Source organism: Phalacrocorax aristotelis, chromosome 1 (genome assembly GCF_949628215.1).
Source record: "Phalacrocorax aristotelis chromosome 1, bGulAri2.1, whole genome shotgun sequence".
NCBI classification, from domain to species: domain Eukaryota; kingdom Metazoa; phylum Chordata; class Aves; order Suliformes; family Phalacrocoracidae; genus Phalacrocorax; species Phalacrocorax aristotelis.
In genome coordinates, this window is record NC_134276.1 from 154,297,789 (window position 1) to 154,541,197 (window position 243,409).

Here is a 243,409-nt window from a genome sequence, read left to right on the forward strand (position 1 = left end):
TTATTTTTGTTTCAGTGGCACCTTGATGCTTAATTGAGGTTTCCATTGCAATCAGCACTGTACAAATACAGAAAGACATTCTTTGCCCCAAAGTGCCCACTGTGTTTGATGCCTTTGATATTAATGGAGTATAACACTTTAATTCCTTGACTGAACCTTTGCTGTTGAGATAGAACCATAGAAGGCCATGAGACAACTAATGAACACAGCAACCTTGGGAGGACCAATGTAACTTCTTTTGCCAAGCAAAAGTAATGAACTATATGTAATCACAGCCTTAAAGTGCCTATTGTGCTGGTTCCCAGTGGGAAAGAACAGGAGAGCATGGAGAAAAGGGACTGATAGGAAGATAAGCTATGACTATTTACTTGCTGTAGGGATATTTTCCTTACTAAAAAAAACTGTGAGGTTGGAGAGGCTTATTTCAAGAACCTCACTGCTATTTTGTCTCTCCTGACTTTGTTTTCCAGCCAATGCTTTATTTCCTACATGCTGTCTGGAACAACAGCCTAATCTATGTTTCTTGTGACATACAGACAAATCCATACTGAAAAAAATAGGTTTTGACTACTACTTTTCTAGTTTGGACACACAGCTAACCTAGAAAGGAGAATTTGCTTGCAGGTTGCTAGTAATACTTACCTTTAAAATCCTTGACGTTTGTTTAGAGCTGCTGGTTCCAGTCTGGTCAAAAAACAGAAGTGAGGAATGGACTGGCAGCAGCAGAACTCCAGTTTCTACTTTCATGTATCATCTTTGCTACGCAAACAAAAAATTGGCAACCTAATGAAAGAGAGAGAGGGGGCTGTTTCGGGTTTTTTTTTTTAAGGAAAAGTTAGGTTTAGGGCTATAGAAAGGTATAAAAGGACTTCTGATTGATGCCACATGCAAATGCTCTCACAAACAATCCAAAAGTATTAGATCCCAGTTAGGGTCCTAATTCAATCAGTAAATATTCAAGGCAATTTTGAGGAAAGAAACTCTCAGCATTAGACATGGTTTGTGCCAAAATTTAGAAAGCCACCCATAACAAATTTCTTCTCACTGAGTTTTTTTTTCCTCTGAAAAAAAGCACCAAATTTTCCCCTTGAAGCTGGGTTTTTCAGTACTTCTAGGTAGTCATTTCACAGACCACCTGATAGAGATAGTTACTTGGATTTCATCATCTTCTAACACAGGTTTGCACTTTTTTCCAAAGTTGCCCTTGGAAAATTCTGACTCTAAAACTCAGACTACAAAGTCAGAGGACAAGACTTCATGCAGTTTGCGCCCAGGAAGTGCTCCACTGGTTTTGGTCCCCCTGCTCAGTAGAACGAGGCTGTACTTTTCCAAAAGTAAACACCACCCCTTGTGCACCAGTTAAAAGGTCAGCTCAAACTGAGCTTGCCTTGTTTGTTTCAGATACACCAAAAATATCAATTTCTTTCTCTCACCCTCACTAGCCATCAGCAACAGGAGCTCCAGGAAGATGTAACATGATTCCAGGAAAGCAAAGAGAACTCGACAATAGTTTAAAGATTTTTTTCACCTTTTGCTCCATTGTTGCTCCCAAGCTATTGAGCTGCCCAACCCCGGCAACTGAGTGCCCCGCATCCCCACTCTTGTGCTAAGATCAGATTTCCATTAGTGATACTGAATTATTTAGTGACTGCATCGAAGATTGAAACCAACTACTTCTGAGCTGTGTACCTTCTCACTCTATCTTTCATTTCAAGTCCGCACAATGGCAGACGTATAGTCACAGAGACCATCAATCCTATAATTAGAGTAGAAAAATCCATGGAGTTAAAAAATAATATTTCATAGCTCACTCTCTTGTATTATAGTAATCCAGTATATTAAAAAAAAATCAGATTTCCCAGATGTATGCAGAAGAAGGCAGACAGAGAGCATGAACCCAGAAGAGTTATTCTTTCATGCCCATATGCTAAAAGCTTAAGATATTTGAAAACAAAGTCAGTGTCACAGAACTTGGTCTTAAGCTTCAGTCACCAAACTGTGGATACATGTTGTAACTTTACACATTTGACTGATTCTATTTTCTACAAGGTGATTAAAGTTCTTGTGCTCAAAATTATTCATGTGCATACATCTGCATGTTGCAGTTTGAAATCCACAAATATAATGCAACACAGCAGGCCTTTCCAGATCCCCAGCATTTAAAAGACTGCCATTCATATGTTGGCTTCTCTCACTATTTTCTTCTTTTGTGCTGGCTCTCCTGGGATTGGAAGACCTACATATCCAGGATTTGAAGTCTACTACATATCAAAAAAATCTAGCTATGGTATAAAATTGCTGCTTTGAGTATGCCATCACTTATTTTTCCTATTTAAATAAACATGTCCATTTCACTCTGGTTTTACAGTTTGGGGTGAAGTACAAACCAAAAAGGCATTTTATTTTGAAGGACTGAGTAAAAGCTACCATTTTTGTTCTTTTTCTCTGTTGTGGTTTTTTTTTTTTTTGTCATTATGTATTTCTGGGTAAAAATCAAAGCAAAATGCAGAAACAAGATCTTCTGCCATTGAAACAGAACTACAAAATTTACTTTTTTATTTGTTTTCGAATTTCTGGCAGAAAATTTCCGAAGAAACAGAATGCAAATTTCTTCAGTTTCTCTCAGGGAGATCTTGGATTGCTAATACCTATTTTTTTCTCAAGGCACGTATAGTGCCTAACTACTCTGTAAAAGGACTGGCTTTAAAAGTAGAGAAAGTAGTATTTATAATCCCACCTAATCAGTCCTTGACCTCTCGTTAATTCAGTCAGCTAGTACCAGTCATAGTGCTAAATAGCTTTCCTCTAGGCACTGAACTGAATTGGTCAATTTTATTCTCAGTGACAACTCAGCAATAACAAATTTGAGGCACTAACTACATAGCAGGCAAATGATTGAGAAATGAAAAGCATTCTGATCACTTGCCTATGAGCTGAATCATAACACACAAACATTTCCCAGTTAAAAGTAAAACTATGGTAACCACATTTTGAAATACATAATCAGTACCTTTCGTTCTAATGATGCTTATGTAATTAAAGAAATATTTCTTAATATATTCCCTTTGGAATGAATTACTACTGTTGTGGGGAGCGACCATTAGGACACTTTCTGCATCCACAGTATGACGCAGCCAGCACAGCTCTGAGCTGAATGTATGAACAAAGAAGAAATTCCACTTATCAAAATGTTCCCTTACCTTTTAAAATGTTTTATTTGTCAATTCGTAAAGGGTTCACCTGTGTAATTATAACGATGCTAAATTTCACGTTCAAAGACAAATATAAGTGGTTTTGACAAGTTTTCCTTATGTGCAATTAAATGATGAGATGTTTTCCTTCAGTGCAATTGCAGAACAGAGCTAAATCCTTGATTATGAATTTTAGTGAAATCACAGCAATAAAAGGAACACTGAGAATATAATATTGACAAGTAATTATCAAACATGTTCAGAAACACCATTACTGAGACTTCTTTATAGCTGGCTCTTCCAAGACTTCTGTGGCTTAGCCTCATCCCACAGTTGAGCTCGTCAGCTCACTATTTCAATGGTAGAGTACAAGCTTGCACATATAATGGAGGTTTCTTTCTTCACTTTAACTAGTAGCACTTGCTGTAGTAAAGTCAAACCTTGAAGTAACAGCAACTCATCCATAAAGTAGGCCATAATAAAAAACAGGCCCTAAAAATGTTCGCTTCTGAGGATGATAGGGTTGCAAAGTTCTTCAGATAACAACTTGCTAGCTAGATATTTCCACAAGAGAATAAAATAAAAACTGAATTTGTATTAAAGTTAAATAGTAACCTTTCCCTGCTATCATTTTTAGAAATAACTATGGCAAATGGGAAATTCAGGATATATATGTATGTAATGTATAGATATAGACACACACACACATAATGAGAAACCAACATAAAAGTCATGTTAGAAACATAGGACCTGGAAGATGAACAGCTATATAACGTGCACATGTGCAATGCCTCATTAGTTAATGTAATGGCCATGATTTTCTCCCCATAAGAACAAAATTAGGTACATCTGTTCTTAACTTACTGGCAATCTCTTGCTTGAGATTTGAGCCAGTTGCATGGCCCTCATAAAGCACAATACATCTTTGATGGAAACTCCTGTGGGATGCTGTTGGCTTCAATGTCAGCTTGATCTAGGTTTTCACGCTCAGGAGTTTAACAAAACATGGCATCATCATTCACAGACCTAGGCCTGGACTGGTTGTTATTAAGAAAAAAATGAACACATTAAAATCCTTTAACATTCACATTAAAGATTTCATACTGACGTCGAAGTACAGGGACTACTATGGGTAATGCTAGCACTTCTTGCTAAATGATGTGAGTTTTTCCCCAAAGACCTAGTTCCCAGCATTATGTGACTGCATTAGATGTGCAGTTTTTAACAGCAAAAAGTGAACAAGCAAACAATGGGGAGAAAGTCCTGATTCTTCCACTCCCACTTTTTTACAGGGAAAGTTCAGACTATAAATGTTAAAAGGCTGTTAAAAAATACAAAGTTAATAAAAACATTCAGAATTTTGGTAAAATCTATAACATAAACTTATATATTATATAATATATAAATGTTTAAAATTTGGAGCCTGTCTCATGAGGTCTTTTTTCCACATTTTAACTCTTGAAGCTGTTAATATAATGAGAAAGACTTCAGGAAATAGCCATACTTACATTACATGTTGCTCTCTTTTGTTTTCTCCTCCAGCACATTCTTCAGTTCAGTGGTTCTTTCTGCACATCAGGAATTTCAAGGGGCTAAAACACCAGGGAAGGTATCTTCCCATGCAGAATAAATTCTGACGTCACTCAAACAATCCTAACTTTAGGCTTCTTTTGACAAAACTAGTATAGCTATTGCTGCTAATCATTTTGCTGTTCTGTTGATTTTTAGAGTGAAATTATGGAGGTCTTAAAAGGAAGTCTGTCTGATGACTAGGTTCTACTTTGAGGAGCAGGAACAATCAGGGTAACTGAACAATCTACAACCCTTTCCCTCTTCGGGCTTCTTATTTCTACTGAGAAATGGGTAAGAAGCAGGATGTCATGCTCTGTTTTTTGAGATCCATCAGGAACTTTGTGCCTTTTGAAGAGCCCATGATCTTTCAGTGTTACATATGCAATGTTTAAGACAAAGGAACACAATCTTAGCTAAGGTCTGTAGTACCTTTCATCCTAATTTTAGTATTAATGCTAATTAGATTATGCCATTATTGATGAAATTATAGTAACCGGCTTGCACAACCTAAGAGGATAAATGAACTTGTACTTCAGTAGCAATATTCTTGTTTTTTCGATTTGCTTTTCAACACTACAAGAGATTACATATACTCCTACTTAAAGCTCTTCAGAACTGGTTTTTGCCTCCCCAGGCTATTCCTTTTCCAATTACTCAGGCTAAAACTAAGATATTGCAAAGTAGACCTTCCCAAACAGCTAGATTGAGCTCTGTCTCCCTGTCTGCATCTCCACTCTCTTCAGCATTCTTCCCACCCTCTTTAAATAACCTGCAACCTTTGTCTAAATGATCCTAATATAAGATCCTATTAGGACAGCGTAAATAATGCATATCTAGAAATTGCACCATCGTCAAGGAGTTGAAAGCAACAACAGCATAAGATTTGTGTTAGGAACCACTGTTAACTGCCTAAAGGCAGTATGATATTTAATGAAATGTTCACAATATTTAACAATATTTAACAAAATGTTCATAGTCCTGGTATAATTTGCCTATTTACATTTCCTCCATCTATTTTTTTTCAGGAGATAGAAAACACAAGACTTTAACAAGGAGTTTTTATGAGTCTATGACCCTGCATCACTGTTATTGTCTGAACTCTCTTTAGTGACATGTTTTAGATTTTGATTAAGTTTTTTTTTTTTGTGACATCTGTTTTGTTTCAGCTGTCTGGGATAGGAAATGAAGAGCACTTTCATAGTTGGATTGCCTGTCTTTACTCCAGCATCTAGGGGTACCATTCATTTTCCAGCTGAAATATTGCTTTGGAATGTTGTAAAATGATACTCCCTTTATGTCTCAAATTATTCCTCCAGTGTTGGTCAAAAAACTGAGAAACACCTAATTTTGAAGCATAGTCATAGGACCAGATCACAAGTGTAATTCAATGCTCTTTTATAATGTTTTTTTCCCCTGGTTCTGATGATGAAAGAAGTGCTGGGAATTTATGAACTTGTTTAGCAAGTGTGTTTTTTATGGGTTTTTTTATTCATGAAACTGAAAAGTGAAGATAGGAGAAGTCCCTGCAAACTGATACACTACCTGATTTGGGCAGGAAAAAGTAATTCTTCATGGAATCCTGGTTTATTAACAGGGATAACATTTTTATTCAATCCTATATGAACCTTCACAGCTGGGTTTTTCCCTGCAGCCTGTCTAATACTCAGATCCATTCTATAAGGAATGCCCAGGTCAGACTGTAGGCAGACTGTAGGCAGATGTGCATTCAAACTCGGATCACTGTGGTGCCTATTCTCACCTATGTTTTTCCCCAGTAACATAATAAGTGAGCTGCATGAGTGAGTCAGAAAAATTACCTAGCATATTTTTAGAATTGATCTAGGAAGGGGGTTTAAGGCAAGTTTTTCTGCGTTTACTGTTATTAGAGGAAAAAGACCACAACAGGTAAATCCATTGGAATTTACACCTTGTCAGGCTGCGATAACACTGTGTTCAGAAAACTTCAGGATCGCAGGTACTCGGATTCACTGAGCATCAAGCTATCACTCAAGACATCACAAAACCATTACTGATTCAAACTCTCCTCTGATGACAACTTTTCAAAATTCCAATCTCACTCTCTAAGATGATAGAACAGAATTTGAGAAAGGCCAACAATGCCATCTTAACATTCAGGTGCTTTGTTATTTGGGACAGTTGAGAAGAGGAAGACTATTGAATCTGGAATCACTTCAGAATACAGACCACTGTTAAGCTCAGGCTGTCTAAAAAATGAAGACAAATTAAAGAAAATGGAAAGTGATTTCCTGTTCCCTGTGTGCAGAATTATTCGACCAACATTGTGAAAACGCTAACATTCATAACTGTAAAAGTCATTAACCAAATGTTCTCCAGCTTGAAGAGATCTTGTTTCCTACATCTCATCGATACTTAAGGTACGGGACAAGACTGAACTGCTATTTTTGACCACCATGCTTATGCCAAATTTTGCACTATGACCTCTGAAAAACATTTGCTTAATTAATATATGAAACAGATTAAATTAGTCACTTTTGCTCAAGGTTTGTTTCTTTGTGGTGGAGAGCAGGCTGTTTTTCTGCTTTTTTGTTTCCTTTTTAAATTAATACTACAGTGTGACAGCTAAGAATGGGCATATTTATTTCAAGAAGATGAGTTGGAAAGGTTGAGGCAAATGAAAAAAAGGAGGCTTAGAACACTAGCTCAACCTCAAGTATAATTAGTTTCATTCAATTGTTATTAATACCTGCAGCACATTTCATCTGAGAGCCACAAGCTTCATAGATACTGTTGCCTGCTGAATACTGGTGGTAAATCTGGTGGTTAAGAAAAGTTAAATCCAGCATTTACTTTTTTTTCTAAAATCAATAAGTGAAATAAATGCTGATTCTAAGGTCAAGCCTTTGGTTGTTAGCTTGCCTGTGTGTGTATGTGTAGGACACAAACTGGACACTCTCTGCCACCACGGTTTCAGCCTGCTTTCAAAATTCAGCATTATGCCTGCTCCCGTCCCATGACTAACAGCAGTAGCACAGATTGCTCTTTTGTCTTGTGGCTGCACCAGACCTCATTAGACTCCTTTATTTCATGGTTATGGAAGAAAATGATGACAAGAAAGTGACTGAAAGACAGTGGTCACTGAGGCCTGAGTCAGACTGCCGAACTGTATCTACAGCGTGACACCTGCATAGGAACCTACACTTAATACCCTTGTGGCAGGAAGATGAGGAATTACTTACCTGCTTGTCGGGAAATTGCATTTGCTTCTTCCAGTCAAGCACACTGCTCCTCCATGGCCACATTTAGGGAAGCATGAACACAGCTGTACCCTGGAGCAGATCATTTTTTAACTGTTACGTCTGGTTCACACTGAGATAAAATCATTTTGTTATTGTTGTTGGCCAGTACGCTGGTATTAGAACTTGTAGGGTAAGCAACTCTGTCTTATTCTATGGACTAACAGAGGACATGAGCCCTAGACCAGGCTCTGTAGTGCTTTTCAACACTATGTTCACTTTAAAAGGAACAGAAGAAAAACAAAACAAAAGAGAAAACATTTCCATATCTATTGTTTTAGGGGCTCCTAAATCAGACTTTTGCCTGCTGTCATGTGTATCAATGGAAAGAATGTGTCAGGGCTGCAGGCTGTCCCCTCCTTCTCTTCCCAGTTTCCATTTAAAGGCCCAACACTTTTGAGAAGGACAAATCTGTTTCCTATTTTCTGCACAATAGGGATGCAACTTTTAGCTTCAGGGGACAAAAAAAACCCCAACAATTCAAAGCAAAGTGCATAAGTTCATGAAACAACCCTCAGCACAAGAGAGACTGCAGAAACTAGAAAATTCAATAGGAGACACATAGTGCAATAAACTTTGCCAGATGTGAAGTTTACGTAGTGGGAACCAAGGGACTCACAGGTCTATACTTTTCTCTAGCAGTTATTTCCTAGGTGCCTTTGAGTAAGTGGAAGAACCCTCTCTTAGCTGGCTATGGTGTGTTCAGTCCCCGACTCCACAAGTCAGAGCAATAACAGTCCATTTGGCTACTCATGCTCCCAGTTCCTTACAGCAAGTTCGTTCTCTTTCCTTCCTTCCTTCCTTCCTTCCTCCTTTCTTTCTTCCTCCTTTCTTTCTTTCCTCCTTTCTTTCTTTCCTTCTTTCTTTCCTTCTTTCCTTCCTCCCTCCCTCCCTTCCTCCCTTCCTCCTTTCCTCCCTTCCTTCCCTTCCTTTCTTTCCTTCCTTTCTTTCCCTTCCTTTCTTATATAAACCCAAGAAAGTCCTTGATAAGACCTAAACAATGCTCCTAAACACAAAGATCTGACCCTGAGCACCCTCACCTAACTTCGAAGTTGACCTTGGTTTGAGTGTGGTGTTGGACAAGATGTCCCCACCAACCTAAATTAGTCTATGTTTATATTTCACAGCAATAGAAATTCAGTGTGTGTTTTAATAAGCAGATAGGTTTGTCATGAAATTCTGCACATTGCCAAACTGCAGTTTTGGAATCCAGACAGCTTTCTACAGTTCCTAAAGCCTTCTTGTAGGAGGTTACTTATGGCGACTCCTGCATCCGTCTTGGATTCAGCAGGCTCATTGATCTGTGTACAGTTGGTGAGCCATAACCTATCTCTCACATTAAACAGGAGGTGCAGTTAAGCCTGTTTCTAATGTGAGATACCTAGGAACAACTAAGACCATTTGTGAAGGGAATCAGTTGCTCCGTGAGAGCTAGCCCCCTTCTTTCCCTTCTCAGATAATTGCAGGTAGAGTAACTAGACAATCTCTGACTTGGAAAGGCTTTGAGCAAGTCTCCCAGTGCTAGCAGGCTGGGAAACCTTAAGCAAAAAGCTTACCCGCTGTGACAACGGAGCTCTGCTGAGTTTAACAGAAAAGGATGTTTCATGCATTGCCTGTGAGCAGACACCAGAGAATATACTGAATTTGTAGCGTCCATCTCCCCTCCCTTAAAACAATCCATCAAATGTTGACTAAATGCTGTGGCTGCAGAACCTAAGTGAGCTTTCTTTCCACACAAGTAGAAAAAACATCTCTTGCTCTGTGTCCAAAGGAAGCCCGTAGTCACCTGCTTTTGTTTGCTTGTGTCATTTCTGCAATCTAGTGAGGATACGTGGCAAAGAGCTGCAAATACCTCTCATGTTGGTTAGGAAAGAAGTGAAGCAGCAACAGGAAGGTTCAATATATCTGGGTAAGACAAAAGATCTGAGACAATTACAACTAAGCACCCCAGTCTGGAAGCAAGACAGTTCATTTCTGACTTCAGAAAACTTCATCTCCCCAAGAGACACATAGCAAGAAAGAATCTAAAACAGAAAAACTACCTCTGGCCAACTGTAACGATGTTTCTGAATTATCCTCCATTCCCTAGTCCTTGGATCCAAGGTCTTCACATACATATAGTAATTTTTACGGATGTCTTTTTTTTGGATGACTGAGTTGAAACACTGAAAAAGGCTGTAATTTAGAAGGATCTGTGAATCTCTATTCTGGAAAGATTAATTAATATCAGTGTTGGCTAATTAGAAAAAAAAAAAGAAAAAAGAAAAAGAAAAGGATAATCCAGATTCTGTATTGCTGGCTTTTCAAAATCAGAATTCAGAATATTATAGAATCTTTTTAAAAAAATTAAACATGAGAAGGTTGGATGGTATTGGTATTCTAAATCAAACAGTGGCTCATAATCCTAATTAGCCTTTATTCTCTTCCCCCCACATATGCACACAGAAGCTTAACTTTTGGCTACAGATCTGACCTCCTTCATTATTAAAGGGGGAAAAAAATCCCATATGAGCTGCAGAGCACTGCAATACCCAATGAAGTCTCTTTTTAGAGCTAGGCACTAAAAGTACAATTCAGTTTGACTGGAAATCGAGTGTAAGAATGTCAGGGTGACTTGTGGAGTCATACACTCACGCAGCTACAGACATACTGCTCACATGGTTTTATATTAGGGGACATTTCAATCTACAAGCTTCAATCTACAAGCTGACCATTGGTTTACTGTAACATTAATTCTGGTCACATCTGTGAATATATGTCAGATTTCAGCCTCTCACTGAAACATTAGGTGGCACATAACTGAAAGTTAAAATGGAAAACTTAAGTGACTGAAAAGACTATGGAGAACTTTTAATAGCTGTGTTGCAGTGAGAAACCGGTAGTTATCCAGTCTTCCCTATTCTGCAACCATCTCAGACAAAATTATTTATATCTGTCCTTTCATCCTACCTTTGGTAAAAGGCACAAGGGAGAAACAAGGAAAAAGCATGAACAGCCAGAACAATGACCCCTTAATTTTATATGGTGCCTTGCAATCCCAATATTACCTACTGCAGGGATGATACTGAGACCCATTAGAAAAATGCAGATACTCCTGAAGCTAAATGTATATTTGTAAGTGGTGTGAGAAAGACCAGAGCTTGTTACAATATCATCAGTTCTGTCAGCAAAGAAATTTATGTGATACATACATGCATTAACAGAAGCAGGCAGGTAATCACACCCCAATTCTAGCAAACACAGTCCTCAGCCTGCTGGCTAATTATGTCAGCAACAACCCCCCAAATTCTAGACACCAAATGCTAGCCTGAATCACATAACAGCAGTTTTTGACTCATGGTGGTTCAGGCTGGATGAGGCTTCAGGATCCTACCTTTTTAATCTTACTATTTAAAATCTCTTCTTCATTCTCCCATCGTCCTTAAAAACCCAGCCAAAGAACAACAAACCCTCTAACTACAACATGTCCTCCACCTTTTGTCCAGCGTAACAGAACATCCATCTGAACTGATCTACACCCACCCTTTGATGAGAAGCCTCCTGCTTTCCTCTAACTTCTGCAGAATGCTGCATCCCAAAGCCGAAACAGCTCAAATGAGAGTGAATTACTCTGTGCAGTTTCTTGCCAAGTCATTAGGTGCTTTGGTGGCTAATGTGGAACGGACTGCAGCCAAAAGTTCTTCTGACAGTTAGTGCTACTGGTTTTTGTTAGTTCCCTGATTAGATAGCAAATTGAATATAGATATTAACCAGGCAGTGCTTCACCTGGCTTCCTATTGTGCTACAGATTGTCCAGCTGAGTTTGTCCCAGCAGGTACTTCCTGTTTGATATCCATGGGACACAAAATCTTTATTTTTCTGGGATTCACAGCTCACTTTCCTACCTGTGGGATTGTTTGCCTTACTGAGAGCAGCAGGATCCATGCAGTCGGCACACTCGCTTTAACTCCACGCTCCCCTAAAGACAGTTTCTGACAAACTCACACAGTGAGACACACACTCACACATCCCTAGTGCCACGTAAGATTATGGACAGATGAGGCAGAAGAAGAGAGGGTGCAGCTCTGAAGCTTTCCTTGTCAGGACAAGGAAACGGTGGTGGTATGCATGCTGTGAATTAATATGGCTGCAAATAGAATACTCATGTATCAGTACCAACACTTGCACGCGAAAATGAGACCCAACACCTTGAAATTGTGGGACTACTTCCAATATTTACCTATTTTTAAACTTAACAACTTTGGCAACATCTCTTATAAGCATCACTACCTAGTTTAAAAGATCCCTTGTGAGAGAGAACCACATATTAACTACAGGGAAATACTGAAGTCACTTGGCTGCAGTGAAATTGCAGAGGTTTAGGTTTGGGTTTTGTTGTGGTTTTTTTTTCCCCCAAAACAAATGATTCCTGTCAGGATTCTTTTATTTTTCTCTCAAGAATGGATTTTTTTTTTCATTGTAGTTACATTCCTACTATGAAAGTCTTGGCTTTTTAAAGAAACAGTCGAAAGTTTTTACATTTCATATTTAAAGAAAGGTTGCATGAAAAAAAGAATTCCCCACTTAAGAAAGTACATTAGCCTATGAGAATGGTGTTTATACATATGTGTGTATATATACATATATGAATTTCACCAGCTCTATGAAAGACTTTTGTAGGGTAAGTTGGCTAGAAAACAACCCTGATGCAGCTAACATAAATGAAATGCTGAGGAACAAGGGCAAATTACAATGGATGAGTGAAGCAACAGTTGGACTCTTTTCAGGACTATGTACATGTGCAAGGCCACACATATTCAAGAATTTGGGGTGCAAAACTGGTAGGACGTAAAGCTGTACTCTCATTTTTTATAAAGGCACCACCGAGCAGCTCTGCCTGCAGGTGGTGGAACACCTCCAGATGTTGCTGCGAGGGCAGCTCTGAGCACATCAGAAAGCCTCTCTTCTCCATGGACATTTCCAGAGAGCAGCTGGCAGCCATTTGGTGCAGCTTGTTACTGTGAAAGACCCCAGGGAAGTTAGTCCTTTGTACCACAGCGCTTATGAATGTCAAAGCTGTGCTTCGTAGTGCTTTCTCACTGTGCAGAAAGGCCCAGTGTAACTCACTACTGGACTGCATCCTCATCCAGCTCCAGCCAGTCCTGCACAGGCAGAATAGTTAGATTTTTTTAGCACTATTATTGTTAATAATGATATTCCTAGGCTGTCTGAGACAGCAGGAAAAGGGGGCTTAAGATATCATTTAAAAGAGACAAGCATGCAGCTGGCTGCTGGCAGCAGCGGTGAGCATCAAAGGGCTTGGAGTGGAGGGGGGAGCCATAACCATGTGTGAGGGAGGTGTTCTTGTGGCAGGCCCTGTCCCAGAGAGTCAGAGCAAAGGAAATGTCACAAAATGATTCAGAAATATTGAATGGAAGAGCAGAGGCAAGGGAACTGTTAGGAAATATCGACTTGCATGAGAAAGAGGCCATGAAAACTTGATGTCAGAAACAGCACAGAAGCTCTTGAGTGGGACAGGGAGGGCAGCTGCTGAAGACAAGAAAGGAAGCAATGGCCATGACAGAAATTTCTTCAGCCACGCACAGCTGGGAGGAAACAAACAGAGACATTATATGCTCATGGGATAGTCTAAAACAGTGTTAAACACAGAACCTAAGTGAAATTAGGGGGTGAATCACTCTGATCTTTTAGTGCACTGGAGAAATGCTCCTGAGGTGCATAGCTAAGACCCTGAGGTGACCTATATGCCTACGTTACAGTCCTGCTGATATCTGCTGGATCTCTCCTGCACACACTGAATACTGTGCTGACAATCTGAGTTTACTGACAAATAGAGATTTCCCTGAAAAAATTAAGGGTAACATTAACTTTTTTTGTTACCATGAGCTTGGCTTACCCAAAGGCCTAACACTCACTTCCCATCCACTCCTTGCCTCACCACACACCCACACACAGAACTTTGACCCTTGCATCCCTTTCCTCTACCCCCTCTAACTCTTCACAGCTTTTGAGTCACACCAGTCTTATCACTCTGCCAGAGATAGCAACCCAGCTCCACTGGCAAATAATACAAGAAAACAGCCCAGCCAAGGCATGCACTTCTTCACTTTTATTCTGTACATTTCCACACAAGCCACAATACAGAAAAAGTGTCCAAAAGGAACAGTAACCACCTCTTTCACCATATACAGATTTTCTCCTTCCCCCAGTTTAAAATCCCTTTAGCAACACAGTGATCAAGATACTTTGTATAAATAGGAAATGCAAGAAAATCAGGGAAGAAAATACTTTCTCACTTTGTTACAAAAAAATCCCTCCCCGTTCCCTTAACCCCCTTCACTGCTGATTACCTGGACCCTGATTCTCTGTTAAACATATAGCTTCGTTTCATGGGCGCTGCTGCATGCCTCGGGTTCCTTTTGCCAGCTGGCAGCCTCATGATGCACAGCTCCAGGACATTATGCACAGGGTCAGGCAGCATAAAAGAGCCCTTTGTGATGTTATTACAGCTTCTGGAACAGATGTGGGCTCAGATAATAGGATATGTGCAAATACTGGAACTCTGGATGCCCATGAAATGTTGGCTGAATATGAGTGTTTGTTATTTGACTTTACTGCTCTACTAAAGGAACTAAACACATTATGGAGTGGTCCAGATTCTGACCTGTGTCACACCTTCATTCACCTGGAGTGAATTCAGTGCAGAGGAGGTCGTGTTCTGTCCTTTACCCTTCCTCCATCATCTCCAGGAAGCAGCAAGTCAATATCCACTATATAGCCTGATGGAAGCTCAGCCTTTCCATCATGAACCTGTTTCTCGCCATCCTACGTGATGATGACGCCTTGTTCCTTTTTGCAGGAGACCCCTCCAATTCCCAACTCTTTGCTAACTGTTGTCGTTTTTCTTTACCAGCTTTCATCTCTCATTTGCCAAGTGACCAGAGGAGATGCTAACGTGAAGGCCAGAGGGTCTGCTTTCTCAGACTCTCCAAAAGTTCCCCAGAAATCTTTTGCATCAACAAACACAAGCAGTGATTTCTGGGCTGTTGGAAAAGACACTGTGATACCTCAATGATAGGATAGAGGTGACAAAGAGATATATCTGAGATGGGCTCTCCCAGATGAAACACACTGTGCTCAAAGTACTCAATATAATGGAACACAACTGCTCTAAAATTCAGCAAAATATTATTCTCTGAAGGGAGGGCAACCACCTGAATGCTTTCACTGACTGGAAATATCACCTGAGTTAAAATATTCAACACAAGGTAGCTCAAACATGGAAATCAAGCATGAGAAATGCAGACTAGCTCATTAGAAACTTGTTATCCTCCAGCACTCTTTACTGCCTCAGTTTAAGCCAGCTAAACTAAAAAGCAGGGGAGAGGGCTACTCCCACTATTCTTCAAAAAATTATTCCAAAATAAGCAAGATACTATATGGGAGCAACATTACAAGGCATGCCAAAAAAAAACCCTCAAAAATAATTAATATACATCAGTTTTTGGCCTCACAACACAAAGCACCTCACCTGTGTGTGTATGGGGAAGTGATATTATCCCCATTTTACAGATAAGGAAACTGAGGCCCATGAAGGTTAAATGACTTACCCAAAGAGACTCGGTGACAGTAGCAGGAATAAAACCTCAACCCCTTGATTTGCTGCCTTCTGCTCTATCCCTTTGACCACAGTACCTCCAGAGAGATGTGCTGATGAATTATAACGCACAGCATGTGCTTTCCCTATTCTGTGACTTGTAAACTATCAAAAGACAGAAGCATATCATTAAACAGTGATTTTTTTTTTTGCATAACCTTTATGTTTCACAGTAAAACAATAGGTCAGTTCTTGCTCAGAATAAATCCCCAATGAGCTAGCAGTGACAGTCTCATAAACCAGGTTCAGTCCTTCCATACATTGCATTTTCATTAGCACACTCTTGCAGCTTGATGAATATTTGAGCCCACAGGAAAATCACATTCCCCCACAATGCACCCTGGTTTTTCCCAGTGCAAGGCTGCAAAGCCATAGCTGTTCTAAAAGCTGAGCAAGAGCAAAGTAGCAATAACAGTGGCATAAATACAGGCCTGTAGTTTGTAGCAAAATGTTCTGTTCACTGACTCAGAGAGGACACTGGAACCTCCATGGACTGCCAGAAGGTTTGTGTGGGAGGCACAGAACACGAGTCCTCAGCTATATCATTGGCTAGACTTTCCAAAATCTTTCAGAAGCCTCCTGCTTCCCAAAAGCTGGCTGCATCCAAAATGACTGGCACAAGGTTTACAGCACAAAGTAATATGGGCAGAAGAAAAATAACCTTCATTTCACACTGTGAAAGTATGTTTCACCTTGTGGAGACTTCTACAGAGAAACACTGGCAGTCATATTCCATGTGTCCCTCCGCAATGCGCTGTGCCCTGACAGGCCAGTGGCCAAGGCTAGCAGCTCCCAAGTACACGTGGAAAGGGATTTTACCCTTGATTATTTAATTTTCCAATAGAAGTACAGGACACAGATCATATTCATCCCATGGTGTGAGGACAGCTAGATGGCACCCGTTACAAAGGGCAGTCCCACATCTGCTGCTACGAGAGGAAGCAGGCAGGAATGCCCACCCTGGGACTGCGCCCTGCCCCAGCATCAGAAAAAGAAACCAAAAGAGCTTGGAATAGCCCTTAAGAAAGGAAGGTATCTCCTACAGACTTACTGACGTCTGTGTATATTTTACACTCTGCCTGCCAGAGGGTCTGGAATAGGTAGGCTCCAATGGGATGTTACTTTTTGCCAGTAAGGCGATAGTTGGATCTTTCTGCACATAAGGCATTCCCCCGCTTTCCCTTTCCCTAGATCTGTGAGGTGCAGCAGTAAGCTAGAGAGAGGCAAAGCTCCCAAGAGCTGCTTAGTGCTTTGAAGGCTCAGCCACTTATTTTCTTCGCTCCCAAAGCTGTTGCGTGATCAAAGGAGGCGGATGGAGGAGAATCAATCTGGAGTAACATGTAAAAGGAACAAAAAAACTGATAAGTCTCTCCCATCTCCCTGTGATTTTTCTGAGATACATGCTGAACAGAAAACCGTACAGTAGCAGGGCCAGCCATTTTGCATGAGAGTCCAGCACACTTGCTCACCACTTGGAAGCAGCTGCCACATCTCACAAGCATGTCACAAAGCAACACAATTATATTTGCCCAGGCAAAGATTATTTAACAGGTAAATCACAAAGGGAAGGAACATGAGAGTAGACAAAAAAAATTTATTTTTCCTATGTCTGAAAAGGTCAAAATCAACCCTTTAGGTGTGAAATATCCAAGTCCATCATGCTGCCCATCTGCTTAATCCTGAGACATTATAGATACCCTCAGAGGTGCCTTTAGTGCTGCACATCCAACTCACTTCTAGTACAGCAGAATTTCAACATTCCCTCCCCATGGCTGAGCATGGTCAGAGGAGGTCTGATGCTAGTCAAGCAGAAGTGTCCCAGAGGCAAGCACATGAGCAGGATTTTAACTTTTCCAGTTCAAAAATGAAGGTAGCATGGGCTAGGGGAAAAAAAGAGGACACTGAAGAATAAAGACTTCAGTAAGGGAGGTCTGAAAAGGACAGAGCAAAAAAGGGGAAGTAAAAGCAAAAAGCATTAAAGATTATTTAAAATCAAATTTAAGTAAATTTATGTTCCATTTCCTTCCTGCCATTAGCTGCCAGCAAGCTCACTTTTTTCGTAGCTTTGACATGAATGTACTGCTCTAGCATGCCATGGAGATAAGGACATTTACAATAGTGGCAAGACCACAGGAGAAAACAACCCACAACTGCGCTCACCTCCTGTTAAAACAAGCACGCCAACCACAGTTTTCCCACTCTGATCAAGAAAAAAAAACGTGGTCCTGGGAAAAGGGCTGAAGTGGGGGACAGGAGAGGGAAGACAGCTATTCACTTTGTGGCCTATAGCAATCATTGCTTTCGATGTGGCATTGTTCCCATCCATTTGGAAGGAAAACCTCCAGTATGTCTAAGGAGGAAAAAGGAAAGGTGTCACTGCATGAGTTAGGGCTCATGTCTCACTTTGTGAAGCCTCAAGATTTGGCAATAGAAGGCTGTATCCCACCAGCCTGTGCAGTGATCCCTGCTGGGGCAGGAATAGGATGCCCCCTGCAGAGTGATGATATAAATATTGAGACCAGTAAGCGTGGAGAAGAAATGCACCCATCTTACTTTATTAAAAGTGGATATATCTAACTGCAGTACGCAAATACCCTTTACAGTGATATTCAGTAGCTAGCACTGCAACCCCCGACCGGAAAATAACAACGCTGGTGGAAACCATTCTGTAAGGTCCCCATTCCCAGTGGCCAGCTTAGATTTGCTTTTCTAATTTTGCTTTCTTTCATTTTTTGTGTGAATGTCACAGGAAAAAAAGCCCTAGAAAAGTGGAAGTATCTATTAGAGCCTAATTAGCCAAGTAGAAATCACTCATGTATGCTGCATCAAGCTCAAGAGCTTCTTGAGCTTCTTCTCCATACCTACAAACCTAACCAGTTCCTGCAGTTCCTAGACAGGACCTGGATTCCTCAATACATGTAGGAACAGGGGACTGCCTTCTCCTGCTTGGCCACAGGCTGAGGAAAAAGTGATAATTGAGGGTCATTAAGTCAGTTGGAACCAGAAGGCCATTTTTTTGCATTAAAATAAAGTGTAACACTAAGAAATTAATTGCTACTGTGGTTCATGCATTAGTAAGTTAGAAAATTGCTGCAGCACTTGTAATAACAGAGCACTGGATTGCCACCGCACACACTTCACTGAGTGGTAGGTTATACATCAAGCAGTCTCCTAGACAGCGACTAATTGAAGAGCCAGGTGTTACACTTTGCTAGCAAAAGGAGGCTGGCTCTAGATGAAGCAATTACATATGTAGTACTATATCGCTAAAAGTAGTAGTGCTTATTTCTTGCATGTCAAAATGCTACAGCTTCTACATACTTTGTATCTGAATGCTGGAGCTGTTAACATATTGGTGTACTCTGAAATAGCATTCCCAAATCAGGGTTCTGTTTTTAGTGGATAAGGGCAAAATAAGACAAACTTCTGAAGAAAGTATGTCTTTTGCTTTTTCAGATATTCACCTTCTTATATGTGTCTGTCAAGACAATCACAGCCTTTTTAGAGTAAAAAAAATCTCCTCCATGTAGGAGATCCAGGACCATAAGCTGACTGCTTTTGAAGGGCTAAGCATAAAATTATTTCCTGAATTATAGATGTGTTTATGTTGAAACAGTTACTTTAGTTGCAAGGCATCTCCCTGCTTAGACTCTAGAAGTAATCACGTGCTACATCAGAATGAGGAGTTTTTAGAACAAGCTGCCGGTCTTCTCTACTCTCTGGGTAACCAGATACCTGTGTACTGCATAGGATAAATTGTCTTTTTTTTTTTTTTTTTTCCTCTGAGAAACAAGAAACTGCAGCTGAGACTGGAATGTGGCACCTTATAAATAAGGCAGGAAACAAGATGTACTCCGATGGCTGAATACAGTAAAGTTATTCAGTTCTAAGCCTGCCTAATCACTGAAGTCAAATGTAATGAATTTACTGGTGTGATCAAGGCCTGAGGGAGGGAATTTTCCCCTTTTGCAGGAACAGCACCATATGTGGCCAGGAAATCCCTTGGCCAAGGCAGGGGCCATTGCTCCAGTGCACATATACGGGGGACGAGAGAATGTCACTTTCTGTGGGCATCATGGTGGGCAGCCGTGCTGGAAACATTCTGGGAAAGGAAAGGGAGGCCCCTGAGTTCTGGTACCTATTGAAGATCTCAGGTAGGCAATCCGGAGAAGTGTGGTGCCATGGCACATCTTGGAGTACACTTAGCCTCAGTCACTGCTTTGACTGCTGGGTAGTCCATATCTCCCAAGACAGCTTTTAAATAGAATTTGAAGTGAGAAACTGCACAAGTACTTGGCTTACTTTTGAGCAGCCCAAGCCAAGTGCTGAGCTGCAGCAGTCTGTCTGCACCAGTAACTCCTCAGCAAAGATTGATAGATCCTGACCCCTATATATATTCTATTTGTCCCAAGATCTGGGTGCAGGGGTGGGTTATAGCTCCTCTTGACACATTCCACAGTGCAGCCACAATCTGCAACCTGCACTTCCAAAGGAAATTTAAAGCACTGAAGCTTGAGACACAGACTCCACATAAAATTCTGGTCTTAATCAATATGCTAACAGGTCACTTTTAGCACATTACTGGGTTGCCTTTGCAATCAACAGATTTTGGCAGGCAGCTCATGGGATTTTAAAGGCGTAGCTATCCATTGCTAAGAAAAATAGTTGCCTACATTGTTGTTAAAAAAGCAAAATGAAGAGATGATTACCATAGTGAGCCCTGTAATACTGTGTCCTATAGCTTCACAGGTACCCAGAAAGGCACAGGTATATGATAAGCTGTTTCCAGGACTGCTGAAATGACTGAAGATACTCACATTTGACACTTTAGATTAGTTAGGAAGCTAATAGCCCAATGTCACTTTGGCTCAGATTCAGTGAGGAAAATAAAGAGGGGAAATAATGTCTGATGAATGAAAAATAGGTATAATGGAGATAGAAATGTTACTTTCAACAAGCTTAAACGCCATTCTTATAAAATACATCTCCACAGATGTTATTCTGGTGCAAAAGCAGCAAAAAGTGGGGGAAAGAAAATGACAGATCTCAAATGGATTAACATGAACTGCTTCTTTCTTGGAGTACATGGAGTGCAAGGACAGAATTGTCCATGGAGTGTTTTCAAGGCATCCAAATTCCCAGCATGTCCATACATTTCTCGAGTTCCATTAAACCCCTAGCAAGCTTAAGGCTAGCAATGTACCTTGCCATTTCATAACTTTTTGCACAAAGTCAGATCTTCTCAACATGTTTTTGATATACTGGAAGGTTCAACACATAAGCACACTCCACAGGAGGCATCTGGGATGGCTGAGAGGAAAATAGCCACCGTCTAGGTGTGGTTGTGTGTTAGTGACTTTCACTACCATGTGTGTCACTGTCACAGCAGAGACAAAGACAAAAATGAACAAATGAGGCCATTAAATACTACTGAAACAAACCTCCCATGGCCACACCACCAAAAAAACCCACGTGCCCCATCTATTCATCCACAACAACACCAGCTCTGCAAACGTAACTGGGACGATCAACGGCAACAACACGTCATAGAATATAATCATAGAATGGAGTCTGTGGTGCTTCTATATGACAGTCCTCATGTACCAGGGGACATCTCATGTAGTCCGAATCCAGGCCATGGCACTATGAGTTTAGACTGAGCAATTCTACTGCTGCTGGGGAAAAGCAAGGGTGACAGGGGGGTCAGTAAAAACATCTACAGACATCTGAATGTACTAAAACACAGACAAGCCATCACATGAAATGGTGAAAGAGCCACTGGAGTCTGAGACCCATTTTGTAATGGGCAAAATTGGCCTTGAACTCCTGTCTTTAATGAGTCACTCAACCTCACACCTCACAATATTGAGGGATGCTATAATTAATGAGAAATGTATGATATCGTCATGTCTTGGGTAACACATAAAGATACCTCTAGCATTGAAACATGAAATAATAAGAGTAACTGATGCTATTAAATAACAAAAGTAAGTTTATTTTATCAACATTATAAATATTTTCTTTCCCTCCATTTAACTCCAAAATGAGATAGTAAAACCAGTACAATGGAACAATTCAGGAGCTCCTCAGTTCTACTGAAAAGGTTCCCCTTTATTAACAAATTCATATGGAAAATGACATTTTGTCAGTCCAGCAACCCCAGTAGCTGAGCGTCCCTAGGTACTTTGCCATTCAAACGGCACAGTTCTAAAAGTGTGTGCGCATATGTGTGTGTGAGTCTATATATATGCATACTGTTACTTATAAATATACATATATATAGTAATATACACACATAAATAGACACAGCCACAGAACAGACACTTTTAGTAAATCAAAATGTTTTACATGCAATTTAAGTGGGTTCCCAGCTGCACACTAAAATTTGGGCCCTGCACAGTGCAGACACAATGATACTGTACTAAGCTAGACCCCAAGTGCTCAAGAGATTCAATACGTACGTGTCACCTTTAACTGCTGCAGAATCTGCCTGCTTCTGGTGGCTGTCCAAAATTGAGAATCCCATGGCACTTGAAAAGGGGTAAGAAATGATCCTGCAGCATCCTGGCCCCAAATCCCTTCCCTCAGTGAACCAACTGCTGATATTCCTGGCTCTGTGTGAGCCATTGCAGAAAACAATATAGGCGCTCTGTTATCTACAAATACAATACATCACCAGTATCTAATGCATTATGTGTGCAGTGCTTTGGGACACCTTGAATATTAAAGGCACTACATACAGCCAGCTCCTGCCCTATCTCCAGTGCTGGGGTTTATTTTCATCCTACAGTAACTGCCTCCTACTGAGCGCACAGTACGGGCAGCTTTCCAGAGGCACAACAGGCTCACTCTGATCATAGCATCATATTCCAGCTGCCAGGGGAAAAGGCAAGCCAGACTCTCTCATGTGCTCTAAGCTCCTTTGAGCAGTCCGAATGGCACAAGGAAGCTAAGGAAATCTGCCCGCCCTGCCAAGCTGCTTCAGTACCTTTACCCCTGCTGCAGCCACCCCCCAGGCACAAGGGATGTCTCACTGAGGGGAGGACCACTGGGGACAGAGAGGGACCAGACCCAGCTCCCTTATCTTGATTCACATGTGGCCTCTGGAAGCTACCTGCGATTAGAGCAAATCTTTACTGCTCCACCTGCTTCGTGGGACTAAAGGACCAGGGATCTGCAACAAGCTCACTGACCATCCTCTGCTCAGGCACCAGTCTGGCCTCAGCACAGGACAGAACCCAGCCCCTGCTGTCATTGAAGCTTCCTCCGTTTCTCACTTCAGGAAAAAGAAAAACAAAAAGATAAAACTGATATTAATATAATTCTTATTTTTCATCAAATATATAGAAATATTACAGCAATGTTTTTTCTCACAGCTGGGAAATGATGAAAAGACTACCATGAAACCACAGCGTGAGGATCTTCCTTGTGGAAATTTCACATAGACAAAATTTATACTCTGATTTTTTTATTTTAAAAGTTGCCAAATTCTGTTCTAACATATACATATACTGACCTTCACCACAAGCCCCTAGATGATTATCAAGGGAAGGAATTTGGCTTTCATATTTTATTTTTTAAACAGGAAATGTAAAGACAGAAAATAAGACAAAATACATTTCATGTCGCCATTGATCTATAGATTACAAATATATATAGTTTCCTTCCAGAGGAAGAAATACTAAAGAAATATTTTGCTCATATCAAATAAACTTTTGAAAACAGAAAAAAAAAAAATACAGATTTTTTCGTCTCCTCCTTCTGCCACAAAAATCACTCTTGTTTAAAAAAAAAAAAAAGAAAAAGAAAAAGAAAAAGACAAAGGATTCACATTCATTTCATTTCCACAACATATAGCAAGGAAGTAAAACTTATCTGAATAATGACCTGAGTTATTTTCATGGTTTTCAAACTTCATGTAATCCCAATGATCACCATCTACCAAAGACCTAGACCTAGACCACGCAAAGCGCATGAAAACACACACTGGTGATCTTTCAAAACAAACAACAAAGCAAAATTCAAAAATCTATTGCAAGAATTATGTCAAAAGTGGGCTGTGAGCATCTTCGTGGGAACCGGTCAGACAAAGTGGAAGTGGAAGCTCTGCTATTTCTGGCAGCTGAGTTGTCTGTAGTGATTGAAAACCTGAAGGTGAACACTTGGTGTATGCCTATGTGTATGTGTTTTTGCTTTCTCTTCTTTTGTGGTTATAATCTTTGAGGTAAGACAGAGAACAGACAAGTACAGAAGACATGGCTGGCTTTTAGAGTGGCTAAGCAATTTTACATTTTCAAGCCTATAGTGGGTAACGAGGCAAAGAGCTGCCACTTGTCCTTCTCCAGTGGGATAACCTCTCCGAAACTTTGTTCCCTTGGGGAATTGGAGAGTTTACAGGTTCAGCCAAAGAAGGCTTTCCTATTCCCAGGGCTACTGGGGCAGTGTTCGTTCATTTGTTAATGGCAGCAAGCCTAGGATGACCGCTGATGTTCTAGGTCTCCTTCCTAGATCTGGCTGTAAAGCAAAGGGGACTGGGTCCATAAGTCAGTCCATCAGAACTCCCTCCGTCTTGCACAGATCTCTCCCCACTGTAAAACCCATGTCTTCAAAAGTAAAAAAAAGCTATCAACTTTTAGGCAGGCCTGAAACCTGAGCAGAATTGGGTCAGTCATTATACATGCAATGGTGGTGTGAGAAAGCTTACTGGTAACTTTTTGCTCTGCCATACAACATGATGTATTCCATATAACTCCTTTCCATACAAATGACTGTCTCATGAGGATGCTGTAACCATATACCAGCTACAATGAGGAGGTCAAGGTTTGTTACTGCTGTAAATCTAATTGCCCCATACCCTGGGAAACAAGGCAATAAGCAGAGTCCTCTCCAAAAGCGAGAAGACTCCCTTGTGGTTGAGCACTGAGGACACAGCTTCCAAGAGGATGGCAAGGGAGGGGATGCAGCTGGTAAAAACATTGGGTTTTCCTAAGGGCATCCAGAGCTCCTCAAATTTTTTGCTACTGCCTGACCATTTGTGAAGACTTAACACAGAGATAACAGGTACTATTTAACTGATGAGAAGTGAGGGGAATGGGAGAATAAAGGAAATGCAGGAAACTGTAGGGATGGAGGAGGGCTGGGTTGGGTGTTTTAATGTCCCAGTCAGTTTTGTTCCCTCACACCCTCTTTCCTCTTCCTTTTCTTTTTTAAATAAATTGTACAGATGAACATGGGAGAAGTTCATGCTACTTGCTGGAAGCAATAAAGGTAAATTTCCGTGGCCCATGGATTCCACAGACCTTTGAGTGTCCCGCCTCATCCGTCACGGGCTAACTTATGGAACCTAACCGTTCCGTGGCAAGACTCAGTAGCCCTTAGAAACTGGTGGCATGTCCTCAGGTATTTTCCACAAGAGTGAGAGACACTTTGATTCCATCAGCTTCTTCCTCACACGATGCCTGAGTGCCTCAGGTGCAGCCTTGTGATTTCCAAGGATCCTCTTTGATGTTTTCAGGCATCAGACTGCTGTCTCCAGATCCTCATGGGAAACCATTTGGTAGTTTTGTCGACTCTCCAGGTAGGAGGCCAGATCTGGGTCACCAGCTTGCTGAGCCCTGTCACGAGGGGTCTTGCCCTGTAATAAAGAAACATGAAGAGGAAGTCTTGTGCTAACATATTTAAAAGAAGAGACGAAAGCATGACCCAGATAAATTACTACAAGAAGGGCAGAAGCAAATTTGAAGAATTTACTGATTTGTTGTGCAAGTTGGAGCTAAGTCAGAGTCATGAGATTCTGAAGATTTTGAAAGTCCTTGTGTGGTTTAGGACAAATCATGCAGTTCTGCAAAGACATGATATTTGATACATTACACAGAAGGGCTTACATGCTGGAAGAAACCAATTTTTTATTCTAGGGCTACAATCCCTATGGGAATGAATATGACACACAGTACTGTATCTAACACTTAAAAAGTGCACTTCACAGACGGCACACTTTGCTAAGGATGTGCAGAGAGAGACAGCCAACATTTGAGCTGAGTTCAATGTGTCTCATTCTATCTCAAGTACAAATCATTTTGCAGTGCATCAATTTGCTACTCCATTATCTGAGCTACTTTAAAAGTACCGTTAAACTGGACCACAAGTCTCAAACCTAAACTATGAAAAAATATTGGAAACACATTAATGTATCTCCACAAAAACACTCCTGCTCCTTGGATTTCTGGGCAGATGAAGACTAACAAGTCAGAAGCCACTTGTCTGGATTTCAGCTGCTGCAGAAATTAACTTTTCCAATGTACAGTACTCTCATCTGAAAAAGAGATGATCTCTTTCCCTCTTAATACAGCATTACATGGTAGGAATTGTTTTTAATTGCCTTGCTGCAGCAAAGGTGCTTCTGACTCTGGAACCCAGAGATCCAACCACCTCTCAGCTGCTGACCACAGGATGCTTATGTTCAGAAATGCCAGAGGGGCAGCTTCTGGACCATGTTCCCAAGTGATCAGATTGTTGTCTTGACAGAATATTCCTAGGGTTTAATTTTGCCCAGATGTCTTTCTCAGACAAGTACACAGACAGAGGGTTGTAGTTAGTGTCACATCAGTGAGCATAGGGGCAAGCAAGAAAATGGTTAGCTGTCCTCACAAAGCAAGTCAGCAACAATAATCAAGCCTCACAGACGCTATGCAATCACAAACCAAGGGCCCCCCAGGTGGTCCTTGCCCACAGGCCTCTCTTTTGACCACACAGGAGGAGGATGCTGCTGTGCCACGGAGATTCCTCATTCACACCCAACGCGCCAAATAGTTTGAGGCCAGGCTCTCACTATGGTGAAGATGACCCATGTTGGGGACTGAACTGAAGTCTCTTGTACTTGTTTAAATCAATACAGTTTTCTAAATAAAAATAGCTTGTTTAAAAAGAGCTGCTCTTGGCACACATGAGAAAGCCTCAATCATGCACGCAGCAGGGACGGATGCTGATCAGCCTTGCTTAGCTGCAGTATTTTAGAACTGGCTGACAGGGCTGGGTTACCTTGGAGTCTGTCTTTCTCAGAGAGGCTCCCGCATCCACCAGGAGCTGGCAGACGGCACGATGGCGCTGGCAGGCTGCCTTATGTAATGCTGTCTCACCCCTAGACCAAAGTACAGAAACCAGCAGTGAGACACATCACACCAATGTACATTTACGAAGTATGAGGTGCAGAGGACAGACAAAGAAGGATGCTGCATATCTGCGAGGTTCCCTCTTGCTGGCAGAGGTAGACTTGTGCACTCTCTCCCTTAGCATTTACATCCTTTGAATCAGTAGGAAAGCCTGCAATGCACAAATAGCAGATGAAGAACTTCTGAGGGATGGGAAAGAAACATGCACAGGTTTTATTCATTCAAAGGACTGAACATCACATTTCCATCCAACCACCAGTTCTGATAACTGCTGCAAAGGCAAACTAACCACCTTCTTATTTCACAGCAGGCAAAACAGCAACAGGATTTTTTTCTTCCTGCAATTTATTTCCTCAGCCTCATTCTCAGATGCATCCTAGAAAAATCCTGCCCATCAAAGCCATGACTGGTGCACTTGCTGCCCTGGTTCTGATACCCTGCTCTCTTGGATATACGAGAGCTCTGTTTTTGTTTTCCCCTGCTGGACTGGTGAGCTACTGGGGAAGCTTGAACACATTTTTCAAGAGAGAAAGCTGTGTAGTGGGACCAGATTTATTGCAAAGTTCCTTACTCAGAATGGGGTTACATGTAACAGGATTCTGAGACTGACTGTAGTACCGAAGTTAAAGAAATCTATCTATATTTGCCTAGGAAGAGGAGGAAAGTATGCTTTGAGTGGTTGAAAAGGTGTCCTTAATACTAGTGTCCAACAAGTAGGGCCATAACATAATCTCCAAAATAACAAATGACAAGAAATGTATGTACTCGGACAAATCTTGCACCTACCGACCCAGAGAGTGCATAAAGGAATTTCAGCCTCAGCCCATGACAGGACAAGTTGAAATATTAATAGGAAACCTTGTAATGAATCTACCTCTGTTGCATGAGAACTAGATTCAAAATGGGTTACTACCCGATTTCCCCCTGAACCTCCCATTTTCAAGAGTTAGTGGTAGAGGGATCTTTGTAAAAGGAAGCCCTCATAGTTGTGTTCACTTGCACTTTATTTCAGTGGCTGTGCTATGTTACTTCATGAAGAGAGGCAGGCAGTCCATCCATACTCCATCACCCCTGGACTACACTCACACACCTTGTGCAGAACTTTTCTGGTGTTCTCAGTTAGCAGAGGAGGGCACTGTGGGATGAGGAATGGTAGGTTTAACGCATATGAGAAAGGTTACTTTTGCTTCCCATGTATTCCATATACTTCCTGGGATTATTCGTGCTTTCTTTATACACTATTTGTGACATCTTGATTATACAAGATGTAAAGTAGTTGGGAATTGGAAACAAAAGTCTTTAATTTTTTTCATAACAACAGAGATTATCAAGGTTGTGACTACTCAAGATAAATATTTGACTGCACAGGTTGTGGCCACTTGGGACAGCTAAGGCAGAGCACTCTGGATGAATCAAGAAGGAATTGAAGAAAAGCTGTAGAGCAAGAAAGGTAATTTCCTGAATTCTGGAATTTACCCTTCAGGTTGCTTCCTCAGTAACTGGATTCTGAAACATCAAAGCACAATGCAGGGCTTGTATTTCTTGAGAAAAATTAAGAAGGCATAGGAAGCAATAGAGAGGAAGTAGTTTTTAGAGTTCAAGAAACATTTGTTTTGGGCCAGAAAACCACATATGAGGTGGTTGTTTGGGTTTGGGGGTACTTTTGTTTGCTTGTTTGTTTTTTAAGGGATGTGCCATTTTACAAGCTTTTTTTTTTATTTGAAACTTTGCACTTGAAAAACAAGAGAAGTCTGCTAGGTTAATGCACATAATGTGAAGGGCAAGGTAAGTTGTACTTACGTTTCACTATCTGTCATGTCCAGTAATTCAGATGGACCTGCAAAAGACAGTCAGGTATGTCATATAGCATTTGTCTGCATGACTAGAACAGGATGACTGCCAGGATAAGATTCCCTGTGCAAATATGTGAAAGAAGCCTACTGAAAGCTCAATTTGCACAAATATGCCAACCTCCAAGATAATATTTGCTTGTACAAGCCCTTGCACTAGAAAAATTCTGACCACAGAGTCACTGCTGAGGTCTCAGCACTAGGGAGTAAGGGAGTAGCAGCCTCTAAATTACACTGAAAATGAATATTCATGGAGTTTATTTTCTCACTCTTCACCTTGCTCAATTAAGTGGTTCACATAAGTACAGTGCATTGAAAATGCTGATGCACTGGAAACCCTGATATATTGCAAGTTAAAATCTATTGTTAGTACTAGAGGGAAAATGTCGTTAGGAAGTTGAAATTAGCCAAATTCTATCCTGAATGACATCCCTGTGCTACTCCATTTAATAACGTTATACAGAATGTAGATCAGGGTGGAATATTCCCAGTGGTCTTTATATTGATATGCAAATCTTGTACTCTGCTGGTTAGAAATGATCAGGAAAGCAAGACTAAGAAAAACAGAAAAGATTTTTGTTAAGTGGGACAAAATAATGCATTTATGCTAATGTTCTTTTGTCCTTGATATTCACTACAGGCAGATGTTTATAGCAGCAAATTCCATCACTGAATTACAGTGACATAGAACAGCTAGGATCTGGATAGCATTTGAAACAAGAAAAACTTTTCCTTTTGCAGTCTGGCTTATTATTCTTCTCTCCACTGCTCTGGAGCATAGTGCCAGATGGTATGGGGCAGTTAGCAAGGGGAACAGTGAAACTTTACAGGAATTTTCCTTCCTGTGAATGAATATTTCTCTTCAGCACACTTTGACTTTGAAATTCAAGAGTCCTCAAGAGCTTACAGCAAATCTCACCTGAAACTGAGGAATTTCACACTACTTGCTTACAAAGGCCTACACACAACCTCTCTACACTCCTTTCACTCTGAGTATGTGTCAAAATGGATAAGAGCAGCCTGTGTCTCCCTCACTCCTTTTACAACATACACATGCAGTAGCATTGGGGCAGCCAGCTGCCTCGGCTCCAGGAGCTGCAGGTAGCTCCTTCACTTCATCTCCTGTCATTATGAGAAAAGGGTGGTCAAAAAAGTATCATGCTTAGTCCCCAGTGCACAGGGCATTGCATACCTATCATGGCAGTTCTCCAAACTAATTAGCCACTCTCAATTTTTAAAGCATAGCACCCTGACTCTACCACCACTCACCCTCATCGCCTCACTTGGAAGTTATGTGTTCAATCCTCCTCATCAAAAAGAAGAATCACTCACAACCTCTGAGTTGCCATAAGCATGAAGAAGTTTACAGGAGACTAAAGAGGGCCATCATTGAGAGGAAAGAAAAATAATGCCTGAGAAACCAAAAAGAAAAAAAACCAACAGGTGAACAGGAGAAAACAAAATCGTGTTTTCTCCCAGGAGAAAACAAAATCGTGTTCCCTCAAAACCAGAGGCAATTCTCCATAGCTCACTGCAACACCATGTCCCAGTGATAGGTAACAAGAAATGGCCTGCAGTCTGTTAGAAAAGACACTGCCAAGCAAACTGTTCTGTTCATGCATGGGGCAAGGAAGGCTGTGATGCAAAGGTGGAACAGGGTGACTGGACTAGCTGCATTGGGCATAGAGGTACTTGCCCTGGTAAGTGGAGAAGAACAGAAAAAGGCATTAAAACATTAGGAAGAAGTATGGAGAGATTTAGAAAAATATGACCTGAGAGGGGGGAGAAGCTGGGGTAGAGTGGGTCTGGAGAAGCAGGAAGCCAAGGGTGAAGGAAAACTGGTTTGGAGCAGGAAGAAACAGCAAGTCTAGGACAGAGGAGCTGAGTGCTGAGGACTGAGCGGGCAGCCTGCGAGTACAGACCTGAGGAGGTGCCAAGTACCACATGCCTGTATGCAAAGGGTGTTCTCCTGGATACTGTCCCAAATGAAGCATTTGATGGGAGTGCCCCAACTCCATCCCAGTCATACATAAAGGCCAGATATTGGAGTTAATCAATTAGCAGCACAACGTGGCACCAGGATTCATTCATTTCATTCTTTCTGGCCTACCGCTGAAGCTTGAATGTCCCAACTCACACACAGCCTGAGATGTGCCCTTTACTACTTTATTTTATTTTCACTTGTGCTTCTCTTAAACCATCTCACGCCCTCCTTCTAATTCCCTTTCCCCTCTTTTTTGGACCTCATTTTTACATCAGTCTCCCTGGCGCTGCCAACCGACCATTCCAAATCCCCCTCTGCCCCAGGACAAAAGCTGCACAGATGTGGGAAGGGCTGGCACTGGGAAAGCTAACGGCACTGTCATCCTGACCCAGCAGGGAGGCGGCTGTTTTACTCTGGGACAAGAGGCAGAGAAAGAAAAGGGGACCAAGGCACAGAGAGAGAGAGGACAAAATAATCCAATAGAAATCCGGAAGGGAAATGCATGAGTGAGATTTCTATCAAAGAAAACAGCAGGGGAGGAAATAAAAACAAAAGATAGAAATGTGTGGAGAGGTGGAGGGAGGAAAAAAAGAGAGAGAGAAAGAGAGCGAGCAACTCAGGGGCTAAAGAATGGCAGGATGGGGAGGGGGAGAATTTCGCATGAAAGGAGCTGAAAAGCATGACGCACAGAGGGGAAGCCCAGCTGAGATCACTTTCTTTCCTTAACATCTCTGATAGACTGTCTGTGTAGAATTATTAACTTTTTTCCTTCTCTCCTTCTGCCCCCTTTCACTCCACCAAAGCCCTTCTCCAGTTTCTCAGGAGGCAAAGCAGCCTGAGCTGGAGACAGGAGAAGGGAAGGGAAGGAGATGCTCAAAAGCAGCTGGCCTTTAGCTGAGCTCACTACAACATAAAAGAGAGACTAAATGACCATATTTCAGAGGCATTTCCAAAATATACAGCACCATGCAGTCCAAAAGGCCTCCAGGCCTGCAGCACACCCTGCCCTCTCCAATGGATGTGGCTACAGCTACTCACAGGAGACACATAGCTATTAACCCCTGCCAGTCCCTTGTCCTCTCGGTCCTTCACAGAACTGGGGAAGAAGGGTATTGCTTTAAGCAGTAATGTCAGGCACTATCAGCACTTCTCGGTGTTTATCTGTCTAAACCTCTTTGTCTAATAACTTGACTGAGGTTGTTATCTGGGCGACAAAACTGGAGTTGGTTTCTTACCTTCAAAGATGAAATATTTTTATAATAATAGTAATCTGCAACATCAGAACTATTTCAAGACTTCCCCCAACTCCACATTTCTCATTTTTACCCAATGTGAAGATTAACAGTGTTTGGTTTTTACTGCTAGAGCCTTTTAGCTCAGAATTTCCACTGTAACATAGAGGGTAGTCAGGTTATGGGAGCGTGCCTTCCATTGTAACTGTCTCTCAGATATGTTGACCCAGAATTTGGTAAGCTTGCTAATTAAAATAGACTATTTTATACCTTGTACCTTCTAGGAAAACTGAACTGTTTTCTGCTTAGGCCCCTCACAACTGTCCACTACTCTAAAACATTCTGCAGATCTAGACACACTAGCATATGTCAGGCAGACTCAGTCTCCTTCAGTGTGGCTTTCTGATGGGTATTCAAAATTTGTCCCTGACATATGTCTCTATCATGGCAAAATTTTCTTTCCAAAAGCCTTATTTGGAACTCCTAAATCTGGTCAGGATGCAAATCCAAACTCACTGATGGCTCTTCACTGTTGACTTTGCAGTGCTAAGAGTAACGACAGCATTGTCTTTTTTTACCAGAGGATGCTATATAATGGAGCAAGGACATTGAGGTTTGAGGTCACAGAAATGTCAGGATGCGATGCTCTACTGACTGACTGTTCCATCAGAAGTTCCCACCACAAAATCCTAAGGCAACTCTAAACATCTTTTCTCTTTTCTGTTTAAAATTAAAATATCCTAGATGAACTACAGAATTCTTGTTTGTTTTTTGAGCCTCTAGAGAAGAGAAGACAAGTTGATGGCAGATTTTGGAATGTCTTGTATACTGGTTATAAATTATAAATAGTTCAGAACTGCCAGATAAAGACTCCAAGGCAAGTTTGATTCCAACTACAGATGATGATTTAGGAGGTCCTTTTTCTAACAGAGCTTCTTAAGTCTTCCCTAATTCTGTCTGTGTTAAGCAAGTAAACGGTTACTTCTTCTTTAATGTGTATGCATTAGGGTGCGAGACAGTTGCTGACTACAGCAATAAACAGATGTGGTTCTGATACCTACTGTGTTTGGCCCTCAGTTTCAAGCTAAGTGTTCTTTAGCCCGCCTACAGACAAATCTTAAAGGTGACCTTCCTGCTACTAGCTAAAGACCCCTGATTTAGGAAGACAGTCTTGAACAACACATAGGTTGGTGTATTTGCCCTTCCTGCACAGGGGATAGAGTGAAACCGTTTTGCAGGAACAGCAGCCAACACAACTGTTCCTGCAGTAGTAAGCAGCTGTCGTCCTGACACCTACTATATCGGTGTTTCAGCTGCTATTCCAGGCTCATACTAGTCCACTGCTAAGTATCTGGCAATACTGCATAGCAGTCTCCTTGCATGACTCTGTGCTGGTCTTAACTGGGATAAAGTTAATTTTTTCCATAGTAGCTTGCATGGGGCTATGTTTTGGATTTGTGCTGAAAACAGTGTTGATAATAAAGGGGAGATGTTTTCATTACTGTTGAGCAGTGCTTACACAGAGTCAAGGCCTTTTCTGCCTCTCACCCCACCCCACCAGTGAGCAGGCTGGGGATGCACAAGAAGCTGGGAGGGGACACCGCTGGGACAGCTGACCCCAACTGACCAAACGGGTATCACATACCATATGACGTCATGCTCAGCATCTAAAGCTGGGGGAAGATGAAGGAAGGGATACACATTCAGACTGATGGTATTTGTCTTCCCAAGTAACTGTTATGCATGACGGAGCCCAGCTTTCCTGGAGATGACTGAGCACCTGCCTGCTGATGGGAAATAGGGAATGAGATCCTCGTTTTGCTTTGCTTCTGTGTGTGGCTTTTGCTTCACTTATTAAACTGTCTTTGTCTCAACCCATGAGTTTTCTCAGTCTTCCGACTCTCTCCCCCATCCCACCAGGGCAGGGGAGTAAGTGAGCAGCTGTGTGGTACTCAGTTGCCGGCTAGTGTTAAACCATGACAGACTCATCTCTACTTTTTCTAATTTAAGAAGGATTATTTTCCTCCCCTTAAAATTTGAAATCATTGTGACCAAGATCACAGAATAACCTCTCACATTAATGTCCCCTGCATGTGTGCAGAAAGCATAAAGCCATCTCTACAAAGGACAGTCACAGCATCACTACACCATATTTTCTCCTTCATAATTGCAGTGCTATGGGTGTGGGGAGCTTCCCCACTCCTATATCACATTCGATTCAGCCCACTAGTTTCACACTAGGCAGTTAAAATTCCTGGTATAGTGGGTTTTGTCTTGCTGCTGTTGTTGTTTTTTAAAGGTATTCAGAAGATTTTCCCTGAGTGATTAATAATAGGTTTTCTGTGCTGTGTGCTGGAGGGTATTTTGCCGTGGAACTCTTATTAATATTAACTATCTCCAGCCATGTATGGGAAGCAGACAAACTGAAGAGGAAGTATGGCTGGGAAGAGGTAATTGCTAGAACAGGAGAGGAGTAAGACCCATTTTTATCAAGGGTGGATATCAGCAGAAATGAAAAGCTAGATACACGGAAAGCCTCAGATATTAGTAGCGTTGGTTTGGGTCTTATACACTAATTAATGTTGAGAAGTTGCCAGATGCCAGAGAACACAACAGAAAAACAAGGACATTATGATGATGATGATTCAGCAAAAGAGCTCATTTGTGACTGAGAAGTGCCCAGGGTAGAAATTAGTTTCCTTAATTGCTTGGTGGGAGAAGAGGGGAGGCCCCTATTAGAGCATTGTCCCATGCACTCCCTGGTCCCCAGAGAATGTTAAACAAACAATGCATTTGAAGAAGCCCAGAGGACATACGTCTGGAAAGCTGAGAAAGCTTCCTGTCATCCTTGGGGATACAGAGCAGGGAGAGGAACTGAGCTGACATTTGCTCAGCCTTCTGGTTTGTCTTTGTCTAACCATCTGTAATCCTTCACATTTCTCTATTCACTTCAAAAATTCCCATTGATTCCCTGCTCACACCTTACCAGCTTAAATGACCTTGTTTTAAACCTTCACCAAAGGAATGGTAACTTGGTCAGACTGTCAGTAAGTTAAGGTATGTGTGCCTTAACAATCCTGGAGAGGTGGCCGTGACAGTGAATTGGCAGAGGCAGTAAGAAAATTGAGTGAAATTATGTCTGTCTACAGAATTCAGAACCACATATATGCAATGTGACTGAGATAATCCAGAGACGTTAAATAGGAGGTAGAGTTAGAACTGGTAAGACTTGTTACAACTGGGGAGAAAACTAGCCAATATTTGGATACAAGGCCAACTACACTTAGCTACCCATCTATACATAAAAGAGAAAGTAGACATTCAGAACACCTCAGTCAGGTATCTGAGGCACCTTTCAGTTGCCCACACACAGATATTTTTTGCCATTCAATATGCCTACAGGTAAGGTCTTGGGATGTATTTGAAATGATGTTTGCCTGGGCTCCAGCTGCCAGTCCAGTATGGTTCTCCTACATGCCTTGTATGTTATCTTGTAGACCCATGCAGATGTCCTGGATATCCAAGGGCAAATCGCAATAGATAGTTACATTTAGCTAAATGAATGAAGCACACAGGTAACTATCAGCTGAATCACTTGCTGGGCTGCAATAACTACTTTGACTAAGGTCTCCCTTGAGATAGTCATGCTGGAAGCCTGTTGCTATTAAAGGTGCCCTACTGACTTCCGTCTGCCACTGAAACAGGACAGGTCTCCCCTAGTACTGCTCTCATACAGGAGGAAATGAATTGAGTCGTGGATCTCAGTTGACAGTACAAGAACTTAGAACTATAGATTACATGACACCTATACATAAACACCTAAACTTAAGAGTCAAGCTCCAGCTAAACCCTACCCAAATTAACAAAAACATTAACAGATGGATTACTGCCTCTTTCATATGAGTTGTGCCTCTTTCTTCTCTATATACAATTTCTGCAGTAACTGCATTAACTTTTGAGCATTAGCTAACACGTATTCCAATTGCCAGAGGCATTCTCTGTGTTTAGTGCTAACACAGTTGCTGAAATAATATAGCTGATTTTGATACCCAGAATTCAAAATAGCCATTGATAATGTGAAGAGGGTCAGAGATTCACAAAAATGTTTAAAGAACTAGAAAACATTTCCTACAGTGCAGGAGGCTGATCACTGGGCCTTTAGCTCTGCGTGCAGAGCAGTGACAATATTACTGTACCACCCTCCAGCAAACAGTGAAAAAGAGTATGTTAGTTTAACAGGCAGAAACTCCTAAATGTGACTGCCTCAAACGTATGTGTACACACGTATTGCTGCATAGCCTGTGTAAGCATGCCTGCAATCCAGTTACTGACAAAGAGTCGAAAGGAAAAAAGGGAAATGGCATGACCACTGCCTATAAATATAAAATGGACACCATAAAATTTTGTTATCATGTGGTCTTGAATCTAACAGAGACATCATATTGGAAAGTTGGAAGAGAAGTTAGGCAAGTGCGGTCTAGAAATGCACAGATTTGTAACCAGTTTGTTATTAAATACTGAAATAATACAAATGGTTGGATGGGTTATCCATCACTGTAAATGCTTTAATGGAAATTAGATGCTTTCTACAACATATGCTCTAATTGAAAAGTAAATTATTTCAGAGGATTCCTATGCCAGAGGTTTTAACTAGAGCATCACACTGCTTTTTCACAGCTCCCCCAACTGATGCAACTATAAAAACACCCATCCACCTCAAAAGCCATCTTTATTTTTGTTTCTACGCTTTGCCTTTACCTGGAGCCATCACTGTCATTGCTACCACATTCCTAGCCTCCTGCTCACACATGCTGTGGGTGGACATTTTGCTGAGGTTGACCACAGATGAGTGAGGGCAATTCCAGCCACACGGTGTGGTTTTACCTGACTGACATTTGCCTGAAGTACAGCGCTCTGCGGCTTTGCTCACTGTGACTCACCATGCTCCAGGATGTATTTCACAATCTCGCCCTGCCCAGTCTTGGCAGCATGGTGCAACAAGGAGCAGTGATCAGGTCCTTGGATTAACAAATTGGCTCCTTTTTTACAGCATTCTATGAACTGGAAAAAAAACCACACAGAAGAATACGATGGGAGGAGCAGAAAAACTAATATGTAGGCAAGTTATTCACTAATTTTCATAGAAGGTCAGTACAAAAATGGAATAAAATTAAATGAAGTGTTACTTTAAAGCTAGCTTTTAGGCCCCAATAAAAAAAATCTGAAACTAGAAGTATTGACAATTATATGGGCTAAGAGCAGCAATCTGTATTTCCTAAACAATGAGACATTGCTACTCTATTGGCTATGAATTATGGCTTGCTAGCAATGCTTACAAACCACTTCTGGTGAAGCTGTTGGGATATTTTAAAATATATGTATCTGATACAAAATTCTACCTGCCCTACTGAAAATTCCAGTTTTTCCTCAGCACAGTAGTCACTTTCTGACTAAACCAGAAAACTTCATCTCAACAATCAGCATGGGGGTGGGGTTCAGTTGCCCCAGATCTCCCTTCTCACTCTCTGTCCCCTAGCCAGGGCCAGCCCAGAGAGTGGTGGTGAATGGAGTCAAATCCAGTTGGCGGCCAGTCACGAGTGGTGTTCCCCAGGGCTCAGTGTTGGGGCCGGTCCTGTTCAATATCTTCCACTGATGATCTGGATAAGGGGATTGAGTGCACCCTCAGTAAGTTTGCAGATGACACCAAGCTGGGTGGAAGTGTCGATCTGGTGGAGGGCAGGAAGGCCCTACAGAGGGTCCTGGATAGGCTGGATCGTTGGGCCGGAACCAACGGTATGAGATTGAACAAGGCCAAATGCCGGGTCCTGCACTTGGGTCACAACAACCCCATGCAATGCTACAGACTTGGGGAAGAATGGCTGGAGAGCTGCCTGGAGGAAAAGGATCTGGGGGTGTTGGTTGACAGCTGGCTGAACATGAGCCAGCAGTGTGCCCAGGTGGCCAAGAAGGACAATGGCATCCTGGCTTGTATCAGGAATAGTGTGGCCAGCAGGAGCAGGGAGGTGATCGTGCCCCCGTACTCGGCACTGGTGAGGCCGCACCTCGAGTACTGTGTTCAGTTTTGGGCCCCTCAGTACAAGAAAGACATGAGTTGCTGGAGCGTGTCCAGAGAAAGGCAACGAAGCTGGTGAAGGCTCTAGAGAACAAGTCTTATGAGGAGCAGCTGAGGGAGCTGGGGTTGTTTAGTCTGGAGGACAGGAGGCTGAGGGGAGACCTTATTGCTCTCTACAACTACCTGAAAGGAGGTTGTAGTGAGGCGGGGGTCAGACTCTTCTCCCTAGTAACAAGCGATAGGACGAGAGGAAACGGCCTCAAGCTGCACCAGGGGAAGTTTAGGTTGGCTATTAGGAAAAACTTCTTCACTGAAAGGGTTGTTAAACATTGGAACAGGTTGCCCAGGGAGGTGGTTGAGCCTCCATCCCTGGAGGTATTTAAAAGAAGGGTAGACATGGTGCTTGAGGATATGGTTTAGTGGTGGACTTGGCAGTGATAGGTTAGCGGTTGGACTCGATGATCTTAGGGGTCTTTTCCAACTTTAATGATTCTATGATTCTATAAAGGACACAAAGTTTCCCTGTCAAAGAAAACTCAGGCAAAAACTTTTCAAGAAGCGGAAAGGGAACAATATTTTTATGAGTGCTGGTTGAAGGACTACTCCCAAGATGCTACAGCCACAAGCACAGGGGTGGAGGTATAAAAAGGGCACCTGCAGGCAAAGAGTTGCCCTAACAGTACTGTCATTTTTATAGATGGATCCAAGCTGGCTTCTTGTAGATAAAATTGCAATCATTAATCACAGTCCTCACCCAAATTTGAGGGCATGTTTTCAAACCCTGACTTGGCTACTGAAAAACACAGCCTGAATAACTGTCAGACATGGAACTTCAGACTTTGGGCACAAAACACTTTTGCATGGATGCCTTTTCCTCCCAATAACTAACAATACCAATATACTACACATTTTGAGACATCCATCAGACAATAAAACAACAAGATGACATTTGTTCTACCTGGTGTGGTGGTTGCCTTCGTAGACGTCAAGAAGTCTCTAGCAACTCTAGGGGCTCGGCCACCAACCTCACTGCTGTAAAATATACTTTACTGTGTAAGGCTGTGTCAGAACTACCCTGCTGTTCGGTGTTGCATTTGCCAGTATAGTAATTTCCCTGTTAGTAACTGGCACATTGCTCTGTGCAGTGGGCTATGAATGCTGGGCTGAAAGGTGCTGCCTAACACCAGATCCTATTCACTCGAATTTCACATCTCACCTGACTGATGTGTTCCCCTCATATTCAGGGTTTCCTGTAAAGGCTGTAAAATGGCACTTGCCAGCAGTCCCTACAGCAATCTTTTTATGTTTTGAGCAGAGGTGTGATAAAATTTACAGTATATCAGACATTCAAAAAACTGTGAAAAGTGGACACTCGGTGCTCTGTACTTACCTTCAGCAGATCACCGGCTATGACTGCCTGTAAAAGTGCTGCAAAAGACAAACAGAAAACTAATGTTAGGCAGAAAGCATTATGTATACAGCCTCACAGATGAGAATATAGCTTACAGTATGTGCAAGTTAAGACCAATGCCTCAATCCACTTGCATTCTCATATACTATCAAAACCAATGCGAGCTGGCAGGCAGAAGGAAGACTGCCCATGTTGCACAAAAGCTGTAGGGACATCAAGCCAGTGTTTCCAATGCTGCCCTGGAACTGCATGCTTCTACATGAATTTTTGCCTTTAGTCACTTCAGGGACCTTTCAGCAGTGTCAGCAGGGTGGGCCCAAGTCTGGCACCTGAGCTGTCACTGAAGAGGTCAATGTCAAACACAGAGAACCTGAAAACATCCTCAGACCTCTCAGACTTTATTCATACTGATGGTGGAATTGTCAGTCACTCTCAAATACATTAAGTGTCTCAAGTTGCAGATGATTAGGTGGCAAGATAGAAATTTCTTAATAATTGTTTGTATTACAAAAACATTTTGACATTCCAGTGGGCAGCAAGTACCCCAGCTTTGGCAGGCAGGGTCAAACACAGAGCAATCCCCACCTTTTTAGCCTTTCTAATTTAAACAGACACAGAAGGAAAGAGAGGCAAAGAGAGGCAAAGTGAACAAAGGCTCACAGCAAGGCAGGACAGAGCTGTGCACAGAGCCAGGAGTTGCTCATTACCCGCTACTCTGTCCTGCACCCATTAAATAGAAGACGGAAGGCAAAAGCCTGGGACTCTGCATTGCCCTATGTATGGGATGTATAAAGCTAAAAACACCATGGTGGCAAGTAACCACACACATGAGAAGTTGTTACAAATCTACTGCTATGTGGCTATTTCCTCCTTTTCCCCTCCTCCTCCCTGTCATGATATACATATAGTAAAAAACAATTATGAATAAACTGTCTGAGGAAGCACTTACTTGGCTGGCATCTTAGAAAGCATTAAACATCTGCCTCAGTTCATACTTTTTCAAGAGTACCTAAGCCCATTTCTATCTTTGAGTCTAGGCAGCGCAATCAAGTTAAGCATTCACTCAAGTGCCATCCTTGACAAAGATGCCAAAAGCTCACGTAGGGAGGAACAAGGGGGAAAGAAAACCATAGTATAGCCTTGCCTGTGAAAAGTAACACAGAGGAAACTGCACGGTGTGAATTCCACAAGGAGCTTGTTACAGCTTCAGAAATGACAACACATCCAAGCTAAACAGCACAGAAGAGGAAGGGCATGCAAAGACAACTCAACAAATATCCCTTTCTTTGAAAACACCTGGGGTTGTGTGTGGCTTTCTGCTCTCACCAGTGCTTATGCCCTGGCCATGTAGCAGCAGGAAAAGCAAAAACCCAGTCCAGATAAGCTCTGGCTTGGGAAAGCAGTAGCAGCAATTCTTGTAACACTGGATTTAGGGCACTTTTACAGTGACCATGAGTTAAACTAAGTCCGCAAATCTCCCTGGCATCTCTGGGAGCGAGGACACGCAGACTTGAGGAATGGAAAAAGACAAACACCAGCAGGTAAGAGCTAGAACTGAAAGAATACAGGTACATCTTTTCTTCAGATTTCATTCTCAGTGGTTTACATCCATTTTTTCCAATAGTTCTAATACTGGTTCATCCCAAATTAATAACAGAGCAGAATTTAATCCCTGTGTCATTCATTTTATCTTTTCCACCCTTTTTGCCCATCTAGTCTCACGGCCATATTTATTCTGTAGGCTACTGCGGTCTGTACTTGTATAAATATTTTGCTGTCCTCACACACGCAAAAATCAAATGAACTGGTGACACCAGCTTTTCATTGCCTTCTACATCCGGTATTTTAAGATATTACTTCACTGAAGTTAATTCCTAAGAGGCAGAGATACATTTTCTTATGCAAAGCATGCTTAAGATTATAATTCAGAAAAGCCAGGAGTGAGATCTAGAAAACCATGAAGTGAAAAGAAAAGCCTGACAAGCTGTGAGAAATCTTCTGCATTGAGTATCCATAATAAGAGGTTGGTCTGGTGATAAGGCTATTAGGATAAAGCAGCTCTAAAACACATTCAACATAATTAGACCAACCTTTTCCTCTCTTTCCTAAACTTCCAATCCAGCAAAGCATTTAGGCAGGTGTTTAGCTTTGAGCTAATCACATTCTTTTCACCACATCTACCTGCACACTTAAAATTAAGTGCTTTGCTAGAGTAGAGCCTATTGCATAAATGAATACATTACAGATCAACAAAACCAGCTGGCATAACAAGCAGATTAGACTACAGTAAAATAATTCAATGCTGTAAGCCAGGATGCTGGAAGACTTAGAAACTGTTGAACTAGAAATGGGGAAAGGTTCTTTAGAATAGGGAACACATTTACATAAACATATGAATATTGCTTAGCACACTAACCCCATAAACCCAAATGGGACTGCTGGGCATATTGAGGAGGAGTGTGAAGATGGCAAAAATCACCTGGTTGTTAAAGAGGTGGTAAAACAAGCAAACAGATGGCATTGACAAGAGAGAGCAGACTGAGAAGTTGGACAAAAATGCTGTTAACATGCAACTCCAGGCCAGCTTAAAATTAAAAACATTGAAGTAAGAATGGTTTTATTTCTTCTGAGCAACACTGTACCACCGGTGTAATATATAACATGAATGATGTAATTGTTTTGTCATATCATAAAATACCTGCAGATATTAAAGATGCCTCAAAAATTACTTGACTTAATTAATATTTAAATCAAGTAATTATTTTCCCAACTTCTTTTAAGCATTTTGCATTATTAATAAAAATATTATATTACCTTTTTTTTTAATTTAGCAAGCAGATTTATTGCTGATGAACGGTGACAGCTTGACAAGACTGGAGACTGAAATGCTCTGTCCATGTAACAAGGAAGGACTCAATCTGCTGTAGTGGTAGTTGCCCCAGGCTGCCTTCTCAGTGAAGCTCAACCCTCTCTACCAATACACCTCTGTGGACAGCCCCTGCTCCATCCCTGACCTCTCTGCCAAAACTGCCATCAAATGTGTCATTCACTGCCCAGGGTGATGGTTCTTGACAAAACTGCTAAGATATGGACAGCCAGAAATGCAGACAATGTATGTAACAGCTGCTAGAGACTAGTAACTTCTGTTTTCCACTGGATGAATTTTGAGATGAGGTTCTAACCACCCCTGCGGGCCAACTTACAAAAGAAACCTCATTAAAAAAAACAAACAAACAAAAAACAAACCCCAAAAACAAAGAAACCACAGGAAAAAAACCCACCACAAAAAGAATAAAAAACCCCACACACTTAACTTATAAAATAAATAATGAACAGCTACAAGTAGATAGTGCACTAACAGAAAAAAAAAGCCATGTTAAAAAGGCTACTAATTGAATTCTGGTAATGCTGCAAGCTAATGCAGCTTGAGGCAGAGGAAAAACACCTACTAGTACATCCACACATGCTGAAAACAATACTTCTCCTGTGGCATGTGTCACTCATCATTTCTATGTTAGTGCCTGCTCTTTCTGTTGGAAACAGCTATTTTTATTTCCTATTCTAAAAATATATGTTAATATCACTGAGTTACAATAAACATTTTTGTTTCCCAGCCATAAAATTAACCTACTAAATCACAATTGCTCTCAGGCTTTGCATGTGAAGTCAGCAGCATGAAAACAGTGCTGCAAAATCAATCATAAAATACTGGGAAATAGATAACAAAGGAGTGAGGTATTTGTACCCAGTAACTTCAGAAGCTGCAAGATGCCTAGGAGGTCTCACAGGGCTGGCTGGATGGTCAGAAGAGAAAATAACACTCCCTAGAAAGCAACCTGGCATCCCTGCAATAGTTCCTATTGAGTGTCTCCCTCCAAGGACTACAGAAGTTCTAGGGAAAATCACCTCCAACCTGCAGTACTTAAATTAAGAGCCAAACTAAGACAGAGAGGGGATCGTTCAGAATGGCATGATGCCAGGAGACATGTCTGATCACCTGCAAGTAGGACAGCCAAACAAGAACAAATTGGGGGCCCTCCTTTTAAGGGTTTCCAAGGTATGATACTCCTGGGACCAGGCAATGCTTATGGTCTAAGAAATTTTTAGGAGCTGTTTGTACAACATACAGGTGCAGTATACAAATACCTCATAAATGTAAGGGCTAACAAAGACAGACCCACAACTGCAACACATCAAAATAAAAGAGCAGGAGAGGGGCAGAAAACATTGACTTCATCTTGCTCACTTCAAAAGCAAGGAAAATTCTCAGAAGCATCACAAGTAAGGAAAACCTCAACCAACAACTGCCCCTTCCCATCTGGCTTGTAGGAGAATTCCCTCCTGATCCCAAAGCTGCTGATCAGCTTAACACCAAGGACATAAGGAGGACTCAGCATCAGGCTACCATCATGCCAGAATTTTGCTGCTAAAACACTTTCAGAAAGAACACAAAGAAGAAAAATCTTATAAACTCTTGCAGGTGATATCTCAGGATCACAAGGTTCTTTCTTTGAAGTAGGTTGACACGGAGGATATTTAGTAAGTTAGTTAAATAATTGTTAGTAAGCCAGTGAGAGGAGTTGGCTTTCACTGGAAAGAATCTTGAAGAACAGTACAGTTCTTCAGTCTGCCACTGTCAGTGGTACAGGAGTAACGTGTCTTTTTATGTGAGTGAAAGTTATTCATAAACATCTTCTAGATTTTATGGGTCCAATTGCACACTTGATCTGACCCTTTCCATGCCATATTTGCACCCACTATTGCTATACAAACTAAGCCACAGAGAATACTAATAAAAATGTTTCATTATTCTGAAGCTTTCGCCATCTCCAGGCAATTCGATAGTGAGGGTCTAAGAACTGTCACTGGAGGGAGCAGAACCATTGAAAACTATGTTTTAAAGTATAAGTACCACACAAAGGAGTTGTCACATCCATGGTTAAAATGCAGGCAGTTTGAGATCTATGAATTAAATGCAGCATGAGAGCAAAGTATTATTTGCAATGATATATCTTACCATGAGTTAAAAAATACCAGGCTAACAATGCATCTGATCATTGTCTGACAATGTTCAAGCACATGGGAAATTATGGCAGAATTCAACTACCATAACTCCAACAGAATTAGGGCTAATAAACTCTTTAGCCCTTTCAAAAGACACAAGAAGACAGCTGATGATCTGAAGTGATCAGGGTCTTGTAGAAAACTCAGTTTTCAGGCAGTGCCTGCAACTGTCCAGCCTTTTCTAAGAAACAGCTAATGCAATGATTCAGTCTGTTATTGGAATTTATATGCCACCTACATTTCAGTGCTGGATGTTTCTTACTACTTAGAGGCAGCTAATGAAAAATATGAGGTATTAAAGCTCTGGTGTGGGGCCCCCAGAATTTGAGCCCCAGTGTCCTCCTCCGTCTTCTGCTAGATTTGCTTAGGGGAAATCTTAAGGAACACCTCATTAAATATTATCTCACTCAAACCTTACTGAGCTGATAATGAAGAAGAAACTGCAGCAGAAAGTGACACCATGAATTTCTTGAGAGTTATTAAACTTAACTTGGCCTATCATTAGCTTCCAGATCATTTCCAGGCCTTTATTGCTGTTGTAGACACTGTGAAATTCATAGAGTCAGAAATTTAAAGTAATTACTGTTTTACACATTGGGAAGTTAAAAGCTGACCCTGACTAGAAGAGTGCTTTTACACAGCCGGAGTCTTCTGAGCTGTTAAGATCAGCATTACAGAAATGATAAGAAAACAAGCCCTCGTTCTTAATTTCCCACTAGTTTTATAGAAATCAATAATAACTTATATTTCAATCACTCAAAAACTATGCTCTCAAGTGAGTGTAAAGTCCATATAGATTATCATTCAGAAATACATTCTTTTTTGCGTAAACAACAATTTGCTTGTGATAGCATCGTACAACCTAGTAAAGATCAAACCTAATATGAAAAACTGACAGTAACATGACTTATCCAGAAATATAGAGAACTGACTTTTTTCTACTCTAGCCCTGATCTTCAACCTTGGCCTGCAGATGAAAGGGGTGGAGGGCACTACAGGGAATAGGTTTGTGGAGTACTTCCCCTCTGAGACAAATATGAAAAGCAAGCATCTAAGATACAGGGCAGAGCATACACTTGAAATTTCTGAAGGGTCTGCCAGTCCCACAAAAAAATTTTAGGGATCCATGATGAACAAATGTTGCAAATCCCTGCATTTGAGCTTTTACAAACCCTTTTCCTCTTTCTGATATTTAGCTTGCTTTTAAAGTTACAGAAGAAAACACCCTTTAAAATACATATGCCAAACTGTCTACATAACTGAGAAATTAAATTACAAAATTAATAACACTTTGTTGGAATGACTGTGAGCTCTCAGGTCTTTGATCTACGGACAATCTCAAGTCTCAGAAAAGCTGATAATGCTTAAACATTTCTCTTTGAAGCTAAGCTGAGTGGAAGGAGCAATTAAATGTTTCTTCATATATTTTATGCACCTGCAAGTACTGGAAGCAACTACTGAAGACCATGAAATAAAGTAAACAGAAGTTAAGCCTTGGGGGTTGAGGGGTCTCCTAGATGCTGGCAAAGAACCCAGAAATAAATGGTTAAAGCTTTTTGTGGGTATAAGAGAGGCAAAAGACTGGCAAAAATAAAAGAAGCAAAAGCAAAACATCCACTATGAAGACTTCTGCACAAGAAAATCACTTCTTCTGTATTCACTGAAAAAGGACTTTAGATGAAACAGCTGTCTGACTCTTACAACCAAGTTTTCCTCCCAATAAAATGTGGCAAAGGTACCTGAATATAGGCTAACTGGTTGGGCCAAAAAAGGGGCACCAAGCTCCATAGGGGACACGCACTCCCTTTGGAGCCTGCTAGTATAGCAATGCACAACTTATGCCAAGATAAGGACACAAACATTTGGTCCTATCATACCATCAGGACAGAATTTTTCCTAACAGCTGTGCACAGGAAAAAGCTGTGTTCAGGCAAAAGACATCCATTTTTATGACAATACCCTATAAAAACATAACATTTAGTAGTGCTGTTTGACAGTAAGACTTGGGTGTATTTGTATCAGGTATTAACCTCCATCTTGGTTCCTTTTAATTCTGATTTTTACTTCCACATTGAACTAAAGCTGACATACAGTAAAAGAAAAAAATATTCTTGAACTAAACAGAAAAATATTTTTGCACAGTTTTTAAACTTTGGTGCTGAGCAATCAAAATGGAACACCTTCAGCAAAAAGATGGCTAACAGACCAGGACAACCAGTCTCACATTTCAATGCACAAGAACGAGGTAGCATTAAAACTAAACAAGGGGCATTTTGATGGGGAACTTGATTGTCTGTAAGCCTGAAGAGACATCAACTTATAAACACCGATTATAGCTTAAAAAGGAAAAAAGTATCTCACTAGCCATTTTAGAAAGTTTAGCCCCTTATGTCAGTAACATCTCTTTCTAATCTAACATCAGCCATGAGAAAGAAGGTGCTGGCGGGCTACATCTGAAGGAGCTGTCTGGCGTGGGAATGAGGAAAGGTTCCTGGACTTGCTAGAAGAGTTCTGCCTTAGCCTGAAGACTGTATACAAACCATGATGGAAATGTGACAGCAAAAATACATGCAGTTTAGAGCCTTCCTGCCTAGAACATAACAACTCTTGTGCTGGCTAAAGCAGAGTCATTGATTTTTAAATTTTTTCCAAAATGTATTTGTTTGCTGCTACCACCCACTATCCTAAAGAAGCAGGTGGTAAACAAGATTTCCCCACAGGATTTCAGCTTTAGGAAAGGCTTAGGCTTCTTAGGGAATCTGAGAGCAATGGCACCAGTCTAGATAGCTCACGACAGCAGTGCTGTGGGACACTACTTCCATGAAAGAAAACCAGATAAAGAGCCTGAGATCTCAACATGCTCCCAAGAGACCAAGAAAACTGACAGTGCAGCAACCTGCTACAACCAAAAGCTCAAAAGCACATCAGGAGAACAGCAGCCAGACAGTCTGATGACTATTCAGCAAGGGGAATATTATGAAGGCCTTCATGCAGCATCTCAGGCTAATCCATCTGTACAGGAAAACATGTGGATAAGCACACATTCTCCTGTGGTTTGAGAGACACTTTTGAAGCATGCTGGCCCTCTGAATAAGTCATACCTCAACCACATCTATTTCTAGGATTGCACAAAGAGGTAGAAAACCCTTCTAAACATTTGTGGGTTGTCCTTTAGTTACAAAAGCACCACATACTGTGTGGATTCAAAGGAGAACCCACACAGTTTTGGCTGCATCTGTTCGCCTAACTTGGAAATAAGACAAAAATTTTAAAATGCAAAAAATCATCCATTACTCAGGTGGTCATAAATATGCATGACAAACATTTTCCTTTTAAGAATTTTAGATTCAAACAGCACAGAGCATCAATCCACTGTTTGGAAAGGTGAAAAAAAAAAAAGTAAAAATAACCACACAGGCTTGCTGGAGGGAAAGAAAGGCTAAATTCTCACTTATACAGAAGTCTCTTCATACAACTCTGGAAGGATAAAGAGGCTTTCAAGCAGATGTAAATTACACTCGAGCTGCCTTTAAGGTCCCATTTGCACTGTCAGACTAGTTTAAAGGTACTTTGATGCCAATTAGAGTCCACCCTGAATTGGTTATGTGGCACTGGTGCTGAGCTGAGACCACAGTTGATAGGAGTGGAAGTATTCAGACCCTAATGCCGAACTTTTCCTGCAAGACCATTTAACTCAGATTTACAAAAGGAAGGGATGACCGTAAAGAAGAAGGACTTCCTTTGTAAATGGTCCAAAAACCCAAAGAACAGTTGCAGATAAACTAAGTACCATCTGGCAAACATCATCACTTTTTTTCTTTCCTTATCCCTTCCACCATTTTTATTTCTGAGCCAAGATAGGAACAATTAATGTCATTTTCAGGAGTGATGTGGTGGAGGAAAATGTCTCTGATCAAGCAAGAACACAACGCAGGGAAGACTTTGGCTGAATAATGCAGCCACTTTATCAACAGAGTGGCATTACTTTGGCAGGAAGAGAATTCTGGGTAAAATAATTAAGCAATGATTTATTTTTTATTTTAAAATAAAAAGGATAGCAAGAAAAAGGAACATTGTGGGCCACACTGTTCCTCCCCCTTCCCTGACTTGGTGGACCATTAGTATCACAGGCACTTCTACCACACTCCCTTCAGTTTTTCGCCACTGCAAGGCTGGCTGCAGTGCCTTTGCCTGGCAATATCTAAGTAAGTCTTCCTCAATAAGCTAGGGCTTCACAGTAGGAGTAAATAATCTGAAAGTCAGTTCAAGCATTTATTTGCTGGCCAGAGTCTTCGGCAGGTGGAGAGAATTGTTTTCTTGATTTACTTTAACAAATTGTCACTCTTATCTGACCATGAGTGCCTCCATCAGAAACACAACGTAGGAGCAAAGTAAGTTGCAAGGTAACCCAGGGCTTCTGCTTGAAAATACATGCCCTGATTCAGACAACACATTCCTTACTCCTACTTCCTTTTTAGGGGAAAGGGATAATGGCAGTGGCCATCTGGAAAGAAACATTTCCCAGTTTTCCTCTATTACTCATCCAGATGCCCACATCTGCCAGACCTCTTCCTCCCAGCTGCCTACTGAACCCCCAGCCTGATTAGATGTGATATGAGGTGGGGTGTAGACACCTTTTAAAGGTTTTGGGCAGAGAGGACATCCCTCAGCCCTAGAAGTGCTTTGACAGAATGCTTTCTTTTACTACAGGTACCATGGTTCTGCATCGATACCAGCCTCTGCTGAGCCGAGAAGTAAATGAACAGACTCGGAGCAGATCACCAAGCAACTGTTGGCTCAGCTGGCCACAGACATACTTTCAAAACACTATCCAGGAGGGCTTTCTTCCCCAAGTGGCTAATTAATCAGAATAAATACCTGCAGTCAGGAGCCCCCCACTGTATCGTCTTTGATTTGTTCAAAGAAAGCATTCCAAGATACCTCAATTTGTTGCTAGGTAAATGGCTGCACATGACCCTGAAGAATATAGCTTCTCAGCTGGAGCTGCATGAAACCATCACTCTCTCTTTTGAAGGAACTTGGTGCACAAAACAGAGGTGCCTTTCTTTTTTTTTTTAATTCTACTAGCATTAAGACATTTGGGTTCATCTGTAGTCCCCTGCTTGTCCTATTATTCAGGATGGCAGGATGCTTAAAAAGCTCTTGAGAACACCCCTTTGCAGACTATGACTAGCAAGACTAGTGGGCAGTGGCTCCAGAAAGAAGAAAGGAGGTTGAGAGAATGAAGTCCATGTTCACACAGGAAATCCCACGTATTGGGGGTCCCAGGAAGAGTTCTCAGCTCTTGTGCTCTTTCCTGGGGCTCCTACAGTCATCTTCCTCTGTGCATGGGTTCAGACTTCCTCTCTAATGGAGCAGACAGCACTGGAGCAAATATCATATTGCACAGCACGAGCTGCCTTGGAGTATCTACTATTGCTATGCAGTATCTACTGCATAGCAAATCATTTTGCTGTATGGGATGGAGCTGCCACTGCCTTCCATGCACACACATGATCACTCCCTTCCTTATAACTCATACAGCAGCTGTCTCCATCCAGAGGGATACCTAGAGACAGAATTATACCTCCTACCCCCCCAAGCTTCCAGTTTGAACCTGGACCAAGCAATCCCTGTGGAAAACTCTTCTAATAGAGGCTAATTCGAAGGTCACCATTTAAATGCACTTTACTTCTAATGCACTCTTGGCTCTGCACAAATCCCTCCTAAGAGTAGAATATCGAGACTGGATGACTTTAAGTATCATCATGGAACCACCATCTGCCAGAACTGGAAAGATCTCTGAGTGTTGCCATTCATCTTTCCAAGCAGAAATATTGTCCTTCATCTTCACCCTTTGTATCATATTATGATGGTGTTGTAACTGTCTCCAAAATTTCTCTTTTGAATATATTTGCCTCCTGTCTTCATTTCTCAGTTGTCTCATGAATTTGGACTCTATTGCAGGGAAAAAAAAAGAAAACCAACAACAACTGAGTTTAATCACAGCAAAGCTTGCTAGAAATTATGCTGATGCAGCAAAAAGCAAGCAAGGCAAAAAGCCCAGTTACATGGGTTTATACAGAAACAAGAAGAGCAAGAGACCAGAGACATAAATATTTGGTATCTCCTGTCCCCAAATCAGAATGCAACTCAGATGCATAAGGACTAAGTTCTGGGGTCGACTGCTACTTGAGATGCATTAGTATAGCCACTTAAAACTTTGAGTAGTTCCATCACGGGCAAGGTTCCTCTGTTTGAAGTTAGACAAACAAGTATTGAGATCTGCATCGGCTCCAAGTTGCCATTAGATCAGTAACGTGCCAAAGTCCACATGCCACTCAAGAGTTTGTTGCTATTGTTTTTTCAGAAGACTGAAATGCAAACAGAACTCATTGTACTCTTACAAAGAGCATTTCCCTCAGTTGCTCAGGCGATGATGACTTAGTTACACAGGGTAACCAAAGAATGGTAAAGATACCCCAGATGAAGCTAGACCAAAATCAATGTAAAATAAAAGAACATTATTCAGTGCATTAGCATTGGTAAATTTGTAGACAGATTTCTGCTGCCTGGCTGTGAATAACAGTGAGCAGGGGATGATCTAGCATACATACAATGTACACTGCAGTTCTGAAAGGTGCTGGATGAAGGAAGGGTTTGGTAAAGCTCAACCATTCACCTAACAATAATCAGGGAATTACTGTTTGCTGGCCAGGCAATGCATTACAAATCTGCATTCCCATCACAGTAACATACCTGATATGGAAACAGTAGATATGCTTTCTTTCAATAACCTCCAACAGCTTCCGTCCTTCTGAACATAAGACCTGGATTTTTACAGATTGAAAATAGTGGTACCATTCACAAACAGGGGAGCTGCCTGTCCCCTTCCCTCATGACATCCACCAGGTCTTCTGTGGCCTTGTGCATTGCCCATTGTTGATTCTCAGCTAGTCCCAAAACCCAAAGACTGACCATTGTCCTCCCAGGCTGTAGGGCATGTAACTGCACCAGGGCCCACCTGACTGAACAGGTAGCCCTTCCATTTCATTCTTCACAGCCAGCACCCTAATCCCCTGTCTGAACTAGTATGCTTTGATATTTACTTAGCTTGTTCCATTTTGTCAGTCAGAGAATTTGGGGGTTAGGGGCTCTGTCTGCTCTTTTTGTGGTTTTTTTTTTCATTTTTTTTAAAAAAAGGAAGAAGAAGAAAAGGAAAGACGATGATGGATTTCACTGTTTAGTTATGTATTTCCTAACTACCTGTACCATGAACGAAGACACAGACCTAAAATATTTAAGAAGCTTGCATTTTTTCTTTTGAAGTGGGGGATTTTCTAGTAGTACTGTTTCCCTTTCTGTGCCAATTAAAATGGCTCTGTTTTGTAACTGATAAAGGTGCCTTTAACACGTGTCCACAACAAGGAGCATTGTGCACTGTTACAATTGTTCAGTAGATGCCCAGTCCCAGACAGATGGTGCTTTATCCTCACCCTCTCTTCAAGACAGCATAATGCATTGCTCTGTCAGGGATTAATGGAAGTGCCACTCACATCAGATGCTAATTCTGGTAGCAGCTCTGTTGCTGCAGTACAGATGCTGCAGCTACTGCTTGCAACTAATGCTTGAAGCTGGCAGTCCACACTGAGGAGAAGCACGACATTCCGAAAACAAAGTGAGGAGCACAATGCAAGAACCTATGTAGAATGCAACCTCATGGTCAAGGGGAAAGAGACTTAAATAGGGAGAAAAGGATGATGGAAAGAAAGAAACACAGAGAAACAGTAGAAGAAAAAGTGAGGACTGAAGATGAAACAAGAGAAAGCAAAGATCAGGAACTAAATGGGAAGTTAAAGATCCAAACACAATCCAACACAATGAGATCCAACATAAATGAGAAAAGCACCTTTTCTCAGTAATGGCCGACTCATCACATCATCAGAAACTCAGCACTAGAAAGGTGCCCCATAATAGGGAAGAGCTGCTGAAACACAGGACAGACTAATGCCAGTGAGGGTAGGTTATTCTACAGTTGGATCTTGCCCCATTGTGCACCCCAAAGCCTTATTGCCTTATAAAACTACATAAGAATGTTTAACATCTTGAATAGGCACACAGTTGAGTACTGATTATTAATGAAAATAAGAGTCTCAAAACTGACTCCTGCATATCTACTCCAAGAAAAATATACCAGGAGAGGTCTGCATAAACACCATAAAAGACAGGCGGTTCAGATGTAAATTTTGCTCTGTTCTGGACCCTCCCTTTTTTGTTTAGATAAGAGATTTCAGATCCAAGACTAATTTTAGATGCTTCTACACGTGCATAAAGCTGACTGAGAAGCACCTAGGCTCAAAACAGCTTGTGCTACAGCACTTTCATCATATTTTCCTTCTGGTTCTGTGGTCGTTTACCATGGTCTGTATGTGTTGTAGTGGGCAAGAGGAGATCCAAATATTGGACTTCTCTTTCTGAAAAGTCACGAGGCATGTGAAAGCTTATGTGTTTGAGAGAATCTCCTACATATTTACATGGCTGACAAATCTAGTTAGATACTCCACACAAAACTTCTAATAACAAGCACTATCACATCACTAAATGGTCAAGGGAACATAGGCCTTCCACTCTGCATTTCAGAAGAGGTTTATTATGGGAGAAAGGGAAGGAAAAGGGTATTTAGAGATGTTTATCAAAGCTGAAAAGCCAGACCCTGGCAGCAGATGGTAGATGGCAAACAGGAAGATTCTGTGAAAAACTAGAACAGTATAAAAACAGTGGAAGGAAGGAAAAAATTACAACAGCGGGAAATACTGAAGTTTAAAGACATACAAGGAAATACATTTACACTGTCTGTTGTTCCATTAATGGATAAAAATGGAGCAATGGAATAAATGCAAGGGAAATTAAAAAGCAAGAGTAGTCTATCACTAACAAGCTTATGCACTGACAAGCAGCTTGAGTCCAGGTCTTGAAACAGTATATCAGACCATAATGTTTTCAAATTTCTTCTAAGGGTTGGAGAAATGGGGTATACTGTTAACTTCTCACAGGTCTCCAGTACTTTATATTAAGACTCTGTGGCCATGGTAAAGAGCAGACAAACTATTTAACAAGAAAACTGCCTCTGGTTCACAAGGTCAATGAGCTGTAAATCACAGGAAGTTGACAGGGTACACCAGGAAATACAAACTGTATACTTCTGCCATTCTTGTGCCCTTATTTGTCAGGGGATCCACTGCTATCAGACACTAGGAATGGACTAGATGGGCTAGATATATCTTTGGTCTGACATGCTCGTCTATTTTTATGACCTTATTTATAACTTTTTTTACTAGGAAATGACACATCAAGGAGAAGGAAGAGAATCTATTAATGACTATACATTTGACAGCCACTATATTGGACTAAAAAGATCTTGGCGGGAGCCAAGAACAACACAGGTTGATACCTTACTTATCACTCCACACTGCAAGCACACATACTTCAGTGACATACTTCCAGGCTCAGACCACCTTACATCTCCATTTGCAATAGTCCTTACTATCCCCCATCTGGCCCTTTCTTGAGTAACACTTATTGTATTGTCCATAAATTTTGCTGAATGTGTAACTGCATACAAATTGAATGCCTGAAGAAAATAGACTTTTTTTTTTTCTTTTGTGGTCCAGAATAATATTCCAGAATCAGAGATACATAATGAACCTTCCCCCCTCAGTTACAATCTCACCCTTTTTTTTTATCATTCCTTGAGCAACTCTGCCAGTGCAATTACTACCTTGCAGCATGCTTCTGGATTTCAGTACCAACGCAACCATATTTTAATGTACTCTAGAAGAGTATTTATACCACCTAGCTCTAAGCACCTAAGTTAATCATAGTTATTAACCAGCTAGTTACTGCAAACTCCTTCAGTCCATAGGGAAAGATCAGATCCTTCACAGCAAGTATATTACCATAACCTGCATCTCTTGCTAATCAAGCCATGAGATTTTTATATGTAAAGCTCCTAGCAGCACAAAATTCCACACCATGCTACCAAACTGATTTTAGTGTTAACACAAGATAACTTGGGTTCAAGCCTTTAAACACAATCCACTCTCCTCTGCTACAAAAATGCTGTCCTTTAAGAGTCATCAGTTTATCTTCAAGAAAACTATATAACGTCCTTTAAGCCTACACATAATTTTTCATAGGTGAAGCCCCACACAGTTGTGTGAATAAATTGCAAACACTTACAATACTTCAGTTTGCTTGAGCAAGGTTCATTTGACAAATAACACAGGCTTAACTTCTGCCAGCCCCAACAAAATGAACAAGCGTTTGATATCTAGGGGTGAACAAAGTTTGAGCAACATCAAAATTTCATTTTTATAAGGTCGCTTTTCTCCACCACAACTGTGTTAAAACAGAGTTTACAGCTAGTCTTTAGTCTCATTTTCAATATGCTATCAGTATCCATAAAACACAGCTTACCTTGATCTTCTGAAGAGACCGGAGACCTGGAATAAAACAACAAAGTCCAGTCAATCTTTGGCATAGAAAGACCACAAATAAGGTTCATTGTCACTGTGGGGAACAAAGAATGGAGGAATTAGAAGGTTTTAATCTTGGGCTAACTTAGAAGGGAGGACTAGAAGGCATCTGACAAGAGCAGAAAAGGGCAGAGACAGAGGTTAGGTTCTGCAGACAAGAGTGGCTCTATGGAGTCATGTCCATAAGGCAGGTGGTAGCTGTACTGTTAAGCACTCATGCCAAGAGTTTCTGTAGGTACTTGACAAAGAACTTACCTACTACTGTTACTGTTGGAAATAGCTGACATTATTATTCTGAAAGTCCTGATCCTTCAGAGATTATTGAAGGGACCATAATTAAATGTGGGCCAGGAGGAAACCTCACAGCTAGGGGTGGTTGAGGAAATTACGGCTTCAGAGGAACATGTAGACGTTAAGGTGGCCATTTGTCTTCCCACGAGTCAATGTGGTAGAGAACATAAAAGACTAGTCATAATTAATACTAGTTCATGCCATCTTCACAAAATCAATGCAAACAGAAAAAAGAAAAAAAAAAGGTCTGGGCAGATGTAAGTACAGTAAAAAGCAATATAACAGCTGCAACACAAGAGTTACATGATACCCTAACCAGTGGCTTAAGCCTCTGACAATACTCAAAGACAGTGAGAGGTTATAAAACATGAGAGACTTCTCAGTGCTCTTGCTGATGAACAGAATGGCCCCACTGAATTCCAGAGATTTGTGTCACAGCTCCCATCACTCAGGATCACACTCCTCATCATTTTGGTCAGCACCCACAACAAAGGAACACAGAGAGGTGTAAAGTATTAGCCCTCCTTTTGTCCTTTGCTGCGGTAGCTTGGCTTAGCAAAACTGGGGCTAATTGTACAGCCAAATCAGGGATGTGCTGTGATTACTTAGACAAGACTGATAGCACAGAGTGGATTGGAACATTGCCTCAGCACTTTCCCAACAAAAATTTTCAACTGTATATATAGCCTTCCAACGCAGGTAACAGGAGTTTGTTCCTGCAGTGAATGGGACAACTCATGATTCCTTTCCAAGTTATATGTAATTTTGCACCAAGGTACAAAAAATAACAAATTACTAAAGATTTAAAAATGTTAGTGTTGCCAGCAAACAGATCAAAGCTGACATATGAGAAGCAGCCACAGAGGGGTGAAAGGAAAAGAAGGAACAAAGAGGAAAAGAACACATGTATATTTAACAAAATCAGCAGGGGCTGTGGGTTGAAGGGGAAGAATGGTTAGAAACCCTGGATTTAGAGGCATAAAGGAGCTGAGGAAGGACTCATGATCTCATTCCATAACAGGGGTCTGAAAATGAAGGTTGAGGGATTATAGGACATCAGAAGCAGATATGCAAATATGTAGATGCAAACAGGAAAGATGGAAAGAAAAGAAGGAAACTTTCCTAATGAGGTATGCAAATTTTTATTTTTAGAAAAGGGAGAGATTTGCAAAGAAAGAAAGAGTTACAGCACAGCTGGAGCAATGGTCACTGTGAAAGGAAGAAATGTGATTGCCTAATTAAGATTCTGACTGTGCAAGAAGCCAGTGTGTCTGTATAGATCAGAATTAATTAATCCTCTACTCCCATTAAATCCTCTGATTGCTGCTGAACATCCCAGGCATGTATCCTGCTCTGCTGCCAACCAGGCTAGCTCTGCCCTTGCACTTCAGCCACGTCTGTGCAAATACAGTAGGAATGCAGGTAACCCAGTAGATTAGCAGGCATCACTAGGATTCAGTCCCACTGCTCTGACCAGTTAGTTACAGGTCTTCCTCCACAACCCCCAGCAGAAACCCTTCTGAAGGTCAACACTCAACACACTGTTTCCTACAAAGTTAAACAGTGCAGAATGGGACATATAAAGAGGTGCAAATTTTTAGGTATTTAAAAATATTTTTACATGGCAGGAGTCATGCCAGGTTCCTTAGCTCACGTACCCTGACTCTCCACCCGTTGCTAATGCCATTTCCCACAGCATCAGTAGCATTCATTCCTTTGTTTTGTTTCTTAATTGCACCGTTTCATCACCTTTCAGATCTTTATGTGAAACAATAAAATAAACAGTACAGATTATCCTATATTTGGCTCTTCTTTATGCCTGGTAAAACAGATGCCGTTAGTTCCTTAAAGCATCAACAACAGGAGAGACACTATTAGACTATCACCACCTTCTCTATTAAAAGATTGAAGGGAGGGATGAAAAATATGTTTATGCATATTTAGTGTGACCAAAATCAGTATGTATTTTTCAAAATACTACTGCCATGTACCTTTGTTGCATGCCTTGAACACAGTGGTTGAACAGTAAGAAATCTAACAGGTACTACTGTTGCTACTAGCAGTGTCTTCATTTGCAAAGCTTCATGAAGCATCTTTTGGAACTGTGTAGCCTGGTATCCTGAAAAAATACAGTTTATATAGTCACAGGATCTTGATCTGTACATATGAACCTCTCTGCCTCACCCTAATAAAATTTGAGATTTTTGGCTCATTTCACCCGTCATTAACAGAAGTGTTAGAGAGCCAGTTCCTGCTTTCACAAGGAAATGCAATAGCATAAACTCAAACTTTCTGACACAGCTGCAAAGCCACAAAGAGAGGTTTTGAATATTTCAGCCATAGGAAAACCTCAACAAGACCTTCCACCATTGGAGATACCAAACGTTCAACCACAATAAACTATGCTTCCGTTGTACCACTAATGACAAAGTATATTGGCAAAGAGCGGAGAGGACTTTCAACATTCTTCTACCATTTCAGGCCATATGTTTTAGCTGGGAGGAGGTTTTCCGAACTGTTCAAGTACTGGCCTAACTACACTAAGGGGAGTTTTGCTTGTAACTATAATGTAAGGAAGTGAGGCTGCTGGAAAGTCCACACTAATAGTGTTGGACATTTTATGCATTGTCTGGTCTAGCCCATGCTTATCATAGGCTCTAAGGGAGGAAAGAAAGACAGTCTAATGACCTTCTCTAAACCACATACACTCACTCCACGGCCACAGGGGGCTTTCCTGACAGCAAAAAAATCCAGTGGATGCTCGTATTTACGGTCACACATTTTTCTCTCAGGTCTGTCAGAAGTGTGAGGGATATACTGTGGCAGCACTGGTCACCAGACAGGTGTCCTGAGAAGGGAGGATTCTCAGCTGCTAACATCCACACAATAACCATCTATCTAGCAACCGTCAGCTGCCCTCAGAGTATGATTCTAGCTGGGAGTTTGACTGTCATAAAGAAGCAAGTTATCATTCCACAACCTCTATGCCTTAAGATAAAATATAGAGACAAGGCAGAGATACTTCAGAAGAACTATTATGCTGTTAAGATCTGTGGTCCCACCTGGGTCAAAACACTTTGCCAAGTGAAATCTTGAAGAGGTTTTAAATTGGTTAAACAAAACAAATCAAACCCCAAAAACCTTCAGAAAAAAGTTCAGGCACTGCAATATCCTGTTCTTGGCCATTTCAGAATGGAATTGCTTATTTTTCGTATTAACTGTTACTTGTTTCTGTTTTTACCTTGGTGTAAAATTGTAGAAAGAAAGGGTCATCACCCATCCACTCCCCACCCCAGAGAGTTAATACAGGCCAGATTGTCTATGATTAGCTACATTTCCAGAATCATGAGATTAACTGAGCTCTTCCACCAACAATGCTCTTTTCTGATGCATAAGTGTGAAAGGCAAGCCCAGTTTAAAGTATTTTTCGCCAAAGGCATCAATCTGACTTTTTCCCTGCCCTGATTTGAGAGATGTTTTATGAAGAGCTATTGCTATAGTGACTAGTTAAAGGGAAGACCAATATTACTATGACAGTAGAGAAGAGGATCAGAAGGGAAGAGGAGGAAAAGTATGTTATCACCTCCATTTGCTTTCCATGCTGTTCACACCCTTCCCTTCTGCTGTAGGCCCTGCAGTAGTGTTCTACTCCTGTTGCAGAGTGGCAAGCTCTACTCAGAAGAGATAACAGCACTTGCAAGCCTCAGTCTGCAAGGGGAAGCTGCACATTGCCTGTTCCACCATTCCTTTTGCAAGCAAAGCAGTACCTTTTGTGCTTAACACAAAATGCACAAGGATCTCCCAAGAAATGAGGTACACTTATTTAGAAATGCATAAACAGCCTGAATAATAATGTAAAAAGCCACTAGATGCTTCCAGCATATTGGAAGACTTATAATACTGAAGGCATGAGGCATGCCCACCTAAAACAGCACTGTGCCTCAGAGTTAATGGTCTGATCCAAAGCTCACCGGAACATTTTCCACTCACAGACTTTGGATCAATTGCTGGCAAAAATCTAATCCTCAGTGTAGCCAAGACAGCCTTCAGTATCATACAAGCCTTCCCCAAACAGCCAAACACTCACAGCTGTTTCCAAGTGCACTCTCCAATGTGCAAGCACTAGATTTATTCAGCACTGGAAGGGTGGAAGAGGGAATATTAGTTTCTAAGGAGGGAAGGGCAGGGACTGTCACAATTTCGAGCCTAGTCAACTGAGGCTTAGGAACCTAGAGAAATACAGCCAACCTCTAGCAGATGAATTCTAACAAAATTTCAGCAAATGGGTACATTATTCATGAAGACAAAAGCCTCTGGAGAAACAAACCCTGAGTTGATGTAAAGCAGCTATTTTAATCAATAAACCTGTAGCAGAAACCATCTGCACCAGGCCTATTTAAAAACAGCCATTTACAATTTAAAGGCCAAAACCAATCTGTGTGCAGCCATTCTGCTGGGTTTTATGACCATTCCCCCTTTTCCCTGCTTAAGCAATATATTGCTGTAAACTTTCTAATTCAGTCTGACAATAGCTGCCTGTGACTAGGGGAGGGAAAGAGCTCTCAGATTAAATCCATTCCACCTTATTTTGTGTGTACATCTCTTCAGAACCAAAAGTGGCATCTCTATTGGGATTTGTTCATATATTCTGTGATTGTAATAAAAGAAAATTTTTAGCACATAAAGTATTTTTAAAATAAAGGTGAGGAAACCTTCTCATTCAGCACTCTGTATCAATGCCTCTGGGACTGGCAGATTCCCTGCAGTCATCCCATGCATCATCCCGTGCATGATATCTTACTGCAGCCCATGCATGATATCTTACTGACAGAAAGGCAGAACTGCTTTTTTTCCTGATCCCTCAGCATCTCACACTTGGAGGTGTCCAATAAGGGTTAAAGATAATGCTCAGTCTGAGCATCACCATTTTCTGCCATGGAACTTGTTGAAAAATAAAAGCCTAAGAATTACTGAGAGCTTGCCCCCACTTCCACTTTGACCCTATACATGCTCAATTCAGAGTGACCTTGACAGGCTGGAGAAGTGGGCTAGCAGCAACCTAGCAAATTCAACAGAGACATATGCAAAGTCCCATACCTCAGGAGGAATAGACCCATGCAACAAGACAGACTGGGGGCTTACCAGCTGGAAAACAGCTTTGCAGAAAAGAATGCAGGATGTTAGAGGAGCACAAGCCGAACATCAGTTAGCAGAGTTCCCTGCAACAGCGAAAGCCAATGGCATACTGGGCTGTATTTGCAAGAGCACAGATATAAGGTAGATGGAAGTGATTTTTACCCTCTACTCCGTTCTTGTGAGACCTGAGAACAAGACAGATGACAAACCGGACTGAGTTCCACCAAAAGCCACAGAGATGGTGATGGTATATGAGGAGAGACATATGACGAGAGGCTGAGGGAGCTGGGTTCATTCAGTAAGACGACAATGCTCAGGGAAAATGTTATTGCTGCCTTTAGCTACCTAATGAGAAGCTATAAAGAAGACAGAACCAGAGTCTGCTGGAAGAAAGAGGAGGGGGAGAAGAAACAGTTGCAAGTTGGAATGTGAGAAATTCAGATTGGATATTAGGAAAACCTCTTGACCATGTGGATGACCAAACAGGGGAACAGGTTGTACAGGGAGATTGTTGAATCTCCAGCTTTGTGTATATTCAGAACTCATCTGGACAAGTCTCTGAACAACTTCATCTACCTGGACCTACTTTGAACAGGGGTTTGTAGTAGATGACCTTCAGAGGTCCTTCCTGACCTAAAGTTTTCTGCAATTCTGATAGTCTCTCTACAAAGCTTTCTGGTTTTACTGTCTCAGCTTTTCTGTCATTCTTTCCTCTCAATTATTTCTCATAGACAATGGCCATACAGTCTCACATACATGGGAAAATGCTGACCAGCTATGCTTTCCGAATCTAAAAAATTCATTCAAGTTATTTATTATTTTGCAGAAATCCATTCAGACATGTCCTGTTAATCTGTCATAACAATCTGGAAAGCCTATTTTTTTCTAATTCTGCTAGACACAAAGATCAGTACTTTTTCTAGCACCTCTGTAACTTCCTCTGCAGCCTCAGTCTCTACCTGCACATAAACCATTGCCTCAGGCTGTTTACAAGCAGTCCAACATACAGGAATGTAGCTTGGGGCGTCTTAGGAAAACAAGGGCAGCTCAGATGTATTCCTTGCTGTGTCTCAGGCATGTCTGTGTCCCTTATATTGTTCCATGTCATTTCTCATTACTGTCTAACTTTTTATCTCTTACCATTTCTCTGTCCACTGTAGAATGCTTTGAATGAAGGCTTGGAACACCACAATGCAGCTATGCCTGAAGCTGTACTGACACCCAGAGGAGTTGCCTGGGAATTGTTGCTTAACAAGGGAATAAAAGATTTAATTGCAAAAATCAGATGTAACCCCAAACATGCTTAACTTTAATTTAAAAAAGAAGAAGAGAGACGTTCTAAGACTTTCATCTTGAAAAAGGTAGTTCTACATCAGAATCAAGATCAAAACATGACCTCAGAAACCTGGCTTGTTATTTCTTTGAAAAAGAAGGTATTTCCAAATGAGCAGCAGGATCACTGTAGGGTGATTGTGGGTTGTTTGTTGGGTTTGGTTTTTTTAACACCTGGCCTATTTTTCTCTGATCACCACGTGACACCAAAGTACCTTAGGGGAACATAAGGCATCCATTTTGAAGAGGGTTTGATCCAAGCTTCTTTGAAATGCTAGTCTTCCATTTCCAGATATAAATTAAATTTTCAAAATCCTCACTGACCTACCTGTCAATTGCTTGACGAATTTAGAGGGCAAAAGCCAAAGGAAAAGCAGTACCTGATGTGGCTCTAACCTTAAAAGAAATAAAGCAAGATCTAGCTACACCATGTAAAACTTTGGTGAACAACAGACTAAATGTCAAAGGACTGGATGCTGATTGAAACATCTTTATTAAAAAGACCTGGGACAGGCACTAAAGGGGCGGTGTGTACATACTGCCTTAACGTCCTACAGGAAAAGCAAAAAAAGATGTTAGGCAGAATAAGGTAACATATCATCTGACCTGTTTCTTCAACAATGTATTTGTGTACTTTGACTTTTTCCAGAAAAATGTTAAACAAAGCATCATTTTGCTATGACTTTAATTTTTTCATTTAACGCAGACAAAGGAATTATTTTGGTAACCGCAAAGCCATGACAGCCACACTGCAAACACATCAGGTATACTCTGATTCAGAAGTCACATCCCCACTTGGCCCTCAGGTTAGATGGTGATGAAGCACATTAGCTGCTTGGTATCTCAGGACACCACCCAAATAATCTTAGGCCAGTTTGGGTTTCTAAACAATCTCGAAGCTACCCTAAGTGGCATGTTTGTTACCACAAACCAAACCAGTGACTCCTGATAAATAGCCTTTAGCGGTTTGGGGAGAAGAGAGACTGAACACAGGAATCCCATGAAGATTCTTGCAATTGTCTTCATAAATATGTGGCCTGATTTTCACAAGTGCTAACACTAAGTAACCCTCACTTGCCATCTTATAAAAAAAAAAACAAACCACCTCGGTTAACATGCATAACACAGAGGTCCTAGGCAAAGCAGAATTGCTGAGCCCTTACGCTTCTGCTATAGAGTAATTAGTGGAGAATAAAATTTGTAACAGGAGTTTCAGATATGGTTTTGTGCTGCATTTTTAGACACCTGGCACAGAAACAAGAATCTAGGAGTCGGGGTTACACTGGCTCCAAGCCATCTCTCTGGCTCTCTGATTTCAGCTCTTGGCATAATCCAGCCAGGTCCATCTGTCCCTGCTTGCCCATGGGTATCAACACTGCCAGAAACCTCAGCAAGGCTATGCGTTATGGTCGTGCTCCTCATGTATTTCCCTCCCATGCACACACCTTTGTGCCAGAACTGCTAAACGCTCGCTCAGTCTCAGCGAGTCACCGAGACAAAGCTGCGGGTCTTAGTGCTCCTTCCCCAGGCAGAGGAGCAGTAGGCAAGCAGGGACAACTTTTCTCCCTCCCCATTTGAATGCTTTTAAGCTTTCAGAAGTTTATCCTCTCACTGGAGACATCCTTTGGCAGGCATTTTAAGAACAGACAGCACATTCTACACCCTGACATACAAATCTGCAGCAAGGGGATTTGGACAGGTACCCTAGACATGGAAGGGCAAGGGCAGCTCCCTGCAGAGTAGCCATGCTGAGACGCACAGCCTGGGCATCGTGCTCCCTGTCCCTCAGCAGTTGCCAGGTGAACTGCAAAATCTCTCCCCAACCCAAGCACACTAAACCCAGCTTACGTCCACTGGTACTGTCTGTTTCAAGCAATGTTTTCTAGAAGAAATAAACCTCTCATGCACACCTCCACCAAGCAGAAACAGCTCACCAGTAGGTTTTTCAAGCAGCCCTAGTGAAAAAACTCACTTTTCGATCAAAGAGTCAAGAGAAGGCTCATGCCAAAATATTGCTCCCAGCCTTATCCAAACACTCTGAACTTTGTGGGTCTAAAATACTAAATTGCAAACCTCAAAACAAGACCTATTTTCACATGACTATTATTTGTCTCTAGCTTTTACTTGCATGGTATTTTGACACTTTCCAGTTTCCAGCCAAAGCTGAAATCTGAACATGCAGATATCTAAGAATTAGAGAAAATTAGCAAAGGTTTGAATTTTATGGAGTTTAACACTGTCAACTCAGGCAAAATAGTACTTCTGTGTGATAGTCTAGAGCACTTATTTTACCAAACTACATTTCTTTTGTCTTTGCAAACCTGTTAAACCAGAACTTAGGAATATGAAGAAGGTATCAATAAATACAGTCTGAATGCATATTATGAGATGTCCTAGAGTGAAAGCTTGGACACACTATGTATTCCAATGTGTGTATTACATATGTAGAGGGATACTTTTCGTACCCGTGCTCTGAAGCTTATTAGTTTTGGCTTTAATAAGAGCTTGGTACTGAGTGAGAGCACATTAAGAACCAGTATCCTCTCCAAGCAGATGGCAGCTGCTTATGGCAGGGACAGAGCACATGGACACAGGCTTGCTATTCCTGTGCAACGCTCAGAAAATTAGGACCAGGATAAGGGTTTTTTTGTCTTACTTCAAATCTTACATATAAGTAACAAGTACATGCAAATACAGGCATACACATTACCTAAAACTACTTCACTTCTTTTCTAACTTTTTTTGGACTGGAAGCCTGCCATCCTGGAGGATATTCTCCCTATATTTACAACAGTGCTTAAAGCAAGCCCAGAAGAATACAGGCTATCAATCATCCTATATCACACTAATAAGCCCAGCTAGGCCCTCTTCCAGTGCCTTTAATGTCACTGGGGGCCATGGGTCTGCTATTTCCACACCATAAATCTGAAGAGGGGAATATTCACATTCTACAGTGCCATCATTGGCTCTACTCTCTCCTCTATCCTTCTCTTGCCAGGTGCAGTTACCACATGCCTGATGCTTGCAGGAAAGCAGTAGGCCCTAAAGATCAAATTATCAAATGTCATTTTCTTTCACCCAGCCAAATGGAAGACAAAGGTACAAGAAGTGACTGCCTTGATATATTCCCCTGCTTTCTTTGCTGCAGAGCTGCGTTACTCCTTGGCACAAATTCTGCTTCTTGGTCCAGGGGCTAAAGTGAGCAAGCAAGGATGAAGCAAAGGCAAAAAAAAGGAAGAAGAAAGAGTTGTAACAAGAAAAGAGAAAAAAGAAAGAACTATATTACTTCTGCCTTGGCTATCAGCCAGAAAGTGGAAAGCAGATTTATAGCTGCTATGGTAAACAACTTAAAGAAAACCAAGGCACCCACCTATCTGTACTCTGTCAACATCAATTTCATCCTTTAAACACATTCCAAGAAAAAAAACCAACCACCTTACATTCCACTTGGAAAACTCTTTTTCATCCCCTTATCTACAGCAACTATTTTCAAGCTAGGTGGTAGTTGATTTTTTCAACATCGGTATAGGTAGGTCTCAGTCAGGCACATGCGTATTCTGTAGGCTTGAAATCACCCCAAGGAGAAGAGGAGAGCTGCACTGCTCGCATTCCCTTTTTAGAAAGCGGGATGCCAGTCAAGAAGCAAGAACTCTCTGAAGAAGCCAATTTGTAGTCTCATGGTGAGTGGGAGTGTTTTACATGTCACTGCCAAACTAATTTGTCAGTAGGATAAATTTCCTCAGCTGTGCATCAGGTGTTGAGATGCTACAAAGATCATTAAGAGCCCTCATTTTGAGGGCTCAGGGGCAGGTGGGTGGGAAAAGAGGAAGCCAAAATCCCACCCAGTTGACTCCAGGGAGCTACATTCTGAATAATAAAATTATTTGGTAATAAGAACTGATGAGGAAAAAACATCCTACAGGATGCAGTACACGATGTCCTCTATTTCTGCCACATATTGAAGGGGCAGAAACACAAACCTACCTCATCAGATGTGCCTACTGTTGTTAAAACCCCTTAGCAACTCACAGCACCTCAACAGCAAAGGCTGGAGGCTTAATTCTGGAAGAAAACAAACATTATTTGCAATGAACTCACATAAACAAATAAGGTAGTACACACACAAATCTAAACCCCATTCTGATTTCTTCCTTTTCCAATTATGGTTAATAAGAGTAGAAGCACAAGACAATGTCTTAAAGCTCAGTATTAATAGGAAAGGGGTTGCCAGAAGGATATGTAAGTACCAAATATTAATGACTTGCAGAAATTTTAATAAGTAAAAACCATGATTTTTTGATACCCCGGTTCTCCGTAGATAAGGACAGAGTTTGGCAGTAGTAACACAAAAATGCTACTAATTAACAGGGGAAGAGGTGACTAAATAAGGTTTTCCATGTATTCAATTACTTAAAGGCAACAATCGGAAGTTGCTGAATGTTCATGTTAAAGTTTCCAGAACCATCTGATTCTTGCTGTTTGCAAAGATCCCTCAGGTCTCGTGAGTGCAGTCACCATAGAGCCACAGCTCATCCCCTGGCATAGCAGGGACTGTATGTGGTAACACTTTCCCTAGTCATGGTTCCATATCTTCAGACATCACAGCAACATGAAAGGATCTTCCCATGGCCAGAACCATTCCTGAGATAGTACCAACATGGCTGAAGTAACAAAGTCTTTTGAAACATGAGTTGAGAACATATTTATCTCACCTACACCATCATCTCATGCGGGTCAGTCTTTGAGAAAATATTTTGGTGCCAACATTCCTCACCATCCCCTGTGATTTTAGCATTGTTTCCCTCTCTAAACTGTGTTTCTTTTTTCTGCAGTTGAGTCAAGGTTTGTTGACTTATCAGACATGTGAAGGAGTCCTTTCTCTTGGCTATGACAGGGATGAACATCACTAGAACTAGAGACGTTGCTTGCAGAAAGTGGACGCGGATTAAGTGACAGTGGGGGAGAGGCTCAAAACTACCTTGTGAATTAATGTTTGTCCAGGTAAAAGTCTTATTTCCAGTGTGATGACAAATCATTTTACAAATTCATATATATCCTGTATCTACAGCTGTACTTGAGGTTGCTGTATAAGCAGCTCCAGAAGGAAAAAGAAAACTACTTCTAGAAAAATTGCAAAAGCTGGATGCTCAAGTTAGCTCCCAAATAGTAACAGATACCAGCAGCAGTAGCTGCCCTTAAAGAAACTTTTGAAATCCCGCAGGCTGCAAAGCAGCACTGGCCACTAAACAAGGTTTTTCTTTGCTGTCAATCTGAAGAAAGTATGAATTTCACTGGGAAGTATTTCTGTCTGCAGTGTTACCGTCTCCAGATTGTTCTTGTATTCAATGAATGTACCACAAAATAAAAACAACTATCCTGGTTTTGAGTAGCTCTGTACAGAACTGACTATACAGAGAAAATAAGAGATTCAAACTATTTCTGGAAAGGTTTGATTTTCGAAACAAGGGATCTCACAGAGAAAACATGCTCCTTTTTTTCAGCCAAATTCCACCATTTTTAAGAGCATTCCTATTGTTCGTCAGGCTGAATTTTTTTCCTGCAAGAAATGGAGCTTCAAGACAAATTATTCAAGCAATGCCAAAATTCTGCTAGATTTTAATTGTTACATTTTAAGTTTTTAAGGGAATGAGAAAGGGCAGAAATATATCTTTTCGAACTGCAGGCACATTTCTTCAAGGTAGAATTCCAAAGGAAACCAATAATTATTCCTTTTTTGCCCCTTCACAGAAAATCTCCATAAACAATGAAGGCAGCTAAAATCTTGAAGTATATGGAGATAATTAATAACATAAAGGACATGAAATTCATTATTTACCATATCTGGGCACTAGAGTGTGAAAAGAAAAATTTAATGGTGTCATCTTTGTCAAGAAAGTCTCCAGAAATGGGGGAAAGGGAAGATTTACAGCAGCAACTAAAGAAAAGATTTCCTAATGGTGTATAAATCGTAGCTTCTACCTGGAACATGCACAAGATTTTAAGTATTGTGACTGTATCATGCTGACAGTATTGAGAGCTTTCAAAATACAGGACCAGACCCCATACTGACACGCATCACTTTTCCCCACTCAGCCTCACTCAGGGAACATGCTTTCCCCTCAAAATAATTTCTTATCCATTTGTTGGTTTTTTTTTTTTTTTTGGCTTTCTTCAAAGTACTTTTCTTGTTTAACTCATGCTTACCTTTCCCTGAATCATTCTCAGTTCTCTTTATATCACTTTTCCTTTTCTTTGAGTGCACACCTTTCCTTTCACTAATGCCCTTTCCTGTTTAATATCACTTTCTTAGTGAAAGGTGAACTGCTTTAGTCAAACCTTTCTCATGCTTCACTTTAAGGTAGTAAGAGTGGTGCCTTACAAGCTATTTGTAAAAGCATCTAAGAAAACATAAGAGAAAGAAAATGGAGAGTCGAGCAAATCAGACACTGCATTTTGTTATGCTCTAATTATATTAAGGACTACACAGGAGTGTACAGTGAAGGTGAGATGGTGATTTATACCTTCACTCAAATAAGATTTGTTTGAAAGCAATCAGTACTCATGAAACCTCACTTGGGATTTTAAACAGTGGAAAGTAGTTTATACAGGTGTACAAATAGCTGGTTAAAATACACACACTTCACTCTTATGGCTTAATCTTATAAGTGCAGCTAGAACTAAATCTGAACTAGAAAACTAATTCAGATTTTGCTATCCAAACACACCAGGAGAGAATATTTTGCATATTTAAGAGCTGATGCTGAGTTTTCCAGTGCAACTGTTTTAGGGAAACACTTGTATTTTTCAAGTCTTCTCCAACCTTTAAAATTATAAAGGTTCACTATCACTAGGGAGCTCCTGCCTAGCATGTTCAAGGCCTAAGAGTGACCTCTTTATATTTTCACTACATGAGCATTCCTTCTCCTTTCTACATGCAAACTTGCACCCCTGATGCTCTTCTCACCTTGTACCACACAAAGATTGCTCTTAAAAAAAAACCCTAAACCACCTTGTAACATCTGTGCTTTCACACTGATTTCCTGGGCAATGATCTGATTCTTGTGGCTGAGTTAAAACACTTGGCGTTCAGCCTTTTTCTTCTTCCCTCTCAGGAACCTGGTTGTTATTGCCTCATAAAGCAGTGCCTGGCTGGTATTACTAGCTAATTAATGCCTATTTAGCGTAAAGGGCTGCAGTCACCTTCCAGCCCCTACAGGCGTTTTTTCTTCCTTTCCCTGACAGAACCAGATGGCATTCTGGCTAACCTTTGCCCACCCTTCACGAGCCACGCACTTGATTCAGACAACACATCTACAGTTCTGGAAACACACTACCACTATAGCTGGACAGATGCTAGAAGACTTGCTGTTACTGCCCCTAACAATGGGAAAATTGACTTTGATTAAAAGATGTAGATTAAACCTCTACCAAGGTTTAGTATTCTTTTCATTTTATATGCTGCTGTGGTTTTTATTTTATTGAATTTTCCAGCTCTTATCATATAACAGGGTGACAAACATAACTAGGAAGAGAAATACATGGCCAACAATGAATGCTTACAGTATGCTATGAAGGAATGGTCATCCCAATCTCACTACACCATTTGATCATAAGATAAATCAGGATGATGAACCTGCTCATGTTCAAAGAAAGAGTCCAATTACATGTTTCAGTGGAGTCAGCTCAGAATACTTAGCTTTTTTCAAGATCAAGCACCAGTAGTCCAAGTAATTGTCTTCCCGTTGTTTTTTGTATGCACCATACACGCTAATTTGACGTTCCTATTAAGCTACGATCTGCCCCAGCTCCTGGTTACTGCATCAAGATGTTGTTTCATAACCTGCCCACTCCACACATTGGTTGCACATCAAAAAGCCATCAGAAAGGAGCAAAACATGAAATACCAGCAACCAAAAGCCACCTGAAAATTAACTAACATGAAGCTCACTTAATTAAAAGCAAAAGCATAAATAATTTCCTCTGAGAAAGACCCCTGCCTCAAAACCATTACATTCAAATTGCTCTTTACTCCAAAGCTTGTGATCAAAAGCAACACCAAACACCATAATTATTTGTAGGTCACATATTCACTTCTCTACTTTCATTGACTGAAGTAATTTAAGGCATCTCTCTATTTGCATACTTTGTCTTTTTAGCTACACTCCTCAGAAACAATTACTTCATCTTAAAGAGGTGTTTTATATACATATGTATACACACACACACATATATATGTATATATAGCAATGTCAGAGACACTCTAGATAACCTGCAGCTATATTATGACCAGCTGTGGTCTAATCTGCTCCTAACATCTGAGCAGGGTCACTCCCAAACCATATCTGGGAGAAAAATGACCTTGAGAAAACAGTCCCAGTTGGTCAACTGATGACACTTTCCCTCACACCAAGTCCCCTGTCACTTGCCCTAGTGACAGGCTATAGGATATTGCACTTTGAGCTAGAAGTGCTACACAGTATTTCAGACTAGATGTAAAACACTGGACACCGATGACTCTTAAAAGATCCGTAAGAATTCTATGTACAGGAGGAATTGTCCCCTCTAAGCTCTGCCATATTCTTTTTTGGGAATTTTTCTAAAATCTTTTCTGCAAGTTTTATTTGAAAAATAATTTCTGAAGGGACAAAACTCTGTGAAGAACCTGTGAGCTACTTCAGCTGCCAAAATATAATAATGTTTTCTAGTTTTTCCTTAAATTGACAGGTTAGAAAGACTTTTTAGGTTGCAAAGTCAAGCTCCCAGAAGCCACAAAATACCAAAGCTCATGTCATCTGAGCATCATACTCCAGCCCTGTTGCACTCAAGCATTTTGACAACCTTTAATCACCTTGCCACTTGCTACTTTCTTCTATTGGACTCTTGCCTCACTGTTTAAATAGAGACCTGCTTGATATCCTATTGTATTTTGTATATGCAGTGCACAGCCTCAAGTTTTGTTTATTCCACACTACCAAAACTGTGCACAGAATGTAAAATGATTAATTTTCTCCTAAGCATCTCTGAGAGAGTCTCCCCATGGTATCCAAATTTTTTGTGACCATAAAATTTACCCTCACTGTGCTCCTCTAAGGTAAGGTTGCAATATTATCTGTATTCTGCAGATGGGCATCTGAAAGGGAGAAGGAAGGCAGGCACAAACTTTCCATTAATTTTAGTAAATCAACCTGAGGCACACAGAAATCCTATTTCTCAGTTTCCAGCCCTTCACTCTCTTTCAAAGTCTCCTTGTTATGGCCTCCCAGGAACCCATCCTACTTCACAGTGGATGTGCGTAGAATGAGGAGCCCATTGTTACTGGTCATTTGTGAAAAGTTTGTTGTAAACCTGCATCATTCAGATATTCTGTCAGCAAAATTGAGGGGAGAAGCCAGTCCTCCAGAGCAGAATTCAACTGCCTTAACTGTAATAATACTTTGCTTTCTCCACTGAAATCCCCAGCTTCATTTACTATACACCTTCCAGCTTGTCAGCAAATGAGGCAGTGTCTAAAATACTTCAGAGCTTGCCCACCAGTATAATGAATAATCTGCATCAGCTCAGAACTGCAGATTCTGGAGAGAAACAGTGACAGACCGTTTTCCCCACATCCTTAGCCTGTCTCACTCAGCTTTTATGTATCTGCACCCCATGCCCCCCACCTTTTCGTTATTCCCATTCTGATTTCCCAGACATCTGTATGTCCCCTGTGCTCCTAATTGCCAGCTCCCATTCCCTAACCCTGCTCCTCAAATTCCTGCACAGGCTCCCTTTTTGCTTCTAATCCTTTGGCTCTTGCAACCTCTTTTCCTTGGTTCCTCCATGCACTTTTTCGTCACCCATCTCCATTTGACCATGACTGCTGTTTCCCTTTTCTCATTGCTACTGGAGACCAGCTGGTGAGCAGCATGGGCCCCCTTCCCTCAGCCCAGTGAGCAGGCCTGCAACCAGGATTAAGCACAGAGGGACATAAGTGCTCCTCTATGCAGACAGAAACTTTTGAAAGCAAAGCTCTTGAAACTGTGGTGTCTCCAAAGTGCATGAACAATATCAGCAGCAGGGCAAACTCAGGGGTACTTTTCTCAAGACAGCAAAAGGCATCTCCCCGGTATTATGGTGGCACTTTATTAAATGTCAAGCCTCCAAAAATTCATTCCAATGAAGTTCATTCCACTACCAGCACTAAAACATCTCAGGAAACAACTGCTGGATTTATTTATTTTAAAGAAGGTAATTTAAAGCAGCACATTTCCCACAAACCTTGTCTCCAGAAACAACTGACTTTTTTGATAAAGTTTTAACTAAAAGAAAAAGAGAAAGAATCAGTCAAAGACTGAGTCTTACCATGAAAAATTTCAGCCAAAACAGTTAAAGTTTAGAGAAGCTATAAAGAAAACAATTCCTTATAGTAGGCAGTGACAGGTACACTTTACTCCAGGCAGTGTTACTGACTTTGCTTGTAATTAATAAATCTACCAAACATAATTGTTCCGGCTAAGCAAACATTTCCAGTCACAGTGATGTAAACAAAATCATTCCTCTTATCAATTAGAAGTTAGTGCACATGTTGTCACCATGTCTCCACACTGCCTAAACATGCCTAAGCATCATTTTTCTCCCATCTTTGCCAGCTCCAAATTTTAGGCCCTGCCATTCCAGTCTGTGGAAAACCGAATCTGAATTCACCATCCTTCACATTACAAAGAGCATAATATCAAGAACTGATCCAGAATCCCTGAAGGTAATGGGAGAAAACCAGGTGAGTGTCTCCTGGCAGTACTACCCAGATCACCCTTTTTTACCATGACATCTCCTTCTGCCAGCAGTTTCCAGTTTGCTGAAACGGTTCCCATTAGTAGCCTCACGCTATGCAGCCTCCCGCCCACACTGCATCTGCCCTGGAGCTGTGCTCAGCAAGTACCTTGCAGCCCCTTCCACACACATCCAAGACAGAAAGACAAGCTGGAAGAAGGACCACAGGGTCTCTGTTTCTAATTTTTCTATATTAAGTTTTAAAGCCCATCCATGGAGATACAGATACAGCAGAACTAGAAATGTAAAGCAGAAGTGACGTACACAATTATATGTTACATACTTGGGGGGGAAAAACAATCCCAAAACACCACAATTTTTCAAAGCCAGCAACAGAGTTCAGACAGGTGCTTCCCATCTAAACTTTGGTAGTGATTATGGATCTACTGCTAGTTTTGAAAATCTAAAGTGAAAGGACCAAAAAGCTGAGAAACACTTCTAAAATAGACAAGAATAAGAGATGCTCTTACACAAATCTGAACACGGCAAACAGGGTTGTGGGGGTAGAAATCTCTTACGTGGTGGAATTACCAGCCACAAAACAACTGTTTAGTCATCTTACACCAACAGTGGTATCTCTGGTTCAAGATTATAGGAAAACTATTGCCTACATCTTTGAAAGTAAGCAGCAGTTGTAGAGGTTTCTGCTTTGTCACATTGCCTCAGAGCTACCTTAAGGGTGAGTGCTTTGGTCTTTCTCATAAACAGTTGCCATGAAGGTTCCCTTCGCTGGAACTTCAGGCGACCAAAATAACGTATTTACTTTTGGAAACGTGGATCTAGATTTATTAAGATCGCAGGGTGCCAGAGAGAAAAAAGCAAAGGCAAGAACATACAATAATGAAGAAAGAGGAAGAAACAGAAGGGAGGAGGAAAAGAGAAGCAGTACATCAGCACAATTCACTAAGCTTAAGGGAGCCACTAGGAGTTGTCTGTGGTGATGGTGACAGTGCATCATCAAGCAGAGAAATGCAGAGGGCTCTTACTGCAGCATACGTGTCTGGCTGGCGTCCTTTTGTTTGTCAGGTACCTCGTAGTGTGGGGAAATCTTGCCAAGGCCGCTGTCACTCAGCATCCTCTTTCGAACTGCAGGGTTCCACCGATCTGATATTCTAGGGAGGGAAGAAGGAAGAGAAAAGCATTTGCCCCTCAAAAATTACCTTGTATGCTCCACTTTGAAGCTTTCTTATATTTACCAGTTTCCAGGATTTTTTAGCTCATAGCAAGCTAAAATATCTTAGTTCACTATGAGTACAAGACTGTTCCTAAAGACGAATAGGAGCATTTGTGGTCTGTCCAGGGGATGAGAAGGAACAGAGACACTTCCCCATCATTCTTAGGCACAAAGGTCTTCAGGGCCTTACACAGTGGTATCAGAGCCCTGACCATGCAGAGAAGGGGTTTGTAACTTATTGGTTCAGCCTCATGGCAGGGCAGATACAGTCAGGGGGTGTGAGGAGGCTGCAAGGTGCCAAAGTCCATTAGTCCTGCTCCAGGATGCTTAATGGACTAGATGTTATTCCACTGTCCTTCTTTCATTACTATGGCTGCATCTGATCCTGTCCCCAGCTCCCCACCCAAGATTTGCCCCCACACATCTCCCAGTCCTTCAGAAAAAGGAGCCAGAAAAGAGATGTCCAGCTCTATTACAACTGCTGAAAGCCAGATCGCAGCACCACTCACCCAGAGGCCTGCTCCACTACCAGATCAGGCATTCCTGGTGGCGTCCCCGCCTGCTGTGACATTACCAGCTCTGGGTCCAGAATAAAAATCTCGTCCTGCGAAATTTCCGTCACAAAGTGCAAATGTTCCTGTTGGAGTGATACAAGGAACAAACAATGAACCTGCAGCATCACTGGTCTCTCAGAGCACCCAGGTGGCTATAGGAAAGCTGGGTGCACATCAGGGGCTCTGGAGACCATTCATGGTACTCTGTCCGTGTATTTATTTACACATATACACACACTAAAACCAATGCCACTGAAGCCACCAATAAATACTTCATTGATTTCAAGCCAAAAAAGATTTCCAACCAGCAAGCTTCATACTCACAACACTTAAAAGGCTGCAAACTCAGTGACTATGTCATTCAGCTGAAAACTGGAGGTCTACCCGAAAAGAGGTGGTTTGCATTTCGAAATGAGGACCAACACCTAAGGTCTGCCCCTCGACGATGGTTGACAGAGATGTTCATTGTTTAGGAGTACACTCCCAGACCTCCATTGCTTGTACATTCTGGTTTCACATCTCCGTTACCAATACTGTCTTTCTCAGTCCCTCTTTTTTGTTATTGACACTGAAGCCTCATCATCCTTCAAAAAACACTGAATGTGAGTAGGCCTGTCTACATAGGTGAATGGGCAGGAAATTTCCCATCGTTTGTGCACTGGGATGATCACACAGTATTGGTCTTTTCCCCACATAAACACAGGGCAAAGGAGTAGGAGGGAATGATGACCATTTGTACACAGTCAAGTATTAAAGAAATGCAGAATAAACCAAACAGAGTCACATTGTTCAGTTTAACCTGTAGCAGCATCTTCTTCACCCTCACTTTCCAAATGTTAAAGTACAACTTCATCAAAGCATTTATATGACTGTGTGCAAAGAAGTCCCATGGTGGCTACATGCAGACACTAAACCTGGGACCTCTGAACTAAAGCCACAGCTCCTTCTGCTTGAACTAAACCACCAGCTGCTTTTGCTAGGAAACAGTCATATGTTTGTGTGATTCAGAGACAGCTTACACAGTTCTCAGGGGACCAGATACAAATGACCACTGTGAAATCAACAGTTTGCACTTAATGCTGAGCCACTAATTTGTCTGTTTTGGCTACAAATTAGAAACACCAAGAGCTCTGTAAAATTTTCAGAGTGTCTTTTAGAAAATATATTCAGATTGTCAAATCTATACCACAGGTTTGAATCCAAGGGAACTACACACTGTTTTGGGGATCCTTGGGAATATTTGATACAGCTCTGTTCATAATTCTTAATTTGTAACATCACCTTAATTTGCATAGCTATTTCACGTCGCACACAGGATCAAGACTTCTGGTGACTAAAAGCATCAGTGAAAAGAAACTCAAATACTCTAGTGCCACACAGATGCCCTCAGTAAGGCTTGATAAAAATAACAAATGTAGCAAATTCTGATCTCTACATCAGATTGGTAGTAAATAGAAGAGCAGATGGTCAGCAGATATAAAACTTCAGTGAAACGATGTGAATTACATCAACTAAAAAATGGCCCAGAATTTTTTCTCTACTTTTCATGAGACATCGGTAGTATTTTAGAATACACAGGATGAATGGCACATAATTCATTTTAAGCTGCATTTGACATAGCTTTAAAAAAATCTATAGAAACAGTAACTGAATAAAGATTTACCTGAGATCTGTCAATGCGGTAAAAACGATCAGCAGAAGTTGCTGCAAGACAGAGAAACAACAGAGCCACAGTGAAGAAAATGGTCTGAGCAGAGCTGCATGGACAAGATGGGCTGAGCTAACATCACTACCACATAAGACAACCTTTGTGCCAGTGCAGTCACAGTAGTTTCACAAGAACATAGTCTGATTCATTAAGTCCATATTCCTATCCCATTAAATGGTGAATATAAAGGTAAGGCTTAACAAAACAATATTCACTGAAATTAACAACTTGAAATAAATATTTAAAAATGTGTAAAATTAGTTCAGGCTTATAGGAAGAATTGATCACATTAAAATATGTGAGAGAAAAAGCTGCATTGTTCCAATGAGACTAAAGCCAGCATATACTGAAGTTGATGGGTCTAATAGGATTATTTCAAATTTTGCATCTAAAGAACAATAACATGCTTGGGAGCTCTTTGTAAATCAAATACAGGGCCAAAGATATTCACCCTGAATTACCAATATGCTCAAGGAAAATTTATGCTACTCATGAAAAACACATGAAAATAGGGGAGATTCACTGAATAAAACACCTAATATGAATCTTGTCACTGCCAAATAATTTATATTACTAAACCCAGAAGTATTTTATCACCTACAATGTGTTTCATCAGATCTTATTTTTTGTTTCTGCTTTGCATTTAGTTTGGCCAGTGAAATCAGATTCGTTCATTCTGGAGTTTTGACACAAGAGCACAGTGATGTAGCATTGTAGGTTTTGGCACTGCAAGGGAATATCAAATCCCTAAAGACAAAAACTGAATGCATTTACCCACCCAGCTTTCTCCAAAACCCAAACAGATTCTCAATATGTTTTTTATCAATTTCCCTCATGAGAGACAAGGAAGAGTGATTAGAAATTGCCACGGAGAAATTGTTTTTGTTTAAAACAATAAAAATTTCAATCTCCCCCTGCTGAAGCTTTTGCAAAAGCAGATGCCATCCATTTTAGCTGCTAATTCCAGTGCTCTGGAGCCTGATGTAAAGCCCAGATAAGCCATCTGCTTTGACAAAGTCTGGGTCAAATACAAGAGCAACTCTCCAGGGAGTTACATGAAGTGTCTTACAGGGAAAGGGAGGTACATTTCCGTCACCCACACACTATAGTGCGTAAACACTCTACTACTTAAGGGGAAACCAGAGTGAAGAACACAGCCTTACCAGCAGCAGCACGTTGCCACAACCGCTGCACTCTAAATACAGGCAATGCTATGCAGTAAGTGCTGATCGTCACAGCAGTGACGCTAATAAACCAAACCTCTAACCACCCTTAGAAGAACACGTCTCCGTGGCGTGACAAAGCTACAGCAGACATTTTGATTGCTAGAAGAAGGGCCTGTTTCATTTTTTGGAGGGGAAAGGGGGACACTCAACTCCTTTTTTACCTGCTCAGTGTAACAAGAAGGAATAGTTTCCCCTCTGTAGTAATACTCTCAGGTGCATTATGCTTCACATGCACACCAGAAACAAGCAGCACACTAGGCACAAGAGAAAGGAGATGCACTTACCATCTAGGAAGCACCATCTAGGAGAGAGTCTCTGAACAGAAAGTACTCTGGGGAAAGAGCTTTCCTGGTCCTGGATAGGGCAGGGAAATGACATTAAGAATAACAATCTGTTTTTTTCTCTAAAAAGGACTATTTTCTTGTTTCAGCTTTTTTCTTTTTGCTATACTGATGTTGCACAATGTGCAAAACCTACATAACCCAAACCCACTGGATTTGGTTCTCACTGACATCAGGGTTTGACTGTAATATAGAAAAGAGTAAACTGATATAGTTAGCTTCAGCCATCCTCAGCTAACCCCCTCTTTCAGCTCAGCAATACCAAAAATCTTTGCATCAAAAACAGCTTTCTCAGCTGTCTACAGCCCCTCCTCTCCTCCCCCCCCCCCCCCCCTTATTTGTGGAGACACAGGAACAGAGAGAGGTGAAGGAGGTCAAAGATACAGATCAGTATCAAACAACAGCCATGAACTCTAATTGTTTTGTTTCTGGTGTGCCTGTCACCTTCCTTTATTCTAGCTCAGTATTTTTACGCTTTTTTTCTCCTCTACTGATCTGCCACTCAAAGCAATTGCCCACTTCCACTGTCTCTAGTGTGTCCCAAATGCACACCAGGGTGAAAAAAGTGTTATCCCCTGCACCCAGGGGATGCAGGGAGTGCAGACCTGGGGACCACCGCCAGCCAAACAGAGAGCCTGCATCAACTTGTTCCCATTCTGGCTAAAAAGGCCTGCTCCTTGGGAGCTGCCAGACGTTATTTCAGGAACCAAACCAAATGACTGGGGAGGAACAAAGACCTTCTTCCTGACCTGTACTCGCCAAGGAGTCAAACAGGCTGCTCCTTGCTTTTTCAGCGCTCACTGAGCTGGAGAGGCAAAAGGGATCTCGGAAAGCAGAGGGTGGTCGTGGCTGTGCTCCATGCTGCCAGTGGATGGCCAGCCAACTTCCTAAAGCCACTGGGACACAATGTTTAGACACAAATAGGTTTGCACAGAACTAAACACAACAACATGGATCTCAGACACACACCCAATATTTGTATGGAGACAGATTCTATCCTTATTTGCATCTTAAGCAGTAAAATCAGTGCATCTGCAAATGATGCAAATTCAGGTACATATTAGTTCAAGATTAAACTTTACTCCTCCTTCAGACAACAGACTATAGACTACCTTTTTGAGAAGAGTATTGCTCTGCATGGAAATCCCAGAATGTGAATAATGTACATGTACATATATTCATAACATGGGCATAGACAGGCTAAAACAGACCAGGATACCATGATATCTCTTTGGGACTTCTCAGATTATCACACAGGAGCCCAGCACCTTTCCTGACAGTACGATGCAAGACAAATTATTTTCATATTGAGAATTGTATGACTATGCCAGGTCAGCAGTTTTCTGAAGGTCCAACAACAGGAAGTAAAGGCTGGCTAAAAGAACAAGTTCCAAAAAGAGATTTCAAACAATGATGGGTTTTCAGCCAGAAGGGACAACAGGGCTATGAACACTTAACCCATAGCAAAATGCAGAAATCCACCACTTCAGCCTGAGCTTCAGCAGACCTTCTAGAAAGGCACCCAGCCTACACGAGGGACTCCAAGTGCCACAAAACCTGCCATTTCCTCAGGCAGCTGACGCCATGTGCATAGTTTGAAAGTGGAAAGTGAAGCCGATTCATATACAAGAAGAAGAAAAGTCCAGGAACACCAGTGTTAAAATGAAAGTTTATGGTGTATCAAAGACATCCAACACATCTGGAACATTCATACATTTTCTCAAAGATTCACAGTTTCCTATATATTTTTCTCTGCTTTTACGGCTTAGTGTCTATACCATTAAGAAAACCTAAATGTAGTAGTTGTTTCTCAGAAATTTATCTTACTGTTTTGCAAGTCTGACATATTTCTAAAATACTTCTTATCTGAGTAGCCACGTGTGAGAAAAAGTTAAGAAAAAAAAAAAGAATACATTGTCAGAAAAATGGGTTTCATCAGTTCAATTCCCCAGACTTCCCAGACATATGTCAGTAAGACCATGGGGAAGAAGCAGTTTAATTTCTTCAACCTGGGGAAAACCTCAAATAATGCAAGGAAGTTGTCATTTCAACCTGACTGGGTAAAAAAATAGTCCAGATTTATTACAGAGCAAATAATGCCCTCATAAGTTAAGCGGCAGGCATTGCTTTTTGATTTACATAAAGGTATCTGACACTTTTTCAGCCACCTGAGAAAAAATGAAGTCACCCTGATGTTGCACAGATACGCACAAGTTATTGGCTCCCCCAGCGTCCTGGTCAGCAGGGTGCCTCCATGCATTATGTGTTGTTTTCAAGCAGCTCTGATGATGATTAGCATTTTACATTTCGATGGACACTCATTCCTCAGCCAGGTGAATGCATATCAGTGCCTGGCACAATGCTGTTACAAACTGTTATTAATTTCATTTGGTATCATAACAGCTTTTGCAAGATTCATTTTATTAGCTTCTGCCTCCGGCATTGACTGGAACCATCTATTATTGCCTTTCCCCTTTCCTTTCTGGTTATCCAGGACAGAAAAGCAAAGAATTTCCAGGCAACCTCTTCTGATGCATGATACCTGCATCTGCATCCACCCTGACAAAATAAACCTCCTCAGTTCTCTCTCATATTTAGACTCAAGGATTTTACTTGATCCCTAAACCTTACTGTCATATACAGGTTTTGTCTGCACATTACAGGAGAGGTGAAGGCGACAACACCATAACATTCCATAAAGTGAACTATTTTGGCACATGGGGACCAAATCTCAGTGGTCTAAGCGTCAGATTTAAAATACACCTATGTCTTCCTGTAATGTGGGCTTATGGAGTTGTGGGAAGCTTCGGTTTGCTTGTATCGCAACAGAAGTGTATGTGGGAGAGTCAAGGGATTTCTGAAATCCACAGGGTTTGCTGCTAATGTTTATGTATCTACATTCACAAAGCTTTATGTATCTTAATAATTAGCCCACTATCTGTGGAAGGATGAGGACTGGAATACAAAGGACAAAAGGAAGAAAACTTCCAAAAGATAACTGCATACTAAAAAGGTAGATGATACAAAGAGGAGACACGAGTGAAAATTCATAGACCTAGCAGAGCACACAATGCTGGGAGAATGAAGATAGGGATAATTCTGGTAAATGTAAATTCAAGTCACAAGTTACATATTGTGATATTCTTGTTCCAAGACTTCATTACAGTTCAACTGCAGAACCAGCTTGGGAAGTCTCAGGCCCCAGAGAATGATATGTTATAAGCATTAAACTCATTAGAGAAACAAAACAGAATGAAAAACAATCCCAGCATCATTTTTCTTGTTTGCACCTAGGCTTGCTGATGTTGTTTCTGCTGCTTTCCCATGTTTTTAAGCTGCAGAGGAATCATGCAAGACAACTGCATTTCTGAGACCTCAAAGTACCTGTGTCACCTTATTAGTGAGTGAACTGTCTTGTTCCATCAACTCAAGCACCTTATTCATGCACTTCATCCCCTACTTTTTCCCCTTTCTGTAATACGTACAGGGATACCAACAAGCATGGAACAAACCTCAAATTAACCTAACAAGACAGTTGTAGAAATGATCTACTGAGAATAAACCCATGTTTGAAGAATCCAGGATAACCAAGTACTGAACACAAAAGACGGGGGTGGGGTGCATGTATTCAAAACATAGCATCATAAAAAATTGATAGCATGTTAGCGGTTTCACACTGATGTGCACTAGAGGAGATGGGTAGGCAATTAATTTATATACCACTATAACTGCAGAGGTTAGAGCCAAATATGAGGCTAATTTCCAACATTTCATACTTGCTTTTGGCTCTCTCCATATAGACAGATTTAGTTATTCATTTTACCTCAGGCGGTTCCCTATGCATGTAGCAGTCAGCAGCCACTTAGGTTAATTTATAATGACTGGAACAGAATAATACATGCTGTTTTATTATCCAATTCACTAGACACTAATACTGCTCTAAAACTCAGTTCCAGGGCAATGATTGATACAAACGTCAAAAATATGAGGTTAAAATTGGACATGGAAACTGAGAAACAAACCATGAACTGGTATGAAGAAGTCAACTCCAGGAAAACATGCCAAATTGGATTTTCTGATAGTGTCTTCCTGCACTCAATGCATTTACAGACATTCTGGCCAAACTGGAATTCTGTATCACCGAGGTAATGATGAGGCCCTGAGAAATTATCTGCTATTTCACCACAATGGGTTCCCGTCAGCTGGATCTCTGCATGTTTTCTCAGTGAACTCATTCCTGCTGATCCCAACAAGACTTGTATTGTTAAATCTAGGAAAAGGCTATCAACACCATGCAAACTTGTCTTGTGATCCTAGGCACTGTGTCAAATGATGATGGCTTGGGTCACGTCTCTGCACTAATATCAGATCAGCTCAGGGGTCAGTAGAGTTAGTTTACTCCCAGTTTAAGCACTGTGCTTATTTTAGTGAGAGAAATATGTGTTCTCGAACAATACTTCCAACTGTAAAGCTAAGTTCTGTATTGCATAAGATGTACAATAAAGTTGTAAGATGCACAAAGAGACCAATTTTAAAAACTAGCCACGTAACACTAGAACCTGCTTGTCACATGCAAAAGACACATTTGTGCTCAGGGCAGATTAAAAAACTACTCTGGAGATTATGTTAAACTAGAAGTAGATAACGGTGGCGCACAGAATTAGTAAGAGGTTAGGCCTGCTAGCACAACTTTTTTCTCAGTGAAAGACTTTAGTACTACAGCTATGCAATATAACATGTTATTGTTCAGTTTCTCAGACAGAGAAACAATTTTACTTTTGTCATTTGTCCTACAGGAGACATTCCCTCATTCACTTCAATGTACAAGGCACTGCTATTGCAATATCGCTCTCATCATCATGCTGTGCTGATTTTAAAGGTGATTCCATAAGGTTTGCAAGACAAAGAATTGTCCAAGGGAAAACAGAATGGACCTCCAACATTTGAGGATAATTGCTAATCAGAAAATCTTCTAACATACGGGTTTCTAATAAAAAAGAAAACCTGGGTTCAAATGCAAGGAGTACAGTCCACATTGTTAAGCCCCTTTTTGTTCTGATACTAAAAGGAAAGCTTAACTTACCTGGTAATGAACTCTCTGTGTAGTAGAAGTTACCGACTGTAAGTCCTAGTAGGAGGATGAAAGACATGCCGATGATGAAAAAAATCAAAGCAAAAAGAGCTGTTTGCAGTCTACTACCTGAAGTGGTTGGGCAAACACAAATAATTTTGCAAGTGTTTCTCACTGGTTTTAAGTATATTAAGTAAACACCACAGAATAGTCATGGTAAGCTCACTTAAAGTTTAGATTTGCATACATGCTGTGAAAAAAAAAAAAAGGTTATTAAAATATAGAGATTATGTTAATGGATCTTCACTGATTTGTTGCATGAAAACTTTAGAATATCATCACTAAAATGAAAGAAAATATACTAAAATCCATAAATCTGATTTGCAAATATTTCTGAGTAATTAATGCACTAAAGAAAAGCGCTGGCAGCTCTCCCTGTTTTAAGACAACCTCATGCCAGGGAGGTCATATCAGAATGACCCTGGCATTTAGAAGGGTTCAGGAATCTAATTTATTTTAATAGAGATTTTGTCAAATAGTTTTAGCTCATGAAATAGCCTACCAAAATGCCTGACCTACAGACCATAGCTCCCCAGTTGTCATGCAAGTTGGCAGAGTGCAGAAAGCCTTGGCACCTCATTCCCAGCAAATGGGTCTGAGCCAAACCAAGCAAAAAAAGTAGTACAAACCCTGCAAAAGGTTGGAGAAACACAGTTTCTCCACAACCACTATGAGTAATTGTCCTGGTTTCAGCTGGGATAAAGTTAATTTTCTTCATAGTAGCTGGTATAGTGCTGTGTTTTGGATTTAGCATGAGAATAATATTGATAACATGCCGATGTTTTAGTTGTTGTTAAATAGTGTTTACACTAGTCAAGGACTTTTCAGCTCCCCGTGCTCTGCTGGGTGCACAAGAAGTTGGGAGGAGACACAGCCAGGACAGCTGACCCCAACTGACCCAAGGGATATTCCACACCATATGATGTCATGTCCAGTGTATAAACTGGGGGGAGTTGGCTGGGCGGTGACAATCCCTGCTTGGGGATGGGCTGGGCATTTGTTGGTGGGTGGCGAGCAATTGTATCGTGCATCACTTGCTTTGTATATTACTATTATTATTGCTACCATTATTACTATTATTATAATTTTAGTTTATTTTATTTCAATTATTAAACTGTTCTTATCTCAACCCACAAGTTTTCTCACTTTACTCTTCTGATTCTCCCCTCCTTTCCACCCGGGGGACGTGAGCAAGCAGCTGCGTGGTGCTTAGTTGCTAGCTAGGGTTAAACCACAACAGTAATTCAACTAGAACTTCTAGCTGTGCTTCCTCCAGGGCTGTACAACTTTTCTCCACCCAATACTGGCCATATTAAGTTGCCTGAGCTCAGTCTGAGATCACACTAGTAACCTGCTGAGAATCTCATCCTTATTATTTCAATGCAATTTTCCATCACCAGATATCTCAAATATGCATCACCTTACAATACGGTTTCATGCCTGATAACAATAGCCAGACCTCAGGTATGAATGTTCAGAAATATATTTGATGAAGGGAATCCTGGCTGAAATGCAAAAAAGTGAAAGCCTGTAGTCAGATACTAAGGCCCATATTCAGGCTGCAAGTGCAGAGTTTCAAAACCTCAGGGAAGTAGGTGGCTCCCAGAGTTCAGCGGGAGGGATGAGGTTCATAGTTCCTATGTAAATTGGACCACCTATTTAGAAACCTCCATAATGTCCTCACACTTGTAAATGTTGTTAAAAGAGATCGCTAAAAGACTAAAAACAGTCAGAGACAGTATGTTAATGAAAATCCATCAGCTTTATCACTAAACGCATACACACTTAGAATTATTCAGTTAATGGGGCATTTGGAGGCTCCATTTCCCAGACTGTTTTGTAGAATGGACTTTTGGTAAGGCAAGGTGTTCAAGACAATAAAAGCAACCTTATTATTAGCTGCACAGGCATACAGTTCTTTGTATTTGGAAACATCTTGCTGGTATTTGTAGTATTTATTGATGTCTCAGATTACTCTATGAAAGCATTAGAGAATGACACTTGCATAATTAGACCCACTCGAATACCACGTTGTTTATCCTTACATAACACACTTTCTAGTCAATAATTTTGTGTAATTTCAGCAAGGTTTGCGGAGAGTCCTAGTATACCATTCCACTTCAAGGAGAAGCAAACACACCCATCCACGTCAATTCTGTTATCATTTAAAAGGAGTCAGTATCACTTTTCAGTTCCTGTTTAGAAAATATTTTTCAGTGCTACTCCTGCTTTTACTATCATACCATAACTCTAAAGTTTTGTTTTCAGTGGTAGGCAAACCGCAGTACTCTCAATATACAGTCGCTGCAACTATTAGACATCTGTACTCAGAACCGAAAGAAGCATAACACGAATTAATAGATGACACCTGAACTCACAAAACACTCACCTCTTGTAGACGGTCAATGTACATACGACAGGTCTCCAAGTCACAATCTCCTCGTACTACTATAATTCCTAGGGGGATGGCTGGAAAATCGAAACCGAAGAAAAGCGTCTTTAGCTGCAGTGTCTTGAGCTTTAAAAGGTTTGCAATATGCTTCATTATTTCTTTAAATAATGTCCTCACAAAAGCTTTCTGCTATCTAAATCTTAACAGTCATTTAAAAGCAGGAACTTAGTATTCATCAGTAGTTTCACCCATTTATAATTATCAAATATTTTTGTTTTCAGCTATCTTTTATACTGAAGGAGCTAAAACAGATTCAGCTGAATTGTGTACTTCGTTGTCTAATGTCAACATCAATTATTAACTGCAAAGAAAGGAACATATCCCAGACCAAGTGTTTAGGGGTGTGCATCGAAATAAGAGTGTGATATTTCATTTTCAAAACTCTTAAAAGTCTACAAAAATTATTTAGGGTCATAAAAGTCACAGCCTAAAGTCACAGCCTGATTTCAGAGAAAACTGTCCAGCACCATGTTATTTTGATGTATTTTGATGCTTTCAAATCAAAACAGACACTATTCCACCTACACAAAAAATTGACACGATTCCATATTTTCTCAGAGAAAAATGAGGACTTGTAAAAATACTGCAAATCATTCCCCTCAGCTGAAGGCAGCACTTTTAATAACAGGGGATTTAGGTTTCCACAACCGTTCTGTTCTTGCAGCCAAAAAAATCCCACAAAACCCACAAAAGAACAACAGAGAAAAAAGTGTATGTGAGTCCACAAGGAAGGTACCAAGACAGCTACCTACTAAGAGGTCATGAAATAAGGAGGAAAAAAATGAAAACCTGAATCCCTGATTTTCTAAAACTAAATCACCACATTAAGTCCTTTTTTTCTCCCTGGAGGATCTTTAATCAAACAATGGCCCAAAAAAGTAGGGGAGCAGCAGGAGAGAGATTTATATCCTCATATGAAGTATCCCAGAAGGAGAGCAGAATGTCAACACATAAATAATTTTGGGAATTGGAAAACAAGAAGGAACATAAAGTCACTGACAGTTCTGAGATAAATATTAAAAACAACTGTGCTTCAGCCCCTCCTGCCATTCAAAAGAAGTTGATTGGGAGGGAGAGATATTTGTCTCCTGAAAAGCTCTTTATTATTAGAAGAAAATAAGACAGTGCTAAAACATAATGGGGAATGTGTCTTATATTTTTGAGGCCCGCCAAGGCCAGAAGCACAAAGAGAAGCTCAGTGGTCTCAGGAAGGGGAGAACCTATGGCAGTCGAGGTCATTATGGGCCTTAGAAGCCAACACAGAGTTCTGGGGACATACCAACAATGCTTCCAGCATCATGTTTGGAAAGCAATCTGAGCAGCAGAACAGCTATGAACCCAGGAAAATGAGGTGCAGGGTGAAAAACTGGAGGGAGAAGCAAGAAAAAGAGGAAAGGATAGGCGGGAAGACTAGGGAAGAAGGGAAGAGCTTGCACGTGTCCTGAAGCAACACCGCCATCTGATAGCGACGCCAATCCACCTGCTCATTTTCAGAAAGGCCAGAAGGGAACAGTGCTCATTGCAACCTCCCAGATTTTTTCATTACAGAACAGAGACTGAGAGAACGAGGGTCAATCACAAGCTTTGCTTTACACACTCTGATGTTCTGGGTTACAGACTGATTCTCTTTGCTTAGTGTTTATTATTGCTTAACCTGCTCTGACAGGAGACCCTTAAGCTCTTTGTAGAGACTACTTAATGGCTATCAAGTTTCAATTCAGCAGATCCCTCTGCAGTCCCTACTGAAAGAAGCATTTGTTAAAATTCATTTATAGCACTAAAAGTGAATTGCAGCAGACACGACTACACCTCCAATAGCTACAGAGCACTAGGGAATGACACCACTGGCTTATAAACTGTCACCACTGATTTTGTCTCTTTTATATTGAATTCCTTCCTTCATAGATGAGTATATGCACTTAATGAAGACCAGAGTTTTGACCTGCTGAAACAACACTGCTACTGTAGAACCGAAATCCATAACTATCACCACCCCTGACAGCCCAAAGGAGAAGGGCCTTAAAACACTTGGAATTCTAAAGAAATCCACCAGAATGTCTGAAAACCATACACTAATATGCAATAGATAGTTTAGTGGTGACATTTATGGGCCTCCTCCATATAAGTTAAGAAGAAAGTCATGATTCACAGGTGTAATTAAATTATGCCACATCTATTCATGGCAGTCATAGAACAGTTCTGGAGTTCTGGGCTGGGTGACTTTGTTCGTAAAAAGAGATGTGTGACATTTGCTGCCTGGAAATCCTGAATTAGCATGACCTATGGATTTATGGGGCAAAGGGATAAGGGATAAGGTATGTGAGGTGGGTCTCAAATGGTTCCATTCCATATTGTTCACGCTTATTTGAAAAACCTTTTAAGTCATTACTGGATAATGCTAGAGCATATGCTAAAAATATTGCTTGCCAAAGGCTTTTTTGTGTTTGTTTTTTTTTTTTTTTTTGTTTACTGGTGTGGTTTTTGTTTTGTGGTTTTTTTTGCAAGACCCATTTGGCTTTCAGCAAGGAAAATGTTTTCAGACCTCATTTTTATCATAAACCACAGTAAATACGTACAATGCAGCCAAGATTTTCAGTGTGCTTCACAATAGCTGCTGTGTGAAAACAAAAGCAAATCCCTAATGATCTGTAATGGGATAGAAACTATGGGATTGTTGCTTATTCTAAATATAGGGCAATGCTCTGTAATAGGGGTAAAATGAGGTATAAGTTATGATGGATCAGCTAAAGGCATAAAGTTAATATGCATGGCCTTCAGCATCATTGTGGGCACTTCCATTCAGGAATAAATGAACTTCTACCTTTTCTGAATAGCCCTGTGTGGATGAGGCTGTGGACAGTAGAGAACAGTGCTGTGGGACACAGCAATTACTAGATACGCCAGGTGAGAGATAGGAGGGTAAAGTCTTACATTATGAGCACAGGCACTACAGAGCAACTTTCCCCATACACCCTCCACTCCTGTGAATATATGGCTAAATCCAAACATGGGAATATGCCAAAAAGAAGGGATAGTCTCAGATCGTGAGCCAAGCCACAGCACTCAAGTGCCAGACACTTTTCTCCCAAGGCACCTGCTCTTCTGGCCCCTTGCATCCAGCTCCTAATTTCTTTCTGCTCCCTGAATAGTGAAAAAGCCTTTGTCCAGGGAGCTGTGGCTACAGACGCTAACGCTGCAGTGATGAGCAGCAGTGCAAGAACCCCAGGACATGAGACAGGTAGACAGTTGCTTCCTATTCTGAACCAGTACTGTGGAAAGATTTTTGCTTCCAGCAACACTAACCAAAATCGAGTATCAGCAGGAGGAGGGTGGGATAGGTGAAACAATACGGCTAGCATGATACTGTAATTGATTGCAAGATTAGTAGTGCTTTCCTATGTCCTCATGAAATTAGCTTTGGAATTTGTAAACAAAGAAGAAATCTTCTACCTGTTAACTGCCCGTTATGTGGAATACCAAAAGCTAGTGAACTCTTTAATAGTAGTGAGAACACAAACGGAAGAGGCCTGAATATACTGCATATGACACCACGAAGAAAAACCAAAATTCAATTAACTACCCTGTTTATTGTTATGAAAGGATTCAATCTGTGATCTCAACACCATGATTAACCTACTCAAATCCCAAACAAAACACCCTCAAGGCAGATCATTAAGGGAGATGTGAATGCCAGGAAAACTGATTCCCAGTTTGACATACCTCAGGGGACTGGAGAGATTAGACATTGGGTTGTAAATGTTTAATGTAGCAAATAAAGGAACCTCACTACTGAAGGTGTTATAAGACAATCATTTTCCTGAGGGGTTTCCACTGATATTAGAAATGTGAAAGACCAAGTAAATTCTTGAGAGAGAATTCTAAAATATTCAGACATCTGTATTAAAAGGTTTGGCTTTCCCAGTATGGCTTTAGCATTACTGAGTTTGTACAGAAGGATTTTCTCACCACACAAATCTAAGCCACGTGTCTCTTCAGATCCGTTTTGTTTATTATACTGACAAAAACTAAGCCTCCTTAGATTCATTGGTTGCCAGTTTTCTTGGCAGTAGTGGCCCAATTTTAAAATCTTCACATTAGGAGATACAACAAAATGGAGGTTATCATAGTAAACCAGAGCACATTTGAGAAGGTAGTCATCCCCTCCAGGCTCTCAGTGACTTCTCCAGTACCCTGCCACAAAAAGGAAGAAGCTGCCCAAGTCAAGTGATGTGAGAACTTGTCCCAAACACCACACAAAAAGAAACCGGTTATAGAAAGAAAACTATGAAGAGATGGTAGTTGAAACTGGCAGGAAATGGATATCAGGACTATGAGCTGAAAGAGGAGGTCTGGCTGCAAATTCAGTAAGGGTTTAAGATTAAGACAAGGAACAGGAACCTGAGCTGAAACATCTGCAGAAACAGACTAAGACAGACAGGAAGGATGTGTGTGGAATCGGATAGCCAAAGGGGACAGCCAGGACTGAAAAGGTAAAATGAAATCAAATCAGAAAAGCAATAGGAAAGGAAATGGGAGAAGTAGAATATACACAGAAAAATCTCACAGAAAACTCTTTACCAGAAAGAAATTATAGTGTGATTTCCTGGAAAGTCTGAAATGGAACTTAATATTCTTGTGTCTCCCCACTTCTCTAGGGTAAACATATATATTTACATCTCTTTGGAATACTGTCCAACTCTTGTAGTTTAAAGGAGACAGCAAACTTACAGGTGACAGTTTCCCCACTAACTCAAAAGGCAGAGGACTGTGTTGAATGTGTAGATATGCCCCATGTGGAGTCAAGAGAGGTTAGCTTTAGATTAAACATAAGGAAGAAATTCTTTACAATGAGGGCGGGGAAACAGTGGAACAGGTTGCCCAGAGAAGGTGTGGATGCCAGTGTTCAATGTCAGGAGCTTTGTGCAACCTGATCTAGTGGCAGATGTCTTTGCCCATGGCAGGGGGGTTGGAACTAGATGATCTTTAAAGGTCCCTTCCAACCCAAACCATTCTATGATTCTATAACTTAACGATATGAGATTTCAATATTTTGGATTTACTTCCTCCTCCCAACCCAGGTAATGACGTACCACGTTAAATAAATGTTACTATGACTACAAGATCAAGAGCTTAAAGTTAGAAAAAGCCAATTCTGAAGTTGCCTATTTCAGCACCTCTGTGTATTCATTGCGCTACTCCCTTTAATTATCTAGCCACATCCTCCTTTTTCTTCTGTTGTACTCCTGTGTCTTTCTAATCTCTGAATGCACGCGCGCGTGTGTGTGTGTATGTATGCGAGTCAGTCAAAGTGAGAAATCTGATGCCTGGACAAAGTCCACAAGGTTCCATCCATCCAAGGGCAAAAAGAGATATTTCCTTTGATGCAAGCAATGTCTTTGGCACTTATTCTTTGTTTTTGCCATTTCTGTTTCAGTTACAAACTTTTATCAATGGTTTGCATCTGTATAGACCAGCATGAGAATCTGGGAGCTCAATGGCAGCAGAGTTGCCAATATTGAACTCACTGCTGACTTCTAACCTCTTGGTTTCATCTTGCTGGGTGACTTCAAGCAACCCATCCAACTCTCTCAGTTTCAGAACTTAAATCATTGTGACAAAAAAAAAAAAAAAAAATCCTCTACACAAAACAAAGCTGTTAAAGGCAGGCAGTGAAATTTAGTAGACAGTCTATAGGTAATGCTGCCTTTTACAGAACTTCTATAGCTAAGCCACCATATCCCCTAAGAGGCCTTCTGACAAATACAAGACCATTGGTGCTTCCTTTACAGGATGGAAGAGGAGGTTCGTAGCTACACAACCCATCTTACCTAAACCTACCCAGATCAAAGTCGATTCCCGATATGTGCACATTTCCTTGAGTGGCTAATCCCCCCTGCCCTGGATCCGTCTGCTAATTCAGGTTTCCCTCACCATATTAGTCACCTAGCAGAAGGCCCTCTGCTTCCTATGCCCTTTACATTATGGATATTCAGGATGTAAATACAAAGTCCTCAGCGTTGACCTTTTCTTATTTAGCTAGTTGCTCAAAATCACATGGAATAATCTCCAAATTAACTTCACCTGCCTTACACCTAAGCTTTGAAGTATCAGAATGCATTTCATAGATCAGTGATTCTCAAACTGTGGTAAGCATATCGCTGGTATGAGGAAGCTACAGTATCTCTGTACACGTACACATCCCAAATGACTCCCAAGCTTGTAGCTCTGTGTGTCTAGAATAAGAATTCCTAGGATGACCCCAAAACCCTCGGATAACCCACAGAAATTAAAGGCAGAAACATATGTGATATAAACAGCTGGCTAGATATCAGAGACAGACAAAAATTTGAGACTAACATCACATGTTACACCACCACCCACTCCCATACACAAAGCAAGGAGGCTGCAGAGAACAGGATTGTTAGACTGCAGATAATTCAGTTGTTATACACATGGAACTCAATTTTCTTCAAAAACTGCTTTTTAATCTAGTGTGCTATTTTATTCAAGAGAAGATAAGGAACAGCTGCCTTGGTGTAAGAGGCAGTGTGGGAGACCCAGAGCTGTTACAGAGCTGAGAGTTATTTCTGATACTGCCACCACTGCAGTCAGGTATGATTCCTCCTTAATCTTAGTGGTATTGAGCAAACTAAGATTGGATCTCCACTGCTAGGAGCGTACAAAACAGTAAGTTAAGGGCAGTAAGAACTGGTATATTCTATTAAAAAAAAAAACAAACACTTGCTACTGCTGAGGGTAAGCTATTTCGCAGCTCCATCTTCATGGTACGAATCATAGAATCATAAAATGGTTTAGGTTGGAAGGGACCTTTACAGGTCATCTAGTCCAAACCACCTGCAGTGAGCAGGGACACCTTCACTTAGATCAGGTTGCTCAGAGCAAATCTATAGTAGAAGGTTCAAAGGGTTGAAGACCACTTGGTCACAAACTGGTTTGTTGGTTTGGTTTGTTGTTGATTTTTCTTTTAAATATAATTTCTGCATATACCTCCATTTTCAGAAATTCCTTAGCAATATTGGAAAGGGGAAAATAGCAAAATATTCCCTTTCATTACAGCCTATGTTAAAAATAACTCAATTGTTCCCCCACAATGCTGCTTCGGATCACACCTTCCTGCAAGAACAGGAAATTGGAGAGAATGCACAGAAGATATGCAGGCAAGAGAGACAGAATTAAGTTCTGTCTACCTAGAAACATCAATGCAACTCACTTTTTGAGTATGATAGTGTTGGTTATGGTCATGCAACATACAACTATTATATTGGGCAGAAGGTGGTGAAGCTGGTGTCTAGGGTGACAAGTGCTTGCGGCATGTATAGGGAAGTGTTAGAGAAGACAACTACATTTGCAGCAAAGAACATTACAACATAGCTAAAATGCCAACTTATATCCCTTTCTTAAAAGGGTACATGGAAGCATTCACCCCTCCTAGCTGAAGGATCAATAAGCATCTTCTGTACCATCATCAATCATCCCACAGACAATACTGAGATGTTGACAGAAGAAAGAATGAGGAAGAAAAGAAGCAGCATGGGGAAGAAAAAAAGGGAGCATTCAGAAACAGCAATTTGGTTAAATGCCATCTGCAGTGACAAGAAAAGTAGAAAGCAACAGAAGGAGAATGAGCTAAGAACAGTCATGCCCTTCAGAGGACAAAATGACATTCTTTAATTGCTCAGGAGATTTTCAAAATTAGGTGTCTACCTCCAGCAGAGTGAAGATTAATCTTCATGGAACAGTTTGTATGAGTTGTTATATGTCAGGAAGTACAATTTTAGGTGAAGTAGTTCATAGAATCAAATCAGTATTTCAAGCAAACAAGGGGAACAAAATGTATTTACTATGAGTTAAAATTATCCAGATTTTTACACTGATGTCAAAGCTTTCAAAACTCTATTATGGAGACATGTAACAGGCAAAAAAACATAATAGCTTCTTTGCTGTTTTTCCTTCAGGGATAACAGCATAACTCGTTATAACTGGCTTCCTTTTCCTGTTCAGATTGCTGTGAGATTCTCTTTTGGTTTTCAAATGATTTAGGGAAGTAAAAGTGCTTTTAATCCTTGTGGGAAGGGAATGGATAGTAAGTATAGTATTCTGGAATTAAGTTTTAGGTATTCTGCCAAAGACTGGACAAATATGCAAAGTGAGCCTCTTGCAACCATCTAGTGAGACATACATGCACCTGAGAGCTACAGTCGTGCGGAAGGAAGCTAACCCCAATGACAGTAACAGGTCTTGGAGAAACAGGGCCCAATACAATTGATCTTGTATTTTGCTAGTGCACAGCTATTATCCACATTTAAATTTTTAATTCAGACTGACAAAATTTCAGTTATTCCCCTGCCATGGAAATTTGTTTATTCCCACTCCCCTCCCCCCATAATCATTTTCTTTGATAAAGGAAGGAGAGTCACTTCTCCCTCAGCACTCCCCCTCCTCTCCCCTTTAGCCAGGTAACTTTTAGTGGCAATGCTCCATGAAATGATTTGCTGATGAGGAAGTAGTCAGCATGTTTATTTCATACAAGTATTTAGCATGTAATAGACCCTGATAGGCAGCAATCCATAGATCTGCCACCTGAAAGCCATTTAAAATGCATCCAACTAGCTATGTCAGAAATCCAATTAAAATGATTATCTGCTCTTCTTAAAAGGAAGATTTATGTGATCTTCCAGCTTCCTTCCTCATAAAAACTTAAGTTATGTAGTCCTCTAGGGTAACCATGCAGCTTGATGGTTGGCTATGCCTCAGTTTCCAGATGACATGCATGCACTTTGCAGTAAGTCACAGAAAAACTGGGATGTTAGGTCTGTGCTCAGTGAAGTAGAGGGATTTTCCATTTTTCTCTTCAGGGATTCAAGGAGCAGGCTAGAATATTTAAACCAGTTTGGTTTCTGACTCTTTAAAGAGCACTTCTCTTCATGTACATAATTTCATTCAGTTGTAATTAGCATCACTGAGAAGTCCTCAAATCAAGATCACTCTCCTGAAAGGTTGGACAATTCTGATAGGAGACGCTTAAGCTCTACGTCCAGACAAATAGGCTAATGACCACCAGTGTGTGCTGTTAGTTATATGTTCTTACATAGGACATTCATAATAATTGCAAAGGGTAAGGAGAGGTATCTTTTCTGATTTATTTTAGATTGATGGGGGTATTATTTGCTTTCTTATATTTTAATGTAAAAACAGTAATGAACAAGCATCACCGAGACAGCTAAAGGAGGACGGATAGGAAAAATAAATTCATGAAAAACACCTGGGGAGAATACTCCAGTCCAGCTATGTTATATTATCAAGCTGGATGTGCAACAACTTGAAAGAGACACAAAAGGGTCTTATTGCAAATGGCCTACCAAAGCCTGAAAGCAATCTTTTTAACTCTTGATGGACAAACATCTACTTTTTGAAGGAAAACCTCTTAAGCACACATCCAACAAGTGTTCAAAGACATGTGTAATCTAAAATCAAAACTCTCAGGTACTAATTCTCTGGCATTTTTTATAATGTTACCATTATGGTTTTTTGCAGGTACAAATAACATACTCATTTACAACTGCGGTGACAACAGTGTAAGGAGTTGTATATTTTGTGTCAGAACATGTAAATGGCTCTTAAGGACTACATAACATATAATAAACACACACATACAAAATTTATGTCCATAGTGAGGATGAATGAGGATAGTTGTCAGATAGGAGACCATAAGATGAACCATCAAATGAACCAGATTGTTTCTGACAGGGTTGTATAGATGTGGGTTCAATATGGCCTGAAGTCTACTCAAGGTCAAACACTCAATTTAAACTTGAAATAAATTCCTCTCCAGTGAGCCGTAATCCTCATCCTGTTAAAATTCCTCTCAGTCCAATGATGAAGACTTTGATTGTTTTAATTATGATCAAAATCCACTAACAGAAACTTCAGAAAAGGCTGTCAAGACCTATAGTAAAATTTCAGCCATTTCAGCTCTTTTGTTGGAAGGTGAGCTGGTGAACTGGGAGAATAAGGAGGAGTGGAAATGAAACAGTTTAATAATCTTCCAACAGTAAGATAAGCAAACCAATTAAAAGGATTGTCATCCTGTAATTACCAGAGAGTTCTGTATTACAGAGGGAGCTGAAGCTTTGTTGCACAATGAACAGTCATGCTTGTAATTTAATCTGAATAATGAGCCAGATGCATGAACAAGACTACTAAATTGTTATCACAAGCAGCCATGTCCCTAAGTGATTAATGACTCTGTGTGTCACCAAGGAAAGGCCACTTTTAAGTTTGGATTGTCAACATCAATGTTGTCAAAGCAACCGACTGTCTGCTTTTGCCTTACCCCTGAATGTGGCAATTAAAACATTTTATGAGGAAACAAAATAGTGATTATTCTCTTATGTGGAAAACTGAAGGCTGATAAAGAATAAGGGACTCAGGAAGCCAGATTTGTCTCCTGAGATAAATGCACCTGTGCAAGAAAGGTGAGAGCACATTCTCAACATGAAATTAATCATGGTCCCCGACTCAGATTCAAATTTGGTGCTAATCATAATCACACAGAATCACAGGTTGGAAGGGACCCTCAGGGATCATCTAGTCCAACAATAGTTTCATACACTACTAGAAACCCAGCAGAATCAACAGAAAGACATGAATAAAAAAAACCAGGTGTGAAATACCCTTATTTTACAGTAAATAAAATCAACTTGCAGAAGGCATAGTTAAGTAAGAAAACAGGTGAATTCTCTATATATGCTTTTTAGAGAGAGAGAATATGTATGTGTATATACACAGACTGATGAATATACATTCCTTGTGACTCATCCAAAAATGTGTGCTTGACCCGATGTTGGGTTTTTGTTGTTGTTTTGAGATTGTTTTGCTAATGTAAGACATACAGAATGTTCTACCAAAAGCAGTTACAACATGGCTTCTTCCAACTTACAAGCTTCCCGGAGTTTTTCCTTGTCATAATGTAGCCCCTCATATTCTTGTAAATTAATCCTGTTCACTCTGATCCGCAGGCGATCTGGGATGGAATGAGGACTGCAAGAAAAGAAGAAAGCTTCTTAGACAAAGTGTTCCATGGAAGAGAAAAATGAAACTAGGATATGAAGTGATTTTAATCTTCTCTGGAAGAAAAAGAGCAAGACTCTTCAACACTGGGCCAACTCCTCACACGCCAATCACTCTGTTTACAGTTTTGGTACCCACTGCACAACAACATAGACATTAGACCATAAATGACAAGCAAGATCAAGAAGCCCTTTTGCTGGCTGTGTGGTCTGGAATTACAGAGTTTTATTCTGAATTCTCTAATCACTATATAGCTACCCCTCCCCTCTGCAGTTTGCCTTTTTATACATCCCTAGGGCCCTACCACAGCCAGTAGATCTGCCAAGCTGTGTTTCAGGACACAGGTGCTTTGTTGGGAAGTCTCTCAGGACCACCATTCCTCTGCCCATGATAACGTCCACCCTCATATCCCTGGAGGATCCTCATTCAACATCTCTGTTCTGAGAAACAGGCAACAGAAATACAGCTAAGAAATTGATTTCTACAGTAGCGAGTCCAATACACAGAACCCAGGAGGATTTTCAAAAGCAAGTAGCAGCACAGGAACCTAATTTCTACAAATTTCAGCCAGATTTAGATGCCTCAACTGTCTATATAATTTTGAGGCTCTCAGTGGGTCCCCATCTATAAATTTACATGTCCACCTATTGATAGAAAATTGCCCTGAAAAGCTTTGTTTTGATTTCATGCTGGCTTCCACCTTATGGTAACCTGTTATTTTGATTTCATAAGTTTAGCTGAATGCTATGTAAATTAATGTGGCCACATTTGCATTTTCCACTTCTAAAGAAAGATAGTTAACCTGTATATTATAATGCATATATCAAATGTCTATGCTGTAAGAACTGGCCAGTAGCTCATTTAAAAGTAGATTCTTCAACCTGTGCTTACACCAAAAGACCATTTTCCCTGTTTTAATCTAGTTAGTAACAGAACTCTGCCAGTGGTAGGACCACTGAATACACACACTGCCTTTTAAAAGTTGAAATACTGTGCACTGTCATAAATATACAGGCTTACTTTTTTCATTGTCTCAGTTTTAAGATATTTGTCCCACAGCATTTGCACTGCTAGTTTAAATGCCAATCAGGACAAGCTACATCTCAAAAATGTAAAGTTTTTCTTTCTTTTTAAAAAAGGGAGCAATTTTCTATTTGACATGAAAATACTGCAGACATGACAAAACACGTGGCTTGTGTTCATCTCTTGGTAGAGCCACCAGGATGATAATTAGCAATTATTTCAGTGTTAGCTTATTGCATGCCTTCTCTCTGTTGGTATAAACAGCTGTCACATCTGGACAGATGAAAATGAAGATTGAAATTCAAGTCCCAGTTAAAAAAGAGCTCTATTGGCACAAGTACACTTTGCCTAAAAAAGTGATAAAGGATAATGAATTGAGGGTGCTTCCAAAACCGGAGTGTAAGCCAACACACTAGAAGGAGCTGCACTGAAAAATTCACATTCTGAACAGGGGTTTCTATATTAACGATGAAAATAAACTTAAGATACATGAAGAATAGCTTAGAAGAAATCATAAATACTTAACAGTGGCAGCAAGACTGACACACTCAGAAATATATAGGCTGCCCAATGTTTTTCCTCTGCTGATTGACAGGGTCTATTGCATCAAAGTGCCCCAAGATATCAGCAGACTGCCCATATTTAAAATAAGCTTTTGCAGTTTGGTAACAGTCACCTGAGATTATAACTTCCAGCACAGCTTCAGGGCACAGCTCTCCAACTCAGGTGCCCTTATGTCATCCTACAGAACAGCACTCTCCACCTGCAGGCTCTCAGCTGGCTCAGCAACCCAGAGGAGGAGAGTGCACACAAATGCAGAAGTGCGCGTGTATGGAAGAACAACATAATTGTACTGAGTCTGACACTTCCTTCCTTTCTTTTTAAGCCAAGTTTAAATGTCACCTCACTGACTGAGAAATTAACATAGTCTGAGGAACTACTTTCCCTTCCAAAAATCTATAAAATGCAAGTTCAAAACCAAAAATCATAGGAGATTTTAATTTTAGCTACAAAAAGATTAAAAAGAATTAAGTCAGAAAACAGAAATTTAACTGCATAGTCTTTGTCTGAGGGGAGAAAAGAAATCATTCACTTCATGCAGTAGGGTTCATGAAAATGACAGACTGACAGCTCTGAAAAACGAAGTCTTTTATGCACTGGTACAAGATGGGAAGAAGCTACGTTGCTTTTCCCATAACGTTCTGCCACCATGCATTATGATGAAAGTAGCTCAGTCTTCCAGCCGATTGGTTCATAAGCTGGGGGCTGTTGGTGGGTGTGGGAAGGGTCTGCTTGTGAATTACCTCTGCTCACTTGAATTCAGCTAGGAGGAAAAAGGGGTGGGGAGACAAGAGAATTCAGCAACTTATTTCTGTTGTAACACAAGACCATGCTACAGAGACAGCCATCCTTGCTATGTGCTGAATTAAGCCAACTGTAAACCCAACCAAAAACACTGTCTCAAACTGTTGTTTCTCCTGAAAACACAATCAAATCTGTACTGCTGTGTTGAAATCTTTGAGCAACCCAAGCTGGAACTCTATAAAAAACATATGCTTTCCAATCCCCAGTTCAAAATAGTGACTTGACCAAAAGCTGATGCTCCTGCACAGGAATTACTCAGCCTAGCACAAGGGATATTTGCCCTCCAAACCAGAACCACACCATAGTCACCCCCTACTTGCTCTTTTTCATTTCTTCCTTTCTACAGAGCTCATCCATGTATGATGCTCAGACCCTCCCTTCCAATCTGTGACCCTGTGCTGCAGTGTACAGTGCTGCTCTCCACACTAGATGGGAAACAGTTTAGTACAGCAACTTTGCATCTTCCCAAGGAAAAATGTAATTTTAGCTCCTAATAGAAGATCACCAACTCCTTTTTCTCTTTGATTTGTCCTTCTAGGTCTTCCATAGCAGATATCCGAGTGATACTTGTCTTTCAACCATCCATCCCATCCCATCAGTCTGGCTTCCCCAGCAACCTACTGGTTTCCTTCACCATTAAGAGATGGATTTGTTTATGTATTTTTACAGAATCATAGAATCATTAAGGTTGGAAAAGACCTCTAGGATCATCAAGTCCAACCGTCAACCCAACAATACCATGTCTCCTAAACCGTGCCCTGAAGTGCCAAGCCTATGTGTCTTTTAAATACCTCCAGGGATGGTGACTTCACCACCTCTCTAGGCAGCCTCTTCCAATGCCTGACCACTCTTCCAGTGAATAAATTTTTCATAATATCCAATCTAAACCTCCCCTGATGCAGCTTGAAGCCATTTCCTCTTGTTTTATCACTAGTAACTATCGCTAGTAACTTGGGGGAAGTTGCCAGTGTACCTCTGCACTGTCTGTGCAGAATTTACTACAACTACCAGATCTTTAATACTTCCCACTCACAAATTCACTTCCTCTCCTTCCGCACACTGGCCTTTCTCATGTTCCTTTGCATACAGCAGGACAGGAGTGTGCCTGATACAGGCAACTGGAGACAAGCCATGCTCTATTGTGGGAAATACTGGAGACAGGGCAGGTGATCCTATCCTCAGCTTCCATGTGTCCCTGTGAGCTTGTCTCAGTCATGCAATTGTTCCCATTTCCAGATGTTGAAGTGAAACAACTCAAGTAACCCTGGGGTCACTAAAAAATTAAAAAAAAACCCAAACTGTTAATGAATAAATTTTTATCTGATTCAGAACAATCACCATTGAATCAGAAGTGATTTTAAAAGTTGCCGTTTTAATATTTCTGTTTGGTACTTATATGTAACTATCATGTTTGAGTTTTCAGAAATGGTAATTTTTTTCTATGATCTCTGGTTAAGATAAGATAGAGGAAGGAAAAAAAACAGAGGAGTAATGTAGCCAAGTTCATGCACCCAATCTTTTACAGTGGCAAGAATTCAACAGAAAATTCAGTCCCTTATTCCCAAGACCATCTACCCATTCTTCCCAAAGGCTAACTTAATTAGGGTAAAAGTTAGGTTTTCAACAACAGTACAGTGATTTTTTTGTGTTGCTTCCCCACCCTGAGTCCCACCAAGATTTTTCACTTGTAGCTGAAAATGGAATGCCTGAAAATATTTGGATGTCTGTCTGAATAGTTATTATTACAAATAATTCTAGTAACTTTCTGTATTCTCTATTAAGTTGTTTGGGGTTTTTTAATTATCATCCAGACCCAAGACATTTTAGTTCTCTTGGAAGATAATGTAAGAAAAATCAGCAGAACTGTCTTCTTTTTATAGTGCTTTGCTTGTAACAACTCATTTGGCATAAAAATACTAGGAAAGCTGTGTAAGATCAGTTATGGTAGTGCTTTTTGCTTCTCAGTGTCTAAGTGCTAGTTCAAACATGAACCTTCTTGGCAAAAATTATCAATGAATTAGTGATTGACTTATGTCCTTCTACACAGCTGGCCTCACTGCAAACACATCATCACAATGGATAACCTGGATATCTCATGAAAGGGGCAGAGGAAAGGAAGACAGGGAAACAGAACAGCTTCTCCAAGTTTATCTTTGGAGTCTTTTACATCAAGGTGATGGGATGGTCATGTTGACCCAGTGCTCAAGATCACCTGCAAAAAGGGGAGGGGGGATGTTAAATCTCATGCCGACATCTGCTAGTCCTTAGTTAATTACCATCTGTCTCCCTGCAGTCTCCCTGTGAGGACAGGATAGTACTTGGATACCAAGGGGAAAGACAGCACTGACTTCTGTAGTTATGCTGACTCACTACTTAATGCCATGTAAGAAAGGAAAACATGCACCTTCTCTTTACAAATGTTATTTCCTGGCTTAAAGCTGGTGGCAATCTACTGCATCTCCAGCATCATCATCTTGAGTCAAATTAGTCCTTTCACATGAAAAAGAGAAGTGAGCAAGCCCTTTTTATTTACTTAGAACTGGAGGAGTAAAAAGATCTAAAATGAACAGCAAATCTAAAATATTTTTGTTGCTCCAGGAGCCACACACACTCTCCAAAAGTACCTTTTAACTAGAAAATACCTAAGAGGATACTTCCCATGCTTTTGTAGAAAGCATAATTTTTTGGTACATCACAACACTGTGTAGCTCTAAATTTGCTTCTATGGAAAAAACCAAGCACACCATCTTAAATGTAATGTATTACTGGAGGAGAAATAATTCCTTTCCAGGTAAAGGTGTGGGAAGGTAATCAGCTGGCAAGTGACAGAGTTCTGTTTCTCCTCCTGTTTGCCCCCTTTTTATAATGACATGGAACTACTACTACATAAGCAAGCTGTGTGTGATGAAACATACAGCTGGAGAGAAACAGGACTTGCTATTTTGCCCATTTGAAAAGTTTAGTGAACTTAGTCATAAAAATGTAACCTTGGAAACGGCAGTTTTCTATAAAAAATAAAGTTATCAGAAATATGAATGCTAATAGGTCCTTTTTATAGGAGAGGTTTTACGCACTTAGTTAAGTCCAGTCACAGGTAATACCTTCATAACTCACATATATACATATATGTGTGTGCAAACATACACCTACAAATATGTGTATATATATATACACATGCACCAAAAAAAATTACTCAGTGGCTGAAGTCCAATGGTTTTGTTCATGAATTATTTGCAAATACTCTTTGCTCTGTTAGAATACGGTTGTTGGCTGATATTATATGAACATCTCACTAAATTTTATTACCTATTCAATACAGCTTTGGCTCTAAAATTCATTATGTTAATATTCACTTTGTGCTATCAGACTGGCAAGTAACACCAGGGAATATTGTCCTCATCACCCAACTAATTAACTTATTCGCTCACAGAACTCATGAGCTCCATACAGAGCCCTATTTAATGCAGCTGAGGAAAACCCTTCCACCATCAATACTTCTATAGTCTTCACAGATACTGATAATAATCCACATCATTATATCAATTGCACAATTTATCTTGTTCAGACAAACTGAACATATTCAGAAACCACAAATCTTAAGTACATAAGCATGTCCATGTAAAAGCTAATAATACGGTGATGAATGTGACTGAAAGCAAACATTAGGACAGTATTAATAGAAATTGATGCTTCTGAAGACTGTATAAAACAACTTGCTCAACTGTAAGGAGAGGAAGAAAATCTTTCCAGATTCAGCATTAGCCAATTTATGAATAAATTTCGGAGGATTGCTGCACTGCAGTTCAACCTAAAATATTTAAATTTCTTACACCTATTATTCTTCAAAATGATGTATTACATAGTTAATGAAAAGTAATTTAAAGTACAGATGAATTAATTCCATTACCTCCTCGAGAATATAATTAAGAACCTCATTCCCTAAACACAGCAATCCACAGAATTATACCCTAAAGGTCATGTGTCCCATGGGACCATAAACACAGATTCAGGTCAACTGAAACATTCTGTTCATTCATGTTAATTAGCTATAATGGTTTCATTTAAACAGAAACCTAAATATCAGTCTTCTCAGATCAGGAGCACAGATAGGCTAGTTTACCATATTGAATTTTATCTGATGGACTTTTTATTAGCATGGACCAGAAGTGCACATTCAGGGTATTATTAAATAACAATCCAAATGAGCCTTGTAGAAAAGCTATGCACACTATCTAGTTGGAACAAGCTATGAAAGATTCTACAGAGATGTTATGATGTTCTCTCAAAATTATTTCGCTCACATAAAAAACCCTATATAATTTCAGTAATAGAGAACTATTTTCTTTCCTTTTTGAGCTGCAAAGTGGCTGAACAGTTCAAGGAAATTGTGTTACTTTCTACCAAACAGCACTCGACTTGTCCACAAGAATACAGAAGATCACTTAGATATTGAATAATTCCTATTATAAGGAAAAGGGCATGCTTTCTGGAAATTCTTAAAACTTGTACATAAATAGTTAATTTAATTTTTATGTTTCTTAAGTCTACCCTTCTGTGAGAAGTTATCCATCCCATGGTTCACCAGGTTACACATCAGAATCAGAACCACTCTTTTTAAGGGGATAGGTCTTAGAAAGTCAACGTCATGCTAGATAAACTGCTTATAAGGTGAAGTCATTTTTAACAGCACCCACCCCACTGCTGGAAGCTGCTTACCAAAGGAGAGGTATGCATTTGTTTCCCTCCTATGCCCGCACTATAGCATTTTGGGGATTCTAGAAGTGTTACCGTCACCACCCCCTCCCATCTTGTGTGTCGTCCCGCGTCTGTGTGTAGCGTCCGTCCACCCAGTCCACCCAGCCCACCCCCCCACAAAAAACCCCTACAGAGCTTTGACAAGAAAGAATGAAAAGGGCTTATTTTTCTAAAATCCCTTTCATTAGACCACTTGTTCAAACTCATGGAAGCAAAGCCACACGTGCCTATTCTGGGACTACCAGCAGAACCTGATCTACTTCTACTCACCAGGATGACATACTCAGCTTTTGATGAAGCTGTGACATCCTTCTCTCACCCCTATTAATCATCCAGCAACAAGCAAGAGGATGCCAGCCAACTCACTTGGAGCACAGCTGGTTTTCCTAAGAAACATGCTCCTGCCTCCAGTCACCCAGGAAGGAAAACAGGCGACTTGGGTCCTGCCCTTGGCACTCCTGCACAGCAACCTGATAACACTTCTGCCATGCCACCAGGTTGGTTCGACTGGGAAGACAGACTTTTAAATTATATATGCCCTAATATATCAATTATTTATGAACACTGTGAACCATTTCTTATGCTTTGTGTCTACATAGAGGAAAGAAATCATAATACAGTCCAACAACTCTACAGATCCAGTGACAAATTTCTGCTAGATCTTCCAGAATACAGCTCACAGCAGCTTACACACATACAGATTTTAATATGATTCGGTAAACAGAAAAGGAAAAGGAAATTTTCTACTGCCCCTCCCTTGCAAAAAATAAACTTTAGGAAAAAAAATCCCCTCCTCTGGGACATGTTTACAGTGACAGATTAATGAATTACTTATCTCCTAGAGAAGAAATAAACATGCAGAATTAATTAAGTGTTCCAGTGTTTAGAACAATTGGAAGAAGGAAAGCAGCAATCAGAGGAAAAAAAAGAAAGTAACCTTACGCATTGGCAGAGCTTGGAAATCATATATTAAAAATAAGTGTGTTTTGTCCACAGTATTTATCTACTTAAAACATAAGAACTGCCACGACAGAGCAGAATCATCCAGCCTCTTCTGCTGGACAGATTTCAGTGCTTCAGAAAAGTCCACTGCTATTTTAAGGCAAAGCTCTTGCTGAGCTCTTTACTTAAAAAATACCCCTAAATATATAATCACCACAATTTTTTTTCTTCCTTTTCATGAGTGTTATCCAGGATAAGCCAGGTTAAACCAACTGTACTAAAGTGCAAAACCTTTTGCACTTTCTTACCTCACACTTGATTCAGCAAGTGTTTGAGCATTTTGCTGTATAAAGGCTAGACCCACACATACACTTAAACATGTGCCAAAGTGCCAGGTAGAATCCTGGTCTTCACCTTCTTTCTCCTTCACCGTGCTAGCTGTTGTTATCTCACACTTTACACTTCCAAGCACAGTGACATTCTCCAGTAGTAATGATCCCGCTAAACAGAAGTCCACATGCTAAACAGGAAAAACTGACAAAGAAAAGATGAGACTCAATTCCCTGTAATTCATGTAATGGCAAAAAGGGAAATTTGTATAAGCATTTTCATCCTTACCTATGCATTTGGAGAACAGTTCATTAACACACTCTCCCTTACGCCTTGTGTCCCACTATTCTTTGTTAGACTCTCTTCCTACAGACAACACCCATATTCAGCTTAACCCTCAAAGCTGATTGTTTGGCATTTGCATCTCTAAAAGCAAAAAATTATTTCCTCTCACTCCTTTTCTATTTACACAGGTTTTATATGCAGACCTTGCTGCAATCATTACCCTGTAAAATCTACAGAGTATAAACTCTTTGCCAATAAGGTGATACTTTTATTTTCATTTATGCAGATTTACTAATTAAAAAAAAAAATCACAGCATATCCACAGTTATTATTTCACTTGCAAAAGGATGGTAAGAGCTATATAAGTAAATTATGTTGTATTTTTCAAATGGTAATTTTTTTTTTCTGAACTTTTCTGCATCAACCACACAGAGCAAATGTACTCTCACATGTGCATCCTCGTCATCTCAACTGAGCATCCAGATGGAAAATGCAAGTCTTTATCTTCCTTTTAAGAGAGCATATATTAAAAATACGACACTTGCATTTACTTATGCACCCTGTATAAACATTTGAAATGGATCACGCTACAGTTCTACTGTATCTGCAACAAAGACCATATGTGCCTAATAATTTTGGCTGTCCCAAATTCCCATCCATATCCTGCTGCAGAAAACCTGAAATTTATCTCAGACAGGCTGTATCCATCACCAGGTCTCAGCAGAATCTGCCCTGCTGTTTAGTACTAACTGGAAGTCAGGCTCTTGATGTTGTTCAAAAAAAAAAAAAAAAAGGAATATTTGAATCTCAAAGCCATCACAATCCAAATCAAATTTCCCTAATACCTCATGGGTACTTACTTTAATTTGCCAGACACATTAATTAGCAGTCACAGTGCAGCAGCATGCTTAATCTATTTTTACAAATTTTAAGATACAGAACATCTTTGACTTACAAATTACTTTGGGGCTCACGAGTGTCTCTCCCTGCCTTATCCTGACAGCTGATATCAAATGAGACATTCAAATGAACTGTATCAAAACTTGTAGGTAATTTTCTAAGGGATATCCCTCAACTTGGAAACAATACCAGTTCTCCCAGACCCAAAGCTTACTTAGTGTTCCATGTAAGCAATAAGGCTCATCTCAACTTTTTTCTAGAAACTTGCTTAAGCACTGGATCAGTGAGACAAGTTATTTGTATTACTTTCCATTCCTCACCAAAGTACAGCAAATATGATCCAGGGATAAGGCACACTGAATTGGAAATCTTTCCTTGTTTGCAAAACAGCAATGAGGAACATGGAGCTTTCTGAAATTTCAGAGAATCACAGGATGGTTGAAGTTGGAAAAGGCCTCTGGAGGTCATCTGTCCAAACTCCTGCTCAGATCAGGGCCACCTAGAGCAGGTTGCCCAGGACCACATCCAGGCAGCTTTTTGCTATCTCCAAGTATCACAGAATCACAGCCTCTCTGGGCAATCTGTGCCAGTGCTCAGTCATCCTTACAGTAAAAACATTTCTCTTGATGTTCAGAGAGAACCCATTACCTCTCGTCCTGTCACTGGGCACTGCTGAAGAAAGCCTAGCTCAGTCTTCTTTATACCCTTCCTTGAGATACCTATTGATGAAGTCACACCTGAGTGGTCTCTTCCTCAGGCTAAAAAGACCCAGCTCTCTCAGCCTTTCCTCACAGGAGGAATTGTCCTTCGTAATCTTCATCATCCTTCACTGGACTCTCTCCAGTAGCTCCATCTCTCTCTTGTGCTGGGGAGCCCAGAAGTGCACACAGTGCTCCAGGTGTGGCCTCACCAGTGCTTGGTAAAGAGTAAGGATCACCTCCCCTGACCTGCTGGCAACACTTCTAATTCAGCCCAGGACACCATTAGCCTTCTTTGCCACAAGCACACATTGCTGGCTCATGGTCAACTGGGTGTCTGCCAGGACCCCCAGGTCCTTTTCTAAAAAGTTTAAATTTGCTCTTAAAATTATTCATTTTTCCCAAATAACTCTTGATTTATTGAACATTTTATATGTCGTCTGTTGCATGTGCTCAGTCTTAGAGAAACATCAGCGGGTTTGCTTTTAGCATATACCAATGACTTTCTTCTATGATAGAATAAGATTCATTCTTGGAATCAAGTTTCTGCTCTGAATACCTGGATTTATAGCTCTGAAATTTGTTATTTTTCAATATCTATTTCAAATTTGTTTCTCTGATAGTCTTAACCTGTTTGAAAAGATGTCCGTAAGATTGGCAAAACAAGAAGACAAAAGGGATGTCAACACAAAGTAAAATGTGTCTTCTCTTGACTGAAAAAAGCATCTCAAGACAAACTACGCTGCCTGAGTTGACATATTATATTAAGCTGGGGTTTGGGTTTTTGTTTGGGGGTGGGGGGAGATTGGTTGAGGTGGTTTCAGGGTGGGTTTTTTGTTTGGTGGTTGTTGGGGTTTTTAGGGGGTTTTGTTGTTGTGGGTTGATTGGATTTTTTTTAACTGTGGTCACACACAGGTTTTGTGTGCGATGCCCATCTCACCTTACTCAGATACTGTGGAACTGTGCCTTTGCTGGTGAGACCACAGCCTTTTGCCTGCCATGCCATCAACTGAGCTCCCACTTCCCATTTGTCACTAGATTTTACTGCCCTGTTTCCTGGTTGAATGGCACGCAGGGTAACAGGGAAAAAAAAAAAAAAACACTCTGAAACTTCATAGGAAAAAAGCCAGATACTCACACAGTGAAGGAATCGGGGGGAGCTGAGACTCTCCTCAGGTCAGCAGACTGCACTTTATGGATACTATAGGCAGCAGGAAATGAGTGGCCAGGAGAAAGGCAACACAGTGTGGACAGACAAGGAAAAAGGTGGGGTGGGGAGAAAGAGAGAAAGAGTGGAAGAGAAGAAAGAAAGAGAAAGGCATACAACATTTAAACAGAAACAAAATGAATGTGTCGCATAAAAGTTGAATGAAAAGACATGCAGATCTCCAAGGTCACAGTTCAAGGAAGCCAACAACAGAAGACATGCAAATGGAGAAAACCACTGCTACATGGCACACAGGAGCTTTCTAAAGACATGAGTGAGAAGGACAAGCTAGGCACACAACTATACAAGGAAGACGAGGAGCCCCAAGATTTGTTCCACAGGCACTGAAAAATTTCAAGGCAGCAGACTTTGGAAGCGGGTCCAGAAATGCAAACAAACATCAGAGTGAAGATCTGAATGGATGGAATTTTCTTCAAAGGTTGGCTAACTTTAGTTACCATTTAAGAAAAAAAAAAAGTACCCTTACTGGAGATTTTGTATCCACAGTGACAAATTGCTGTCTGCAGTCTTCTTTCATGTACCTTAGGAAAACATGCATTTTATATATAGTGACTCTCAAGACTAACTCTCTTTTAGACTCTTATCTTTTAGACCTAGATAGTCCCTTTGTTTCTCTAAAGTGTATGGAACATGTTTAATCTATAAGCTCTTCCCTCTTCTTTCTCTTCCATCATGCAGGACATTCTACCTCAACCCAAACTAAAAGCCAGTGAAAGCAAAATACCATCTTTTCAGGTTCAGAAAGCGATCATTAACAGAAACTTACTGAGCAGCATACTAAACGACAGTTTCTAATCAGCAAATGACTCCCTGAAAATTAAAACACAGATTCTCTTCTTATTCCAGACACATTTTGCTTACAGCTCACAAGAACCACATTCTTGGTTTGATCACAGAAAACCAATCTATATGTTGTCTCTTTCACATGTTACCATGATCAATAGTGGAGAGCAGGAAAGAGAACTTATCCAGCAAGTCTTTTAAGGGAAGGAGAATAAGAACATAATTCACCCTTTTGAAGAAAAAATGAGGCTGCTGATCTGCCTGTAGCAAAAATTTGCCTTTGCTGGTACAAACAGAAAATGCATATGAGAAGAAAAGAAACCCACCTTTTTTCCCCCACAACTCCACTATCTGCCTTGTTTCAACCCATAACCAAGTGTAAACGTCATCATCTTATCCTGTATATTCCTTGCACCAAAAAAGTTGTTTCTGGCTTATAAGACTTTATTGGATTGTTACTTATCTCCACTGTAAAGCAATGCATTGTAGGATGAGGAAGAGATTATGCCTGCCTTTTACATTTGGGCAGCCTCCATTAGAAACAAATTAGAAGCACTGTAATTTTATTCACCAAGTAACGACTTTCCTCCACTGTGCTTCAAGTCAAAATTTTAAAATTATCGTAAGGGTACAAACCATAAACAGGTCATCCTCACCTACTCAGCACTACTCATATAATCTGTATGTGACATCAAAACAGCTTAACTTTCCAAAAGGAGATGACTAGTTGTAGCAACTAGTCCATGAATAGTTTGGGAAAAATTAATATACTGAGAAATCTGTTTGCAGCAATTCAGCAGTGAAAGATGAAATAACTAAATAAAATATTAATTGCCAGTAATTCACCCAGCTATGACAAAATGAAGCACATTATATTTACTTGTTCCCTAATAGCTTGGATGAAGCTTTTCACACTGCTGCATTCAATAGGGAAGGGAGGCTTCTTCAGTTTTAAGTAGCCCCACAGAAACACTGATTTTTATTCCTTAATTTGATTCCATGGCCAACCAATTTTTTTTTAAGACTAGAAAAGACTAGGATTTTTTACACTGTCAAAAAAAAAGTGCTGCTGAATTTTTCCCTACACCTTGAAAAGGAAAATTATTCAGTTAAAAATAAAACAAGTACTCTCAACATACAAGAGTTTCAACCTTCAAGGTCTGTGTAGAAGCACATGAGGCAGTTTCTGTGCAATTAGAAGCTGCTGGAAGCACAATAGTGGGAAAATGGAAGGAAAGACAGGTCAAACAAGGTCAGATCCCTTTTTCTCATACACAGCTGTCCTCTTAGACTGTCTGTGGGTCTTGAATGAGAACAGTTGCAATCAGGAAGATGGACAACTCTTACAGTCAGAAGAGAATCATGTTTCTGAAGACCTCCAGCTCCCAAGTGAGAGAAGCATGAAATCTCTGTTGTTCTCACTGAACTACATTACATATGGGCCCTTCAATTTTAAAATACTCTTATTTCCTGGAAACTCAAGTGAATCCACAAGGCAAACAACAAACTCACTACCCTTTCTAAACCCCCTCTCCTTAAAACCTCCAGAACAAGGAGCAGAGTATGAAAACAGTGGAAGACTTCTTCAAATTAAGTTTTTTTCTACTTATGACACTGGACTAGCTAAAACTCTAAAGAGCCTTCCTACTGCTCTCCTTATCTAGCAATAATATCAAAGCTGACAATAATAGCCACTCTGTGTCACTGTGATGTGAGATAATCTTTTAATAACTTTCCTGGCAAGGAGCTCAAGAACAGCTGTCTAACAATTAGTGGGCTAGCTCCAGACCCACTTACTTATCTCACATATCTAACATTCAGGTGACAGTCATAAGAGAACAATCTACTATGTTGAATCAAATATAAGGCTTTCTGGGAGATTTCAATGGAGTAGGGAGATATGTTCCAGATATTAAGAAGTGTAGATAAGCTGTATTGTGTGTATGTATGCAGATAAGTGTATTTAACTGAAAATTTTCTCTCTTGTGAAATACTGCAAATCAGCATCATGTTGAATGAACTTCTTACAATACTAAATGCTTCCTAGAGTTTAACCTTTAACATGCCATTTACTTTTTATCATGCCAGGAGATTCAACTCCTCTCTCTCACTCCCCCTTAACACTTGAGAACAAAGTACATACACACACAGACACATAGGTATAGACACACATACCATTTCTGATACCAGAGGCTGAAACTACAGTACCTGACAGATCATTTGTATTTTCCCAAGACATAGGTCCACAGGCAAATATCTCGGCCAAATCAACGGACTGACAGCAACATAGTCTACCATAGCACATTGAAATCAAGCTAAACCACAAGATCCTCTTGACAACTGGCAATGTATTTTGATTTTTTTATTTCCCTACCACAGTTTAATTTCAGATCTCAAAATCCAAGCCTAACCATGCTAATTATCAGATCAAAATACTAGGAATTTTCATTTTACATTTGCATTTGCCTCTCTCAATGTAGAAAAAGATGCCCCAGGATTGCTTTCTGCTCGATTCTAGCTTTTGTGAACGATTGAGTTGTGGTTGGATGAAATCTGGCATTGCTGCCTACAGGCAAGAGTCTGCTATTCTTCCCTGCCCAAGAGACATGAGTATACCTTACGTATTTTCCAGGCAAATAGGAATTGCACACATTACAGATATGGGCTTCTACTGAAGCTTAAAGCATTAGTTTCAGTAAGAGAACACAGAGTGCTAAATTGAACAGGAAGATGTTGAAAGTGACCAGAGGGGCTTTGATTACATGAACAGATTGAAAACCAGCAGATGACAAGTTCTAAAGGGCTGGAGTCAAAGTTTGAAGTGAAGCAATATCTCCCGCTAGATGATACAATTGAAAGACACAGACAACATTTAAGATACCTGAAGAGAAAAGGCGTGCCTGAGACCTTGTCTGTTTTTTCCAGTTAGTCTAATGAAAAATATTGCATCTCTTCATAAACCCTGCCTCACCATTACAGCTGCAACAGCAAAATCTCTCACCCACCTCCCCAGAAAAATGAAATCTTCAGTGCTTTGGTGTCTGAACACAATGTGGATCCTTGACAACTTTAGGCCTTTAGCTCGGTGTCTTTGTAGAAGGGACAGACTGTTTTGCTTCACTTTAAGAATACTTCATGAAAAACAGCAAAGGCACTTACTGTGTCACTCACTTTAGCAGTGATAAAGGCCTTCTGTATAAGAAGTACAATAATCAGCTCTACTAAATAATCTAAACCATTTTATTGGACAGGCATTTTCACAGGTCAAAATTTGAAATTTTTTTTTTTGGTGTTCAAATATCTCTGCAGTGTTTACAAATAAGGTTTAATTCTGAAAAGGAATGTTAGTCCTGTCTTTTCTTCTTCACATGTTCCTGATTTCTGGTTATCTTAGGTTTTCTCTATTCAACTTTAGACTACTCATTTCTCATTTCAGTTTTTACACTGGAGCAGGATTCCTTACAAAGTGCAAACAGCCCTTTCTGGACCTCCAGGTCCTTCTCCATAAGAGGCCTTGGGCAGCATGCTCCCCCAAAAGAGACTACAAGATGTCCTGAGTAATTCTTGATTACGGCAATTTGTTACAGGATCTCCAATGGAGCTTAAAAAGCAGATCAATAAAGTTGAGAAAAAGAAGCAAAAGGACTTCAAAGGCAAAAGGCATTTGCAGAGCTGTTGGAAGCCAAGAGGCGCACTGCTGAGCCTGCACAAGCCTCTCTAAATAACTGAAAGATACAACACTTTTCTAAAAGCAAGACAGAGGATAACCCAGAAGATAAAAGAATAAAAGAAAATTGCGTAAGTATTTACAGTACAGCAGAAAGGGAGTTCAGAAGGTGAGAATTTTTTTTATTTTGGTTTTTTTTATAAATGCGCTGCAAGTCCAGTACATGCAAAATCATAACTGAATATGCTGCCCCAAATGGGTCTCCTGCCATTAGGACATGCACATATCCAACTCACTCATTCAGCAAAGGCATGGATGTTCTCCTCTTGCTCTTCTGCACCATGTTGGCTTGGTTCCTTAAGGAGATTCGAATGAGTGAGGGAGCCAATCGACATGGTTCACCATCCACTTGCATGGGAATAGACTTGTATGTTAAAAGTGTCACCTCACGGCACTGATGCAACCTCTCTCCATGACCACCCACCTGGAGAGCAGCCTGAAAAAAAAACAAACCACCCCACAAGAAAAAAAAAAAAAAAAAAACCCACAACCAAAAAAACCCCCAAAACAAAAACAAACAGGAAAGACAAAGAGGAGACACCTCAGAACAGATAGTTGAAACAGTTAAATCTGAAACAGTTTTGCTGTCAGCATCCATTACACAGCGTTTCATGTGTACGGTATTCTAATGAGTCACAGTGCATGTATTTTCACTCCAAAATTGCAAAACAGGACATAAAATTTCACAGGGAAAAGTGGCGGGTGACAAGCAGATATCTAACCATATGCATTGCACCTCTCATCACCTTGGTACATCAAGAATATTACACACACACATACGAATATGTATACACACACATGTGCATGCACAAATGAATACCTGTGTTTATTCTTAAAGTTTTCGATTTGGTTTGGTGGGTTTGTTTCTACGCTAACAGTAATGCTACTAATTATTTGCTCTTTAAAACAAGAACCCTAACTGGGTACATCTGCAAGACAGAAAAATTATTTCCCCTTCCTGAACAGAATACAGTCCTTAATGTGCTTTAGATAAATCTAAAATCCTTATTACGAAAGTTTACACTGCATCTCACCCTTGAGACTAGACAGGTTGAAAAGAGCAAGAAGAATGACCTTGTTAAAAACAATTAAAATTCATGTTCAAGAATTCATTTCAAAAGAATGAAACAAGGAGAGTAATGAGCAGATCCTTCAAGTTCTAAGCAGACATTTTTGGGTGGAAATGTACTTTTTAATTTACACTGTGACTATTAACTCTCATTTGTCAGAGGCAGAAAAAATCCTGTATTTGTGCACTAACAGAAAGCAGCCTAAACAAGTGTCAAGACCTTAATCCTGCCCTATGCACTTAATATTATGGATCAACTGATAATATGGTCAATAATATTCATAACAACACTTCTCATAAAGTACTTCTCTTGCTTGGTCTCTCTCCTTTAAAGAGAAACAGCAGCTCAGAAGGGCACTACTACTTAAACTCAGTCCCAGCTGAAATTGCTGATAGCTTTGAGATCACTCTAGCTACTGCAAGTGGCTAGAGACACATTAGTGGCAAACCCACAAAAGGTTCAGGATGAAAATTGCCACTTGGTACATGCTAAATGGACTTTTGACAGCATTTTCAGAAACATACCCTAAAATCTTCAGGGGTGAAGTAACAAATGTTCATTCCAATATATCTACTAGGCTGAAAAACTCTCCTTACTTGTAGGTTATTTCCCTAATCCACTAGATCCATTAAAAAAAAAAAAGACACCAAAAAAGAAACCTTAACCCCAACTTCTAAAGAAATGATTGCTGATCAAGGTGACCTTTTACTTGTGCTTACTTTGAAGATTAGTTTTGTCTGAATTTCCCTTTGGGAAAGCAAACACCATTATCATGGGTGTTCACTAAATGCGGTATTCGCTGAGGGCAGGTCACACAAATAAACGTGTGTTTAGTGAAAACAGGCTTCTTCATGTTAGCTTTAACCTAGTCCACACAAGACATAACAGCAAAAGCCTAAGAGTATGGACTTAAGCACAACCTAATCAAACCTGCCAAGAAACCCCGATACGTGCCTTCTGTTGGCCACACTAAGCTCAAGCTGCAGTGCCCTAGGTAGATTAACACTAGCACAGGTAGAACTACCAACTCTCTGACTGCATTTAATCATCTTCTGAAGAGACTGGCACTGTGTTTAACCACTACGATAGTGGGGTACTAGGGTATTTACAGTGAGATTGCTTTAATAGTAACTCAGCTTTAGTTCACTTTACAGACAGAATTGACGGAAAGTGCACTGCCAAAATAAAATTGTTGGTTGAATTTTCTTTCCCTAGCAGAACAAAAAGAGATAACAGTTGTGCCAGCAACATTACTAAATTTTCCACAGCTATTACTAAATTTTCACAACATTTTTAATGGGTGTATGGAAACTGTATGGGCATATAATTTCATATAATGTCTCATAATTGTTTCCAGTAGCTAGTTTAAAAAAAAAAAATTAAGCTTTTGTGCCATAGATTAAAATATACGAAAGCTAAAAAGAAACACCAGTAATTATTTGACCATAGAACATTCCCCCCATAAAAATATGTATGCATGCTGTCTTTACTGTAATAATCTTGCTATTTAGTTTGGGAGGACTGCACATGCAAATTAGTCATATTTTGCAAAAAAGTACATTTTTAAAATTAAATAATACTTCTTTTATTAGAAAACTAAAATTTGTCCTCCTCATTTAAAACCTACTAGCAGAGCATGTTTTGGCCTTAGCTGACTGAATATGTGGAATCATGGTGGTTCTTCAGTAATGAGGACAGCTTTGCACACTGTAATGCTGCCCACAGAATTCACCGAGTCTGGCAGCACCTGCGATATACTTACCAGTGAGGCCATGGTAAACCCAATGACTTCAATGTAGCCATCGTCATGGCGCTGAGGTTCAAAGTCTCTGTGATCTCCAGGGTTTCCCCAGGGCATTGTGCCAGCACAATATCTACACAAAGAGGTTTGGGAAGCAAGCTTTGAGAAAGCAGTTCGCCCTGATGGGCCCTGACTAGTAGCCTGGTTATTAGCCTTTGCTGCTGCCCTCCATAAATATCTAGATATCCATTCCAGGATTCAGTTCAGGGACAATTAAAAGTCATGCTGGCAAAGACCGGACAAAAGGGGAAATCTCTCATTTCCAAGCTGGTACACCACCCATAAGTGTATCTATTGCAATTTTTAGCAGGTTCCTTTGTGAGAGGAAAAAGGAGAAACACCAGGAAATATATAACAGAGCAGCAGCACTTTGTTCTCCTCATTTGCTTTTCTTTCTGCAGATGAGCTGTTGAGTCAGAAAGCTTCTTAGCCCCTCTCCTAGGCAGGCATGGGGCTGCAGCAGCAACTCCAGCCTTGGAGCTCTATTTCCTCTCTCCCTGCTGGCTTAGAAGCTGTAACAGCGTAAGGAATGCAAAAGATTTCATAGCTTGAGGAGGCAGGGAGAAATAGGAAGCTTGAACAGATGCAGCTGTGGCATCTATCTTTCCTACCATTGAAGAATGAATGTAAAGTATTCTAAGAGTGATAGAAGGGGAACTTTGAAGAGGTGACACCAAGTAGAAGCTTGCAGTGAGGGCAATGCAGGACTCAAAAGATCAAGTGCTTGGGACTGCACATGGAGCAAAGTGGTAGGTTATCTCCAAAGTGGGGCTCATGCACCACAGGGAGTGTGCAAGAAAAATCTACAACTGACAAGACAATTAGGGTGTGCGAAGAAAATATTGTCTGTACTTTTAACAAATAAGAAAAAACCCAACATTATAATAATGGTCTTGATCTTTATCACATCCTTTCTTAATTTTTATTTTTATATATGTTTTATAATGTATGTAATACATTAGTACAGTAGTACACGTATATAATTTATAAATAAATATACATAATTGGGGTGGTGCTCAAAAATTTTTTACCGATAGAGATGCACAATCAGAAAAAGTTTGGAGACTACTGCTCTAGGGAGCAGGAAATAGATAACTTTTAAGAATACAGCTGTATTTATATTTGGGACACCTTCTAACATGTTAAAAAACAGCACTACTTTCAACAATTTTGTGTTCCTTTACCAGAAAAATATTGATCTTTTTTCTCCCCTGCCTCCGCTTCCCATCCATTTTTTTTCACACTCTGCTTCTAACTAATCAAAAGACCAGGCACCTGTGTCTTTACTATCTTGTTTGTAGGCTAGGTCACAGCTTTTGAAAACATGTTTATTAATCATTTCTACTATCTCTGTATCAGGATATTCAAGTTTTTAAAGGAGGGTTTAGCTGCACCCTGAACATGGATCCCATTCCACATTGCTAATTAACAGTATTATAAGCACCTAGCTCTCAAGAAGGCAGCATGGTGGCAATACTCTTCCCACACATCCACCCAGCCTAGGACAACTTGCAGGTAGCTTTTTTTTTTTTTAACAACTCCAAGGGTCTGTCTTGAGCTTACCTGGGTATGTTTAAAAACACTATACACTGGAACTTCAGCTCCTGGATCTTTGGAGTCAGGTCTGTACCATCACACTACAAAGCCAAAGTGACAGAGCACAGAGAAATTGCTGAATGGAGCCACAGACAAGAGAAGTGTTGCTGCTTTGTAACAACTTTCCCAAGACTTCCCTTGGAATGTGTTGCAAATGTCATGCTCAAAACTGAAAAGTAACAGAGCCATTAAACTCTCACCTCGCTCTCTCTCCATTCCCCTCTCTTCCCACAATATTATGGCACAATTTTTTATACTTACCACAACTTTAACATGCTTGGATAAGTCTCTTGAGCTTCTTTGCAGAAAGTCTGTAAAGGCTGCCTGCAACAGAAATAAGTGCAGGAATTGTCATCAATGCTTCATCTCTTCTCTTTCCTCACCACAGAGCTAACTACCAATATGCCATCCCTTTGCCAAACGTATTCTTTCTTGCTCTCAGGAGATATTTTTCTTTTTTTTTAAAATCATGATATTTCTCCTTTTGAGACGGTTAACCAAAGAAGGTCATTGGGCACCCAAGGATTTAAATGCAAATTCTAGCTCACATATTTGTTTCCATGTTTAAGGCACATGGGTACAGTGGGAGTCATCATCCAGAAAGACATTATATGTCACGCTTTATCAGATTAGTGTTTCTCTCCTAATAGCGGGTAATTTTATTTGCATATTCACATAAGAAAATGAATCACTTAAATTGTTGATCTCTGCCCACTACTCCCCATGACCCTACATCCAAGACTGAAAGCTATGAAGATACATGTTAACACTTGGGAAATTTCTCTGGGAAAGTCAATATCAATGTGCTGCCCAAACCCTGAAAGAAGCAGAGCAGTTTGCTAAGAAGCTTATGAGCCAGAAGCAGGGGGAGCAAGACGTGACCAGTACTATGTCCAAAGGAATAGCGTCTCTCTCACCTGCTAAGCATTGTAAAACAACAGTGCTTCAGGCACTTTCCAACAGATACACTGTGTGACATTGCCAGAAACAGTACATGTGCACTTCAAACTGCGACAGGCAAAATGAACTGGCATGAGCTGCTGACGTGAGAAAGTGTGGGGGAAGGTACTTAAGAACTCATTAAAACAACTAAGTTAACATTCTGTAAGATGAAACACAACTCACCCCTGCATAAAACATTTTATTTCTAAATCGGCTGTTGAATTTCTCTGGATTTGCTTCTGTGAAAGGATAAAAAGGGAAAACATGAACATCCTGATAAAACAAGTAAACTCCATTGTACCCTCACGGTACCTTCACATTCCCTGCTAGTACTTATAGTGCTTACAGCACACATCACTCAGTGAAAACGTTAACATAAATATAGCTTTCCTGGGTGAGAGTCCCCCATCTGTGCCATTATCTGCTATCAGATTTCAAACATGGATATTGAATTCTTCCCCTTTCCTGTAGAGTGAAAATAGGTGGAAACAGGAGCAAAGAGGTAATAAGAATACAATCAGTTAATTTAGCACCTTTCTGACTATTCCTCTTATGATCCCTCAGCACCATTTGTGAGAATTCTATTTCTACCAACACAGAACAGATCTCTGAGAACCCATGCTTTGAAGCAGGACTAAAGCATTAGTAAATTACAAGATGAAACAGACACTTAAATTCTGATGTGTTGCAAAGAGGTATTGAGGAATAGACATCTCTACCCAAATATTCCTGTAGCAAAAAAAAAAGAAGTGGTTACTCTAAAATGTATTTAGAGAGCTGGTTCCTTTTGATTAGATTCTAAGTGGAGAATTTTAATAGTCCAGTAATAACGCACATCTAATGGTTAATTAATCTCACTGTTAAAATAAATGGGGGTGCGGGGGTGTCCCTATCTTCAGCTTTTCAGACTTCAACTGCCAACTGCTAAATCTTATTATACTTCTGTCATGTTAAAGAGCCCCCAATGATCAGATATATTCTCCCTGAGTAAATACTTACAGGCAGTGATTAAATCACCTCTTAACCTTCTTTCCGACAAGCTAAATGGAGCTCCTTTAATCTCCCAGTATAAGACATGGTTCCCAGAAAAGAGGTCATTCTCGTGCCTCCCTGGAAAATGCTTTGCTAGCCTGTGGCATCCAGAGATTTCAGAAGCAACCCTTCTGACACTATATTCAGTGGTAGTATTAACCACCTACCTATCCTTGCTCAGTAATTCTCTAGTGAAAACATCCAAGTATCAAGATAGTCCTTCTTGCTAAAGCATCACACTTGTGTGAACAATTCCAAATTACTACTTCTCAGATGACCACTTGAAATCATACTTCTAGTTCTCTTTGAAGTCACTGCATCTCACAGTATAGGGGTCCATGTTGTAAGAATGAGCTACTTCACGATTCTTATTTGATTGCGCAGCTACAGTCATCATTCGTTTGCTGTCTTGCAGGTGAGCCTGGAATGCAGTCAGGGCCACCTCCTCTTAAAATTATTAATTTAACTGCATAAGTACATAATCACAGAGTGTCAGGGATTGGAAGGGACCTCTGGAAATCATCTCATCCAAGCCCCTTGCTTGAGCAGGCACACCTAGAGCAGGGGGCACAGGAACGCGTCCAGGTGGGTTTTGAATGTCTCCAGTGAAGGAAACTCCACAACCTCCCTGGGAAGCCTGTTCCACTGCCCTGGCACCCTCACAGGAAAGAAGTTTTTCCTCATGTTTAAGTGGAACTCCCTGTGCTCCAATTTGTGCCCATTGCCCCTTGTCCTGTCACTGGGCATCACTGAAAAGAGTCCAGTCCCATCCTCTTGACACCTGCCCTTCAGAAATTTATAAGTATTTATAAGATTCCCCCTCAGCCTTCTCTTCTCCAGGCTGAACAAACCCAAGTCCCTCAGCCTTTCCTCATAAGGAAGGTGCTCCACTCCTCTGATCATCTTCATAGCTCTCTGCTGGACTTGCTTAGGCAGTTCCCTGTCTTTCTTAAATTGGGGTGCCCAAAACTGGACACAGTACTCCCAATGTGGTCTCACTAGGGCAGAGTACAGGGGGAGGATAACCTCTCTCGATCTGCTGGCCACACTCCTTTTTATGCACCCAAGGATACCATTGGCCTTCTTGGCCACAAGGGCACATTGCTGGCTCATGGCCAACCTGCTGTCCACCAGCACTCCCAGGTCCTGCTCAATGGAGCCGCTTTCCAGCAGGTCAGCCCCCAACATGTACTGGTTCATGGGGTTGTTCTTCCCCAGATGCAGGCCCTTACACTTGCTTTTGTTGAATTTCATGAAGTTCCCCTCAGCCCAGCTCTCCAGCCTGTCCAGGCCTCGCTGAATGGCAGTACAGCCTTCTGGTGTATCAGCTACTCCTCCCAGCTTGGCATCATCAGCGAACTTGCTGAGGTTACACTCTATCCCGTTGTCCAGGTCATTGATGAATACCTTGAACAAAACTGGATCCAGCACAGACTTCTGGGGAACACTGCTATTTATGGGCCTCCAACCAACTCTGCCCTGTTGATCATGACCCTCTGAGCTCTGTTGTTTGTTCATCCAGTTCACAATACACCTCACTGTCCTCTCATCTAACCCACACTTCCTTAGCTTGCCTATGAGGATGCTATGGGAGACAGTGCCAAACGCCTTACTGAAGTCAAGATAGACAACATCCACTGCTCTCCCTTTGTCTACCCAGCCAGTCACACCATCATAGAAGGCTATCACATTGGTCAGTAAATCTCATCTCACTTACTGAGCTCACAGCTCTTTACAGAAAGTCTCTACGTCCCTATGCCAAGAAGTGGGAGGGTCCTGAAGGCTCACTGCCCATGCTGCATGTTCCCTGATGTGGTTATCCCCAATGGCTCCAGGCAGCAGCCACCAAAGCACTAGCTCTAACAGGGATCTTATAACAAATACTGACCGGAACCAAAGCCCCAGTTTGGAACTGGATAATCAGAAAAGGAGCCTTTCTGAGGTCTTGGACTTTCAACATACTGATCTGCTTTTACCTCTGACATAGCAGCTGAACATGGGTAGGGAGGGAGTACCATGATGTAGAATAGAGCCTAAAGTTGGTTTGAGAGCAATTTTGATTGTAGAAATAAGTTAATGACTGCATATCCAATGTTCACTCTATCCTCACCCTTCCCAAGCCACCAAAGGAGTAGGAAGAGGAAAGTGTTGTTGCGTATGTGTGCGCACATGTGCATGTGTGGGAGTCAGGGTGGCAGAGTGTCCTGTAAATGGACAGTCCTGGAGAGCTGAGGGAGCAAACAGCATGTCAGTCAGGGTAAAGTAAATTGCATCTCCCTTGATCCACCAAAGTGTAAGGACAACAAGGGAGGAAACTGTGGCTCTGGAATGAGTCGCTACCCAGAACACTTCCTGAAGAAGCAGAGCTAAGTATGTAAGGCTTGGAGCCAACCCTCAAGGCTCAATCTGATCAATCACAAGAAAAGTGTAGGGGCTGCCATGGAAAAGGCCGCATACTTGTACACGTTCCTCTGAGACACTGCAATCATGGCTTATTCTAAATATAACAGTGGACCAATCTCTATTGCATAAAATGCCCTGATAGGCTGACAGTTCAAATCAATCTAATTTATTTTGTTTTGGCGTGGGGAGGAGCAGGGAGAAGGGGAGGGGTCATGGTGTATGTTTAAAAACTACATGTGATTACAATAGCTCCACATAAGCAGTTGCATACAACTACTTATCTTAGTGGACCAAGTGCAACAGCCATGAAAGAGCTTTAGGCTTTGTTAAAGTTTTGCTAAGTTTCTCTGGATTGTCATCAATTGTAAATGAGATGAGAATCTGGTTTTCACTGCTTAATTCAACATGAAACAATAAAACCCACACACCAGCGACACCTCCGAGGCTACAAGCTTTTCTTTCCTGAAACACATAGGACTCATTTGTATATTTTAGAATTTGAGAGGGTAAGGAAGGCAACAGCAGTAATGACTTGTAAGAGCAGACACTTGTGCTATGAAAAGCTCTCCTGGCCACACATACCCACTCACAGACACACAGCTTGCTCTGCCAAGTATTTTTTCACCCATGTAAATTTTTAAAACATTGGCATCCCTGGAATAATATCTATTCTTTATAGAACTCCATTACTTCATTATTAAGTAATGCCTCCATTAAGTGAGAAAGTAGCCATGCATTTCATCTATACAATATATTCACAGTCACATTAGCAATGCGCAGTGATATGCATTTATAAAAAAATGCATACAGCTGTCATCATTTCATTCCTGTGCCCTTTTGTGGCCCCTCATTATTATTCCTAAAGCTTGAAGCAGTGTTAAACATTATTAAATATTCATTAGCTCATTCAATCATGTATCCTACATTTTATTTAGCATGGCATTAGAGTGCTATCTTTTAATCTTGAAATGACACTCTGATAGCATGAAAGTGAAGATAAGGGAGGCTGTAATTCAGAAAAAATACCTGCATAGGAAGATGAAATGACCAAAAGCTGAACACAGACAATTCAACAAGGTTTGTTTATACCAGCGTGCTTGTCTAAACCATATAAATAGGACCGTTTACATTAGTGCAAAGCCCACCTGTTAAGCCGCATTTGGATCTGTATGGGGTGGTATAACTGCCATCGGCAAGGGGACAAACAAGATGCTACAACAGCTGAAATTCCTGACAGTTTTGTGGACTTCATTAAAACCTTTCACTTGCATAGAGACACTCTGGGTCTGTACCAAGTCCAACAATATTATGCTACACTCATCCATAGGTAACAGCTGTTCAGTTCGAAAACAAAATTATCCTCCTGCTACCCTGCTACTTCCACAGCCTTGCAGTTTTTTTCCTCCCTCCACCTCCACACTGGAGGGAAAAATGACACATGACTCACATTGGTTTTTCTTCCTGCTCTTATTCTGACACTTCTGCATCAGCATATACTTCCTTTATATCTGTACTTGATATCTCCTTTAGAAGATCAAAAACCTTGATCTTCCTAGCCCTTTTCCTCTAGCAAATGCCATTTTTCCTTGTACTTAATCATGCAGTCCCTTGGAAATTCATGATAAAATCACTTCCTACTTGTGTCTGTATCTTGTGTATTTATGTTCTAGATTTCCTTCTGAATTATAAGAACAGGATGTTAAATCCAACTCCATTTGCAATTCATAAAATAGCTTCCCATTCCTAAGGCTAAGGAAATAAAAAGGTCCTATTACCTCTAGATTCATGGAACTCCAGTGTAACGTGTGCATCAAATCCAAGGCTGAAGTAATTATTGAAGACACTGAGTGGAAGCTGTAATTGGATGATAATAAAAAGACATGTAAAAATAACATGAATTAAATGTTTTCCACCAGGAATTAACTACTTTAAATCTGGCATCTCATGAAAACCTAAGAAGAAGGAAGTGGAACATATTAGGGAAATGTATGCAGAAAGTTGCTCTGAAGGTTAGTAATAGCTTGTGGAAAATAATCAGATACAAACGCCTAAAGAACACAGACACATCTACAGTGTTTTATGATCTTATATGTATCTTTGTAAACATATCAAAGGCTTCTTTATGTTGTCATTGAGATTTCCCATAATGCTGCTCACTTAACATGTCAATACAAAGGTTTTCCTAATTGCTGGCACTTCAAGCTCAGCATCGTGAATGAAACTCAAGCTGTGTTCTTCCTGCTTCATATATAACCAGGAGCAATGCAAGTCCCAGACAAGAAGCCCTAATTCTATTGAAGATGCATGATGCAGGGAAGCACACATCTGGCCCCTTCTTCATTACACACACCCAGCAGGGCTGTGGGGAGAACAGTAGAATCCGATAGGTAAACTGGAAATTATAACTGAGAATAGCAAAATGGTTCATAATAATTTTATTTATGACTGCAACACTTTCAACATCCCCAATCCAAATGACACATTACTATGTGATCCTATTCTTCAGCTATCAAGATCATATGGAGACCCGCACACAAAGAATACAGAAATACACTGCTCCTTACTTTAAAGTAGGAAACAGTTGGCATCTGTTAGCAAAATCTAAAGGAATAAAATTCTACATCCTGTTTTTAGATTTATTTCTCTAATTTAGAATGAGTGGTGGTCACAAGGTTGCTTCTCCTGCCACCCCAGGTTAACTAGAGAAAAAAAAAAAACCACAAAACCAACGAACAACAATGAACTTTCAGATAAAATGCCAGAGATTTTTGCCAGGGCTTAGTTTTTGAGATAAGTGCTTTGCATCTGAGACTCACAAACAACAAATAAATGGCTGCTGTGTATTACATTCCACACACCGCTGGAAGCATTGACACATGAAAAGAGCAAAAGGAAGAGATGCAACTAGAGAATGAAAAAGTTTTAGAGCTTCCCCACTTGTGCATCTTATGGTGTAATCCAAGGACTCTCTTAAGTATCCTATAGTATCCCTGAGAAAAAGAATGCTCTAACCTTACGTGCCCCATCCTCCAGCTCATCCTGTGGCAAATCAGGGTTGCGCTCAACCTGGAGATTCCAGCGGTCCAGCTGGACAATGGTCCCATCTTCTACATGGCACAGGATCTTGGACACTGGCTCATCTGTGTAACCCTGACAGCAAAGGAATGTCACCAGAGTATCAACCACGGATACTGAAAGCAAAGCAAATCACCCACCAATTTCCTGGCAGACTTCCCTCCTTTCAGAGAGGCCAGATCAAATGTTCCTAAGAACACCTCGAAATATTGCTAAATTTTTATATATCAACCATTTCAACAAGCTATTGCTGAGGTACACAAGTCTTGGGCAGGCAAAGTAAAACTATAAGGAGAGGAACTCAGTGTAATTGAATTGCCTGGAGTAACTCCAGTGGTATAGTCAAGGATAAATACAGAGAAATAAAGTTTAAACTATGCTTAAATTAGAAGACTATATATCCTTCTCATTACTTGGCCTGAAATACCAGATAAATACATCTGTGTATGCTTTTGTTACAACTGCATCATTAGCAATTCAAGGTCCCAGACTGGAAATTGAACCAAACCATCGTGCCTAACTGAAGCAGACCTTGGACACAGCTCTGCCTGCTATTTCAGCCAAAATGAAGTTTCACCCTACTACACAACCAAATCAGACCAGCAAGTTGAGAGCCCGCATGCAAGGGTATCCCAGTTAGTGCTTACCCCACCCCAGTTGAGGGTACGGGCAAGGTCATTCCCAGTGCCAAGCGGAAGCACGGCCACAGGAGGCGGGGGGCTAAGCTGCAGCTCATCGAGGATGGAAAGGATCCAGCCCACCTATAAAATGGGAAATGCAGAGAACTGTTAGTCAAGAAAATTAAAAGGGGTGGAAAAAAGAAAAAAGACATATTTTGATTGTACATCCCCCCCTTACAGAGAAGACCAAGTAAAACAAAAGGGAGAAGGAAAAATGAGGATATCTGAACTCTACAACTGTCCCATGTGAAGTTTCACCTTTCAGAGAACAGGTACAGTTTTCATGAAGCTCCTGTGCAAGCAGGAGCGGTGGGATGTAAACACTGGATATCTTTTAACAGCACACAGAGTTACTGAGGAAAGGGAGCACGTAAGTTGCTGTTCTTTAAGCAAGAAATGAAAACACAGAGAATTACACCTGGCTAAGGCTGCCTAACTATTGCTCTGAAAAATATTGTATGTATAAATGAGTGAAGAATAACATGGAAAATTAAAGACAAATTTTTCAAGTGCCCTTATGCTAAAAGAAACTAAACATCTGACAATTGTCATGAAAGAAGACATGAGAGACACATTAAAACAGCATGGTATCTTAGAGCATGTCCTGGCACTGGACCAGAGGGTCCAGATCAAGTCAAGCATGGACTTGCCCACAGGCCTCCTACTCCCCAGACAAGAGACCTTAGTGCTGAATTATTTCACTCAGTGCAAAGCGTGAAATATATAGATTCTAGTTATACACACACACACATATATATAAATAGAAGACTAAAAGACTAGAGTAAAAGTCAAACTGTAATGTCAGGGTTGAAGACTTTTGGTTGGAACAATGAATCTGGCTCTTCTGTATTGTAAACTATTGATTATTTTAGAAAGCTGATTCTCTCTCTCCTGACCCTATTTTCTGGGCTACATAAAACTTTTAAATAGAAATCTAGCCAGAAGGAACAAATTACTGTAAAATATTTTGTTTTCATTAAATGGTAATTTCCAAGGGGGTAAATAGGAGTTGCAAGTGGAAAATATTCTGAAATTTTTTATGATTACAAGAAAATAGGACTATTTCCTAAACTATTTCTCACTTCTACAAAAAAAAAAATCTGTGAAAGAACCTGTGCTGCATTTTTAAGTAAATATTTAAGAAAAAAATAAGCATAAGATAAAATTTGACTGAATTTTTTTCCTGTTCACATTTTTCTTCCGATGTTCAGAGTTGAAGTCTCTACTGGAAATGTGAGCTTTTAAATAAGACATTAATAACTGAAAACTTCAGTGCAGTTGGACAGGATTTTTCCTTCCACAGTTGGGGAAGAAAAATCCCCAACTTCCCATCAGCATGATTTCAGATAGATTCTTACCCCAAACTGGGATAAAACTGGAGCTTCACAAAAGGTACTCAGTCTACCATGGGCATTGAAAACCACAGCTGGAATTTGAAGGTCTGGAGAGGGGGTAGCGTGATAGGTATAGCAACCACCACCCTATTTGGTATTCTAGGGTATGTCTTTCTCCAAGTCTCTTGAAATTTAATTGAGTATAAATTGCATTTATCAGACAGTTATTTATCATAACCAGTTGTACAATTATTAAAGCATTCATCTGGGATGTGAACCCACATTAGACCTCATTATCTCACAACAGTCATGTGAATCCCTTATAGCTCTTGTGAAGTTGGATGTCAACAAAGATCTATCATAGGCACTATGGTAGGACTAAGTACAGTCCTTAAGAGATTTTCAGGGATAAATAATCCTCTACCTTCCAAAAAATCTGTCAGTATTGGTAACAGAAGACAGAATAAAGATTCAGAAACTTCACTGGTTCCAGGACTTCTTAAAGAGTCTTTTGTCATTAGCCCTTTGTCATTGCCATTGACTTAACCCATACACCTGTGCCTCAGCCTCCCACTGGTGCAGGTAGCATTACAATACCTACCACTTCTGTAAATGTTTTTAACTGATAAACAGAAACTTCAAATTACTAATTTATAAGTACAACATTGCTATTTAACTTGAAGTCATTTCTAAGCCTTGCGCATTAGCTTTATAATCAAGGATGACAATGATTATAATTTCCCTGTAAACAGAAAGCTCCTGACTGCTTTGAAAGCAAAGCTTTCCACTTATGCCCTGGAAAGGAACAGCAAGCAGCAATGATGAAAAAGTTACAATAAATTCTGAGTCACCTCAATAATACAAGGTAACATCTGGTCTCATTGAATATTCACTAAGTCCATTTGAGCCAGATTTTTCATTTCTAGATGTAATGGCTTTGGGAATAACTAGATATTAATTTGTTTCAAACTGAGCAGCAGCAAAATTAACAGCAGAGCACCGCTAATATTAATGAGAAGGTGCTGCCACCTGTCGCTTGCACTGCTCAGCAAGGGGAAAACAAAAGATGGTCAGGCTTAAATGTAGTTGCATTCATTTCTACTTTAATATTTTCAGGATGAAGTTTTTCCCTATTAAAATATTGGCTGCTGCAAAGACTTTCAGAAACAGCTTTAAAATCTCTTTTGCAACTATGTCTCCTGCTAAAGCAATGCCTTGCAGGTTCCACAAGGAACATTCACAATTCAGTAGTATATTATTTTCTCAGGTACCAGCAAGACAGTAGGCAAATGATGTATTTTCTTCACTCTTGAAGAGGAAGCACTGGTATTAATAACCCCTACAGCTGGTGTTTTAAAAGAACCTACAGAAGCTGAACAGAAAGTTCCCCCAGAAATTCAAGCACAGATGGGTTGCAGGTTGGTTCAGCTCACTACGAAAGAAAAAAAAAAAAGCTAAACATACCAACAACCCACAAAAAAAAAAAACCCACAAACAAAAAACCACCAAACAAACAACCATCCCACAACTCTCCCCACACTCTAAATATCTACAGATATCTATTCTGGCCAGCCATTGCACCTTGCAACCAGTAATGCATTTTCCTTACCATACTTATGGCTACAACTATTATCAAGTGCATGTTTGGGGAACTGATCTTCACAGAGCTTAAAGGTCAGTTTTTCAACTGTATTTAAGCGCTCAGTGGCACAGACTGAGATTTACAATATTCCTAAGTACTGGAAAGAGTAATGCTTTTGTTACCACTCTTGGCCTCCAGGCCCTGAACCACAGAGCCTGTCTCCAGCTGAAGATGCCTAAATCCTTTAAAGATCTGACCCTTTTCACTTACCCAAGAACACATAAATATTTAGTAGCAAAGAAAAATACTCACCCCAGATCTGCCAGATGCCAGGTTAGTAGTATGATCAATGCAATATCCTTCCTTATAGATGCTTTGTAAAGAAAGTGGGGAAACTCACTTTCTTTAGGCACAGAGGAGACCGTATTTGACTGTACTCAGACATCATGGACATGATAGCAGAAAGGAACAGAAATGAAGATTTAATGGCCTCCAGACACTGACTTAACCTACTAGACCCTCAGATATGTGTAAATAGGGAGAGGAGGCCAGCAAAGTTAGTCTTTATTTTTTTAAGCTGTACAAAATCTTTATGCATAAAGCAGATGGGGCCAGATCCTAATGTCCAAGGTCCTATCACTATGCAGGCCAGAGCACACAGAAAATTTTTTAAAGTAGATTTCACAAGTAGGCATTGCAAGGTGGGAAACCCACAACTACAAGGAATTTAGTCTCTTGGCAATGAACAGACGCCAGCCACCTACCGTCCCATCCCCGCCACAGGCCAGGATCCGCAGGTTTGGCACTTTTCTGTACAGCTCCAGCCTGGCCAAGAGAGGGAAAGGGAAAAGAAAGGGAAAAAAAAAGTCAGAACAATAGTTCCGGCACTTTTTTGCATTTTGCCAAGTGACAGTTTAACCACTGCTTATTGCATTTTAGAATATTCATTATTAAGGGTGTGAGTGGAGGCAGAAAAATAAAAATAAAAAACCCTCAGTGTTACTGAAAGCCTCAGCCGTGAAGAAGCATCAGCCACTAGGGAATGGTCAGGCGCTGTGGGATCTGCAGCAGGTCCATCTTGGAGCTGTCTGGAACTGGCTTTCTAACATGGGGGCAGCTCCTGATCTCTTCTCACAGAAGCCACCGCTGCAGCCCACCCCCACCCCCACTACCAAAACCTGGACACATAAACCCAATACATAGTCTATCCGCCAATCCATGCAAGCTAGACCTTTGACAGCTGTCCTGATAAGATTTATGGTCTGCAGCACTGAAGTCTTGAGCACTTACGCATCTCTTGGCCCTTCCTGAGAGAGATCAAAGACCTGGCGTGGATTCAAATACCACATAAACATTTGGAGAACCTTGGTGCCCTGGGAAAAGAGAAAAATCAAAGGGAAGTTATTAATAGATTTATGATTATTAAAAATAATAGTGTTCATTATTCACTGTATTTGGACTGCTTTTCTTTCTTCTGTGCTTTACAAAGCAAACAAACCAGAAAAAAGAGGAAAAGAAAGTGGCATAGCAGATGACTGCTCTATAGAATAGCAACACACCAATCTGGGCAGAGTACATATGTATACTTATAGACTAAATTTTACACCACAGATCACTAATGGTTCATAAGAACAAGCATTCAGGATCAGATCAAAGGTTCAGCTCCCACGGCAACTTATTCACCTACCTCTCACCACCTGCAACAAGAAATCTCTGTTATCACACACCACCCTCAGCCATCCATGACAGCAAGAAGTTGAACAAGCTTGTGGGCAAAGTTACCATCACATTGAACAGTGTCCTGCACAACATCCAAGCAATGACACTGCTTTGACCTCCACCATCACCACCATGAACACTCATAACTGTAGCCCTCTACCATCTAATGAAGTAGGGGCCAACAACTCCGGGCTACAGTTGCCCCAGTGCTCCCTCACTCTGTGCAGCACGGCCAGCCCATCACTTAAAGATATAATTTCTGCCTTCTAAAACTCTTTGGTTCATATTCCGGGTACTCAATTCCCTTTCTTCATGTTCTGCCCAGACACAAAGTGGCAGGATCTTTTACTAGCAGAAGAGGCTTAAGAACCCCATGGGACCAGCTTGTACTTCAAAGTAATTCAAAAATACTTCTCAGACATAGCCTAGGAGGTGCAAGTCAGAAATTTTGGATAGCTACCCCTTCTGAGGGACGGCTTTTCTGTCTAACACCTTCCCCTAAGTGCGGAAGCAAGAATAGTTGTCGAAGTGCCTAGGAAAGGTATGATAACAGAGAAAATAAATGTGATGTTTGTTGTAGGTATTCTCCCAGCCTCAGCTACTTGCAGTTCACAGAACTCTTGAGCCAGAGGTGGGTCCAAGACTTTAGTAATTTTCAGGGTTTCCTCTTCCAAATCTCTCCTTCAGCCCATGTAAATTTTTAGCATCCACAACATCCTATGGCAAGGAGTTTCACAGCTGAAGTACACACTGTGAGAAGGACCAAATTTTTTTCCTTTTTTTGAATCATTATTTTAGCAGTTTCATTTGATATCCTCCCTAATTCTTCTAACAGAGGAGAAAGTGAGAAGCAGCTATGCTATTCTCCATGCACTACAGGCCTCTGTTATGTCTTACATCAATATTTTCAACTAGAGGGCTTTGTTTATCAAAAAACACTCAGATTATTTTATATTCAAAACATGGCAGAACAAATCTGCAAAACTTTCACTTGGATAGGTTTTAATTCCAAGAACCCTAAGAAAGAAGTCTGCTGCATGATCATGTTAGTCACTGAAACCTGGTTCTCTATGGTACAGTACAACACCAGTAATGATTTTTTTAAATGCCATTGGAATGTGTCATTTCACATTCACTAATTTCACTAGGCTTTCCTTGCAAAATTAAATCACTTTTTGGATAAAAGTCTAAGACTTCATTGACAATCTACATTTTCTGTGGAAAGGTGAAGTCTTCTGAAAACCTCCGAACTACCATTTTAGATTCCTTTCAAGAATTTGAAGGTAGGAATACAACTGCTCAAGTATCCATCCTCCCACCAATTCCATCAAAGTGGAAAGGGCATTCAACAGCAAGAACCTCTTCTAAGGACTGCAGTTCAGTTGCGTAGAGTTATCCCTGTTTAACTCACCAAAAACTATACTTTTTTGCAGAAACTTTTGTTAAATGATAGCTTTGTGACCTGGATCCAGATGATGTTCTTACCTGATTCCCTCCACTTTTTGGATTGACAAAAACCAGCAGTGGCTTCATGAGCGGAGAGGAGATAGGCTTTATCACAAATGGCCGACCTTTGTTATCCTGAGAAACAGAAGCAAGAAACAGCTTGAGTACAAGCTATGTATGTTTCCCTGGCATAACGTGCAGGAAACCCAACCTAGCTCTGACAAAACTACCTCAGGTACCGAAAAGAGTACAGCCAAGTTAATGGGGTGCTCAGCTGGGACTAATTTATCCAGCTGAGACAATTGAGTAAGAAGATAAGAGGGGGGGAAAAAATCACCTCAGGCCAGCACAAAACTATTTTAAAATTTTACTCAATGTTATTTCCCAAAAAAACAATTATTCACACAGTGCTAATCATGCGTCAGATAAAGTGGCATTTTTAATACGAAAAATTTTCCAGTGGAAAACAGAATGAGATAAACTATTTCATGAATTCCATCTAACAGACAAGTTGTATCAGCACTTAGTTGCAGTTGATCTGTTGTTGACTTCTTGGCCTTGCCAGCCCTCCCACCTTTGAATAAATGTCACAGGTCAAACACGACATGTCAATAAGGAAGCTATTTGCCTCCCTACTCCCTACTCTTGCAGGATATCAGAGAGCCCACTAGTGAGGGCACTCTCCTGGGCTGTGACAGACAGATTCAAGTTTCTGGTCTGCAGTCCTCCCACCACCCAAGTGAGGTCCTTAACCAGAGAACTCTGGCTATGCAGAGGCGAGTCTCCCTCCACCTCTCTCCATGAGGCTGGTGTTCATCTATATAACTAAACCACTAAGCAAGGTCTGGAAACAAGGTCTTCTATAAGCTATGTGGTAAATCAAGCCATCAGATCATTCGTCTGTTTTCTCTTTCTCTGTGGCCCAATGTCAATTTTCACAGAAACAAAATATTTCCAATATGAGATCTCCTGGGGGAGATACCCTCGAACTGGACCAGACCTTTGCATCAGTGCACTCACCATGGATTTCTCAACCCCAGTTTCACACCCCTGCTCTGCCTAGAGGAAACCAAGGGTCTGAGCTGAGTCTCTTACATCCCAAGGGAACGCTGTTTCATTAGGCTGCTGGTCCTTCCGGAGTCTGGTATGTTGCTTCTTGAAAAAATCAACTCCACAAATTTCTCATACAAGTTTTATCAAAACTGATCTCTTCTCACAACAAATTCAATAGAGTGGAATTTTCCAGTGGAAAAAATATATCAAACATTGTAGTAAAAAAAAATTTAACTTTAAAGTCTTCATTTAGATATTTAAACAAGAGGAGTTTGATTTCCAAAGCACTTGAATACTTACTTCATTGCCTCTTTTGCTGGCTTTTCTTTTAAAAGATGTTCTCTTCTTTCGCCGTGTTGAAGTCTTTAATGAGTTCTACATCAAAAGGAAAAAGAATACATGAAAAGCAAAACAAAATTTAGAAGACAGGCCCAGACAGAGCCCCTTTACGAAGCTCTTCCATGCATGTCCACTTGGAGAATGATAAGAGTATCTGGCACATGCTCGAGATTTAAATTACATGCGCTGCATGCTTTACACTTCCACACCACCGTTTATGGAGAAAGCCACACACGGAGACCAGACTGGTGCTTTGGAACTGGAAACTTTCCCACGCTGTGAGGGGGGAAGAAGATCAGATGCTCCCATAGACTCACATAACACCACATGTTGTACCTGCCAACCCTCCCAATAGGGGTAGGAGACGCCCGTTTCCCCTTCGGGGCTCCAGTCTCCTGCCCAATCAGGCTCGTCTCCTGGTATGGAGACCACCTGCATAAAGATGTAATAAAAAACATGATAAATGAGATATTTTTCATGTTTTTTTTTTAAGGAAAGAAAACAACAAGTTTTAGCTCTGGCAACCATTATGACTCAACAAAACGTAGGCCACCATGGCACTGTGGAGTCAGTTCCAGCCTATCAACGAAATTGTGTAATCATCTACTAAGGAACAAACTGAACTGATAACATTTAAGGGTTTGGGTGAGGGGGGTGTTTGTTGGGACTTTGTTTGTTTTGTTTTTAAATAACAATATCACTTAACTACACAGGGGGAAAAGCCCCCAAAAACTGCATATATTTTTGCAGAACCTATTAAAATAGAAGTTACATCAAAGCTATTCTCTAGGCTGGCAGTAGCCTGCTCAGTGGTACTGAACCAAAAGGTGTTCTGGTGTGATAAGAATAGTCCAAATAAGGGAATTTTATTTTATTTTTTAATAATTTTAATTCAGTAACTGAAATCATACCTGCAGGAAATCTTAACCATTTCCATATGATTGAAATTTTGTATTATAGGAAATACTGTAAATATTTCTCAGTATTTCAACTTCTAAGTCTAGCTACCACCAGGAAATAAAGTAGCACAGGGAATGAGATGAAAGTTTATTCAGGTTTTTTTTCTGGCTTCAAGAGGGGAAGCAAGATCCACTCAGGTCATCCAAAAGTTCATTTCTGTCCTGACCTTATTCAAGAGTGTGCCACTAATGAGAAAAATTCAATGACCAGTAATCATCTCTTCTGTAAGCAGCGATGTCTCTCTTTAATCCTGCATGCTAACCAGCATTAACAAGAATAGCTACTAGATTCTGTTTAATACCTAATAACCACTTCCAGAATTTCAAGACTTCAGTACAACATACCAGATATGGAAGTTAATATTTCCACATCTCTGAGAAGTTATGAAAAACTAACAGCCATCTAACTCAATTCCCTAAATACACTGTCCTTTTTCACCCAGACCAAGAGAAGCCTGCTGTAGAGTGCAAGGTCCCAAACTTTTTGTCATCCGCCAACGTTCCTTGTGGACCAGGATATAGTCATGCCTTCTTGCTTACTGAAAATACTGAAGACAAGACGGCTCTGTGAAGCAATTACAGGACATTTGCCTTTTTAGAAAATATTTTAAGAGACCATCTAAACGAGTGTTCATACTTTTCCCTACTTCGATATAAAGAGGCCTTGAAAGCATCATAAACCACAAAGACTGCATTGACTATGGAAGTGCATTGGCAATATCATCTGCATGGTCTTTCATTGCCCTACCTTAGTAGTCAGATTAACTGTAGATAAAAATCTTTATGTCAACATAAAGGTACAAGACATGACTCTCAAAAGCTGCCTCTCACAAAAGCCTTAGCCTGGTTTTCCCAGCCATTCTCCACTGAAGAAGTCTTCCTGGAGTTGGGCGAAACACAGGACAGAGAGAAGAAATCTAGTCTATCTGCAGTCTTGCCAGTCTCCTGAAAGGTCACGAACATATCAAGCCTTCTCCCTGTGCTTCGGTCTCTCTGGGTGCAAAATTCAAAATATTGATCCTGTTGGTAAAGTGCACCAAATTGTGCTGGCAAATAGTCGCCTATAAATCAAAATAGGTATACTAGGCAAGTAACTTAACTGTACCTCTGGAATTAAAATTGTACTTGCTTTTCTACCTCCACAGTGGATGGACCTAAGCCCAGTGAGATTCTTCTGGAAAGGGCAAAGACAGTTAGTAAAATCCTGAATCTTTTAAAAAATAACTTAAATAAGGTTTAAATGTAGTTGTCATTAAATCCCATTATAATATATCTCTTTTCTTGCCTATGGGTGGAGTGGGAAGAGGCATCCAGCTATATCAGGGAAACAGTTTTAGTTTAAGCCTCCATTCATTATTATAACTTTTTTTCATTTCCACACTCAAATAGGCAATAAAATATTCCAATTCACAAGTATGTTATTTCAATTTTTTAAAAACATGCCTACACCTATATTGTTAAGAGAATCTAAAGCTTTGCTATAATGATTGCAACTGCATGTCCATAGCAGATGAAAGGCAAAAAAGCTGCTTAAACATACATAGGTTCTCTTTGCAAACATGCAGAAGAATAACAGCCACTAGTAATCATCAGTCTTTGCACATTAAACTGAAGAAATGGATGCATACTACCTTGTCCACATAACAAGGTGATGAGTATTTTATAAACATATAATGTTTTTCAGTGAAGTACCTGATAGCAAAGCATGCCTTTAAATTGGCACCATATGTAAATCCTAACTTGCCTCTAAAAAGGGAACCTCTCCTTTGTGGATGTCAGTTTGGCCATCTTAAAGAGAGATTTTTGGTATTATTGTATGGTCGCGATAGTTCTAAGCAAGCTTAGCTAGATGAACAGAAGAATTGGAGTCCTTTTTGTGTGGTGTTGGGTGGTGTGAGGGCCACAGACTATCTCAAGCAAATCATATGGACCCTTTCAACATTTTAATTTACAACATTTCAGCCTTTATTTTCAAAGGCTTTTAGCACACTGGGCTTCAAATGACTTAAATAATGAAGAGCCTCTGGGAAGGCCAATCTTGACCATCTTCTGGTTGTTCACAAACCACAACCAGACAAGCCAGCTGCACTCAGCAGTTGAGGAAATAAAGAAATAAACCCAGAAGTATAAATATTGACTAGCACTTTTTCAAGGTCCTCAAAGAAGAAAAAGAAAACACCATGTTTACTCACCTCGAACAGAAAACACCCTTTGAATTTTACAAATACTGCCCTTGCCTTCCCAAACAGAAGGCAGGCTGAATCAGCCAGGTTCTCCTTATTATCTACTTTTCTCCCACAGCATAATCATAGCAAGTCTTTTCCTAGAAGTAATGCCTCTTGGGCTACCAAACCTCACCTATAACAAAATACCACCAGTCAACATGGGTGACCTGCTTTAACAAACTAGGAGATGGTACTGATTTGAACCCCAGGAAACCAGAGCTGGTATCAAAGTGCTGCTAACACAGTACAGAAACACTGGAAGTCAGTAAAATTACAGAAGTGGCTCACATTATGAACAACATGTAATAGATACTGGGAGTTTTCCATTCATGTAAATGGGTCATTACATACAGGGCTACCACCAATCCCAAAGCTATTTGAACCATTCTGAATATTCTCCATCTTGTAAACAATTACTTTCAAGAATTGAAAGCTCCCCATTTACAAAGTAGGTTATCATAATTTGTCTTTAACCAATTACACCATAAAGTTTTATTACCACAATATTGCTGGTAATCAGAGGGGGAGCGTTCTCTTTCTCCAAGCACAATATTTGAAAGGTGGTGGCCCACATTGTACAAACTAAGCATGGAAAACCATTTTTATAGCAACAAAAAGAGAAATAAAAATTACAAATAAGGGCAAGGTTTTGCTGCAAAAAGCCATCTTATTTGCTTAAAAGAAACAATCAGCAAACATGATGAAGGCATCACTAAAATCAATTTCATATGAATAGGGAGTTCAGATCAGGAGTTGCCTGTGACCAATGTAAGGAGTTAGAGCTGAGGAAATAATTTACAGCAAAAAGGCTTCTAGCCAAATTTATTCTGATTGTGGAATATGTGAAAAAAAGACTGTTGGCTGCCCACTTGTTTACTATCTGAATTAACAAAAATTACTGAATATTTTGTTTGTATACTGTCGATTGAACACATTCAATATTTGACAGTGTTTACCAAACGTGCATATTGGGTGAAGAGGGTCATAATACACAGAAGTAGAGCTGGCCAGAAACAGCAGGAGGGGAGAAAATATGTCCAAAAAAAAAAGGAAATAAAAGAAAACAAGACTTCTGCCAAAAATATGAAAACACATATGATAGATACACCAGTATTTTCTAGAGCAATAAGGATATGTTGCCCAGACCTAACACTGCAATGGGTGCTGTTAAGAAGTTTCATGGAAATATGCCCATTGTCTGTGCTAAATATCATTTTCATCTATATAATCACAGAGTGACAGGGATTGGAAGGGACCTCTGGAAATCATCTCATCCAAGCCCCTTGCTTGAGCAGGCACACCTAGAGCAGGGGGCACAGGAACGCGTCCAGGTGGGTTTTGAATATCTCCAGTGAAGGAAACTCCACAACCTCCCTGGGAAGCCTGTTCCACTGCCCTGGCACCCTCACAGGAAAGAAGTTTTTCCTCATGTTTAAGTGGAACTCCCTGTGCTCCAATTTGTGCCCATTGCCCCTTGTCCTGTCACTGGGCATCACTGAAAAGAGTCCAGTCCCATCCTCTTGACACCTGCCCTTCAGAAATTTATAAGTATTTATAAGATTCCCCCTCAGCCTTCTCTTCTCCAGGCTGAACAAACCCAAGTCCCTCAGCCTTTCCTCATAAGGAAGGTGCTCCACTCCTCTGATCATCTTCATAGCTCTCTGCTGGACTTGCTTAGGCAGTTCCCTGTCTTTCTTAAATTGGGGTGCCCAAAACTGGACACAGTACTCCCAATGTGGTCTCACTAGGGCAGAGTACAGGGGGAGGATAACCTCTCTCGATCTGCTGGCCACACTCCTTTTTATGCACCCAAGGATACCATTGGCCTTCTTGGCCACAAGGGCACATTGCTGGCTCATGGCCAACCTGCTGTCCACCAGCACTCCCAGGTCCTGCTCAATGGAGCCGCTTTCCAGCAGGTCAGCCCCCAACATGTACTGGTTCATGGGGTTGTTCTTCCCCAGATGCAGGCCTTTACACTTGCTTTTGTTGAATTTCATGAAGTTCCCCTCAGCCCAGCTCTCCAGCCTGTCCAGGCCTCGCTGAATGGCAGTACAGCCTTCTGGTGTATCAGCTACTCCTCCCAGCTTGGCATCATCAGCGAACTTGCTGAGGTTACACTCTATCCCGTTGTCCAGGTCATTGATGAATATCTTGAACAAAACTGGATCCAGCACAGACTTCTGGGGAACACTGCTATTTATGGGCCTCCAACCAACTCTGCCCTGTTGATCATGACCCTCTGAGCTCTGTTGTTTGTTCATCCAGTTCACAATACACCTCACTGTCCTCTCATCTAACCCACACTTCCTTAGCTTGCCTATGAGAATGCTATGGGAGACAGTGCCAAACACCTTACTGAAGTCAAGATAGACAACATCCACTGCTCTCCCTTTGTCTACCCAGCCAGTCTCGCTGTCATAGAAAGCTATCAGGTTCGTCAAGCATCATCTTCCTTTGGTGAATCCATGTTGACCATTTCTGATAACCTTCTTGTCCTCTACATGCCTGGAGATGACCTCCAGTATGAACTGCTCCACCACCTTTCCAGGGATTGAGGTTAGGCTGACTGGTCGACTGGTCTATAGTTTCCTGGGTCCTCCTTCTTGCCCTTTTTAAAACTGGAGTGACATTTACTTTCCTCCAGTCCTCAGGCACCTCTCCTGTGCTCCACAACCTTTCAAAGGTGATGGAGAGTGGCTCAGCAATAACATCTGCCAGCTCCCTCAGCACTCGAGCACTCGTGGGTGCGTCCCACTGGGGTCCATGGATTTGAGGATCCAGTTTGCATAGGTGATCATCTCTGACCCGATCCTTCTCAACTGATGGTAAGTCTTCTTTTCTCCAGATTTTTTTCTCTCTCTTCTGGGGGCTAAGATGACTGAGGACCAGCCTTAGCAGTAAAGACTGAAGCAAAGAAGGCCTTCAGTAACAACTCCTTCTCTGCATCCTGCGTCACTAGGGCCCCTTTTTTGTTCAGCAGTGGGCCCACTGTATCCCCAGTCTTCCTTTTACTGCTGATGTATTTAAAGAAGCCCTTCTTGTTATCTTTGACATCCCTGCCAGATTTAGTTCCAAGTGGGTGTTGGCCTTCCTCATTGCATCTCTGCACACCCTAACAACATTCCTATATTCCTTCCAAGTGGCCAGTCCCTTTTTCCACATACCGTGAACTTCCCTCTTCTATTTGAGTTTCTCTAGAAGCTCTTTGCTCATCCATGTGGGCCTCCAGGCTCCTCTGCCTGACTTCTTCCTCATAGGAATGAACCAGTCTTGAGCTCAGAGGAAGTGGTCCTTGAATACTGTCCAGTTCTCTTGGATCCCCCCTGCCTTCTAAAGTCCTAACCCATGGGATTCCTCCAAGCAGGTCTTTGAAGAGGCCAAAGTTGTCTCTCTTGAAGTCCAAGGTTGTAATCTGACTTGTTGCCCTGCTTGTACCATGCAGGATCCTGAACTGCACCATCTCATGGTCACTGTAGCCAAGACTACCCCCAACTCTCATACCCTCAACCAGCCCTTCCTTGTTTGTTAGGATAACTACTGACCTCAGACTTCATGGACTTCAGATGTGATGGAGAGAAAACATTGGATTGAAGTACTTCCTCTCCACTCATGACTCAGGCACACAAAGCTAACATTTTCTTAAAGTGTAATATTTTAAACCTTTATTTAAAAGCTTTTTCCCTATGAATTACAAGTAACTGGATCAGATTTATTTTTTCATTTGAACTTTTCTGAAAAACTAATGGACAAGAAAGAAAAGTCTCTAAAAATATTGTAAGGAAGCTACCTTGCTTTTACCAAATGCTAGATCAAAAGAAAATTACAAGTGATGATTTTTTTAATAAAAGTTAAATTAAATCAGAATTAAAAATATTGAAGAAAGGCTTCTTTTAGTAAGGTCGCAGAGACATGGATATATTTATCTTTATTAATGTATTTTCTTTTTATTAAAATTTAATATTCTTTTCCTGATTTTTGTGAAGAGAATGGTGACTGCAGTGTATTGCCAGCTCACAAGAAGGGGTTCTGGTAAACCACAAAATGATACAACAAATCCAATAATCATTTTTTTTCCTAAAAAAATATACTCAAAAACATATGAAAGGGGTTTTGGTCGTTGGTTTTGGTTTTGTGGTTTGTTTTTTTTTTTAAAAAAAAAAGTGGTGATTTAAAACAATTTGAATGATAAATAAATTTGAAATGTGCTGGGTGAAAAGAGATTTCATTTCCTTATCAGACCTAGGAGGAGGGTATCACCTCCGGCCACAGGAAGCTGGGGCTCAGCTTGATTATCTCCCTTCTGTCATGTGTATGGGGTTAGCTGCAGTGAAATGGTTAGAGTATGAGATGCCCAAAGACCCTGGCAGTACCCAGTTTCCAGGTCTGGACTGCAACAGTTCGGAAGTCCTTCCTAGTGGTTCCCAGCCCACGTACCTCTACCTCATGGATCCACCTCCAGGCCATGAACCCTTAAAGTTACCGATTCTGTGGCTAACGCCCAAAGCAGAGTTTCCAGGCAGTCTGCTGTGATGCCCAGAACCAAAAGACTTAAGACTAACGGGCTATACGGTCTCTTTAAGGACACAGAAAATGAGCCAGCTTTGTTTTTGTGCCAAATACCACACAGGTGCTGAAAATTAGCCAGGAAGATTAAGTCCCTGCCAAGGACTCTTCAACAAGAGAGGAAAAAAGACTTCTCTGGTAGAGGCTGGAGTAAGACTAACAGCAAAAGAAGAGTGTGAGAAAAATACAAATGCCAAAAAACCCCTTTTTTCTCTCAGAGGAGAGATGGCTAGGGGCCTTGCCTGTTCTGGATCTAAATAAGAAACAGTGGTTGCTTCGACTGACTTTTTGATTACTTCCCCCACCGCCCCTGGCTTTGCCTTTAATATCCAGCTTGTTAGAAGTGCTACTTGAGCACAGATCTGACAGTTGTATCTCTAGACTATAACTAAAGACTGACCAGTATCCCAGCTCAGACCTTTTTTCCAGTTCCATAGGACTATTTGTGTCTTAGTGCCTTGCCTACAGCCTGAACTTCTCTGCTTCTTGTTGCCAACCAGGAAGGACACAGAGCCAGAAAGCCCTGGGTCATTTGCCAAGGATGGACACACTAATATAAGAACTGCACATCACTGCTTGATAAAACCAGCATTCCTATCAATGGAGGAAAATTACGAGAAAAAAAGAGAAGTTCCAATATCCCAGACACCATTCATTTCAGGGGGGCGAAAAAAAACCACACCAAAAACAATACCCCTACACACACCCCAACAAAAACCCAACACTTATCAGTACTTCTGAAATAAAACTTTTACCAGAATTTCTGGCTCCCTAATACATTCAATGTGTGTTTGTCTGTTTCTTTCATCTTTCAGTTCAATCTGGGGTGAAAACAGACTTTCAAAGAACAAAATACTTAGCACATGATGGGAATCCCCTTTTCATTTTTGGCCAGCTCTCTTTTGGATACCTTCTCTCTCTATTATGTTCACCACAAGACAGTAGCCTGTCTAAAACATATCACATCCATTACAAAAGCTTCAAATAAATGTTTGGGAACAGTTTTTCCCTATATTTGCTCAGCTCTATTTAATGAAACATGCTGGACTGCCTACAACACAGGGGATTTCTTGCAGAATGCTCGCTGAAATCAGTTAGAGGAACAAACCTGAGCTGGATTTGCTCAGAACAGAAGTCATGTGTGTTGCTAGTCATCCCAAACAGGGAAACCTACTGAAGGGCTGGATGGAGGGGTGGGAGGATACAGGTTCATAATCACTATGGATGTATGCTGGGCTTGAGGGATAGAGACAGTGTTGAACGAGCATGCCTTAGTGAAGGAGTACTGAGCGGCAAAGCCAGGCTGGCCCTGCGCAGCCATACAGCTTCAGAAACAGACATCAGCATGCAGTTACCTGAGGTTTCTTCACCTTAATGATCCAGGTGGGAGGCACAATGACAGCAGCGTGAGCCCCCAGGGAACATGGCTCTTCAATGTGGTGTAGCATGAAACAGGTGACTTTATTATGAAACTAGAAGAGAGGAAAAGCGTAGAGTCAATAAGGATGCCAAAAAAGACAAAGAGGAAGCATAGAGAAGAGGGTGATGGTACAAAAAGTGGAGCAATGTGCTCAACTCCACCATCTTCGAGTCCTTCAAACCATGGAGTTCTAGGGACATATAACTAAAGATCATCTTCCCTAGCCATGCTTGCATTAAAAAAAAAAAAAAGGAAAAAACCACCCAAAAATACCCCGAAACCCCACTAAACCCCCCCAAAAAATCTAATCACACCTACTTAAACACAGATTACAGAATGAAGACTACAACCTAGTCTGATGAATCTGTGTGTATTAAGAGCCCTTTGGCACTCTGAACTAGCAGCAGCAGGGCATTGATGGAAGATGGCCAGCAATCTCTTGCTCCACAATGAATCTTTTCCTATAGGACTCATGTCAGCCAGGTGCAGTTATGGTATCTCTGGGCAAAAGGAACAGAAATGGCAAAACTGGGGGTGATTCACAGAGAGGGACCCCTGAGAACCAGGAAAAATGAGATTTCTTGCAGTGCAGCCAACTCAATGATGCTGCTACCAGTCTCCCAGGTATTGTTCACTTACCGCCAGCTTGCACCAGGAACAGCTGATGGCCACGATCTCTTTACTATGGAAGGAGAATTTCTGCTGAAAGCCCTAGAATAAGCAGGAAAAAAGGATTAAATTGCTCCTGACTACAAGAAAATTTACACCTTTAACTCTTGCCAGGTAACTGTGCTAGGCTAAGTTAGTTCATTGCAGTCAGATACGTTGGTTCAGCCTCAAAGTTCTGAGATATGTGGGGGTGGAGGAATAAAATAATGACAGGTTGCAGAGAAGGTTCTTCAACTAGGGCATTTTCACACATGTTTTAAAGACACTTCTCCAAAATTTTATGCTTTTCCTTAATTTTGTAGTTAAAAAGAAAGGAGAGAAGGAATGCCTATTTAAATGAATGTCTACAGACCTGAATAAGATTCAGATTTTTCAGTTGAACAGAACATTCTCACTATAGTCGTCTTTGCTCTAAATATAAGAGTTTTAATTTTCTTTTTTTTGTTGTTGGGGTTTTTGGGTTGTTTGGTTTTTTTGTTTTAAGTACAGAGTGGAATCAACTACAATGTCTGTGTGGAAATGTTCTTATTGGGAAACTGTTTATTGTTTTATTGAGCTGACTCAGATCAAGATCTTTTTAGTAAGTTCCAAAAACCAAGACAGTCTGATTCAAACCAAAGAGCTATAAAAGAAAATATTTCTTTATAGTTTTAAAGAGAAAAGAACACATCATTACCAGCAAATATGAGATTTTATTTTCCCACAGAAGAGTTTAATTTTTGTAGAATGCAATTTCAGCAGAATTTTCTCTAAATTCTGAGGCTGGAAGAGACCATTGGGTCATATACATCCTTCTTGCATATAACAGGCAACAAATGGTAATTGGGGTTTAACTGAACACAAATTTTCAGGCTTTAAGCTTATTTTAGCAAGAGAAAAAGTTGATTTGTGTTAATGGCTGCAGAAATAAACTGTTCAATGGGCTTCTGGACTGTCTATCTGTCACCTTCACTGCTTAGATTTATTTGAGATTTGCAGTTTCTAGATCCTTTATGCCTTGGCTTCTATGAAGCCTCACTAGTACATTAAGTAGCCCATCACCATGCAGAGTTTTCCAATTGAAAGTCTCTTTACCAGTTCATGAATTTGGGGGCCAGTTTTCTTTTGGTCAAGCTGAGTTTTACTTAAATCTGCTACCTGCTGGGCAATGCCCAGGACCCAGTGCAAAGAGTTATAATAATCAGGTTTAGTAATATCTAACAGGGCATTTCCTCAAAGCTTCTATAATTAAGTCCTTCTTATCCTAGTTGCTGTGGAAATGAACAGGAAGATGGATACCTGCAGGAAAAATGAGCCTGTTAGTGCTCAGTGCACTGACAGTGTTAAGCACACCAAGAAGGAAAATTAAATGAACAACCAAAATTGTTTAACCAATCTTGTTTAAGTAAGGGGTTGAGCTACAATCTGTCCATACGTGGTAGCTGATGATAACTCTATTAATACGCTGAAGAAGAGATGCAGAAGAGCCATGCTGAACGCTGAAGAGCCATGTAAAAGTGCACATTGCAGCTACTTCTTCAGGTGTCCTCAGCATATATTCAAACCAGCTTGCCAGATGGACCACACCACCAGCTAAGGCCTGCTCCTAAAGAGGTTTGTGTCACCTCTGCCTAGATTTTTTTTTTAATCCTTCCTCTCATACCTCAGGTTTTACATTCAGCAAAATTAAAAGAGTAGATTCTTCATAATGATAGCAATCTGGCATACTCGGGTTTAGCCATTGAGCGTGGTCAAATGGCTTCACAAAGACAAGCTGGACAGCTGCTTCTGGCTGGGTAGATCTAGTCTGCCATTCAGTGTGGGCACAAGAAGAAACAGAGGGACAGTACAATGATATGAGCGCTGGAACTAAGGCTTCTTAATGTTTTTCACAAATCTTACTCTTTGTTGTCCCAAAATATATTTAAAAAAATATATATATATTTCAGCCCCTCATGGGCATGAAATATTTTGTTTTGTTCAGCTTCATAACAAGCAGGGGAGAAATTCTTCTCTCCCCAAATCTCCACTAATAAAACCTAAAATTCAGTACATTAATTCCACAGCCCATCAGTGGTGTATTTTAAACATACGGACTGAGCAGCTTGTGTGGTTCTGGATGGACCGTTTTTCATTTATTCAGTAAGCCATTTGGCTTTTAGGGAGTCATTAGAGAAAATGATACAGCAATAAAAACATATTAATGATAAGTAGCAATGAAACACCACTTTTCTTCCTCAAATTGCTTTACAAACGTGAGCTAATTCTTCCTAAGGACACATGTTTGAAGTAAAGTAGCAATTATTTCAACACTAGCTTCAAATAAAGGAACTGATGAAATAAAGCAATGCACTGCAGGTCACAGTGAAATTTTAAGGGGACTCTCAGGCTGAAACACTGGAGTCCTCCATGATTCATTAGAAAACCTCTCTTCTGACTTCTCTCAGTGAGAAGGAAAACTAAAATTCAGCTATTTTGTTCCTGGGTCATGCAAGGAGATCTTCTGCACAAATTTAGAAGAATAGGGATAGAAAATTAATTTCACCTTTGTGAGAATATGGGTTTAACAGTATCTGATTAGCCCTGATTCACTGGCACCCAATTCCTGTACAACACATGAAATCCCATGCTGAGAACTGCTCTTGTGGGAATAAACAGTTGTGCAAACCAGAGGAAATATATTTGGAGGGAAAGAGCACCTGAATCCCTAACTTGTGCTGGTGAATACAATCTGACTAAATAATGAGGATCAAAGTCCACGTTAATATAGACACCCATGCACACAAACAGAGCACATCGGGATTACTAGCTCCATCATGGTTTGGTTATAGTCTCAAATGTACTTATTAAAGCGTATTTTCACATCAGTGTCAGGGCTACTAATAATTTCTTTTTGCACATATTTTCCTGTGATATTTATTCCCTTTTTAATGCTCTCAAGGGTGTTCCAATGCAACATTACTGTAGGAGAGCCAGGTATTATTACAACTCAAATACAGACAGCAACAGAAGCACTTGGACGGTGATCTCTGCTAAAATAGCAAAGAACTAGAATTGCCTTTCAGCTACTAGAAATTTCAATCCTGCCATTATATGCAGGGAAAACATGCAGCTTTGCATCAATCCACAGGCCTTTAAAGGGAACAGTAACAGAAAGAGACAGACAGTGTATCTGCACACTGCATGTGTGTAGTAGGCAGTGTTTTGGGAACCACAGAAAGTAGAAATAAAGTGTCTGTTTAGCATGATGGTCCAGATGCATTCTTAGTCTTGGAAAATACCTAAACCACTGGTAACTGGAAGTATATGAAGAAAAGATCACTCTGCATTCATCCTTAAGCTGCTGTTACTGCACACAGTCATGGACTTGATGCCGGGCCATATGGTCTGAATGTTCTTATGTTATATTACATAAAGAAAACAAAACCAAGAACAATTTCTCGGATGATCCCAGGTAACAGCTAATAACAGCTAAAAGCTACAAAACTATCTTTCTTCCCACCTGCAAGAGAAAGAAATGAGTTCTTAAACATCGCAAATGGTGTAGAGAATGTGGTTTGGGAGCTTTTATTTACCATTGCTTCCAAAACAAGAGCTATGGAGCTTTAGAAAAAACTAGTGACAGGTTTGAAGCAATCAAAATGTGGTTCTTCTCAGAGCACGTAGTTCAGTTTAGGAATTCCTTGCTAAAGGATGTTGTAAATGCTACAACTTTACAGGAACTCAGGGAGAGACTGGACAAGATATTAGGAGAGAAAGTGACCATAGGCTGTTAAATATAAAGGTGCTGTTCCTGGAAATTAATGAGACAGAAGTTCTTAGAGGCCGGGAGACTGTTTTGGGGATGTATCATGAAACAGCTGCCCCTACTTATGCTTTTCCATAATAAGCCACTGTTGAGTACTGGGCTCAATGAATGGTACCTTGTCTTAAGAGATATTGTCATCCTTCTATAATAGCATCCAGTTCAAAAAAAAAAAAAAAAAAAGAGGAATCATCACAGGAAGTAGACAGAAACAGATTGTTTGGTTGCACTGCACTTTGAACAAGACTTCCAAGCCCCACCTTCCCTGGCACTGATTTCTGCATATGGTACTTTTGCAATACAGCAGTGAAATCGGTCCTGGTAAGGAAAAGAAAACTGAAGCCTGGATGAGACCATATGAGCTGTATTTGTGCTAGCAAGTGACTTGTAACAGTGGGAGCACAAGCTGTATTGGTACCAAAGACACTATACACAATGATTTTCAGATAATTTTATTTTTGACTAGCTACAGTCTGGTCCTGTAGACTGAATGCCCATTAGTAGCTTCAGAGTTAACTTGCAATTAGGTTTAATTTAAAAGGAATTGGGCTTATTTGCTGCAAAGCTGCTTCACATGTGAACCATGGTAAGTGATGACAATCAGGAAAATTCCTTCCAAACTGCACTTCTGACCAGAGGTGAAACACTGACAGACAGCTCTGTTCTCCAGGTCTCAGGAAGTGTCAACCATGGCACAGAAGGCACACAAAATATAAAGCCACAGAGCCACACTAAAGATGTTGGGGAGCATTAATTCCTTTCCACTGGCTTATGACTTGAAGCACGAGATAGATACATCCTAAATGTTCATTTCTACTTTCTTTACTCAAACTGTTATTCAGGATCATTAAAATATTTAACCACCCAATTCCAGACATGGGATGGGACTAATACTACACAACAATGAAATCTACCAGAATCATTAGGTATTCCATGAATAATATTTTCTTTTATTGCCTTAAAGTTACTGCCATTCTATTTCAATGATAGTTCCCTTTTTCTTGCATGACAAGAGAATATAAAAGTTAGTTCTCACTCAGACGTATAAGAAATATAACAGCCAGGCACAAGACAGACAAGAATTCTGCTGTAATGGATGACTGCTTGGCCAATAAATATAATGGGATTTTTTTCATATTATCATTTCCCTAATCCTTTCTGTTTCTTGATAAAGAACAACTCTACTACAATACACCCATGTTAGTCTTAACTGAATATTTCTTATTTAAGGGAAAAACTGATTTCCTCTGAACTTCTCCATATCAGTCAGGGCTGATAGGAATTTTAGGATGGACTGGTCATGTTGCCCACCTGAACATTCCCAGCACAGGCTTTGATACATAGGCTGTAAGTACTCCCATTGCAAAATCAACTCCTAATGCCTCTAGGGAAGATCCAGGCCAAAATGGCAAAGGAGGAAGGCAATATCACTGCAAAGTCATACCGTAAGTATTCTGCATGCCAAATGCCTTGCTGCACTGTTCACACACTACTTGCTATAAAAGGACATCACATTTTTGTTGCATGCTTTGTTGCAGCTGGTAGCTGGTGATCTACATCAGTATCCAGATACAGACCTGGTTTTCCTCTTAAGTGCTGTGCCATGAAGACAAGACACAGTCTTTCTTACTAGTTGATGTTAAGAGGGAGGCAAAATTATAATATAGTTATAGAGAAAGGAAATTACCCCTGTGTTAATTTAATTTTTTAATCTCTCAACAGATTTCAGGGCTTCATAATATTTCAGAAGACAGGTCTTAGGTAGCTAAGGTACTTCTTACCCCATATTTCTAAAAAAACTATAAAACACTTAAAATCTATGCAACAGAGGAAACAGGAAACGGTCTCATAAATCTTAGAGTCTGTCAGAGCAGAAAGAAAGCAACAGCCTTTCTTTTTGCAGAAGCCTGAAAAATAGGCCATAACAGTTTTGGCACAGAGGACACCGTATTGGCCACAGGGTTAGCTTAACTAAGAAAGAAGCTCAAGGAACCACAGCCGCCTTCCTCCTTGTTTTCACCAGCCAGTGCAGCACAATGTCCCAGGACACATGATGTGCTCACTCCTGCAGATGCAGCTGCCTCTTCTCTTTCCACACAGGAATCAGGGCTGCTACCATTCAACATACCAGGCTTGTAATTTTCTGCTTAAGAGAGGCCAAGTGTTTAGGATAGAAAAATTTCAGTGACTAGAAGGACACACAGGCTGCCCTGAATTCATAAGTGCCCAGTGTTGTGCTTGTTCTGCACTGGAAATCTTACCTTTCCACACTGCTTACATTTCCCCTCCTGCCTCCGTCTGTGCACCCAGTGGTGTCGAACAAAGTTCTACAAAAGCACAAAAATAAAATGTTGTAGAAACTAATGACAGCTTGCACTCAAAGGTACTATCTGTATGAAATTGGTTTACAGACACCGAAGGAAAGGTCCCTTAAGCCAATGCAATCATATCTGGAGGAAAATGCAGCAGTCCCCATGGGAAACCCCAGACACACCCAAAACTGCAGGAGGAATAAGGACAAGAGGGTGTTCTTTATCCGTATTGAAACCTGACCAGAACTACTCTTTCAGTACTCTTCTACAAAAAGAAGAAAGTTCATTACATGGTGCGGAGATAATCATCACCTAAACAGAGCACAAAAGTGCCCAAACACTGCTGTGTCCAGCCACAATGCAGGGCCTTGCTCTGTTCTGCTTGGAAATATAGCCTTAAAAAGAAAAAAAAAAAAAAAAAAAAAATCACAGGTCAATGCAGGAGAAGGGAAGGAGGGGAGGAAGGAGCAGTCACTGAAGCAGTCTTATCCTGATTTAGACTACTTACCTCCTGGATGGCAAAAAGCTGTGGACAAGAGGCAGGAGGGTGAGCAAGTCTGCTGCCCCTCTTTCTGTGCAAGCAAAAGGGTTAGAAGCAGTCTGCCTGCACCACGCTGTTGTGCCAGCCAGTGCTGAAGCACCAGTGTGGCAGGGAGTTGAGCTACCTCTGCTAAGAGCAAGGTGGCCACCAAACCAACTTGGTTAGTTGGTCAGTTAAGAGGTGTTTTTGAAACACTGGCTTCTAACTATGTAAGAAATATATAAATATATCAACAATAAATAGTTCTAAGGAACTAAATTCATACAGTAGCTAGAGGCAAACCATAAGGTTTTTGAATGTTTGGGTTTGTTTTGTTTTGGGACTACTTTTTTAGTTAAAAAATTATCTTGGGACACTAGAGATACTTCTAGGAAAAAAAATGAAGGGGGAGGCAAGAGGAAGGAGAGGGAAATAGAAATAAAATACTAGACGAAAGGTTGAGGGGGGGGGGGGAAATGCTATCCAAAACCCCAAAGAGAGACAGAATAAGTGAATGAATGGGAAAGAGAAAACAAAGATGAAACGCTTGCTTGTCAATGTAAGTAATGGAGTGTTTCAGCTAGAATTCATTTTACATTTATTCTGGGGAGAAGAACATGTCCCGCTGGGAACAAATACCATGACTAAGACTCCTCTGAATCTAAAAGCACCGCTTCAGCTCCACACCAGGTGAATCAGCACACAAATCAAGTTGAAAGCATTTGTCCATTACTTACTTCTCTTGGAGATCTGGAGCCTCCTTCTCGGAAAGTTGGTTTGCAGCGAAAATTAATCTGGCATTAAAATAAAGCTGTTAGAACTGAAAGTGAGCTGAGAGAGAATTTATTCCAATATGTTGATCTAGGCCAGACTTCCAAAATATTTATTATCTATTAAAATATTAGCTTCACTAGCTGAACAAAGCAACTTACCTGGATGCCAGAAAATCTCTTTTCATCTGCCATAATAATTCTCCTTTCTAGATCTCTATGCAGCCCTCATCTTCACTAATACTGTAGCTGCCTGCTCAATTCAACTATTTAAACTGTCTCCCCCTTGCCAAGAAGGAAACTGCTTCATCTGCTTTTCTCTGAAGATCATTTGCAACAAAAGTGTACTTAAACTGAGGTCTCAAAATTAATAGGAGCTGGAAATCTAACTCTGTAAGACCTTTTTGCACATCCCAGCTTTACAACTTCATAAAGTTAGTCTGTGGAGAAATCTTCATTCTCATGAACAACTTTGTAAATTACCCTAAATTTCCACCTTTTGCTTAGATCAGGCTGCTTTTATCCACCTCCCCAGCCACAAAACATTTAGGGAGCATTGTACTGCCTCATGCAGTGGAGTCACCTCTTTCAGATGGGAGAGGAAAGACAGAATGAGGACAACAGGAACTTCCATGAATGGACCACATTTTTAGGAAGATGAAGAGAAAAAGCATTTAACAAACAAGAAGGGAGTCCTATGAGAAAAACCCAAAATCCTGAGAAAAGAAAAATCAATAGAAATAAGAGCAGGGAGGTTGTAGAGAGAAAAAATGTACTGGAGAGGCATGGGAAAAGGCCAAAGGGTATGTGAGGTAAGGATGCGCTAAATGAAACAATTCAAGCTTAAATTGACTATCTTTCAAAAAATAAAACATGTAAGGATACTGCACAGCTATGCTTTTGTCATGAAGGCAGGAGGATCATGTTTCCCCAAATTTAAATACAACCCTTCCCATATAAGTAAGTTCTTCCCTCATTTAATAATGGCCTTCAAAATAATAGCCTATAGGAAGGGGAGAGAGGGAAGAAAATCAAGAGAAAAAAGTAAACAAAATACTTATTACTTAAGAAATAAAAGCCATAGCAATATTAGCCTTCCTCCACTGCTCTCCACCTGGAATTGCAATTCGTTGTTTCACTGCTGAGTCGCGGTAGGCTGGAAAGACCACCACCTTATATTTATTTTACTTACAACTTACAGCTTTGCAGAGAGACCCAAGCAGAAGGTTTATGCACCAGTTTTAAAATCCACAGGGTTTAAGAAGGTCTTTTATAATAACCCTCTGCCAAGAGGTGAATTACATGTTCTCCAGAATGGCATAAACAAGCTTAAGAGAATGAGTTTTATCTAAGTGCTCATTTGCTCTGGCTGGCAATGCCACTGGCTCGCTGGGCTATGGAGAGTCAGCACTGATGATGGTGAAGGAAATCATGAAAAATTCACTGGTAACATTTTGTGCTGAAAGCATGTGCTAATGTTAATTTCACTGTGGGTAAAAGCATCGGGGGTGGAAATGGTACCTCTCCAACATGGTATTACGGCAATCACTGTGACATTTGTCAACACAAGTCCAAATACTTGGAAAGGAAAAACTCTTTCCAAAGGGTTGCTGCTATAAATCTATTATGCATCCACTTCTTTTATGGAGAAAAACATTGCGAAACATATAGGAATGAACATGAAGCTCTAATTAAATCAATGGGGAAATTCTCACTCATGTTTCTTTACACATATCCCACCAGGAAAGAAAAAACTGTGGGGAGAAATTTCTTTAGGACATTAACAGTTAGGCACAATGAAGAAGAATCATGACAGGAAGATAACTCGGTGATAGTCTATAGGCACCTGGGGGTAATGAGGGTTACTTGAAGGAACTGAGAAGCAGGACAGATGCTCACAGAAATAATGGTACTATAAAGGAAAGGTTTGATGTTTTCCATTTTAAAAACAAGAACTTAATTTCTGATGTTTTGACGATAAAATAGTATAGTCTAGTAAACACAGTGAAAAATAGTCACAGCAGCACCTTATGCTGCATTGCTTATAATAAATACAGCTGTCATAAGGTGACTTATGCTCGGTTTAGTTGAGGAATTTTGAAAGGGCAGTTTTGTGCATGAATGGATACAGCATTTTCTAGCTTCAATTTCCAGTCTAGAAGTAGAGGGAAATTATTTTTTTAATCATAAAACTGTGAAAGCATTCCTTTTTTTTTTGTTGGGTTTTTTTTTTAATGGTTCACAGGATTTGAAATTTATTTTAAAAAATAAGCTGGAATTTTAAGTCAACTTTTTAACAAATATGTTGTCAAAACAGCTATGAAAACCTGCTTTAGCATGTAGTATCTTCCAGACTGAAACTTCAGTGAGAGTTAAATGAGTGTTGTCCACGTCAGGCTCCAGAAGATGGCAATGTCTTACCTTCTCTAACTGCTCCATGCACGCGTTGTGGACCACAATCTTGCAGGCAGCACACTTCCTCCGCAGAGCGGATTTCTGCAAGGGGAAAGGGAGATGTGCGTGCATGGAGGTGTGCTATACCCAGGAGGAAGAAGTGAAATAGGAGATGTTTCTCTCCTTATGCAACATTTTTTTTGTTCTCCTCTCAACTGTTCTGTGTATTGGAAGAAAAGGTCTGAAGCTGTTCCAGTTAAGAACCAGACTTTGTGAAAGACAGACAGCCACAGTACTCCAGCTTGTGAACTAGAAATAAAAGGTTCCCATTAGGTAGCAGATAAAGCTGTTACAATGCAGAACATTGCTCTAAAAGGGAGTGGCCTATGAAGAGGATGAGCAGAGCCAGTGAAGAGAGGAGAAAAACCATACATGCAAATCAGAGAAGTCAGACCAGTTCAGAACAGTATGTGATTTCATGCTTATATAATATTTAATTTGATGGGCCTGACCATTACATTGCAGAAAAATACTTGGGTCATTTAGCAGAGAATTATAACCTGCTCACGAAATGTTGTTAAATGCTTATGAAATGTTACAGTAGGGATAAAATTCTCAGCCTAATTATGCTGGTTAGTTTTATTAATTTCAGTAGGGCTTTTAAAATAATTTCCATTGTATTCCCTGGGCCAAAGCATATCAAAGGCAAAAGAATGCATCCAGGAGAGAAAGAGAATACATTTACTTTTTTTTCTTGCATATACTCAGTTTAGTAAACCAGATTGAATTAATTGTCATAGAAGTTTAACTTATAGATCTCTGTTTGAGGGACAGCAAATTTATAAAACACATGGTAAATTGAGATTGATTTGCCTCAGATTTTTACATTCCATTTATATCTAATAAATTATTTCATTAGAATATTAAATATATTATAAACTCAAGAAGAAACAGGGAACACAGCTTCAGCTCACATTATAGAGTAATTATTATCATTTCACTGTGTCTCAATTATGAATCTCATCATTATCTAGAAACACCCTAACCATGCATGTTCACATATATGTGGAGTGTTGTTCTAATGTTTCAACCTGAAGAATCATGATATTGTATAACAGACTAAGCTTTCATGTGTTTTGTGAAGTGTTAGTTTTAAGTATATTTTTAGACCCAGTGTTTACCAAGAAGAGTGAGACAACAAAGGAATTGATCCCTAAGATTAAAAACTGCAAAAAGCAAACAAAGGTAGTGCCTTACGAGCAGTTATTTTTTAATACCTTGCTTTTTAAGTAATTGTCATTATTTTTGAATGCTGGTGGCATTGCAAGTAGTTACAACCATTTACAGTGAAAGCCTAGAAAAAAAGACTATCTTTTCCATTGCTTTTAACTTCTTTGGTTTACCATGAAGTGCCAGTTCCATATTCCAGAGATTACAAGTTCATGTTCTGTATAGGCTAACATTTCATGCAAAGTCTGTGCAGCTATAGTTTAATTATTTCTCACCACTTTTCCATTGAAAACATTTGATGTTAAATAGTCTACATGTAAAAGAGTTAAGCCAAAGGAGGACTAGGACAGGCACAGAAAGATGCAGCGTCTTCTAAAGATTCAAACTGGTAAAGTGTTAGCCTTTTAACAGATCAGGTTAAACTAACCACAACTAAAGTTAACTAGATTCCATTTCCATATCTAGTTCTTAACCTAATGAAAGCCCCATGCACTTAACAAGTTATAACTACAAATAGCACCTAAAAAGTACTCAGTCAGGTCAAGCAAAGGCCAGGCAATTAAGAAATTAGCAACTTTAAACACTGCTGCTTCCTCTAGATGACTCAACATCTCCAGGTCTATTGGCTGGAAAAGCTTGTCTCCATGTAAGATGTCTCCCAACTTTCCCAGACACTGCAAACAGTCCAACTCCTACAGATATACCCTCTAAAGATGACAGAGCCTTGCAAATCATGTGCAACGTATTATTAAATTTCCATGCTACTTTCATTGAGTTAAGTCATATGGAAGTATTTACTCAGTTTTAGAAAGGCAAGCTTCTATTAAGAACATAACAGTCAGACTAAAGGTCCACTCAGCCCAACAAACCCTGTCTCCTGCTTTTGCCAAAACCCAGTGCCTCTGGACCAGTGTAACTGTAGGGCAATCACACAATGACACTTCCCTTGAATATTACCCCACAGTCAGCAGTCTGTTACTGTTGGGAGTTTGTTTCAAATACTCTTTGTAAGCAGGCATAAAATTCCCTGGCTTGGCTTTAACATTATATCCCATAAAGTAACCAATTTGCTTGAGAAGTTAGAGGGAGTGGATATTAAATTGGAGCTATGGAAACCACTAGCACTTTGGATCAAAGTGCCCCAAAAAATGGGGGTGATGAGTGAATCAAATTGCTTTGATTTGAATCATGTGATCTGAGGTTTGCTTTGGTTTGTTTGTTTGGTTTTTTATTAAATAAAAGCAAAAAGATGGTATCAAAAGAGTCACAGGCAGCATCCACAAACACCCCAGAGAAGATTGACTCCCCTTACACTTTGTAGTCCAAAGGCCAGGATGCTTCCTTGGGCATTGACTCAAAGCCTGAACACAGGATCCCTGTTTCCTCGCCAGGTTTCCTAAATACCAAGGTAAGAGGGTTGGGTTTTTTTTTTCCTCTTCTGCTGAAGCATTTTAACTGAAATAGGTGAAGAGTTGCTGAAGCAGACCAGCAGTATAACAGTGGCTCCCCAGCCAAAGAGACACATGCAGGTTAGAGATCAATCTAATGAACCTTTTTCATACACAGCAGAAAAGCTTCAACAGGAGAATGCAAACCTCAAATGTTCTCAAATAGGAGAAAGCAAACACTCAAATATAAGTGCACTTATTGCTGGTGAGCGCATTCAAGAGTTTGGAAAATTCAGTTCAGATCCTTGCAGTGATTAAAAATCACAAAAATTTGATCAGACCCTACTCTCAGAGACCCCAGCAAGTGATATAGAATTATTTAGGTTGGAAAGGACCTTTAAGATCAAGTCCACCAGTAAACCTTGTCCCTAAGCACACCTACACATCTTTTAAATACCTGCAGGGATGGTGACACAACCACTTCCCTGGGCAACCATTTCCAGTGCCTGACCACCATTTCAGTGAATAAATTTTCCCTAATATCCAATCTAATCCTCCCTGGCACAACTTGAGCCCATTTCCTCTTGTCCTATCACCAGTAACTTGGGGGAAGAGACCAACACCCACCTCACTACAACCTCCTTTCAGGTAGTTGTAGAGAGTGATAATATCTCCCCTCAGCCTCCTCTTCTCCAGGCTAAACAAGCCCAGTTCCCTCAGCCACTACTCATAAGGCTTGAGTTCTAGACCTTTCACCAGCTTCATTGCCCCTCTCTGGACACGCTCCAGCACTCAATGTCCCTCTTCTACTGAGGGTCCCAAAACTGAACACAGTATTTGAGGCGTGGCCTCGCCAGTGCTGATTACAGGGACACGATCACCTCCCTACTCCTGCTGGCCACACTATTCCTGTTACAGGCCATAATGCTGTTGGCCTTCTTGGCCACACTGCTGGCTCATGTTGAGCCGGCTGTCAACCAGCAGCCCCAGGTCCTTCTCCACAGGGCAGCCACTCTTCCCCAAGTGTTGCATGAGGTTGTTGTGACCCAAGTGCAGGACGCAGCGCTTGGCCTTGTTGAACTTCATACATGGTCTTAGTCCATCAGTCAGCCTATAAATTTATGTATATAGATAAAAGAGGCTACTTTGAACATTTCTGAAATATCTCAATCCTCAAACCCTTTTTCCTTTACCATGTTAATAAAGCTACTCATTACATCCATTCTCACTGTATAAATAATCTGCATCACTCAAAGTTGTTTGAGGGAATGAAGTATTTAACCAGCAGCGTTTTGCCCCTTTTGCATTCCTTCTCCTGGAACACAAGCATCAACAACAGCAAACAATTCAAGTTCTCAAGCATCTGAGCACTGCATCAGCCTAAAGTCAGGCTTGTTACCTCAGAAAGAGAAAAGGAAATCTCAAAATAACTCACTGAGAATTTGACTTGACAGCTTTCCTCCCCCAGGTAGCAGAGGTCCCCAGAAACATTTGTCTCCAGCCACAGATGCTCTCCGTTCACAGCATTTTCCTAAGAAAAGATGATTGTTAATCTGGTTTGTGAAATTCAGACACGTGAGTATAGAGAAAAAAAAAAAAGATCTGATTTTCACCACAAATTTAGAAAAAGGGAAAAAAAACCAAACCTAACAACCACACAACCATGCACTGTTTTGTTTTTCTACAACACAGAGCTGTAACAGTATTATCCTGGCTGACCACCCCTGCTTGAAAGGATGCTGAAGATACACTGAATGACTTGTCACCAATCAGAACCAAAGTTTTTTTGTGTACAGTTCGGTGAAACTTTGCCTGGGCAAAGTTCTTCCCACATTTTGCATAGTTTAAATGGGACTCTAGATTTCACAAGTGTGAGATGTACACAGAATTTTGAAGAAACAGGAAATCAAGAGAGATGAAACAAAAACATGACTACTGAACTTTCAATTGGAGAAGCCCAAAGATTTGAGAACCAGGCTCAGAAGTGCAAAATAACATGCTGACTATAGCTTTAGGATGACAGGATAGTTTAGATAAGGAAAAATGCTTTCTTTAAAATTGCTAGACCAACACTGTATGTTTATGAAAACATCAACAAAATATTAAGTGGCCAGGAGAGACTAGACCTTAATTTTATACCTGAAAGAATATTCAACTGAGAACACTCAAAAATCTACCTAGCACCCTGACAATTAATAGTGATTAAGAAGGTAACATCAGTTTTTTCTGTCAGACTCATTTGACCAAATCTGTACCTTGATTCTATAAAAATTCTTGTTCTGAGGAAATTTGTTTGGAGAAAGATTACAGTTTTCACTTGGCTGTAATCCTGGCTCAAATAAAAATCCTAAGAATTCTACTGTACACCACTTGAACAAAGTGAATAAACAGGATTTCTGTTCAGCCCGAATTAGAGCATGATGGAAAACGCTTTGACAGCCTCTGACATTTGGTTCCCACACTGCAGAAGTCACAAATGATGACGCTTACCAAACAGATGGCGTCCGACAGCAGGATGCTCTGAAATAGCCATCTTGGTTAAAATAATTTATTTAAAATACCACTGACAGTTTCAAAGTGATGAAGTGAGAAAGCTTCTCTTGCCATGCACACTTCTTAGGTAATGCAGAGAAGCAAAAGTGGCAAAATCCTTTGCCTCCTGGAGTATGAGTGCATCCACAAAAGCCAAGACCTATGCAAGTCTGCATGTTGTGCCTACCACAACCACGGTGTTCACTTCAAATAAACCAAGAGGAAAAGAACAATATTGGGTTTTTTTTCTGGTGAGAGAGGTCTACCTGTCAACAGGTCCTCTAACCTGATCAGAAATGTTCCCGTTGATGACATTCAGTATTATCCCCCAGCACAAGGGGCTGGATGAAAGTGAGATTTGGATTCCAGTCCACTGCCATTGCACCCCGATTAATCTTCATTTAGCGGCACGCTGTTCTATACCTCCATTTCTTCTCATTCTTTTGTCTGCCTGTCCACCTGAACTGTAGACTCCCTGGGATAGAGATTTTCTTAAACTGTACAGTTCAGAGCAAAACAGTTTAAGTGAGGCTTTTCAGCACTTTCATAATGCAAAATAGCTTTTAAGGACTTAAACTAGCTTAAGAAATTCTTCAAGCCTTACTCAAATGGTAAATTATTCAGAGTGTAAATTCTTTCCCTTCAAGTTTATCCTTATATTAAAGCAATCTTTTCTGGCAAGAACTGTATCAGTTTTTACAGCACTTCAAGGAAGCCTAGTCAAATCATACTAATAAAATTACCATGCCCACAGTATTGCCCGAAATATTAACTTCCTGTCTAGTTTATGAGGAGACAGACAAGACAACCGAAGCCAGAGGATATGAGCTCATCAGAAAGTGTTTGACCTGAGCACACTCTTTGCTGATGAAACAGTGCAAATGGAACATTGTAACCCAGAGCTAAATTTTACAGATTATAAAACATGCTCAGGAAGGATCAGCTATGAAAACCAAGTAAGAAAGCACACAGCTCCTGGGACATTTTTAATGAGGATTCAAAATTCCATTAAAAAAATAAATGAAATCCCCCTTCATTCAGACTATGCCCACATAACTTGCCATCCAGGACTTCTAAAAATGAAGTGGCCTATTTCCATAACCTAGTTTAGACTAATTGTTCCAGACTGTATCATAGATTCACATGTCTGGCTTTACATCACAGTGTAAATAAAAGCAGTAAGTATTCTACAAGGATGACCTTTGTAGTTCATGCTAAGATAGAGCTCTGACAAGATGAGATAATAAAAATGTGAATAATCTGATCTTGTATAAGTGGCACACCTCCAGATACCTACTGCCACGAACAATTTCACAGCACTATGTGTGAAAACTCATGGTTTCAATTCCAGCAAACTGACATTTGAAAAATCTTCTTTCATCCTGAATCAAAGCAAAGAGCTGAGATTTCCCAAGATGAAATGCCCTTCCTTAGAAAGCTTTGCCTGTCGATTACTTTGTCTCAATAAGATCATAGGGAATTATTTGAACTTAACTGTTTTAATTTTTACAGAGTGCTGTCATTTATATAAGAAGACATTTTGTTGCTGCTTTTGAAAATCAAGATGATATAGTCAAAGGAATATGTTTTGACCTTTTTCCAAGCCGAATTTTTCATTCAATTCTAATAGGAAATTTTGACGAAAATCAATACATTTCTACAAATAATTCTGACTCCACCAAATCGGTATTTTCTACTCCAAAATTTACAGGCAGTATTCCACATTGTGCTGGACAAAAGGGTACTCCATCTACCAACACGTAAGTTGACAGAGGTCACTGGGACCACCTCTAGTATGATCTCCTATTTAACACAAAACTAAAGCAGAGTAAAGGCTACGTCATCACTTGCATATTTTGACACAGATATTTTTCTACAGGGGTTTTGAGTTCAGCAACCTTTTCATAAATAGTTTTCCAGTTTGGTTTATTTTGCACTTGATGTATTTGTGTTGGCTTTAGGAATAAATGGCTACTAAAGATGCAGTTGTCCTCTTTCTGTCCCTGATCCCTTAGACCCCAGTCTCATGCTCTTGCCATTTTCCTCATGCTGGATCTAGTGGCTGTGAGGCTACACGTGAATCAGTTCAACTGATGGAAAAAATAGATAATTTATCTACCAAAACAGCTAGGCAAAATGACTCACCCTGTGACCACATAACTGTTGGATCTGACACAAGGAGTGGTGGGTTCAAGGTGGGTTCAATGGCACTGATGTTTTTGGTACCAACTCAGTGTAAGAGCAGCTTATCTGATCTGTCAAATCATGCTTTTAAGCTGACATGCTTTGCTTTGATTTGCTACGTGGAAAAGGGATACTGTCCATCATTGTGGGTAAAACAGCAATGATTGTGGCCTAATATTCAGCAGTTAAAAAGAGAATTGGGAACTCTGTTTCATCACCTAGCCTCCCAGCCCTTGCAAGTGTGTGTAGTGTCCTGTGAAGAGAAAGAGCCCCTGCTCACTGAAGCAGATGCAGCAGTGCTTTCCTGGCAGATGCAGCCTGCCTCATAGGGGACACACAAACTCAATATGCTCTCCCAGATGGAGACCTCCCATTTGATTGCTCTTGATCCATTACCACCTTAACAGCAAAGATGATTTCAGTATAGCAAACGCTCTTTGCATATGAAACAAAAACCACACACAATGCCCCCTAAATGAAAGAGAAATAGGAATTCAAGGTCTAGGAGTTTGGGAGAAATGTAATTACATGTACACAATCATAACCTGCTGTGTACATTTCACTAATTCAGGTAGGTTTCTTCTTTTAAGTGCCCCAGCATGGTTAAATGACAGAGCAAATGCAACCATTTTTCTAAAGCCCTTGAGTATCTCGATACCTCATGGTCAACAGGCTGCAGTCAACATGGTTTCAAAAGAAATGCAGATAAACCTGGGTAATTTAATATGCCACGCCGAGCAGCTATAGATATTCAGCCAAACAAATACACCAGTCAGCCCAACTTTCTAAAACAGAGTTGTAACTCCCATTGTAACAAGAGGAATGGAGCTCTTCTCCACTCCTGCCATGATGACTGGCATTCTGCAAAAACTATGTAAGACAGATTTCTAAAAGAAGCCATTAAGAAACTTTGCCCTTTGTTAACACTCCAGTGAGAGGCAAATCTTCTTAAAAATATACTTTTGGGTGATAAACTTACTACTAGTGTGAAATTAGTGCTCAATCTAACCTTAAAACATATCTGTAAACAAAAATTATTAGCCTTAGCCTTTTGCTTTATGAAGTCACTATCAAGCAGAAACAAGTTTGTTTGGATGCTTTTTTTCCCAAATGTCTCCCTCTCATGTTTGGCTTCTGTTTTACCCTTAACTCCGAAATTCCAGAGTTTGCTGTTTGCAACATGAGCATTGCAATGTCCAAAATATTTTTCTGTTTATATATATTCTCAATTTTAGCTCACCTTAACACATTTTAATTTGGCAATATTCTTCATGTAGAAGTAACCTACTCTTTAATTATTGCAAATGTAATATATGGACGTTAAAAAAAAATCACAGAGATATGGTACTACATCATTATTTCAAAAAACTAGGCTCCAACTTTCAGAACTATTTCTGGGTGTTTGCGAACGTAGACTTCTAGGTCTGGGTTTACCACATTCTCTAGCTTTTGCTGCCATTCTCCTTTCCCTCACCATGCTTTCCAGCATCCCTGCATCAGCTGCCTGCTCCTGTATTCTCTGCTGAGCTTTTGAGATTGTTGTTACCATCATCTGAAAGATCATCTGCATGCAGAAGCAGAATAAGATTTCTCTTCATGGACAAGCAGTGTCTAGATGCTATCAACTGAAATGATGATTCCCTATGTTCTCACGAAACATTATTTTGGCTGACAACAGCTTAACTTCAGTCCTTTTGGCAGCAATGAGTAAAAATATCTATTTTCAAGAAGGGTACCTTCTGTAATATCACTGCATCCTCTATACCACTGGAAAAAAAATAGAGATGGCTACATTTTGAAATATGATAGACCTCTTTTTTCCCTTTAGATCTCCCTGGAAAGAACTTTAGTTATCAAACCTTGATGAAAAAGAAACAACAATGTAGGACTACTGATCCTGAACACATTGCTTCAAATGTCATCAGCATACAAAATTTCAGCAATTTTTAAGTATGAATGGAGCATCATAAATAAGAGCATCACTACTTATTTAAGTGGAACTAAAGCTCGCAGTGTCTCTACATGTTTTTATGTGACTAATGGGATACCCATACCCTAGGGTTCTCCTTTCTCATATAAGCATTTGGTAATATACATCTCTCTCCAACTGAATACTCAGTTCCTAATTACAAAACACTCTGGCAGACACCCTAATGGAAGGGAAATATCCTTCAGTGTAAAAATTAGTATAGCTTTTAGGAAGTGATGATACAGAAGCCAAGCCATCCACATGCTAAAGAAATACATTGATCTAGATGGGAAATATTTCATCATAGGTAGAACACATATTAGTGTATTAACATGCTTGTTAATTATCTAAAGTGTAGTATATCACTAGGTATTTACTGCCCCGGAAAGTGGCAAGCACTACTGAATAATGCCAAAAAGACACAGAACACAATGCAACAGATTAATTGCAAAGTCACATTCACTGATCATAAACACCTACCATAGGCCATCTCACTATTTATCTGGCCCATACTCCATCAATTTTTCAACAAGGATGTTATGGAAGATAGTGTTGAAAGCCTTGCCAAAGTCAACATAACAGCCGTTGCTCCCCCCTCACCTACCAAGCCAGTCATCTCTTTATAGAAGGCTATCAGGTTGGTCAGGTGTGATCTCAACTCCATAAATTCATTCTGACTACTCTCAGTCACATCCTTATCCTTAATATTTTTGGAAGTGGCTTCCAGAAGGATTTGTTTCATCACCTTCCTGGGAATCAAGGTGACGCTGATCAATGAGTAGTTCCCTGGATCCTCATCTTTGTCCTTCTTGAAGACAAGATTGACATTTGCTTTGCTGCAGTCCTCAGGAATCTCCTCTGATCGTCATGACCTTTCAAAGAAAACAGACTGACCTTGCAATAATATCAGCATGCATCTCATCAGGTCCCATGGACTTCTATATATTCAGTCTGTTCAAATGCTCCCTAACCTGATCATCCTCTACAAAGGGTAATCTACAAAAGGTAAGTCTTCCTTGCTTCAGCCACTGGTGTCAGGGGCCTGGGATTCCTGAAGACAAGTCTTACCAGTAAAAATTGAGCTTAAAAAAAGGCATCAAGCACAATGATTTTTTCCTTGTCCCTTGTCACCAAGTCCCCTGCTCCATTCAGCAGCTGACTAATGCTTTTCCCAATGTTCCTACTGCTGCTGATGTGCCTACAGAAACCATTCTTGTTGCCCTTCATGTTCCTGTCAGATTCAGCTCCAGATTTGCTCTGGCTTTGCTTACCCCATCCCTATGATATTTGGTAGTACCCTCTACAATCCTCCTGGCTAGCCTGACCCGGTTTCCACCTCTTGTATTACAGGGGGTGAATGTGTTTGATTTGGGGGTTCTTTGGTGAGGAGTGGGTGGGTGAGGTGTTGGGGGGGGGACACGGTGTTGGTGGGTTTTTTAAAATATTTGAGTTTTGTCTGGAGCTCCTTATGCATCCATGCAGGCTTTCTGATACTTTTGCTTGGCTTACTGCATGTAAGGATGGACTATTCTTGAGCATTGAGGAAGTTATCTTTGAATATCAACTAGTTTTCCTGGAGCCCTTTTCTCTTCAGAAACGTATCACATATTACTCTTCCAAACAGTTCCTTGCACAGGTCAAAGTCTGCTCTCTTAAAGTCCAGGGCTATGATCCTGCTGCTTGCCCTGTTTCCTCTTTTCAGGATCCTGCACTCCACCATCTCATTATTACTGCAGGCTCGACTGCCCTGACCTTCACATTCCCCACCAGTTCTTCCTTGTCTGCAAGTACAAGATCCAGCAGAGCACCTCCCCTCATCAGCTCCTCAACCACTTGTGTCAGGAAGTTCTCATCAATGCATTCCAGAAACCTCCTGGATTGCTTGTGCCCTGTTGTTCCTTCAGCAGATATCACGATGGCTCATTGTTGTTCACATGAGTACCAGGGCCTGCAAACATGAGGCTGCTTCCAGCTGTCTGAAGAAGGCCTCATCTTCTGAAGACGCCTGACCTCTTCCTGAATCTGTAGCAGACACCCACAACAATGCTGCCTATGTTGATTTGCCCTCTAATCTTGATCCATAAGCTCTTCACAGGCTCATCATCCATTCCACAGCACAGCTTCAAGCGTTTCCACTTCTCCTACATATGAAGGACAATTCCCCCTATTAGTCATCCTGTCTTTATCCTTCCTAAAAAGTCCATATCTATCCATTGGGCCACTCCAGTCACATGTGCTATTGCACTATGTGATCCCAGCGAGATCACTTCCCTGCAGGCTTCTGATATTTAGTAGAAAGTATAAAGAACAACTTTTCCCTGCATGTTAAAATATCCTGTGCAACTGAATAGACCCTCTTGACCAACTAATTTTGTAGAAGCAGGTAAAGGTAAAACCCACAAAACTGGTATCACACCTTGCCAAATGCCAGTTGTTAACTTCTACTCAAATGCATAATTTTCTATTCTTGTTAAGATCTATAAGATTTTTGTGTGTGTGTCTTTAACACATATAATTTATGGTATAAGGTTATAATATTTCTCCTCTGAAGAACATTCATCTTGCATTCAGACAACTCTGCATTCACAGAACACAAAGCACAGATCAGTCTCAAGGTTTTTTTATTGAAACCAAAGAATGTAAACTGCATGTCTTCCAATGCCTCTTAATGGACATAACTAGAGTTCTAAGGCTTGTAGTCGTGGGCCATAAATGCCTACTAATGAGAAGGCAAGAAACTGGCATCAGACAAATGCATGATGGACAAATAAAATGAGACAATTTTGGCCAGTGGGAAGCTCAACACACTAATATCCTAGGTGGCTGTCAAGATTTTTGTAGGCACCAAAGAAAGCAAGAGCTAGAAGGCAGTACTTAAAAGGAAATTACAGGATGACTTTGTACAAAAGCTTATGGTTATTTTCCTCAGGAGCAAATGGCAGTATGAAAATATACAAAAACCTAGATCTGCAATGGTTCACAGGCACTGTATGAGGGAGCTCAGTCCATACTTAATTGAGAATCTGGACTAGAATTTCTTACTTTATCATTTAACTTGTGGGAGTGATGCCTAAAATGAGGGAGGGTGAGAGGAGAAACTATGCACAAACATATCACAGGGACAGCCAGTTAAGGTGTTTCCTTTTGGTAAGGCATATTTTCCGCATTGTCCTCCAGCTATAACATCACCTACTCCAGAGAATGTATTCTGTATGGCTCTGCTGTGGAAAGATAGCATTAAATTAGACAACAAAGCTACAAGTTAACTTGAATTAGGTGTAGCAAATGTGATGAAATGGGGCATTTGTAAGTATGTGAGAGAAAAACCGCAGGGATGATAGATAGTAACAACAATAATAAAGCAATACTGTTTCTTATGTAAAGGGTCTTAAGAGACATCAGAATCATCAGCTTCATTTTACAGCTAAAGACACTAATGCATTGAGTGGCAAAACAATTCATCTGAGCTCACTCACAAGGTAAGTGGCAGAGCAGAGAATGGAAATCCCACTCCCTGAATCAGTGTCCTGTTCACAAGATCATCTGATAATTGCAAATCACCTGCAAGGAGTTATAAAAAATGAAATTATAGCCAGGGAATTCTTTCCAGTTACTACTGTGAAGCTAAGGAGGAGGAAATATTTTCTACTGCAAAGTCAAGTGACAACTTATGTTCATGTCACTTAGACTTTGGAAAGATCCCCCATCATGAGTCCTTGGAGAATCATCCTCAGAAATACTAAAGAGTAGGGTGATATAGATGGGGATGCAACATGCAGAGATAAAAGCTCCCTTCCAGTGATTAAATACAAATACTTCCTGTCTGGCTCCGATACACCTTAATCCAAACACCTTTTCAGTCTACTTAATACAGCTCTGGAATTAACATCACTATTTAAAACTTAAGGGTTTTTTTTATTGACATTCACATAAATTTTGGTCCTTTTTGAGCTTTTTCACACCTCCAAATCACCTCCCTATTATTTTTTGCTTATCCTGTGCCTCAGATTTGAGAAATGCCTTTCTCCCCCACATTCACCAGTTACTACAGCTGGTCAGTTCAGGCTCCTCCCAGCCACAGATGTCTTCCACTCACTATTCTGCCCCTTTCCCCACATGCCACACAGGGTTGCCTCCTTTCTCCAGTCAAAGTGTGAAGTAAAGCAGCAGCACTTATCTGAGAGGCTAGAACAGCTGAGAAGAACTGATCAAAAATCTAAGCCACGAGCCAGGAAGTAAAGTGCAAAAACACCCTCTCACACACAGTTAAAACCCAGAACATTTAATCAATATTAACGAACCTATATCAAGGTCTGCAGTATTTATGTATTGGGGTCACATGAGGAAGCAGCTGGTAATATGGGTAGCAGACAACCAACTTTCATAAAGCGTAAGTTGTTTCTGGATTTGGGGTTTAGGGGTTTTTTCTTGGGGGTGGGTGGGGGGTGGGTGGGGTGTTGCTGCTGCTGCTGTTCTGAGTAGAATTTTGAAAAGTGTTTAATTTGCCTGTGCCTAACCCTTCACATATGTGATTGAACCTTCAGAATTCTACTAAACAGCACTGATGACTCAAAGCAGACGTGTTTTAATTCCTTGCTGAATCAGGATATGAGTTTTCCTAGAAAGATCAAGATATTCTCCAAAGCTCTACCAAGAGGATTCTATGCAAGCTTTCAAACTCATTTTAACAATCTGTGTTACAGTACTGTAGAAGACCGTAGCTGAATCTAATCCAGCTTCCTGCAGGACAGCCTGTGAAATTTCATTCCCTTACACTTTAAATGCAACAGCTGGGGGTGAAGCAGAGCACACCATCTAGACGCCATTCAGTCTTGGTATAGAGAACAGGGATAAGCATAAGCCAGATTCATTCACCACCCTAATGTATGGCTGGTGCTTTGATACTGCAACGTACTGAGTTCTTCACTAATATCCAAGTGTAAGACCTACTGTATGATTTGCTTTAAATGGGATGTTTTTGTGACCTGCTGGCTTGCCTTCTTAGCACGTACCAGTGCACAACCACATGGAAGGTACACGGGAACGGTTCAAAACTGTGTCAGGGGAGGTTCAGACTTGACATTAGGAAACATTTCTATACACAGAGGGTGAACAAACACTGGAACAAGCTTCCTAGAGAGATGGTTGACACCCCAAGCATGTCAGCGTTTAAGGGGCGCTTGGACAATGGCCCTAATAGCATGCTTTAACGTTTGGTCAGCCCTGAAGTGGTCAGGCAGTTGGACTAGATGATTGTTGCAGGTCCCTTCCAAGTGAAGTTGTCTATTCTAAACAGTCCCAGACCAGGCCCTTCTGAACTAGCCCAGAAACATAACAGAAGCAAGATGGGAGAGAGGGAAATATATGCTCTCTGTGTCTACAAGCCACCTTGGGCCCAGAATACAGCCATACCTACAAAATACCATGACCAAAGATATCTACTACCTACTCTACAGACCCAGCCAACTCGACATGTGTCCTCAGCCTGAAATTCTGGCCCATCAAGCAGTACAAAACCCTGCTGTGCTAAAATCACATCACCTTTAGAGGGAAGACCTGGTCAAGAAGGCAGTGAGTAAATGTAGCCAGACAGCTCCTAAGCTGGAAAAATCTGAACAGCTCTGTCCTGTGCTGCTCAAGTCTCCAAAAGTTTTCATGTCTCTGCCTTGTGCTTCATTTCATAATAGAAGCATGTTCCTAATCACCAGCACTAATTCTGATAACAACACAATGTCTTATGTTGATATGAGGGTGGAGAGAGCACTAGCCAGAGATACTGCTCAAATTAACTGCCAAAAAACCAAACACCTACAGTCCACTCTAAGGCCGCCCTTGGTTCCTTCACAGGTCCATTGGAGACTGCAATGTTGAGGGAATGCACAGGAGCCAAATGCTGAAGGCCTGACCTGGAGATTGCTTTCCTGCAAATTGAAAAGAAAAAAACAAATAAATGGAGTATATATCCAATATAATTACCCAATATAATTATTCGCCCCACCCTTCTCCAGAAATCAGAAGAGGCAGTACAGCATCTAATTTCAGCTTGGGTGAAATGGTGCTTGAATGCCATCTCCTGCTAAAGCAGTTTAGGAAAAGAATAAAGTAATCTGATCACTGAAAATTACTGTTTAATGAAGATCAGTTACTCATCTGGCACTAAGCTGAAATATTTAATCCAGTGGACTACATACAGTTCTGTTTGCCAGTTTCAATGGAGTCCTCATTTGTTACACCTATTCCTTATATACCACCTGAACCTGCTGAATCAATTTATGCATAATTCCAAATAGCCTTTATTGGAGGAATGCATTTATACCAGGAGCACATCATCTGTTGCTTTTACTTATCTTATAGGCTGGGAAAAGCCATCCATCCATCATCTGACTACATAAAACAAGACATGGGGACACCACTTAGTCAGGAAGGGGAGTCATACACTACTACAGGTTTTGATCATATCAGCATCCCTCAAGGCATCTTTCCGCTTATGTTTCAATTCTATCTTTTTGGTCCAAAGTCATTTTTATAGCTCTTGAGACATAGATATGGCTTCCTCCAAAAGTCACAGATGGTGCCCAGAAACGTCCTGGAGCTCCACAGGCACTGGGAGCGTATCCACAGCCTGTTTTCCCAGCAGCACCCAGCCCTGCCAGATCAGCCTCAAATAGTGAGCCATCAGGTGGAAGGAAGCACAGTACACTGCTGATACACAGCTCAGCTGCACCTGGACAGTAGGTTTCATAAAGCTTCATAACATTATTGTATTGTATATTTTAGCACCTGATGGTGGTGGACAAAACAATGTTATAGCTTCAGCTGCAATGATTTGGAAGAGGACAAAAACATGTCAGGGAGAGATCTTTTGTAAATCAGATATGCTTATGCCCCACAAAGTGAAATGGTAGTCTGTGTAAAGTGCATTTTTGTGATACCACTCCCACAGCACAACAGCTATTTATAGCATCTCCTAATCTTACCACTGTCCTAAAGCAATAAAGGTCAATTGAGCCAGTGATGACAATCCAGGTCAGCCATATGTTAAATCAATCTCTTCATTGTCCTGAAAATATACAGTGCAATACATATCCACAGTAAAGGAGCTTGGAAGCCTCACTGCTCACAGTGCATGTCCAGAAAAATCGAGTGGACTGAATCAGAATCTCTTAAATTCCCTTTCCTGTGGATAGCATGAACAACACAGCACATTAGTATCAGCCTCTGATCACCCAATGCCCCCCTTCCAATTAACAACATGGGCAAGACATTGACATTAAGGGTTTTTTTCCAAAATATTTTGCATTGGACTAAAACCTGCCAGAGGGAAGGAGCCCAAGGAAAATACTTTCACTACCTGGCAATGTATCAGCAGGGAAAAATTTAGCTAGAAAAATTTTATACCATATATGTCAGTACAACATAAGCTACACATCCTCTCAATGACTGGATTAAGGCCTTAAAGAAATAAGCCACAAGAAACTACAAAACTTTTTAAAGTATATTTTTCTGGAAAACAGTGTCCAATATTTGGCAGCCTCCTTCGTGCTGTTTTGGGTATCAGTTTAGTTATCAGTGTTTCCTAAACACAAGAATACTTTCTTGTGTCTATTCATGGTTTATAACGGCAATTTGCTTTGGTGGAAATGGGGCAGCATCACATTTTCCACCCTGCATCAGACAGTGATAAAGCAAACCAGTGGCTACTTAGTCCTGCCCTCATAACAGAGGAAGATAGCTTCCACTTTGTGCAACATAAGTAAAGGTGGCTGAATAACAAAGCTTTAGCTGTTATTTGATGAAAATGCCAACATTTTCAGCCAACACAGCTTACAACCTATTACTTGTCAAGCAATACAGACTGTAAAGTTGAATGCATCCACTAAGCAAGTTTACTAAAGCAAAGTCTGTGATGAATATTCCTAGAAACAAATTTATCTGACCAGCCTGAGTACAAGGCTTCCAGCTGGAAGGCAAATTCAGCGGAGACTTAAAAGGTAAATATGCCTAATGAACAGCCACAGACATCCCAGCATCAAGCCTTGGATACTGTTTCAAACCAGAATTAGAGATGTGTAAGCCTGCTGCAGCAGAACCTGAGACGTGGCCCACGTTCCTTTAAAAGTGAGCTGAGGCTGACAAACCTTTTAGAGGAACTTGGCACAGTTCTGTGCCAACAGCCTGCCCTTCCTCTGCATGCCAAGCTGCATTTATGGCTTTGTCTGGAAAGCACACAAAGCACAGGCATGACAATACCACCTTTTTTCCAGGTTTGTTTTAACATAAAAGCCTTAACATTATCTCAGGGATAACAAATTTGCATGAACCAGCCAGAAGTGATCCTTAGGCCCAGGAGCAAGCTAAAAATGCCTACTTTTTACACAGCTTTTTATTAGATGTCTCAGAACAAAGAGAGACACAGAGTGTCAAAACACACTGCATGAACCACAGAAACCTTTCGCACACACAAAAAAAAGTGGTCAGGCTAAAAAGCAAGCACATGGCCTTCTAATAAATGTAAGGCAAATGAGAGAGACTGGAAAATGGGGGGAAAGGGAAGGTAGCATAAATCTGATAATAAAGCAGATGCTGAGTATCCAGGTGATCATATCTCACGTTACTTTAACTAGCAGATTACACCATCTGGCACTTTTCCAACAGCAAGGTAACATGAATGGCTCTTAGTTTTCTTTGCCAGCACTTTCATCTCCACTGTACTGAGTGCATGAATGAAAACACAGACTCAATAGGCGGCCTTTACCATAGAAGCAAAAGTAATCACCATTCCCCTGATAAGAGACATACAGAAAAAGTGAATCTGTGCTTTCATGATATATTCTTTTCTTCAGTCTATAAAGTCTTCAACTTCTTTAAAATGGGTTTACCAGCCAGCTCGCTGATGTAGTGAGCAACAGTAAGGAAACGTCACATCATAAGTAACGACCTGTACTTTGATAATTACTTGTTCATACCCAGTAATCTGTAGTAGATGTAGTAATTTGTAGTAGATGTTATTATCAATTTAGCTACCACACTGCCATTGTTAACAAGCATGTGTGGACATTATGTCATTAAATATACAAAAAAATAGCTAATACTAATTCCATAGTTGATACTACTAAGGATATTATTTAACAGAGCATTTGACTGTCTTGGAAACCAAAAGCAATCAGACATTAAAGGTACTCAAGTATAATAATTGACTTTTTTTTTTAAAAAAAAACACATTACATTCTTTTTCATTTTGCTTAAAAGTCAGGTGAGTTTCAACTTACTTATTAGATCAAAGGATACATATTTGATTGGGGGAATTTGGTTTTATATCTGAGGCTTTGGCTTTACTGAGCCTTTTCCTCCACCTAAGGTATATAAAAATCCTCCAATGAGTTGTTTAGATGGAATAGTTATGCCTGAATTCTCAAAGACCACAAAAGACATTTATTCAATAGTATGCAGCTCATTTAAGTGTTAGAAAATTCTATCTGGAAAAGAAAGAATAAGTTAGTGCTGCACGTTTAACAGATTCGAGTGCCATTTTAGTTGTATTGGAGTTGCTGCCTTTCTACGCTGGGGTTCTTACCCTCCTTTTCATAGGACCATAAGTTACCATTGGGGAAGTCTCAGCTGCAGGGTTGAGAGACCATAAAAATGTGGAGTCTGACTTCCACAAGTCCCATGGTTAGGACATCTGCCAGGAGGAAAATTTTTAGGAGTCTTTTTTCAAAAGCTAATCTAGATCTTTAGTGAGAAAAGGACAGTCATTTGGATAAAAATAAGTTACAATAGCTCTGCTTTTCTTTGACTATTCAATGTAGATAAACCCCATGCCTGCCAGCTCTCCACTTTGCCAACCACACCTTGAAAATCCCTGTACAAGGCCAGACAGTACCTGCACACTGCATCAACAATTTATATGAGCCCAGGTTTGTTTTGAGGTGGTTTTCACTCCTTCAGTTTGGTGCTTATGAAAGTCATGAACAAAATGTACTGGCTAAACTCTGGCATTATTTAAGTTTTCCCCATGCATCTCTGCTGACTGCACAGCACTCCTGCAACCTGCTGTTCCCAGGTTGCCTTCTGGGCATATAATGTTCTTTCCAGCTGACCACAGGGCAACAACTATTTCACTGCAACATCAAGATTCCCAACTTTTTTTGCATTTGATATAAAAGGAGCCAACTTCAGTCAAATCAAATAATCTGTCTGGTCCGCTACCCTGTTTCTGACAACGGCCAGTAGCAGGTGTTTAGAGAAGCACTGGCACAAATTGGGTGATCCTTCCCCTGACATAGTCCAGTCCCAGCTTCCAGTAATCAGTAGTCTAAGGACTTCCTGAGCTGGAGGCTGCTTCCAGACCTTTGTGCTTAATAGCCTGTAATGGCTCTTTACTCTAGGAATGCGTTGGTCCTTCCCTGAACCCATTTATACTCTTGGTCTCCACAGCAGCCTATGTAATGAGCTCCACAATTTAATTATGGGCAGTGTAAAGTACTTCCTTCTGTCTGTTTTTAAAATTCTGCTTGATAATTCAATTGGTGTATCATATTGTGAGGAACAGCAAGTAATCATTTGCCTCTCTACACCTTCTGTGATTTTATGAATCTCTTTTCATATACCCCTTCATTCACCCTTCCCCCAACCCAGGAGAAGTACCCTAGACAGTTAAGGCTTCTGCTGAGACTGAAGCTGTTCTATCTTCATCAATGTTTTCTGGCTTGTTTATATCTTTTTTTTGGGGTAGGATTGCCAGAACTAGAACAAATATTCAAGATCCGACTGCACCAGAGTTTATCGGTGGTGTCACTGTACTTTTGGCATTGTTCTCTTTTCCCCTCCCTCATTCTAGGCCCTTTACTTGCCTTTTTATTGCTGTGAGCACTGAATTAACCATTTCATAGGTGTATTCGTAGTTATCCACAGTTCCTTTTCTTGAGTGCTAAATGCTAATATTAAGTCCAAACTTTACACCTTTTCTCCCCCCCTTTATGTGCATTATTTTGCCTTCAATCTCACATTTCAACTGCAATTTGCTGCAGTCATTCAGCATCGTTAAGATGCTTCTGCAAATTTTCCACAATCTGCCTGTGCCCACCCCAACTAATTGTGCAGAGCAGCAGCAAGCTTTACCCACTCACACTTTGCTCCCTGTGAGCAGCACAGCTCCTACCACAGATCCCTGGTGGTCCCCATCAGTAAACTCCTAGGTAAAACTCTGAAAACCACCCACCAATTGCTAACTGCCCTATTGCTTGCTACATTTAAAATGTTGTTTAACCAAGTGAAGATCATCCCTTGTAGCCCTAGTTCCTGTCCCAAAAGCTTTCTTCCCACCTCACTGGGAGCTTTCTGGAAGCCTGCATGTGCCCCCATGGCCAGACCACCCCAGTTCATGGGCCTCATGCCTCTGCCAGCAATATCTGTGAGAGACTCAAGAGTCCTGGCTTCCTTAGAAAAAGATGTCCTGCCTCTCCTCCAGCACATCATGTTCAGCTGTGTGTTTATTAATCCTTCAACTTCTCAGCAGCTCTACCAGTTTCTCTGATTAAGACTTGCTTGCTGGGTTACCCCATCAGTATTCTTGAGCCCCTGTGTGACCACAACAGTCCTTTAGGACTGGAGCTGGTTTAAGGAAGCTATTATAAAGCCCTCTCAGCAACTTCTTACTTGAATTCGATCAGAATACTTAGCAAAATCAAATCCTAGTGATTAGTTATTGGCCCTTTTGTCAATGCGGTCTTTAGCTTCTTCCATTAACCTTTCAATTTTCCTCAGGTTCATCCACACAAATAGCAGCTCAGCCTAGGACACTCACAGGCACCCTCAGCAGTGACGGCTGACGCAAGAAATTCAACTAGCACTAAAAGAAATAGACCCATCAAAACTCATTAATTACTTGCTTATGCATCTGTCATTGTCTGCTGATTGGGGAACCAGGGTGTGGAAAAGCAAAGTTTTGGGTACCTTCCCAGCCACCCAGCATCAACATCTCCAAGACCCCAAAACAGATCTTTCCTCCCCCTCTCTCAACCCCTCACCACACAGACCAGTTTGATAAACGCTGCATAGAAACTGGTACATCAGCAGTTTAGAATAGCAAAGAAAAAAAAAAAAGAGGTTTTATTTTTTAACGTTAGTCTCGGAAATGTTTTCTTGCCTCTCAGATGCTAGCACATTGCTTTCAAAAACAACCTAATTTAAGGTAATTTCTCTTTCAGACTAGTATCCTCCATTGGCATGAGCTGTTTACACCAGCTGAAATGCCATTATGACTCAAGAACTATATGGCATCACACAAATTATATAATGAAGTATTCTGATTTTCTTTTCTACAAATCAAATATATGCCTTGCAGTTTTGCCCTGTAAGCTTCAGAGAGTTGTTTCAAATGTGGATTTTTGGAACCTGTTTCCATGCCCCTGAATTGTTGGGTGTCTTTCCTTTGTGAAGACTGTCCTCCTTGAAAATGGAAACAGTTAGAAATTCTGACAATCCATCTCCATATTTTTGCCCCATTAAAAGCTTCCATTTAGCAAATAAGGGTCTCAGAGGTTAAAATTGAAAGTCTTCAATTACTGAGTGTACAAACAAAATTGAAAAATGTAATGAAGATCCATACTCACTAGTCAAGTGAAAAATACTTCAAGAGGTTTTTATAGACTGAATTTAAAAAAGGAATATTATATTTTATACCGGAAGAATTTTGTTACCAAGTATTGATACAAGAATCAAATTCTCTTCTTCCAAGATGCACAAATACCTAGGGTTCAAGAAATGACCCAGAACAAAAGCCAGCTTTAAAACAATCCAAAATAACAATTTTATCTAACAAAAGATTTCAAAAGCACACAGGACAGAAAAATACTCTTCTGAAAAGCAAGTTAGACTTTCAAATTCCAAAAGCAATCTTTACAGGAAGAAGAGAGTCTAGATAACAGAGCAGGGAAGGGACTTCAGGTTTTGCCTGCATAATTCTTGCCCCTACCCACACACACAAAAAAAAAAAAAGAGAAAAAAGAAAAAAGCCTACATTTACTTTTCATTAGTGACACTTGGGAAAGGCAGACAAAAAGTAAAAGTACTGTTCAATAACCAAATAAATTCTATTTTCTCTCTAAGGAAGGCAGGCCAGCAACTGAGATAAGACAAAGCTTTTGTCCCTCACCATCCCTCCCCAGTACTTTATGAGATACAAAAACAGACACAAAATTTCAACAAGTGCCTTTCTCTTCTCATCCCTCGCTACAAAGGCTATACCGTTCAGTGGTGTATACTGCTGTGCTTAGAAAAATCTTGTTTTGAGCACCAGGAACAAAAGGCCCCTGAATCCTAGCAGGGCTGGCAGCTGCTCGGCTGGGCAAGCACTACCGTGCTCCAACCACCTGCACACCTTTGTCACCTCCATACCACTGCTGACTTTCTTCCATTTCCTCTGGCATAGTTTGTATGCACCAGATTAAATCCCAAGGGAGCAGGCACGTACCCACCGCTTCCAGTTCCCCTATTTGAAACAAACTGAAGGAGTTCAGCAGAGGGTGGAGCAAGAGGATGTATTGCAGAAAGTGAAAAGCAGATGAAGAAAATAGAAAGCACGTGACGATTCCCCAGCAAGTCTGTGTAACAACCTTTTCCTGCAGGACTCCACCCAAAGCTCAAATTCAATCAAAAGGTTTTGATTACTTTTAACGAGTTTTAGGATCAAAGACTGGAGGCTTAGGGATAAATTTTCGGTTATTTACACAAGCCAAAAAACTAAACAGGAATGAGGGATCTGGGTAGAAAAATATAAATCATCTTCCCCTCTCCCCATCATGAACAACTGTCTGGCAATTCAGAAATGCGGAAGAAAAGTACACCTGACGTGACAATATTCCGTCTTCCTTCAACACACAGAAAGCAGAAAATTTAAGAAACAGCTTAAAATAAACTTCTAGAACTGGAGGAAAAACAGAGCAGGGCTTGAGTCAGAGGCATTAACTTCAGAATACCCAGTGTGTTTATAAAACATGATTTCATACTCACTTAGCCCTGAATAAAACATGAGTTGTCTACCAAAAATACTTACGTTTGAAGCTTATTCTTGATAATCAACTTCAGAGTTACGCATAACCATTCAAAAAAATCAGTCTTTCTGTACTGAACCTTAACATTTCTGCCTGGAAGAGAGCGTTTCACATCAGATTAAGATGAGAACATCGCCTGTGTCGTGCAACGTTACAAATCTCACTGGAATCACATTGAGGGCCTGCTGCCTTCAGCACGCAGCAGCCACTAAAAGGTTGCTGTAGGGAGGGTCCAAGGCAATCTCAGTAAGGAGGGAGATTATTCCCCTCCCTCCCGACCCCAAGGGACAGCTATCACAGGGTTGTGCCTAGGACTGAGTCTTGGAATAGGAAAGCTTTCAGGGGGACACCAAGGCAGAAAAGTGCAGGAGATAAAAGTGCAGGAGATACATCAGCTAGAGCAATGATCTTCATGGCTGAAAAGAAAGTGGAGATCTTCAGCATTCATTAGCAGCTCTGCTGGATCTAATTAAAGAGATGCTGTAACCAGAGCTTTTTTCCTCCCCCCCCCCCCCCCCCCCCGAACTAATTTCAAAAATGCTCATTTTTCTCATGATCTGCCCTTTAAACAGTTTCTCTTTTTTTCAGCTTAATACTGTTAAAATATACATATGGGGTTTTTCTTCCTCCCTGTTGACTCACCACTTGTGTACAAGCAGGCTAAAAAACCAAAACACAATACAAAGCACTGTCAAATGCACATAGCAAGCAAACAGCAGGGAGAAAGAAGATTTTTTTTTTTTTTCCCCCTGCTCCTCTACTTTCTTTTTGACTACAGTAATACTGGATGCCGCTTCTGTAGTGCCTATACAGCTTCAGTGAAAGACACGGTAAGTTGCTAGTGCTCCTTCAGGGTCAGATAAATCCTCAGACCCCATGACTTTTCCCATTTCAGCCCAGCTAGAGCTGGAAGAGATCTGGACATTAACCTCATGACAGGATATGTCATGCTACTTGGACATTATTTTAATCTGAAAGAGATACAGGGACTTGTACTGCCATGCTCTTAACTCTTTTGTTGGTGTATTATTTATTTGCAGGCGTTATTTGAAGAGAAATACTAATTTGGAGAGAAGTCATTGCACAAGACCACCATGGAATCAAAGGAAAATATTACCTGTTTATGCACTGTTTCTACTAGGAAAGAGTAAGACAACTTCCGAGGCTTCTTTCTACCAGTGAGCATCAAGATGTGAAGATAACTGACAGCATGGGAGATTATAATCCTTTACCGCAAAATTACCCGAGCAAAAAGGTATCAACTGTACAAACATCCTGCCCACTTTTATCCTGGAGCACCTCGCCCTCTGCCCAGAACTAACACTTGTAGTGGTGAGAAAGTAGGTCAATCACCAAATTCAATCCAACTTTGACCTCAACTTTTCTTGGGGCTTTCAACAAGGGAGCCAAGTGTCTTTTTCTTCCTGCACACAATAAAAATACAAGTCCCCTAAGATTTGACCTGTGTGGAAATGCTGCCTCATTTTACAGTGAGACACAACTAAACAGTCATTAAATCATGGTGTTTTCAGCTAGAACTGACTCTTGCTGGATTCAAATCAGTGGGAAAAAGTGGACTGCTTGACACCTTGAACTGTCACTCCCTCCAGATCCAGCATTATTAAATGTAAAAAAAAAAATCCAACTCCTCTGAATTAAAAGTAGTACTTTTCTTGAAAACTTGTTTCATTACATCAGCTACACCAAAATCACAGTAAGATACAGAAATGAGCTTACTGTATTTTTCTCTCCACTTATTTTAAATTTGCATCACCTATTCAAAAAGACACACACAGAAACCATTTCTTTAGATAGTAACCATCTGACGGATGAAATCACATCCTGACAACAAAGTGACCATTGCTATAACAAACATGAGCAAAAATATCCCAAGTGCTTTTTGCTGCTGACAGATACAGAAGATGCCAGGCGGGGGCTACCCTCTGTGAGCTCACTGCATGTGTATAACTCAGGAGAGTTAAAACCTGACCTTTTCTTAGGGTGGAAATCCGAACTACTTTAGAACATCTGATCTGATGAGATTGTAATATGTATGTAAAAAACATCCAAGAACAGGACAACTAGGTTACTTATTGTTACTTCTTACGTCACTTTCCCAGTGCTCAAAAATGCACTGAACCACTGTTATGCTGATTTTAGGTTTACATCTATTTTAAAGAGAAAGAAATTCTCCCCCCAAAATCCACCCTGTATATCCCCTGAAGAAATAAAGCCTTCACAAAATAGTAATGGACCGTGAAGAGAGGTGGGAAGAAATATTTTTAATAGAGCATTGCTGAAATAGTGTCATTGCCCTCCTAGAGATATTCCTCAGCAGAGGTAACAGCACAGCATGACCAAACCAACCTGCATGCCTGGGGACCTGACCAACAGCCTATGAGTCATCGAGGAGGAGGATGTGAATAAGGCTATATACACACACCCCCTGGCATGCTACCACATCAAACCATTCCAGCTTCGTTCTTGTAGCTGCCTTTACCAGAGCAGAAGGACAGAGTGAACCCAGTGAAGAAGAGCGAATATGAACAAATGCTACATAGCAAAAGATTAAAAAATCATGACTTTTTAAGGGGAGCATGCCCAATTTCTGCTCTAGCTAGGATTAAAATGTCCATTTTAGTATTTATTTTTGCTGCCCTTAAGGTGAACATAATCAGTCACTGCTGGTGATAGGGGAGTTACCCACACAGGAACTGGACTGCTAGTACGGACTGGGGAAGTGCAGATCAGATCCATCAACGGCAGACGTGCGGTGCTGTGATGTATCTGGCAAAGAGTTCACGTACTGACACATCTACATCAGCAACGGAGAAAGAGAGAGGTAATCCAATGCTTCCAAATTTTGAAAAAAGTAACTAGTTGGCAAACTTAACACAACCCTCAAGACCCATCCTTGCCAGCTGCCCTCACAGCAGGTTGTTATGACAACTCTGCAGGTGATGCTGCTTCCCAGCAGTCATGTTCAGGCTTTCGAGCCATGAAGTGGTACTGAAAGGTTAAGAAAAGTTCCTACAGAGAAAAATCCACTGGAGAGGCAATTGCAACTACCCAGTAGGATCCTTGCAATTACAGGCTGGTAACTTCTGTAGAGCAAATACCACACTAAAGGTCTTGCGCAGGTAAAGTGCTGGGCAGCAAGAGAAAAAAAATCATCTCTCATGCAGGAAAGCAAAACAATCAGACAGAAATAAAAAAAAAATAAAGTGAAATATTCTTGCCACCCTTTCAACCCTGGATTTTCTTCTTTAGTATCTTCTCTGTTCTCTGAAATTAATTGGGTTGCCCACTGCTCCCTGACACTTGGAGGCAAGCAGCAACCTTGCCAGGGACAAGAGACCAGATCCTCAACTGGCAAATATGGTGTAACTCTGGACTTCAGTGAACCAGCACTACTTTGTATCGCTTGAGGCATTATCCACAAACCAGTTGTTCTTAACTGACTAACAGTAACATACTAAATCAATTCTTTAAAAGTAATACCAAGTGACAGCTGAGTAAAAAAATTTTAAGCACTTTCAGGGAGGATTAAAAAGAACAAGAAAGCTCTCAATTTCCCATTACTATTGGGAAGCACAGAAACAAATAACTTCTATATATGGTGAGAACTAATAAAACATTTTAACCCACACCAAGAAAAAAAAGCACAGAACAAAAACAAACACCTTGTTTACCCAAGAAATTTGCACTACTTCAACGTAAATGAATTTCTAAACTATTTTAGCCTTGCTAGTGCAAATCAGAACATAGAAATTACTTCCTCTTGATATCTTATTGTGACTTGGGTCAAATCTGTGCCCCTGGGACTTAAGGTAATCTAGAAAAACTGCTAAGGGAGTGCCTACAGAAGAAGTTGTAGGTGTTCTGAAACCAGTCAGCCACACCAATATGTGAATCAAGTGTAAACTTCCCACTTACTAAAGCTCTAGGAAAAACATAACAGTAAATTTTGTACAATAATAAAGAATACACACAATCTACCATTCAATGAATACTAAATTAGATTCTCACAGGTCCTTCAGAACCTTCATCTCTTTTGTTATTCTGATTGCTTTGGTTTTTAAGGCATCTGGTTGCAAAGAGCAGTACTGAAACCACAGCCCATCCATAATGCAGTGCTTGCCTGAATTTGCAGAGAAACTGATGCAGTAATTTTGGTTATAAAAGGGTCATGATTCAAATGCCAATGGCATTACTTCAACACTGTTGACAATGCACTGCTAATCAAAGCATACAAGAGAAGATGAATACCTACACAGCCTATTTGAGTGACTGCTCATTTTGGGTAGGCTTTTAAAACAACATTGCGGTAGCAGCAATTCTGTAAGATTCATTTTCTTGACAGGTCAGGCTTCAACTTTCCAAAGTTGAGAAATGCTGCATTAACTGATGAAGGCTGTAATTCCATCTAGGGGAACACAATAAACTTGAGCTTTGTTCTTGTGGTCTAGCATGTTACCAGAAACCTTTGCTGGAGTTACAGAAGTACTACATGCAGATGAGGGTGCATTACCTCAATAAAATGTTTCAGAAGTTTTTCCAGAAGCAGTGGCAGAAAACAAAGAACAATTGAACCTTGATAGAAACTATTTGTTCTACCTTATGAGTTAATTTACAATGCCAAATTATACCATTAACTAAAGTTGGTTTGTAACTTCATTTTAAGCTCATCAGTAACAAAGACATCTTTACAGCACTATAAATTGTGACATTTCCTTTCTAGTTGTTCGTATTGTAGATTTTAAAATGCATTATAAACAGGGAGTAAGCCAGCACTATGTAGGTATGAATGAAAAGAGGAGATCTCCTCAGCCATAATTTGTTCCCATGGATCTCTGGATTTCACAATCAGCTTTGGTCAGAGCAGCTAATATTTTCATGAGATGCTGAGGATTAGGATTTTTTTTTCCTTTTAAAACAGAAATGAAAGAAATTTGCCACCTATTTCATCCAAATGACTGCATCCTAAATTTAGAGCAGTATCTTAACCTTCTAACCTACACAAGACCTTGTTCTGGGATCATGTTCACTTTAGTGTGTCCAGCTTCGCTGGCTTGAAATTCAAATGAGAAGGGAAAGCACTAACAACAGTTTTCTGATAAATACTTCTAGGGAATACCTATGGGGAGAAAGGAGGATATTTTTATTCAACACTACCATACACATGATCAGCCTCATTTACATTACCTTTTTCCGAAAGCCACCTGAAAATGGACTTATTGAGCTAATCACCCCTCATTGTAGAGCTCCCCAACATTATCTCTCCCTGTAACTTGATCTGGCAGAGACACTCTCAAGAAAATGAGACCAGAGTCTATACAGAGGGAACCAGACTAACTAGAAACTTGCAGGAAAAGTAGGTTGCCCAGAAGTAAGATGTCTGTTCCAGATGCCCTGAACCTCTCCCTGCCGTCCCTACATTTAGGAGTTTCCTCTGTCACACTGATGATCAAGTGGCAAGTCTGGTGCTAGTCCCCCCAGATGGAATATTTCCCCCCAGACACCTACATATCCCTATCTTCTCATAATTTTTAAAAGCTGCCTGACACTGAAGTAAATGCAAATATGCTTGCCATCTTTGGATCAGCTCCATATGTGGCATCCTACATTCAGGGAGCTCAAAGTGAAATTACGTTACCTCCCTTCCCCAGCAAGGTTCAGAGAAGCACAACATGACTTTGTCAAGGTTGCAGTATAAAAGGAATCAGATGGAAACAAAATTAAAGCCACTGCTGAATCCAAAGCCACCTCTGTGTTCTCATTTTACTATTTATAGGTGATATATCATGCAGGTATCATGTCACATTTTAGGTTTACTTATGCACTGGTCCTTTGACACTCTGGCAAGGGAAGTGTATATATGTAGTTCTCATTATTCCAAACAGGTTTTAATATTTGCGATTGGAGAGTTTTCTGAAGGTTGTGACAGAAATGAACAAAGTTCAGATACAGAATAAACAGGAACAGCATCTCTTCAAGTGGAGAGAGAATGGGTGGATGTTTTTTTAAATCAGAACAAGGATTTGGCTCAGACATGGAAACAATTTGGTGATTTGTAAGGGGGAGCAAGGGGATGTATAATGTTAAAAATCCTTGATGGAACCGGTTTCACTTAAGACAATAGGAACATTATTGTCAACATTGATCGGATCAGTATTTTATCCTTCAACTTCAGTAACTGTGTTAAAAACTAGTTTCCTGTGCCACTAGTTAAGCCTTATCACCTATATTCTTTACTTTGCCATTTGCATATTCCATCTTTCCATGCACTGTTCATGCACCAAGTATGTTATGCTTTATTAGGCTTTTGCAGTAAATAAACTGTAAATACTTAAAATATAAAGTATGTATCAAGCATGAGCATTCACGGTATTAGAATTACATTTAAATATTCATTTATAATATCATATGTCTCATACTAAATGGCTACCAGTATTTACCTACAGAAAAAAAAATGTCTGCACAGTTACTGGTTTCCTTTGACACTAAACCATGCAAAAAAGATTAAGTCATTTAGACACAAATAAATCTTGCATCAGGAAATCCATGAGCATAACAATGAATTAGAAAAATGTTTTGGATGACCTTGTTCACCTAGCAGCTGAAGTAGAACTAATACTTTCAATACCTCTTCGGGGTTTATCTTGTCTATCTATGACTTTCAAGTGATGAGAGTCCCATCACTTCCCTTGGGAATCTAACACACAGACTACTGGACCTCTGGGACAGATTCCTGGCTGTTGTAAAGTGGTCTAGTTCCATTGGCTTCAGGGTAACTAGGCTGATTTTTCACCAGTTGATATACTGTTACAGGATTACAGAGCACAGAAAGGTTAAATGTCATTTTTATAACTGTCTACCTCATTTAACACAATATCTCTTAAAAGACTTCAGCACTATAGGTTGTTTTTTTTTTAATGCTTAAACAGGAGAGAAAATACTACCCAATAACTAAAGGACCTTTAAGATTCCAAAGCCATTTCCCCATGTTTCCATGGAAATGGGGATCTTGCTTCTTAACCAAGATGACATTAATGATCAGGTGCCTGAACTCACACAAGAAAAAGAGGACAGAAATGACCAGCTACTCAACAGCGTGTCAGTCTGGAGCACAGCCTCCCTCCCCAGTTAGGGGTAGGACTCGATACCCCTTTTGCAATCGCAAAGCTTCAGCAGAAACAGCTCTCAGTGTTAGAACTGAGGAGGGTTGCTGCTTTATTTTTAATCTGGTTTGCTAACTAAGTTTGCTAACTATAGAAGTAAAACAAATAAAGCAATGTCATCATCATCTGAGGGAGGAAGAGGAGGAGGAGGAGAAGAAAGAAAGGGCAGCTTTAATAAAAGCAACACTATAAATGTGCTGCTGTCCTCCAGCCTCCTCGCAATGTGTCTATATCTTGGTTTTATCTAGCCCTGCCACCCATGGCGAAATGCTGGGGACTGGAAAGGATCACTCTAAATTGCTGTGTTTGAGATTATTACCATTACAGCATGAGTTGAAACAAAAAAAAAAAAAAAAAAAAAAAAAAAGAGGCTTTACTGAGCTAGGAAGTATACTGTAAATGAAAGACCCTGCTGTTAAGAGCTATTGGTCTAACAGTGTGCAGAAAGGAAGCAGAGGTGTGAAATTACTTGTCCAGGTTCAATCTTTGCCATGGCCAAGACAAGAGAAGCCACGTTTCCCCAAGACCCTCATCGCATCCCTCAGCCACTGGATAGCACTGCCCCTGTGCTGTGCTGAGGAGGCTTCCAACCTGGCAAATCTGAACTGCAGATGACTTAAGTCATATCCCTTTCTTTGTTCATTTGTGTCAAAAGCGTCCTGATGCTCCATTTGTCCCAACAGCAATAACATAATTTTCACTGAGCAGAGCTAGAACTTCTAAAAGAATTCAAGCGAAGAACATGCAAGATAAGTTTGCACAGTGCCCACCCAAAGGAGAGGACAGGACCTGGGCTAAGAAGCATCACCTGCTACACAGCTGCTGAAGTGTCAAGGAAAGAATCTCCCATACTTCGACCAGAGAAATCCTTCAGTGTGCCTTGAGATTCAGGAGAGGAAAAGGGCACTACATACAACAAATAAAACCTACCTGTCACACAAACAGGTGCACATTTGGCAGAGAGAAAATATCTGCCAAATTATTATTTTTCAGGACATAAAAAAAAGGACACCAAACCCCAGTATTTTCTGGTTATTCCTACATAAGTATTTCTTCTTCAGATCCACCTGTTCAATCCTGCTCAGAACGTGGATCTCCTGAAGTGTCACTAGTACCAACTCTTGGGAACTGCTGCTGAACTTTGATTTTTAACACAGAATTAATAACAATGAAGTGAAATTAAGATTGGATCTGTAAGCAGGCTTACCAAACAGAAGTCACATTGTGGAAATTAAAATCAGACCTAATTTATTAGTAGGCTCTTCTAGGCATGCAAAGAGAGATTGTATAAAGGAAAAAATGTTCCCTTTCTCCTCCCAAATTTAGCTACTCTCTGTTATGGATCTACAAAGCAGACCAGCCTGGGGTACTTTGCACTGTGACAACCAGGAAGTCAAACGCTGAAGGTCTCGTGCAGTAGATCCAGTAGTCTTAGATTTTTTTTTTTTAATCAACTCTGTACAAAAGTGTGGGTCCCACCTCAGATGAGCTCAGGGCACCACAGGGTAGAAGGAATGCCAAAGGTGATTTTTTTGCATAGATTAGAATAAAAGACTAGCAAACATTCAAGAGGTTTTAGGTTTGTTTGAACATGAAACTCTCAGTAGACTTTGCTGTGAGCAAGAAACAGAAAATATACACAGAAGAAATAGATACAGAATTTTCCAAATGCTGCAGTAATTCTGCACATTATTCTGGAAACAGTTATTTTTCAGAACACATATATTTGTAGTGTGTTGTATGAAGAGCTGGAATTCAGAGAGCAAGACTAATTTTCAGAGTAATATGCATTATACATGCATACAGTATTACCTGCAACAAAAATATTCTGGCAAAAAAGTAAATTTTGGGTGACTCACTTTACAGTTGTGGTGTTTTCCTTTTTATTTGAAATACAGTCAAGTCAAAAACATCCACAGAGGTCCAACCACCAACCCAATTCTAGACGGACCATCATGCAAGTGATCAGCTTGAAGCCTAGTCACAATGACAGTAAACTAACTATATGATGTTGAGATTAGACTCTCAAGACACTTTGATGAAAAGGAGTACTTAATGCAGAGGAAATGAGCAGTTGATTTGTTTTGTTTTAAACCATACTAATCAAAAGCGGCAGTGCTTTGCCAACTCGGACTCCAAAACTCACCTTTACATAAAGACCAGGACTAGAGATAACTTCATGCTTTGGGTAACCTCAGTGAAGATACAGAATGTAAACACTAAACACAATCTGTGATATTGATTACAGTAAACATATGAATCATGGTGCTGTATCTACATATCAATATATTTTATACTGGGATTGCCTTTGAAACTAATACCTATAAATCAATTAAAATGTAACCAGCTGAGTAGAACAGCAATCAACTTATATGGCTTTTGCTGCATTTAGGATTTCAGCATCCTCCAGCATTTATTGATTTTTTTCTAATAGTGCCACCATGATAGAAAAACAATAATATTTTGACTTTTAGAAACTAAAATGGAATAAGATTACACCGGTGGCTTGTTCAACTCCCTACAAATCTCAAGAGCACTGAAGGAAATCTAAGCTAGACTCTGAGACCATTACCTGAAGCCAGAAGACCCACAGATTCTTTTCCACATCTCTTACTGCTCATGGATAACAGAGCACCGTGCTAATCTACCAACTTAAAGAAAGCTAATGGATGGTGTTTGCATCTTCTCAAAGCACTACTTAAAGGGAACAAATGGAGAAATTTCACCAAAGCAGTCAAGACCAAGCATAACGTGAAAAAGAGATGGAGAGTGGGTGTAAAAACAACTTTGCCTTTCCTGTTCTTTAATTTCCTCTCCCCTGTGGTTCTCTAAGCAGTAATTTTAGTCGAGGCTTGTGGCTCTATTCCGGTACAGGATATCTCCAGAGAGGATTTTAAAACCACATGTAGGTAACAAAACAAAAAAATTACCATATCAATTTACTTTAAAAAACAAGTAAAAGCAAAATGAGCATTAGTCTAGAATAGCATACAGTCTTTGGGGTAAAAATTAGAAACACGCAAGTCCATTATGATAATAAGACAGCACAGTTATGAATGTTGAGGGGTGAAGTAATAATAAAAGACGAAGCTGCTAGTGATATTCTTGTCAATTGTGTTTGGAAGACAGGATTTAAGCTACCAGAGCAAGAGTCCAAATAGTAAACCTGTAGAGACATTTTTCAAAATAAGTTACTCTTCTTTGCATCCAAACTTAGCTTAGCTAACTGTTTTTGAACGCCACTGGATAAGCACCTCTCAGGAACTCAGTTTAAGTCTATACTGCAGCATACTGTTCCCTATCGAGATGCCAGAGCTTGCTCTGGCACTGGAGGACATACAGATGTGTTTGCATGATGCTCTGGCTGGCATAAACCACCCAGTCAAGAAGCCCAAGGTTGCTCTGTGGTAATACAAGTATGCTGCACACTGTGCCAGCTGCTCATGCCTCTGCAACACACCGTGCCACAGGTCATAGGCACACCACTATAGTGCATCTAGCTGCACAGTAATCTCAGCACAGCCAGCAGAAATGGGCCCTCCATTTACTGCCTCTTCCCTAAAGAGACAAACCCTCAGTGAGAAGGCAGCTCTCTTGAAAGGGTGCAGTAAGCACCTCTCTCCCTGCCCAAGCTCACTTAAGTGCATCTAGTGGGAGAGCAGGGGTGGTAAAGAGGAACAGAAGTAGGACGCTACAGCATGAGGCAGGCCCAAAAGTGACCTCTTCTGGTTGCTCTTATGTGTGCCACCAGTATAAAATGGCTGAAAAAACAAGTTTCAAAATATTTAGCTTCAATGACACTACTGTAATGTAAAAAAGAAAATCAAATCAGGACCCAAACAGCCATGCTGAGAAAACCAACAGCATTTATATATCAAACTCAACTGTTCACAGGCTAGACAAAACTTCCCAGTCTAAGGCCCTGTTTTCAGTTGCGTATGGGCCGCACTATCCTTTAAACACACAGGCTGTATTTTCCTATGACAGGTTGCTGCCTCAGGATTATGAGTCTCTTCAATTTTACCCAAAATACTTTAGCTGAAACCCAGAACAAAAGCAGAAGAAAACATATTTATCTGGTGTTTAAAACATGCAGGAACATCCTCTTTGATCTATTTTGTGCAGCAGTAACTTAAATGTGGCAGAGGACAGGGGACACTGTGACAGACAAGCACCTTTTGTTGGCCTTATGAAAATCTCATTGAATTTGCCCAAGGGGTAAGCCTTTGATATTTCACCCATTTCTCTTGCCTTCTAGAGTTTGCTCTGAATTAAAGAGCTGAACTGCTCAACAGTGAAGTTGAACAGGCCTTTCCCTACAGTTGCCACTCTGGGCTGCTAAACCCTGGTCCACATGAAATGAAATTAAGGATCCTGTCTCCGCTATCTGCCCATAATCCTAGCCACATCCAAATCGTGTGAAAGACAAAAGCCTTTTATGAAGGCATGATAAGATACCAGCTCACATGGGAGAATCAACTCGGGCATACCAAGTACTAAAGCCAGGCAGGAGAAATGGAAAAAACCTAGGACTGGGATTTAAAGTGGGACGCTGGGAATGAGGATTATAGCTAATGGAGGCAAGGAAATCAGAAACACTTGGTAAGGCTGCTTGGCCAAGTATTCCCCCAGTTTGTGAATGGGGCCAGCACAGCATCCAGGATCAGACAGGGCTGCTGCAAAGAGTGTTCATGAAACACTGGCCACTTATACTGTGGAAAAGAAAGAAAAAAACCAAAATAAGGCCATCAGTAATTCCTCCCTCATTGCATGGCCTGAATAGTGTTATGAGAAACAATAAGAAAACAAAATATTGAATAGCTTCTCATTCGAACAGCAGTGGATGTCCTGTGCACAGAGGGAAGCAGGAATTCTGTAGAAAAACAGCGTGCAACTGCATAATTAAAGACTGAATCATAATGCATATGTGCAAACGGGTGGGAAAATTAACGTCCTGGCATTTCCTAACTTTTGCATGTTGGATTTTGTGGTCCTGATAGTGCTCTTTTTCCATAGGACATGAACGTGTGTCCATTATGTAAACAAACACTCGAGGCTGCAATTCAGCATTGTGCTCCCCAAATCAAACCATTGCACACTGCTGAACCATTTCCTTGCAGGTGCAGCCATCAGCTGGTGCACATGCACCACGGCAAGGGTGGCAGTCACCTGGGGTACTGCTAGTGGGGAGAATGCCCAAACTCAAACCAGTTTTATCCTCGCTCTTCAGAAATACCCTGAAAAAAATTATAACATCTTCCTACAAGTGAAGGATCAACTAGAAAGGTAATAAATACAGGGCAAACAGTTGGTGTTGCAAAAATAGCCTTTAAAAGAAGACTGTAGCTAGTGCACAAAAACTAGCTTTCACAAGCAACTTAGAGTAACTCAGAAGAAGAAACCCAGAGAAGTCAGTCACTGTGGGAATAGGTTCCAACATCAAGCTGTCAAAGGGTTGTTGCAGCATCAGTGAGGGGGTGGAAGAAGAAAAAAGGAAAAAAGAAATCTCAGTGTTTCCTTTTAAGGGACTTAAATTGGCCGCAGTCACCTAACCGAGATCATAGGCCACACTCCAGGCAAGTCCTCCACCTTCATCCCATAACTCCTGCCTGCCAATAAACCATGTGAAAATGAATAATTGGATTCCGATAATCTGGTTTTTGCCACTTGAAGCACTACGTGGGCAGTTCAGAGGCTGTTGATATGCATTGTTTCTTCCTCTTGCAGAGATATGCTTTTGGTTTAAATTATTCCACCTCAAAGCCAATGCAGTGACAGGGGAATAGAAAAGATATATTAAACACCAGCATGTCCTAGGAATAGCTGCCTTTCTCCTTGCACTCCTAGCTTCTTATTTCTCTGACCAATCTTCCTCAGGTAGCATGTCTCAAACCAAGCCTTGGGGTACAGCACATCACTCAACCACCCCATCTTGCCGATTCAACTGGGATTAGCTAGCAGTCTCTCTGGGGAAACGGAGCTGTGGACTACATCAAAACAGGGCATCAGTTAAGATCAGTGCTAGGAACAAAGCAGAGGAGAGCAAAACGTACTGGGAGAGGGGAGGGGAAATCATTAAAAAAATGTCTTGCTAGCATGATCTCTATATTTTCATAGGTGGATGTGCTTTAGTATCTAGATAATACAGGTGTCTGTCTGTTCTCCCTCCTTCCTGTGCTTTAAAGCCTGTCTTAAATCAACCCATAATGCTGCCAAAACAACCCTGTGAAATTCAGCAGAAGGTCAAAACAAATCACCAAGAGATGCATCTCTAGGGCTTTAAGTGTACCATGGATCCATTTCCTCCTTCCAACGTGAACTTTACGACAATCATCTTACCTTAATACATACACACAGCAATACGTGCAATAGCCCACCCAAGATTCCATTTTAATAGATCACAGGATGTTCTAAATCAATTAATTACACACATTTTGCTCAGAACATTCCCAACTAGTTTTTCCATGTCTCGTAGTATGTAGTAGGAAGCTAAGAGTTCACAGCTTTGTTGCCAAAGCTAATCAACTCTCCACAGTACAATAACAGATACAATGAGCAACAGACTAAGAAATGACAAAATATGTTCAGCAAGAATATGAGTGTGCCTGTGCTGCAGGTCAATTTTGTCTGAGATTATCTTAAAGTGTATTTTTTCCTTTGCTGCAGGAGCTGTCAGGTCACATTGGCGCATCAATTCTGACACAGCAGTTTGTCTGGATCTCCCCAGAAATGTACCTCCATTGCTGGTCCATGTATACTGCTTCAGAGGAAAAACAAAACAGCAGCAATAGTGGATTTGATTCTTTGGGACAGCTCTGTTACAGGCAGAAAAATCCCAGCACAACTAGAATATTCCCATCCCATTTCCATCTGCTAGCCAACATATGTCCTCATTGCTGAGATTTCCTTTCCTTCAGCATTAATTCAACCTGCTGCAGTTAACTGCTTTTGGGCTAGTGCCCTCAGTATGTTTATTTACACAACCACTGCCTACCATTAGCAATTCATGCTAACAGTTGAACTCAATATACAAGTGAATCTGGCAGTCAGTGTTACAAAATGCTTTCTAGCAATACTTAAATCTACTACCAGTTGCTTTCAGTGAGTGAAGTGCGGTTCTACCGGAGTACAGCCCTGGTAAATGCTTTGGTTCATTATTTTAAAATAAAAGGCACTATTTTGAAAGAGGTATAAAGTACAGTTTTCAAAAATGCCTAATGACTTCGAAACCTAAAAACAGCCTTAGGAATTCAGCGCAACTACCACGATTTGGCAGTCAAGCCTAGAGTTAGACCTTCAGATTGAGGGCAGAGGCAAGAGAGAAGAGTCAAAGAGAGCACAAGTCAAGACAAGAGGCATCAACAAGGACACAGAATGGGAAAGGACAAGCTATGCCACAGGCTCGAGGCCGGCAGTCACCAGAAAGCAGTCTGACCTCACAGCCATTATATGTCCAAGTCCTGGAGATCCCGCTCTGGAGGCGAGGTAGGACAGCTCCAACAGCTCCCAGCACCTCCACAAACTGCTGCAGAGTGTGCTAGGGAGATGCCAGCTCCTTGCCCATGCCAAGACAGTGCATAGGGAGACGAGGTATTAACAAAGAAAGTGAGAGCTCTTAAGTCACCTAGGGTGGGGCTTTTGTTTGTTTGCTTGTTTTAAGCCATTACCTCTGTCAACCCGGGAAAACTCCATTCATCTGAAAGTCACAGGAGAACGTACCTCCTGTGCGAAGCCCTGGCTTTGGATTTAAAGGGTTTCATTTAAGCCTGACGCTGATCAGCTACAGCTACACTAAGAAAAGTAATGTCAGTAGAAATATTAGCATCCAGATTAATACTGTGAGTTTAAATTTATCTCAGAAGTACTACAGCCTCCCCTCTCAGCATGACCTTATTTTGCCAAACAATTTGTCTCCTTAATCATCTCTACTTCCTCTTTTCTTTGGAGCTTCCAGAAAAAATGAAAAAAAAAAAAAAAACCTAAAAACCTGCCTGATATGAAGCATCTGCTACTGCATTTAGAAAAGAAGAGCATGACACAAGTATTTGTAATAGTAATGTGAACAAGAGAGACCATATAAGAGCAACTTTACCATGTAAGATCTTTTGGAGCCCTAGCTGGTCCCCTTGGGCTGTTTCAGACAAATTAAATTAGTTCCATAGAGGTTCTCTAGGAGAAGGGGGAGGATATTCTCACTGAAGAGACCTGGGATTAAAATAAAGTCTTGATTTTCCACTTAGGCACTTTGACCTCTAATGAATTTTTCACACAGAAAAGAATACCAAATAGAGATATCACATACTAGGTATGAAGGGCCTTTCCTGCCCCATCCCTCCCCCCGCAAAAAACAAAAAAAAGGTTTCTCATCTTTAATCGACACAAATATGGAATATCAGTCCTGTCAAGTTGATTTAAATTGAAATTAAATGTATTACTGACAATGGAGAGTCTTTCTTGTATGCGATGTGTTCGTCCATGTCAAAAGTGCTTTATAAAGTATGATTTAGTTTCCTTACAGGCCTTTTTACGAGTGCTCCCTCCCAAAACCTGAGCAACTTGAATATTCCCCTTGTTTCATTACTTTACTCTCCTCGTTATCCACCACAGAGATTAGATTCTCTATCCCCTTAGATTACTTCCTGCACCAGTTTAAATCATTATCCTCTTCCCTTTTAAATCCCCTCTGAAGGCCTACTTCTCCTACATTACTTATAGAAGAGTAGGTAAGCATAGCTTTTGTTCTCTTTACCTAATTAACATGTGGGCCAAGAGTCAAAGCAGGGGAAACAGGGAGCTGAAGTATAAGCACTGTTGGAAAAAGGGGAACTGAGCACTTCAACAAAAATAAATCAAACAAGGCAATACCTACCGAACCACATGCCTATCGCTTGCAGCCATCACTAAAAAACCACACTGCTTGTACCACCTGCCATCTCTTTCAGACCTTTCAAATTCAAAACAGTGATTACATTTCCCCCTTTTGCTGGTATAGAGTTAGCAATAAATTGCTTTTGTGGCTAAACGTTTTTTTTTAATACCTAACCAAAATGATTAGAAGCAAGGAGGTAAGTTGCTTTTTTAAGTGCAGAGCTTTCTGTCAAAATACCTATTTTCTCTCAGTTTGACACATTACCTTATGATACATAATGTTCTAGGAAGCTGCTTTCTGCACTGAGTACACCTCAGAGGGTTCTGAAAATGAGCAGCCAGAAGGGCAGGTCCTTGTGTGAACTTACAGACCTCAAACAGAAAAAAGGGAACCCCGTATAATCAATCTTTCATGTGATTTTTCCAGGTTGTTGATTTTAGGCAAATCAGAATATCTTTATTACTTGTATTATATTAATGACTAACAAATCCCACTCAATCCCACTGTGAAGAAAATAATTTAACTCCCCCCAAACTTTATTTTCCTGTATCTTAAATGAGAGTAATAGTTATCAAGATCTACAGCTTTTCTTTTTCTAGGCTGAGGTAGCTTGGAAGAAAACATGTCTCCAGCCAGTTAAAGCAATAAGGCACTCATTCTCCAAGCCATTGCTGCTAGACCTGAGAGGTGAAAAGTGCCAAACAGATGTATGAGATACATGAGAGCAGGCAAAGGTCACTGGCTGCTCCTTTGGCTGGTAGTTGCATCCACAAATATGTCAAGACCTGTTATACTAAGCAGGTACCACCCACACCATTCCTCAGCTGCTTTCAGAACAGGGCAGACACAGCTCGTGTTGCACCAGCCTCCACTGACCCAATGCTCCTATTGCCATACCACACGTTACTCTCATCACTACAGGCCCATATTGTGCAGGAGTCACCAAACTATGGGGAATGTTCCAAGTCTGACAATCCTGGTCTGCACAGAGGGTAAGAAATCACTTGTTCCAGGTTAGAAAGGTCAGCCCTGGACCCCATGGGGAGTAGGGATGGCAATCTTCCCCCCAGCATCCCTGTGCCAGGAAAGGTTGTTTTCCATGGCCAAAGATAACCCCTCAAAAGACCAGCACAAAGGCAGAGAAACCCTCTCATTGTTCATTTCAGGATCAGAGACAATATGATCTCATCCCATGCACCTTAGTTTTGGTACTTTATACACAGCTAAGAATTAATTATGTTCTTCAGATGTCTTGTTTTCTTCTCTCCCACATTTCTTCTTGTAAGTCTTGTTTTCCCTACGTTTTTGTGTTGTTTCTGCCCCTGTCCCCCCGCCCGGGAGGGTGGGGTGTTTAGGTTTTACCCCTCCCCACAAATTGCTTTGCATGTGCAAAGCAAAACAGGTTTTCTTTCTAGCTTGCAAGATAATGAGATCCTTGATCAGAATTAGATAGAATAAGGTACCTGAAAAATCACTTGACCCTCAAAATTTTTGTTTGCCTCATAGGAGTTGTATACATCTTGTCACAGGACTGAGGGGACCACCTTAACAACTTCTTCAACCTCAGCTACAACCTGTTAAGGAACAGGCTCAACAAAAAAAAAAAATTTGAAAAGGAAGGAATAAAAAATACTTCTGAACTGGAAACTGTAGCAAAAACAGATAAGGTTTACAACAAGCCAATGTTTTCGTTCTTTAAACCACATTATTCTTCCTTAATGTAACAGTCAAACCTCCGAGGACTGGTGGAGGGGACTGTGTACACATATACAGGAACTGGAAAGTACTTTTCATTGTTTTTCCTGGAAACTATATGCCAGCTTCTGTTGCAAATCTCTTTTTGGCATGGATGTCTCGGATGCCACATGCTGAAGGGCAAGTGGATATAAGCGGAGCTCATTGCAGTCAATGAGACTGCCTTACAAAAATCCTGCACTACAACTCTGATCAATAAGCATCTGCTGAACTCCTCACAAATCAGGTTTTCAGCTGGTATAAACTGCCATGGCACAACAGATCAACACCAGTGTGCAGTGGCATGCATCATTCTGCACAGTTCTGCAACAAATACTAGAGTGTCAGGAAAATGGGAGACAAAAACTAGCTCCCATTTCTGTTCTCTTGCTTTGCAAACACAGATCTGACAGATGTAACCATTTCCTACCTGGCAGCTCAGCAAAATTCCTTCTTTCACACTGATTTTTATGAAGTTTGAGGGCTTTTCTGAGCACGGGCTACATGCCTTCAACAGCAAAACTAGAAGTATGTGGGTAACATGGATTATTTCAAGCTTAGTGAACTTTCTCTGCAGTTCCTAACTGGGTTTAGACCATTAAACCACACACAAATAGTGTTAAAATTTCACTTTTCAGCACAAATTGAAACACTGAAACATAGCAGGAACCATCTGCAAAAAATAGGCTCCAGTACAAAAGCTAAAGGCAGAAACAGATTCATGCGTTTTGATGCAGAGTTTTGTAATGCATATTTTTTTTAGGTAACTGGCCCCACATTAAGAAATATGAGCTCCCTACATAATATTTTATGGAGAGGAATTAGGTTCTGCAAGTAACATATCAACTAAGCTGGCTAGTAAGTGCTAGAAGAGTGTGGCCAGGGTAGTCCTCATGTCGGCTCAAAATTCACACACAGTCCCGATGCCTCTGCGACAGCAAGCACCTCTATGTCCATACCACCTCGTGTGGATGGATGTCAGCCCACTCAGCATGCTGAGCCACTCTAAGCCAGCAGGATCCAGAAATCCTGCTAGTAGGGTTTTTTGCATCAGTCTCAGTATCATGTCAACATGGTGAGCTGGTTTTCAGGCTCTAGCTCATAGCCTGTACTAGCTCAGGGCAACGGGTACAATAAGCTCACCTCTGTCTATTGTAGACAGACCCTACGACTAAAAGATTAATCTTACTGAGGCAGACAAAATGTTTTAACTAAGCCAGCAGCTTTTGCCTGAGGCCAATTAGTAATGGATGCTTATACAGAGAAAACAAGAACATGGCAAGCACAAAGGTATATTGCCTTCCACATCTCCATCTTGCTTTTAGCAAAGCAAAGCTTTGGTCTCCTTGAGATAGGCTGCATCAAATCCTCTCACTTCATGCTCACCAATGGATTTTTTACAGTGGTCATTTATTTGGTCTTTTAATACAGGCATGTTCGTCTCCATGACACCGTGTGGCAATGAGATCCACCACATAATACTGAATTGTGAGCAAAACTAATTACCGCTCTTTTGAAACTGTTTGACAAGTTTATTTGATAGTCTCTGGCTCTTACATCATAGGAAAAAATAAGTTAGTGTTCCCTACCTGCCTTCTGGTTGCTCTTCATGCCATTCAAGCTAGTAAAACTTTTTCTGTCAAGTCTTTTCTCAGCCATAAAGCGTTCCGTTTCACTGATCAAATTACTATTGCTTTATTTGCCTTATCTGACTCTTATTTCCTTCTCTGAGCAGTAAGCAGAAATATTCATAGAATTATCTACAGTGATTACTAAATCTCTCCAAATGGGTAATAACTAATGCACGGCCCATCCTTGCCTGAGTTAACTGCAAAGTAATGCAGATGGAGAAAAGCAGCCCTATCAACACAGAATTGCAACCTCCATTTTATAGTCCATTCATTCACTACGAGTGATCCTTTTGCGACTCTGCAATTAATTCTCATTTTAAATAGCCTAGAGACAAGTTTCATTACCCCATAGTTTATTTCCTTTTTCCAAACAACTTCCAAGAGCACATTTAGCAACAACTGTTCTAGCTCCATGTGAATCCCTGATAACACCCCTTGAGACCAAAACCCGATCACTTGCCTCTAGTCTTACTCTTTAATCAGTTAGTAGACCAAGAATCTTCACCCATACACCAATGCAATTTAGTTTCTTCTAGACCAAGAAGAATGCTGTTCAGAAAAAAAAAAGGCAAATGCAGATACATTATGTCAATCGGATCATAAAATAACCAGCTTTGACAGAGGAACAAGAAGTAGTGTGACTAAATACTGCGACTTCAGCCCATCTCCAGCCTTGAGCAGTTTTACAGTCAGGCTTAGGGATTTGTCTGCATATCAATATTAAGTCCAAATCCCTAGAGGATTCAGAGATATCTCAAAGCTCACATGTATTGGAAATAAAGCACTGGCTGATCTTTCCTAAAGCCGTGACATACCATGGCTCTTGCTCACAGGTTAGTTATTGGTGGTCAAAAGAATGTGGCTGTAAGAGGACAGTAGTTTTGATAATCCCTGGAGGTTGAGGTATGAAGGATTGACATGCCTTAGCTATGACAAAATAAATATCTCCCCTTCTTACAGATACAACTCAAATACTGTATAAAAACGCAAAGGTAGCAGGCATTGCTCAGTTGTCTCTGTTAGGTTAAATAGATTTAAATATACTTAGATTAAATGCAATCAAAGTGTGCCTCAGTAGCTGCTTTTACCAGGCTGCTCAGACACTTACGCTGCCCTTCAGCTGCCAGTTAACTCTGACACAGTAACTGCCCTGTACCACTTCACCAGCGAGGCCAGCATGTCCCAGGTGCCTGCAGGAAATTTGGAATGGCTGCACAAATGAGAGAAGAGGTAAAGGTGCACACAGCCTCTGCGGCATGAAACTGGGTTGCTAAGGAGGATCCAAAGAGACTTAAATTATTTTAGCCCACTAGTAAGGATTCATGAGAAACACTCACAATGAAGAAAAAAGTCTGAGAGTTCTGCTGCATATATTTTCTTATTCCTGCAATTCCCTTCAGTTCACTAGGCTGTGCAGACAATTATTTTCTGTACAGCCCAATAGTTCCATTTGTAGTCTGACTTCTTCCAATTTCAAGCCTTGTAGACTTCAATTCTGCATTGCTTTGTTTTAAGAGAAGCATTGTAAATCTATTTAAATTCATACACATCTCTAAATTAAAGTGTGCTTCTGAAGCCTTTCTCACCTTCTACCCTTAAAAGCATCAGCATCTCTGATCTAAGTATAACTACTGTTCTGTGTCAATGATTTTGACCACAGAAAGGACAATACAGACTGAAATTTGTTTTCTATTGAAATATATTTAAATAGCAAGGGAAAATCATTATAAAAAGAGAGAAAGAGGTCCCTCTTCTATGGATGAAAGGCAAAAATTGTTGCTAGCACTTTTTCCAATGCAAGCAGCACAGACATGAAACTTTTCCTGGAAATTGTAAATAGGACATGACTGCAACAAGAGACCACTGTGCTAAATAAAACATCTATAACCTGGGTACACCTCAAGGAACAGAAAGTACCATGGTTAACCGTGTTTGAACCCTGCCCCTTTGTAGGGTTGAGGTAAAACTGAAAGAAGTTCAAACGCAAGCCATATAATTTATAAGAGAACTGAGCCTCATATTGACTAGGACCAAGAAGTGCCAGGCTGTAACTGAAGCCCAGAACAATTTGATTTGTTCTGTGTTTAGGAACACCAAAGCCAATATCAGCAGAATCATTTGCAGAAAGCTATCTCCCTTCCGCACAGGGAACGGCAGAAGAGTATGCAACTCAGAAAAACAACAGTATAGATTAATTCAAGGGTTTACTGACTCTATAATGACAACAGTTTTATGTTTTCCCATAGAACGCAATGCTGAACTGCTGAGGTCACACTTTGTTTGGGTAAGACCCTTCCTGCACTATAGAGGAAATAACCATGTATTGACAAGTTAGCCAAAATGTGAACTGCCCCCTAACATCCATGAGCTTTCAAGCAGTAAATAGCGAAGAAACAATTTTGTTCTGCAACTAACACAAGATACATCTTTCATGGAAGTCATATCCCATTGCAAGGTCTGCTGGCAAGAGGGTGATTTATATGAAGGCCCAAGGAGGAAAAAAAAAAGCTTTAAATACCACAACTATGCTAACAATTTTACACGCTAATTTTCTCACCTAAAACAACCTGCAGAGTACAGAGTCCATTTAGGTAAAGCAGCTATGCAGAAAGGTCATCTGTTTACTTTGCTTTGAAGCAGATGAGACCCATCTGGAAATGTATGCAGGAGTGTACAGGAAAGTGAACTGAAATACATCAGGCACATCATTACTGCACTGAGATGGCCTCCTTGTCTGTCAAGAGGAGAGAAACCCCAGGGGCTGCAGTTACATGCCTAGACCCAGCAGCCTTCCCAAGACAGACAGGTGAATTGCCGATATTGCTACTGAGACACCAAACCCATCAGTCTGAACAACAAGTGCTTCCATCGCTCCTCACATTGCTTACCTCCCTGCCTTAACTCACCCCAGCTCACCCAGCCCACCCTAGTTAGCTCCCAGCCTCACCTCCAGGGAGGCGAGGCAGACGCTGCTCCTACATAACATTTTTCCCTTTGGGCAGAGATTTTTGCCATCAGGAACTGCTGAGTGCTTTTAGTACCAATTTGTACTAGTCATACTCATTTTGACACCACCTGCTGAATAAAACAATGTGAGACATACTCCTGTTGTAAGCAAAATCTCAGTCCATGGAGTCATAGGGAGAAACTAAGTCATGCATCTTCTGCTCTGCCTCTGTATCACACTCTTTCCAAAATATCCAGATGCCTGGCTATTTCTCTCCTACAAAGGGGCATATATCCCAACCTAGAACTCAGTAAAGGGTTAAATATAGCAATCTCTATACCATCTCCTTGCCCCTACACTTCCAAGGCTTTTGCTAAGGGCATAATCTTCAATTTTAAAATACTCTTTTCAAACCTGATTTAAAATAGCAGTTTCCCACTCAAACACGGGGCCACGTGAGCTGCTTTCAGTTCCTCACAATTGCAAACATTCACTAGAAAGGAGAGCAGAGAAGTGACAAAATAAAGCATTTCAGATGCTTTCTTTAAATCAAGATTACAAAGACCTTTGGCAGTAGAGCACTGCACTCCTCATAGGAGCCCCTCTCCAACCAAAGGACTCCAGTGATTCATTCACAATTCAGAATAATTAGACTAACATTTTCTACCCTGAAGCTGAGGGAAAACCTTGAGTTAAGGGAATTTCAGTAAATACAGAAACACCTGGCAAGTTTCATTCAAGATCTGTGCAGGCGAGGCAAGAGGAGAAGTTAGGCAAAGGTTTCCTACCTAGGTGTTACTTTTAATTAATTACAGTGGAAGTACAGTCTTTCATCGACTATTTTAAAGTAGAATAAGATCATTGCAGGAGAGAAAGATCCCTGAGAAATTACATAAGACACAGATGAACCCAGATACCCACTTAAACACAGATTTCCAGTTTACTTCCTCTGGGTTCCTCAGAAATCCCCTCCTCTCTCTCTTCCCCCCCATTTTTTTTTCAACCGCAGTTGAAAAATCTAAACATTCTGTTTAGATATTGTCACTGAAAAATCCACAGTAACTTTTATTCCTTAGAGAACCCCACAGCTTCAGAGCACATCACTATATGTAAATTTAGACCATCTTTGCCAGCATACATTACTTGATGTTTAGAGAACATTGCCATCCTCCCTGGTGCACTGCAATCTACTTGGAAACTTCGGTTGTCCTTTACAGTCTCTACCAAGTACATTCTCCTCTCCTTTCTTCCAAATATGAATTTACTGCAAGTAGAAACTGCCACGTTGACAGGCCTATGAAATGCTCTGCTTCTCCAAAGATCTCACAGGCTGGCAAACGGATGGAAATATCTACATTCAGCTTTATCGCTGTATGTTGATACCATCATGCAAAGGGATCAACCCCCTAAAGGAAAGGGATGCTCAAAGCCTAAAGCCCATGGGGTGGTTCATCTCCCTTGTTCAGCTGGATTGCCATTTAACATCAGTCCTGAAAGCAGGGGTTGCAGTGGCATCCAAGAGTTGCGAACTACACAGCTGCTCCCAGACTCCTATAAACGAAGCCACAACACTCTGCGTGCGCACGGTTTCATGTGCTTGCAGCATTCTGCATGGGCGTAAGTACTGGAGTTTTAAGAGAACATGTCCTGACTGCCCTCATCTTTGAGGATTTGGTTGCACTGGGGGCTTTTCAGACTATTCAAGTGTTAGGAACAATTGATGAAGCAGTTCACTGTACACAGATCTCCCAGAAATCAAAGAATAAGAATACCCTGATGTGCTATGTTCATCCACTTCCAGGGTGAGATATAAAACATATCTACTGCTTCAGACCAAATTAAATGGGAGTTGAAGAACCTACCATCTAAAATGAGCATTTCATTGGCAGGACAGAGCTAAGACCTGGCAGAAATTATGATCAATTTTTAATTGTTATAGTCGCCATTTTGTTACACATATCCCAGGTCCTGACACATAACTTACTCAGAACTCTTCTGAAAAACCTAGTAACTCAAGCCTACTACACTACACAGTCCCAATTCTGTGCTCCTGTGTAATCACACATCTGTGAAACTTCATTCTTACAGAGTCTAACAGGTGTAAGGTTCCTCCTTTCAAATGAAATGGTAATTTGACCCTAGACTTACACCCACCCTACCATTGCACTATGTTATCCCGAGACTCTCATTCAGTCCCCCTGCAGCGACAAGGCAGCTTGTCCATCTCCTCATTTCCGGGACCCTGCTGCTCCATTTTGGAGGTAGATCCCACACTGGTGCTTTGTCAATTGTCACTAACAGCTGCTGATTTTTCAGGATATAGCACATGTCCTCATCAGTACCTCTGCTATTTCACACTTTGTTCCATGCAGTAACTCAAGATGAGTATCATCCGGTCTAGGTGATCTGCCACCCCTTGGGTTCTCACGTTGCTTTATATAAACCAGGCACATGCAGATCAAAACCCGGAGTATTAAGAGAGTAAGTAATACAGAGTAATGCTTTGTTCCTGATGTAAAGATCTCAAGTTTGCTTGCAACAAATATTTCCATATGAGGTTAAAACACCTTGATTTTAAATTCAATTGTACTGGAAATTTGAAGTTTGCCTCTAGATCACCACATATGCACACAAATCAGAGCTTGCCATCCTGAATCTGACTGCAAATTACCGCTGTCTGAAAATTTTGAAATATTGCCTATATTATTGCTGTTAATAGTTCGACCTGTGATATTGCCTTTGTTCAGAGAACAATAAACTTGTTAAAAATATTCAGCCTAAAAACAATTTATGAAATGTTGAGCATAATTAACACACATATATATGCATTTTACAAATAACAAAACAACATACATTATATCCACTATTTCCAAAATAAGCAATAGGAAGTGACATTTTCATTCCCCTTACTGCTTACATTTTCAAAGCTAATTTGAAGTAAAAAGTTCAGCAAACAGACATGAAAGGGACACCATTTTCAAAAATGACTATGCACCCAGGCTCAGCGAATTAGCTTATTGGTCTCAACATGGGTATCCAACATTATTGCCTTTTTTTAAAAAATACCATATACTAAATTTTATGCACATTCAGAAATTACATTATTTTCACTAATAAAGTCAATAGCATCAGTGAAGCGTTTATCTCCACAGATATTAGCACACCTAGCTGTAGTCATCCAAACAGGGGATACAGGTGACAGCCAGAATTGTTCCAAACCGGCAGACCCAGGAGCATGTTCATCATCCCCTGCTGCCCATTTTCTCCAACAGTGACTCCCAACACTGCAGGTGGAGAGAGAGTCTCAGATCTCTTTTTTTTGTTTGGGTTTTTGTTTATTTTCTTAGGGTTTCAGCTTATCAACGGTGCTGGATAAATTTGACTGCAATAAGCTGAATAGCAAGCCTTCTGAAAGCATGCATTCAAGCAACATTGCTCTGTTTATATGCTTGACTTAATTTCTGGAAACTGAACCCCAAAATGTCTGGATTTGTTTCAAACATTCATGCTTTTCCAGGACTTAATTTGGAATTTTCCAAGCTTTCAACTGCAAGATCAGTCTGTACATCCCATGAGGACCAGCTTTCTTCCTGGGCTCCTTGCTGCTTGGCTAGAGGCACAAAGGGAATACCTATGCCCAAGGGAATTCCTAATCCCTCCCTGGGTAGGTCTGTCAAAACCTCGAGGGAAGGTTGGCAAAGGTCTAGGCTTATGAGACAGAGTCCCCATGCTGAGGCAGAACAGAAGCAGCACAGAAGCAGAGAGATAAAACTGGAAAACAACAAACCACTAAACTTTTTAGTACTGAAAGGAGTGCTTTCTAATTCCCTAGAGGTGTATTGGCAGTGACAGGAGTTTTGTTTTTATCTTAGATGACCAGCATATCAGTATGAATTAGCAGTTGTTAGAAGACCTTTTCTACTGGAAAACGAATGTACTAAGAAAGGGAGGACTTTCTCAATACTATGAATTCAAAATGAGGCACAATTCTCACACACATTACACTTATACACATTTCACTGCAAAATGACTGAATGTTCAAACAAAGGAAAACATGATTTCAAAAGCCCAGTTCCTCCATGTGCACAGTGCTATTTTCCCTCCACAGACGAGTGCAAAATGTGATGGACAACATCCTCTAAATGAAACCACAGCATTACACAGTTCTGCCAGTTCAACTATTACTTTGTTCTGGAGAACCCGTTTTCAAAAATAACCTGAAGCTTGTAAGTGTCTCATTGCAAGCAGGATGCGATCCTATACAAGAGCTGAAACCAGGGTTGGAAGGTAAGTTCTTTAATCAATTGTCTGAAATATTCTGTCTTCATCAGATCGATCTTAAATTGCTAGCTGAGGGTGGAGAATTATTCCCCTGCCTCCTTTAGAATTGACAAATGAAAGCAATTTTCTGCAGTGGAGAAGGGAGAGAAGTTTTCAGGTTTCATCAATACATGTCAATATGGTATTAATATAAACCTCTCTTTGAATACCTCCACAAGTAATCTCAAAGAGTCAAAAAGTCATTTTGCTGTTACAAGAAGAATAAAAGACACTTAAAGATTGCTGATCAACTAGTTTTTGTATAGAAACCTATCTCCAGTTAACATTAAGGTTTTTTGCTTTCCTAAATAATGAGCATTTTTCGGTATGAAACTTTTTTTTTAGTCTAACTGTGATTGATGAAACCAAGTGCCACTGAAAGGCAGGATTCCTCTGGTCCCTACTCAGCACGATGCAGAAATTGTTGTGAAGGTCAAATAACTTCCTGCCATTAGTGTGTGCCTGGAAAATGAGGGAGAGTGTCTACAAAGGCAGATGGGATTGGGGAAGGGGGGGAATCCAACCACAGAGCAAAGCAGAACATCACAGGAACCAGAGAGAGCTATAACTGAGAGCCTGACCTAAAGCCCCTGCAGACAATGGCAGTCTTTCCAGATCCATCAGGAAGCTCTGGGTCAAACCCTCTGTTATGCAGCAGAACGCTGCTTGGCTTTAGAGCCTGCAACAAGTACACGACTTGAAGTCCTGGTCCTTTGTTTGGCAGAGGCAGGGATGTCATTCCAAAGGTTGTGTTAACTTTTGAAGGAGTCCTACTCCTTCCCTCTCAGCCAGGGAAGATCCCCAATATTTGCAACGGAGACCCTTTCAAATGGGGAGGAAAGGGTTATCCATGCGCACCCAGGAGGAAGAAATCACAACGCTCAGGTGTGAGAGCACCCAGCAGCAGAAAGAGCTACTGTATTCCAGAGGCTAATTCAAACATTCATTACTATTGCCCAGAAAAATGGCATAACTGATGAATACAAGCAAAATGACTGGCATTTCTGAATGCATCCTGTGCCATCTCTCCATCCTTCCCAAAGCCCCTCTTTTCTCCCCATCTCAATTCTCACGCCATTTTCCACAGCACTGGGTGCACAGTACTGAACGCCATGAGCAAACACGATCCAGCACAATCAGTGAACTGTTGAATACGGTGCATCTAAAAACATCAGCAGATACAGCATCACATGTGGTAACTGTCATTCTTCATGTATTACTAGAGGAAGGAGATATAGAAAGTTTGAAACACATTCAGTGCTTGCAGACAGCTGTCAAACAAGACCGGCCGTTATGTCGCTGAAAAGATGAAAATGCAACAGTTCCTGCAAGAGCCCACTTACCGGCTATCCAAGGAGACTGGCACGGCCAATTTACACCTGTTCTGTTTCCTGCTGCTTTTGCAAAAGAAATCCATGCATCCCACACTCATAACTTCCAGGAAAAGTCAAAAAATCTGACAGTCCAGCACCTCAGAGAGCCAGGCTAGGTAGGAAAACAGAGAGGTGTTCAATTTTTGAGGAATTCTTCTCCAGTTTCAACTCCCTTTCCCCTGCCTCCCACCACAGTATGTCAAAATGAATCAGGGAAATCTAAAGCAGGAGGAAGAAAGGAAGAAGTATCAAAGGCCAATTCTTGTAAGAGAAACGGCGCTTACAAGCTAGTCAGTACGAGTCTGCTGAAATGATGTATGGCTACGTGGGGAGCGTATATGTGCACACACATGCACACCGACGTCAGACCCTTCCTTGGAAGTGGATTAGGTGGCAGATGGTGTCAGAACCTGAGCTGCTGTCAAGAGCAGAGTTCATGCTGTCCTGCTCCCCTGCGCTTAGAGGAAAAAAAAGCGGCAAAGACAAGCCATCAAAAAAAAAAAGGCTGATAAATAGCTGAGGATTAGCTTGTCATTGGCAAGGAGCGGGATGACACCCTGTCGCTTGCTCCCTTCTCCCCCCAGAGTCCTTACAGGCAAAATCCTCTCTGAAATGGAGACAAAAAGAGGAAACAAATGTAGACGTGCAACCTCCAAGCATAAGAAATACCAGAGGCTCAGTTTTTCACAGGGAAAATAGAACCTGCTATTACCAACCCAAATACCAGAACCCGGGACAGAGAGGGTGGAGGAGAACACCCACCTTAAGGTCTATTAAAAGCAAAGGGAAGGAAAATTAGAGAAAACCCCACTACCTTTGATTGCCAACACAATTAAAATAAATGAGGGAACTAACATTTGGGAGGGACGTACCAGCTGAAAACAGTTACAATGACTTTGTGCAGGCACCCCTGTTTAATTATTACAGATAATAAGGGTTTTCAAGTTGAGCAAAAGGATCTTTTCCAGTTCCTAAAACCTCATCTTTCCCTGTCCTGTCACCTACCTCCCCTTTTTCAGTCTCCTCTGAGCACCTGCTTTACATAGCTTTCCTTGTATTATCATTAGCTTCATGGATAATTGATAGCTGAGCTCGTCCAGCTGATGCTAAGAAAAGAATGACAAGGTGGTTAGACACACACCTACTATAAATAGATACACAACACGGCCAGCATTTGCCAACATCTGACAATGCCTTTCCTCCTGGGTCCTAAAGTTAGCTAGTTTCTGAAAGTCAAGGAAGAAAAAGAAGAGCAAGGTAAAATGCTTTCAGTTATTTTTGCAGAGATTGAAGGGATAAAAATAAGAGTGGGGCTTTATATTTTTATGATGTGCTAAAAATACCCACTTTATGAAGTCTTCGATATAGTTTCCAGAGCACAGTTTAAAAGCATTTACTTTTTTTGTAGCAACTGTGAAGCTCAAAATATTTAGCTGGTGCCGAGGTCTTTGCCAGTAGGGCTGAGAAGGGTCATGAGAAGATCTCTTTGCTGAGCAGTGTGTGGGAGCTAGACAGAGAATAAAGCAAAATTCACAGTTGCGCTAAGCCCCAAGGTATCTTTGCAAAGCATAAGTGCTCATGCTCAGGAGCTCAGAGGGAGAAGGCTGTCAGTCGGTGAGTGCAGGGGAATCTGCCTCTGCATGGCTGGCAGGAGGCACAGGCTGCCTCAGGCACTGAGTCAGCAGCAAATCCTCCAGCCTCACCACCAGTTCGTTCTGGACACTTCTGGGCGACCTCCTGACCTGTCCTTGACTGGATACGCCAGAGGTAGGCTTCCAGCTGGAGAATCCTTAACCTTGCTGGGCTCATGCACCAAAGGCTGTTTTACTTTATAGTGATATGATATTCCACCATGCAGCTGCTTTTTGCCTACATGTTTTTGCTGATGGCCCTCCCCACCTCCCCTGCTGGTCCTGCAGCAGAGAAATTACCTTTGCCAAGTTCACCCAGCCTCTCTGGTGCGCTCACCCCACCACACAGCTCACCTCACCTCTTTGACTCTGTCTGCAGAGAATATAAAGAATAACCTGACTTTCAGAAGCCAGGTGGTTTTTTCTGCCTTTGATCAGGGGAGAACTGCTGTTAGAAAGGATCCCTGGAACATTTCTACTTCTGGCTGTAGAAGTTGAGCACAAGCACACGCCACTCAACTTTTTTGTCTTTCTTTTACAAAAAGGTACCCCAAACACAGTAGGCTCCAAAATTACTTGCTCCTTAAGTAGGGCAACTGTTATCTCTTTTTGTCTTAGTCATTGTGTCCAGTTGCACTTTGCAGATCATATTGATTCTGCCCCCCCCCCCCCCAATGTAAAATGCTTATTTCTGGAAATGCTTAGTGTCTTCCCTCAACAAACACTAATATAGGCTGTTTCTGTTTGCCACATGTCACTCAATGACAGCCAATGAAGCTTCATCAGTACAAATAAGGCAAGCAGCAGTTTATAATTCATCCTGCCTAAGGAAAGCGGCTGCAGTTAAACATTTGCCCTAGCACGTGCTGAGGTATTAGCGCTGGTTTTGTCCTCACAGTAGCTACCTCCGTTTTCAGAGCTGATGAACTTGCACATGCTCTCAGGTCTTCCTAAATTTCTTTCTTGGTGGTAATCTCAGTCTGAAAACCATTTTAGAATGCAGGAGTACAGCTATGTGAAAACAAACAACAGTGTGCCCTAATTCTCAGTCAAATATTGAGGTGGAGAAAATCTGGAAATTCCAATAGGAGAAACCATTTGTGTCTCACAGTTTACCACGGCAGAGCCGTCATTACATACAGACAGTGCCCAGTCATGACAAGAGCAGTATCTCAGACCAAAGGGAAGGGGAAAAAAGACTACCTAAGCCAAGCCTCCATGCAGCTTTGTGACAGGCAGCAGGCACACAGCAGGAACAATGGTACAAAGCCATGCAAGTTTGAGGAGTGGGAGGAGGATTTCTTTTTTCTTAAAAAAAAAAGCTCCAGAGATCTGCATGAGGTGGAGGTTTCATCTTGAGAAACTTGTAGCTCGAAGCTGCCAAGAAAAGCTGCGTCATGAGCAAAAGAAAAAACCTCCCTTATATAAAATTGCTTACCTAGCCAGTGCTGGAGGGCAAGCACACTACAGGGGAAACAAAGAAAAACATTCAAACAGTTTTTCGTCTCACCAGCCAAAAAATACACACCAAAATGGAAGCCTTAAATATTTAATGTCCAAAACAAACAAGAGAATTTCCCAAAACAAAGCTGCTGGTTCAACACAAACCACCAGCACTTACAATTAAGACAACTGAAGTTTTACATGCACCTGCACTAATACCAACTGGGGACAGGTAAAACCCATTTAGAAATTAAAATATGCCAGTTTGCTTTACAGTAGTGGAGCACCAGGGACCAGGGAGAACGACTGACCTTCCCAATCTTTGTTAGGCTTGCATGAAGCAGTTAATGCCACCAAAAGAGTGGGAGGCAGTTTAGCAGGGATCAGTGCTAGGAGTCTCGCTAGATTACGCTACTGTTTTGAGATTGTGTAAGAGAGCAAATTAACCTTCTTTATAACTCTTGGCTTACTTTAATAGATTTAATGGATGTCATAGGCTGGAAATACCATCTTACATTAATTTCCATACTGATTGTCCTCCTTACAATGAAAATACACGAGCTGAAACTTTGCCGGGGGAAGCACTGGTGCTGTTAACCACATGGTCAAACCCTCGGTTGCTTGACTTGTCTCTTGCTCAGACATCCATGACTGAAGCAATCACCACCCTGGGATCAGGAACACCTTTCCCACCAGCTTAGACCAGCAGAAGCCATTGGGATTTTTCCACCTTTCCTTATAGCGGATGGCACTGTATATTTCCCCAAGATCATCTGGGTATTTTCACCTCCAGATTCCCACTCCTACAGGGACCCATGAGGATGGCAATGTCTAGCATCTCTCTTGATGGCTTCTTGTGGCACAGAAGAGTTTTTCAAACACTATGCTAAAGGGCTTAATCTTGTTACAGGGTTATGAGTTCCTTAAAATTTGTGATACGATAAAATTTAGAATTTTTTTCCCTACAAACCCAGACTGTGCAACTGTTATGGTTATCTGCAATCACAGGGACAGCACCCAATGGCCACCCCCCTCCCAATTTTTTGTTTTTTAGATCTTTAGATTTTTTCCCACCATCCTTTCAAATATTTTAGGAGGGCTTTTTGACAAGCACATGAGCCTGTACAACCTCACATGAGCAGAAAGGCATTTTTTCTATAGATTAGCCAAAGGTGCAACTAAATGTTTTCCAGTCATGTTCAACCCACCTCTGAAATCCTACATTTCAGATGCAGCTCTAATATAATACCTTATTTTTCTTCAAATAGGCCTCAACACCCAGAAGTTACTACTGATGCAGAATCCCAGCGTAGAGGAGACAGGAGTGAAAGGTTTCCAGATGAAGGGAAACAGTCATTTCCCAATGAAAGGGTAAGTCAGAGGAGTGATGCACTAAAATCTGCTCCTGATGGTGACAATTGGAGAAGAAAGTCTTCTGAATGGAGATCAGAAGGGGCAAGGTGAGAGATCAGGTAGGCTGAAACTAGGCTTGGGAAAAAGAAGCCTTGCTTAGAAACATAGTCCTGCCAGTAGTAGGCTCCACACAAACAGCCCAGTCTGACAGACTTTGTCTGGCTGAAGACCCCCAGAGGCCTCACCCCATTCACCACTAACTCTGTTTGCTCAGTCTTTGACTATAAATGGAAAATTTATAAAAGGTCTGGTAAGGCAGAAGGGTCAAATGCATGCAACAGCCTCTAGAAGAATCCCTTCACAGTGCTTACAAACCAGAGCATGTGTTTGGCACTTCCTTCTCTCTGACAGAGTATAGCCACCAGCGAGTGCCTAGGGTAGGTATCACAGCTTTCCTTAACACGCTGTTTTGCAAGCAGACCAGAACAAGGAAGAAATAATATGCTGCAGGCTATACTCATGAATTCATTCAGAGCACAAGATGCAGCAAGGTCTGGCATAAATGGTGGTGTTTTAGCCACATCACTGTTGCTACAAGAACTCTTATGGATTTGCAGGACAATCCCATACACCCTCCTGGTTTTTGCCATTGCTGGCTGGGCAGCTCCAGCTAACAGACATTTCCCTATATCTCTGTTTGCCACAACTTGTCATGGCTGCCCTGGGGCAGCTGAGACAAGAAAAAGAGAACAGCAGGCTCCCTCCCAAGATAGTTTGGGCATTGGTCACAGGATAAATTTTGAGCATTATAGGGTCATGTACTGACAGTTCAATCTGTCAGCTGCTCAAGATACACAGATCACATCCGCTTCTTGAAGACAGCATTAGTTCTTACCATCAAATTCAAGTCTTTAAAGTCAGGCCTTAGTAAAAATTACTTAAAAACACGTATGCTACCTAGTCCTATGTACACTAAGGATGATCTCTGAACAGCAGGGAGGCATTAGAGACCTAGAATTAAATTATGCCCTGACCCTAAATTTATGTAGCAAACATACAGGCAGAGGCAGCATGGAAGGCATTTTTCCTAGCTTGTCAAGACAGACATACCCTATAGCTGTGGAGATTTCATTTCCTTCGGGAAAGGCATTTGCACCCCGGTTGCCTAATTCAATGGAGATGGGGCTTTTAACAGGTTCAGGGGGAATACAAAAATAAGCTGATATGGGAGCTCACAGAACCATGTCTATCTGAGGAGCTCCTGATGGCACAGTGTTGGCAAAGTAACACTGTCATCCTTGGGTTTTGTTTCTTTTCCTTTCTCCTTTTATTCCACCATCCCCCCCCTTTTTTTCTTTTATAGCTCTAGTCTTTTTTCCTGAGGCTTTTGATGTCCACAGTTCTCTCCAATTAAACTTGGCTTCCCCCCCCCCCCCTTAAAATGGACGTTGTCTCTCTAAAAACCCTTGCTTTCCCTAGGTAACAGGACATTTTCTCCTCCTTTCCCTGCTCCCACCTTTTGGTATCCTCCCCACACACCTCTCTAATTCAGTTTCTTTTCTTTGCCTTTCTTCTTCCACCTTCTCCATTAAACCTCTTCCCTCCCATTGCCTTACAAATTTCTCCTTTTCTTTCCCAGTTCATTTTCTCCACTAACCATTCCTCCCTTCTGCTTTTATCCTGTTCGGTTCCTACTCCCCCATTTCATTCCTACCCACACAGCATGCATTGTGCCTTTCTCCCCCCGCCCCAGTTTCAAACCTCCTCATTATATTTCCCTGAATGCTATTCAGGTTCTTGTATCAGCCTTCTCTAGGCTCAGATGCTCCCTTCATCACATTACTGCATATTTCTTGTCTCCTACCCTTTTCCCTTCCCTGTTCATTTCCCATCCACCTTCTCCACTTTTAACTATAGTGGGACATGTCCTCTTATTAACAGCTACGACCTATCAAAATTTTGGACATAAGTTTTTCTGTTCTGGAATAAAGCCCCTGCATCCCCCTGTGCTATTTACATGTCTAAGCTCCACATATGCCTCGGTCCTGTTACATGCAGCTTTCTCCTGCCATTCATCCTCCATGTGCTTTCCTAACCTGGGGTGAACCATATAGTTTAACCTTGGATAGCCAATGCTCATGTAACCAGGCACACATTATATCACATAACTCAAACAGCAGCTCTTTCTGGCAGGACAAGCCCACAACTCACTATTTACTCCATGAATACCAAAGTCAACCTGATTTCAGATTTCACTAGCAGATTGACAGACTCTCTCTCACATCCTTGCCAGCACAAGCTGGTGCATGTCTGTGCATGCATACCCCAGGACAAGCAGGGAACTCTGCCGTGTCCACCGCTCAGCACTAATGCGTGCTCTAACGGAAGCTACACTAACGACCAGATGCCAAAGGACAAATTCTTTCTCAGCATGAGGTGCGGTTTTTTTCCAGTAGGCAGAAGGGCACAATTATAACGAGTTATTGAAAAAAAAATCAAGAAAGTGAGATCAACAAACAAAATCCAGTTAAGGAAATCACTCTACCTCCCAGGGCTGGGGTTGATCAGGGAGCCATTCAGTAGGACCTCCAATATAGGGCCTTAAGGCTGTACAGAGATGGTTATTTTCCATGCTGTGCTGATCTAAACAAAAGCTATACTTAACCTCCTTCAACCTCCTCTCACTCCCAGAATCAAATGACTACATGCTTTGGCATTTTAACTCCAAATAGAAAAACCACAATACCGGGTGAGAGATGTTGTTCTCAGCAGGAGGGCTGGTGTTGAGCAGAGAACAAACACAAGCACTGAGCACCCAGGCTCTTGGAGCTACTACAGCATTGTAACCAAAATAAAACCCAACCAAACAAAACTGACATTTTAGTTTTCTGTTGAAAGAGCAAGCTTGTACATACACTTATCCTCATGATTTTGAGATCGAATGGTCTGAAGGCCAGAGAAGAAAGCTGTTCTCTAGGCTTCATCAGATCTGGGAGAAGGAGCTCCTAGGACCTCCCAGAGTAGGGGTGACAACCAGACATCATATCCACAAACCTTAACTAACGTCCCTTCTGCACTTGCTACTCAGCTTCTAATGTCCTTCCATCTCCCCCTCACCATCTGCTGTCTCCCACTCCTCTCCTTCAAAACACACAGAGAGGGAACATAATTCAGGACCGTCTGTAAAATACTGTCTCATGACTTCAAGGCCTAGCTAAATCGACATGGAGGATTCATCCTCTGCCTTTGGTGCTGGTTACACATAAATATTCTTCAGCAAAGGAGCTGCTGCTGCTGTGGCTGGGCAGAGGTCTTTTTAATCCACAATGTTGGGACCTCGTGCTAAACCATTTCGCCACCACACCCCCCAGTTCCTTGAGGTGCTTCTGCTGGCAGCCAGTTGCCATAGGAACCCTAATATTTATCTGTTTTGCTTGTTAAATAAACTGGCATCAGTACTCTGCTTTACGGGCTGCTCAGTCCCTCTCCTCCTTTTAACCCCCTCTCCCTCAAAGAGAGATTAAAAAAAAAAAAAGCAATGTTTGACAACCCTCCTTTCCTTTCCTCTCCCCTTCTCCAAAGCTCCTATGAGCTTTTCAGTCCAAAACCTAAAATTTGGCAGAAGCAGCCACCATGATTCAGAGGAGTGTGTCAGGCCTGGGTGTTCTCTGGATTCGGCAGATAGAAGAGGAAGCAGAGCCAAGCCAGAGAGCAACAGGTAGGATAACACAGCTTGAGAGCCAAACACTACAATGACATAGACCCCTAATCCCAATTATTTTACATGAAAGCTTTCCAATAATTCTCATGGCACCGCCTACAGTCCCCAATATCAGCCTTGTCCTACCTCACTACACTTAAGCAGTGCAATTTTAACGCCATTAGTGAGGACAGCCCTGAAAAAAATCTTTGAGCTGTAAGCTGAAAATGGAAAGCAAAGGAAAGCTAAACATACAAGAAACAAAAAAGACAAGGTGTCTGCAGTGGCCTAGAGCTTTTTAACATGAAGCAGGTTTTTTCGCCTTCTATGGACCAGAGATTTGGGCCAGAACTATGTAGGTCGCAAGCAGACCTTGTTTCAGCTGGTCTTAAGCCAATTCGTAGGTCGTAACTCCCACTCAGAGACACTACCCCACCACCATCACATATTTGCTTGAAAGACAGACAAACTGAAATGGCAAGGGATGGTGGATGAAGGAATAAAGCTGTCTGGCTTTGTGTGCATGTGCAGTAGTGTAACCATGCTTTCCATCTCAGCAGGAATATACATATGCTAAATGCAGGGATTCTGAAACTGTTCTTCCCCTCATAATGCTTTCTAGTGCAACAAATCATCCACAGAAAGAGTGATGCTATCTCGTTCATTCACATGGAATAAAAGACCTAGAAGATTATTAGCATCAAGATGGGAAAGAACAGGCAAAAGGGGAACCTCAAGAAACTGAATTTCCACTGCATACAACACGGAAGCAGGCTAGCAAAGCAGAACCCTATTTACCTGAATCTGAAATAACTAGGTAAATCCTTTGTTTGCACCACAAAAAAAAAAAAAGAGTCACACCATAGCAGAGGCATCAGTTTTGGGATCATTTGGGCATACCCAGGGATCTTCAGCAGCTGTTCACTGGCATATGAATCATGGTCCTCATGGAAGACTTCTCAATGCTCGCCCTGCCTCCGGAGGATAAAGGCACAACTCTGAAGGAGCTAGACTGCTAATTTCTAGCTAAATGGAGACTTGAGCTGGCCCACATTTAGCTGAAAGATGCAGCAGCTCTGGCAAGTCAGCACCAGAGAACCAGCTGCTGTTACAGCGTGTTTTACAATTACTTGCCCCATTGCTGTGCTTTGTGGGTAGGTCCCCTGCTTAGCCAGCATGCATGGATGCTGTTACATCTCATTTTAGCAGGACTGCAGCTAGGCTTCCCCCCACTCTTTTAGAAATATACCTTCTTAAATTGGCAGGCCTTTAAGTTCAGAGTTCAGACATAATTCAGGTGAAGACTGGAATATCCAACTGTATTAATACAAACTTTACCCTCACTGGTCCGTACTCTGCCAAACTGTAATCTCTTAGGATCTGGACCCTCTTGACATTCCTGCTACTTCTAACTCCCATGAGGGTTGGAAACAGCACTCAAATAGCCCTCTCTGGGGATATTTATGCATGCATGGTCAGGCCCGCAATAGCAAGACGACAAAGTGAATAAAATAACATGAAGTAAAAGTTCTCTAAGGTTCATTCATATTCTGGATGAAGATGTTGCAAATTCCTACTTTAAATGAATCTGTTCTCTGTCAGAAGTCTCTTTTCCTTGATAAACATGGTTCTTGTTCTTCAGGAAACCAATATTTAAATTCAGCCTAAGTTTCCTCTCACCCTCTAGTTTGCTTTTTCCATTTCTCTGTGAGGGCTGCGTTTTTGAAGAGGTACATCCAGGAATCCCAAGTGGCTTTGCTAGCCCCTTTTTATAACATACATTCCAGGCTGACAGAGCATACAAATCAGCAGTAAAACATTGTGGGGTTATTTCTTCTGCTTTAATCCCCATGAGCCTCCCACCTCCAGTTTTGCTCAGAGATTCATAGCTGAACAACCTTAAAAAGAAACTCAGTTAAAACAATCAAGCTTCTTTTGACTTTGTATCTGAACTAGAAAGAGATGGCCAGGGACTGAGGGGAAAATTGTGCAAGATTTATCCAGTAAGCATTAATCATTTGCTGTTTATTTGAAATTAGACTTCCAGTTACTCAGAAGGTTTGCATGCTCTATTTTCACAAATTTTGTGAGGCAAGCACCATAATGAACTAAGTGGGCATTGCAAAGAGCTTGAGGGCTTCTTTGTGTGAGCTTGGCACAGCAATTTTCATTGCTTTCCACTCCCAGCTCAGCCCATGCAAGTTTTTCACAAGGTTCTCCTCAGTTTATGAATCTCTTCTGTGGTAAAAGTTCTCTGCCACCACCTCCACTCCTTCAGTGACTCAGATTTATTAAGACAACTTCTCTTTTTCAAGTTCCTCACCTCCAACACACTCAATGCATTAAGCCATACACTCCTGCACATATGTAAAATCCTCCTGCAACCACCCTCTCTCATCCAACTTTCCTCCTACAGTTCTTGCACTCCCCCATCCTGGGATGACAGAGTCAGTCAAAACCCGCCCAAATGAGCTCAAACTTTACTCGCACTCCTGGCTTCTCTCAGGCATCTCATTGGGAGCTGGTGCTTGTAGACACCAGGACAAACAGGTCTGGAGTAGGAGTATTATCTCTTCTTCCCCCAGCACAGCTTTCAGCAAAATCAAGGCTTGTCACATACAGAAGACCAGCCATGACCAGGCACACAGTGTGGAGAGGCCACAGCACTGCAGCTAGGTATGTGTGCTACATAGGAGGTCTGGATCCACCCCATAGGCTGTGTGCAAACCGCACTCATGGTGTGCTATGGACTGGTTTTGGAACCTACTGGCCCCTTAGCAGGGCAAAGCTTCATCCTATGCAAGAAGAGGGCTTTGTATATCACTATTTACTCTTGTTTTAAGAGGTTTCAGGCAACAAAAGCCTTTCATCAGGTTTTAGGACCAGCAGGTAGTGTAATTTCCTAACAGACTATGGATGCTGTGTAGGTAGTGGTGCTTAGGTGGTCACCATAGGTAACAGGAGGCTGAGGCAAGACTGAGCTGAGTCCCATTGCCTGTAATGGCAATAGAAGGACCATGAGCTGCAAAGGAAAACTGGCACTAAAGGGGAAAAAGGGCTTTTGCCAAAGCCAGGGATTTGCTCGGATCAACGTATCTGCTGCTGTACAGGGCCCTGCGCACATGCTTGCACTTGCTTTTGTTCCTGCTTTTCCATGGCCAGCAACAGGTGGGGAGGAATGGGATGCGCGTTTGGAAGGGCAAGAGCAGAGAACACATTCCTGACATTCAGGGTTATGTGTAGGGAGAGTTGTCTGCCTGGATCAGAAAAGGCCTTGGGACTGGGGAGGCAGAGGCCTTGCTGAGCCACTGTCACCTAGGAAGGAATGGAGACAGACTTCTAATTCTGGCAGCATCAGGTGCAAGTAGGGAAAACAGCTAAAGTGAAGGTTGAAGCAGGAAGAGTGCACAGATCAGATTTAAACAGGAAATCTGCTTCCTTTGTACCAAATGTAGTTACTCTAAAAATCATCTGTCACACTTGTGTTGATTAAGAGACAGTGTTCCCTTCTGAAGCATACTTCTGTGCATCTTCATTTCATAACCACTGGCAAACTGCTGGAAACACCTGCAGTAAAGCAAAGTGCTTCACTTTCTGTGCAAACGGATTTGTTGTTTCCCTGATCTGTACAGGTGTATCTGACATGCACCACTTCTACTCCAACATTAAAGTCTTTCTTGAGCTGACTTCCAGGTCTAACAGATTTGTGATAAGCATAAGCAAGTGACCCTGTTGGAGACCTAGGAGAGAGAATTTGTGTTGTGGCCGTCTCAGGTGAAAGATCCTTCATTAATTGCACTGCAGCCTTTCCAACCACCTTTCCAGTTGAACAGGTTTCTGATTTGCCCTGCACTAGTCTGGTTTCTGGAAAACAGGAGTCAAATTCACTTTGTTCCTCACTCAAAGGCAGACACGCAACATATATCTTCTTCTCAGCATCCAAATGTGCAGCATAAACATCGAACATAAAACACCAAAGGGAAACGGGACATAGGAGAAAGGCTGCCCTCTTCACTACAGGTTTTTTGTCAGGTTGCATATTTCACTCTGGAAAGTTACTGGATTACTTTGTTCGAAGTGATGTTGAATCACTGTAATTATTGGTCCCAATAATAACTGGACAGAAGAACTGCTTATTCACTATTGAGAGAGCAGTTAAGACATCAGCGGTAACAGAGAGGCAGCAGCTAAGCCAGGACACCTCATCTTTGAGCCTGAAGATATCATTCCTGCAACAGGAGATACTGACATCTGGACACATACTAACCTAGGCCTGTGTGATGAGCTGCCAATAAGTGTTTCAGCTCCTGTTAATTATGGTGGTGTTTCTACAATGATGAGATGACTTCTCTGTGGAGAAGAGCTCTCATCAGAAAATTGGTTCTATTGCAATTAACATCTTTGTATATCCAAATTTAACATCCTCCTTGAGCCTTCTCCCTTATTTCAGGAAGTTTATGATCAATCAAATCCTGAAATAGAGCTGGAGATCTGGAATTCAGAGAGTGGGGAGGAGTTACATGTTTGGGGGCAGGAGGGTTAGGTACACAACAGCTTCAAAATGCTAGTTGATGTCTCTAGCAGCATTTCAACCTCCCATCCCCATAGGCATTATTTCCCAGAAAGCAACTAAATAGCAGTGATGATGATAAAGTCAGAATAGGTGACACATCCATTCCCTTGCCTCAGCTATAGAGCAGGATCTGAGACAGACAGCCAAAACACATAAACATCACCTCCCAAAACAACTAATACAGCGTGCCATACAGCACACATTTCCTCTTCCCCCAACCACCAAAACAAACTCATCAATTTTCACTTTCTAGGGCTCTCTGTCACTCCATCAGTCCCCACCTACTGCAGCTCCTCATAGCACTGAGGGGAGCACAAGCAGGTGCCAAAGTAGAAAACAAAATTGGCAATGCCTGTGTTTGGAAGAGGGCAAATAAGTGTTTCTAGAACAGAAGAAGTTTTCTGTCCCAGGCACAGTTGAAAAGTGTATAGACATAGCCAAAAATATTTTCCTCATCTTGTACCACAACAAGAAGTCTGGACACTAGATGCACTTACTTTATATTCCTATCAGCAATGGGGGAAAAGCAGCCATACACAGAAAGTGTCTAGCAAAAACTTCACTGCTAGCTAGCTATTAAATTTTAAAAATAAAATCCACAGCTAATGCCATCAGAAGGTTAAATTTCATGGCTTTCAGGTCATAACCATGAAATGGGATGGGTTTTTTTTTAATAGGATGACAAAGACCCAAACCAACTGTTGCTGTATTATATTGTTATATAAAATTTGATTTCCTGCTACAGGGTATTAGAATTTCCCCAACTTTAAAAACACAAACACTGAGTGTTTATATACTTAGCTAGGCAAGTCACTTGCACTTATGGAAATGGTATATTTGGTGAAATTAAAATGTAATGCCACTTTAGGTTCTACACTGCCATCTCTTGTCATAAATGTCCAAAATGGGAAAAAAAATACTGAAACTTGAAAAATAAGAGTCACATGAGTAAGGTGCAGAGGTATGGACCACAGCTACAGCTGCTCATACAGCCATCTACACTTATTTAAAAAATAATCAATAAAATATGCTTCAAAAAATCACAGTTGTGCAGTAGAGCCCAGTGCTGTGACAGCAGGAATCTCTGGGAGCCTCTCTGCTCTAATGGATACCAAATCAGACATGATATGATCACGAATCTGAGTAAATTAGTCCTACAGGCTTTAATACTGAGTCAATCTTTGTTTTCAATGGGGGATGCTGCTGAGAGAGAGAAAAGGATTTGGATAAAGGCCTGTTCAAAGAAAACTAAGAGTTAGAATAAGAGAAGTGGGAACTAGTGAGCTGATGGGTTAAAAAACCGCACCGCACAGCATGAGGGCTTAATAGCTGAGAACAAAGGGCAAAGGAGGGTTGTGATGTTCAAGGCCTGCCTGTGAGTGGGCCCTCAGGCAACAAAAAAGCTCATCAAACCTTCTGCAGGACTACATCTTTCAACTGACCGAGCAAGAGAAGGTGATGAAGTTATCAACTAAATAACATTTATGAAGAGCTACATCCGATATTATGACTCATTAGTGAAAGTTAGGAACTAATAATTGGAGTTCCCTTGCCCAAAATTATTCTGTATTTAATACCCTTTGTGCAGTGGCTATTGCAAACTCATCACCTTGTCTTCCAAATCACTGCAATTTGTCTGCATTCACAGTGAAAAACACCTTGACTATCAGGAGTTACAAATAAAATCGAGGGGTTCCAAAACTACTAACTTGGGAGCTCTCAAAACCAGATTCACTTCAATAAAAGAAGGAGGATAACAGGAAAGCCAGCTCTAGGAAATCCCATAAGAATTCCACCCACTGATGGAAACCAAATGGGGAATAATAAGCAAACATGAGCTCTCAATCTATCCACTTAGGTAACCAAAGGGGCAGGCACAGAGGAAAGGTTGCTTCAGTGCGCCGGCAGTCTGAAGTCAGCCCAGCTTGCCGTTCTTGCTGACAGTGGGTCAGCAGCAGAAAGCATCTGCCACTTCCAAAACGTCACACCCTAACTGCAGGGGGAATTAGAACCGCAGCGAACACAAGCATTAAGCAAACTTCATTCTCAGGGCAGGTCAAACTTGGGTCCTCTCACCCTTGATAAAACCCCTCTAAAAGTTTTGCACTTCAAGTCATAAATTGACAAGAGGTTATTAAAAGCATAACATTATTCAGAGTCTGCGAAGTCCTCCGTCACACCCCAGCACTTCTAGTGTTCCACACTATCCATCTAAAGCCACTTAGTCCTTGGTGACATTTAAAGAGAAAATTCCCTTTTAGCTCCTTGCTCAAATTGCCATGACAGAAACTAACAGGGTGAACCCTTTAACCTTAAACAGCATCTTTGTTTCTCTACTACATAAGCTCTGTTATTGCACACATATGGACAACATGCTGACACACACATTACAAAACATGGACCACATACGTCGTCCATGTAGATGTATACACGTGACAACTTGGACAGCATAGCTTATACACACAAGTATATATGTTCCCAACCTCCGTATCTTCCAAGGATGCTTGTCTTTCCACCGGTCCCACATCCCTGAGAAGTTCTGGCTCCTGCACCTCCTGCCCCCAGCATGCAGCGCTCTTCTTTCTTGCCAACTGCATGAGCTGCCCAACACAATGGCAGGAAAGCCGTAGACCCAGGGAGGCTGGAGGAGTGCCCTGCAACTGCCCCAGTGTGCTTGAGTGGGGAAAAAGATGAAGTAGGGGGAAGAGGTGGTTCCTGAGATGTCACTGGAACCACTGTCCTATCAGTAGGCTCCACTTCCCTTCCCACTTTTTATACTTAGGTCAAAATATGAGTAGTTACTTAGAGAAGGAAAAAAAAAACAACCAACCAACCTCCTTGGCTTATTTTTTCCATGGAGGACCTGACAGTGTTTGAACATCAGGACAGCAAGTAAAAAACAGAGCAAAAACCCATACAATTTCCAGATCCTCCTGAAATCTTACTTTAAATCCAGGGGCCATGAGCATCAAGAGTTCGAGTACAAAATAAACAACCACTGTGGCTTTGCTAAAAGCTCTAGGTGTTGTAGCCTTTCATAATGGGTAAAAATGTCAGACAAAGCACATAACGCTTAGTCAAAGTTACTTGGTTTGTTCAGCCTAGAGAAGGGGAGACTGAGGGGAGACCTCATTGTGGTTTACAGCTTCCTCACAAGGGAAGGAGGAGGGGCAGGTGCTGATCTCTTCTTTCTGGTGACCAATGTCAAGACCCAAGGGACTGGCAGGAAGATGTGCCAGGGAAGGTTTAGGCTGGATATTAGGAAAAGCTTCTTTACCCAGAGGGTGGTGGAACACTGGAACAGGCTTTCCAAGGAGGCAATCACCAGCACCAAGCCTGGTGATAGTCAAGAAGCACTTGGACAACACCCTCAGAGATATGGTGTAAATTTGGGGTTGTCCTGTGTAGGGACAGGAGTTGGACTTGATGAATCTTGTGGGTCCCTTCCAACTCAGGACATTCTATGATTCTTTGTAACACAGTATAATAATACTACACTATCAGAGTTCGCTGTTACATCTTTACACAATTACGAAAAAGCTACTATATTCGTCTTCGAAACGTTAGCTTACAGCCACACAAAAGGTCAGAGTGGATTCAGGAATAAATTTACTTAATTTACAGTGCACAGCAATAGTCCATCCCGTGCTAATGGTAACTCTTCTGCTTTTTGACAATATGTTCTATTAGGAATTTGGATGACTGTTTAGCTGGTTCATTTGCTATATTGTGTCACACATCATCAGGTCTTCTCTGCTGATGTTTTCCAGCTTTACATCTGAGGATTATCCCTTTGGGCTGATCATCCTTCTTCCAAAAAGGTAAGTGCTGTGAAATATGGGAAGAAGGTATAACAAATCTGGAGATGAAAAGTGTTTCACAGATGTCTGCCAACTCTTTAATCTTTCCATTCCCTAAATGCATGCTTTTCCTTAACACCTACTAACCTCCCACCAAAATGGCTGAGCTTCAGTGCACACAAAAAGAAGTCTTCTCCCTATGAGGTGGTCACACCATCCCACCTTCTGCAGCTCGCCCAGGCTTCACCACCCAAGGGGCAATACCAAGCCCTCCCCGTCTCAACTCTCATGCCCAGTTCCAAAGGCTGCTAAGCCAGCTCAGCCAGGTAGCAGTTTAGTCTTTCTCCTTCCTAGGACATCCCATCAGCCACATTTTTCTGGCACCTCTGCCTAGTAAATCAAGGGACTCACTGACCTTTACCTTGAAGAGCTGCTGCTTCTGCTGTAAGTGACCAGCCCATGACACTGGGCACAATAATTCCAAAGAAGCACCTTCAATTTAGAGTGATGTCATTATTACTACTACTTTTAATGCTTGCTATCATTTCTGCATGGAGATAAATAAATCCCCATCTTCTCTGAGACTGAGAAGCTCTTATGAAATATTTCCATTCAGCATTTTTTCCAAACAGCTTCTTTAAAATGTCTTTTTTTAAAACCAAAGCTGACTCACCCTCTAATGCAAGATAGTCTGACTCACATTTAACACTTTGATCTCCATGGCTCATTTTGGTCAGCAACTGGTTAGCCATATCCTTGTGCTACACGCAAGGGGAAAGAAAGGGGAAATCAAAATGTACTTTAAACATCCATTAGGTTCCAGACCATTGAGAAATGCTCAGGATAAATCTGCAGAGAAAGGAAAATTGTTTCAGCACCCAGAGACCTATTACAAATTAGGACAGAAATGAAATTTTTCAGCAAGAGACAGATTTTCACTTTGATGTTCCCAGATTCACATGAAAAGGGGCTCCATACAAGAGATATTTTGCTAGAGGGGTTTCTTTTTCTCATTTAGCTTCATCAAAATCCTCATGATAAAACTGAATGGCACCACTTCAGAAATGAAATAACAATCCAGAAATAATTTCCCATTTACATGTAACTTGTGGTGGAATTTATTACTTAATACTGCTAAAGTATCTAAAAAGGGGAGGCCTAAGAAGTGATGCCCAAATTTAGGTCAGATAGAAACTGCTACTGCTTCATCCATGGGACGTCCCCAGTTCAAACAACAAGGGCAGCACCAACATCCTTGTTAGAACCGCACAATCTTGACCAGGGAAGGCTTCTGTGAGGTGTGTCCAGTTAAACCACCTGCAACAATGTTCCAGAGGAATCCAAGAAGCTGGGGAGCAGATCTTATCAACATTAATGGGATCTAGGAGATTGCTTGCCTCTAGCTTTCTTTGAAGGATGTCCAGGCTAACCTTAGAACCTGGCCTTCACCTTACTGTGGAGATGACTAATAAGACCAAACAAGGTCTTTGCCTGCTTGGCAGCAAACTAATATCCCCTACACACAGGCTTCTGAGTAACTTACAAGTGGTAATAGACTTCAATCCCGACTGCAGTGAACTAAATTCTAGATTCTAAGTTTATATTTAAGAAGTTGCTTACTAGGTTTGGGTGGGTTTTTTAACCATTGTCTGATTAACTAGGATGAAAAGGAGATAAAAGACTGGGGGAGAAGAGGGGAGGGATTTTGACATAGCAACTGGAAATTGACTTTAAGTGACAGAAGACAAAACACACTTGGCTTACGGCCATGTTTTGCAAAGCAGGGTGTGGGGACCTCAAGACACCCATATAATGAAGCATTCTCGCTCACAATTCTTACCTAGATATCAACAGACAGAAAAATTCCCCTTGCTTCATGTACTTCCTCTCTGCTCTGGCAGATGTTAGCGCCCAGACTCACTGCACCCACGCGTTTGAGTTCAGTCTGTGTTTAACATCATGATCTCACAAGACCACCAGCATCCCCAGTGGACTCTTTCACAGGCCAAGCAGGCACGACCCTTCTCTAGAAAACCCTCTGCCTGCAGAAAGCGCTGCCAGTGCCCATCCCTGCAGCATCTGAGCTCTGCACAGGCAAGGTGACTTAGAGAAAAGCTATGTTAACCTGTAAAAGTATTTCACACTCTGTTGGAAAGGAGCAACAGCCTTATCCTGCTCACCCACAGTGGAGGCACGTCATAAGCTCTCCTGTCACAAGGGGCCCCTTCATCGCCAGCCCCAGCAGCACAGCGAGGGTTCAGTGGAGAGCCAGGCTCAGCTTTGCTCCAATATGAGGTATCCAAAGGTCCAATTTATCATATGCCTCCACAGTTTGTCAGCTGCGTGTGATCACTCATGATTAATGTTCTCCTGCCCAGCTCAGAGGCACATACCCATGCCCTCTCACTGACCGTGTGTCATACGCGGACAGGCACACATCTCCAAGCCACAACAGAGATACGCTTATCCAGTGTTTTACATGCACAGCAGTTACAGTTAACGTATACAAAGCAATACATATCGGACCAGTCAACCCTCTTTTCGTCTCAGAAACACTAACACGCTGCCTCCTTAAACCACATCATCAGGAAGAGTCTGGGTAAGACATCTGTCAGGTGACAAAGAAGCAAACCCACACGAGAGAACTGCCACCAGGATAACATACTGTCCAACCATCCTGCTCTCACTGGGGCACTTCTCCCAGCTGCACACCTCACCTTTGCTGTAACCAAAAAAAAGAGGAATGTGGTGCTGCCTGATGAAAACAAACAAAATCCCTCTGATTTCACAGGGGCAAGGACTCTAAAATATATAGGATTTAAGGGGAAAGACTGCATCTGAGAAGGAGCCAGGGCAGAATGCACTCCCAGATGCACCTCTGAGCTCCCAGCAGGTCCCTGTGAACAGACATCGCTCCAAAGGCAGCATCGGGTCCCTGGCACAAACATCAGGGCAAGGCTGGCACAGAACTAGGGTGTTCCCAAAGTGGCCACAGCCCCACACCTCCATATGGATAAGGAAGATCTTGCAGGCCTCTGGACAAGCATGGGGGAGAACGGGAAGGGAAATAGTTCCTTGGGCATCACAGCTTCAATTAATTGAATTTGCATACCCAACTGTGGGCATACCTCCTCAATCTGGAGGAGCTGATAAAATTATTAGCACCCTCCTAGCTATTCCCCAAGGAATTACTAGTGTGATCTGATGAGACACTCAACTAGATCTTCTATTTATGAGAACCACCCAGGTCTAAACAGCAAAGGGTTTTAGCTCCCTGCTGAAGCCCAGGCTGTAGCAGCCTGTGCTGGCACCAGCCATCTGTCCTGCTCTGGGCTTGTCATACCACCCTGACCTCCACTTACTGCTCTGGGGCTTGGAACACAGACCTCCGCAGCCTGCCTGCACAGACCAGAGCAACAGTGTACCTACTCTGTAAAATACCTACCTTACTGGGTAGGACTAGTCAGAGCACTGCTCATGGCATACGCTGCTCTTCCCAAAGCACTGTGCATCAGCAGGGTAGGATCCTTGGCAAACAGATTCTTTGCCTTGGGGCACAAGGGCAGATTGAGGCAAAACGCTGTATATTGGTCTGCTTCAGCCAGGAGGAATGAAGTCAAGGGCTTTGGGAGACAGCTGAAAAACTACTGGGAAAGCAGAAGTCAGTAAAAGTGCATCCAAACCTACCTCCACTACACCTACTGAAATCCTCTATAATGCTGGAAAGATCCTCAGCCCAGTTAAAAATCAGAGAGTCTTAGGTTCCCCAAGTTCATGTGTCCCTTTGCAGGTATCCAAAAGGGATATTTACACCTATAACTATGAATTTTCCAAAAGTTTGCTTAGCCTTTATTCCTGAATTTCATTTCCTGCAGTAAGATGAGGACAGCTTGCCCTCTGCCATCCCAGTGGTGCTGCGGGGAATAACTTCTGTACAGGGTTTTGAAAACAACTTTAGAAGTCCCCAGAATTTGTCATTCTTCCCAGAAAATGCTTCAGAGAGGCTTGTGTTCAGCGCACTAGGGCCAAGAGCAGGGCCAGGGTCACACAGACCCAGTCTCAGCTGCCACCAGTGCTCCAAGGCAGAGGTGACACTGGCACAGCATCACAGGGATACCTAGCATACAGGTCACTGTCTGCAAGCCATCACGCTCTGGTAATGATTCCCACACACTGTGACAGTTGGTGCAAGAGTAGCTATGCTCGAATGCTCAGCAGCAATAATCAGTGTTATTCTCACTCCTCTTCAAAACGAGCAAGACAGTTGGATCCCCCAAAAAACATCAGGAACCCTGTGTTTATGCTCTCACGCAGGCAGAAACACGCATTCCTCTCCACCTCATAAAAGAGGCACCAAGAAGAGCAAGGAGGGAGACAAAAACGGGTTAAGCAGATGTCACAAGAGCAAAAGATAAAACAAAAAGCGCTGACACCCACACACAAGCCTTCAGGCAGCTTCTTGCCAGCAAGTCCATCCCCAGCACTACCCGCAGCTATTCACACTACTTTCCGTCCCCTGATAGGTATTAATAATTCTTGTCGATGGCCCTTCTGCTAATACATTACTGCTGGAGTGGTTCGGTCAGAGCAGAAAACAGCAGCAAGAACAGTCAAGCTGAGCAGAGCTTGCCTGGCTCTGAGGGAACATGCAAGAGCATCTGAGAGTGCAAAGCAGCTAGCACAGATATTCATGCTGCACAAGTAATTCAGCATTTTTCAAAACTTGGCTTTACAAATTGCATACAATTTTTCCACGCTACTGACTGTATGAAGTGACTGTTTAATACAGTAGTTCAGATACCATCAGCTTGGGCACAAGAACCCTATTTGTCTGATTTGGTTTGTTCCCTTTGTTAAGTAGCCCTCCTCTTAGCCTTTACAGCACAGGCGAAAGCTAAAGCATCAGATGACCTATCCTGAAATAGTCTAGCTTTAGGAATCCCAATTGTCCTGACACAATGAATTCCAAACAGACAAGCCACTAAATTTTGAAGGACCCTCAAAAAGCAATCAGTTAAATTCCTCCAAAATTAATTTGTTTTTTATGTAACACTACCATCATGCTTCCCATATTTATTTTTTAAACCAGCTACAGGGGAATGTTAACCCTATTTGCATGTAGTTTCCCATGCTTAAAAAAAAGATTCCAGAAGGAAAAAGTGTGGCTTCACACATGGAAAGGTCCACGCTGGAGAGGAGATCTGTTGCTCATTCTAGCATCTATATAAACAAGATTTCTGTTATGCCACAGCAGCCTGATAGACCCCAGAAGCTTAAAGCAATATCCTTTTGGATGCACAACTGTTCCTTCAGTGCATATTTACTGGATTTCTTCTAGCCCAGTCGTTATTTGGAGCTATATTTTTATGCACAAAACAGTAGCTTTCAGAGGAGGCAGGAGTTACTAAAAAGTTCATCTGTTCCAGCTGCTTATTCTTCACTTAAACTCATCATTAATCCTGTTTTTATGACACCATAATTGTCCCTATGGCAACCAATTATGATGTCACAAACAAGATTAGAATTTTAGATAGGGGAACAGAATTAGCTTCTTCATTATTTGTTTAGGTCCCTAGCGGCTGTCACGCCTGATCAAATCACTGGCCCGTGAGTTCAAGAACTCTCTTCTCAATATCCCACCATTACCCAGTATTTTAAGGGAAGGCAGCCAGAAGCACAAGCAGCGGCGTGTGCCCAGCGAAGGAGAGAAAGTTGTATTGCATGGAGAGAGTCCCTTTCCAGCCCCTGCAGATCATTCTCTCACCCCCTGAAGCGAGAAAGCATTGGCAACACTGGTGATATTATAGGTACTCAGTAGTCGGACTTGCCATGAATATGATTAATTTTCATGTAAAAACCTAATCCTTCTTTAGATTCTACTAAATATTTCCCTTCAATTATTTGATGCAGCAGTGAATTCCCTATTAAATACACAAAAAACAGTCATGTATGGCAAGTAAAGGAAAAGCCCCGAGCTTACTTATTTCATTACATTTTCTTCTACTCACAAACTAAATAACTGCAGTCTATCATCTCTGTTCCTGCAGAATAATCACAAATACACTTGAATGCCTGAAGTGATTTACATTACCCTTCTCTAGTCTTTTCATTTCATCTGTACTTTTTCAAGCTCCCAACAAGTCAGAGAAATAAAAGAAAAGAACAAAGAAGTCAGATATCAGTCACCCAGGTACCATTCAGCACATCAACAATTGGAGGTGTTGCATACTCAAGATAAAGATTATTTGATCCCATTCCTTCCCCCACAGGTTTGGTTTGTGCCATTTTGGCAAGGTGAATGAGTTAGGGTAGCAGCAAGAGTTAAGCTAAGGGTAAAGCTCACCAAAAAAGGGGGCTGGCCCATGGAATAACACCAGAACCTGCAAAGACACCAGCCCCCCCACCTCTAAGACATGTTCCTTTCACCAGCCAGGTCCAGCTTTGAACCATTAAGGAACAATCCTCAGAGGCCAAAGTAGTCATGGGCAAGCCATGCATTTTACTTTCCAGGTAATTTACTGTAGTTCATGGTAAAACATGACAAATGTGCCCAGGTTCTGTAGAAAAAGAGTTGGAGATGACAAGAGATTTACTTTCATGTCCTGCATTGGTACTGAATCACATAACAGCTGCCTCCTGGCTGATCCTGCAGCTGGCAGAGGAGTTCCTTTTAAAGATGCAATCCACAGCAGGCAAAATGACAACATCTCTACTTGACTATAGATCTACTGCTGCACTTTTTAAAATTTACATACTTGTCAGTATCCACTAAAAGAAGTCACCACCTCCACTTCAAAGCAGATTTCTCTCTTGCCAAAAAAAAAAACCCAAACAACCAAGATGCCTCCCCTGAAAAAATATCATTTTACAGAAAAAGATCCTGTTTTGCCTTTTTTTTTTTTGGTAATTTCGAAACATTTGTCGAACATTAACAAGCACATACATCTATTCATCCTACTTGTAGGAGTGGTCCACATAAAAACTAATTTTAGATTTTTAAGACTGCTCTCCACAGACCATCTGCAGACAATAGAGATGGGCTCTTCCAGAGAACAATCTGGAGCCAGAGCCTGAATTAGGCTGGCAAAATGGTCCTCTGGAGAAGTGTCTCTCACTTGCTAATGACTGTTGAGGACATCAAGGGAAGGTAGACTCCTGAGCCTGAAATTATCCTTCAAGAATAATTCCTCCCCTCCTCATACTGACTTCTTCACACATATCAGTACTCAATTTTTCCAGAGGCAGTAAGAAGTGACACCCAACATCAAGGCTTGCACGTGGGGACTGATTCATCACAACAGAGCCATTAGAAGGAAATGCATTAGTCTTAATGGCAAGAACTACGCACTCACATGGTCTCTTCCCAAGAAAGTTCAAATCCTGAGGGAGTCAGATGTCGGGAAGAGCAAAACCAGTACAAACAGACACTGTTCTTTGACAAGTCAGCAATCCATTGCCCAGACATAATTTATATTATAATAAACACTGTCCCACTATTTTGTGTACCATTTATATTCCTTTTTTGGCTGTAGTTACTAACATCCCTCAGCTTTGAACAGAAGACTGTCACCAACCCTCCACACAGAGCCTTTAAATATATGCTGGCTCCCTCTTTCTCCACTGCCCAGATTAGCTGGATAGGAGCTCCTCAGTCCTGAGAGCCAAATCTCATGGAAATTTGACTCCTACAAAACTCTGGACCTGTTGACCCAAGTACACTGTGGCACAAACCCCGTGACCAGAACATGTGTGGGAGACACCACCACCCAGCTGAGATCCACGACCTTGGTACCCCTCCCTGAGAGAGCATAAATGTTGATCTGACTGCTCCATGGTTGGAGGGAAGAAGGAGCAGAAGACATAGCTAAAGACCAGGTCAACACTTCCTGAGGGCAGAAGCTTTTTCAGCCCTAAAGTCAGAGATCACTTTTATTCTCTGTGTAAGACAAGAGGTAGTGTCCAATTAGTGGTTACATGGAGTTTTATTAACCAGGTGCATTCTGCCAGTAGCTGCAGAGGCAGAATCCCAGGCACCAAATATACTCAGAAAGAGAAGGAAAAGAAAAAACTCCAAACAAAAAAACAGCACTAACCATATACTTGACATCCATTCAGCCTTCATACATCCCTGGAGAATGACCTCCCTGTTTAGGTCTACAAATGTGGATGTCCACCCACTACCCAGTATTACTGTGATAACGTACTTTAATCATGACATCAAGCAGCTCCCACTAGCAGTCAGAAGACAATTCATCTTCCGTGTTCATTCAGTGTCTGGTCCTGCAGAAGAAGCTAAGTATCATAGGGCTGATTAACACTAAATGTGGTTATTACAACACATTTCTATCATGGAAAATTAATCATGACCAAGATAATTTCACAGATGCTACCAAACAGCAGCTTTGGCTTGCCAGGACTCAGTGTTTCCATTCTTTGGGAAATTCTGATATTTCAAATCAAAACAAAAGAACTTTTCTGAATCAGAGTTACAGAAATAACTCACCACGAAGAAATTCCAAGGAATTATAATATCAACTATTCTATATTTCAGATACTAAGACTAATATATTCTCATACGTTGCTCTTTTTAAAATCAGCATCTTTCCCAGAAGATTTCAGTTGGAAAATACTATGTCAAAATTCTAAAAAAGTTCCAATGGAAATTATTCAGCCACCCTTCTCCATTATAGAAGAATGGAATTACAAGTGAATGTATATGTTGTGGTACCTTCACATGTATTACCTTATGCCCTTAATTTAGAATGAGAGGTCACTTTATTTCAAGGAACAATCATGTGTTTTTCCATTGCTGCTCTGTTTGAGCAGATCATCTTCTAAATCGTGCTTTTGCACGCACTCACAGTTCAGCCTTGTCAGGCACGAGCCCTCCAGGCGCACATCCTCGTTCCCACCACTGCCTTGTTTGTACACCTCTGTCACTCCAGTCAGACGTTGACATGCACTGTTGTGCCTGAGACTGCCTAACGCTAAGACGTTCTCACTGTTTTGCATTTATCCTCCTATTATTTGTGTTTTCACACATAATAGAAGCTGCTTTGTCTGCCTGAGTAGTAAATTCACCTCACTGTCTTACAACCTTGCTGAAAAAAGCTGTTAGGATTGATTCACAATAGGGCCAACATTTCCATCAAGCAAATATCACTCTCAGCACCTGACAAATTGTGACACCATTTGCAGAGTGTCTGAATCAGAAACAAAGAGCTCCTGCTGGATGCTCGGGCGGGGGTGGCTCGGGAAGGGGTTACCACACAGGGAGCAGGGGCAACTGCCCAGGCAGGGCTCGGCCACAACAAGGCCTGCGAGAGCCTCATGTTTTCTGGCCACAGTCCCCACGTTGCCAGTGGGAGTGGGCAGAAGAGCTGACTTGCCAGGGAACAGCCTTTTGAGACAGCAGGCTGCTTCTCCAACTGGAGGAGAATTCACATCTTTCCTTTTTCAGCCTTTGGACTGAATTGAGGGAAAGTTGGGCTACAATTTTCCATCCCAGCTTATTTCCTCCTCCTCTCCTTCTTTCTCTGTTTCACATCCCTAATGGCCTCTTTCAAGCTTGGAAGCATGACTTCCCACACTCCCTCCCTGTCCTCATAATTACCTGTGACCCACTGGAAATGTCTGGTCACCTGAAGGGTCCAAAATTCTGACTGGAGCTGGAATGATCAAGACTTCTTTTTATGACCTACAGCTCCATGAAACACAAGCATATGGGAGAAGCAGGCACACATTAGAGCTCCCAGACCCAACTGCGGGCCCACATCCACATCCTCCAGGAGACAGTCAGCTGCAGTTCTCATTTAGTAATTTCACAGCTGCAAAGGATAGCAAAATAAGGTCATTGGTGGCAGAAAGGCAAGGCCATCTGGTATGTTGGCACTTCACGTGTGAAAGAGGATGATCTCTGATTTTCAGGAAGCAAAAGACATGAGTAATCTCAGGATAAAGGCCAAAGACTGAAAAGAAAGTGAATTACCTTCTTTTTCTGCTAAGTCAGGAGAGAGACAATAATCAGCGTGTGATGAAAGCTTTCCCTGCTGCTGCCTGTGCTGCAACTCTCCCTGAATAAACAACGGCCCTTAGCGGTTAGGAAGCAAGGGGGAATGAGCCCAGCACTTTCACAACCATTGGTGAGCTCCCCTCTTCCTTCCAAAATTAGTCATCGTATCTTCTGTTCCCTCAGAAACAGCAGGAGCTGCGAAAAGAGAGGAGCTCCCACACCAGGGCTCAGCAGTGGTGGCTTACTCTTCTTCCATATTCGGTTTGTATGCTGGTTTTACTCAAATTCGGTTCAAGACCAGGTACTAATAGGAACACCAAAAATCAAAGTCTTTCTTCAAAAAAAGGGAATCAGAAATGTAAGCAGCTATTATATGGACAGGTGGAGGATATTTTCACAGCCCCATCAGAGCTGATGGCAGAATTACATTTGGTTGCTTTCCTTTGGCACTAAGGAGGTAGGGGTAAGGAAAGAAGTGTATTGCACAGTCCAGGGATTAGGGAGAAAAGATCATATTGCCCAAACAAGGGATTAGAGGAAGCTTTTCTTTTAAATTCCCTGTTATCAGATCTCTCACATTTTAACCAGATGTGAGGTGAAAATTGGGAAGAATACATTACTTAATCTTGGATAGGCGACTCTAGGTGATTACATATGAGGAAATAAAAATATTTGCAGGTCATACGAAAGATCTCTTCCAGTTACCAGCTATAACCATCAGAGATACCTTAGCTTTGTGTCTTTTATGAAAAAAATATTTTAAAAATGAGCAGAGTTTACTCCATTTAAAAAAAATAAAAAAGAACAAGATCATCACATATGATGTTTTTCTGAAACACGTTCATTAAGGGGGAACTCACACACAAGCTGCTGGGTCCATCCTGCCCTGGAGAGCATTTCTCAGAGCGCTTGTGGCTTCAGACTGCCCACAGCCTTGAATGAACATGCATAATGCATGGATTATGTTGTTGATGGCCAACGCACCCCCAAGAGGGGTCTGGACAGAAGATTGCTGTCGGGTGGGAGAGCCTAGGCTATTCCCAGGGTGAAAGACATGCAGTATCCTTTCTGGAAAGCAGAAAAGCCGTGCTCCAGCCAGCCCTCCCTTTGGAAGGCACCAAACCCTTCAGGCCAGACTGTCAACAACCATCCCTGCTAAAGGTTATGGTTTTTCTCCCTCTCAAAAGGATGAAGGTTTGATAGGTAAAGGGGTGTTTTGGGAAAGGACTGCCACTTGTCTGAAGGCCATCAGGTTAGCAGTTTCTAAACACCACATAAAAACTTTGTGAGGGGGCATCTTAACTGCTATATTGGTCTTAGTCCAGCTTGTAACTGTCCCAGCATCACAGCCAACATTAGTCATCCCTCCCACTACCTGCTGAAAAAAAAAGAAACTAAGAGCTGACAAGACAGAAACCAAATAACCCAGCACTCAGTAGTTTTGCTGTTCACGCTGGATCATGGTGCATTTATCAATGATACTGCCCGCATCAGACTCAAGAAAATGAAAAACATTGGTTTGTTCTTTGCCATTCAGGCTGATTCAAGATTTGCAAGGCCAAAAGAGAATCCACACAAGCATCAACGCTTCCCTGTATCCAAGCCACTGTGAACCTACTCCAGCACTGTTTGTTATGCATCAGCAGGGTTTGTTGAGCACCTATCAGCATTGCTTCAACATCCGAAAAAGCTGGAAAAAAGAAAACCTGAAAAGCTGGAGATGGCAACTGGTGCCTCCTCTTTTTTGCCATAGCTTTGCATTACATTGCCAGGCAGAACTCCAAAAACAGTCTCTATATCCAATTGCACATAGAACATGCACATAAGTATTTTGCAGCCACTGCAACATAGTCTACTACCATAGGGCGTGAAAACTTCCCAGTATTGCAGATCTAAAGGGAAGAGGAAGCAGCTTATCATGAGCATCTTGATAGTAAAGAATTAGAGATGCAGCACTGGACTATAAAGCTCACACTAGCCTTGGAGTTAGGGAAAAACCTGTTGGAGCAAGCTCAGTAATTTAAATCTAACCTCGTAGAATGTGAAGCCCAGTGTTTATGGAGTTGTATGTTCTTTACCTGTTGTACTGTACACCACCCCAGGTACAAAAACCCACACAGAGCACCATTGCCTTGGCAGGAATCAGCAAAAAAGACAGAAGTATACTGCAAGATAGGTTGGCAAAGGCAAATTACAGAATGAAAAGGGAGATAGAGCAACTCAAAAATAAAGAAATCCAGAAAGTCTATCACAGTAAAAATTGGCCAGGGATAAAACAAAGAAACTACCTGCTCCAAAGCCAAATATACTGCCCTGGAAAAGAAGTGACAGTTGCAACTGTTGGCTACCTGCAGAGACAAAAATGAAAAATAAGGAATAGCTTAAGTTCTTCTCACTAACGGAAGGCCACCCACATCCAAACATGCCAGCTGCACTGGTACTGCTGCTAATTTCTTCTTCAATGTCATTTTAAATCAGCCTAAAACCTGGAGGTGACTAACACCAGCAGCAAAGGATCCGACTAGCACAAGCAGCTGGTAAGAAACTGGTACTGGATATCCCTTAAGGCAATAGCATCAAAGGCACTTTTGTTTACTATCTACACGGGGGTTTAACATGTGAATTCTCTCAGGGTCTCAATTTACAACTAACCTCAAAACTCATGATGAAACTTTATTCACATCTCTGGCATTTCTTTTACTTTCACAGGAGAGTCCATTGCCCTCTAGATCATCATCCCAAAACCCTAAATGAGGCTAACATCGGTAATTAATAACTAAGGACTTGGCCTAGCACACACCTACACATGGCATTTCATTGCCTTCAGAGAACCTACAGGATGCAGTGCTCAAGTTGGAATGAAACTCAAAGTGTTTTCACAACAAAAGGATGTACTCCTGGGATCATTCACTAATTGGATAAAAGCATAAGAACTACCCCATTACCATCCCTAGAGGAAACTCATTAGCAACCTAATAAAATAAAGTGATGACAGGAAGGTATTTTCTCATCATCTTTTAATGCTAACAGGCTTCAAAGCCATTTTGCTTCCTCACCTTCTCCTATGGTGCCCAGAAACCCCATGGCACCTCTCAGAGCATCCCAGGCAGTCCCGTCTCCTGCATATTACACAGCGTCAGGGAGCAGTTTCAGAGCACAGAGGGATTCTAAGATGTTCAACTCATCATCTTTGATGAATCTGTGCAATTGAAGCTTAATCCCTGCCCCACTTGGAAAATGCTCCCAGTGGGTCAAGCTTCCTGATGAGTCATACAATTTAGAAGGCGTATAATCCAGCTATAAGGGGTTTTGCTGTTTGTTTTTATGAAAAGCCAAGCCTGGGAACATTTGAAAGAAATTAGAAATATTGAAACCAATTTTAAAGTTTTGAAATATTTTAAGTTAGTAAAATTACAAATATTGAAGTACTACAGAAGTATAGTGCTTCTTATAATTATGTCTATATTAAATATGATAATCGTTTTCTCCTCCTGTAAAAAGTGTCAAGTCATACCCCCAAATACTCATGTAACATATAGCCCTAATCAGACATACTTTAGCAGTACATATTAAACACATTCCTTAGTAACAGCGAGGGAGGAATGGATAATTTTGAACCCATCTGAAGAAGGTAATACAAAGCAAGACAAGGTATTCACCCACCACAATCCCACTATCGACACCTACACCTCTCACCACTAAACACCTTCCTCCAAGTCCCTGGACATTCAAAAACAGCCCACATCTCTCTACCAAGAACTCTTACATAGAGTCAGACAAGCCAAAGACACCAATACTATTTATCTGGGCAACGCACCTATAGCCTACCTGAGGCTACAGGGCAGCCAGCAGCACCACTCCCCAATGCCAATAAGTAAACTCATTGCTGATGGCATATACCTTATTGGCAGCCTGAGAGAGTAGCGTCCTGCACCTTCTCATAGCTCATGTTTATCCACAAAGGTACACAGGAGGAGTAATGATGCGTTAAGTTAGTACGCTTCAAATCTAAGCACAATTAGACACCTCTGTTCTCTTTGACTACATGGCCATTTGTCCACAACAATGGGGATTAGTGTTAGGTAGCCTCTGGGGCCAGTGAGCTGGAACAGTTTCTAGGTAGAATTTGAAGCCATAACCCCTCAAAAAAGGGTAGATGGACCAGATGATAAAATAGCAGTTTCCCATTATGAACAGCAAATTCTCAAGTTAGCTAAGCTTTCAAACAGCTGATAAGCAGAAGGGGATTCTGGCAGTGCCGCTCAGAGCTGCATTTGAAGGGAAATCCAGGACTGGAAGGTTCAGGAGCTCATTACCAAGCCTTTTTCTAGTGTAAGTGTTTCAGACCACCAAGGTTCCTCAAAAATGCAGTATAGAAAGTATTGGGGAAATACCAGGCTCAATCCTGGAACACAGACATGCTCAGCCCTGCACTAGCATACTTTGCCAAGGGTGCAGTAGTTATTGACCGTTAGCTCCTCAGAACCAGCTAATAAATCATTCCCTTCCCCCTCAATCCCTTACCTACCTGTATGCTGAGCCATTTCAGTAAGTTAGTTGGAGGTGCTGAGACGTTCAGAACCATTCAGTGCCCTGTGGCAGCCTCAAGCTACCACAGGTCTTGAACAAACAAGAGGGTTTGTTTTTAAATGCACAAATAATTCAGAGGCAAAACTTGGGTATATTGTATTCTAAACAAGATCAAATTATAATATTCATGCACTGCTGTCCTCTGCCTCTCCCCCAGCTTTCAGGTTTTCTCTGAATGTTGCAATTTTGATCCTCTTCTGTTCCCCTCTCCTTTTAACCTGGATGAGAGGCCTTGCTTTTAAAGCTAGGGTCGAGGATCCACTCCCACTTTGTCACACAAACTCCACCTGCCATCTTAAATAAGTCACTTTATCTTCCTTTGTCTCTGTTTCTCAAAAAGGATTTACAAAGAGTCAAGTTCTACATTGCCTGCGTTAGGTAGATATTATCACTTATCAATTACAGACTTATGAGTGGAAAAAGCTGAGACAAAGTATAATGGACAAGTATTAGACTTTTTTTTTGGTGTTAAAAACCGAACAGCCCCTTCCTTGACACTACACTGTCTCCTACTCCTTTTGTGGGTCTCCTCTGCAGACCAAGATAGGGGGCTAAGGTCTGTTGTAACTGAGAAATAATTCTAGTGAAATTTAAAGTTAAAAACCCCACTTTCCTTCCTAACCACAGTCACTCCAAGCCCAACGTTATCTTCAGAGAAGTGTTCGGGCACAGTCTGGGCAGGGAAGGCTGTGCAGGGTCACGGCCAACCTGCGGCACATGGCAGCCAGCACTCATGAGATAAAGTGGTGCTGGTGTGAGGGCCACATGCACCAATCTTCACCAGTGAAATCCTCCCTGAATTAGCTTATAGACAAAAACGCAAAAGACAAGTTTCCAGAGAGGCAAAAAAAGCCTTTATGAGCTGGCTGAGATGCTATCAACTTCCCTGCAGGCAGCATGAAGTGGGTTGCATGTGCATCAGCAACAGCCTTATCAGAAGTTGATCACCCTAAGAGACAAGGTTACAGGAGAATTCAGGGTTGGCACAACATGGGAAGCAGTTATACCCACAGGCCAGCACGTCCACACTGAGAGAAGCAGGAAAAGAGAAATAAAAAGTGCAGTATAGACAGGAACAAGAAGTGAAACCAGAAAGACCTGGTAGCTTTGGATAGGCCTGCAGATCTTCGACTCAGCTCTTGGCACAGCACTTTCTGTCAGACCTAAGAACTCCACCATGAGCAAACACATTAACATTTTATATACATTTTTTACATACATAGATATATATTACCTCAGAAGAAAGGAGAGTTAAATAAAGGGAGAAAATCCATACACTGGAATTAGCAACATAATGACATTCCTTCATCTTACGTTCCTGGGCATTTATACAGAGCATGCACCAAGGCTCCTGAACACACAGCCCACCCTGGCACACTCTCCCTAGCCCACACAAGGTCTAGCAATTATTTGGTAAAAAGTACAGATCGTTTTCCCACATAGCTGCAACCTGCAAAACACACAGCAGAGTCCTTCATGCTCATGCCCTGTCATACACCTTCCTTCACCCTGAAGTTATTCACCATGGCATCAACTTACCCATACACAACCATCAAATATCCAGCACTAACCCCCACGGAGGGTCCAATAGACTCTGTACACATACATGGTCTTACGTTAATGTATTCTTACATATTTTTTCCATTTACACCCAGTCCCACATAACTCTTCTCCGTTAAGAGCAAGAAATGGTCAAATCATTCAAAAACAACAAGAGGGGGAAAAACCACCAACATCAGGACATGCAGGGTGAACTGTATATTTGAGTTAATGCATCACTGCTACATACAAAGAGTTTTTTAAAAAACACAACTTTGTAGAGAGTGAGACACAAAAAGGAGGCCCAACTCTCCACATCAGATTTATTCCAAGGCAGAGCTCCTCATTGTCCGTTCTGTAACTAGAAGAGGTTGTCACAAAACTACGAGCCTCCCATGCCTGGTTATTTTCTTATTCTTCTTTCCCTCTCTGTCTTTTCCTTAATATCTGGGAAATCCTTTGGCCAATTGTCAGTGTCTCATACCCAGGTTGTGCTGGATTTACTAATAAATAGGCAGGAAGTGCACCTAAGACTGTTGCACATATGCATCACCTTCCCAACATCTCGGCCAAGTTCGCTAAGTAAAAAAATTCCCCTGTGAAAAGCCTGGTGAAGTTTCAAATAAATCATGTCATCAGCCCCATGACTGACTTGGGTGAGAAGAACTGACTCTCTGCTCATTTATTCCAAAGGACCAGCTAGAACAACGGTGGTTTTCCACCTCAAAGTTACATGGCATCTGATTCAGCATTTATTACCCGATTAAATTTTCCACCTGCGACAGTCCCAGGGCAATCTGAGTCCACAGGTCTGCGCCTGTGCTACACAACAGCTTTATTATGTGGTCATAGAGGCTCCCTCTTTCAAATCACTGGTGCATTTATCTCCTCTTGATATGTACATAATGCCATTGCAGCTCACATGTAGCTTTACCCAGAGTTATCATTCATGTGTCTTTTGTAAAGTATTGCTAATCTCAGATACAAAAGGGCGAATAAAAGACATGCTCTAAATTCACAATCCTTTTCCTTTGTGTGACCTGGAGACATTGATGGCCAGACTTGCAGCCATATCTCGAAGTCAGGAGGGAACTTTAAATGTCATCCTGGTTTTCCCCATGGTATTATTCTTGTTTCTGAACTTTTTTCTGCATTTTGCTCCAACACAGAACTTCTACCTTAAAGCTTAAAGGCCCCTTCATGTACTGAAAACATCCAGTGATGTGCTTTGGGAGAAAATGGTAAAGTGGTGATGGATATTTTGGGTGACAAAGTAAATTGAGTCACTGTTATGTGAGAGGGTGGTAACAACTCTGTACAGTACCTAATCGAAACTCTTAAAGACAGTTGTAAGCAGATCTTATGAGATTAGGCCAGAGAGTGAGAATTATTTTCTTTCTATTAGGTAGAAGACAAAAATTCATCCATCATTTTCATGCAGAACAATGTTACTCATAGAAATAGGATGTAATAAGATTCAAGGAAACTTAAGAAATCAACACAATCAAAAGATCAAAGGCTTGTGTTGGGTGTTGTCATTTTTACAAATGTCATTCAGCTTTAATTATTTATAATGTTTTACAGTACACTAGTAAATGCTGTCATATTTCACAAAATAATTAAGTCTTAGTAATAGGAGACACCTCTATTATCTTGTCTCTATTTAATATTTACTGAGAAGTGATGTGCATTTTATGATCATCATCATGTCTAAATAACACGCAAAAGATGAGGATGTTTCCTATCCTTAAATTTCTGGTTTGGTTCAAGGCCCCATCTGCAGCCCCAGGTACTTACACGCTCATCAACAGTGATGAAAAGTCCCTGATTACAAAAGCCTCAGGATTTCTCTGCCATAACCCTTTCCCCTTCAAATGCAGTAACAAAACCCACTCATAATTATAACTCCTGCTACTTTTTGCCACAACAGACAAGCAGTTATTGCTGATGGTGCCAGAGGAGCGGCCGGCTTGATTCTTGGCTTCTGCTTGCAGAGGAAGGGTCAGGAAAGCACACAAGGCACATCCCGAACAGACTCGCCTGGCAAGTCGGAGAGGAACATCAGCCAAAGGAATTCAAACCGCCTATTGTAGACAGCAACATTTCTGAGTGGAACTGCATGGCCAATGGACATGGTGAGTTAAGAAAGCCAGCACCTCCAACCACTTCCGTTACCAAAAGCGAAACACGTGGTTTCCTGCTCAGGCAAGACACCTCAGCCACAAGGAAAGCACGATAACCGAGCCACCAACCCGCTGGCTATTAGCAGCGCGGGACCACGCGGTGATTCGTTCTGGCCCCACTTTTGGAAATCCCCGAGCCACGTACAAGCAAGAATCCTAAAGCCTTCCACCCACCACATCGGGCAGGATTTCTCCACTTGGTCAAAATGAAGTCACATTTTTCTAGATAAACTACTCTCTAGTCACAAGCCTTTGCCAAATGCCACTTAACTCTCACAAGAGGGCCACTAAAACTTACAACTTTATTTTTATTCCCAATGCCACTGATCAAGACTCCCTGGATTTCTGCACAATAGTAAGAAATTTAAAACCATTTACATTATTGATGGTTTTAGTCCGTTTGCTTTTTTGGCTTGTGTTGGCTATTTCAGGGTTTTTTTGGTTGTTTTGGTTTGGGTTTTTTTTTGGGAGGGGGGGGGTCCTTTACTATTTCTCTAAGTTTAAACAACTAAATTACAAGCCCACATTTCAGATAAGCTTTTAGAGCTGCAAACACCTGCAGGAAACCTGTTGGATAGAGCTTTATTTCCAAGGTTCTCGAACCATAGCTTTTTATTGTGGAAATATTCTTACTGAGCATCTGTTTGGTATAATCCGAATTTCTCTTTATTTCAAGAAGTACTTTGGAAAAGCCACTTTAGTCTCTACTTTAGCTAAAGGAGACTGAGGTTCCTCACATAGCTTCATAGTGACAATATAATAAAAGCTAAAAGGAAAGAAAAATTTACCTACTAGCTTTGTGTCACAATGTCTTGCAAATATTCTGCCAGGTCTAGAAATGTAGAGGGTAAATACTACTCCAGAACCAATCTGTAGAGACCATTTCTCTCTGGCAGGGGTACCTATTTCATTCACTCCTTCCCCCCTCCCACCCCCACCCCCCCCATTTGCCAATTTCTGTACTGTGGGGTGGGAATCTGAACTTTTGGTTCTGTGTATTAAAAAAACATTTTTCATTTTGTGAGCCCATAGTTCAGATTTTAAGCAGAAAAGCCAAAATAATCTTCAAGATACTTAATTCCATATTTGTAGGGTAAAAACTTAGCCCTAAAAATTACTGCTTAGCTATTGGCATTCTGATGTTAGCATCCAACCATTAAATCGGTTGGCCCCATTTAAGTGCACGAGGCTGAAAAGGGAGAACATTTCTTCGAGGTTTCACTCAGTCTGCACAGGGACCAGCCCTGCAAGGTACCCCTCATCGAAGGATCGACACTTCTGATTGCAGAGTGCCCTTCCCCTCCCTCAGCAGCCCCGCGCTGCCGGCAGGACCAGCGGTACCCGCCGGCTGAGCTCCGGCAGCAGCACCCCCTACTACATCAGGCAGGGCAGGCGCCCCATCTGCAAATTAAGAGCCACTTAAGGGATGCGTGTTGCTAGCACATACACACAAACAGACACACTTTAAACCCATTAGCTCACGCACAAGCACAGATAAGTGGCATATCCCCACTGTGTATGTACACATAATTACAGCACATCACTAGAAAGAAAACAGCAAGCGAACATCTACTCTTAATGGAATGACAAGCTTTTGGTACAGACAACGAGCTTTGAGAATGTCAGGTGCAAGGTGGGCTGAGCTGGGAAAGCAGCAAGGTCAAGGGAGTTTGAGCTCCCTCAGGCACACCTGTGCTATTTAAAGTAAGTTTTTCCTCCTAATGGTTCGATATGGGGGACAAACATGCCTCCACTGCTATTTATTTCACAAAATCATTACATATTTACAATGCAGAAACTGCTGTATGAAGGCACTGGCCGCATCAGTACTAAACATTGTTTTCTGAACTACATTGCTCATGGGTTTGGTGCAATTTTAGAAAATCTAACGAGTTTTTTGTATGCAACAACTATGTCATTAGCCAAATAGACCTGCATTACAATTAACATAGTTGCTGTTTAGCAACAACAACAAAAAAAAGGATGGGGGAAGATATTACTTTAAGCCAAACTCAGGTAAACCATAGTTTCAAAACAGGGAATGATTAACATAAAATCAGTACAGGAAATATTTTTCTTCTTCCTTTTTTCCCTTGTGTCAATACCTTTACCTCTTTTTCAACCAGTCATTTCATTCCTTCAGTTGCCACTATTTTTTACAGGCGTTTTCATGAATCTCTATTATTTTTAAGTTACAATTGTTGGGGTTTTTCTGCATGTATAAATACAGATATATGAGTGTGTGTCATTATAAATACACCTGCACAGAGAATCCTAAATGAGCTGTTTGAAAGTCTGTATTAAGCCCTGAATAATTTCTATTGTACCCATGGATAAGGGAGTCCATGTGCCAACATAAATAGATTTTCCTGTATATAATATAGTCATTTACCTTTACAAATGTATTTCAGCACCATAATTTACTGAGAGAAATGGCTGCAATTTAAGGAGCCTGGGGGTGGGGGTGGGTTGTGGAGAGCTCAGTGGAGGTCCTTTGTGGCAGTTTTCTACTCTTCCATCTACTCAGATTGTTCTCGTTACAGATAAATGAGAGAGTGCGCATTGTTTGTGGGAAACCAGCTCCAAAAGAAGAAAAGGTGTGGAAATCCAAGGATGCAAAGAAAATGTACTTTCTTACACATACCCTAAGTCAAGTAGAATGAGTAATATGCATCAAAAGATGCTTACAAAAAGGCTTTTATATCTGAAGGTTCAGGACTTGTTGTACACTTGCCTAGATGGAGGAAAGGCAGAGGGAAGAAGAGAAAAAACCCTGAATTTCCTCCTACAAGTGTTTATTATGAAACCCTTACAAATATCAACTATGCAGAAAACTTCAAGAATACTCGTGTCCTTAATGCACTCCTAAGTAATCTAGAGAACAGGCCATTACAGACAGATTTTAATATCTCACCACCACCAAAAGAAAAGGGGGGGAAGGTGCCAAAATTAATGGCATAAAAAAGAAAATGCAGACCCTGAATAGAGTACCTCTAAGATCTACTGCAAGTCCCATGCCTTCTGTACCAAGAGCAGGCACATGAGCAAATCTGCCTCTTTAGCAGCTACTTCAACAACCCACCTACAGAATCTGCCTTTACCTGGAATAGATGACTTGCCCCTAAATGGGATGCACTAGGAAAACTATCAGGGTCGAGATGCGAGAGTACTGCGAGGTGACCGGTATCATGGACTTTAGGTGTCCAGTAAGTTTTCTTTTTCACATCAGTCACCTTATTGAATCCAGTATGAATCAGCCCAGACTTCACACTCACCAGTGGGACCATCAGCCCTTACGGGGAAGTCTCTCTGCATACATGAAGTATTATATAAAACTTCATCTATGAAGAGTGTTTAATTACATCATTTTTAAGCCCCACCACATGCAGAGACTCAAACCATTACTAAACTGTCTAAGATGTAAATTGACAGCACATTAAAAAGAAGTCTCTATCTCCACGTTAGCGGAGATTCTTCAGCTCATTTACCTAGAGCTAAAGGCGCTCTTTCCTTGTAGAGACAAAGTAGCATCTCTGTCTTTTCTATGCTCTCAGTTAAGGGGGCTCATCCCTAAGCACCCTAGAACACCAGTTACTGGTGGTTGCTGCCTCCACCGAGGCTTTGCAGACAGAAAGCAGCCAAAATTAGGTAAGACTCGAGAACTTTTTGGCCTGAAGCTTCTCAGTCAGCAATCACCTTCAGCAGCTGCTGACCATTAACAGATCCTAGGTAGGAACAGAAAAGCGGACAAACCCCACCAACGGCCCCCCCCTCATACCGGAGTATTTACAGGAAGAAGAAACCCACTTATTTGATATTGGAGATACGGGATAAGTACACGGCCATAAAAATGCAAGACCCTGGTTATGAAAGTGACGCCCTGCTTTGGCTATAGCACGTCATGTGGCACCCCGGTGGCTGCCTGCTCGCGGCCCGCGGCCACGCGTGGGGGTGCCTGCCCGGCACCCACCTCTCCTCTCCACCCCGGGCCTTACACAACGGGTGCTGGCGCGGGTGGGGAGGGAAGGCCCACGCTCCGGGAGACTTCCCACGGAGAAACCCTTCTCGGGAGATGAAATGCCACCAGAAAGGATTTTCCGCTCCCTTTTGCGAGCATTTGGAGGCGCCGGGAACACGGGCGGCTGGGATTTTATTGAGAAGGGCAAAGCGTAAAGACAGACCTATTCCCCTGGCAGCCGGGCAAGATCCCCGACTCTCTCTCGGAGTAACTCAGAAGTTCACCCACGAACGCCATCCCCCTTCCCACCTCCCCTAACGCTGCCGCGCCGGGGGAGCCCCCAAACCTGAAGGCAGCGGCGGGGCTGAGGAGAGGTCGCTGGCTTAACGCAGCGCCGAACTGCGGAGGGGAGGCGAGGGGAGGGTGGGCTCTGCTAGGCTTCAGAATGAAGAAAAAGCCCCCCAAGGCTCCAGGGTGCTGCCCCCACGCCGCTGCCGGACCCCACCTGCCGCCTCCCTACCTGCGAGCACCCCGTACCCGAGAGGGGCACCGCGGGCGCCCCAAATCTGCCCCGCCCGGCACCCACCTGTAGGACACCTGCTTCCTGAAGGTGAGGTTCCGCAGCTTCTCCTCCAGCGACTCCTCCGCCGCGGACAGCCCCGGCTCCTCCGGGACCCCGGCGGCTCCCACCGCCTCCCCGCCACCCTCGGCCCCCCGGCAGCCGCCGCCGCCGCCACCCGCCGCCCCCGTCTCCTCCCCGCCGGCTGCGGCGGGGGGGTTCATTGCGGCGGGGCAGAGGGACCGATGAGGATGAGGAAGGGGTGGCGGAGGGGGCAGGCGGGGGGCGGCCGGCGGCTGCAGGCGCTGGGGGGCGGCGGCGGTGACCGGGGGGCCGCTGCTCCCGGGGCCGCGGAGCGCGCTGCGAGCCGCGGCGGCTGCAAATGGCAGCGCGGCCGCGCAGCATCCATCGGCGGCCGCACTGCAGCGGGGCATTGTGGGAAACTCCCGGCCGCCCCCGCCACGCCCCGCCGCCCGCCCGCCAATCGCCGCACCGCTCCTGCCGACACGCCCCCCTCCCGCTGCCACGCCCGGCCGCCCCACGCCCACGCGTCAGGGGGACCGTCGCGCCGGGCACGGGCCGGTTCTGGCCTCGATCGTGGCCGGTCCCCTCCTGGCGACACGTTAACAACGCGCGTGGGAGGGTGAGCTCAAGCGCCCCAGAGCACCTCGC

General features: G+C 41.2%; 1 protein-coding gene across 3 annotated transcripts; it reads right to left on the minus strand.

Annotated features, from left to right (window-relative positions):
* Positions 1 to 21,664: 21,664 nt before the first annotated feature.
* On the minus strand, positions 21,665 to 243,171 carry DGKI (diacylglycerol kinase iota). Of its 3 annotated transcripts, XM_075116931.1 has the most exons (34): positions 242,765 to 243,171; positions 167,100 to 167,208; positions 156,038 to 156,133; positions 152,012 to 152,086; positions 149,558 to 149,614; positions 148,250 to 148,315; positions 142,175 to 142,246; positions 141,471 to 141,587; positions 132,702 to 132,797; positions 132,327 to 132,401; positions 131,013 to 131,108; positions 129,099 to 129,181; positions 128,573 to 128,633; positions 124,860 to 124,973; positions 124,150 to 124,287; positions 122,913 to 122,991; positions 117,886 to 117,941; positions 117,022 to 117,084; positions 116,728 to 116,801; positions 115,126 to 115,237; positions 112,530 to 112,729; positions 96,127 to 96,227; positions 85,104 to 85,183; positions 82,667 to 82,711; positions 77,527 to 77,596; positions 75,972 to 76,012; positions 74,264 to 74,391; positions 73,567 to 73,692; positions 54,954 to 54,979; positions 39,393 to 39,430; positions 36,870 to 36,990; positions 28,664 to 28,700; positions 26,733 to 26,832; positions 21,665 to 25,329 (listed from the first exon to the last, which is right to left on the minus strand). In XM_075116931.1, the coding sequence occupies exons 1-34, from the start codon at positions 243,169 to 243,171 to the stop codon at positions 25,213 to 25,215; spliced, it is 3,276 nt and encodes a 1,091-aa protein (XP_074973032.1). In that variant the 3' UTR covers positions 21,665 to 25,212. The 3 variants fall into 3 exon arrangements, with proteins under 3 accessions (XP_074973032.1, XP_074973026.1, XP_074973016.1); XM_075116925.1 differs by lacking the exon at positions 132,702 to 132,797 and having other exon boundaries at positions 141,486 to 141,587; XM_075116915.1 differs by lacking the exon at positions 132,702 to 132,797.
* Between the last annotated feature and the right edge of the window lie 238 nt (positions 243,172 to 243,409).

Excerpts from the sequence above, each read along its gene's own strand:
- DGKI (XM_075116931.1), bottom strand. The coding sequence starts at position 243,171 with ATGCCCCGCTGCAGTGCGGCCGCCGATGGATGCTGCGCGGCCGCGCTG. Across the intron at positions 131,109-132,326 it reads CCAGCAAAAGAGGCAATGAA|GATAACAAAGGTCGGCCATT; the intron begins GTAAGTATTCAA and ends TCTGTTTCTCAG. Across the intron at positions 96,228-112,529 it reads TCCATGCCTTTGCTGAATGA|TCCTCATTCCATCCCAGATC; the intron begins GTGAGTTGGATA and ends CTTTTCTTGCAG.